At 38.8% G+C, this 288358-nt stretch overlaps 3 protein-coding genes across 3 annotated transcripts; 1 reads left to right on the forward strand and 2 right to left on the reverse strand.

Moving 5' to 3' along the window:
- Positions 1-31735: 31735 nt before the first annotated feature.
- Positions 31736-228125, reverse strand: LOC131669586 (uncharacterized). The gene is made up of 33 exons (XM_058944607.1): positions 227847-228125; positions 208709-208753; positions 195246-195686; positions 194875-195167; positions 194474-194793; positions 193433-193796; positions 193047-193356; positions 192111-192942; positions 191519-192017; positions 191253-191394; positions 190977-191150; positions 171183-171605; positions 170654-171106; positions 169973-170546; positions 169388-169871; positions 169025-169309; positions 122963-123265; positions 122580-122867; positions 122278-122484; positions 122059-122211; positions 104931-106076; positions 104416-104777; positions 100848-101244; positions 99744-100770; positions 99457-99641; positions 99213-99367; positions 98673-99099; positions 97834-98581; positions 91976-92187; positions 91253-91889; positions 90620-91041; positions 90061-90534; positions 31736-32604 (listed from the first exon to the last, which is right to left on the reverse strand). Exons 1-33 carry the CDS (start codon positions 227917-227919, stop codon positions 32524-32526), a joined length of 12936 nt encoding a protein of 4311 aa, XP_058800590.1. The 5' UTR covers positions 227920-228125; the 3' UTR covers positions 31736-32523.
- A 28105-nt stretch (positions 228126-256230) lies between these two features.
- Positions 256231-257691, reverse strand: LOC131666299 (uncharacterized). The gene is made up of 2 exons (XM_058938882.1): positions 256811-257691; positions 256231-256363 (listed from the first exon to the last, which is right to left on the reverse strand). The coding sequence occupies exons 1-2, from the start codon at positions 257689-257691 to the stop codon at positions 256231-256233; spliced, it is 1014 nt and encodes a 337-aa protein (XP_058794865.1).
- A 25353-nt stretch (positions 257692-283044) lies between these two features.
- LOC131675151 (eukaryotic translation initiation factor 3 subunit A) lies at positions 283045-287647 on the forward strand. The gene is made up of 7 exons (XM_058954053.1): positions 283045-283070; positions 283151-283212; positions 284107-285383; positions 285477-286863; positions 286963-287108; positions 287180-287334; positions 287414-287647. Exons 1-7 carry the CDS (start codon positions 283060-283062, stop codon positions 287508-287510), a joined length of 3135 nt encoding a protein of 1044 aa, XP_058810036.1. The 5' UTR covers positions 283045-283059; the 3' UTR covers positions 287511-287647.
- The last annotated feature ends 711 nt before the right edge of the window (positions 287648-288358 follow it).

The raw sequence follows: 288358 nt of genomic DNA on the forward strand, positions 1-288358 counted from the left end.
CAATAATTGTGAATCCTATTCGCGTGCGTTAGTCTTTCGACCCATAAAAGACTGTAGTTTTTATTAATTAAAATTTGTTAATTTTATTCGCCGTTTACGTCCTTTCGTTTCCTAATAGTTAATAGATCTATAAAGGCTTAAGTCTTAATCCGATTTCGTCTAGGTTATTAGGCGGGTTAGGCATTAAGTCATTCATACTGAAGATAGATCGAGTGTCACAAGTCAAGTGACTTAAAGTGAGTTCGACTCGGTTGAAAAGAAGACACTGAAACGAAAGTATCAAACGTAATAAGTATCACGTATAACCATACGTGTTTAACGGAGCGGCGGGAACACGTATACACGTATAACCATACACGTATACATACATACGAATACACGTATAACCATACATGTTTAGCTCTGCATCGTGGGAGTTTGTGCGTTAAAAAATTTATCATTTTTGTAGAATAACCACCTCGTTACATTATTCATAATTTGAGTAAATTACTTGGATTAAACGTTAATTTGATACATCATGTTCAAACTAATGTAAGTTGAAATTCATGTTTACAATAGTTGCATAATTTGTTTCGTTGCATTATTGTTTTGTTTTAGTGTAAAATTTGCTAAGTATATTTAATTCAATTGTACTACCATAATTATTAGCAACGTTAAACGTGAAATTCAAGTTACATATGTTCAATATTAAATCATACTTTATTAATTATATTTATAAAACATAATTTGTGAGTAGCTTTGTGCGTATAATAAACAAAAGATAGCGTGGATTTGTTTCTCTAATCCGATATTCGAAGAGCCATCTATTAGTGGAAACTTGGGAAAACTGTAGAAAATCGATATCGACCCTCGAGAATTTCGGAGATTTCGATCCTTGATGATCTCTTGAGGTGGTGTGTTTTGGCCAGAAAATCTAATTACTTCTAATCCAATAATCAAAAATAAAAGCCCTATGGAAACTTAGCCCTTAAACCAACCACCACCACCCTCTTAGGGTATAATAGCTCCGCGTGTCCTGTGAAGAGGCAAATGATCTCTCTCAGAGACGCTCGAACATCACCAACAAAGAAGAGAGAAAAAGAGAGGAAAAAAGAGAGTAAGCATGCAAAGCTAGATCGTATTAACGAAAAATTAAGTGAAATAAAATAATCAAGTAAGCCATGAAAATTCTTTTTTTAATACGTTGTTTTCCTCACTTTCGAATTTGCTTATTGGCTAGTGCCAGGTTCGCTAAACTTCCGAATTGTAGTATCGAGCATAAATGCGGAGGACCTTAGTTCTAGCTAGTAGCTTTGCAATAATAACTTGAAATTCGGAATCCTGATTTTATATGTCGGCACGTGCCAGGTATTTGATGTGAGCATGTAGAGAGAGGGGATAGCAGTGCTGGCGTCAATCTTAACATTGGTTCTTATGGGAATATCCCACTTTTACGCCGACGGCGGCCAGGAAACTAATTTCTTCCCATAAGATTTAACATGACTTTTCCAGCTTTTTGAGGGCGCCACCAAACTTGCTTACAGTGAATATAATTGCGGACGAAAAATCATAGAAGCGCGTGCTAAAACCTAATTTTATAATAGAAGCTCGCCCTGGTTTACACGAGGAAGCGTAAACCAATACAGAGTACCAAAGAAATACGTATCATGCCTCAGACATCCTGAGAATAACGCTTGCGAATGTAACAACCAATTTGAAAGTCAATACAATTATATTATTATAGTATTGATGAAAGAATTGGTAATTCTTTTTTGGAATATGTTATTGCTACTCAAGTATCTATACTTGATACACATAGACGTAAGAGGGTCTCCAGTTTAATTTTCTTCTCCCTCCATATTTTTTTTATTGTATAAGTGTTAAAATTACGTTTTTTTAGGGTGTTTTAACCGTGTTTTTGAAACGAAAATTAAAAACAATGTTTATGTGGCTCCTCCCCCTCCCTAAGAAAAGTAGTCGTTAATTTATCAAATGTTATGAAAATACAGAATATAAAGAGAATGCAATATGTTTTTTAAAATAAATTTTATTATATCATTTCATTAATATATAATTTACATAAATTTACCTAAATTTATAGAAAATTTACATATAGTTATAATTTATATTAAATTTTGGGAATCGTTAATGCGACATAGTGGTGCCATATTATTTGGTATACATGATGTGACGAGAGCAGGCCGCGTGCCGGTCTCTCGTCTGCGTTCTCCCTCCCCCACTCGGCAAGGCGTGTTGGCTAACGTTAGGCGCATTAAAGTATACGCCTAACACTTGGTCTTTTGTTTCAGCGCCAAGGACGAGCCAGCGCAGTTGAGCGCAAGAAAAGTTGAAGAGCGCGGAGAGAGAGTGAGAAAGAGAGAGAGAGAGAGAGTATTAGGCCCATGCAGGGATTGGCAGGCGCGCAACGCGTGACCGATAAGCGACGCGTCGCGTGTCGCCTAACTAATAGGTCAAGGTAGGGAGAGGAGCGAGCGCCGTTGAGCGGCTGCAAGATGCGAGCAAGAATTAGTGCGTGAGCAGAGTCGCAGCCGAATCTTACTAGAGTGAGGGAGTCTAAGCCTAATCCTACGAGAGTGCGGAAGTCCGAGCCCAGCAGAGAGAGCAGTTTGGGATAGCCGGAAGGAAGGAAGATCAACCCTACCGGCAACGGCTTTGCCAGCAACTGCAGCCAGCCCACCTGCTAGGAGAGTCAACGTCGCCTACGGATACCTGGTCAGCGACAGCGGTTAGCGACGATCTGACCAGCGACGACACCCGGTACTTCCTGCGGCAGCACATCGCTCAGGATTCTCGACGTTGCGAGGAACAGGAGATAAAAGGTCAAGCCTTCCTTTTCTTCTTTCTCTCTACACTCTCTCTCTGTTGATGCGACGACCGGTGCGCGTTGAAAGAGATAGCCTGGCACTCACGTGCCGGCTATCTGAAGGTTCGCGCTAGGTTTAATTCATAGTGACGTAAGTTGCGACCGGTGAATTGTCCAGGCGCCCACGTGCCGGGCAATTTACCCGGTATTAGTTCGCGTAGTTTTAAGTAAGTTTGTAATAGGTTAAGTACGCGATTAGGTATTAGTAAAATGCGAAATGTTCATTTGTGATTATCTTAAGTAGTTTATTGTTCTATTTGTAGTTTGTTGGTCGGAAATTTAGATTATGTTATGCGCGCGTATGTTCAGTGTGAATGATTATTAATAATAATAGGTTGTAAGTGAGATTTGATTCCTGTCTGTGTATAATTTATTTATCAACCTCCCCTCGTTCTTCTTCCTCAATTGTCATGAGCGAAAGTGCCTCACTTACCCCGCAAAAGAATTGGTAACAAAAGGATTGAGTTTTGTTACAATGATATTATGTTGAAAATTATATTTGTTAGATGCAGGGATGGGTCAATGAATAAAGTCTGATGCTTAATTGTAATTTCGTCTAGTGTTAATTTATTGAAAAGGAAAAGATCGTTTCAATCGTAAAAAGGCGTCGATGTATCTCGAGCGGCAGGAGAGAACTGAGCGCCGTCGCCAGCGCACCCGCCGCGAAGCACGGTAGAAGGGAGAAGGGGAAGGTATGCTGGACAAAGCCTTGCGCCGAGAAAGGAATACGCCACCTTATTGCCAACACGCCCTCCTGGCTCATCAGTCCCTGAGTTTACTTGTCCCAGTCCTCCTCTTCCCTTTCAGGCTCCCGGTTTTCCACCGTATCAACTACTTCCGTAATTTCTATTCTCTCTGTTACCTCCGTGACATCTAAACCCACTCTCCAGTCAGGAACACTCGTCCAGTATGGTTTGAAGGTGCCTTCATATCTCGTATCTTCCTTGGGATAGGGATCGGTGTGTTGTGTATGAAAGCCGAACTGCCTCCTTCGATCACCAAAACCTCTCTTCATCTTGAGTTGTTCCACCTCTGTAAATAATTGTTATTCGTTCGTCAACTTTCGTTATTTCGCTCGCTTCGTTTGTAAATGATTGTTATTCGTTCGTCAAATTTCGTTATTTTGTTCGCTTCGTTAGTCTATTCTTTATTGTATGTTTAATATCGCTTTTGTTTGTTATTCGTGTATCGTGAACGTCAGTGGTTTCGTGAATATATCCGCTAGTTGTTGTTTTGAAGCTATCCACTTCAGACTGATTATTTCCCTCAATAAGCACTCCTTTACGTAGTGTTCGCGTATTTCTGTGAGGTGTCTCAATCGAATTCCTCCTTGTATTTGTGCACTTGCAATAGCTGCATTGTTATCGCAGTGTAATATCGCGGGATATATCGGTTCGTTAGTGAGTTTCTCGAGTGATTTCGCTATCGATATGAGTTCAACACAAGCTTCGCTCATTGCAATATACTCAGCCTGACATGTTGACAATGACACGTACGTTTGTTTTCGCGTTCGCCAAGACACCGTGTCTCCGTACATTTTAATTAAGTATCCGCAAGTCGTTATCGATCCTTTACAGTCTGCTAAACTGGCGTCCGAATAAACTTGCATATTGTCTGTGTCACCTCTATACGTTAAAGTGTAGTCCTTAGTTTTATTTAAATATCCGAATACGCGTTCTACAAGTTTCCATTCTGTGTCTGTCGGATTGAGCTGATGACGACTTAGTACGTTTACTGTATACGACAAGTCCGGTCTAGTTGCGTTCGCGAGATATAAAAGTGAACCAATTACTTCGCGATATTTGCTCGGATCAATTACGCGTTCATTTCGCGATTCTGCTTCTCGTTCTCGTCTTTCTCTATTTAAGACTTGACTCGACACCATGGGAGTTCGTTTAGGGTGTATTTCCGTATACTCGAATTTTCTTATAATTTTCTCTATAAATTTAGTTTGATGTAATTTCAACGTTCTTTCGCGTTCGTTTCTTTCGATCGCGATACCAAGATATTCTTTCGGTTCTCCTAAATCCTTCATGTTAATTCGAGCTTGCAGTTTTTGTTTTATTTCGTTCATTTTCTCCTCGTCATTTCCTACCATGAGTACGTCGTCTACATATATTATGATTACAATCTTTACTTCGTCTTTAATAAATATAAACATACACGGGTCAAAATCCTCTACTCTGAAGCCTAACTTAATTAATTCTTCTGTGATGGTTTCGTACCACCTTTTCGGACTAGTTTTCAAACCATATAATGATTTTTCTAATTTTAACACGAGTTTTCGTCTTTCGTCTGTCGTAAATGGCATCCCTTCGGGTATTTCCATATATATTTCGTCATGTATTCTACTGTTTAGGAACGCAGTTTTTACATCTAATTGAATCATTTTGAATTTATGTTTATTCGCGAATGCAAGTACTGTTCTAATTAGTGGCAATCGCGATACCGGTGCATAAGTTTCGCGTAAATTGTAAAAATTACTGTCTTTAAATCCGCGTACAACTATTCTCGCTTTTCTTATATTATCCGTTTTAGTTTTAAAAATCCAACGTGAATCTAATATGTTCGGTTTCCGACCGTTACTGTCCAAATTTGGTCTAGACACTACTTTATACACTTCGTTTTCATTTAGTGATTCTAATTCCTCGTCTACTGCTCTTTTCCATTCGAGTCTGTTAGTACTTTTCATTGCCTGTCTATACGTTGTCGGATCTTTGTTAATTTTGGCTAACAGTGTGTAGTAAGTCTCGTCACAGTTTTCGTCATTGTTACACTCGCTCAAGGTCAACATTGCCGTCTTAGTCTTTTTAGGTCTACCTCGTTTACGTTTTTCCGTATTTTCTGGCGCTACTCCCTCCGTTTCCGATATCTCTTGTTCGTTATTTAACTCACGCGTTTCTCCCTCCGTTTCTAAATTTTCCTTTTCGTTGAATTTCAATTTCTCGTATTCTTCGTTTGATTTTCTATATACTTTCCCGTAAGTTATTCTTTCGGCAAACCTAATATTTCTACTTTCGTACAGTTTCTTATTAATAGGATCGTACAGTATATATCCTGTGCGCATGTAACCAATGTGTACAACTTTAATCGTTCGCTTATCAAATTTACTCGATGGATTCTTTGTGATATAGGCTATACAACCGAATCTTTTAATTTGATTTATATCTATGTTATAGTTTGGAGCGAATAGTTTAATTGGAGCTCGAAAGTCTAAAGTTCGATGCGGTGTAATGTTATACACATATGTCATTGCGCCTAACGCTAAATCCCACATGTTGGGCGGTAATCCGGAGTCTAACAAGGCCGAACTAATCTTTCGCTGTATGGTTTGGTTGAACCTTTCGGCAACCCCATTGTGCTGCGGAGTGCCTGGACATACTGCCAGGAGTTCCGCCCCAAATTCTTTTAGCACTTCAATCGTTCGTTTTCCAGTATATTCGGTTTATCCTTGATCGCATTCTAAGTAACATACTTTAGAATCTTCTCTTCTAAGATTTCTTGTCGAGACGATAAAATCTCTTAGACACTCGGATACTTCGTCTTTGTGTTTAATTGGATATGTACCCGCGTATCGAGAGTGGCTATCAATAAATGACGAGATATATCTATAACCTTTCGGATGAGCTGTCGGCGTGATATATCCCATTAAATCTGCGTGTATTCGTAACAAAGGTTTATCTTCGCGATGTCTTACATTCTTGAATGGAAGTTTCTTGAGTTTAGTTTGTATACACGTTTCGCATTCTTTAATGCTTTCGTCAATTTCGTTTTCTTTTAAATTTTTAATCTCGGGGTATTCTAATTTTAGTTTTCGAATATATTCGCTCGACGCGTGTCCTAGTCTCATATGCCATATTTTCGCTGTACTAATTCTATCTAATTTTGCAAATTCGTCTAGTTCGGTGTATACATTCGTTATATCTCCTTCTTCAGTTAGGTTTTCTATTTGTCTGCCTCGAACCGTACTCAACAGATCTTTAGTTTCACTTACTCTAATCGTCGGCTTTTCAACCTTTTCTTTTATTTGTTTGTCCGATTTTGCTTTAGTCGTGTTTAATTTACTTTTTGTCACTACGTTTGCGTACACGTCTGTTTTAATTCGTTTACCCTCGATCGCTTTTAAATTCTTATTTTGAGATCCTATTTTAATAATCCAAAAAGGTCGTTTATATTTGCCTGACAAAAACGTTTGTTCGGTTTTAGGGTCGTATATATCGATTATTTTTCCATCTAGATATACACTTAATCCTCGATCCACGAATTTTCTTAATGATATTAGATTTTTGGCTAGATCTTTCGCGTATATTACATTTTTTAATTTAACGGGTTTTCCTTCGTTATTAAATCCTTCGATTATTCCTTTTCCGTTATATTTTAACCTAGCGTTTGGTGATTTATTCGCGCAATAAATAAAACCTGTTTTATTTCTATCGAGGGTGACGAAGCTTAGTCAGTTATTATTCATGTGGTCTGACGCTCCCGTATCAGCGATGTATTTGTCCGCGATTTGATCCTGATCAATTTCGTCTTCGCTATCACTTCGTTCTGTCTCCGAGTTTTCGCTTTGCTTTTCGCCTTCGTTATCCGCGAAATTACAACGCGCTTTGTTTTTATTAAATTTTCGGGATTTACCTTTTTCAGGCTGATACCTTGACCTATCCTTGCTGTTCTGCTTTAAACTGTCGCCTCTTCTTTCGTTGTAACAAGTTGTGGTATCGTTCCTTGGCCTCTTAACCGACGTATTACGTCTTTCGTCGTCGTAGCTTCGTTTCCTTTTCTCTCGTCTGCATTCTTCGGCTTTATGTGTGCCAATTTGGTTACAGTTGTAACACTTGAATTTGCCCGGATTAGGGCACTCGTCTTTGATATGTCCATCGTCTCCGCATCCGTAGCAGATTTCCTTTTCTTTATGTGCTCGTTTTGTCATTGCATGATTTGCATTCGAAGTAGTTTGCATAATTTGTACAGGTCCTACCTGCAATAAGATTCGTTTTAGTTCCATGTATCTCAATTTAGTTCCTTTTGTAATTTCGGTTATACAATCGGCTGTTGCTATAGACGGTATATGTTTCTTTACAGCCTGAAATATCAGATTCTTTTTATCTCTATCTGCGTAATCTCCTATATTAGACTGGTTTTCGTATTGTTTCACATAATCTTCGAATCGTGAGCAAAATTGAACTATATTTTCTTTGTTCGGATTAAATTTAATATTTATCAATCGTCTATATGTGTCATGTTCAGTCATACCTGTTTCCGACACTTTAATTTGTTTAATTTCATTTAGTAATTCTCTTGGGTTGTCATGTTTTGTCCCAATATCTACATATTCTTTACCTAGATGATTGAGTATTATATCAAGAACCTTGAATCTTAACCTTAACCTTGTCGTCTTTATATTTGCCTGAATTCGTATTATTACGCGCAGTTTCATCACTATCTATGACATAAAAGATTTTCCGCGTTTTCAGTTCGGTATATAATAGTTTCTCAAACATGTCGTATCTCGTTTCTTTGGTTAAACTATACTTTCTATTAGATCCGGAGTCTGCGTTTGTTACTTCTACGCTCATCCTGCTATAATCTATCGGCTCATTTCGCGTATCTAACTTACTTATTCTATCAATAACATTGTTGCTAATTTTCTCGGTAATTAATTTTGTTAATTCGTCTACATTCTTACATACGTATGTGTTGTCTTCCCCTTTATGATTCGTTTGACTACTTATTAGATCAGACGTGTTTACCTGGGCAATTCGATCAGCTCTATCATCGCTGTCTCTCGCTGGTGTAATCAACGTGCTGTGTGCCAGTGGTGTCGATTTCAGCAACTGACTGCTTGTTGTTCCCGTTCGTGCTGATGCTGGTTCATTCTCTTGCCTTTCGTCAACCATCTGCACTTCTTGCACGTTTTGATTTCCAGCCTTCTGTTGCTCGTCAGTCGTCTGTCCTATTATTGCAGAGAGCAATGTGTCGAGCTTGGCGCACAGTGTCTTGACAATTGCTATGTTTTCTTGTATGGCTTGTCGTTCTTGCCTAGAACTTTCAACTATCTCGTCAAGTTTGCGGCTCAGGCTCGCTAAGTCCCTCGTTGCTACGTCTGTTTTGTTTCTTATACGGATTCGTTTGGGCTCCTTCATGCCTTCAAGTTTCCCAACCAGCCATCCAGTCTCGATGGGATCCAGTACGTTGTTGTCTGTAAAAATTCGTTTTTCGTTACTAAAGGTTTGATGCTACTAGGCAGCGCCACAGTACAACTTGTAGATGCCTGTAACGAGTGTTCACTTCTGTAATCAGTACAACTTGATTACATTTGTTTTCATCCTTAGGACACTGAGTGTGTATTGTGTCACGCACAGCTGTGGCACCACACTCAGTGAACCCTTTAGAAGAGTGAACTCTCATCGTTTAGAAAGTTACTCTTTGACCGGTCATGTTATTATTTTTACTATGTAAAAACAATAACTCGTATGAATATTCCTTTGGTTGGGAATATTCCTTCGTTCGTTCGTTTTATATTTGTATAAATTTCTTTTCTTACCTATCACGAATATTTCCTTATTTGTAAATGACAGTACTAGTCCTATCTTCGTTGGGTTCGTAATAATATACACTCCTTCGCCCGGATGTATCCTCGTTTCGTTCAGCAGTCGTTCAATCTTTCCTTTAATGCTCTCCATCATCTCTGTAATTTTCAAATTCAATTAGCATTTTCCATATTTGTATTCACTTGTTTATATATATTTTGTCTTTCGTTGTTTCGTATAATGAGAGTTCTTTTCATGTACGCATGCGTCTGGTTACCTCGTGTCTGGCTTGTGCCTGCGCGCGCAACTATTTCCGTCTCTTTCGCTCTCTCTCTTTCCTTTCTCTACTGTTGCGTTCCATGCATGCGCATGGAATTTGGCGCGCTGCAACACGTCGTTGCCGGTTCTGCCCGCGTGCTCTGCCGCCATTTTAATTTTTCCTTTGTTCTTTTCTTTTACCTTTTAATTTTCTAGATTTCCTATACTTTCGCTTCGGTCACTCTTTTCCTTCTTTCCATTTTTATTTCGATTTTATTTTCTTTTCTATCTCTCTTTCTTTATATTTTCTTTTCGGGTTTTTCTGTTCGCATTTTCACTTTTCACTCGCGTTCGCGTCATTATCTTATATTTTAACTACTTACGCATTGATGAGTTCATGTTGTTGTTTCCCCGATCCTCCGTCATTGTTGACTTTCTCTTTCCTTCTTCCTTCGTTCTTTGTCCTTTCGTATCTTTCTTTCTCGCGCTCGTTCTTCGTCCTCTCTCCGCTCGTTCGTCAAAATTTCTTTTCACTTTTCACTTTTTCACTTTTTAACACTCTTAACACTCGCGCAGGGGAAGCGGCTCTGGGCCCATAACCTGTTAGATGCAGGGATGGGTCAATGAATAAAGTCTGATGCTTAATTGTAATTTCGTCTAGTGTTAATTTATTGAAAAGGAAAAGATCGTTTCAATCGTAAAAAGGCGTCGATGTATCTCGAGCGGCAGGAGAGAACTGAGCGCCGTCGCCAACGCGCCCGCCGCGAAGCACGGTAGAAGGGAGAAGGGGAAGGTAGGCTGGACAAAGCCTTGCGCCGAGAAAGGAATGCGCCACCTTATTGCCAACAATATTTATATATTCAATTAAATATTATTTAGGTATGAATTATTCTGATTATGGTGACGAATTCTCGACATATAGTGTCTGTTATATGAAACGTTTATACAAATATTATTACAGACATATACGAGGTGTGATCAAAAAGTAAGGTGAATTTTTATTTTTCTCAAAAAATATTTATTTATTCATCAATTTTTATTTTATCTCCTTCAAAGTAATCCCCTTCGGATATAATGCACTTGTGCCAACGCTTTTTCCAATCCTCAAAGCATTTCAAAAAATCATTTTTTGTGATCTTGTTTAGTTCATCCTTCGATGCCGTCTTTATCTCCTCAATCGTGGCAAAACGCCGTCCTTTCATGGGCCTCTTCAGTTTTGGGAAGAAGAAGTCACAGGGGGCCAGATCTGGGGAATACGGTACCTGTGGCATCGTTACTGTGTTGGTTTTAGCCGAAAATTCGCGCACAAGCAACGATGTGTGAGCAGGGGCGTTATCATGGTGCAAATGCCAATTTTTGTTTTTCCACAAATTCGGACGTTTCTGGCGGATTGCTTCGCGCAAATTGCGCATAACTTGCAGGTAATATTCCTTATTTACTGTTCTACCCTATGACAAGAACTTATGATGCACCACGTCCCTGCAGTCAAAGAAAACTGTAAGCAAAACCTTTACATTTGATCGAACTTGGCGTGTTTTTTTTGGTCTTGGTGATCCAGAATGCCTCCACTGGGACGATTGAGTCTTAGTCTCGACGTCATAACCGTATACCCATGTTTCGTCACCTGTTATAATCCTGTTGAGTAAATCTGGATCATCGTTGACATCATTCAGTAGCTCTTGGGCGATGCTCATGCGACGTTTCTTTTGGCCGAAATTGAGCAATTTCGGAACAAACTTCGCTGACACACGTCTCATGTCTAAAACACTCGTCAAAATTGATTGGCACGAATCAAATGAGATGCCAACATCATCAGCAATTTCTCTAATGGTAATTCGACGATTTCCCAACACTATTTTCTTCACTTCTTCAACATTCTCATCAGTTGTTGATGTGCGGGGGCATCCAGAACGAGGTTCGTCGTCGGTGTCTTCTCGGCCTTCTTGGAAGAGTTTATACCACTTGTAAACATTTTTTTGGCTTAAAGTAGACTCACCGAATGCCACTTTCAGCATTTCAAGTGTTTTGGAACATTTGATTCCATTTTCCACACAAAATTTAATGCAAACTCTTTGATCTATGTTTTTAGACAGCAGCAAATCGTGGAGCACGCAAAACACTTCTAACCTTGATGCCTCTCACAAACAAACCAAACATACTACAAAGCTGAAATTTGGAACGTATGTTCTAGACGAGTGTACCGACATAACCAAATAAAAAAGTCGAAGATCGAACGGACGTAGCCCGCTAAATTTCAAAATTCACCTTACTTTTTGATCACACCTCGTATAATTTAAATAAATTATTTAATTTTTTGTCGACTTTTCGACATATTGGTGTCGTTTTTGATAGATAGATTTAATTAAATAGTACTCATGAAGTAATAGAATTGTAAATTATGTAAAATTATATTTTGGAGAATTATATTGATAAATGGAAAAAGTAACCAAAATCAGTTTTAATATACACAAAATTTTAACTTTTTCCTGGAAGGTTTCATTATCAGTCTGAAAAAAATAAATAACAAGATATTTTTGTTATAATATTTCAATATTTTTTATAGATTTATTTGTTATTATTAATTATAACTAAATTTATTTAAAAATATTTCATTTGCAAGGATAACGTCTTGTATAGCCATTACTTTTTCATCGTTAATAATTTTAATATCATCTAAAATTTTAACTCGCAAAATAAAAGTTTTTATTGTAATAAAAAACTTTATATGATTTTAATAATAGGAAATTTTTTTATATAACTAGAACTGAACTTATTGTACAGCAATGTCAGAGTTGAATCATTTATGGTAGACATAAAACTATTTTTATAAGTTTATTGTTATATATCTATAGATGCAATCATGAATGTAGTGAATTTGAATTTATTGTTCAAAAAAATACAAAGTTCGTGGATTGTTCCACGTATATTTGTAATGTTTAAAGTATAAACAAGTTACCTATACATAGACTAGATACATAAACAAAACTTACGTACTACGGACAACAAACTATATTAAAAAAAATATATATATATATATATTGTAACGGGGTAGCTTACCGTTTAATTATTTTTATTAAGACGATCGCGTAAATACGCTCGCAATCACCTATATCAAATAAGAAAGTCGGAGAGCAAGAGGGAACGGGTGTCAGTCAACCAACAAACTACGAATACAGAGAGAACGCTCTGAAAGTACTTGTTAATATCGTGTACGAACACTCTTTATTATTTGTTGAATACTACATTAGAGTCGGCCCGCGTGTTTATGTTTACATCGGCGCTCGATCGACAACAACATGCAGTGTCTGGACGCTCGCTGCTCTTTGTCTGTAGAGCTATTACATGCACGCTTCGAGCACGGAAATTTAGTTATTACGCATGCAATCGCGATCGCGAGATTAAGCTGGCCAGCTTACCTTTATTCTGCAGACGGACGAAGATGACGGTAACAAGTCGCACTGCGAGAAAGCGGTCTGTTTTTGTTCGTGTCGCGGGTCGCGAACTCGCGCGCACGTGGTTTCGCCCTCGATGGCGAAACCTCACACACACTTTCGAGGTCACAGGGCGCAGCGCTTTTCTGCTGGCTCAGGTCTGCACTCCTGGTAGCTGCACGGCACCTCGGTGACAGCGGTTACTCAAAATCAGCTCTAGTACGGACGCTCTGTTTGCGGAGTTCAATCCTGGCGACTCGTGTAGCGGTAGCTAGTGTCGTATTCACGGGCGAGCGTGATGATGGTTAAACCCTCACTGGTTCATTTTCAATCGCGCGCGTTCCGTCTGCTCGCGAGCTGAATTCCTTTGTTACATTTTTCGTCTCCCCGGTAGGTGCTGCCCCGCAGGCAGTAATTAGGTTAGATTACACAAGCCGACAAGGAAAAAAACCCAGAAACCAGACAGTACGTTCCCAAACGCTTTTGGTGCGCTGAAACCGAATCTGACCTCAGAATTGCTCCATCACCCTAGGTTTTCGAGAAATCCTAACCTAAAAGTTCAAAAAACACGATTTTTCACTATATTTCGCGTAGTATTACGTCGTAAGCCAATTTTATTTTAAAAAACGAGTAATGCTATCTCAAAGTACTACTCTTACCCTTTAAAACCCTCTTTTCAGATTTAAAAAATCTTTTTTTTCCATCGAGATATCGCAGATTGAATTTGAGTGATTTAGCGATTTCGTTACAGCACGAAATAGTGGCGAATTTCCGAATAAGGAGTTATAGTGTAATTATATGTTTTTTGGGTCACTGAATCCAAATTTAACGTCAGAATGACTCTATAATCTCAATTCCCTTAACCCTAGAGCCCCATAACCTGCGACGCTGTAACCCCTGACCGACATACTCCAAAGTCCTTAACTCTCGAGCCCTTTAACCTTCTGCGGTATAACCCCCAACCCTCACACCCCAATTTCCATAACCCTCGAGCCTTTAACCTGCGAAGCTATAACCCCCGGCCCTATCGAGGGTTAAAGAAATTCGGGTTTGGTGGACGAGGAATACCGCTGGGTCAATGGAACAACTATAGACGTCATTTCTGCGGTAAAAGAAGGTAGAAGAATTTGTGTCTGTGATAGGAAAATTCATATCCAACTTACGAATACAAGTACAATTTACGTTTACATACAAGTGTCTATAACTTACGAAATCGATCAGCTAGGATTCTTAATCTTACATTTTTCTGGTCTTCTAACGATGAAGAAAGTATCTACGTTAGCAGATATCGGATTCACTTAGGGCCTACATTTCCTTACTTGAGGATAACTGTGTATGATATTGCTCAAAAACTACAAATTTTTGTGCTTCGTTCTTCATCCGTGTTAGAGATCGTGTTTGAGCGGCAGGCTAACGGATAAGTCACTGGAATTGAATTTTTGGTATTATTTCTCGTACAACACTGCGTGCAGTACTTTTACTGATCTTTATTATTACTTTGTCTTCTAGAAACTTAATTATATTTACCCATTTCCATATTAGAATAAGTTTAGGTTAGGATTTCTCGAAAACCTAGGGTGATGGAGCAATTCTGAGGTCAGATTCGGTTTCAGCGCACCAAAAACGTTTGGGAACGTACTGTCTGGTTTCTGGGTTTTTCCATTTTTAAAATTTTGTCGGCCTGTGTTATTAGCGCTAATTTGACGTTTACCGTCACAATATACATACATACATACGTATAGAATACATATATTACAATTTTCATCAGTTTTATATTCTTATTTACTAATCAGGTATTATTTCGCTGAATAATACCTTTGAATTGAAAATAACTTTTTAATTTTTTTCTTTAACATTTGATATATCAAGCTTAGAAAGAAACATTCAAATTGGTTGATTAGAAACGGTGAAAAGATAATGTAAAAGTGCGCAGTGAGTTTTAATTCACTGATGTATTTTTTGAGAGTTCTTTTTTAAAAAATCGTATGAGTATCTATAAAATTACAGCATATGGTGATTTGTACCTTAAAGTATATCTAAATTTTCTATGCTGCGCACGCGCATTATCAAGAATTAAATTCAAGAATTAATAGTAGTTGGCACAGTATTTCTGTTACAGTAAATATGTAAGTATAGTCTAATTATATTATATTGTAGAACATAAAATTATATACAGGGTGTCCCATTTTAACTTACGCACCAAGATAACCCAAAAACTATGAGAGCTAGCGAAAAATGTTTCGAATAAAAGTTACTCGTCTCCGAGGGGGACATATTATGGTGACCTTGACTTTGACCTCGAGGGTCATTTTCAAGGTCATTTGAAGGTCAACTTTGTTTTTTCAAATAGGAACCCCTATTTTCGACCCCGGATTCGGAAAGAGCGGAAAATCCTACGTTTAGATGACCTACCATACGTGGGGTCCGGGAGATACGCCAAGGTCATTTGAAGGTCAACTTTGTTTTTTCAAATAGGAATCCCTAATTTTAACCCCGGATTCGAAAAGTACAAAAAATCTTAAATATTTTATGTAATGAATTAATTCAACTTTCCATGGCCATTTAAACGTCAAATTAATGGCAAATTACTTTACTCAGAACAGTTTCATGTTTTCATATGAGAAATAAAGTATGCGTAAATTTTAGAACACACTAAATATATTCAACTTTTTATGTACAGAGTTTAACAAAAAAATATTAGTCATTAGTAGTAATAATCAACAGTATTAGTCAATCTGATGAGGAATAACTCAATAATAACAATAATAATGATCTGTCAATAAGTTGGTGATGAATGATGCACACGCACAATTTTTTTGTTAAACTCTGTACATAAAAAGTTGAATATATTTAGTGTGTTCTAAAATTTACGCATACTTTATTTCTCATATGAAAACATGAAACTGTTCTGAGTAAAGTAATTTGCCATTAATTTGACGTTTAAATGGCCATGGAAAGTTGAATTAATTCATTACATAAAATATTTAAGATTTTTTGTACTTTTCGAATCCGGGGTTAAAATTAGGGATTCCTATTTGAAAAAACAAAGTTGACCTTCAAATGACCTTGGCGGGTCTCCCGGACCCCACGCATGATAGGTTATCTAAACGTAGAATTTTCCGCTCTTTCCGAATCCGGGGTCGAAAATAAGGGTTCCTATTTGAAAAAACAAAGTTGACCTTCAAATGACCTTGAAAATGACCCTCGAGGTCAAAGTCAAGGTCACCATAATATGTCCCCCTCGGAGACGAGTAACTTTTATTTGAAACATTTTTCGCTAGCTCTCATAGTTTTTGGGTTATCTTGGTGCGTAAGTTAAAATGGGACACCCTGTATACATACAAGTCTAACTGCGTTGTGCTGTGCAGTACGTGAATAATCGAAATAATTTTCATAACTCTTGTTAAAAAAATTGTATGATTGTCTATGAACTTAGAAAATTTGATGATTGAAAAGTGATAATATTTTTTAATATACCTAATGTAAATAACAGTTAATTTGAGACACAAAATACATATATTACCACTATGTTTAAAATAACACCAATATATCGAGAATGCGACACCAAAAACTATATAATTTATGTACATTCTGTAAAATAATACTGTATTTAATAAATAAATGTTGTATTTTTAATATAATATTAGATGATACTAATTGATACATTCCTTTGACTCTATGTTATTATTTCATATACAATACCACTATGTCGTATTGACGATACCCAAAACTCATTAATTATTATAAATTATAATTATAAGTAAATTATATGTGAATTATATATAAATTATATGTACAGGATGTTCCATTTTAACTTGTACATCAAGATATCTCTAAAACTATAAAAGAAAAAGAGAAAAAACGTTGCAATTAAAAGTTAGTCGTCTTGAGGATCATTTTCAAGGTGAAATTCAATGTCACATAATTATCAAAGACCCTTCAAGAGTGTAAAGTGGTACAGCCTGTATATGATGTTTTAAAATGATATAATAACATTTATTTTAAAAAATATTGCATTCTGTATTATATTATTTTATTTTGTATTTTATATCCTGTAAATAAACTTTTACAAATATGGGGCTAGCTCAGCAAGCTTGGTAGCGTAGACCTACTGGTATATATATATATATATGTATTGTAACGGGGAGGGATCTTGCAAAAAATGAGAAATTTGTATAAGAGCAAACTCCCACGATGCAGAGCAAACCGCCGCTCCGTCAATCACGTATGTAAGTACGTGTATTCGCTTTAACGTCAGATGATTTCTTTTTGTTGTCTTCTATCAAACGGAGTTGAACTCACCTTAAGTCACATGTATCGTGACACTCGATGAGTTTGAAGTGTGAGCGACTTTACTCCTTCTCCGCTTAATCCCCTAGACGTAATAGGATTAACACCTAAGCCTATTTCAATTTCTTAAACTATTAGGAAAATCATATGACGAAATCGGAGAATAAGTTTAACAAAGTTTATTCATAAAAAATCTATACAGTTTTTGTCGGGCCGAAAGACTGACGCACGCGAATAGGATTTACAATTAAATAATTTTCCGGTGAGAAAGAGAGAGAGAGAGAAGATACGAAAATTGGCGCGACCTAACGCTCGGCGCGAATACAAATAATTAACGCTAAACGGTTAAACAAAATACTTAATATATTCTGTCTCGCGATAATTAAGGGAGGTGCACCTACCCTGCGGTGCAATTACGGTGATCGGCCGTAATTGTTGATGCCAGTAAAATTATCAACTGCCTCCGGTTCTGATTTATCAACTGCGCTGCCTCGTATCGCCTATCAGCTCCAAATCTACTGCTACCGTAATGCTGCAATATGTTGACTACGTTGTTGCACTCGCGCACGTAATTGATCTGAAAAAAACTATCACTCGGCGAGAAAAATAGTGTAACTAAAATTCGGCGATATCCACACGTATCAACAGCTGAGACGTAACTGCTAATTTGAAAGATCGCGCGCCCCCCCTCTCTCTCAATACTTAGAACTAACGCGCGAAATTCAGAATCGCGAACGGTGCGATTAATTGAATCGACTACCGTTGCAGCCCCCTCCAAGTCCTGACTACCCGGGCAGGACGAATACCCGCGATTCGCTGCCATCAGGAACCTGAAAGTAATAAAGATGGAAAGGAAACAAAATAAACACTCCCTTCTTTATTTCGGCTAATTTATTTGCCCTCCAGGGCCTACATCATTGTTTGGCTACACCTGGCGCGCGATGTTTCGGGTAGCGCCAGTGTGTAGCCTTCTTCGGGCACCGCTGAGAGTTGGTCACCCCAGGCTCTCCACAGATGTAGCAGCCCCTTAGCTGCGACCGAGATTGAGCAGCCTCCCGTCCTCGTGATGGCTGCTCAGCAGCCAGAGGGGACTGCTGGGCACTGACTCCCTGTGAGGCGACGATGGTTACGCCTCCCACCGTGGCGGTCACACGTCCATCCTGCGACCTAACCACGATGGTGGTATCAGGAGCCATGCGCCCGTCCACATGGACCGTGAGCGTCGGTCCAGCGTCAGTAGCTCCCGGGGCTCTCTTCTCTTGAGCCGGCGCCGGGAGCGCTGCGGAGGACTCTTCTCCGTTATCCACCCGCAGCAGGGCCTCTCCATAGGCCCTCTGACGCTGAGCCATCCCTGCCCACTCCCCGAGCAACTCTTCTGCGCCCTGGCGGCTCAAAAAGCGTCTCAGGTGCTCCTGCACCTGAGACTGGAGTTCTTGAGCGAACCGCCAGGCACTCCCTACCTCGTTGATCCCCAGACGCACGTGTCTGAAGTCGAGGAGGAGAGTAGGCTGCTCAGGGATCCGGGGATGATTGCAGACCCAGTGCGAGGCCCCACAGGTTTCCCTGGGTCCTGGGCATTGGCTCGCACTGTCCGACGTAAGGGTTACGCCGGACTTGAGGGTCTGCACCCCCTGGTCCATTGTAGACTTGGGACGTTCGACACTGTCCTGGTCCTCGGTCTGTGTCGAAGCGTCCCGAGAAGCCTTCTTCGGGGCGACCCACGACGAATCCCGGAGAACCTCTGCCACCGAGGCATTACGCCGGTCCCTTCGGGTGGTCCCTTCCAACTGGACCCTGGCGAAGCTCCGCAGATCTTCAATTAGCCGCGTCGCATCAGAGCCCAGTTGCAGATCTAACAGCATCTGCGTGACCACCTCGAAGGTCTCCTCTTCGACGACGATTCTCCGGTCCATCTGAAACATCCAAAAAACAACAAATTTCGGATGAATCTCCCTGCGCAAAGAAACAATCCTAATAATAGCCGCATCCCACCGAGTTATACGCTCCCTCGCGATTCTTTGTGGGAACGTCCTGGCCCTCGTCGGTTACCGCTCGGTTTTATCGGCCCAACCGTCCTTTGTACGACGGGCACGGTCCTTTGAGGCCTACCTCTCCCTCTATTCACCTTCACGGGAGAGTTGTTGCCCCTCGCTGGATCGGTGACCGTCTCTGGAACCTTTCGAGGTCGACCTCGACCTCTCTTAGTTGGGGCAGATACCGGTAACTCCGACGTCTCGGTGGGAACTTTATCTACGACCGTGGGGGCTGCTAACTGGACCCGCTCGCTATCTGATAAATCCCCTCCCGGATTTTCGCGCGTATTCGCGGAATCGTTTGCATCCTCCGACGGCAGTTCTTCTGGCGGCTCGCGAGGTTCGATGACCTCCTCGCTTTCCTCATCCTCACCCGGACCGTAATATGGTTTAAGGTCTTTGGCATGGAAGAGCTCAGACAGGATCTCCAGCTGATTGCCTAGCCTGTACGTGTTGGAACCACAAACCTCTTCAATCACGTACGAACCGGCATATTTCGGCGCTAATTTAGCTGAAATACCTTGAGCAGCTGAAGATAGAATCCTGTTCCTCTTCCAAACCCAATCTCCGACCTTAAACTCGGGTTGCCGTCTCTTCCGGTCATAATAAGCCGCCTGACGCGCAGCTTCCTCCTTTGACTTGGAGTTAGCCCTCTCCCATAAATTAGGAAGCTTCCCCATATGTTCGGCCCAATCTTCTATAGCTTGACCCTCCGAACATTCAAGGGCTTGCTGATCTTGGGCTCTTCTGAACGTCAAAGGGGGTACTGGCTGACGCCCAAACATGAGCATCGCAGGACTATATCCGGTGGCGCTATGAGTTGCCGAGTTCAACGCGAAGTTGAACTCTGACAGGTGTTCATCCCAGCTCTTGTGATCACGGCTTACATAAGACGTGATCATGGTTTTGAGTGTCCTGTTTACTCGCTCTGTGGGATTCGCTTGGGGATGATACACGGGAGTTAAGGCGCGCTGGATGCCGTTCATCTGGAGGTATGAATCAACCTCCTGATTCTTAAACTCGGTTTCATTATCCGATAAGAATACTTCTGGCGCGCCAAACCTAGTGACAATCCTCTCGTGTAATTCCCTTGCGATTGTCTTCCCATTGGCTTTGCGTATTGCAATGCACTCTACCCAGCGAGTAAACAAGTCTACAAAGACTAGGATATACTCAAAACCTCGAGAGCTTTTGGGAAATGGACCAGTGATATCACCGGCCACCACCTGCCAGGGTCGTGACACTTGTCTACGACCCATCAGTCCGCAAGGTGCTCTTTGTTCCACCTTGCACTGCTGACATACCGGGCAACTCTTTACGTACTTCCTGACCTGATCATACATTTCAGGCCAGTAGTACAAGCGTCTAGCCCTGGAGAACGTACGCTCTCGTCCTTGATGTCCTGCTGTAGGAGCATCATGGACTTCCTGGAGCACCTGGTACCTTTTCTCCCTAGGTACCGCAAGCTTCCGCGCTTCATCGTTGTCGATGGACCCTTCACCATCCTCATCAGGCTGATAATGATACAGTCTCCCTCCCACCACCTTCCAAGTGGGGTAAGAGTGTGGATCCTGGCATACTTCCTGGTATTGTTGCAAATACCAGGCGTCAGTGGTCTCCGGCCGACTATTTATAGCACTCACTTCAATCCCCTCCTCCTCATAGGCCCTAGATAAAGCGTCTGGCACCACATTGAGATCCCCCCTTCGATATTCGATATCGAAGACATTACCTTGCAATGCTAGCGCCCATCGCGCTAATCTTCCAGTGGGATTTCTCATATTGTGGAGCCATTTCAGGCAACTATGATCGGTGACGACCCTGAAGTGATGTCCTTCAATATACGGCCGGAACTTTCCAATGGCCCATACTACTGCCAAGCACTCTTTCTCGGAGACCGTATAATTTCTCTCAGCACTGTTGAGTGATCGGCTGGCGTATTCTATTACGCGCTCCACTCCATCGACATCCTGTGCGAGAACCGCCCCGATCCCACTATCACTGGCATCAGTTTGCAATACAAACTGACCGTTCGGATCGGGTGATTGCAGTATTGGGGCGGAAGTCATCGCCTCCTGCAATCTCGTGAAAGCTCGCTCTTGCTCCTCCTCCCAAGAGAAACGTACATTCTTCTTTGTCAGGCGGTTTATAGGTTCAGCGATCATGGCAAAGTCGGGTATAAAACGTCTATACCACGAGGTCATTCCCATGAATCGCTTCACCTGTTTGACAGTCCGGGGTGTTGGATAATATCGGGCGTATTTTCTCGGGATCTGGTCTTACTCCGTCCTGGTTCACAAGAACTCCCAAGTACCTGACTTCCGTCTTACAGAAGTGACTTTTGGCTTTGTTGATGGTTAGGCCCGCACCTAGAATTCTTTTCAATACCATTTCTAGGTGCCGCTTATGCTCCTCAAAGGACGACGAAACCACAATTACGTCGTCAAGGTAAGCAAAAGCGAATGGATCCATATCCGGGCCTATCACCTTGTCCATCAACCTCTGGAAGGTCGCTCCTGCGTATGACAGTCCGAAGGGCATTCTCTTAAATTGAAAGTGCCCTAATCCAGGAACTGTAAACGCTGATATTGGACGCGATCCTTCCTTTAAGAGAATTTGATGGTACGCACTGCTCAAGTCCAAAGTAGATATGAACTTTGCATCCCTTATTCGTCTTAGGATGTCGTTCATATATTGTAAAGGATAGGCATCAGGTTTGGTAATTGCATTTAACTTTTGATAATTTACACAAAACCTATATTTTCCATCTGCCTTCTTTACCATTACTACTGGACTTGACCATTCGCTGGTCGCTGGTTCGATAACATCCTTTTCCAGCATATCTTTAACCAGCTTGTGCATTTCCTCTCGCACTCTATCTGAGACTGGGTAGTACTTCTGTTTGATGGGTCAAGCATTTCCAACATCTATTTCATGCTCAACCCCCACGGCACAACCTAAAGTCTGACCTCCGTCAGGAATCAATCTTCCGACGAGGTCTTCAATTTCTTCAAGCTGTGACTCCGTGGCTTCCCATAGTCCTACCGGTGCGAGAAATGCCGTACCATCAATTCCAGCCACTTCCATTGGTACTTTCACTTGGGCGTCCTTAAGCCATAATTCATCCTCATCGGGATCCAAAACTGCGCGGAACTCTCTTATAAAGTTCGCGCCTACATAGCAGTCATCTGTGAGCAGCGGCGTAATGGCGACTCTGATTGCCTTCGTGATTCCCCCTACTTTAAAAGGGAACATCACGTGACCAATTATAGGGCACGAGCGTCCATCAGCAAGCCTTGCATCGCCCGCCCTGGTCACATTCAACCCGAGTCCCATCTCCGATGCTAATCTCAGCCCTAATTGATCCATGACCGTGGATGAGGCGCCGGTATCATAGAGTGCTCTAATTTTAAAGTCACCTATGTCTACCCGCAACCACCACCTGGTCTCATCCTCTGGGTCATATCCACGAGTTGCATCTTTGCCTCCCTTCGTCGTGTTTTTCAGCAGTTTTTTCCCTTCCGCTGCTGCGACGACGATAGACTTGCTTTTACTTGTGGATTTCTTCGGCAGAGGAGCTTTTTGTGTGGAGAGGCCTTCCCTGGAATATTCCCCCTCCTCCACAACCTGTATATGGCCATCTGGTCCTTCCAGAATGACCACTGCTCTATTCTGCCGAGGGCTGGCATCGGGTTCGATCGCCTTCTGCTCTAACGTACTGCTAGGTCCTGGACTCTCTTGATGCCCTTCCAGGACCTGTTTGGATCCCTGGGTCGCCGACAATTTGCTGTTTCCCATCGGCGACCCGCGGCGAGAGGTCGAATCTAGTGGAGGCGCGAAGATGACCTCTTCTCTTCGCTCTCCTTGCCGTTTCCCTTGTTGCAATCTGGGCAGAACTTGCGACTGAATCCCAGCTTGCCACAAGCGGAACACTGGAGAGGCTTGGTGAAGTCGATCTTCCGCCTCTGCCCATCTCGCCGCTCGCCAGGAGACCTGGGAGAAGGGGAATTTTTCCTTCCCCCACGCCATCGGCTCTTACGCTGTTCTGGAGGGCTGCCTTGCTTGTCAGTGGCCAGCTTGCGTAACATCCGCTCGATGCCCTCCAGACGTTCTTCCATCTTCTTATCAGAAGTGGGAGCTTGCGTAGCCGATACCGACGCTTGTTCGGTAGGCCTCCTGGCAGAGTTCTCCACTCCCTGTCCGCGCTGCGGATCTCCCTCCTTCTTCGCACGCTCTTTCCCTTCGCTGGCCATTGCAGCGGTTTGGGATTTACTATCAGCCGTTCTTTTGCTCGGCTGGTAGGCGTGCTGAGGGAAGATCGTCGAATTGGGGTCAGCGAATACACGTGGACGACGACCGTAAGATAAGGTGTTCTGTACTTCGGTCGCCCTCCTGTTGAATTCGCGTATCAACTTCATCTCGCTCCGACGCAGCTGAATTTGGATGTTTGGAAGGAGGTTTGCATGGAGTAAGTCTAATAACCTCTCCAAGGGCATGGGTGGTTCTAGTCTATTGACAAGAGCCACCAGGTTGGACACGTAGTCTCGCACTAGTTCGTCCTCGCCCTGGAACCGGTTCTGAGCTTCCTGCAATAGCCTTTGTTGCTGTTGCGTACTTGTGCCGAACCAGTCCCGGGCGTCCGCGACGAACTCTGTATAACTGAGCCACTGGTACTTGTTATTATCGTACCAGGTCCTCGCGTTACCTTCGAGGATCTCTGATACGGAACAAAGTACTTCGTCATCAGTTAGCCCTGCACCTACGCGCAGATCTTCCAACCTTGACAGAAACGTATCTACGCTCTGTGCCCTACTGCCCGCAAACCTCAATTTCCATCCGCGGACAATTTTCCCAACATCTCGGGTTGTGGAGAGCCCTGAGGATATTTGATGTCCGGTGCCAGCTGATCCGCTTCGACTCCTCTGTCGAACAGGTTCGGATCTCCCATAATCTTCCGGATCCTCTTCCTGTCCTCTTCTTTGGAGGACTTCCGGTGGGGTGACTTCCCTCCTTCTGGGTTGTGGTCTTGGAGGAGCCGGTGTGCTTCCCGGGATCCCAGAGTCGTAGTGACAGGTGTATGTGTCCTGAAAGTCCACATTACGTGCGGAACGTGGTTGAACCGAGTCGCGCAGAGAAGAACGACTTGCATTGGCCATATCATGCATTGTCTCTTCCAGCTCTCGTATTCGCAGACGCATATCCTGCGCCTCGCGCTCCGCACACACCTGTATTCCCTGCAGAGTCTGTAGGGTTTCCAGGATTCGACCTACCAGTTTGTGGTTACGGTCGACTCCTTCCTTCAGGTACTCTATTTCTCGGAAGGCTTCTCTCAAGGACAATTCTTCCTGAGGCTCCTTCCGGGTGCAGGTTTCCTGCGACCTGAGATCCGGATTGCTCCGCCTCCTTTCTCCCTCCTTCTGTTCTTGCGTGTGGAGGGCCTTTTGGACGAGTTCATCCTCTTCATGGCGGCTGGCTTCACCTTCAGAGTCCTCATCTGGGCAGGTGAATGTTCTTGACATATCAGTCAATGCTATTCCCTCCCTATTGATGATTCTGAGGGGATGGTCGCTGTTATCATCCGCGTTGGAGTTTTCCAACTCGTCACAGACTGTGACGAGCCACGCTTGTCGGGATCGCCTCCTGCGTCCCGCCACCTCTTTGCTGTGCGTGGTCTCTTGAAAATCTGTGGCGGTGTACTCACCCAGCAACCATCTCCCAAGCCTAGCCGCCTGTTGGATGACACTTCCATCCTTGCGCAGTTCTAATTCCGCTAAGTAGCGTTCACGCTGTGCGGAGGTCAGCTCGAATGCCCAATTGTCAATTTGAGCTGACAACAGAGCCATCTTGCCTCCGCACGGGTGTAGGATGCGGTTTAGGTTTAAAATTTTCGGCCTAATCGACCACTACCGCTTCCTATCACCCACGGTATGAGCGGGGTATACACTATTTAGTGTAACTACCCTTATTGCCTCCTTTTATAAGGCTCAAATTCGCGAGATTATGAGCGCGTGCAGTTCCGCAAACTTTCTATAAATATTATAAAAATATCCTACCTAAGGTCGGAGCCTGCTGTTTGCTTGCTCCGCCTGGCTAATAATTGAACTGCACGCTTGGGTCACGCTCTCTGCCTTTATCGTCGATCAGGTGCTACCAACCCCCCTTTATCCACCAAACTGTGGCTGAAATGGGTTAACACCTGATTATCCCGTACGACCTGAAATCACTTCGACCTATCAATAATTATCGCTTTCGGCCCTTATTACAATATTCTTAACAATTTTTAGCTAAAGGTTCGAAGTGGTTTCGTTTTTTTCCCCAGCAGAGGGCGTACCGCTCACGATCTCGCTCTACCACCCGCTCAAACCTCCCTAAGCGCTCGCGCAATCGTCTCTCTCTCTCGTGCGTCGATTACCTTCGACGCACAATCCTATTCGCACGACACGGGTCTTAATACCAGTTGGGCGCCATGTAACGGGGGGGGGGGGATCTTGCAAAAAATGAGAAATTTGTATAAGAGCAAACTCCCACGATGCAGAGCAAACCGCCGCTCCGTCAATCACGTATGTAAGTACGTGTATTCGCTTTAACGTCAGATGATTTCTTTTTGTTGTCTTCTATCAAACGGAGTTGAACTCACCTTAAGTCACATGTATCGTGACACTCGATGAGTTTGAAGTGTGAGCGACTTTACTCCTTCTCCGCTTAATCCCCTAGACGTAATAGGATTAACACCTAAGCCTATTTCAATTTCTTAAACTATTAGGAAAATCATATGACGAAATCGGAGAATAAGTTTAACAAAGTTTATTCATAAAAAATCTATACAGTTTTTGTCGGGCCGAAAGACTGACGCACGCGAATAGGATTTACAATTAAATAATTTTCCGGTGAGAAAGAGAGAGAGAGAGAAGATACGAAAATTGGCGCGACCTAACGCTCGGCGCGAATACAAATAATTAACGCTAAACGGTTAAACAAAATACTTAATATATTCTGTCTCGCGATAATTAAGGGAGGTGCACCTACCCTGCGGTGCAATTACGGTGATCGGCCGTAATTGTTGATGCCAGTAAAATTATCAACTGCCTCCGGTTCTGATTTATCAACTGCGCTGCCTCGTATCGCCTATCAGCTCCAAATCTACTGCTACCGTAATGCTGCAATATGTTGACTACGTAGTTGCACTCGCGCACGTAATTGATCTGAAAAAAACTATCACTCGGCGAGAAAAATAGTGTAACTAAAATTCGGCGATATCCACACGTATCAACAGCTGAGACGTAACTGCTAATTTGAAAGATCGCGCGCCCCCTCTCTCTCTCAATACTTAGAACTAACGCGCGAAATTCAGAATCGCGAACGGTGCGATTAATTGAATCGACTACCGTTGCAGTATATGTATATATGTATATATAAACATACGTATACAATCACACGTAAGCATGCACACGTGCACACACATACATACACATACACCTTTTTTAGTGGCAGTGCATTCTGCCACTATGAAAAGTGTAGCCTCGAAAATAGAAGCACCAACCAAAAATGGCTAAGGTGCTCCAGATTAACCTCAACCACTGCGAAGTAGCCCAAAAACTGCTTTCATAGTTGGTTAGAGAAGAGAGAATCGACATTGACATCATAAGCGAGGACTACAAGGACCTTAATAAGCCTGGTTGGGTGAGGGAAGCTTCTGGCAGGGTGGCTATCTAGGTATATGATAATTTACACAGATAGCCAAAAAGATGAAAATCCCCTTTCCCTGATTCACCTGCGTGGAGGTAAGCCGGTATGCTTTTATACAGTTGTTATCTCCCGCCCAGAAGTAATGGAAGCGAGGACGATGACCAGGAGTAATTGAGGTCCATGGATGCCATTGTAACAAGTGCCAGATCTTCTCGATTGCCAATGGTAATTAGGGGGGATTTTAACGTCTGGACGACCGAGTAGGGAAGTGTAAGAACAAACTCACGTGGTAGCACACTCCTTGAGGTCTTCTCAACTCTGGAGCTGGAGATTGCTAACGAAGACCCGATTCCACCCTTCTGGAGGGCTAGTAAGTCGTCGATAGTCGATTTCACCTTCGTCGATCCTAGTCCATCGATTGACTGAAAATGTAGTTAGTTAGTTATATGGTCAGCGACCATCAAGCCATCGTGTACCAGTTCACACATCTAGCAAGTCAGCAGAAGAGGTTGCTAAAGAGACAGAGCAGAGATGGGCTACAATAACCTTCGACCAGGAAATGTCCCTTTGCTCTCTGGAAGGGTCAATAATTGAAGAAAGACCGGAGGAAAGAGCCAATGCACTAACCAGAGCCTTATCAGCGGCTTACTATGCCTCTATGGCCGTGCGAATCAATTCTCACGACCGCCAACTAGTTTTACTGGTGGAACGGAGACATATATACGAGGGTGGTCGGATAAGTACTTAGCCTACAAAAGAAAAACGAAAATTTTGGAAAAGTGACGTTTTATTTTTTAACATAGTCTCCTTTTAATTCGATACACTTGGCCCAGCGATGCTCCAACTTCTTTAACCCGTCTGAAAAATACGTTTCCTCGAGGTCTGAAAAGTAGGCTTCCGGGGCAGCGATTACCTCCTCATTCGACTCAAATTTCTGCCCGGCGAGTGACTTTTTCAAGTTTGAAAACAAAAAGAAGTCGCACGGGGCTAAATCTGGAGAATACGATGGATGGAGCAGCAGTTCGTAGCCTAATTCGACCAATTTGGCCATGGCGACGGCGGAGGTGTGAGCCGGTGCGTTGTCATGGTGGAAGAGCACTTTTTTCTTCGCCAAATGGGGCCGTTTTTTCTGCAATTCGACGTCGAATCGGCCCAATAATTCGGCATAGTACAGCCCTGTGACCGTTTTGACCCTCTCCAGGTAGTCGATGTAGATCACACCTTGTGAATCCCAGAAAACGGTGGCCATCACCTTTCCGGCCGATGGGATAGTCTTCGTCTTCTTCGGAGCACTTTCGCCGGGTAAAATCCATTGTTTCGACTGTTTTTTGATCTCTGGTGTATACCAGTGGATCCATATTTCGTCGACTGTCACGTAACGACGCAGAAATTCCTTTAGATTGCGCTTAAACAGCGTTAGACATTGCTCTGAAGTTGTCTCACGGTTGCGCTTGTTGTCCGGAGTGAGCATCATTTCATGCAGCCCAAAATTTCATGCAGGACATGACCCACGCGGTCTTTTGAGATGCCTACGATCTTAGTTATCTCGTGCAACTTCAATCGTCGATCTGCCAATACGAGATTGTGAATTTTTGTCACGTTATCCTCCGTGGTAGCCGTTTTCGGAGCACCTGGACGTGGCTCTTCAAAAATCGACGTGCGACCACGGTGAAACTCGTTAAACCAATTTTTGACGGTCGCCATCGAAGGAGAAGAGTCACCGTACACAGCATCCAAGCGCTTTTTGATTCCGCTGCGCGATTTCCCTTCCAAAAACAAGAATCGAATCACCGACCGATACTGCTCTTTTTCCATTTTTCAAAAATCAACGGACATACTTGCTTTCACATGCTCTAAAAAATAAACTACAACTCCGATCCGGATGAAATCTTGACAGTAACCATGGAGAAGGTTGTACTACATGATAGAATATTTCTTTTGCGAGAGTGGTGCCATCGGGCGGTGAGGCTAAGTACTTATCGGACCACCCTCGTAATTAAGACGGGAGTACCTGCGGGCTCAAAGGCTGCATCAGAGAGTTTGGAACAAGCCATGATATGAAGAGCTAATCATGTCTTATGAGAGAAAGCGGAAGGAACTGAAAGCCGCCATCAAAAAGACCAAAAGAAAGCGTTGGCAGAGAGTTTCTGCGAAGAATTGGACCATTATCCATGGGGCAGACTATATATGGCGATTATGCACCTACTGGATAGGATCATGCAACACTTGTTTCCTAAATACAGGCAACGGGCGGGTGATATCTGACTGGGGCTGGTGACGGCAAACCACGCAGCCGAGTCGCCGGAAGTGAGTGAATCCGAGCTGAGGGGATGCCTCAAGAATATCTATCCAAAAAGCCACAGGATCAGATGGAATCCCAGGGCTGGCTATAAGGACCGCGGCGGTGAATTCTTCTTTCGTATTTCGGAATATGTTCAGTTTGTCTAGCAGAAGGATGTTTTCCATCACAGTGGAAGGCTCAGAGGTTGGTCCTCCTTCCTAAGGGAAATATACCTCCTGAAAAGCCATCCTCGTATCGACCACTATGTATGTTAGACATAGTAGAGAAGCTCTTTGAGCGCGTGATTTATACCAGGACAAAGGCGGCCATACACCGAGCAGGGGATTTGTCCTACAATCAGTTCGGCTTCAGGAAGGGTCCTTCAATCATAGACACGATAGGCTGAGTTGTGAACATTGCTACAAAAACCATCAACAGTGGAAGGAGTACCAGGCATATGTACGCTATAATCGTGTTGGACATCCGAAATCCTTTCAACTCGGCTAGGTGAGATAACATTATGTTGTCTCTAGAGCATTTCAGGGTGCTGCTTTACCTCAGGAAGGTCGTCTCGAGCTATCTCGCAGACTATATTCTATAACATCTATTCTCTAACATCGAGGACGGCATTCACTCTTATAACATCTCAGCAGGTGTGCCGCAGGGTTAGGTTCGGTCCTCGGACTGCTACCCTGGAACATTGTGTACGATGAATTGCTTAAGCTGCAGGTACCGGAGAGTGTCGCGATAGTGGCCTTCGCGGACGATGTAGCGCTAGTAATCGCAAAGATCATCGAAGAGATAGAATATCTCGGAGATGTCTCTGTCACGGTTCGTAGTAGCCGACTGGTTGAGATACCAAAGCTTACTTCTGACGGCTGAAAAGACTAAAGCTTTGCTCACTTCCAGGACAAAGATGAAAAGGTATGCCAACTTTACAGTAAAGGGAAAACGGATACGGTCGGTAGAAACCATTAAACATTTAGGTGTTATCCTCGATACGCGGCTATTGTTCAAAGAACATTTCGAGAATGCAGCCTTTAAAGGCTACTGATGTAGCCCATGCACTTACAGGCATCATGCCTAATATAGGGGGACCAAAGCAACCACGAAGGTCCCTCTTCTCATCGGTAATAAATTCTGTCATTCTGTATGGAACTTTGATTTGGGCTGACGCCTTACAGAAACATCAAGGGTGTGGGGCTGCATGCCGGAGAGCCTGCAGGATGGCCGCGCTACGGGTGACATGTGCCTATCGTACTATATCAGACATTGCTCTGTCGTGGTAGCGGGTAGACTTGTTGGCAGTTTAAAGAGCTGTGAGATATTGCGAAGGCCGGTGATCTGACGATGACCAACGTGACGCCCGATGGACAAACAAGACGATGACGGAATGATAATGTAGATAGGACTTATTGTTAGCCGAGCAGAAACCACGGCTTCGTCACTTTTCAATTTACACAGATGTTGACAGGCCACAGCAAATTCCGCAGTTACCTTTACCGTATAAAAATAATTAGTGACCCGGAATGCCTGGCCTATCTTAATGTCATCGAGGATGTGGGGCATGTGCTGTTCCAGTACCCTCAGTTTAAGGAAGAACGGAGTCACTTCTAAGCTTCATGGAAGGGCCCCTGGACCCCCAAGGGCTTAGACATATGTCTCCTCAGCTCTTATTATGGATACATCGGTAGAGGACCGGATAGATTTCATCAGAAGAGAAGCGGAAAGAGTCAGCTGTCATGTCATACCGGCCGCGGGATTAGGTAAAAAGAGTTAGGAGTTTAGTGGATAGGCCGGGGAAAAAGTCACAGTTTTATTTACACAACTGAGGCCTTACTCTAGGAGAGTTCCATACACGGTGAGTCCCGATGTCTCATTATGGTGCGTAAAGTATTCTTCAACTTTTCGAAAAAAAAACACACACAGCTATTCATCATATGCTGAAGCATAATAAGAGAACGATTGTCGGAAACTTTACGGATGGTTTTCTATCCGTAAAAGTGGATGTTGTCACAAATACAATTACGTATCTCTTATTTTGTTGAGTACTACATTGTATCAAGAAAATATTGAAATTGTTAAGGTCGAGTTGGGGATTTTTTTGTTAGAGATTATTTTGTGTGCCAATGTTATGCAGTAGTTGGAAATTATCGTTGTTTTAATTTCATTTTTTACTATTAAAAAAATATTTTCTACTCAGAGATTTTTTTTACGCATAAAATTACATTAGTAACAAATATTAATAATATTAATAATTAATATTTTTTACTAATGTAAAAAATATTCACTATATTTAATTTCACTGTGGCACGAAAAGAAAGTGTCTGAATCATACAGATATCATACATTTTAATTTACTGAATATGAATATAAGATTAAAATTGATACATTACTTGTCATTTTTTTCCCATTTATAAACTTTTTTTTCGAAAACGTCAAACTATAACTTTCACTACAACAGTCAATAACTTAATCTAAAATAATCGGACTTATTTTCCTCTATTAGCATTACATAATTTAAAAAATGCAGTTAGATTAATTTTTCTGTCATTTTCTACCACGAGATATTTCATTTTGTCTATTATTTCTCCAAATATTTAATGGCATTACAAAATCCTTTACAAGAAGAACTTACAAGCCAGTAAATAAATATGAAGTTGTCGTGGGTGCTCTGGATATGATCTTGAAAGAATAGTGCAATTTCGCAAGTCAGAAAAATCGACTCACGAAAACGATAGGCAAACTGACATAGTAGACAACAAATATGCCAGCATACAACTCTTAATAAACTTGAACAAATGAACTATACTGCGAATACGTGTGATACGTATATTATAATTGACACAATTCAATATTTTACATAAGAGATCTCAAAAACAGCGTATGACCTAATCTTTTCTTTTTTTTCAAGTGCACATCACATCTCAATCAATCACGCAGCAAACGACAATGAATACAACTCTCTTGTCTTATTCTACTCGTTGAAATAGATCACCATGAAATATATTTATATAAATAATAAGTAATGTAAATTGAATTATATGAGAGCAAATTTTCACTCGGTATATCTGACAAATTTCATTTTGTACAATTATTCAATATATTTTAAGCAAATACACTATTGCCTGCCTCCTATGATAATATTTATCTAATCTTCATCTCCATCAAGTTGCCCGTAATCTAATTCAATAGATGGTATCCCAGTTGCGTCTTCTTCGTTGAAAGTATCCTAAAAAAAAGAAAAAGCGTTAAAAAAAATTTCGAAACAATTTGGAAATTGAAGAAGTGTCGAAGATTCTTAATTAACAATTATTATAAATACTCTAAAATATTCTGCATACGACAAAAGTGAAAAACTCTTTCGGTCAAATAGATAAAAACTTTGAAAAAAGGGCCTTGGGGCCCTGAATAAAAATTCTTGTGGTCCCAACTCACCAAAATAAATACCCGAAGCGCTAGAGATCGTCATAGGTCAAAAAATCAGTACAATGTTGCATGATCAGGTGATGTACGAAATAAATCCTAAATGCCATTCAGTACAAATCAGAGTAGTTATTATTGTTTTCTATATTTCTGATGATTTGTTATATATTTCGCTGAATTTAAATCTTAGGTGATTTTAATTTAATAAGGGAAAGATAAACATCGTTCCAAAGTTAAATCAACAAGTTTTAAAAATCTACATAATTAATTCAGGTTTGACCGAATAAGATGGTCAGAATGCCCTTAGAGCTCACTGGAAAAGTAAATAGGTCATTATGTCTAGCATGTTTAGAAACCTCTTTTGTTAAATTTTTAGATCCCTATATTAACCTAGGGTAGTACTAGATCTTATTTTGTGTTGGGGATTTTGTAACGATATCTCGGTCATTTTTTGAGTTAGAAAAAAATTTCTTATTTATTCTGTAGGGGTTTTTAATCCCCACAAAACTGTCTGAACTAAACAATTTTTGGTGCAAAATTCACATTTTCATAACTTTCTAAAAATTTCACCATTTTTTTTTTAGTTTTTCGCTTCTAGCGCTGTACATTCAAATTGTATGGTAAAATGAATAGCTCTATTATATTTTACATCAAAACATACATGGAAAACATATACCACACATTTATAATTAACACCATTACATCATAAGTAGTGCAATTACCCATATGTTACACTTCTAAATCAAAGGTTGGAAATTGGATCATTGATTTATACTTCTATAATGGTATGGACAATGAAAGTGTAATATATCTTTTAGATGTATTTTTTCACGCTATCCATTTTACCATATAACTCACTCACAAATCGTTAAAAGCGAAAAACCACTAGAAAATCATCTTAAGGTTCTTAAATTTTAATATATTTAAAAAAAAATCATTTTTACTAATAGAAAATAGTCAATGAATAATGCGATGACTAATATAATCTTGAATAAACAATTTTCTTTATCTATGAAATATTTTATCACCTTTTTACAACAATAAAAATATATTGATCTATATTAATCCTCATCACTATCTTCTTCAATAACAGGAATCATATTATCTTGTTCATAGATCCTTGTGAGATATTCTATAGGATTTACAATGTAGGATTGCATTCTAGCATATGATAAATAGTAAATAACGGCAGCAATATAAGAATAACAACCGATTCTTTTCTCGCCATTAGTGCACTTACAGTAATAGCGTAAAATGCCAGCTCAACCTAGAGAATCTGGTTTATAATGGATATAGTATTTGTACACTGTATCTATGTCTTGATTGTTCTTCTGCTTTGAGAAGATCAGATGATATTTTACAATAGCCTACATTAAACTCATTTGTCACACCCATCATTTCAGCCAAGTAGAATATCGCCTGCTGCATTTGATATGTTCCAGTGAATAATTTTGTTAGATCTTTACTGTCTTTTCAGGAAAAACTTGTATATCAGCACATGTCAATTTTACGAATAAACTGGGGTTTCGGCTATACCATCCTGATCTTATCTCTACGGCTAAGCTATTTTCTATAGAATTTTTGTCAAGAACATAACATAATATCTTATTATCTGAAGAAGCAGTTGTAACAGATAGGCGCGTCATCGATACGCTTTTGCTATCAATTCTTTAAGGGAGATAAAAGATGCCCTTTCGCTCTCAGTAATCAAAGAGGAAAGAGAGGAAATAGTTCCACAAATAATTACCTACACCGCTTATCAAATGCAAAATTTTATTTCTACCTATTAACAAACAACAAACGAACAAACTCAATATAAATCTCTCATACTAATTATGGAAAGAACAGAAGCGAACGCATGACTAGTTACAAACTACGATGTTGTCAACCGGAATGACTTAGGTGCGAGCTACCCACCGGGTGAACGCCTGGCTACCGAGCATTACCGTACTCAAATCTACCGCGATCACAAGTCTGCCATGGCGGGAGAGATTAGAGAGATGAAAATCTGACCTTGTCTTCTTCGGGCTGATTGACTTGGTGAAATAGGAGTACCGTTTTCCATACCTGCGCTGTGGCTTCTTTATTCTGGGCTCTCCGAGCGATGACTAACTAACCCAGGAACCATTAACTCCGGTTCTGCCATTTCTACTGGCGCAGTCTGGAGTCTCAGCGACTTCCGCAGTTGATCCCAAGCCTTTTTTCCATCACCGTCCTTGCTCTCGTCAGATCAGCTGCACAAGGACCACGGCAGCGCAGGCAGCAATGGATAAGCACATCGAGTCACCCACAGTTTTTGCACACTCGACGGACTAAAGGCGGATTAAGGCAGGTCATCCGTGAATGTGCCCCCATTCCGCAGTTGAAGCAATGGAACGACAGCACATTCAACTTCTCATTCCAAGGTACCGGCGCTAGGCCACGAATGAAGGTTCCCCGCACCAACCTCATGCCCGTCTTGTCTACCCTGCTCGGCATCTCAGAAGGCGAAACTAAGCTCACTATTTGGGGAGATAGGGTAGATTGGACCAGCGAGAGGGTCGGCTGCTTCGGTACAATCGGTTTACTTCTCGAGGCCTGCACCATGACATCCACTGAAATTACCGGCGGTGTGAGGGTGCTTATTGTCTCCACAATAGCCCTCTCTGCCGCCCGAGGTATCGACGACGTCCGATCGGAAGATGGCCTCTCAAATTACACACAGACAGGTTGAATCAGATCGAGCGCTTCCTTTTACCCATGTTCTTACGGGCCTCAGCCTCTTGCTTCCTCTCGTCTTCCCTACAACCAGCCAATGGAAAACGCACAAGCCCACCTCGTCGGACAAACTAGTACAACAGGTGCAGTCTCTGCCGTTCAAGTGGCTTTTAAGGAAGGGGAGCGTGAATGTGCGGCTGCGGAGCTACCCGAGGCAGCTCTCGAGCCTGAACCTTTTCCTCTTCTGAGTCGCTCGAACTCAACACCACCTCCAGAATATCGTTGGTGGCACCTTGCAATAAGCAACTGTAGGCCTTCTACCAATCATCGCCCGCGGCTTCTATTTGCAGCTCTTCCTGAGAAGCGCCCAGCCACGACAGATTGAAAACCCGGTATTTTTCACCTGGGCTACTCTTTTCCAGCTGATATAAACCTCAAATTTTTCGCCGCCTCGCGACTACAAAGCGTCGTAATCCGGAAGGCTGGGCTCCGATGTACGACCTCATCCCATGTATGCGTAGGCGTGGTAAAACATATCGTCGTCTCTGTTCTTCTACCTCCCGTCAGCAAACGAACTTCGAGCTGATCGCTTACAAACGGCGTTGATGGCGAAGGCAGTGGCGATGACAAAGGTTGTCCCTCTACCTTTCCGCCCTCAGACCCGCCAACCAATGCTCGAGCTAACTACGAGATACAGGAGACAACTCGGTATCATCAGAGGCCACCTGCCCTACGTTCGAAATTGTGGCGGCAGGTTTCAACATCTAGTTTACTTCCATAACCTCAGCAGCTTCTGGTGGATGTGTCGAAGCCATCCAAACACCCGTCGACTCCTAAATCGCAGAAACCTGAAAAATACGGCTTGACTTTTCAGTTTCCTCAGCTATCAATTTCCGGCGTTGATTAAACTTTAAATCAAATTATATGTCACTACACCTGTTTTGCCTGATAAATCATATACTTACTTTCGTGGCGATACGTAACGTTTAATCTCGGAAACCTGCACTCTAACCATACGATGTTTATTAGTTCTAGCTAACTCATAGATTTCGGGCGAAATTATCGAAATTATCTAACATGATCCGCCGTGAGGGATATACCCGGAAATACGAATACATTCGTCGTAATCCGGAAGACTTTGGGCGTCGACTACGAAACATGGATACACCACTACACTCCTGGAACCAAAGAATAGTCCAAACAATGGATTACCGCAGGAGAACCAGCCCCAAAGAAGGCAAAGACAGTAAAGTCAGTTGGCAAGATTATGGCCACGGTTTTCTAGGATGCGTATGGAATCATCTACATCGACTACTTGGAAAAGGGCCAGACGATCACTGGACAATATAAAGCGTCATTATTAGGTTAGCTGAAAGAAAAAATGAGACAAAAACGTCCTCACTTGAACAAAAAAAATGCCTCTTTCTTCAAGACAATGCTCGAGTTTACACGTGTGCAGTTTCGATGGCAAAAATTAACGATTTAAAGTTCAAATTAATTGACCATCCATCACATTCGCCTGATTAGGCTCCCAGTGACTTTTTCTTATTTCCTAACCTCAAAAAATGGCTTGCCGGACAACGATTCACGTTGAATGAAGAAGTCATCGCCGAAACAAATGCCTATTTTGAGGGTTTTCAGAAATCATATTTTTCTGATGGTTAAAAAAACTAGAAGGCCGTTTAATAAAATGTATCGACCTTCAAGGAGATTATGTTGAAAAATAAAAAAAAATTACATACGCAGAACTTTTTTTCTCTTCTTTTTGTAAAGACTTATTTATCCCCCCTCGTCATATTAATATGATTTTCAAAAGTAGAATGAATTAGTCTCCAAACAAAACCATCTCCTTGAATTTCATCTACTCGTATATTCAACTGAGATATCTCAGAAGTTCCACCCAAATTCTTACATTCTCATTTCTATGGTAGCTATCGTAATGTTCGAATACATCTATGAGGACAAGTGTTTAAAATGGAGTATGCATTAGATTTTCAAGATTTTTAGTGTCCGAAAAATCGTTTTGTTTGTAAAGAACTAGCTTATTTAGTGTTGAGTAGTGATTCTAATCTAAATGTTCTGTGCTTTGAACCTCCATATCACTGACTAAATCTTCCTTAGGTGTAATACCATATAAATTGTTATTAGAAGTTTTACAAAATCATTTGTTAAATTCTAAAAATATATACATGTAAGGGAAAGAGAAAAAACAATGGCTTCAAAATGTACTGCCTGAAAAATAAGTTTTAGTAATGTGTGTTTGAATATTTAGTTTATATAGATAATTCTTAATTACATTTTTTATTTACAGAAAAATTTTAGATCTTGAAAGTGATATGAGATGTCCTTCATTAGCAGAATTATCAAATCCATTAAGAAAGTCATGCGTATTTTATTGTAAAAAAGATACTGATTTCGTTTGTGCTACTACATATGTACAAAAATTGTATACTTGGATTAAGAAAAGACAAAAGCAAGTTGAACAACAAGGAATCGACATAATAGATTCATTTGAAGATGATTATAATTTTTATAAAAATTCATCTGCATATTTTGAAATAGCTTTGTCAACTGAAGAAAATAAAGATTATCGATAGAGTGTTCTCTTCTCTATGTATAATTAAAAAGTAAATAAATAAATGTTAATAAGCACATTGTCTACATACTACAAATAAATATATCGAAAGGAGGTGGGAGAGTGTAAAGTGGGAGAATGGGCGGGTGGGTGGAGAAGCGAAGGAAAAGATTACTTCCCGAGCTGAGTGCGGTTGTGGCACTAGCTCTGTCTTTCAATATAAGCTTGACACACGTTCTAGCAAGCATACCCTCTCCATACATATCTCAAGCCAGAGAGATGCCGAACCAACATATAGATTAGCCAGCGCACCTCAAGGTAGAAACGCTACCTCCTCTTTGAGAGCCTACACCTAGCCAGCATATGCTTGCCAAAGGTCCTACTGTTGAGGGAGAGATTAGATTAAACTTTTATATTTGAGCTTGGGGTAGAACCTCGTAGACTTCAGATTTAACATAACGCAGTATAAAATAATTCAACCTACAAATAATAAAAATACATAGTCAAAGTTAACAAAAATAATTAAAACAATAAGAGACTTAATAAGAATAGTGAATACAATTGAAAACTTAACACTTAACACTTAAAACTTCAAAACATAAAACTAAATAAACGCAAAAAAGGGGCGAAAAATCTAGAACGATGACAGAGCAGATGAGATTCATAAAAATTCAGAAATTTAGAATCCGGATTCACAATAAATTAACTGGTTGAAATCAAGAGGAAACAAGGGAAAAGCTTGGAAAATCATGGAGCAAGAGATTATGTGAGAGGTAGATAGTGAAAATATAGGAAATTGGCGGAGTGAATTGAAGGGGGGAAAATCATAGTTCAGATAGGTTCTAAGTATTTGAAGGTAGCTTGATGTGGAGGTGAAGGCAGAGATATTGAAGGGGAGGGAGACTGTCGGTAGCTTTAGCAGAGACGAGGGATTTGAGAGAGATTCTGACTTGACTCTGTGATGCAGGGCTAGTTGTTCAAGTACCATGAAAAGGGAGAAAAGCCAGGATTTGAGTTCGATGTACCTGATCATGTCAAAATCTGTAATGGATAATTGATTTAGCAGATATGTATCACGGTTTGAGAAGGAAAGATTCCAGACCTCCATTTATAGGGCCGGATACGAGAAAGCCATGAGGGGGGGGGGGGGGGGGGGGGTGCGAGAGAAATGTTTTATGAATGATTGGTTTGGAGGTCGAAAATAGTTAGCTAGATATGGGGTTGTGATGTGCACAGCGTTTTATATGTGAGAAGAATGAGTGATATGTTGCGGTGTGATTCCAAGGAGAGCCATCCAAGGCGCAAGCTGTGGAAGGTAACATAGTCAGAGAATGGAATGAAGGGAATGAAACTAGTTACAAAGCGAACGCATGCATTCTGAGCAGTTTGCAAGGCGGATCGTCTGGCCTTATCTAAATTTTGAAAATTAATAGAGACATAAGTATTTGGCCAATACGTATAGAGAGTGTGGCCTCACTCGCAGGCGTCAAGGATGAAGAGAGAGAGAGAGAGAGATCTGATAAAGTCAGCCTTTATTTCTTGCGGCGGAGTACAGATGTCTGAATCGGACGCCCAGTGACAGAGTGTCGCGGATATAGTGCGTACTGCACCCGGCACAAGCAAAAGTCTTGCTTAGTAAAAGCGATGGCCGGAACACAGCACGTACGGCTAGTTCAACGGTACCACTCGTTCTGGGTTCTGTGGGGCTCGTCGCCCCTTAAATAGCCGGGTCGAATCTCGCCCCCTTTCGTCGCTCCGATCAGTCACCTAAGGCTCAGGTCGCTTAGGGATTCTAGTCGGCTTAGCGGGGCTCAGCAGAATTCGCGGGATTTGGTATAGAGAACGAAGCGGATTAGTCCCGCGTTCCCTAAGCCCGGCTCCCCCTTAAGCCTGCAACCCGAAGCGCAGGCGCTGGCAGCTTCCCCGGTCGTGCCCATGTGATGGCGGTACCGGTCGCGCTCCAACCGCCACAAGTAAAATAAGGAAAAATAAGGGTTTGAACAAGGTATTTCTTGGTGGAAATGGCAAGTGATTTTATATGGAATTTAAGGGAGTTTAAGTTGATGTAAACCTTTTTTAAAGTGTTCGAAATATGACTTTTCCAATGCAATGATGATGTAATGTTAGTCCTAGACTCTTTACTGATAGGAAAAAGGGGGTGATGATATTGTCGACGGAAATTCAAGGAAGTAAGGAAAAGGAAAGGGAAGATATATGGAGTTCACTGCCGACTACGATTACTTTTGTTTTGGCGACATTCATTTGCAAGCCATTCTGTGCAGCCCGATCAGCAACAGCCTAAGCGTTGAGCTGCACCTTAGCAAGAGCTTCATGTATTTCGAATGAGAAACAGTGATAATAGATCTAAGTATTGTCAGCATACATCATATGTCTTCAAAAATACAATACCTTGGGGAGATCGTTAATGAAAATAGGGAACAGTAAAAGACCAAGGACAGTGCCCTAACAGACATCAATCTGGGCATACAACCATCGCGAGGCCGCACCACCCCGATTGACAACAGCATGCAATTGTTCAGACAAGTAACTGAAAAACCATCGAAGAGCAGAGTCATCAAGGTTGCAGGCCTTCAGCTTTCGAATGAGAAGGTCATGGGGGATACCATCGAAAGCTTTGGAAAAGTCAAACAATACCAGGATGGTGACCTGACGCAGCTCAACAGCATGCCTAACATCATTCAGGAGGCCGACAAAACCGGTCTCAGTTAAATGTCCCGCCTGAAAACCAGCCTACCTAGTATCAAGAATTTTATGAGCCTCCAGATTGCATGAGAGTTACTTATAAAGCAGATGCTCCAGAACCTTGAAGGACTCACAGAGCTGTGCTATTGGTCTAATGTCAGACAGAGACTTTGGAACTTTTATTATGGATAGTGGACGGATAATGGTGTTCTTTCAAGAGGAGGGAAAGATAGAGGTGGCGATGGATTGGTTAATGATCAATGTCTGAGGTACTAAGGAGTTTATGGCGAAGCTGAGCATATGAGCAGTGAGGCCAACATAGCCCCTATCCATTGAGCGAAGTGCTAAGACCTCAGACTCGACTTCACGCTGCGAAATATTAGAGAAAAAGAATGGCAGAAGAGGATGCAGAGGGATGGTATCATAAGATGGAGCACCGATGATGTCCTCAAAGCCCTGATGGGTTAATGCAGGATGACGATTAGCCAAAGCTGCATAATGGTCATTAAGGTCATTAGAAGTGAAAAAGAGTAGTGAGGAGGGCAAAGGAATACATATACCAATATCATGGAAAACTCTCCACTTGAGTTTAATTGAGTTGGCATAATGGATACTATCTTGAATGTATGAATTTTTAGCGGCGTCGATGTAATTAGAAATAAAGTTGCAGAAAGCGCGGTATTGATGAAGTAAACGTAGAGAGCCAGTTTTTTTATAGCGTCTGAAGAATCATAGGCACACATTTTCACTCGCAATTCAATGGAAACTGAAGGCTTTCTCTTTGCCATAATACTAATTCCCTGTAAAGGGGAAAGCTCATTGAAAGCCGAAAAAACTGTACTAGTGAACACACTCTCAAGCTGATCAACTGGTAAGGGAGAGCTTTGAGGGGAATGAAAAGATTTCGAGAAACTGGTGGTAATTAAGGTATTAAGGGTAAATAAATTAACACGGTGGAGAGAGCGAGAAGCGAAAGTTTTCACGGAATTTAGGTGATGGGAAAGAAATGGAAAGACAAATTAGGTCATGATACCGAACAAATAGAAAGAGAGACTGCGCAAATTTGAAAATCGGGGTGTAGTCATTTGTAATGAATCAATATTTGTAATGAAATTGTAATGAATTTATAATGAAGATCAAGGGAGGTGTGGGTTATTTCACCGGTCTTGGATATAGAATGGTATGGATACAACCTTTAAGCAAGTTTTGGAAGGAAAGTACATAGGGAAGATTGGAGGAAAGGTCGGAGTTAAAGTCACGAGTGATAACAACATTGTTATAATGTGGGAGATAGGCTGAAATGGAATTAAAGAAAAAGAAAGGGATGAAAGCGGAAGGACTACGGTAGAGTACAGCAAATAATAGCTTGTTATGATTTTGATTTCGAACATCCACCACCATGAATTCAGAGTGTTATCAAAGATTAGATCGAACTGTGCAAGTATTTTAATTTTGAGAGCAGCATGAACATAAAATCCCACTTCGTCTCTGTCGACACAATCAAGTCGAAAGAAATTATGATTAGCTAGGAAAAGATGCGCATCGAAAATTAAATCGTTTAGTTTTGTCTCGGATATCGCGATTAAATCGTAGGGGTTGCAAAGTGAAATGCGAGGGAACATCGAGGCCGCTTATAGTTATATGTGGGATGCTGATGGACGTTGGAAAAGTATCCGGAACAGCTCGATGTGCTTGCATAGGTTTGAGTCAAGAAACCCTGTGAGTAGACTGAGAGATGAGTAACGGCGGTGTCGGCTCCTCATTCTGGATAGGGGGGAAATTTGATTTACACTAGGAGGATTCGAGCGCTGCAAAGGGACAAGCTTACGAAGGTCAGTCTCACTCGTTATAAGTATCGGGTCAGAGCGCAGAGTGGGCTTGCAGAAAACTCTCAAGTTTCTGACCATGGGCCAGGCATATACGAGGTTGGCGCTAACTCGTCTCACCTTTGTAAGGAGACGAACACCGGCTTTGGTCATATAGGGTGACCATATACGTTAGAGGTACCATCATAACCAAAAATCGTTTGCACCGTGTGTTCTATCAGTCTAGGTGAAAATCGAAGGATCCTGTCAGGGACTGAAGAAAAATCCACCAGGAAAATGAAAGATTGGCGGGAAAGCGGCTATCGAGAAATCATGAAGTGTTGCTGTTGATGGGCCGTTGCTGCTGAGTCATGGCGAGCAGTAGTCGAAGGTCTCCACTCGCGAGTATAAGTTACTGGCGGAAGATTATGTATCCCACTAAAACCAAGCACTACAAGACGGCAGTGGCAGGCTGAAATAGAGTGCCACTGAACTTAGGAGGGAGACCATGGATCTCCTGATTCATCAGTAACGGTGAAAAGCGCATCTCTAGCCCGATGCTCAACCCGGAACTGTGTCCACATTTCGCGGATTTCCTCATGGCGTCTGGTGTTTAGCTGCGCCTTCTTCCGGAACCATGCGGCGCCTCCGTCATACTAGTTTGGTGGTGCGCAGCTACGCTAAGAGAAGATTCTTCGGAGGGCACAGAGCAAAGCAAATTTGCCGGCAACGTAGGTGAAGTAGAGTCCAAAAAATCAGGCGACAAATGAATAGATACCGTACAAGGCTGCTTAGCAACTAATGGCTACAAAGGAGAGGCTAAACACTTCTTAGCTAAGGAGAGGATGGATAGAGAGTGGCCAGTGGACGTAGCAAAGAGCGCTGTGGATGTGTTAGCGAGTGTGGCATTGTTTGAGAGAGCGCGATCGGTGCAGCAGATGAAATCGGCGGTTTGAGTGATGACCGGTCGATAATTGGGGGAAATACGGCTAAAGTGATAAAGGAAATTCAAGAAACAACAGAGTAGAGAGCGATTAAGACGCAGTAGAGGGAGGTTACATTTGACGTAATATCTCTTTGACATGAATGGAAAAGAAAATGAAACTAAATTAATTATTAAAAAAGATATTGGAGAGGCTGACCGCAACAAATTCAAGTAGATGATAGATGCTGAGGAAGAGCGGATTAACGCAGATATGTGATGGAGATGTGGTAGATGAGGCAGTTGGAGATTCGGAGTAGAACATTTGGCGGGGGATTTGAGAAATACCTACCGGTTAAAGCTCGAAGTATAAAATTAGTGCAATGTTCGCACAAGGGATTCGCGGGAACTGTAGATATAACCTCGCTAGGTTAAGGACTTTTACAAAATGCGCAATAAAAGAAAAGTACAAAACAATAAAACGAGAACAAATTAAATCAAAACTACTAACAAAAGAAAAACAAAACAACAATGAATGCTTGCGAGTACGGTAGAGAAAAGATATAACCGGGTCAGTGAACTCGCAAATTTTAACAAAAACGCAAAACGCATAAAAGACGCAAACGTAAAAGGAAAAACAAAACTCTCTCATTCGGCAGCAAAAAACAATGTCACAGTGTAATAGTGTGGCGATGTTTCAGTTGTTGATGAGGTATTTTGGTTGATTAGAGATGTAGACGGTCCAGTTGATAGAGAAGCGAAGCTAAATTGGAGATGAGTTAGAGATTAGAGTAGGTTAGGTGAGAGCGTTGCAAAGTCAATGTACAAAATCCAAAACAATAATGCAGAAAAATTGTAATAATTAGCACCAGCCTTGGTGTTCCTTGGAAAAACACATCAGCTGGAACAATTTGTTTAAAAAGTGCGGGCGAAAATATTAGTAAAATGTAGAAAAAACCTAGAGCCGATGAAAGATGCGTGCGGCACCCACCAAAGAGAGAGGGAAAGAGAGAGAGAGAGAGTGCGGCATCCACGTAATACGGAGAACGCACGCAGCTAGAATGCATGCGGCAACGCGAGAGAGAAGTACCCCACACTATTGGAAACGCGCCTAGCAAGCTAGAGACGCTCTCCCCTCTTCGAGAGTCCACACCTAGCCAGCATGTAGCTTACCAAGCGCCCTACCAACTTCTATAGCATTCTACCTTACCAACCTCTATAGGAGGAATCTACGTACCTTGGTAGTCGATATAATAAAATTTAGTACTTTATTATTTACTAATGTAGAGGGGAGGACTCTGGAGAGGTCGCGACTCTGGGGGGTTAGGATGCACCACTCACTCTCTAACCACTCACGACGCATGTACTCGCGCATGCGCAAACCCCTATGTATGTTTCAAGCCACCTGAAACCCCACGAAGTGTCTTGAAACATACATTACTTATCTACTAATTAATTAATCCAGAAAAGTAATATAAGTTATTAAATATTTTGAATATTGTATCAATAATTTTTTTTTTTTTTTTTTTTTTTTTATTTAACGTCGCTCTATTTATTCTCCATCAGTGCTAATCAGCGACGGAGGCTTGCAATGTGTTTGAGAACAAAGCATATGAAACTTTTTTCAGTGGTGCTTGTATCAATCAGCAGGAACTGGGAATCGAACCTGGGCCTACCGGGTGCGAGTCCGTCGCCCTACCGACGGATCAATAATAATAATGTATCAATAATTATATACAAAAAATTTACCAATTTTCTCGAACAGCTTACAATAAATCCAATAAGATTAGACATGCGTGTAGTTTGCTATGAAGCTTTAATAATTTTTAATGTACCAACGTATCAATATATTCTTTTTTGAAATTTTCCGTATAATCCAAACTAAGTAAGAAGTTTTTTTATCCTTACAGTATCAAATCTACAAAAATCATAACAATAAGTTTTAAAAAATGTATCACAAAAACACTCATCAAATACAACTAAAACTAAATTACTTTTTTTCTGAAGTGTCAGGTTTCACAATACACATTTTACGCGCTGTAGACAAAAAAATAGTATATTAACCACAGAAGTGAAAATGGCAAGCCTCTAGCACGTATTTAACACCATCGGCTTCGCCTCAGATGTCAATTTACACGTGTTCTGAACTCACTAATACTTAAACTCTCTTGATTAATATACCATATAATATTATATTCTAAGAAAATAAAATATGCATTTGGTTCAATACTTTTAAAGCTTCAAGATAATCCAGAGAACCTAAAATAGCTAATTCTCTAGGCGTGCTTTTCAATTTCTGCCCTTGGTCATTCAAACTTCTCTTTTTACAAATAAACCAGCTTTCACTGATATCATTGATTAGATAAGTATACTGTTTGAAGAACATAAACTATTTATGCGGCAATTTCAATTAAAATGAATGTAAATGACACAAAGAAAACGACATTTTTTTGAAACTAAAATTATTATTATTATATCTGTTGTAATTAATCTTCGTCTAAACTAAAACTAGTTATTTGAGTGTCAATATAAATAATTTTGTAATTATCTAACGCACTAAAAGTATTACTAGATAATACTGATTTCGGTAAAGGTAATCAATTGGTAGTTGGAATATTGATTGAAATGTCCATTACATCACTGAGAACTATGTTACTTTCATACGTTAGTCCTTTTCTTTGAATTTATTTATCTTAGATGATCTGGTTAATTGGAGAGACTTTTTGCATATTTTTCCTGTGTGGCTATTTGAAAATAATTTTTTCCTAATTATCTTAGCTTCTCTAATTTTTCTGTAATATATACTTTGCTTGATTGAATTGAAGATTAATTATTTCTTAAATATTTTGCTAATATAATTATGATCTAATATATTCTAATATATAGTTGTTGTAGCTCTAAAAGGAAATGGTTTAGACTCAGAAAAATAGATTTTGAAGAATTTGATGTTATTGCGTAGTTGAATTATTAATGAACTCATATAAATGCTACAGGATCAATCTTGCTAACGTTTTTCATATAATAGTCTATTATTACCATTATAGCTATTCTAATGTCATTGTTTTCCAGAGATTTTAATCCAGGTAATTTTCTGTAAATATAATTTTCTTTCTTATACAATAATTATGATCCGTAAATTCATGAGGAACGATTGCTTGGATCTTGTATTTAGGAACATCTGGTTGTTTTTGACGATTTTTCCCAATGCCCTCTCTCTCTCGACAGGGCATGGTGACAACCGTTGGGCGCATTTAAGAATGCGCCTAATGCATGGTCTTTGTTTTAGCCGACGAAGATTTCTGAGCGAGGCCGAGCCGGGCCGAAGCTGTTACGCTGACGATAGTATAGAGGTGTTAGAAAGAGAGAGAGAGAGAGAGATAGTTGGAGGCGTGCGTGTCCTACGCAAGATTAGGCACGCGCGCGTCGCGAACCAATTAGCGCATTTGTCGCGCGCCGCCTAATAAGTAGGTCAAGTGGGGAGAGAAAACGAACGATGAAGAAGCTGTAGATCGCTGAAGAGAAAAACGAGCGACACAGACGGTAGTGAGTCGAGCAGGGAGTAAGACGGTAGACGGCCAGCGGTCAAAAGTCAAAATGCAGCTGAGGACAAAGGGATCAGCCGAACGCACACACCGCCAAGGGCCGAAGAGAACCGAGAGGACAGCGGACGACTGCCTTGTTCCTTCATCTGCTCGGGACGCTACTTGGGAAGCTGGCAGGAGTTGCCCAGCGACGGCCAGCAACATCGTGCGCAGGGCGCAGCCAGGCCTTCCGCTCCAGCATCAAGGTCAAGTCACACAAGTTAATCTTTCTCTCCCTCTCTCTCTCTCTCTCTCTCTCTCTTCGACGATGGCACAGAGCGTAATTATAAACGTTAGGTAGGTAGCAAGGCGTGCACACGCCAGCTACCTGCCCTAATTACGGTCGGTGTCATAAACCGTTCAAATAGAAATCATCCAGGCTATCCCGTGCCGGACGACTTTAGATAGATTTGTAAGCGCGATTAGTTAACTTGTTCTCCATTGTTCTTTAGTGTTAAGACGTGTTCGCAACACCGTTGTGTTTATTAAATTAAGAGTTTGTAAAAGCTGATTTTATGAGTTCATTTTGTAATGCGGTTTATTATTATGCGGTTATTCATGTACGGGTTTGAAATATAAGTGTAAATTGATTTTGATTTGATTTAATTGATTTGTTTAAATGCGAATTTGTGTTCTGTATATAATTCCCTAATCACCTTAATTTCTTTGCCTTCTCTGCCTTCCCGCCTCAATGGCTATGAGCAAGTACGCCTAACTTGCCCACCTAAAAAAAAATTGGCTAACTAACGAGCTTTCGTTACAAGTTATCAGCAAAAATCATTATCGGTAAAATAGTCGACTTGAACTTCGGGAAAATTTAATCCATTCGGAGAGCTTGGAAAGGTTTTCACTGAGTGAGTTATATCAGCCTATCATGTATACACACTTTTTGTAAGAAAGCGATAGTATTTGAATCGTTATTCATGATTAATTTTGTGCTAAAGACATGGAGTTGTTCAAAAAGTAGATATTCAGTAAATACTTCAAAAGCTATGTAAGCTTCCGTCTAATTGATGATTCATCTTGATGATCCATCGTAATTAAGTCTACAATGATGAGATTTTCTAAAAATAAAGTTAGAGTAATGTTCTTCATCTACACATCCATCATACGAAAGGTATTAATATTGTATCGACGGTCTTTAACTTATAAATTGTATATACGCAAGATTCAGGTCATAAACTGCTCAAGAATGAGCTGTTTGTTACACCTATTGGCATGTTGACCTAAAATTATTTGGCATGTACAAACACGCCTATTTCATTGCAAAAGGTCTTGATATTCGGTCAACTTGTTAGTTAGAATAATATTTTTTTTTATTTTATAAGGTTTGAAGAATTTCCAATAAAGAAACTTGAAAATTTTCAATTTTGTTATATTAATAACAAATATAATAGTGCTATTTATTTTATCATAAAATCTACTCGAAAAGTACTAAAGGCAAAATATTAAATTTGTTAGTTTTAATGGTTTTTGCTTTTTGTAAATTTATAATAAAACCAATTGCACCATCGTATTCAATGTTGAAAATATATTGAAAACACGTATCGTAATTTTATTATTAATACTTGTATTATGTGAGATCAGTAATTAAACTCTCAACCTTCTAGTATTTAATAATTGTATTGCGATATGACATTGATGGTGGTCAACATGGCACTATAAAATTGCACTTTAGCTAAGGTAATATAAGGAAAAATAGCCTTACAGTGATGGCTGCTTTACCGGAATTCGTTAAAAAAATTCCCTCACTCCACATTTTTTTATAAAATATTTGATTTTATCTGTTTATTTTCGTCTATTAGATCATAAGTAAAATCGTATTGAACAAAAAACTCGAGAAATTAAATAAAAAGTTAGATTACGCAATTCTGAAATGACTTACTAAAAGAATGAGAAGCTTACTATATAACACTTCAAAAATCTATTTAGTGAGGTTGCATTGTGAATATAACCTTCTCTTACAACAAACAAAAAATAAAAAATTGTAAAATCAATGCGTCAGTTCACGTTTAGAAATATATTGTATATTTTAAACATATATATTTTTATTTACAACTTATGTTACATTTGGTTTTTTTTTATTTCTTACATTACTATTTGTGTCTCGTGTCCAGTTTGTGTTTGTGTAGTTGATGATGTATGTGTTTTGTGTGTGTATGTATTGTGACAGGGTTGATAGCGATACTCGCTAACCCTGTGTGCGGCACTCTCCTCGCACGGATGTAGCGGCCGAGCGTGGCTATAGTTGACATGGTATTCACGCGCTCGTGTCGTTGCAGGGCCTGGAGAGGGGAGAGCGCGACTGGCGGAGAAGACGGTGCGAGAAGAAGCGAGAGCGCGAAGAGCGTGAGAGAGAACGAGAGAGGAAGAAGAATAGGCGAGAACGTGGAAAGCGCGGCTCGCGCCGCGAGAATTAGAAGAGCGGGAGAGAAATTGAGGACAGTTGGAGAGTGACCGTACGCTAAAGAGGTCACGGCGCGAGAGAAGTCAGAGACGACGCGCCAGGAGAAAGGAACCCCAGGGCGAGAAAAGTCTTTGTGTGGTGGATCTCCGGCTGCTGTTCTAGCAGCCCTTCAGCGATCATCATAAGGCGATCGAGAAGCCGATCCCGGCCGCCAGCTGCCAACCAGCCGCTGCCGGTGATCCAGCGAGCCCCGCTGCCAGCCGGACTGCGATTTCGCCGTCGTCGGCTTTCCACCAGCGAGCCGCGGGAGGAGCCACCCGGTGGGTTTGTTCCCTTATTGTTTTGCGTCTCTCTCTCTCACGTACCAGCTCTCGCCCGGTACAACGCCGCGAATTGAGTTGTCGCGAATATTAGTTGAGCGAATCCGCTCCTAATCATTGTATAATTGTCGCGTATAATAGTCGAGCGATTACGCTCCTAATCGCCGTTTGTTGTCGCGTTTTGAGGATTGAGCGAGCGCGCTCACCATTTTGTTTGTATGAAACCGTTGCTGTAACTTTTATTGGCGTAAATAAAAGGGATCGCCTCTTTGTACTTATTTCGATTCTGTCAGTTCACCTTCCCGTCATCGCGGTAGGTTTGCTCCTGTGGAAGTCAGCGCCGGCTTCCTTCACCGGAAAAGGACCCTTAATAACTCGCAGGGGGCATAGCAGTGGCGCACTTCGCTATGTTTCGAGGATAAATCCCCCCCTTTTGCATGGCATCCCTTGTGTTCTTTCGGCGGGAAAATCTATCGCATCGCTTTGTTTGACGGGAAGTGAAGGTGATCGCGAGTGCGGTTGGGAAAATCGCGTTTTCATTGTGTCAGAGGCAGTGCGGTATTTTGGTCGACTTGTGCGTTTTCGGCGAGTTCGCTGAGTTGCGGGTAAGTACCGGTGAGACGCTGAGAGAGGCCAGAATTGTATTTTGAAATTAAAATTTCTTTGTTGCTATGTCGTCAACACGCTAGGCTCGAGTTACGCCAGAGTCCGAACGTTCTAAGAAGGGCAACAGCGAGAGTCGCTTTGTTTACATTGCGCGATTAGCGCTGGTAATTTGAAATATAGCCTGGAGTTCGGTACGACGAAGCGAGCCTGGTGTTTTGGCTAATGTGCGTGATTGGTTCGTAATGTGTGTTGTGTGATTGATTCGTGTGATTGGTATCATCACTTCTGGCTGTTTAAATTTGAGTTTGTAGGGATTAAGCGATTAAGACTTTGTGTTGCGTGTTCGCACCAAAGTCATCGCTGTTAAGAGACTTAGCGCACGCACGGATAACTGTTGCGAGTCGCAGAGCATTTCTTAGCGGGTCTGTTTGTTTACGCCGGACTAGGCGTGTAAAACGATGCCTCTGGCAAGGTCGCCGAAACGGCCGAAGCCAGGCGAGTCGCGCGCGCGACCGGAAACCTTTAGGCGACGAGTTATGAGAACGCCGGAGATAAAGGAACTATGGGAGCGCGTGCGCGAGACACGTTTAAGCGACCTGCTAGCATGGATGGCGGCCCAGAGTCTCGCGACGGAGGGGACAACAGCGACCGTGCAGGATAGGGCATTTCGCGTATTTTTATTTAGCGCGCGCCACGAATCGGAGCCCCCAGTAAAAGCAGAGGACTACGTAGCGGGTGAAATCCCGACTACCGTTGACGCGACGCTCGCGTCAGCGGCGCGGGATGGCGCGTTGTTAGAGGCTTGGGAGGCGGCGGTGCGCGCGGCGGTGATCGCTTGGCGGACGATGGGCGAGCACTCACAACGCGGCGACGCGGAGCCGTCGGAAACGCGCATTCGCGTAACCGACGGTATCACTGCGAATGAAAAACCGCTGGAAACAAATGTGAGGTCGGCGCTGAATCGGTCGGCACCGGTGGGCCACGCGCGACCAGAGGGTCTCGCCGACGGACAAACCGAGGCGGCGCGGGTGCGCGGACAGCAGCGACCGACGAGCTTTCACGGGCAGGAGCCGTCGATATGGCGGCGCGCGGTTAGCCTAATTTGGCCAGTGCGAGAGACATTGCCGGCGCGCGAAGCGCGAAACATCGTGGGCCAGGGCGAGATGAATAACGCACTAGAGTATGAGGGGGCGCGCGGCCCAAAAGACACCAGTACTCCGGCGCGTGGAACGCTCAACGCGAGGCCCGTGGCGAGGCGCGAGTCTGCGCGGCTGACCGCCCGGGCGCGCGAGAATGAGCGCCCGGCACCGATGAGAAATGCCGCGATGAAAATGCGTCAGTACAAAGACGAAGAGGAGGAGTCAGAGCACTCAGAGTCCGACGAAGCGAGTTACGACTCAGCGCTCGAGGACGATGAGGCGTGGAAATATGACTCCGATGACGATAGGTGCGTAGGAAGGCCAAAAGCTCGTTATATCGATGGCCGGCCGGCAGACGCGGTGTCAGCGTTGAAAAACTGGTCGGTGGTATTCGCTAAAAAGGGCGGGCTGACGGCGGAACAATTCCTCCAGCGACTGCACGAAGTACAAGCTTTTTATAGATTTCGCGACGCGGAGATGTTGTCGGCTTTGATGACCGCGTTCGTAAGCTCGGAAATGATGCTCTGGTGGGAAACAAATCGTCCGAGTTGGCGAACGCTGCGCGAATTCAAGGATGAGTTTCGACGACAGTTTTGCCCGCGACGCTCGCGCGAGGACGTATACGACGCGCTGCGCCGCCGTACTCAAGGCGAGGGTGAGCCACTGGGCCAGTATCTTACAGCTTTTTTGTATATCGCGGGTAGGCTGGAGCCGGGACTCTCGGAGCGGCGACAGCTCGAGCTGATAAAAATTAATCTATATCCGACGCTGCGGAAGTTTATCAGGTCGAAGAAGGTTAAAACGTTGGCAGAGCTGCGTGCGTGGGGAGAGAAATTTGAACGTCGGCGCGACATTGATGATGTGTATCGGCCGCCTCCTACGCCGCAAGAATCATTGATGCCGGAAGTAGCGTACCGAGGAAATACGGTGAACGAGAATGCGAAACCGGGTATCAGAAACGCGGGCCCTGCGGTAAAAGAGTCTGTCGCGTCTGTCCAGTCTGCGAGTGGGAAAGGTCAACGTGGTAGGACGGCAAGGCCGGCGTCGAAGTCTGGAAGCGACAACGGAGGCCCGAGCAAGGAAAGCCCGTCACAACAGGATCCGGCGGCTTCGCCAGACATGTTGCCGACGGATGTGGTGGCTGCGTTGTCGCGGCTACTGCGGACGCGCGGCGGGACGCCATCGGGAGGCGCAGCCCCGGCGGCGAGTAACGCAGCCGGCGGAGCAGCGTTCCGGGGCGTATGCTATAAATGCGGGGGGCGCGGACACCGTAAATCTGAGTGCGCGAGCCCGCAGGATGCGCGGATTCCGCAACAGGCCGCGGGTAGGCCAGCGACCGCTGAGGCAAGCGGTAGCGCAGGCCTTAACCAAGCTGCGAGACGCGGCGAGGATAAGGGCCCAGTGCGCTGCTATAAATGCCAGCGGCTTGGTCATTATGCCAACAAGTGTACGTTGGGGACGCGAGCCTCGCGAAGGTGCCAGGGTTGCGGTTCGGATAGTGGAACCCTTGAAATTTGCCCAGAATGCCGAGGATGGATCAGGGCGATGGGAAACTCCAACGCGGGCTCCGCGCGCCCAGCGGGCCCCGCGTAGAGTTGCATGATAGGGCACTTCATCCGGGTGAGATCGCGTTTAATAGATTGTTAGAGGGCGGACTCGCGGAGTACCGCAGACTGACTGAAACACGTCGATCAGAGTATCCGGGAGGTGAGGACGCGAGCGGCGCGCGGCCAAGTACTCCAGAATATCGCGAGTACACAGGACGCGAAACGGAGAGTGTAAGGAAGACGTTCGATTGGACTGGGTTTAATGAGCAGTGGCTGAGGATGCGTGAGACCGAGTCGACGCGCGAGAATGAGAGACAGGCTGCGCAAACGCTGAATGCAGACCGAGGGAATATCCAAGGGTGTCCGAGGGATAGGCGCGGGTCAACCGGGAAGGTTTTGATGGGAGCGCCAGTATCGGACGATGGTATTCGAAACTCGGGGAAAACCGTGGAAACCACGCGGTCTTTGAGCAGTCCGGGAGTAGGTGCGAAGCGCGTACTACAGGCCCCGGAGCAGGCTCAGGCCGCGAAACCGGGTCAGCACGACATGAGACGAGAGGTAGACGACCCTGGCAGTGTAGACGAGACGTCGTCGCGATCTGTCACCTCGTCGAACGAATTCATGGTGCTGAGCGGTACGGTTGCGGTGAAAGCATCTTTGCCGGGAGCGTTAGGCGGACCAGGGCGTGAACCGATGTGTAAGGAATCGGTGGGAAACGCGGATACTGGAGCCAGCGAAGAAGTCTCGCGCTTATGCGTGCGCGTGTGCATGGGTGAACCGAAGGCGGACGCCGTGGAAAACCGCGCGCTTTTGGTAGTGCACATCGCGGGGAGACCGTATAGTGCGCTCTACGATTCTGGTGCGATGCTGACCATCGTAGGATCGCGCGTACAAAGAGAGTTTGTGGACCACATAGAGCCGTGCGATGTGGCATTGTTTGGTTTCGCGGGAGCAAAAGCGAAAATTATAGGGAAACTTCGTCTTAGAATTGAAATCGACGGAGTAGTACGCGAGGTAGAAACGCGAGTCGTGGACGCGCCAATGCAGTACGATATGATAGTCGGGATGGACATCATTGAGGGCTTCGGTATTGGCACGGAGCATGCGGAAAGGCGTTGGCATATAAGGAACGGCCCGTGGCACTCGTTTGCAGAGTTGAAACGCGAGAGGGTGGAATTTCCGAGCGACTCGGGATTCACGCGTGCTCGCGTCAGGGCCGAGGTCGCTGGACTTTCTGAGTTGCGACCTTCGCAGCGCGAGGTGATAGAGCAGCTAGTGCGGCGGATTGTACCCGAGAAATCGCCGGCATGCACGCATTTAATTCGGCACGAAATAGACGTGCAGGGCGCGCGGCCGGTGAAGACCCCTTTGAGGCGATACTCGCCGCAGGTAATGGATTTCATGCGCGGCGAAACGAAAAGGTGGTTGGAATCCGGGTTGATTCGAAGGTCGACTAGCGATTGGAGCAGCGCGCCGGTGATCGTGAAGAAGCAGGACGGCACAAATCGAATGTGTATCGATCTTAGACCGGTGAATAAAGCGACAAGGGCAGACGCATACCCGATGCCGAGCATCGATGCGATCCTTGATCGTTTGCGAGGGGCGCGATTTATTTCGAAGATCGATTTGAAAAATGCATATCTGCAGGTACCGTTGAGCGAGGAAAGCAAGAAGTATACGGCATTTGCGGTTCCAGGGATGGGCCTGTTTGAATGCAATTATATGATCTTCGGGTTGATAAACGCGCCGGCAACATTCATGCGTCTGATGGATGCGCTATTCGGTCCGGAATTTGAGCCGTTTGTATTTAAGTATCTCGACGACGTGATAGTCGTGACCGAGACTTTTAGCGATCATCTGGTGTGGCTCGAGCGGGCATTGGAAAGACTGGTTAACGCGGGACTCGAGGTAAACGTAGGGAAATGTGAATTCGGATGCTCGGAGGTGATATTTTTGGGATACCGTCTGGATAGCCAGGGGCTGCGACCTGACGCAGACCGGATTCAGCCGGTAGTTGAGTTTCCTCAGCCCAGAAATGTCAAACAACTGCGACGCTTCCTCGGCATGTGCGGATGGTATGCGCGATTTATTGAGCACGAGAGCGAAATGAAGGTGCCGCTAACGAAGCTCACGCGCAAAAGCGAACGCTGGCATTGGGGATCGGAGCAGGCCGAAGCATTTGAAAAATTGAAGAAGGCGCTAACGGAAGCGCCAGTGCTGGCGAGACCTGACTTTGCGAAAACGTTCTATATCCATTGCGATGCGTCGTCATATGCGCTAGGAGCGTGTTTGATGCAGAAGGACGCGGACGGTTTCGAGCACCCCATCTGCTACGCGAGCAGGATGCTCAACACGCATGAGCGAAATTACTCAGTATCAGAACTGGAGTGCGCGGCAGTAATAATGGGTTTAAAGAAATTCCGCCCGTACGTTGAGGGAACGCATTTTGTGGTGGTTACTGATCACACAGCGCTCACGTGGCTGCGGAATAAGAAAGAGCCCGCAGGTAGACTCGCGAGATGGATTCTAGAGCTTCAGCAATACGATTTTGAGATCGTGTATAGGAAGGGTCGCCTACATCATACGCCGGACGCGTTATCGCGCGCGTATGAGGACGGCGAGGAGGTAGTGTCATTCGCAACCATTACGGACCCAGACTACTTACAGCGCATGAGAGATGTTCTTGCGAGACCGGATAAATTCCGAAATTGGCGAGTGGAGGACGGAATGTTGTATAGGTTCTCTTCCGATAAACTACTCGATCCAGTCACAAATCGCGAGCAATGTTGGCGCTTAGTAGTACCGCTAGAGCATAGGGCTCGAGTGATGCGAGACGCACACTGCGAGCCATCGGCAGGACATTTCGGTAGGGATAAAACGTATGATAGGGTTGCGAGGGAGTACTCCTGGCATGGGATGTATCACGATATCACGGAGTTCGTGCGTTCGTGTGAGGAATGCCAGAAGTACAAGATCGAACAGAAGCTACCGATGGGATTGATGAGCAGACGTGTAGTCGAACGACCATGGCTAGTGGTAGCGGCGGATGTGATTGAACTGCCAAGAAGCAAGAATAGGTTTAAGTATCTAGTCGTATTTCAGGACTTATTTACGAAATACGTGGAGTTTAAACCTCTCGTGTCGGCTACAGGGAAAGCTCTTGCGCAAGCTCTTGAGGAACTGATTTTATTTAGATGGGAGGTTCCGAGCTACTTAGTCACGGATAATGGAAAGAATTTCTGTGGAAACGAATTTCGAGCGACGTTGGACGAGTACAAAATCGAACAGGTACTCTGTCCGCCATACCATCAGCAGGCGAACTTCGCCGAACGAGCGATTAAGACGCTGAAGCTGATGGTGGCGATTTTCGTGGATCAGGACCACAGAAATTGGGATAAATATTTGCATGAATTCAGACAAGCAATGAACACAACAATCCAGGCGAGTACGAAAGTTTCGCCGGCGTTCCTAAACTTCGGGCGTGAGCCGCAGCAAGCTAAGAGTCTGCGACGCGAAGTGGAAGCGCGAGCGCCGATCATCCGCTCGTCAATCAAAGATTGGAGCGAGCGAATGGCAAGGCTCGACGCGCTGCGCGACTTGGTTATCAAGCATATTGAGGAAGCGCAGACACGGCAGAAGAAGCATTATGATAGGAAACGGCGTGAAGCGGAATTTTCGGTCGGGGACTTGGTTTTGAGACGCGCGCATACGTTATCAAGTGCAAGCGCGGGGAGAAATGCTAAGTTAGATCCGAAGTTCATAGGCCCGTATAAAATTTTGCGTGTGGTTTCACCAGGAGTGTATATTTTAACCACGGACAATAAGAAACAGGTACCAATGGTTCACGTGTCCGAACTTAAGAGGTACATACCTCCGCGTAATGCGGGTAGGGACAGCCGGAAGTAGATGTTACTGTGTGGAGTGATTGTTGTGTGTGAATGTAATTAGCTGGAGACAGGACTATTGACGACGGGACTATCATGGCGATACGAAACAATAGTCATGCGTTTTCGGAATTGTTTGCTAATTTTATATGGAATTTTATTACAGAGGACACAGCGATGCATACGCTGGAAGGTGTGGCGCCGGAATCAGCGGAAATGGCTCGGCCAGAGATCGCGTTGGTAGACGCGGATAGAACCGCGAGCGAGGATATGTCGAGACGGCGTGAGGGCGAAGTCGCCGAACTCCTGCCCGACACGGGGACCGAGGTAGAGGTCGTCGCGGATGCGCGAATCGCGGTGGGGCAGTTGAGCACGGACAGCGCTGTCCGTGTGCCGGGTCGTAGCGCCGCTGTTGCTGCTGCCGCCGCGGCCGCCGATGCGAGGGCGAGAGACGCGGAGCGCGCGCTTGATCCCCGTGTCAATATGGTAAAGCCGTCGGTGAGGCGCGGATTCAGGAATGAAGTCGCGATGGCGGAGCCGCGGGGCCGGATCCTGCCGGTGGATACGCGACCACTCACCACAGGGGCGAGTTCGCCGAGTGTGTGGGAGGGTCGCGAGACAACTTCACCATTGGTTATCGCAGAGGTCCGACGCGGAGTCCCAACTCGGGAACGGCGAGACGAGCTGCGCGGACGATTCGGGTCGGTAGTGGACGAACTCATAACGCCGCGAGACCTGCTGCCGCAGCGTCCGCTGCGATTCGGGGCGGCGGAGACCTCGTCCACATCGGATCGTCGGGATTCGGGAGCCCGGATGCCGCCGAGTACGGCAGCTCGCGCTGGCTCGAGCGGGGCGCCGCCGCCGGAGTACCTGCAGGAGCTCCGGAAGGAGGAAGCGGCGGAACGCTACGGTACTTCCAAAAAGCGACGTCGCAATAAAAAGACGCCGGATTTCTGGGGTTATGAGCCCGGGTTTCTAACCGTTGCTCCGGTGGCTCATGGTACTCCTTTGGAGCGCGACGTGACGTGGGAGTTACCGGCGCTACCGCGGGAGCCTCAAAATTTGTCTCCGATAGCGGAGGTGACTGATAGTCACAACGTGTCGGGTTCGGTTGCCGGTTCGCAGAGCGAAGATCGCGGGACGACCGTGGAGGATGCGGTGTCGGCGGACTCGCAGGTAGCGGAGCAATCGCTGACTCCAGGACCTTCGGAAGTGGTGCCGGCTAAACCATATAACGTGGGAAAGGGCAAGGACAGGTACCGTGTGTTTCCAGATGGAACACGCGTGCCTGCCCCGCGAGCAGGAGTTAGGGTGCGCCGTCGCCGCGAGATGCGCGAGGCGAAAAGGGTTGAGGCAGCGTCAGCGAGATCGCAGCCGCGGCCTCAGAGCGTCGATCGTCGCGCAAGCGAGCCGACGCGTCAACAGCGTCAAGTTGAGCATGGTACTCGGGAACGTGATCCTGTCGTGGCAATTCTGGCTGAGATGGCGAGACTCACACCATTCCAGCGCGAAGAAGTTGCGAGGGCGGAACGCCAGGCGCGCGAGCTCGCCGCCTGGGCGTTAAGCCGTAGCGCAGCTCAGGAAGACGCGCAGGGTGATTAAGGTACCAGCATGGATGACACTAATAATTATGTTCATTTTATTTTTTTTTAGCCATTTTGATTTTATTTTCGTGATTGTGCTATATTTGGTTTCTTTTTTTTAGCATTGGCGAACCGTTGTTTGTTTTATTTTGGTTTTATTTTATTTTATGTTCTCGTACTGATATATGTGTTTTAGTCAAAACCTCGGCCTTGTGTCCGGGCGAGGGGAGTTGCGTGGGGTAACCCTCGGGTGCCTCCGGCTCCCGTGGCTTAGCGGGGGGCTGTGACAGGGTTGATAGTGATACTCGCTAACCCTGTGTGCGGCACTCTCCTCGCACGGATGTAGCGGCCGAGCGTGGCTATGGTTGACATGGCATTCACGCGCTCGTGTCGTTGCAGGGCCTGGAGAGGGGAGAGCGCGACTGGCGGAGAAGACGGTGCGAGAAGAAGCGAGAGCGCGAAGAGCGTGAGAGAGAACGAGAGAGGAAGAAGAATAGGCGAGAACGCGGAAAGCGCGGCTCGCGCCGCGAGAATTAGAAGAGCGGGAGAGAAATTGAGGACAGTTGGAGAGTGACCGTACGCTAAAGAGGTCACGGCGCGAGAGAAGTCAGAGACGACGCGCCAGGAGAAAGGAACCCCAGGGCGAGAAAAGTCTTTGTGTGGTGGATCTCCGGCTGCTGTTCTAGCAGCCCTTCAGCGATCATCATAAGGCGATCGAGAAGCCGATCCCGGCCGCCAGCTGCCAACCAGCCGCTGCCGGTGATCCAGCGAGCCCCGCTGCCAGCCGGACTGCGATTTCGCCGTCGTCGGCTTTCCACCAGCGAGCCGCGGGAGGAGCCACCCGGTGGGTTTGTTCCCTTATTGTTTTGCGTCTCTCTCTCTCACGTACCAGCTCTCGCCCGGTACAACGCCGCGAATTGAGTTGTCGCGAATATTAGTTGAGCGAATCCGCTCCTAATCATTGTATAATTGTCGCGTATAATAGTCGAGCGATTACGTTCCTAATCGCCGTTTGTTGTCGCGTTTTGAGGATTGAGCGAGCGCGCTCACCATTTCGTTTGTATGAAACCGTTGCTGTAACTTTTATTGGCGTAAATAAAAGGGATCGCCTCTTTGTACTTATTTCGATTCTGTCAGTTCACCTTCCCGTCATCGCGGTAGGTTTGCTCCTGTGGAAGTCAGCGCCGGCTTCCTTCACCGGAAAAGGACCCTTAATAACTCGCAGGGGGCATAGCAGTGGCGTACTTCGCTATGTTTCGAGGATAAATCCCCCCCCCTTTGCAGTATGTATGTGTGTATGTTTTGCGTATGTGTGTATGTATGTAGGTGTGTCTGCAACTCTTGTGTCTCTGTCTTCTGCGCCTGTCTGTTCCTCTTTCCTTCCCATTTTTCTGTTGATTAATCTTCTCTTCCTCTCTCTCTCTCCAATATCTACCTTTTCCGCTCTTCTGTTTTTCTCTTTCTTGCATATTTTCTTTTCAACTTTTTCCTTTGTTACTTTCTTTTGCCTTTTCACCTTTGCCTTTCCTTTGCTTTTGCTCTCATTCTTTCTAATCATTTCATCTATCTTTCTCCTTATTAGGGCTTTGATACCTTTTTCATATTTCCTATTGCTCTCTCTGCCTTTCCTTTCCTCAACCTCACTTATTTTTCCTTAGTATCTTATAATTTGTCTTCTAATTTACCTTTTTCTTTCTCTTCTTCGATTCTTCTTCTTTTCCATTTTGCTCCATCCTCCAATGCCTGCTTCCTCTCGCTTGTGTAGTTGCTAGTACTTGTGTTTTGTGTGTGTGTGTGCATGTGTATGTTTATGTTTGCGTGTGTGTGCATGTTTTGTGTGTATGAGTGTGTATGTGTGTGTATATAGATGTGTCTGCGAGTCTTGCTTCTTTGTCTTATGTTTCCGTCTCTCCTTAGGGTCTTGCAGTTTCGTCTTCTTGTTTTTCTTTTTCTTTCTTCTCCTCGTTTCTTCTCTTTTCCATTTTATCTCCATCATCCACGCAATCGTTTCTTTGCTTCCTATTATTATTTTTTCCCATTCTTTCCCTTCCTTTCTGCTTTTTTCACATTTTTCTACTATGTGTTTCCAATTTTCTTCCTCTTTCATACACATTCTACATCTCTTATTTTCTTCTTTTTCCCAATACCTGCTTCCTCTCGTTTCATTACCTAACCTAAACCTTTCCCTTATTTGTAGGCCTTTTATTCTTCCCTCTCTTTGAATTATCTTTAACCTATACCTTTTCATTTCTTCTTTCAGTTCTTTTCACTCGTTTATGTATCTTGATTTTTCTAGTTTTTCTTCTAGTTCTTTTTCTTCTTTTTTCTTTAGCTCATCTCTTATTTCTTTCCAAAACTCTTCCCTCATTTCATCTCCCTCTTCCCTCTCACTATATATTTTACTTTTTTCTAGCCTTTCCTCTCTCTCCTCCTTACCCTTTTTATCTTTTTCATTTCTTCCCCTTTTCTTTAGTTCTCTCCATGCTTCTTTTTTTATTGAGCCATCTCTTTCTTCTCTTATTTTGTTTTCATACCTCATTGCTCTTTCTAATGCTGTTTCTTTCATTTCTTGTCTTCCTGTTTCCTATCGTATTAAGTAACTTGGCGTGTTTCTATCTAATCCCAATACCCACTTTATGTATTTAAGTTGTAATCTCCTTCGCTGTCTTCGATTTCTTCCTCTTTGCTTTCTCTCCCAGTTGTCCCTTGGCGTGCTTTAATCATTCATCTTTTCCTATATTTTCATCTAATCCAAATCTTTTCTTCCTATTGGAATTCACTTTATCCCAGAATTTTCTTCTTTTCTTATTTCTTCTACCACTCTTTTCCCCTCAGCTTCTTTCGCTTTTCTTATTTCCTCTCTGTATTCTAATGCTGTTTCTTTCATTTCTTTCTAATGCTGTTTCTTTCATTTCTTTCTAATGCTGTTTCTTTCATTTCTTGTCTTCCTGTTTCCCATCGTATTAGGTAACTTGGCGTGTTTCTATCTAATCCTAATACCCACTGTATGTATTTTAGTTGTAGTCTCTCTATTTCTTCATATCTCTTCCATCCCCAGATTTCGGCTACATATATAATCACGCTTTTCGCCAGTGCATCGAATAGGTTCATCCTTAGCTCCCAATTTCCTCTAAATAGCTTTTCTCCTAGTCCCCATAGTCTTCCGAGTCTCATATTTATTTTCCCTTCTACCTTCTTTATCTGCTTTTTATTTCCGTTATTTCTGCTTATCACATATCCCAAGTAGTTGTACTCTTTAACCATCTCTATGTTCTCACCTTCCCATTCGAATTCTTCTTCCTTCCCCCTTCCTCCTCCTCTCCTGCATTTCATCATCTTTGATTTTCCTACATTTAACTCTAATCCCCTTTCTTCCAGGTAACTTTTTAATTTTTTCAGCATTGCTTTCATTCCACTTTCACTCTTTGCCACCATCACTATATCATCTGCATATCCTAATGTCCATATTTTCTTCCTTCCTATCACTACCCCTCCTTCCTGCACCTGCTTGATCTTCACTTCCAGGTCGGCGAAGACAAGATTAAATAGCGTGGTGCTCAAAGGGCACCCTTGCCTTACGCCTTTGTTAGTTTCAAACTCCTCAATTATTTCTCCTCCACATTTTACCTTACTCCCTGTTTTCTTATATGTTTCTTCTATACTTTTCCTAATTTTTCTATTTATCCCTTTCTCTTTCATTGTTTCCCATATTTTCTTCCTCTTTATCTTGTCAAAAGCGGCCTTCATGTCGGCAAAGAATACAAACAGTTTTCCTCCTTTTTCCCTTATTTCCTTCCCTATTATTGTTTTTAATATATATATATATATTGCGTCCATTGTTCCTCTTTTCTTTCTAAATCCCATCTGCGTATCGCTTAGCGTTTCTTTAGCTTCTAGTTCTCTTTCCAGCTTTTTCCTCAGTATTTCCGCATATATTTTATATCCCGTGTCCATCAGCGTTATTCTTCTACAGTTTTCTACTTCTTCTTTCCTCCCTTTCTTATATATTGGTACTATTATTCCCTTCCTCCATTCTTCCGGATATCCTTCTCCGTTCCATATTCCGTTTAAGCATTTTGTCATATCTTTTATTAAGCCTTCCGTGCCTTCCATCCATGCTTCATTTGCTATACCATCTTCTCCTGTCGCCTTTTTCTTTTTCATTTTTCTCATTACCTCTTTTACTTCTCTTTCTTTAATTTCTTCACCTTCCTCTCCTTCGCTGTCTTCGGTTTCTTACCCTTTGCTTTCTTCCTTTTCTTTCTCTCCCAGTTGTTCCTTGAAGTGCTTTAACCATTCTTCTTTTCCTATATTTTCATCTAACCCAATTCTTTTCTTCCTATTGCCATTTACTTTATCCCAGAATTTTCTTCTTGTCTTATCTTTTCTTATTTCTTCTGCCACTCTTTTCCCCTCATCTTCTTTTGCTTTTCTTATTTCCTCTCTGTATTCTCTCTTTGCTTCTAGGTATTTGCCTCTGCCTCCTTCCCCTTTTCTTACCTTATTTAACTCTGCCATCACCCTAGCCCTTTTTATCTTACATTCTTTTCTCCACCAGCTTTTTTTCGATCCTTTCTTTTTCTTATCTTCTTTTTTACAACTACGTTCTTCACTCTATTTTTTATATCTTTCCATTTTTCTGTTCCCTCTATTGCGTCTATCCATCTCTGATACTCCCTTATACCTTCTTCGCTCCAGTCGTCTATCATTCTTTCTTCCTCTTCTTTTCTTTCTTCCGCTATTTTGTCTCCCAATTCCACCTCTATTGGTAAATGATCTGACTTTACCCTCTCTTTTATTTAAACCCTTTTTATTGCCTCCTCACCTTCCTCATTACCTACTACATAGTATATCTTTGACATTCCTCTCGCTCCTAAATATGTTATTTCTCCCTCTTCATCTCCTTTTTTTCTTCCATTCGTTATCACTAAGCCCCTTTCTCCTAGCCATTTTATCATTTCTTCTCCCTCTGCGTTTAACATTTTATCCTTGGCCTTTATTTCTTCTAGGTTTTCTTCTGTCTCCCATTCTCTCCCTTCATTTCCTGTTCTTGCGTTGAAGTCTCCTCCTACAATTATTGTTTTTCCTCTGTTCTCCTCTATCTCTTCGCTTAGGTATTATTAGTTTTCCTTCTTCTCATGTTGCATATATACCGATGCTATCGTATATTTCCTCCTTCCGATCTTTATTTCTCCTACTATTACCTCACTTGTCCTTTCTTTCTTCCATTCAACCTTACTCATCCCTTTCCTCTCTCTTACCGCCATTATTCCTCCCTCTATTTCTCTCCCCCTTCTTCCTTCCCTTCTTGAGTCTCTCCACTCTATGTTGTACCCTTTCAGTTGTTTCTCCACACCAGTTCTTGCCATTTGCCTCTTCACCCAGGTTTCTGTTAGCCCTATTATATCGAATTCCCTAACATATTCCCAGTCGCCTTCCTCCATGCTCCTTATCCCCACCACGTTCCAGAATAGTATCTTTACTGCCTTTCTTCCCTCTCTCTCCCTTCCCTCCTCTCTCTCTCTTTTATCCCTATTGTTTTCGAAACCGTTCCGCCTTTTTTCCTACCATTTTTCTCTCTTTCTCGCTCCACCACCATTCTTCTTCCTCTAACTTCACCCCGTTATGCCACATCTTTACCTCTTTACCTTTACTTTTTATTTCTCTCGCTTTCCTTCTTACTTCCTCTCTTATCTTCCTGTGTTTGCACGTCCAGTCCTGATCTATGTATATCTTTTTCTGTCCCAGCTTCTTTTTCTTCTTCATAATTCCTCCTTTTTGTTCCCATGAAGCGTATCTAATTTGCCACATATTTTTTCCTCTTTCTCTCCGATCATCCCTCCCCGCTGTCCCTCCTATTCTTCTTAGATTCACTATCTCTCCTTTCATTTCTAGTTCCTCCCTTAACCAGTCCTCTGCCTCTCCCTTCTTTTCCCATCTTAACTCACCCTCTAAATCTGTCACTATTATATTGTTTATCCTACTTTCTCTATCCATTTTTTCTCTCATATACTCTAATTCTTCCTTATTGCCTACTTCTATTCCTCTTTGCTTCTTGTTTCCTCCTTCTATACTTTCTTTTAGTTTCACGCACTCCTCTTCCAACTAGTTCATCTTCTCTCCCCATTTTTCCTGCAGTTTCTTTTCTCTACGTTCTGCTTTTTCCCTTTCTTCTTTCGTCTCTTTATTTCTTTCTTTTCTCTCTCTCTCTCTTGTTCTCTCCTAACTTTTTCTATTTCTTTCTCCTATCTTTCTTCTCTTCTTTTCCCCTCTGCCTCCATTATTTCCATTTTTTCCATTATTTCTTTAAACATTTCTGTCCATTCTTTCCTTTCATCCTCCCATGCCTCTCTTAAATCCCTTATATCTGCCCGTATCTTTTCCATTATATCTTCTGCACCACTACTTTTTCCCACTTCTCTTATCGTGTTGTCTAATCCTTCTCCCCCCTACCCTTCCATCTCGCTCCCCTCCCTTTCACTCTTGTATCTCTTTGCCTCACTCATTTCTCCTCTATTATTCTCCCTCAGCCCCTCTCCGCTCTCTCTCCCCCTCACCGCCTTTACTCTTTTCTTCTTTTCCTCCTCTGGGCCTTTCTTATCTATCCTTCCACCTTTATCTCTTCATTTTTCTGTTGTCACAAATCTTTCCATCACTATCCCGTACGCCTTAATTCGACTCTCTAATTTTACTCGTGATCCCAACTTTATTCCCTGTCTTACCTTTTCTGTCTCCGCCTTTACTTCTTACCGCCCCTCCTCTCTACCTGCCTTTCCCGCTTCCTGATTTTCTCTCTTAACCTCAACTTTTCTTTTTTCTTTATTCCTCTCTCTACTCTTTCCTGCTATTCTCCAAGCCTCTCTCTCTCTACTCCACTCCTCTTCCACCTCCACGCTCTTTTCACCTCTATTTCTCTCCTCAAACACTTTTCCTCTTTAACTTTCTTACCAAAACTCGCACTCACAACCAAGACACGTCCACACTCTTCCACCGGTTTTCCTTCTCCTCCGTATATTTTAAACATATAAGTGCAATTCTGAAAAAAAGGTTACCTTAATATTTTTAAAAAAAGTGAATCAGATTGCATGCTCCTAATTTTTTCGGATTTTCATTCTAGGAGGTGACTAGTACTGGAAATTTTTTTTCAGCACAACATGGGAATGCCCCGTATTACCCTTTTTTTACAGTACGAACTGTATACCAAAGCAAGTCTATAAAAAAACTAATATGGCACCTTCAAAAAGAAAATTAGGCAAATGTATTTTTATCGTATATTTTGAACTGCTGAATCCAAATCCAAAGCTAAAATTACGCTATCACGTTTCGTTTTTATTTTAATTAAATTTATTTTAATTATTATTTTAATTTTTAATTAATTTAATTTAATTTAATTCTAATTAATTTTAATTTAATTATTTTAATTATTTCATTTTCATTTTAATTAAAATAAAAATTTTCAAAAATTTTTCGTGAACTTTTCGAATTTAAAATAAAATGGACAGTGATGGGTTGATTCTGACCTCGGATTCAGATCCAGCGGGAGAAAATACATAAATAAACATGTTTTCGATCTTTAGAATAAATTGTATCGGTTTTGAAATTCCAGTATAATTAATGTACTACATTTTTACACAATAATTCATTTTCTTTTTCATGTAATTTGCGGCAATGTGCAGCATTTCCAAGTTTTTATATACAACTCATTTACTCTCTAGTCTCTTGTATCACATATAACGAAAACATAGCAACTGAATAAAACAAAAAAATTAATAATTTAAATTAACCTCATGATTCGATTAAGTAAATATCAGCGAAGTCTAGTTCGCCGGTAGTCTAGCTAGTTGCAGTTTTAGTACTTATATGAAATATTTGGTTTTGCGGGAGAACGTTATCCGTAGTATTAGGCCAGGTGTGGGTAATAAAGTTTTTCTAGTGTGACTAGAGTAGGTCGTGGATTGTAAAATAGTAATCATCCAGGAACATAAAAGTAGAAAGAGAGAAGTAGGGAATTAGAAAAAATCAGTATTAAAACGAATGGAGAAAGAGGAAATTAGTTAGTCTATAGAAAACAACAGAGCAAGCAATTGATATAATTCAGTCAAAAATGTAAGTTCAGTGTGTTTGCATCAAACTTATAAGTGAAAGAGGATTTTGCCACGGTTTCCTCTTTAACGAAGAAGGTGTTGTGTAACGACACCTTCTAAGACTGTTTGAAACTAGTAAAAACTACTGTAGGACACCCGAACCATTCCATATTTATCGCTGAGGAGCTTGCCGCTGGTTGAACAAAACAGCAAGTGAATACGGATACAAACTGCAAACCTTCCAGCCAACTAACACGTATGAATTGATCAGGGAAATACTATACTATACAATAATTCATCGGAATTTCAAGAAATATGCAAGGAGAGTGTAACAAAGATGTGATACTCACTACTAAGTTCAGTAATACCAGGACTCACAGTGGCACAACAACAAGCCAGAGGCAGACGTTTTACATTACGAAGCAATAATGACGTGTTTCAATATCCTGAATACTCTACTATACCAAAAGATAATTTATTCAGGAACCAAAATTTGCTTCATTGTACGTCTCAAACTGTCAGTGAAAGTACTGATATCTTTATTCAGCATCTGTGTAAGATCCATTATGGTAGTCTTAATACAGATAACCGACTCACCTTCGGATATTGTGCAGTGTGTCAAGTACCGTTATTAGCAGTACGTGATTGTCGTTACTGCACGGCGTTACACTTAAGCAATCAGTATAAGGACGTGTTGGTGCAAATTTTAGTGTCCCTTTGCAGAACATCGCAAGTCATTAGTAAATGATCTCGAAAGATGCCGGTTTTACCAAGGAGGTAGTGAATTAATTCAGGGGTGGAGTAGGCAAGTAGACGAGTTATATTCGGAGAATAGTAGCTATTGGCTAAATCTGTAGTGAATAAAAATTTTTTTTGGTATCTTTATATAAAAAATAGAAATGAATAAATAAATTATTATTAAAGTGGATTTATATTAAATACTGCAATTTCCCGGCAAGGCTCCTCCAAAAACAATTGACAAACAATACGCTAAACTCGGCACCTGGTGCTCGAATAAATTAAGTAGTACCTAGCAGTAGGAAAGGAGTAAAATTAGAATTTTATGGCTAGATTAGTGATTAAGCTCCCGGTTTGAAGGGTAAAGCAGAATAAAAGGGACTTACAAGGGAGCCACCCCAACCCTCCGCCTCCGATTTTTCTGCAATTACAATATGTTCGTAAAAAAATAAAAAACTCGTACTTTTTTTATCGGCGGAAAAAGCTATCTAAGGGATGAAACCCACCCCCAAAAAACAGTCCCAAAAGCAGTTCTATAGCAATATCTTTAGTTGTAATGAATATTTTTTTATGAATCAAAAAAACACAAGATACTTATAAAAAAAGTAATAGACACACATCAATTTGGACCCCGGGGGTTGCAACCCCTACGTTATATAGAGAAAAAACTGTATTTTTTAGAGTATTTTTACCTTATAAAATCAAAAAATTATGTTAAAAAATTATATTCTAGTAGAAAATGATAAAACAAAATTAACGTATTTCGGGGTTTTCCTATTATCTATTATTTCGAGGGTGAACTACCTACCCCTTAATGTTATTAATACAATATAAGCAGTTGTTAATCGCAGATTATGCTGACTACCTCTTCACACTACATTTAGTCTTCTTAAAAAAATCTCTTCTCCTATGTTACCGCGTTTACATACGGTACTTTTCTCCAGTTTGAAGGGCATATTGATGAGCAGTTGACCAGCACCCCCAACAGACGAGGAAAATATCCTTCAATCCGTGACTTAAGTATTTTAGAATACATAGTTTGCAGAAACGCCACACAGGTAAAGGTCGAGATCATTGAACACACTTATCGTAGGTCAATAAATCTGCCAAACCCCTACCTCCATATGGCAGATAAACAAATTCAGCATATGTCCTCCCTCGTTCTATTCGTTCTCCATGGAAATATGCTACCAAATAATCTATCCATATTTGCATCTCTGTTCTAGCACATCCTTCAGGTGGTCGAGGAACATATTCTACATACTGTAGTTGATCGTTTTCATATCTTAACTCCCACCTTTTCATGATGATCTGTAGCTGCACGTTAGTCACATCTGTTCCAGGTGCTGACGGTAAGAGTAGGTCGTATACCATCATGCAAACGCAAGACTCCGATGCCTTTCTGTAGTCCTCGCAATTTTCGTAGCATATCTGACCTAGTACTTGGGCTTGATTAGTAGGGTTACCTGCTCTGGATGGTCGCCCCATCTTTATTGCTTCACTATTCAACCGCATGACGATTCTACGTCGATACATCTCCGGTAAGATCACACTGTCGTAGGGTTCCGGGCTGTTCAATAAATTCAAGCGATCACTTATGATCCCTTCTTCGGTGATGACAAATCCATAACATTCTCCAAAGTCGATTCCAACTTTTCCAACACTTTACTCGCAAACATGTTGCACTATAACTTGTAGAGCCACGGACACAAGAATAGTTCACATGATGATGTCTCACTGACAACTAACAGGGGAACCACCCCAACCCTCCGCCTCCAATTTTTCTGCAATTGAGATATGTTATAGTTCGTAAAAAAATAAAAGATCCGTATTTTTTTTATCGGCGGAAAAAGCTATCTAAGGGATGAAACCCACCCCCAAAAAACAGCTCCAAAAGCAGTTCTATAGCAATATCTTTAGTTGTAATGAATATTTTTTTATGAAACGAAAAAACACAAGATACTTATAAAAAAAGTTATAGACACACATCAATTTGGTCCCTGGGGGTTGCAACCCCTACTTTGTATAGAGAAAAAACTGTATTTTTTAGTGTATTTTTACCTTATAAAATCAAAAAATTATGTTACAAAAATTAAAAAAATTATATTCTAGTAGAAAATGATAAAACAAAATTGACGTGTTTCGGGGTTTTCCTATTATCTATTATTTCGAGGGTGAACTACCCCTTAATGTTATTAATACTGGTTATTTCATGTTCTATGACGTTCAAAAAAGCCAAACACATGTATACTGTTGTTCTGCCTAATAAACTATTTAGTGGGTGAAAGCTACCCCCGAAAGTTACCCCTCAACACCATTTTATAGCGAAATTTTTGTATTTTATGCACAGTTTTCGACGAAACAAACTCTAAAAAATTCTTTTAAAAAATTTCAGCTACAGGGGTTGCAACCCCCTAAGTCGCCTGAAAGAAAAGCTATGTTTTCGAATATTTTCTTGCGAAATTTTTTCAGAAGAAATGAAGTGTATGAAATTCAGTTTAAAATCTAACACAAAAGTATACAGTATCCGTCACTAAGGGCTGCTACCCCTTCATTGGAGAGTGACCAGAGCATTCATTTGTTACCCTGATCCCCTACCACCCCGAACCCAATTTCCTTAAACCTCGAGCTGGTTACTCTGCCACGCTCTAACCCCGAACTCCTACACCCGAATTTCATCAATCCTCGAGCTGGTTACCCTGCCACGCTGTAACCCCAAATTCTTAAGCCCAATTTCCTTAACTCTCGAGCTGGTTATCCTGCTACGCTCTAACCCCGAACTCCTACACCCAAATTTCATCAATCCTCGAGTTGGTTACCCTGCCACGCTCTAACCCCGAACTCCTACACCCAAATTTCATCAACCCTCGAGCTGGTTACCCTACCACGCTGTAACCCCGAACTTCTGCATTCCAATTTTCTGAAATCCGGTACCCAGCTCCCTGTCATTCATAATCCCGATTTCAAAATATTTATAGTATCTTCAAATAAAAGGACATATGCACATTTTTTGTAGAAGATAACGTTTAATTAATTACGTAATATAACGAATCGTTTGTATATTCGTTATGTCTCTCTCTCCCCAAGAAGCCAGTAACTAATATATTTAATAATCATTATAAATTACCATATTGTTTGAATAGTTACAGCATTACGGACGTCAGCGAACTGGTAAGCGACGCGACTTGCGTACGATAATCGATGTCGACTCGCGGCGCGGACCTCGCGGAGAGACGCTTCCTTGCGAGGAGAGAGAGAGAGTTTCGAAAATCGATATAGTCCGTTTGCGGCGATCGACGGGTTAACGTTCCTCGCGCGAGTCGTCAGGAGTATTTTCGACTTCCTTCTGGCGAGCCGAGGCCTTCCGCGAACATCCAGCCTTACACGCGCCTACGTACGCTGCATACACCAGAAGAGAGGCGTTATTGCGAGTCCGTCGACCAGCGGAAGCGAATACGCAGCAGAGGCGAGCCCGCTATCGTGTGCCCTCGGTTTGCGGGTTAGAATAGGTGTACAAGCGGCTATACTGTAAGTACCAGATCTAGTACCTGGCTTCTCTCTCTATACCGCTCTCTCCCTTTTTGCGTTAACTGAGCCGCGCGTTTACGCTCGCCTTTTCTTTTGTACACGTTGCGCCGCGGCCACGGTTGGTACCGGCAATTCCTCTCTCTCCGCGAACGTGCTGTCGCTTTTATATATTCGTCGTATCTGAGACGAATAAGTGTGGTTTGCCGTTCGCGAACACCCGGCTCCTACGAGGCGATTTCGCTGTTACTTGCTTCGACGAGGTTAAGCGCTGTCGCTTCCACGTTCGAACGGTGTGCGCCGGTTCGCTGTCGCCAGTGTGCACAGCTCACAACAGAGCGAGTGCTTGCGTGACCTTAACCGCGTAGCGCGTGCGCAGTTCCGTTCGCTTCACTGTCAAACTATTACGAGTTTGTTGCGTTGCGATTAACATTGTTTATATCGACGCGTTTCGATACTATGTATTCCTTTGTTGCTAATTAAAATTTATACGCCTCTACTTTTAATTCTATTCGAGTGCTTATTGTCCGCCGACTCCCCGTTCCTTGAATTACGATTGTGTATGCGACTGTACACGCGCGAATCTCTCTCTTTGGCCGTCGCGCATCTTCACGCGTAGCCTACGACACTCTCCGCGGGCCAAGCTTTCTGACCGAAAAGGAGGCAACTGAGCTGCTGGACCCAGGACACCCGGTGCAGGAGCACCGTGCCGCCCTGGAGAGCAACCTAATTTATTTCCCGCGATTTAGATATTATATAACTGTTCCTGTCCAGGCGAAGCTGAGCAGAAACCCCGTTATAGTATATTTATGTATAGGTAGGAAATAGCAAATGCAACTACGAAATCATGCAAATTTTTGAAGTTCGAAATAGCTACGGGGAATTTCATTTTTAAATCATTATGTTCAACAAATATTACTACTATCCCTCAGGAAATTCGATTATTATGTTATTACGAAAAAATTCATTAGACAAACTGATTTTACCATACTAATAGGTATATGTACGTATTTCGTGAGGCGGTTTTAGACAATATAAAAATACTGACATGAGATAATGTTACTCTTATTTTCCACCTTAAACACACTCGAGTATGTGCGTGGCAAAACAAAATTAAACTGTGGCATGACGTGGAGACCACAATCAACGAATGCGGTTCATGTGGTTCAAATAGCAAGATTGGATCTGCAACTGTTTTTCTCCTTGATAGAAACCACAATCAACGAATGCGATTGATGTGGTTCAAATAGCAAGATTGCAAACTGCAACCTTTTTTTTCATTGATAGAAATCGCAATCGTTGACGTATGTGATAAGCCAAGATCTAACAGTGGAGGAACTTCGGGCACCTTGATTTGATATCAGTTGTGATGATGCGTCATCACACAAAATATTTCCGGCACTGCGGCAGAACAGCCACGACCGCATACACCCGCCTACGCACTCCCGGATCTCGCGAACTATGACCTTTAGCAGTCTCCCTGACCGATTCGCACGACCCTTACGCTCGCGTACAACCCCTCGCGCACTCACGACCCGATCCGACCCTCCCCCGGGGAGCTAGAAGCCCCTAAAGTTTCCAGCCGCGATCAGCTGATCGCAAGCCCCCGTTAGTTAAGGCAGGCCTAGCTAGACTAGAGGTAGGAGCGACCGAGCGCGTGAGAGCGAGCGAGACCGCCGATGCTAAACCGATCGGAAGCGAGCGAGGGGAATCGGTAAGACCAACGAGCGGTAGATAGAAGAGGATAGACAAGTGACGCTATCTGACCGGCCAATCGTTATCGGCTTAGGGGTGGTTGGACTTATGAGAGAAAATCGACGCTATCTTCGCGACCAGTAGGAAAATTAGGCGCGAAGGACCGACCAATAAATAAATTGCGCGGGTAAAAAAACATCAATATAGACGGCGCTGAGACCTGGCTTAGCAACAAGCTAGCCAATCAACAAATACGAAGGGGAAGTAAGCTAGGAGAAGCGGCGCGTCGCCGAAAAACGACGCGCCAGTGACCGTTAAGCCTCGACGGAGATCAGTCCGCCGAGCCTCGCCGTTGCGCGGCACCTAGTGAAAGAAGTAGGCATGAAGAGACAGTGAAAGTGAAGATAGTAGAAGAAGCTAGTGATAGAAGTAGGCAAAAAGAGATAGTGAAAGTGAAAATAGTAGAAGAAACTAGTGAACGAAGTAGGCATAAAAAGAGATAGTGATAGAGGTAGGCATAAAGAGATAGTGAAAGTGGAAATAGTAGAAGAAACTAGTGATAGAAGTAGGCATAAAGGAAATAGTGAAAATAACAGAAATAACGATAACAGAAAAATAATAGGATAACGATAACAAAGATATAACAGAAATAACGATAACAGAAAAATAATAGGATAACGATAACAAAGATATAACAGAAATAACGATAACAGAAAAATAATAGGATAACGATAACAAAGATATAACAGAAATAACGATAACAGAAAAATAATAGGATAACGATAACAAAGATATAACAGAAATAACGATAACAGAAAAATAATAGGATAACGATAACAAAGATATAACAGAAACAACGATAACGGAATAACGATAACCACAAGAGTAAGTACCCTTCCCTTACTATCGATTTTCTGTGCATGACCGATAATCGCGAGTTTGCCGCGCATTGTCAACCGCCGCGTTTCGGGAGTGCCGTACGACCTTCGCGCGTCCGACAGTAGTATTCGACCGCTTGTTGCTAACAACCGAAAATCCTTTGTCGAACCGATGTACGAGCATTGTCCGCAATTTGAAGTCGTCGCATGATTACCGAACGCTCGCGTTTTCGGGAGTGCCGCATGACCTTCGCGCGCATTACGCCTTGACCGAAAACGTTTGCCGTTATCCCCAAGTTTTCTTATTACGTCGTTTCTTTGTCCCGCACCTGAAATAGTCACATGACCGCCGAATGTTCGCGCGCGGAATCCCGCATGACCTTCGCGCACCCGTTGCCGTTGCTGTATATGTTTTCGCCACCGACCTTTCGGGAATAGTTTCGAGTCGCCGTGTTGCTATCATCTGTGGAGCGAGTTTCCTTAGTGCGCGTCTTTGAATTCCTTCTGAGTCGATCTAAACATCGCACCAGTCGCGTTAGACCTTCATTCGACCGGTAGGATTCGGATACATTCGCTTTTATATTATTCGCGATCATCGCTACAAGTATCGTCAACACCGTGAACAGTAGTCAACCTTCGCGTGACCGACCGAATTCCTGAGCGCAATTGCTCGAACGAGCTGGAATTTTCGCCGAATAGATAAACCGACGTTACGTATTCGAATCATAGCCGAAGTTCGAAACATTCAACCGAGTTATTGTTCGTCTAAGCCGACTTTGCGCCGTAGTACGCCACTCGCGTCCCCGATAACCTAAATCAGGCTGACCATAGCAACGGGTGGACCGCTGGGCTGACCTGGGAAATTCTTCCGTTTAATAAACTTGAGTTACCCTTAAGCCTGATTTATTATTGACTATACCCACTTGATCGCCCCATCCCCCGTAGCATTCGCGATCGGTTCGAGATTGGTAAGCGCGTACGCGACTGCCCTGATCACCGCCTAGCCGATAGCCACTGTCGCAGCCACTACGCCACCAGTCCAGGGAAGGAGCTATCATCCCCTGAACCACTAGCCGTCAACCGGGGCGCCCCTGCGACGCCCCCCCTCGATGTACCCGCTTCTGGGTTAAGAGCCGCCATGCCCCGAATCTTCTAGCTAGCCGAACGAGCCGCAGCCGTGGGTGGCCTTGAAAACCACCCGTTGCCCCCCTTCTTCCCCCTTCACTCGATACGATCTAGATTCGACCGAATCGTCGCCCAGGACTTCGCGCCCCCGCTTCATTCTTCACAGGTGATAGCCGGCCGCGCGCGCAAGAACACCGACGGCGACGAGGAGGGAGGCAACGGGTAACCACCCGACCTCACAGCGACCAGCAGGACCACCGAGCCGAGATCAAGCCAACGTTGCAGCGCTACCACGCTCTCCTAACGCGAGAGCACGGTAGCTGGCGCCCAACTTAATAAAAATAAAGCTGCACACGTTGTCTCGGCTGACTGCGCGCCGCTGGCGACAGTGCGAGACCGGAGAAATACCGTCTGTTATTTTTCCCCTCCCTCTCCCCCGTCGCACAGTTTGTATGGTGTCGACTTCAAAACATGTTTTGTTCACTTACAGTATATATAAGCATATTCGATCAGCATACTTCAGTAAATTAGTAATAGAACTTTGCTTTACATCTACGTTTTTGAATATCAAAATTGTGTTAGAATGGCAATTGAAATTCACAACGTCATTCAAAAATTACTGAAAACATTCCACATAAGTGCGGTTGTAGAAAGCATACCTATATTAAACGATGCAGAGAAGCAGCTACACGATTATGTTGAAGATATGTTGAGAAAAAGCATTGAAACGAATTCATTGAATGTGAGACAAGTGAGAACTTATGTTTCCTGGATAATGATTTTGATATTAATTCAGAAGTAATTGACGATCATTTTGAGGTAATACATGGTGTAGACTATGCCGAGGTACCTACTTGTCTTGAAGTTGTCTTTTGGAAACTGTCTTTAAGTTCCGCCCAGAGTAAATATAAACAAGTTTCGTTAGAACGTTAGTTGAGAATATGGAAACCGCAAATTTTGACAGGCGGGACCAAAAGAGAGAATCTGTTTAAAGTTTCAAAATATACTTTACAACAACTCAAATATGCTTCAGATCGGAAGTTAACAGTGCATGATTTAGATCTTAAAATATGGGCCTTACAAAAAAAGTATGAGTTAGATATGCCTTGGTTTAAAGCTTCACCCAAAATGGATATTACTATTCAAAAAAAAAGCATAAAATTGTATCGTGTAAAATAACTAAATATGTGACTAAAGTATTTGTTGAAAATGAGGCTAGTTTAAAGTTAGATTGTCAAAATTCTATCAACCTCATAAAAACAGAATTATCAACCAAAAGTGCAAGTAACATATATAATTCCGATCAAAGTGGAATCAATTTAGAAATGCATACTGGCAGAACATTGAGTGAAAAAGGTAAGAAGATAGTCGAATCAGTAGTACAATCAGTATCATCGACTACGTATAGTTATACTATTTAACCGACAATATCTACAGAAGGTATATTGCTATAACCCCTTTTTATGGTATTAAAAGAAACAAACAGAGAGTTTGGACCCATTGTTTCAAAAAAACTATTCAATGCACCTAATATATTTTTACGAGCAAGTGCATTAGGAAAGCTGTCGAGTGAATTACTTCAAACATAGTTGCAACATGTATTTTTACCTAACTATGGGAAAACAGCAGTTTTATTACTAGACTCATGGAATGGACAGTGTGAACGAACTGTAAGAGAAGTGACACCAGCAGATACAAATTTTCGATTGATGACAATTCCTAAGGATACGATAGGCAAAATTCAACCACTAGATGTATTTGGTTTTCGATTTTGGAAAAACTTTGTCAGAATATTTGATGCCATTAATTTATTCGCATCAGACATCAGTTTACATGAGAGGAATAATATTATAAAATTACAGTCTATCACACATAATCAATTATCTTTACCTAGATTCAAAAGCGTATTTAAATATGCTTGTTACAAAAGTGGGTACTTGGATAAAAAACCTGAATCTTTTGACAATCCTGTAGAATATTGCTTCGAAATTTCAGAACAGCCCATCTGCGAGATTTGTGAGAAAATAGCAATTATAAAATGTGCATGGTGCAAGAAACTAATATGTCTACAGCATTTATTTATAGAGTATCATTATTGTTTACAATATGTACAGTGATAATGAGCGCGGATCGTCTTTTTATATTCAAAAAATGTAATCTCAATATCAGATGAAATCACGAATTAATATAACATAAATATAACATAAAAATAAAATAAATTTAACGTTATCTTCTACAATTATTTCACCTATGTCCATTTCTTCAGAGATATTACAAATATGTCGAAATTGGGTTTATGAATAACAGAGAACCGGGTTTCGGACTAGAAAATTGGAAAGGGCAAGGTAACCAGCTCGAGGGTTGATGAAATTCGGGTGTAAGAGTTCGGGGTAAGAGCGTGACAGGGTAACCATATCGAGGATTCATGAAATTCGGGTGTAAGAGTTCGGGGTTAAAGCGTGGCAAGATAACCAGCTCGAGGATTGATGAAATTCGGATGTAAGTTTTCGGGGTTAGAGCGTGGCAGGATAACCAGCTCGAGAGTTAAGGAAATTGGGCTTAAGAATTTGGGGTTACAGCGTGGCAGGATAACCAGCTCGAGGATTGATGAAATTCGGGTGTAGGAGTTCGGGGTTAGAGCGTGGCAGAGTAACCAGTTCGAGGTTTAAGGAAATTGGGTTCGGGGTGGTAGGGGATCAGGGTAACAAATGAATGCTCTGGTCACTCTCCAATGAAAGGGTAGCAGCCCTTAGTGACGGATACTGTATACTTTTGTGTTAGATTTTAATCGGAATTTCATAAACTTCATTTCTTCTGAAAAAATTTCGCAAGAAAATATTCGAAAACATAGCTTTTCTTTCAGGCGACTTAGGGGGTTGCAACCCCTGTAGCTGAAATTTTTTAAAAGAATTTTTTAGAGTTTGTTTCTTCGAAACCTGTGCATAAAATACAAAAATTTCGCTATAAAATGGTGTTGAGGGGTAACTTTCGGGGGTAGCTTTCACCCACTAAATAGTTTATTAGGCAGAACAACAGTATACATGTGTTTGGCTTTTTTGAACGTCATAGAACATGAAATAACCAGTATTAATAACATTAAGGGGTAGTTCACCCTCGAAATAATAGATAATAGGAAAACCCCGAAACACGTCAATTTTGTTTTATCATTTTCTACTAGAATATAATTTTTTTAATTTTTGTAACATAATTTTTTGATTTTATAAGGTAAAAATACACTAAAAAATACAGTTTTTTCTCTATACAAAGTAGGGGTTGCAACCCCCAGGGACCAAATTGATGTGTGTCTATAACTTTTTTTATAAGTATCTTGTGTTTTTTCGTTTCATAAAAAAATATTCATTACAACTAAAGATATTGCTATAGAACTGCTTTTGGAGCTGTTTTTGGGGGGTGGGTTTCATCCCTTAGATAGCTTTTTCCGCCGATAAAAAAAATACGGATCTTTTATTTTTTTACGAACTATAACATATCTCAATTGCAGAAAAATTGGAGGCGGAGGGTTGGGGTGGTTCCCCTGTTAGTTGTCAGTGAGACATCATCATGTGAACTATTCTTGTGTCCGTGGCTCTACAAGTTATAGTGCAACATGTTTGCGAGTAAAGTGTTGGAAAAGTTGGAATCGACTTATGGAGAATGTTATGGATTTGTCATCACCGAAGAAGGGATCATAAGTGATCGCTTGAATTTATTGAACAGCCCGGAACCCTACGACAGTGTGATCTTACCGGAGATGTATCGACGTAGAATCGTCATGCGGTTGAATAGTGAAGCAATAAAGATGGGGCGACCATCCAGAGCAGGTAACCCTACTAATCAAGCCCAAGTACTAGGTCAGATATGCTACGAAAATTGCGAGGACTACAGAAAGGCATCGGAGTCTTGCGTTTGCATGATGGTATACGACCTACTCTTACCGTCAGCACCTGGAACAGATGTGACTAACGTGCAGCTACAGATCATCATGAAAAGGTGGGAGTTAAGATATGAAAACGATCAACTACAGTATGTAGAATATGTTCCTCGACCACCTGAAGGATGTGCTAGAACAGAGATGCAAATATGGATAGATTATTTGGTAGCATATTTCCATGGAGAACGAATAGAACGAGGGAGGACATATGCTGAATTTGTTTATCTGCCATATGGAGGTAGGGGTTTGGCAGATTTATTGACCTACGATAAGTGTGTTCAATGATCTCGACCTTTACCTGTGTGGCGTTTCTGCAAACTATGTATTCTAAAATACTTAAGTCACGGATTGAAGGATATTTTCCTCGTCTGCTGGGGGTGCTGGTCAACTGCTCATCAATATGCCCTTCAAACTGGAGAAAAGTGCCGTATGTAAACGCGGTAACATAGGAGAAGAGATTTTTTTAAGAAGACTAAATGTAGTGTGAAGAGGTAGTTTTTTGCCTTTCCAAAATTAGAGACTTTATGTTAAGTAGTGCTTCGAAGTGTTTCTTGTTTAAACGTGTAAAATCACTTTGTGTTTAGTACGTAGTGTTTGTTGTAACTTCGTTAGGTACAAGGTATAAGTATAAGTATGATATTTTGATGTACGAAATTTCAAATAGGCTGGTACAACTTGCGAGCGCCTTGCGTCGCTAGTCTTCAGGGGCGGGCGTGTTACGTCGAGAACGAGTCAGACTATTTTATAGCGGTAAAATTTTAAATTTTTTTTTATGAAAGGGAAGTTCCCGTAATTAAAGTAATAGTATGAAATGACCTTCAAAATGAGGTTAAAGGTCAAAGGTTTTTGGTGCATTGGGTGGCCCACTCTGTTCTGAACAAATTTTGTAGAGGTCGTTTTTCGATATCTTAAAAATTAAAAAAATGCTTTTAGGCAGTTTTTCAAGCATTTGACCTTAAATCGACCTTCTCAAGGCCATGAAAAAAAAAATTTTAAAATACCGTTTTGGACGTAAAATTTCCCACTTTCACACATTTTAAAATCTATATAAAAAATATTGTGCAATGGTTGGAAAAATATCTCGAGTGATATTTTATAAATTAAAACTATGGTGAATTTTACAGTTAAAGGTTTCAGCTCGTGAAACTTGCTTATGTGTCATTCATGAAAACATGAAACTAAAGTTTAAAAAAATTCATTTTCACAAAGTAACTGAAACGCGAAATCTTACTGAATATATCCAAAGTATTTGTTGCAAAACTAATAATGAAGAATGTATGAATCGAACTTGCAACACTTGTAAAAATCGTAAGCTACCTACGAGGGTGGTCCGATAAGTACTTAGCCTATAAAGGAAAACGAAAATTTTGGAAAAGTGGCGTTTTATTTTTCAACATAGTCTCCTTTTAGTTCGATACACTTGGCCCAGCGATGCTCCAACTTCTTTAACCCGTCTGAAAAATACGTTTCCTCGAGGTCTGAAAAGTAGGCTTCCGTGGCAGCGATTACCTCCTCATTCGACTCAAATTTCTGCCCGGCGAGTGACTTTTTCAAGTTTGGAACCAAAAGAAGTCGCACGGGGCTAAATCTGGAGAATACGGTGAATGGGGCAGCAGTTCGTAGCCTAATTCGACTAATTTGGCTATGGCGACGGCGGAGATGTGAGCCGGTGCATTGTCATGGTGGAAGAGCACTTTTTTCTTCGGCAAATGGGGCCGTTTTTTCTGCAATTCGACGTCGAATCGGCCCAATAATTCGGCATAGTACAGCCCTGTGACGGTTTTTCCCCTCTCCAGGTAGTCGTTGTAGATCACACCTTGTGAATCCCAGAAAACGGTGGCCATCACCTTTCCGGCCGATGGAGCAGTCTTCGCCTTCTTCGGAGCTCTTTCGCCGGGTAAAACATGCCACCAAAGATTTTTAAGAATCACATGCTTACACATGAAGAGAATCGGAGTGTAGTTTGTTTATTATGCTGGAGTAAGCATAAATCGATAGTTAATATAGGACTGGCCTGGAAATCAAAAATAAGTAATCTATTTCACAGTTACGATGATCAAATACAACAACAATTACAATGAGTGTCTCCTAAAAGTAGTTTGTCCATCGTGCAAGAGGAATTTATACCGTTCAACACTCGACAAGAAAAAAGTGGCAAAAATAGATTTCTCAAAATTTCACTTGAAGAAAGAAACAAAACTAAATAAAAATATGAAATGTGATTGTTACTTTTGTGAAATAACAAGAAAGCATGGAATGGATAGAATTATCGTGAAAAATATTTTCTCTACTGAACGAGAGTCACATTTGAGTGAGAAAAAAAAATGCAGTCACAAAAATCTGTTCAAAATGTAAAAGTGTAATAGAGAAAGGCAAAAGTCATGTTTGTAGAGAGTCGTTGATAGTAAATAATGTCAAAGAAAGTATAGCAAATATGGCGTTGAAAAAAAAAACAGTTAACATCTTCTCTGCTAAAAGATGTTATTGCAGTCAAAAGTGATAGTAATTCAGTGTAATTATTGCAAATCAAAGGTGGAAAATCCTTGAGAGTTACAGTCAAATCAGTTAAAAAGCTAAAAGAAACGTTGTTTACGACAGAGGATTTTCAAAATATTCTTACAACCTTCAATCTAAGTTAAAAACTTACGAGTGGAATTGCGACAGCAATTCGTACGGCAATAAAAAATGCAAGAATTATTGAACTACATTTGAAAAGGAAACTGTTAGATAAAAATCACATATTAGATGATTCATTTGCTTACAAAGTTTTTAATTTTAAATGTAACGTTGGAGATATTATTTCTACTGCTAGTGAGACATTGATATACTGCATTAATTTAGAGAAACTAATTGAACACGTTACTGAATCACGCAATATTACATAAAAACATTTGAAATTTGGTATTGACGGTGGAGGTTGCTTTTTGAAATTTTTTTTTTGAGTGTGCAGTGTACTATTGAAAATGATGTGAATGTTTTTGAAAAAAAATATTTCCGTCAATCGTACAAAGATAGAATAGCATCTAAAAAGTTACAAGACTCAAGTGTAAAGAAATTATTTATTATAGGTTTAGTTAAATGTGTTCAAGAAAATTATGAAAACCTAATACAGTTATGGTCAGAATTAGGTATAAACAATTTTGAGGGAACTATCGCAACCGATTTAAAGCTCGCAAGCATTCTTGTCGGTGTAATGTTACACTCGAGCTTACATCTATGTTAGTGTTATGCGAATAAAAATAATCTCCAGCATGTTATGGATATAGAACTATCAGTAATATATTAAAAAATTATATGGAAATATATTAATATGAAAGAAAGTTAAGAATTATAAAAATTGTATGATATATACCCTCCGATCATTCAAACTGCTGAGGACAGATTGTTTTGGGATATAATTCCTTCGCCAGAATTACATTTATTGCTAGGGGTTGTCAATACGCTATTCTTGCTTATGTCGAAAGCATTTGGAAAAGCATCTAATGAATGGGCTGAGCTATATCACGTGCAACAAGAAATGAATCATGGAAGTCCTTCTTTTAAAGGAAACAGTTGTAAAATACTACTTAATAATTATGATTTGTTGAGATGAATCTGTACCATTGGTTGCTTAAAGTTCATTGATGCTTTTACAAAATTTCATGCCGTAATTAAAGCTTGTTTTACTGTAGACTCAAACGCAAAATTCTCGGAATACGAGGGGGTTCAATAAGTCTTTACAAAATCCAAGAGATGGCGCTCGTCACGCTTAAATTATGATGTTTTTGGCAAGCAATACTACTAGCTAGATATCGTACAAAGTTTCAGCTCGATTCATTAAGTCGTTTTTTTGTGAGCGTTGGTTGAACAAAAAGTTATTGGTTTATTTGAAAAATGGAAAAAAACAAAGTTTCGAGCGGTGATAAAACATTTTCATTTGAAAGGCCTTACACCAAAAGAAGTCACAGTTGAGTTGAACGCCGTTCATGGCAAGTCTGCCCCTGTGTTTAAGACTGTTTATAACTGGGTAAATAAATTTAAACGCGGTCGTACAACAACAGAAGATGTACCTCATTCAGGACGCCCCGTAGAAGTGAGTACGCCCGAAATGGTCAACAAAATCCAGGATATGGTGTTGAGTGATAGAAGATTAAAATTGCGAGAATCAGTTCAGGCCACAGGGGTATCAAAGGGTACAATCATTTCAATTTTACATGAAAAATTAGGGATGAAAAAAATATCAGCAAGATGGGTGCTGCGTTTGCTCACTGTTAAAAACAAACGAACCCGCGTGGTCACCTCTGAGGCTCTTTTGGCACGTATACGTCGTAATCCGGAAAACTTTTGGCGTCGACTCATAACTGTAAGCGAAACATGGCTACATCACTACACTCCTGAAACCAAAGAATAGTCCAAACAATGGATTACCGCAAGAGAACCAGCCTTAAAGAAGGCAAAAAGAGTAAAGTCAGGTGGCAAGATTATGGCCACGGTTTTCTGGGATGCGTATGGAATCATCTACATCGACTACTTGGAAAAGGGCCAGACGATCACTGGACAATATAATGCGTCATTATTAGGTTAGTTGAAAGAAAAAATCCAAGAAAAACGTCCTCACTTGAACAAAAAAAATGCCTATTTCTCCAAGACAATGCTCGAGTTCACACGTGTGCAGTTTCGATGGCAAAAATTAACGATTTAAAGTTCGAATTAATTGACCATCCACCATATTCGCCTGATTTGGCTCTCAGTGACTTTTTCTTATTTCCTAACCTCAAAAAATGGCTTGCCGGACAACGATTCACGTCGAATGAAGAAGTCATCGCTGAAACAAATGCCTATTTTGAGGGTTTTCAGAAATCATATTTTTCTGATGGCTAAAAAAACTGGATGGCCGTTTAATAAAATGTATCGACCTTCAAGGAGATTATGTTGAAAAATAAAAAAAAAATTACATACGCAAAACTTTTTTTTCCTTCTTTTTGTAAAGACTTATTGACCCCCCCCCCCCCCTCGTATATTGATGAATTCAAGGAAGTGTACTTAGCCTTGAATATTCCATTAACGCCAATAGTCCATGCCGTTTATTTGTCACGTAAAAGAATTCTGTGGTATACATAGTAAAGATCTAGGTTTTTGTAGTGAGCAGGCCATGGAAGCCGTTCATTACGACTTTTCTGCGACTTGAGCTAAGTATAAGATATCACATAATATTCCAGATTATGTAAAAAAATCACTGAAAGTAATCTGTGAATATAATTCATCACACGTGTAGGATATTTTGAGTTTAAAAAAATATTAGTTTAGTTTTGAGTCAATAGTTTATTTAAAGAAATGCTATTATTTTGTATAGCGAAATATGTAATTTGCTCATGTATTTCATGTACAGCAATAAATTTATATATTTCAAAAGAGAAACTTTTGATTTCTGGTATGAAAAAAAATATTTGGTAAAATTTTCTTCCAAAACTAACGGAGAAAAATATATTTTTTTTTTAAATGACGATTAAAAAAAAGTTTTAACTTTGCGATTTTCTGCGCAACGGGGATATGTTGGGGAAATGGCCTTCGATCATATTGAAAAAGAAAATCGGAGATGCAAGTCACTTCGGGTTGAAGTTCGTCAAGGACCACCTTGGCTACATCATAACAGCAGAAAATATTTTTCGAATTCACCAATTAGTGCTTGAAAATTTGAAAGCTTTCAAGGACATTACAAAAGTGCATCAGTTTGTGTGGGATAGCTGCTCATTTAATTGTAATCAAATGAGCTGTTTTTTTTTTAATTTGACTTGCACCAATTGTGCTCCAATATATTGCGAGCATTACCGATTGCCAAATAGTAAAGTGAGAAATAATAATTTGATAAAATCGACGGAGAAAACTTGGCAAGAAAACTCAGCGACTCTTCTTGAAATACAACTGAATCAAACGATTTGTCTCTTTAGGTAGAGGTATGCATTTGTCTGATTTACGACGGCGTCTGGAACCCAGGATTAATCACACGGATTGAAGGTGATCAAATAATTTTCATTTTTTTATAATGGAGCAAAAAGTCATTTGAATGCTCTGAATTAGGAGATGTCCAAACTGCTACTCCGAATCAATTTTTATGTAGAATTAATGAACCGCATAAACTATGTTGCAAAAGTAAAAAAGAGAGTTATTCACTGTCGAGTAATCAAATTCAATATATAAATGAAATATTTGCTAGCTACGTGATCTATGATTTATAATGTCTCCGTTGTAATAAAGTTAGAAAATATATTTATTTATAAATAATTTCAATTCCTGTATTATTAATTATCATGGTTTATCAGTAAATAAAATCAATAATAAAAATACGCTGGCAAATCAATGTATTTGTTACGTGACGTTACATTATGTTATAATCATATTTTATGATTAAGATTTCGCTCTCGAGAATTCCGTTCGGACATAGCAATAAAACACTATAGCTAGCAGTATTCGTGTGCCCGGCTCGGTGGGAATGAGCGGCAGAGGCTGATTCACGCTGCTGCAGCATGCTGCGACAGCATGCTGCAGTCAGCGTGCTTAGCTAAGTAATACGAGCCAATTCGAGAAGTGTAAACGTCAAAAGCATATGTGCGAGAGAGAGACGAAATGCGAGGGACAAAGAATATATAATAAACCGGTGAAAACAACGGAGCTAGGATTAGTCAGTCAGGACTGAGCGCCAGAGCAAGAAGGCCGCAATATTTCCGAATTCAGAATTTATCTCGCCAATTGAAATATAAATTTAGTTTGGTTTAATTTGTCCGAGTTATCCGGTATTATTCTTTTACCTAATTAAAAGTTTAGTTCATTTTACTTCATCAGAGCTTGAGTGTTAATAAAAGCCAAAGAAAGACAGCAATCATACAGGCAATTTGTTCACGCCGTTAGGACCAAGGAAATATATTAATCTACAGTATTAATTGGACATATACAAATATACGCGTACATTTGATGGACCTTACAATCCGTTTAAAAAAGAAATAGAAAGGAGAGAGGACCAATAAATAGGAAATAATATATAAAGGACCGATTGTCAGTAACATTATTTTAAAAAAAAAAGTGAGTACCATATTGTTTATAGATAATAGACAACGCGAGGCTAAGAACACGCGTCTATATATATGGGACGATCCATGTCAACCGGATCACTGCTGTGTCCAAAATTTGATGTGACCAAAAAAATCGTGCAACGACTCATTTTAAAGCTTAGGATATCTACTTTCTGATGCTGTGTGCGCTTTTGCAAAATCCAACATGGCGGCTACAAGAGACAAACTCGTAAACAAAAAATTTTATTTTTCAAATTTTTAGTATTAAATGTTAAAAAAATTAATATTTCATATTTTTTTATGAAAATCTGGCTCATTTCCTACAAAAAAGTAACAGAGACCATTTTCGCTAAAATGAAAAATAAAAAAGTTATAATTTTTTGAAAATTTTCAAAAATAAAAAACTTTGCGATTTTTTTACTCAGAAGGAAATGACTTTGGAAAAAAAATTTAAGGAACAAAATTGCTTGAAATTCATCAAAACACAAGTGTGAATTTTTTCAAATTCCTTTGAGCGATTTTTTGCTTTTTGGATTTATCGGATTGTTTGAAAAATTAAAAAACTTCCCAAGATCTTTTACAAAAATTCAAAAAAATCGCTCAAAGAAATTTGAAAAAATTCACACTTGTGTTTTGATGAATTTCAAGCAATTTTGTTCCTTAAATTTTTTTTCCAAAGTCATTTCCTTCTGAGTAAAAAAATCGCAAAGTTTTTTATTTTTGAAAATTTTCAAAAAATTAAAACTTTTTTATTTTTCATTTTAGCGAAAATGGTCTCTGTTACTTTTTTGTAGGAAATGAGCCAGATTTTCATAAAAAAATATGAAATATTAATTTTTTTAACATTTAATACTAAAAAATTGAAAAATAAAATTTTTTGTTTACGAGTTTGTCTCTTGTAGCCGCCATATTGGAGCCGCCATGTTGGATTTTGCAAAGGCGCACACAGCATCAGAAAGTAGATATCCTAAGCTTTAAAATGAGTCTTCGCTCGATTTTTTTGGTCACATCAAATTTTGGACACAGCAGTGATCCTGTTGACATGGATCGTCCCATATATATATATCTTTCTATTTTCACTCTATCATTTATTCATGTACTTGAGCTTTATAAAATAAATTTTATAAGTACTATTAAACGCGCTTGAGTATATCCATATGCTTCCCCGTTATTGCTTATTTTATATATAACCGATTACGGATAGATATATACGAATACGTTCGATCGAATATCTCACGATCGCGGTATCGGGAGCCCGAATTCAAATCTACGAAGACTTCGTTATTGACGCGCGAACGGGACGGGGTTCCCGAGAGCCTGACTGCCGCTCGTGTCAAAGGCCGCTCGGCTGTTGACAGGCCTTCGTACAGGACAAACTCGCCTCGCGCGAGTTGTCACCCATCAGTATTTGATCTCTTAAAACATTCAACTCTTATAGAAGTAATTTTATTCTAGAGACTAAAGACATGTTCATCTATGTATTTTAACCTACGGGATCTGAATCCGAGGTCAGAATCAACCTATCACTGTCCATTTTATTTTAAATTCAAAAAGTTCACGAAAATTTTTCGAAATTCTTTTAGTTTTTTGTAATTAAAACAAAAACGAAGCGCGATAGCCTTATTCTGACTTCGGATTTGGTATCGGCAGATTATAATACATAAAAATACATATGCATAATTTTCTGAAGGTGCTGTATTGCTTTTTTTATCGACTTTCTTTGGTATAGAGTCTGTATTGCATTTTCGATTAATTTTAAAACTTTGGTTGACGGAAAAAGAGTGACACGAGCCATTTCTACATTGTCCCGAATAAATTTTCAGTACGAGACAGCCCGTATAATGAAAATCCAAAGGAATTAGGAGCGTGCATTCCGATTCACTTTTCTCAAAAATATGAACCATGTTAACCCATTAAGTGGCAAACGTCCATGGCTGCAATGCTTCGATTTGACAATATGCCATTCGTACAATTCTCAATAGATTTGGATGAAATTTGGTTTCCTTATGTTTTAGTGTATGCTCTTTCGAAAAATCACCAAGTGTTTTTAAAAATCTTGACAAAAAAAAAAATATGGCCGATTTTTTCGAAAAAATTCCAAATTTTTTTCAATTTTTCTTCAAATTTCGCTCTGCTGAAAAGAAATGGACCCTAGAATAGGCTCCTTAAATAATTTTTTTCGCGACATGAGACTGAATTATCTTTTAAACGCATTCGACTTTATTAAAAAATGTTGATTAGAAAAAAAAATATGGCGGTTTTTGTATCGTAGTGTAATTTAGAAATTCATGATTTTTTTACTCGAAAAATATCAACTTTTGAAAAAAATATTATAAAACAAAAAGTGCTTAGAAGTGGTCAAAAAACATGTGAGAATTTTTAAAATTTGAAAATTTTTTTAAAAATAAAAAATTGAAAATTTTTGAAAAATTTTATAATAATTAAGTTTCTCTCTAGACATGTTATTTTGACAATTTTTAGTGATTTTATGGCTGGTATGTATTTGAATTCAACCGAAAATGTAACGGAAATACAATCCAAGTTTTGCGAATTTACGCAGCTAAATAAAATTTTTTAAATTAAAAAATCTCCACTTTAATAGTTTTTTTGTTTGTATTTTTGTATTTTGTAATTTTTTTTTGTATTTTTTTGTATTCAATTTTTATGTTTTTAGAAATATTTCTTTTTTACAATCATTTGTTACCAATTATTTACTTGTGTAAATTAGCAAAGCATTGACTACAATAATACTTTTTACACTCTTTGCACATGTAAAACGTACGAGTAGCACATCCTTGTCCATTGCAAGCTCTTCTTCTCATAGTTAGGCTCAAATTGTGGTTTTTCAAATCACCTAATTTAGCGTTTTTGACATAACTATCTACAATACTCAAAGCGAATTTCTTTGCGCTTACTTTTTTTTGTGCCTGAACAAGCATTATAGAGTATTACTGCATTTGCAATAGAAGACTGGATAATTCTCATCAATATTGGCCAAGTCCATCTCTTACTTCTAATAATAGGTAATAAAGCACTACAGTACTGATCGTGTAGGTCAACACCTCCCATAAATAAGTTGTAAAGTGAAAACACAAGTGGCATAGAAATGTCAGTTCTTATTTTTTTTTCTTTGGAGTAGCGTTTCACTTCTTTTGTTGGTGTAACACTAGCTGCAGTTGAAATAATCGAAACTTGTTTAGAATCTACCACGGTTACGAAGTTCATTCCGCTATTTTTTTCATATTGAACTTTAAAAGTTCCACGAGGAGCTTTTTTATCAATTTCATTTAATTTCAACACATACATTTACTTAAAATTGGCAAAAATAAGCACTTCCAAAAAAAAGTATAAATATTTTTGGATTTTCGGGAAATTCAAATTTTCAATTTTTCAAAAATTTTCCAAATTATTTACTAAAAATTCTCACATGTTTCTTGACCACTTCTAAGCACTTTTTGTTCTATAATATTTTTTTCAAAAGTTGATATTTTTCGAGTAAAAAAATCATGAATTTCTAAATTATACTACGATACAAAAACCGCCATATTTTTTTTTCTAATCAACATTTTTTAATAAAGTCGAATGCGCTTGAAAGATAATTGTCCCATGTTGCGAAAAAAATTATTTAGGGAGCCTATTTTAGGGTCCATTTCTTTTCAGCAGAGCGAAATTTGGAGAAAAATTGAAAAAAATTTGGAATTTTTTCGAAAAAATCGGCCATATTTTTTTTTCTGTCAAGATTTTCAAAAAAACTTGGTGATTTTTCGAAAGAGCATACACTAAAATATAAGGAAACCAAATTTCATCCAAATCTATTGAGAATTGTACGAATGGCATAATGTCAAATCGAAGCATTGCAGCCATGGACGTTTGCCACTTGGGTTAAGGTAACCTTTTAGAATTGCACATAAAAAGTTCATAAAGTCTAAGTGCTAAAGAATCTATGTAAAACTGTTGTTAACTTAATACTATAGAGCTTATATTCCACTATTTTTCATTATTTGATAAGATAGTTTTATATTGCTAAAATAAAAAATTTTAATGTACTGTAGTAAAATTGTCACAGCATATTGTAATTCTTCTGTATTAAAAAAAATTTTTGTTTTCTAATAAACAGATAAGATTGATGAAACTACAGAGTAATTGTTGCTGTTCAGTACTATAAACGCAATTTATAGAGAAAAATCTGCTCAATACTAAAAACTTGTAGGATGCTAACTGCTTATATTATTGTTGAATATTTAAAAATAAATAATATTTCACATTTCATTATCGATTTCAATTTAAGACATACTGGGTATTAAACAATGTTTTTAATATATAGCAATAGTTTTAAAAATATTATGCCCTAAATATCTCACGATACAGCCAGAAGAAACCCATGAAATAGTTTATATTTCGTGCGTATTTGGATAAATTAGAATAAAAATGAGATTATTTATAAGAATGAAAGTATGCTTGGTATACTGACGGTGAAATTGAGCATGGCCGGAGGTATCGGATAGTCGCAGGGCGAGCATTCCATCCTGGTGAGGGCGTCGTTGTTGGCAATACACTCGCAAAGCTGACAATTGCTGGGCCGGGCGGTAAGAACGAGTCGTTTGGCAAACACTGCGAGGAATTTCTTGAGAGCTCCAAGTTTTGTAAGTCTGAGCTTGGTAGCACTAAAAATCGTGCCGTTTGTCTCAAGAGCAAGAGGTGCACAGTAACCCAGCTTAGATCGTGATAATTTGACTTGTCGTCTTAGCTCGGGGTTACCACTTAGCATACGCCAGTCTTTCTTGGTATATGAAAGACTAGCATCTAGCCCATAAAAAAGTTTGCTAAGTCGAGTCATCGAGGCTGAGCCAGCAGCGTCTCTCTCAAACTGGAACTCACCGGGCATAAGGACGTGTAGAGTTATACCGCGTTCCTGTAGTGCATGGTACAGTACCGAATAGTCAAGCTGTGAAAATGATAATTTATTATTTACTTATTAGCAATTATTTAGTCTACCGCTCGAGCATAAGTTATTATATTATACAACTTACATTTTGCTTATCGGGCTCGCAATGGGAACAGGGCAGTAGCACAAACGTCTTAGAGACGCCCGCGCGGAAAACTAACTGAACAGCAAAGCGGATTGCTTCGAATACGTCTTCACTGGCGATTGAATGCTCGGTTTCCATGTTATTGTTGGTAATGGCAAGTAACAGCCGCGCAAAATAGCGTTTTGCAAATCGCTGTGGGTCGGTCGTGAAAATCTCGTTGTTGAGGACGAGGCTACGAGGTCGTTCCCAGACGCCAACGCCACCGAATGCCACCAGCGACCAGCGTACCTTACTCAATCCACTTTCGATCAATTCCTTACTCATGTGCGAAACCAATTGCTCTAGTCCGGATTCGAGCATTTGATTACACTTCTTGACTTCCACGATGAATACCACGTCTGTTCCAAGAGGTACCATCTCTCCTGCAATTAAACAAAATCGCGATGATTGCAAGCAGCTAAGAAAGCTAAATTAAAAATGCATTTACTTTCGACTTAATTTCGACATTTAAATGCATAACAATTAAGCAAACTTATAGTAGTTAAAAAATTCATTTAAATGGAACTATTACCTATGTGTACGTTCGAACGCGAATGTGAATGTGATCAAGTAAGGAAGTTCAAAATAAATTACCCTCTAGTTTGCGGAAATCGCCTTCGGGTACACTAGTGCTCTGATCGTCGCGGCTTTCTATGATGCAGTTGGTGCAAACGTCGGGGATGCGCAGGTAAGTATCGTGGAAAGCGCAACTCTGTAGATAGCCGACGGCCAAGGCACATGTCTCACGCGAACTTAAGCTCGACGTGCATATTCTGTCAAATGGTTGAGGATCCACCAGACCGAAACATGAACTAAATTCGCTGCTCTTGTTGGCGAAAAATCGGTGGCAGAAAGATTCTTGTAAGGGCCGAGTAAATTTAGCCTCGGCCAAATAGTTTAAATTGCTCCACGGTTTACAGTGTCCATCCATATCTCTAAGAGTCCAACTGTGGGCAAATCGCTGAATGTTATTTTCACGACGACCCTCGGATGACAGTAAGTCGTCCCATTGCTCATTTGACATTGTGCCCAACAATCCAGCCGTTTTTCCATAATACCAGCCGGCCAACTCCAGTCGGCACAGTTCGTACTTAAGATTGCACTCAAGCCTGAATTGCCTATCTGCCCGCTCTACACTTACAATGCTATCCTCCTGGTAGACGAATACTCTACCTTGATCGAGCTCCAAAGGGAGTTGTGGTGTTTGCTTTTCCCCTAGCAATCTCACGCTCTGCAACGATGAAAACCATAACGCAATTGATAAGCTATACACCTAAATTTCTTCCATTAACTCTCGCAATTAACTTCAATACTAACATTTTGAAATACATCAAGCTCAATAGCATGATTGCCCACAAGAACGATAATTTTATGCCTAAGAATCGGACTCGCCGAGTCATATTTGATGAGGACAGCAAAATGGTCATGTACGAAGTCCCGCGCCATCAGATACGTACAATTACCAGCGAAGTCAAAATGATAACCATCGAAGGTTCGAAAGTGATTTGAACCTACTATCATTGCTTGAGCTGTAATTAGAATTTACTATTAATTTATTTTTATATGTATTCAAACAGCCGAAATTGTCAGTTAATATGTGTGTTCAAATATACCTAACAACTAACAATATGTGTGTGTGTGTACGCGTATGCATCTCTATGATGCGAGTTTTTAAACAATTTATTTACAATCAGATACACAGCCCGTCAATTACTTTTGCCATGCTTGCCTCAAAATTGGGCAAACTTGAAAGTTTTGTATCTCGGTCGGAAATCATCGTATCACAAAAAACCGCAGGGCATTTTAAAGGTAATTGCAAAAGCTTCCATTTAAGATGTGCAGAGACTTAAAAATGAAAATATGTGTTTTTTACAGTAAAAAAACTGATTAAAAAAATTTCAATTTTTTTAACCTCGACTTAAATCAATGCCAATTTAGAACCAGGCGGTGTAGGGCAAATCGACCTAAGGGGTTCAGAGGGTCTTTCCCTTTAAAATGAGCTCCCGCGGGGTTCTATCCGATGTTTTTTAACCGAGTTACGGCGTTTTTTGTAAAAAGCAACCTTTTTTTCCAATCCTCAATTACTTCGACTTCCGTACGTTTTGGAAAAAAATGCCAAAGAGAAAAAAGTTTCATTTTGTGTTCAAGAATACGAAAATAAAGTCAAAATAAAGAAATAGAGAAAATTTTTTTTTTCGGTTTATTAGCGCATTAAAAAAATAAAGGAATTTAACTTTTTTTTACGTTTAGTTTTAAAATGTCTAGGGACGTAGTAAATCACAAAAAAACTAAAACTAAGCATAAAAAAAAAGTAAAATTCCTTTATTTTTTTAATGCGCTAAAAAACTGAAATAAAATTTTTTCTCTTTGGCATTTTTTTCCAAAACGTACGCAAGTCGAAGTAATTGAGGATTGGAAAAAAAGGTTGCTTTTTACAAAAAACGCCGTAACTCGGTTAAAAAACATCGGATAGAACCCCGCGGGAGCTCATTTTAAAGGGAAAGACCCTCTGAACCCCTTAGGTCGATTTGCCCTACACCGCCTGGTTCTAAATTGGCATATTATGATTGACGGGCAGTGTAAGGATTATATATTTGAAAATTCACGGTACAAAAAAAATGAACAAATTCATAAACAATTTAATTATTATACCAGTAATCATAATGACTTATGTTATAATTATAATATATAATTATAACCTTATACATTATAATTATATATTCACTTTCCGTGATATCTTCGTTAGAATTAAAATTTTGATATAGAGTCATTCTTTCCTCAAATAAATATAAACAACTATCTAATTTGTAAAACTAACATTTCGCTAACTACGTTTGTTAACCTCATACTTGTTAATATTACTCAGAGTTTTAAAACGAAAATCGCAGGTTAGAGCTTAGAAAAGATGTTCAGAAACCTATATAAAAACAACCTCTCCATAAAATACGCATTAGTCGCCACTAACTGGCATGCTTTATATCTCTCGATCTCCAGCCTTCCTGCCGGGCCTGAAAGCAATAAAACGTAATCTGTATCCTGTTTATCAAAAGTTTTTCCTCGAAACTTTTCCTTTTATTTGTAGCATAAAGAACATGAAACTATTTTTGTTAAAAAGCATGTTTCAAAAGACAATTGTAAAAACTGACAGTACAATATTAAAATTGGCTAAATTACCCTTTACAAACTTGTAAAGTTTACCACTAATACTAACTATACTATATTACTTTAAACTCTGCCTTGTATTTTCTCGTCAAATAAATAGAAATAATCTAATAGTTTAACATAAACATTTAAACTCAAAAAGTAACTGCATTAACTATTATAAGACTATTATATTATATAACTATTATATATACTTAGAACCTCGATATATAGACATACGAGATGTGATCAAAAAGTAAGGTGAATTTTGAAATTTAGCGGGCTACATCCGTTCGATCTTCGACTTTTTTATTTGGTTATGTCGGTACACTCGTCTAGAACATACGTTCCAAATTTCAGCTTTGTAGTATGTTTGGTTTGTTTGTGAGAGGCATCAAGGTTAGAAGTGTTTTGCGTGCTCCACGATTTGCTGCTGTCTAAAAACATGGATCAAAGAGTTTGCATTAAATTTTGTGTGAAAAATGGAATCAAATGTTCCAAAACACTTGAAATGCTGAAAGTGGCATACGGTGAGTCTACTTTAAGCCAAAAAAATGTTTACAAGTGGTATAAACTCTTCCAAGAAGGCCGAGAAGACACCGACGACGAACCTCGTTCTGAACGCCCCAGCACATCAACATCTGATGAGAATGTTGAAGAAGTGAAGAAAATAGTGTTGGGAAATCGTCGAATTACCATTAGAGAAATTGCTGATGATATTGGCATCTCAATTGGTTCGTGCCAATCAATTTTGACGAGTGTTTTAGACATGAGACGTGTGTCAGCGAAGTTTGTTCCGAAATTGCTCAATTTCGACCAAAAGAAACGTCGCATGAGCATCGCCCAAGAGCTACTGAATGACGTCAACGATGATCCAGATTTACTCAACAGGATTATAACAGGTGACGAAACATGGGTATACGGTTATGACGTCGAGACTAAGACTCAATCGTCCCAGTGGAGGCATTCTGGATCACCAAGACCAAAAAAAGCACGCCAAGTTCGATCAAATGTAAAGGTTTTGCTTACAGTTTTCTTTGACTGCAGGGGCGTGGTGCATCATGAGTTCTTGCCACAGGGTAGAACAGTAAATAAGGAATATTACCTGCAAGTTATGCGCAATTTGCGCGAAGCAATCCGCCAGAAACGTCCGAATTTGTGGAAAAATAAAAATTGGCTTTTGCACCATGATAACGCCCCTGCTCACACATCGTTGCTTGTGCGCGAATTTTTGGCTAAAACCAACACAGTAACGATGCCACAGACACCGTATTCCCCAGATCTGGCCCCCTGTGACTTCTTCTTGTTCCCAAAACTGAAGAGGCCCATGAAAGGACGGCGTTTTGCCACGATTGAGGAGATAAAGACGGCATCGAAGGATGAACTAAACAAGATCACAAAAAATGATTTTTTGAAATGCTTTGAGGATTGGAAAAAGCGTTGGCACAAGTGCATTATATCCGAAGGGGATTACTTTGAAGGAGATAAAATAAAAATTGATGAATAAATAAATATTTTTTGAGAAAAATAAAAATTCACCTTACTTTTTGATCACACCTCGTATAAATATATGCCTTTTTATGTACTTTTGTGTATATTTTTAAGTAAAATAATTGTATTAAAATAATGTTCAAATATCAATCGAAATGACATAGTTTAGACAAATTAAGTCTCTTTTACCATTTAATATTCGTTAATTATAAGAGAAACGTTGTAAACTACCTATTTGCTATGCAAAGAATAATTCTTTGACTTGTATTGACATATTCCGTTATAATTATAAATTGAAATAAGTTTTTCATAGTTAAATAATGTAAAATGTTTGTACATATTGTTATTAATAAAGACATAACGAAACATAAGAAAACGATACTTGAGGAGCCATCTCTCGAAGAACAGGCTCAAGTTTACGAAGTCACGCCCTGACCTCTCCGGAAAAATCACGCCCTCCTGCTAATTAGGATTCTAATTTTGGATAAGAAAATCGGAAGATCAATCCGGAAAATTGGAACTAACTTCATAGTCTCCTGCAGCATGGGCCCGAAGAAGGGATTTTCCGCCTACCACTTCCCGAGGGTTTAAAAGGCCGTGCGCGCCCCTGGAAGAGGCACTAGAGAGCTCACTATGGAGTTCCATTACCAAGCAGCCAACAGCCCTCAGCCGCCAAAAAACTAAGAAGCCGAGCAGCAGAAAGAGAACCCAGCCAATTCTTCGAAGAATCCAAATAAAAATTAAAAATAGAAAATAAGTGCGCAAAGCTTAGAAAAACTTAAAAAATCGAATCAGTGGAAAGGAATAAAAAATAAAAAGTTAGTATCTATCTTAAATAATTTCTAGTTCTCCTCAAAAAGCTATCTCTTTTAATTAGACATTCACGAATTATATCTATTTACTTTACCTTGATCAGCACAGGTTTGAGCTTGGTGAAGTGAAAAGCAACGATGTCTAGGCATAAGTTTTGGACGCTCGTAGCTTGAAAATCGGTACTCTATTCTTCCTATGCGACCATTAATTATAAGTTTTGAAAGGCGCTTAACTGCGATTAACTTGTAGAAAAAGGAACTTGAGAAACAACCTCGCCAGTCCTGAGAACTATGGAAAATACGAGAGATCTAAGCACAGTTTTGTGATCTTTCTGTTTCCTAGACTCTAGTGGAGATCTAAGCACAGGTCTGTGATTAACTACTAGACGTTACATAAGTATTACAGACCTTAAAAATTGTCTAAAATCACGTCATATAAAAAAAACACTAACAAAAGAAAGATGAACAGTCATATAAACATATATAATTAATTCATAAACAAAAATCACTGTGCATAAATGCTTATAACATATACAAAATTTTATGAAAATTAAATAGATTAAGAGAAATAAATTTATACTATACGTTTATACATGAATATGACAATATTACGATATGACAATTGCTTACTCACTTAATATTATCATATTCATGTATACACCAGTCATTGTATAGATACTGTATAGTTAACTGTGTATAACGTATTATATGAATAACTGTTACTCTTAAAATGATCAGGAGAGACAAATTTATTTCTCTTGATCTATTTAATTTTTGTAAAATTTTGTAGATGTTGTGAGAATTTATGCAAAGTAATTTTTGTTTATGTACTAATTATACATATTTATGTGAGTGTTCATCTTTGTTTTGTATTTGTGTTTGTATGACTTGATTTTATACAATTTTTAATGTTGGTAATATTTATTTTTGTTTAATAAAAAGGTACCCAGATGAGGCTGACGAACATAGTCAGCGAAACGTTGATTTTGCAAATTAGATAGCTATTTGTATTTATTTTAAGATAGCTCTCTATCATTGAAATTTTAATACTTACTAAGATTAACGTTATAAATATAGGTGCTGAAACAATGGAACCGAGGCTAGAGTCGGGGTGAAGTGAGTTGCCATTACCAGTTGTGATGAAAAAACATTGATTACATTAAACTCTATTTTAAATAATCTAGAATAAATAAAATATCAATTTTGACAACTAAAACGTTTGATCTTTTGAGATTTAGCATATAGTAATAATAAACTGCCATCAAAACGTTTCTTTGACAGTCATTGACTATCAAAGTCAAATATTATCATATATTAATTATATTAACATTCTATTGTTTGATGATAATATTCAACTTTTCTGAATTATAAAACTAATATAATATATCTAAATTCCTAAACAGACAAAAATTATTATTCGTTTCCAGACTATTTTAGCTTCAATATAAGTATAAAATTTGACGTAGTCAAAACTATTTTATACTAAATATCCGCGTAGCATGAAATTGTTGCTGGTTTCAAATTGAAAAAATTATAATGACGCGGTAGAAGAAAAATAGTGGAATAAGTAAATGTTTAGAGCATGAAATTAAATAGATTCAATACGATTTCATTTCTAATATTACGACTTAATAAATGGTAAAATAAGAACTCATAAATTATCGTTATAAGATAAGAAGTAGTTGTGGAAATGCAGGGGATATTGACACCTAATCAACGTAAATGATTTACCTCGAAAAGGGGGCAGCCAGTTGGAAGGTTCGGTGAAAGGCTTAAATTGATAGTAAAGGGTCCAAAAAGTGGTGTTAGAGGCGGCAAAGTAAGAGCCCGTATCTCGTATGGCTCTATACTCGGGTATTTCCTGAAATTCGGGTGTTTGATTGAAAGCATGCCAGGACATAGGCAGCTTTTGCTCCAGACACATGAGGCCATTATTAGGGTCATAGATAAACTTAGTCTTGGCCTCACGATATCTCGACTCTGCTTGCAGAGCCGTCTGACTGATATCCATAAGTTTAGCATGTAAGAGGCGAAGGCCATTCTCCAGTTTAACTCTGACTTCGAAATACTGCCAAAGATATATCGTGCGTTCGTAGGCCTGCTCAAGCTTCTCCACTGTATACTTGACCGATGGTAGCTTGCGTAACTCCTTCAATTCATTGATAATCTCCTCAAATACGTCTTTCAGTTCTTTACCAAATGGCACAAAAGCAAAGTAGCGTTCTCGGATAAATTGTACAAATGCCGTTGAGTATTTCTGCACATTAGTTACAATGTCGTTAGCCTTGATATCGCGGTAAAATTTATCGATATCCTGAGTGAAGTTGGACAGGTGATCGTAGTAAGGCGAGCTGATCAGTTCAATTTTACGATCGTACAAAAAATTGAAAAACTCTTGAATCGCTTTCCAGCCCATTGTCTCAAGATAGTGAGCCAGCCGAATAAAAGCAGGCTCGATGTGCATAAGAAAGCGGTGCCACTGCAATAATAGGTAGAAAATTGAAGCTTCGGGATTGATAAGTTTGAACAGGAACTGAACGACAATTCCGTTGTTTGAACGATCAACCTACCTGAAGTGAAATCGTTTGATAAATTTGATCGTACAAGTACTCCACGTACTTAATGAAGGACACGTGCAGTTCCTTGATAAACATGTCATATTTGACGATGAACTTCTCCACAATGTTCGCAATTTGATTCATCGAATCTCCGCGCAACACCGCGCTGATAATTTCCGAGATTTTTTGGTAAGCGTTCTTAATAGTTTCAATGATCCAAAGAAGTGAGTTACGGATGACTTCACCTGATTCACCCATTATTTCCCATATCTCATTGATAATTTTCGGCAGTGACTGAATATGGCTACGCAACGACAACTCGTCGATGACGTAGACGCCCATGAGTATGATATCTTTTATGTAGAAGTCGTTGGCATTGTATGAATTATTCAAATACAATTTCAGTTTCTCAAAGTCATTCTCGATAATTCGTAGTTCACTTTTGATTTGACAATTGAAAAAATTAAAAAAAACAAGACAAGTTAAATAACAGATACATCATCGACAAATGATAAACAATGGTTAATTCGTATGTATATGTTGCTCGCTTACTTGAGATCGTTCAAAAACTCTTCAAGCTCATTTTGAGCGTCTGCCCAGATGTCCGATATCACGCTAGCAGTTTCACTGCGTATATAGTGCTTCCAATAGTCGACGTCCCTGACAAACTCTTCATAAGAGTTTGACAAAGTAGTTTTGATGAGATTCTAGACAACAAAAAGATTGACTATAGAGAATCGTACTACTTATAGTTGAAGTGAATCTCAACAAGATGAATCAATCAATAATTACTCACTAGAATATCAGATTTTAGCTGGGGTCTCCATTTGAGTCTTGAAGTGACAAGCCTTGAATGATTAAGCCTCACGTAAAAAGAGACATCGGAGACGGTCAAGTCCTGATCGTAAGTGCGCCAGATCTGAAATTCGGCATTTCTTGCGTCCGGTACATTTCCATACATCCTCAGACTTTCAACAGCATCTACAATTTAACGAGGAGCGCATGAGTATCGGTAGAAGATGAGATTAAGGAGAAACTGAGTTAATAGCAATATAAGTTAATATTATAAGGTCATGCACTCACCTGGAGTGTAATTGAGCATCATCAAGACGAGCTTATCGTGGAGGTTGAATAAAAGAGAGCCAGTGGCGTTAAATTCACGGCCGTTGATTGCACTACCGTTGATTCGGTACTCCGGATAGTCAGGATAGAAGCGAAGGTGGAGGTGGCGCAGGTGTTCATTACTAACTCGACTGAGCTCAAGTTCACTGTCGGTAAGGTCGAGGCGAGCCATCAGCTGACCTGTTTCTTCCGGTAGGAAGCTGCGCTTGTACTGCCCCTCATTGAAGATCTCAACCAGCAGAGCTTTTACCTTGCGCGCATGACCGTGTACATCTAGCTGTAGCTGGGTGGTGGGATGGATACCCCCAATCACGTAGCTGTAACAGCGCTCTCCTGCTGCTGATCTGCTCTCGTCGCGCACTAAGGCGCTCAGATTAAGCAGCCGGGCGCGTTCATTTGAGTAATCGACACTGAGTCCGAGGTTGAGTAGTTCGTGGATGGAACGTCGAGTTGACCGGCCTTCAATGCGCACGTCGCTCTTAAAGCTCGGATGTCGGAGGCTCAGCACAGCACGATGCTGAGCAATGCCGAACTCGGAACTACTATTACTCCAGTTGAAGGCCGCGCCCACGGTCTTCCAGCATGGTACCGAGTCATCGCGTTCATCAGCGTTATCCTCTAGTCCATGGCTCATCCATGTGAGCCGCGCCTCACTTTGCAATTCTGAGGTGCTTAGTGCGTACGAGGCATCGAGGGTAAAATTTCGTCTCGGATACAGCAGACTCAGCACCATCATCTGCTCTTCCAACTGCACATTACTTCGGTTGACGATGCGCAGGTGGTACGATATCCAGGCATCTTTGGCTAAGCTGAACCAGACCATCTGCTGAAATTCACCTGGAATAACATTGTAATCTGCACGCAACCTGATCGTACGATTCGAGTGTACAGCGCTTAGCTCGAACTCTTGACCGCTATGCGTCGTTCGTATTCTTGAACTTCCCGACACATTGAATGCGCTTTCATTGTGCAGCTGGTATACGTTCACCTACAATATACAATGGTGAAGTCCATCATGTAATGAGTATCTGTTTAACTCACCGATTTGGATTAGCTAGTACTAACCTCTTTGTACTCGATCGACGGATAGTTAGTGCCCTCGTTTCCAGCGCTGTATTCATACTGATTGATGTACGCTATCCCAATAGGTTTCAACCAATTCTCTATGGTAATATTGATGTGGTCACGTTCAAATCCGGCTCGTGCTTCACTTTTTTCTATGTAGCGACCTTCTATGATTTTGTCTTTGTTATAAATCAACTCGAAATGGCCAGTGGTCTGTAGTGGCTTCTTTTTATAGCCGTAGGTAAAGAAGCCAATGTGTCTCGTGTTTAAAGGTATTTCAATGCGCACATGACCGTCCAGTGTTGAGTCCAGTCTCTGACTATTATAAATGTAGTCCGAATCCAATAAAGCCGTGTTATTTTGCCAATATACTTCTAGCAAGCGTTTGTTCTGCTTTCTATAAAAAAATATTTTAATTTTATTACATCTTGAATTCAAACCCTCTTTCTAGTTCTTCCAGTTGTCAATTACAGTGCTCGATACGTACTTTTGCTCAGCCTGAGGTGAAATTTGCCTAACTTTAAAGTTTTATATCTCAGCGAAAAAGAGTCGTAGAATAAAAACTTTGACGCCATTGTGACGAGAGCAAGCGATGCGCTTGTTCTCGTCGGTATTTTCCCCAATTGCCCTTCTCTCGTCACGGCACGGTGACTAGCGTTAGGCGCATTTAAGAATGCGCCTAATGCATGGTCTTTGTTTCAGCTGACGGAGATTGCCGAGCGAGGCCGAGCCGGCCCAAAGTCGTCAAATGAACAACAAAGTATATAGGTGTTAGAAAGAGAAAGAGAGAGAGAGTTAGGGGCGTACGTGCCCCACGCAGAATTAGGCAGGCGCGCGTCGCGAACCAATTAGTGCATTGGTCACGCGCCGCTTAATAAGTAGGTCAAGTAGGGAGAGAAAGAACGAGGAAGAAGCTGTCGATTGCGGAAGCGAACGAGCGAAAGAAGGTTTCCAGTCGATTAGAGGTACAGACGGTAGTTAGTCGATCAGCAGTCAAGACGGTTTAGTCAGTCAGGGGTGCAGAGTTGAAGGTGCAGTGAGAGCAAAAAGGTCAGCCGAACGCACACGCCGCCAAGGAGCCGAGAAGAAGCCGAGAGGAAAAGAGGACGAGTGCCTTATTCCAGCATCTGCTTAGGACGCTACCCGGAGGAGCCGGCAAGAGTTGCCCAGCAACGGTCAGCAACATCATCCGTAGGGCGCAGCCAGGCCGCCCGTTTCTGCATCGAAGTTCAAGGCTCGTAATCTAATTTTTTTCTTTCTCTCTTTCTTCCTCTTTAGCGGTATGGCACAGCGGGTAGTTGTTAGAGTCAGGTAGGTAGCAAGGCGTACACGAGCCGGCTATATGCCTTAATTACGGCCGGCATCATAAATTTGTTCAGGTAGAGTACCGTCAAGGCGATCCCTCGCCGGGCGGCTTTCTCTTTAGTTTAAATAGGCTAAGTCGGTTCGTCGTCATGGCGGTCACCTGCCGGGCGATGCGTGCTGTATGTCGGTTAGATTAATAAGCGCGATAAGTTAGTTAATTTGTTCATTGTTCTTGTATTGTATTAGGTGTTAAGAACATCATTGTGTTCGATATTGTTAAGACGTGTTTGTAACACCATTGTGTTCATTAGGTTAAGAGTTTATATAATTATACGGTTTGTTCATGTGCAGTATTTGAAGATAAGTGTAATTTGACTTGATTTGATTTTGATTAGATTAGATTTTGATTTGAATGCGATTTTATTTTGTTGTGTGCGTAAATTTCTTAATTACTTTCATTTCTTTACCTCCCCCCCCCCCCTTGCCGCCTTGATTGCTGTAAGTGAGTACGCCTCACTTGCCCACCTTTAAAATTGATAACGAACGAGCTTTCGTTACACCATTATAAAGGTAATAGCAAAAGCTTTAAGTAACATGAAGATAATATTGTTTGTACTAGAATTAAGTTTTTTATGCTTGAAAAATAAACATAAAAAATTTTTAATGATCCGCTGATTTGCGTAGCAGATAAATAAATTTGTACGAGGTGTGATCAAAAAGTAAGGTGAATTTTGAAATTTAGCTGGCTACGTGCGTTCGATCTTCGACTTTTTTATTTGGTTATGTCGGTACACTCGTCTAGAACATACGTTCCAAATTTCAGCTTTGTAGTATGTTTCGTTTGTTTGTGAGAGGCATCGAGGTTAGAAGTGTTTTGCGTGCTCCACGATTTGCTGCTGTCTAAAAACATGGATCAAAGAGTTTGCATCAAATTTTGTGTAAAAAATAAAATAAAGTGCTTCGAAACACTTGAAATGTTAACAGAGGCATACGGTGAGTCTACTTTAAGCCAAAAAAATGTTTACAAGTGGTATAAACTCTTCCAAGAAGGCCGAGAAGACACCGACGACGAACCTCGTTCTGGACGCCCCAGCACATCAACAACTGATGAGAATGTTGAAGAAGTGAAGAAAATAGTGTTGGGAAATCGTCGAATTACCATTAGAGAAATTGCTGATGATATTGGCATCTCATTTGGTTCGTGCCAATCAATTTTGACGAGTGTTTTAGACATGAGACGTGTGTCAGCGAAGTTTGTTCCGAAATTGCTCAATTTCGACCAAAAGAAACGTCGCATGAGCATCGCCCAAGAGCTACTGAATGACGTCAACGATGATCCAGATTTACTCAACAGGGTTATAACAGGTGACGAAACATGGGTATACAGTTATGACGTCGAGACTAAGACTCAATCGTCCCAGTGGAGGCATTCTGGATCACCAAGACCAAAAAAAGCACGCCAAGTTCGATCAAATGTAAAGGTTTTGCTTACAGTTTTCTTTGACTGCAGGGGCGTGGTGCATCATGAGTTCTTGCCACAAGGTAGAACAGTAAATAAGGAATATTATCTGCAAGTTATGCGCAATTTGCGCGAAGCAATCCGCCAGAAACGTCCGAATTTGTGGAAAAATAAAAATTGGCTTTTGCACCACGATAACGCCCCTGCTCACACATCGTTGCTTGTGCGCGAATTTTTGGCTAAAACCAACACAGTAACAATGCCACAGGCACCGTATTCCCCAGATCTGGCCCCCTGTGACTTCTTCTTGTTCCCAAAACTGAAGAGGCCCATGAAAGGACGGCGTTTTGCCACGATTGAGGAGATAAAGACGGCATCGAAGGATGAACTAAACAAGATCACAAAAAATGATTTTTTGAAATGCTTTGAGGATTGGAAAAAGCGTTGGCACAAGTGCATTATATCCGAGGGGGATTACTTTGAAGGAGATAAAATAAAAATTGATGAATAAATAAATATTTTTTGAGAAAAATAAAAATTCACCTTACTTTTTGATCACACCTCGTATATGGACAAAAAAAAATTTTATGTTCATTTTTTAAGCATAAAAAACTTAATTCTAGTACAAACAATATTATATTCACGTTACTTAAAGCTTTTGCTATTACCTTTAAAATGGCGTGAAGTGTTATATTCTACGACTCTTTCTTGTTTAGATATAAAACTTTAAAGTTTGGCAAATTTCGCCTCACGGTGGGCAAAAGTACGTGCCGGGCACTGTATATAGATGATAATCAAACTCACAAGGTAGTCATAACAATGAATTTGCAGCCGACCTGTCCAAAATTAAGAAGAGGGGTCGAAGCATCGATAGTGCCGTTAACGTTGATTAAGCTTTGGTAATAAATATTAGCAGAGCCAATGCGCTTCTGACCAGGATAATGCAGGTTTGCGCCAATAAAAGTATGCTTACTGTGTTTATCATCGTACTTTAAGTAGAGTAGAAGCGTTTCTTGTTGCAGAAACTTTGGCGTATAGAGCGAGTACTTAAAATCGATATCTTTACTGGCAAAACTGATGTTGAATAAGTTGTTGAGCGTTTGATCCGGCCGTAGACCCCACGTCAATTTTAAATGCCCGTTGATGTCGTTTAAGTTCATCATTAACTAAATAACAGCAAATCGTAATTTCGAGAGGTTTGAATCGTTACAACAAATAAGTTAATTGATAAACAAATTGAGTATAGCGAGGAATAGATGCGTAAAAACAATTTTTAGCGGTAGCTTTGACAATAAAGTAAATATATGATATAGTCTTACCGTGCCATCAGATGCATAGTTATATTTGGCGAGATCGGAGTTATAGCCAACAATATAGCGCAAATTTCTGCGATCGTCATTGGCGTGGTAGCTAATCAGTAAACTATGAGTATCGTTGTCTGGCGGCGGCACTTTAACTTTAAGCAAGACGTCAATATTATTATAATCCTGGACACCAACCGTGGCATTAGTAGCAAAGCGCCACTGATCGCGATCAAAATTTACATCAAAACCCAGTCCGAGGCTTTTAAAGGTTCTCTGTGGATTCGTATAGAAGACCAAAACATCGAAATCGTTGACGCTGAATCCTAAACGCTGATAACCAACGCATAGATGAGCCAGCATATCTGACATATAGAAAAACCGCCAGGCAAAAGCTAACTGGGCAGACTCCTGATTGAGTTGATGCTTGAAGCGTACATTTCCTGTTTGGCTGTCGAGAAGCAGATTTCCGTCTAGCATCAATCTCTGCAGTCGCTCCCAGGGTGCGTCTAGTTGCATATAGAGGCTAGTGTTACCGTTAACCTGGACGTTCATGAAGGTAACAAAGCTATATACGTTGCTGGCCTTAGCTTGCTGCACTTGTATAAGCTTACTGCGCAAGTCCCAGTTAAAAGTGTTGATGAGATTCATCTGAAGACTAGCGCTCACATTCGCGCTATCCAGTTCGAAATTCAGTCCATACTTCTCTCTATATAGCCTTAGCTTAATAGGATTTACCGTGAATGCTTCTTCAGTACTCGTGATGCACGCTTCAATTGAAGACAGTGTGCCGTTTTCCAATCGAATTTGGCTAATAATGTGAAATGCTGTCGAAGCATCAGGACTTGTCAAGTTGCCATTCACTTGATAAAGATCTCGCTCGAGCTCCAAGAACTCCCCTCTAAACTTCAATAGCTGTGGTTGGGCGGGCTGCTTCATTTCCATTTCTATAGCTTCACTCGAATATCGACCGGACAACTTATAACTTTGATTTGTATGATGTGTCCAACAAGCAGTCAGAGACAGGCTATTGTCAAGAATCAAACTATTGTTGTAAATGATTGCTACGTCGATACCTATCAATGGTTCTATCCAAGTATCCAAAACCAATGAGCCTTTGGTTAAGTATTTGTCATTAGTTAACCAGCTGACTTGGAATTTTCCCTGTTAACCGAATGGATAAATAATGATTACGTTCGATTATTATTTGCTCGTTCAGTATTAGCCATTTTTTAATTCGACGACACTGTAATTGTAAGCTGACCTGGATCAACTTTATTATATTAGGTTTATGCACGTGAAATTACGTGAGTGAATCAAGGAAAAATGAAATATGAAAAAAGAAAATGGCAAGTTAATAAAAATGATAAATATATTGATAATTTAAAGAAAAATAGTTAGAAAAACCGTTTCAACTTAATACAATTTTTCAAACACATAGTGAGCGGAACCTAAACTCAACATAAAAACTAAATTGCGCGAGTGTTATTAGATCAATTGATTTATTATTTTTATTCTTTTGTATATATTATTTCATACGCCCAAACACAATTATGATCGGCGCCTGGTGCAATGCAATGTTTACTCAAACCTGATCATCCTTATAGTCATGCTTACTATCACAATTAAATAGAGCCCAAATCAGAACGTATTCTCAAGATTTATCCTATTTATTGTGAGTTTCTATGAGGCAAATACACTAAGAATTTAGTATTATTAAGTAACATTATTTTCAGAAATAGGCGGACAGCTCGTGGAAAATCCACGCAATTATACTGTTTACTTGGTTGACATTGATTACTAATAATACTAATTTGTAAAGACGGAAAATGAAAAAACAAGTTAGGCAATAAGTAAATGAACAGGAAAACGTTATTACTGTATCATCATTAAATTTACAAGTGAATTATAATTTTGTGTTTGAAGTTGTTGGTGATCTTTTAACCAGTAATGAAGACGACAACGGACTAAATTATATAAAAGCATTTTTGCTGCGAAAAAGTGGCAATAATTATGTAAGTTCTGTATCTATCGACAGTAATAAATATTACAAATATGAAGTTTCTGAATATGAAGTTGAACTGAATATGTTAGTTGCAGTCAAACCGAAATTAAACAAGATTTTTAATAATCTCGCTGAAATAGATTTACTTGCTGAATATAAGAAATTCCATAGAGCGGGTAAACCTATTGTTTGGAAAAACATAACAGATTAACTAACGAAAATTGGATAGGTTATTTGTAAGTAATTTAGATGTATATTTTTTATCCGAATTTCCACACCATATTTAGTAATTACAAGAAAGTCAAAGATCAAAACTATAAAACTAGACAAGCACCTGTAACTTTCAAGCACTACGATATTTTTGAAGAAAAGAAGCGGGCTAAAAGTGCGAATGTCACACCAGTTTATTTGTGTTCATTGTTCATCAGTTTGTTTAATAAAAAGTATCTAATTCATATAGATTAAATTCAAAATGTAGATTCAATATTCCTACGTAACTTATTAAAGTCATGACATCCTCATATTTGTAAAATCAAAAGAAAATCAATTAAAAATAGATATTGAACAATAAATACCTCAATTATTAAATAGATTATTAATATAATTATAATGACAGTATACTTATACTTAAACAATATCACATTTACAGTATGAGCAACTCTATCAGTTTTAAGTTAACTTCATTTTTTTAAGTTAATATAAAAATAATATTATACTTTAGTTTTACAAGGATTGTGTAATGCCGATGGTTTTGATTAATGTAGATGTGAGGTGGCGTAGAAGTATACATGATGCACGAGCCTATTGAATACGAGTATATTGTGAAGAACACGAATAAACTGGCGTTATATTCGTACTTTCAGAAAGCATTTCTTTAAAAATATCATAGTGCTTGGAAGTTGCAGATGTTTGTCCTATTTTTATTGTTTTATTATTTGATTATTTATAATTACTAAATAGCGTGTAAAATGTTCTTCGTAGTTAACGGCTACTGAAATTATAACGGAAAATAATAAGCATCAATCAGTACATCTTCTTTTCATTAGGGCTACGCTTTCCGATATGTCGGGCCCTTGAATTTTATGATTGATTTCGAAAGCAAAAATCCTCAGGAATACGTAGGAGCAAGAATTTTTCAAAAAAAAAATATACTTTTTGAGATATTAGCAATTGTTTAAACAAAAAGTTAATAACTTTCGAAAAAATTTTTTTATTGTTTATTGTTGTAATTATTTCGAAAGTTCAAGGTATTATAAGTAATTTGGAAAAAATCCGATTCGGTATCTTTATTAGTTTTTTAGATTAAAGCTAAAGTACCTTTCGACCGTGAGTCCGCTGAAGCGCTACCGCAGCCTTACGCCGAGGCGTCTTCTTTTGATTAGGGCTACGCTTTTCGATATGTCGGGCCCTTGAATTTTATGAATGATTTCGATAGCAAAAATCCTCAGGAATACATAGGAGCAAGAATTTTTCAAAAAAAAAAATACTTTTTGAGATATTAGCAATTGTTTAAACAAAAAGTTAATAACTTTCGAAAAAAATTTTTTATTGTTTATTGTTGTAATTATTTCGAAAGTTCAAGGTATTATAAGTAATTTGGGAAAAATCCAATTCGGTATCTTTATTAGTTTTTTAGATTAAAGCTAAAGTACCTTTCGACCGTGAGTCCGCTGAAGCGCTACCGCAGCCTTACGCCGAGGCGTCTTCTTTTGATTAGGGCTACGCTTTCCGATATGTCGGGCCCTTGAATTTTATGAATGATTTCGATAGCAAAAATCCTCAGGAATACGTAGGAGCAAGAATTTTTCAAAAAAAAAATATACTTTTTGAGATATTAGCAATTGTTTAAACAAAAAGTTAATAACTTTCGAAAAAAATTTTTTATTGTTTATTGTTGTAATTATTTCGAAATTTTAAGGCATTATAAGTATTTTGAAAAAAATCCGACTTCGATATCTTTATTAGTTTTTAAAATATAGCCGTTTGAAAATTTTTTATCATTTTTCTTTAATTGTTAATAACTTTTGATATAATTAATGTATCGTCTCCAAAATTTGGGAAAAATCTCAGTTTTATGTGTACAACAATTGTGCCAAATGAAAAAAAAATCCGTAACCTAAGGGTTACAAGTCAATCGAAATAGCCAAGAATTACCCAAATATAGAAAGAATCACTATCTCTATGTAAAAAAACTTCCATAAGAAAAGCATAGAACCGCATTGGAATGCGCTCTCTCAGCCGTACATCCTTGCTGATCGTGTGTCTTCAAAGTACCGAATTGCAAAGAATAAAAAAATTATAAAAAAAATTAAATATACATTTTTCGCTCCCAATGATATTAGCGTTATTAATGATAAATCAATAAAATCAATTTCATAGAAGATCAAATTGTAAAATGAAGATTTATATTTCTGCCAATTGTACTCATCGTAAAACCGTTCCAATAACCGAAAATAGAAATAATGATGAAACAAAAGTAGCGCAGGGAAATTTTACATAAAGTAGTTAAATAAAAATTGTAAAACTAATTGAATAAAATAAAATAATAGTAATTAGATGAAAAAATTGTAAATTAAATTGAAACTTAAATGTAATAAATTAATTAAGCAATGATACTAAATAAAAGCCTTGTACGTTTGTTATTAATAATTAAGCGCATACAAGCCAAGAAAAAACGTACTTGAGTAGTCATCTCTGGGAGAAAGGAGCAAACATAAAGAATCCACGCCTCTAGCCTCTCCGGAAAATTTACGCCTTCCGACCAATTAGGACCCGGAAAATTAAAGAGGGCCAATGATGAAATAAGGGCCGGATTAGCATTTCCACTCTCAAGAGACCTAGTAAGGGAAATTCCCTCTCGCATTTCTAAGGGTATAAAAGGGCCTACCCACTGTTTGCAAGCACGTTTGCTCCCCAGCACCATTCCAGGAAGGAAGCCTGCCGGTTCAACCAATAGTCACCCGGACTTAGATGTCAAATAAGTGTGAAAAGCTTATAATAGTGTTAGCGTGAAAGGATTTCGTCAGAAAAAAAAACAAGTGGAAACATAAAAACTTTCTTTTAATTGTTCCCTCTCACTTTTAACAAGTAATCACCCGCAATGCGAAAAATTTTAGAATATCACCCTCTCAACCAAAGGTTTGGGTCGGCGTTACGCATTGTTTAACGATCTAAGCCAAAGGTTTTTTTTTTATTTATTGTCGCATCTCCTTTAGTGGGTATTAGCGACTCTAGATTACATGGTATTACGTAGTAATCTAACTCTAGAGCCATAATATATATATGGCTCATGTTTAATTCAAACATATTTGAAAGTAAGCACATTATTATAAGGTGTTTGCGATTTTGATATCATTTAGGCATTTGATGATTTTAGTACATTAAGAGACATTATTTAGAAGAATATCAAGTGAATTGGATAGTTGGTATTTGTGTCTTATATTTTCGTATTTTTTGCACTTGACTAGTATACGAGGTGTGATCAAAAAGTAAGGTGAATTTTTATTTTTCTCAAAAAATATTTATTTATTCATCAATTTTTATTTCATCTCCTTCAAAGTAATCCCCGTCGGATATAATGCACTTGTGCCAACGCTTTTTCCAATCCTCAAAGCATTTCAAAAAATCATTTTTTGTGATCTTGTTTAGTTCATCCTTTGATGCCGTCTTTATCTCCTCAATCGTGGCAAAACGCCGTCCTTTCATGGGCCTCTTCAGTTTTGGGAACAAGAAGAAGTCACAGGGGGCCAGATCTGGGGAATACGGTGCCTGTGGCATTGTTACTGTGTTGGTTTTAGCCAAAAATTCGCGCACAAGCAACGATGTGTGAGCAGGGGCGTTATCGTGGTGCAAAAGCCAATTTTTATTTTTCCACAAATTCGGACGTTTCTGGCGGATTGCTTCGCGCAAATTGCGCATAACTTGCAGATAATATTCCTTATTTACTGTTCTACCTTGTGGCAAGAACTCATGATGCACCACGCCCCTGCAGTCAAAGAAAACTGTAAGCAAAACCTTTACATTTGATCGAACTTGGCGTGCTTTTTTTGGTCTTGGTGATCCAGAATGCCTCCACTGGGACGATTGAGTCTTAGTCTCGACGTCATAACCATATACCCATGTTTCGTCACCTGTTATAACCCTGTTGAGTAAATCTGGATCATCGTTGACGTCATTCAGTAGCTCTTGGGCGATGCTCATGCGACGTTTCTTTTGGTCGAAATTGAGCAATTTCGGAACAAACTTCGCTGACACACGTCTCATGTCTAAAACACTTGTCAAAATTGATTGGCACGAACCAAATGAGATGCCAATATCATCAGCAATTTCTCTAATGGTAATTCGACGATTTCCCAACACTATTTTCTTCACTTCTTCAACATTCTCATCAGTTGTTGATGTGCTGGGGCGTCCAGAATGAGGTTCGTCGTCGGTGTCTTCTCGGCCTTCTTGGAAGAGTTTATACCACTTGTAAACATTTTTTTGGCTTAAAGTAGACTCACCGTATGCCACTTTCAGCATTTCAAGTGTTTTGGAACATTTGATTCCATTTTTCACACAAAATTTAATGCAAACTCTTTGATCCATGTTTTTAGACAACAGCAAATCGTGGAGTACGCAAAACACTTCTAACCTTGATGCCTCTCACAAACAAACGAAACATACTACAAAGCTGAAATTTGGAACGTATGTTCTAGACGAGTGTACCGACATAACCAAATAAAAAAGTCGAAGATCGAACGGACGTAGCCCGCTAAATTTCAAAATTCACCTTACTTTTTGATCACACCTCGTATGTTCGACGTTTAGTTTAGTGTGACATATATCACATTGTGGCGTTTTTTCTTTCAATAGTAAGTGTTGATGTGTTAGAGCTGTGTGTCCGATTCTTAATCTTGTAATAATGATTTGATTTGACCTCTTGAGGGTGGTAGTTGGATTGTTTTGAAAAACATTATTTTTTATTTTCTTAAGAAAGCAGTTGTTGGATTTGTCTTTCCAGATGCAATCATTTTCCTTGTTGATTCCACTAGATATCTATTTGAGGCCACACGATAGGTCTTCAAGTAGTAGATCGTCGTATTGCAAATTATAATTGTTCAAGTATTCTTGAGTTCGAAAATAGAATGGCTTTTTTTGACATGGTTTGTTTTTGTCATAAATGAGAATACTTTTAACTAAGAGGCTGTTGGCTTAGTTCTTTGAAACGTGTAAGATTTTGACTGTATAATTCATGACTAGATTTTACGTCTGAGGTGTAGAGGTAGCATATTGCTTTCACTGAGTATACTAGATATTGGCCTAGTTCTATAGGCTCCTATTGCTGTCCTCATATTCGAAAATAATATAACGTTAAGTTTACTTAGAATGCTGTTACTTGCTGATTCGTATGCTATACAGCGATAGTCCAATTTATATTGACTAAGAGCTTTGTAGGTATTTAAAATTATTTGCTTGCTTGCTCCCCAGTTCCTTACTAAAAGTCCTTTAAGTGTGTTCATTCGATGAATGCATTGATTTTTTAATTCGGTGATGCGTGGAGTCTATTAGTCTTCTATCAAATATGAGATACAGTATTTGGACTTTATCTACTATGTGTATGAGTTCTTTTCCAATTTATAATTTTATGTTTTAATCGTTATTTTCACTATGATGGAAAATAAACGCTTAGGATTTGGCCATTAAAAACTGGAATCCTGTAGTGTTGGAGAACCCGTGTAGTTTGTTCAAGACTAATTGCATGAGTTTAACTCTTGTTTCTATGTTTTTTCCTTGAATAAATAGAGTGATATTATCTGCAAAAACTGAGCATTTGATTGGGGCTTTTATATATTAGAAGATATCGTTCAGTGCTAGTAGAAATAGTGTTACGCTGATAACAGAGCCTTGAGGTACCCCATTTTCAATGTTCACTGCTTCGGATAGTACATTGAGAATTCGTACTCGAATGCTCCTATTGGTGAGAAAATTTTTTATAAAATGGAACATAGGGCCTGTGATTTTTAGTTGGATAAGGATTTGTAAAATTCCACGACACCATAGTAAATCATAGGCTTTATTTATATCCAAGCAGACAGCAAGTAAATGATGTTTTTGTGCGAAAGATTCACATACTCGTATATTAGATTCTAATGTGACCAGGCAATTCGTGGTACTGCAGCCCTCTCTGAATCCGCTTTAACAGTTGTTTAGAATGTTATTGTTTTCGAAAAAGTCTTTGAGTCTTTTTTTCACTATTTTTTCTAGTAATTTGCACAAGCAGCAAGTTAATGCTATAGGTCCATAACTACTTTTGTCGTGTTAGTTTTTGTTCGGCTTGAGTATTGGAATCACTATGGCTTGTCTTCATTCCTCAGGGAACTGATTTTTAGTCCATATCAAGTTATATATTTCGAAAAGACAAATTTGTGTTCTGTAGGGTAGTTCTTTAAGAAGAATGTTTGGTATATTGTCCGAGCTCGTATTTTTGCTATTTTTCAGTATCGTGCTTAGTTTTTCTAGCGTGATAATATTGTTTATTTCGTTACTGCAGGAGTCGTCTTGTGGAATTTTTAATGGAGGTTGAGAGTTTTTGTAGTATAAAAATTCTTTAGTAAGATTTTTGTCACTGGCGTTCTTTGCGAAAGTTTTGGCTAAATTGTTGGCTATTTCGTTCGGGTCATTAATAACTTGGTCCTGTTCTTTTAAGATAATAAATTGCGGTGATTTTTTCCCTTCAATGACTTTGATTTTCTTCTATATTATGTTAAGAGTCATTTGATAGTTAAATTTGATAGATCTTAAAAACTCTAACCACGATTCCTTTTTACTGGATTTGATTGTCCTTTTTGCGATAGCTTTAAGTCGTTTACGTTCGATTAAATTTTCTAGTGTTTTTTTCTTTTCCTAAATATTGAAGGCTGTTTTGGCTTTTTTATGGCAGTTTCACATTTTTCGTTCCACCACGGAGTGTTATGTTTAGTAGTTTTGGAAGTGCTGATGAGTATGCTTTCGTTTGCGGCGAATAGAATTATTTCTTTGAATTTTTCTATAATGGTATTTATGTTAGTGTCTTTGTTAGTGCGACTATCGCTTATTAAATCTTCGGTTTCTTGTATTCTTATGTTGATGGTTTGTTTGTATTTTTTCCAATCTGCTTTGTAGTATTTCCACCTATTTATTTTGACAGTGGATGTTACAGCTTCTTGATTGAAAAAGTTCGTTATAAGAGGGAAATGGTCACTTCTGTATGGAAAGTCAGACGCTTCCCAGAGTAGATGCAATACTAGTTTATTACTGCAGATTGTGAGATCTATGCAGCTAAAGTTACCTGTAGAAGGACTGCAGTAAGTTAGTGTGCCGTCGTTTAGAATTTTAAGGTCATTATGGATTAGAAGTTCTTCAACCAACTGTCCTCTCTCATCTGTTTTATTGGAACCCCATAGTGAGTTGTGGCTGTTAAAATAACCTACAATAATTATCGGAGAGGGGAGTTGGTCTATGAGAGTTTGTAGGAGTTCATTATTAATTTCATATCTGTCGCTCAAGTATACGTTACACAATGTTATCAGTTTATTGTTAATTTGGACCTGTATAGCAATTGCTTGTATATCTGTGTTTAGTTGTAGTTCTTGACTGTATAGTTCTTCTTTTATTAATATGCATACTCCACCGCTGGCAGTCAGGCAGTCTTGTTTGTTTTTGTTGTAACAAGTGAAATTTTTAACTCGAACTTTTTCGTTGCTTTTTAGATTGGTTTCTTGTAGACATATTATATCGGATTTTCCTGAAGAATAAGAGACTGAAGGAAATCAAATTGCTTCGTTAAACTATTAATATTCCATTGTATGATTTTAGCTATTTTAACTTTATTATTCTTCAGAGTCTGAGTTTACTGGGGTTGGCGTTGGAGATACGTTTGTGTTTGGTTGTTCTATGCACTTTAGCAGTCTTGTGCATCGATTTTTGATACTCGAGTTACGAACATTCGGGTGAATATCTTCTTTTATAAATTAAACAAATAATTCCAGATTAATAGTATAATTTTTCATAATTTCAGTTGGTTGTCTAACTCTGTATGTATTCTCTAATAAACTTTTGAATTGTTCGTAGTTCAGTAGAAGATTAGCTGTCTGTAGATATGTCTTGACACTTTTCAATTTTTTATCCAAGTTGTCTTCAAATTCTTCTTCTTCCGTTAGGGTTGGATCGTAACTTCTTTGTTCCTCGGTTTCATCTATTGTTTTGGGATTGTCGATGGTATTTGCTAAATTGTTATCTAATATACTTAATTTCCGCGCATGTTTTGTGATGTTAGGTTTGACGTTTGTTGCAAGTGACAGCTCAACTTACGAGTTATCAGTGCTTATTTCTAAGTGTGCTCGTTTGTTGACGTCCGTATTAACTTTCTCGATCGCAGCTGTTTTGACGCCAGGTACGTTGTCGCTCGCGCTCGCTAAACTTGCTCTCGTATTATTGGCTGATCTATGTACTTTCGGTTAAGTAATTATCTGTGTGATTGTGCTGGTACAATGACACTAGGTGGCCTTCTAGATTACAATTGAAGCATTTGATAGCGTCAGTGCTGATGTAAATATAGTAGTTGAGCTCCTCGTAGTATATTTTAAATATTTCAGGAATTTTGTTAACCTCTTCTGGTTTGACATATACTTGTCTTCGCCAGCTGTGTATGTGCGAGTATCCTTCTTTTGTGACGATAGCTTTGAGTGAAATAACGGGAAAACCTCTGTCAATCTTCAATTGATCTAAGATGCTTTCTATGACAAAGTTAGGGATACTAGGAGATACATTTAAGAGAATTACTTTCTTGATTTTAGTGACAAGAGGTCTGATTAATACTGTGTATTCACCGATTTCAATAGTTTGGACGGTATCTGTAAGTTGGGTTACCATTTTCTTGTTCGCGAGGTAGATGCAAATACGGTTATTTGAGATTTTAGAGGCGAATAAGATATTTTTTGGCTAAACTATATCACCTATAGCACACGTGTAATCGGTAAAGTTGAGCTCACCTATACAGTCCATAAGTATTCCTTGATCTCTTTTGGGTGTTTGATCCTTTTGTGCGATATCTGCATATCTTGAGTTGGGGATGTAGGAGAACGTTGGAACGTCTTTAATTGACTGACTGTTGGGGATTTGAAACATATTGAAGTAATTTGGAATCGCTCGCGGAATGCGAGGACTTTATAGGGCTAAGCCCGAACTCGCGCTGCTGAAATGTAAGCACTGCGGAACAATAACACACGCGTCTAAACTCTATGGGAGCTACACGTGAACTACAAAGGTTTTGGACTGAGTTAAAAAGGAAAATATCCGCTATCCGAAAGTATTTATAAACAGAACATCCCTGCGAGCTTTTGGATAGTTTCAACTCACCGCAATTCCCACAAAGACCTGTAATCACAACCTAGCCCGTTGTCTTGAGAGAAGTTAAGATTAGAAAATAGAATTGTCTTAACCACAATTAACCGAATAACACTCGCGCAATTTAGTTTTTATGTTGAGGTTAGGTTTCGCCCATCGTGTACGAAAAATATTATTAAGTTGAAACCGTTTTTTTGACTTTTTTACTTCCTATTATCAATATTGTGACGGAGAATCGCGGTGTGGCCGTCATTCTACCGTCGGGTTCTTACCGAGGTTCACGCGCTCAGCCAGGTTGCAAGTGTATATGGCGAAGAAGGGCGCAGGCGGCAGTGGAAGAAGAGCGAAGAGAGAATAGGAGAAGAAGAAAAGAGTTGTGGGTGCATTCTCGTGCCGATTTTTCGGTAGTATATGCTGAGAGTTAGCATAGACCGTGCGGCGCGCCATTTTCTTCACCGAATATTTTCATTGAAAAGAGTTTTCCCGCCTCTCTTACCGACGAGTTATTTTCGATATTTTACACATTTCGGATACGCGCTATATATGCTAGGTGCACGAGAGTTTGAGTGATATTGGCTTAGTCGTGTTTAGCTATGAGTCGTAAAGGAGCTGACACCGGTATGCGTAAGGTACCGCAACGGTGTACTTTACCAAGGAGCTTTGAATTTGTCGAAAGTGCCCGGGACGAAGTGGAATATGACAGTAACGAGGAGGATGAGCAACCACAACACCAACACCAATCATACCAACACCAACACTGACAACAACAACAATAACACAACACCAACAACAACATCAACGGCAACAACAGCAGCATCAACAGCACCTTTGGAGACAACGACAGAGGGGAACAGAGGAGTTAATGGACGAGGTGAGTGCTGCGTTTTCATTCCTTCTCTCTCTCTCTCTCTCTCTCTCTCTCTCTCTCTCTCTCTCTCTCTCTCTCTCTCTCTCTCTTTCTCGCATGTTTCGAGCGCCGTTGCTACGCAGGTAGTGTAGAAGATCTGTCAGCTACCTCGTCGACTGTGGCCGTTAACAAGTTTGTATGCGCGCGTTTCAGTTGTATTGTGGAGAGCGGAAGGAGTAGAGAATGCGGATCGGGTGGCAACTCTATCACCGATTCATGCTTCGTCGCGAGGAAATCGACATCGATATTGTTTGTTGTTGCGGTTACAATATTTTCTTTGTTGATATGTTTTAATTGTTAAGTTTATTTGTTAATTAAATTTGTTGCCTATTTACTCGTATTCGTTGTTTTTGCCTAATCACTCCTCATTCCGAATTTAGTAACGCGCATTTTGATTCTTTTTGCTCGGCGGATCATTTAGTCGTAGGAACGTTCGCGCTTCTCGAATCCCCACCTTTCAAATAATTTGTACGAACGGTTGCGAGCTACCCATAAAGAAAACGGTCGCAAGTTTCTCTGTTACAATATATTTGAGTAATTCCCCACATTTTTTGAGATTGCTGGTACTAGTGATTTGCGCTATAACCTGAGTATTTTGAGTCTTAAGTAATGATGTATTTTCATTGAAATATGGTCACAAACATAGGTTTGTAAGTTTTGTACATGTTACCAATGATAAAAAGCCATAATCCACGAAAATATGGACAAAATTTTGCAATTTTTGAGGGTACTCTTTCGAATTATTGTAATTCTTAAGGCAATAAAAAAATAACTTTGTTTCTGATATCCTGAAAATCATATAGAAACTTATTTAGTGATTGTACTTTCATATTATATTGGTTAGATCGATGTGCCTATTTTCAAAAAAAAGATATGACCGAAATTTTCCAGGTACTAACGTTTATCAATAAATTTATTTTTTTTTATTTAGCTATTTTATGAAAGTAACATTTATGGTAATTAATTTTAAAAATATGGAAAAAGTTGCTTCTGCAGTAACAATAGCAAATTTTATTTGCCAAATACTGTGCCTCAATAAATAACATATATATATCATGGAAAAGTCTATATGATCAAACGTACACGGTTTCAAAAAAACACATAAACAAAGGGCACATCTAAAAAAATATACATAAATATTTTATTATAACTGTGAACGTTAGCTTTTAGTATATATTAATTAAAAATAGTATTGCTATGTCAGAAATATTTTTTTCTTCTGAGAAAGTGATATTCAATAAATTTAGTAAAAATTTATATTTTCTCAATTTTTTAAAACTATGGAAATTGATTGCGTACACAGTGGATAATGAAACTTTATATATAGTATACAACTAATAACCATTATTTTTGATATTTATCTGACGCAATTGATAACAGAAGTTCGTATGAACTAGTTATGTTGCTGCGTATTATACCGGTCGTGTATAATGTAAACACAGCAAATCAATCTCATATTTTGAATCTATGTCTTCAGTTACTGTCGGTATTTTGTACGAATAACACCCGTAATTTTCTAAATGAGTAAGTTAATATTTTTTGCCTATTCTAAAGCGAGATTTTACGTTTCATTGATTCATATTATATTATAGCATACCGTTATGATAGTGACTCAAAATCAGACTGAAAGTGAGCAAGAAACTGCTCAAGAAAAGAAATTACGATTGAAAAGAGAAGCAATTGCTGTGAAAAGAAAAAATGCAGAGGAAAAAAAATAAAAGAAAAGCAACGTTTGCATATCTTTAATCAAACAAAATTAGTAAGTTCAGTCACCAGTATAAATGATCCTAAATGTCAACAAAAAACTGCCTGTGATAAAGTGGAAGTAATTGTCGAAAACAATTGTAGTCAAATCACAACAAGGCCTGCGAAATTGAACGCAAAGTGCAAAATTAGTGAAAGTGTTATTCGTCGTAAGCGAAAACATTCAAGTGTTGATAATACCATAGAAGTAAATTCTAATTTTCAAACATGTGTGAATGACTCGTCTATTTCTGTTGAAAGTGACTTTATGTGCGATGAAATTGTTCCTGTTAAAAAAAGTAAAACTAATAAGTGTTTCAATGACAGCCGAGATGAATGTTTACTCAACGAAGATAGTATTGATGTGCCTTGTACAAAGGAAGTTCGACAGAAAAAAAAAGAATCAAAGACAGTCACTCGTTTGAGACGAGCTCTCTTGTTTTCGCGTAGGAGAGAAACGCGACTGCGCAGACAAAATGCCAAATTAGAGCGTAAGATAATTGCTCAGCGTAAACATACAAGTAAACAAACCAATCGATACAAATCAAAATATTATAAACTGTTAGCTAAACACAGAACACTGAAAAAAGATGATATAATTGATCGCGTTGAGAAAATTGAAATGAAAGGTTCAGAAGCGGTTAGGAAACAGTTAATACATTGCGAAGTCTTAGAAACTCAGTTAAAAAGCAATAAAAAGTCAACAAAAACGCAATCAGAAAAATCCACGTTAGCTCGATTAGTATCCGGAAAAATAGTTAAAAAATATAAATTAATGGGAAATATGAAATCAATCGCTAGTGAGTATCATCAAAGAAAAATGATCGACGCAGATGAAATCCTGGCTGCTAGGCAAAGAAAGAAGCAAGAAGCGTTTAGGAAAAAAGTCGAAAGTGCGGTTTGTAATTTTTTAGAAAAAGATGAAAATTCTTCTGTAGCTCCAGGTATACGAGAAACAATAACGAAAAATGGTGTGACTATGAGAAAAAGATATGTAGCTGATTCATGGTTTAATTTATACAGAAAATACAAAAGTGAAGAAACTTTCAAAATATCCAAATCGCTATTTTATAAATACAGACCATTTTGGATTTTGAAAAAAAAATTTTCATCTCGAGATACTTGTTTGTGCAAACCTCATGCAAACTTTGAATTTCTGGTAAACAAATTAGCTTATTTGAAACTATTGCCGTATAAGAATGTCCAGAAGTTTATTAAGACTCTTGTTTGTGACGTGAAAAATAAAGATTGTATGTATCGAGCACGTAGTAAATATAAAGATAAAAAAGTTAGTAATTGTAAGGATGATGTTGATACGTTCTATTATAAATGGGTATCTGAGAAAGAAACAAGAGTTTGCGCGAAAAATAAAATTTTCAATGTAACTGTGACGTTGAAAAAGAAAATAATGTGTACGGTGTCTGAATTGATTAATGAAATAAATTCTCAAACTTCATCATTTTTGAAACATGTCTATGACACTAACCATCAATTTTCATTCCATGAAAAAAACACTTTGCGATTAAAACGGAATGAAGTCAAAATTATTATTGACTTTTCTGAAAACTACAACAGCAAATACTGTAAGGAAATTCAAGCAGTCCATTTCAGGGCGTCTAGAAAACAAATTTCTCTACACACTGGGGTTTTCTATTATATAGATCTTGCGGATGGTAAACTAAAATGTAAATCTTTTTGTACTACCTCAGAATGTTTGCGGCATGATGCAGCGGCAATTTGGGCTCACTTACAGCCAGTTTTAGAATTAATAAAAAGGATTTCGCCATCAGTAAATACTATTCATTTTCAGAGTGATGGCCCATCGACTCAATACAAAAATAAGACTAATTTTCAGTTATTCCAATACCATTGTAAAAAACTAGGCCTTCATCATGCGACGTGGAATTTTTCAACTCCTGGACACGGCAAAAGTTCGGCTGATGCAACAGGAGGTACAGTAAAAAGAATCTGTGACCAAGCCGTGCTATCAGGTACTGATATATTATCAGTTAATGACATGATAGATGCAGTCAAACGTGTACCTGATGGTAAAATTGAAATTTTCTCTGTTTATTTATCTGACGTGGAAAAAATTGATAAATTAGTAAATCCGAATATCAAAGCAGCACCTAAATCAATTCAAATTTTCCAACTTATGTGGACTAAAAAGGAGCCAGAAAAATTATTTCTCAATTATCTGTCATATTTACACTGCATTAAAAATCCACCATGTAAGCATTATTTATTAATTGAAAACGGATGGAATTTATGCGTTAAAAAACAAACAAGTCGTACAGAAAAAGTTATTGTTGCAAAAAACAAACCAAACAAAAAAACAAAAAGCAAAACGAAAAAAGTTGTTCAAGCCAAAAAAGTTAATACATTAAAAAAAGGTGCGAAAACAGATAGTAAATTGAAAAAGGCTAGGAAGAATAAAGTTATTGCGACAAAAAATTAGCGTATACTCAAATTTGGACCAAAATTGTGATCATTTGTTTGTGATTGTAATATATTTATGTATAAAATATTTTGTTATATTGTTAAAAAAATAATTGATTTAATAAATAAAGTTTTTTCGTTAATCATACTTGTAAATTAATTTTGTATAGTTGAAAAAATAATTTTTGTTCCTATTCGTTTTTCTAAAATAACATGTAAAAAAAATCATGTATACTGAATTTTTTAGGGTACTTATACAGCCTATAATATGAAAAATCATGTTTCGTAGATGTGCCATTAATTTTTTTTTTAATTTTTACGACGCTCGAATCTTCAAAAATCTAGGGAATTACTCATTTATCATTTTTACTAACCTGCCGTTCTCTTCTTTCATATTTTATTTTTCACTTATTCACTCACGCAGTTTCACGTGCATAAACCTAATGTAATAAAGTTGATCAAGGTCAGCTTATAATCACAGCGTTATCGATTTGTAAAATGGCTATTGTTGAATGAGTAAATGAGTAATTTACTGAACCGACACCGTATGATAATCGAATACATCTAATCGTTTAATTTTATGGAATAATTTTTTAACATTTTACGCGCGCACGCACACGTATACACACAAATACTTACGCATAACTATATATATATATATATATATATATATATATATAACTTACTGTTTTACTTGTATTCCAAATATCCAGATTTATTTCGATATGTTTCTCTCTGTCGGTGAAATCTTTTTTGGAATTGATTGTCATCTTTGGAAGTGAAAATATAAAAGAATCCACTTTAGATTGTATGCTGACATCTAAATAATTTGTATCGTACTACAATATAAATAACGCTTTTTAGATTAAGAAGAAATTAAATTAAGAAGAACATTCTAAACTCACCTCAAGATGCCCGATGAAATTTATAGACGTTTCAACAGATTGCACCGATATATTAGTTTTGTAAAAATTATCGTCTATTTCTAAAGCTGTATTAGAATTGACGAATTTCAAAAAATGTAATGGCGTTGTCAGTTCTAATTTTAATGAGTGTAGTTGTGGATCCCCGTCTTCTAAGCATTGATAGGTATAATTGAAGTTCAATCCAGACTAATATACATCAACCATCGGATATTAAATATTAAAATCAATATTATTATTATTACCATAATTATATCATCATTTCTTGAAATTTGTGCTCATACCTCTATCCATTCTGTATGATTCATAATCTTGAAGCTTATATCCATTAAATAATTCATAGTGTCCATGTTGGCAGAGAATGAATATGCGGAGATGATTTCAGATGCACATTGAAATGGAGTTTCGATACTTAAGTCATTCTTGATATTGAAAAAATCTTCCAGGTAAAAACGATCTTCTAATACAATTACACCCGATGGTAATCTCAAGATTACTAGAACTTTATCAGTGTAACCTTCTCGGTCGAAATCAAGTGTTCCAACGATTGGATTTATGATAACGAGGTTCAACTAAAAATCAATCATGTTCATAACAGCTGGTCGTATTCTCTATTTATTCATTATATAAACTAAAAATTAACTTCAGCTGAAATAAAATTTCATACCTCAATATCGGCCTTATAGTATATACTATTTTCGGCGTCTTCATAGATCTCGTTAACATTTAGGTCAGACTTCAAGGGTATGGTGAGAGGTGGCGGCAGCTTTGGACCTGCATGAGCTTTGATGCCGGCTTTGAGATCGACAATACGTAATGAAAACTCCATGTTAATGTCCGTATAACCGGCAGGTTCCTTTTGGCTGATTACCAATTTGGTGATCGCTCCAATCTCGTGAAAACCTTGCAGTGGGGTGTACAGGATATAACTATAGTGGAAGTTGGTTATGTTGTTGTAAAACCACACTCCCTAGTAAACAAACGTAAAAAACTTCAATGAATGGCACTGTTGTTAAGCTTAATGATGATAGTCAGAGTACTATATTAAAGCTATGCGCAAGCGTGTATTTATTTTTATAAATTCAAAATATTCATATAATATGTCCAATTTTTTAGAATTTCCAACTTTGATTAGTTGAAACATTACAAATTTTGATTAATTTGTTCGATTATAAACATGTATCAAATATCATCAGAAATAAACATGTTTTAAATAACATATACCTTTGCATTGAATTGTAACGAATTTATATACGAGGTCTGGTTATTAAATAATGAGACTAGTTACGAAAAAGGGTTTTATTATAAAAATTATTCTACATTCGAATGCTCTCCTTCAATATACTCCCCTTCCTTCACCACGCACCTTTCCATACATTTTTTTCCATTGACCGAAGCAGTGCTGGAAGTTTTCTTTGGTGAAGCCCTTTAGGAACTTTGGTGTTTTTTAGTTTACCGCTTGCATCGACTCAATTCGGGTCCCTTTTAAAGCAGATTTCATCTTCGAAAATAAAAAAAAAATCGCACGGTGCCAAATCTGGCGAGTACGGTGCATGTTTGAGCACTGGAGTGCGTTTATCAGCCAAAAACCGCTTTACAGATAGCGCGTTATAAGTAAGTGCGTTGTCCTGGTGAAAAATCTACGAGTTTTTCTTTCGCAACTCGGGCCGTTTCTTACGAATACGTTCTCGCAGTATTGCCAAAATTGACAAATAGTTAATCTAGTTGACAGTTTGACCCTCTGGAACCTATTCAGTCATCACGATACCGTTAATATAAAAAAAAGATTAACATTGCCTTGAATTTTGATTTGGACATCCTTGCTTTTTTGATTCTAGGCGATTCAGGCATCATCCAATATATCGATTGTCGCTTTGTTTGTTTCATCATCGTATTGAAAAATCCACGTTTCGTCGCAAGTAATAATGTTTTTCATCAGTCTCGGATCTTCTTCTAACCATTCAAGAAAATCTGAGTAGACCAGTTGACGTAAGAGATTTTGGTCAGGAGTCAAGTTTTTTGGCACCAACTTCACACATGACTTTTGTCATGTATAATTCCTCGTACAAAATTGTTCTAACCGTTTCTTTATCGGCGTTTACAGCCTCGGCAATCATCCGGATGCTCATTCAACGATCTGCACGTATAATTTGGTTGATTTTGGTTGCTGTTTCATCCCTTGTCGTCTCTGATTGCTCGCTGCCTGCACGCGCTATTGTTAACCCGGGTAACGATATAATTACGTTATCGCATTGTTGATACCCGGTTTATATGATTTAACGTGCGAATTAGCGGCTTAGGAAACTAAGGACGGATGAGCTATGTGACTAAGGGTAAGAATGCGCGCGGGGAAAGGAGACGGAAGAGAGAATAAAAGAGAGCGGAAAAAAGGAAACAGAAAAGTTTTTGTAAAAAGATTTGACTTGGTAGGTTACTGGTGGTAGCAGCAGAAGAAGTGACTCAGCTTTAGCGACGCAGATTACTACAGAGCTCTGCGATTTCGTTTGGTGTAATTGGCAATTGGTTTGGCAAGCTGAGTTGTCCCCGGCCTCTGCAGCATATCTATCAGCATCTTGCTTCATTACCACTGACATCCGAGTCCACCAAGGGAGAAGATGTGGCAGACAGAGTCGACCGATCCATATGAGCTCTCTCTCTTTCTCTTCTTTTTCTTTTTCCCCACTTTCCGTTCATCACCGGTATGCACATGACAACCATAATGTCACGGGCTCGGGATAACCTGGTGCTACACGGTGAACAAGATTGCAACCGTTGAACGATCTTCTGTTGTCCGAGTCTGCCGGAGAGACTCGCCACTGCATGCCGTGCAGCAATTTGCAGTAATTGAGCACCTTTCCATGAACAACGTTTCGCTCTGAGCATTTGTCCGGACGGGACACGCCCACGAAAGACTGTATTTTAATTATAATTATTCTTCGTTTGTTTTTCTTTACCTTTATTAGAGTTTCTAATTTTTGTTATATTTTCTTTGTAATCAAACAATTTGTTGGCAACGGAATTTGTAATTTATAAAATTTAGTTTAATTATTTCTTTTCTTTCCAGGCTCTCGTGCGCACGAACGTCGTAGTCTGCATGCCCGAAAGATTGCTTAATAGCCGAAGGAATTTGCCTTCCGAATCCCTGCATAAATAATTTAGTAAATAGAGTCGTGGGCAAACATTTATTATAAAATTCAACTCTTTTTTTATACAACAATGAAAACTAGAAAATTGTGAGCAGTAAAAGACCGCGAAGCAGCCCAGTCAATTAAAACTTAAATACAAAATGACAAGACCAATTATCGAATTACTGGCTAAGCAAATCAAGAAATGAGTACGAGACACTGGAAACTAATAAAGAAAATCAAAAGCATTGAACAAAATAGCAATACAATAACAAACTAAAAGAACTAAGACAAAATAAAATAAAAATCCAACCATCATCCTCAGAATGATACATACTAATCATTAGCACACTGAAGAAAAAAACACATAATTCTACATTTACCACCGTAAAGAAAACAGAGCTTTGAAAGTAATATTGAGCAACGTTTACCCTCCAGTAAATATCAAAAAACTAAAAACTGTTATAGAAAAATACGGGAACAATGTATAAAGCATCCGCAATATACAGCATCGTATTTAAAACCTATCATTGCCTCTGTTTAGTGTTGATATAGAACATGATTTCAAGAGCAAAAAAAGTGAACATATTTGTATTTACACATAAAAAATTGTTATTATAAAATGTGTAAAATATCACCCGTCTACAGAATGTCCAATCAAAGGAAAAATAAAAAAAATAATTTGCAAATTGCCGAAGAAATCATACGGTAAACTATGAAGGATGCTCAATACGTAAGCAGCTATAGCAAAAATTATTTCCTAGACTAAGAGACAAACATTAAATTATAATAATGCACAAATTTAGCCAAATCTAAATGCCAATATACACCTACACAATACATTTACGCATACATGGTAGGAAAGGACGGCAGGAGTATCAACCTCGTTAAGATAACCAAAGAATATCTGGCCAGGACTTTAGTACTTTATCAAAAGACTTCTTCCTAGGATATAGAACAGGAAAAGGAATCCCAAAGAAAAAAGAAAAAATGGTAGAAACAAGTGAGAAAAATGAACTATTGCAGATAAGTACCGGTAATGCTAAAAATCCCGTCGAGGGTTCCAATCCAGTGCAAGCCCGAGTAGTCATTGTTAGCTCCATGGATACTAGGGGGAACCACTAAACCACTCGATACTAATAATGACATTGACAATGTCATCGTGATGAATTTATTGGTCACTCAAGGAACTAATACTGTAAGTGATTATAGTCCCGCAGGACTATACTCTATAAGACTATAGGACTATACTCTATAAGGACTATAACTACATGGAAGAAAAAATGGAGGAATACTAGCAACAGTGGGATAACGTCAACTTCTGGAGGGCTGGGTAGAAGTCTCAGCGATAGAGAAGAAAGAGCAGATAATACTTGAGACTCTTAAAAGCAAGATTAATGCCATGTATTTAGTGGTCAATCCAGACAAAATCATCTACAAGTTAATTAAAATAGATCTAAAGGCTGCTATGTCTCACTTTAAATGACTCGGGAAGAAAGAGAGAAAATAACAGCAGCCAAGAGATTATTTCAGGAAGAATTAGAGTAAGTGGTTCGCTGGGCTGACGAGAGGAAAGAGTTAGATAAATAAGAAAAGGCTAGCATCTAACCCTCCTATCATAATCAGGCTAGAAAAGTGAGCATTCCCGACGGCAGAAGTGATATTAGTCAAGTAGAAGAGGAGTGAACTGCATCATCAGGACAAGTCTAGATTAGTGATCAAACACTGAAAGAGAAGCCGCAGCTTAATTCTGAGATAAGAATCTCAACCAAGAAGAGAATGAATGGAATATTATGAAAAAACAGAAGAGCAAAAAGAAGAAAAGAAGGAGATTAAAAGTAGACAGCAGATCAGTTTCTAAAGCGGCACCTTTTAAAGGAGGCTTTCCAGACTGTAGACAGAGGTTTTTTTCATAAAAAGAAGCAATGATATCACAAAGATATCATACGAATCGAGGCGATACTACGCCGACATACTGAAGGCAGTGAAGCAGAAAGCGGACAAGGATAGAGTTGGAACTAAAGTCAGTAAGTTTCGAAAGGTGAAAAATAGAAATGTATGTACTCATAGAGCTTATAACAAACTTCAATCTGGAAGAAAAGAGCGTAGCTTTACGAATGGCTATAGGCGACCAATTAACCTCCAGGCGACCGGCATTTGTGAATTAGTCCAATCGTATTTCCAAAATTTTTTCTCTAGAACAAATTTTGAATGGACTAGTAATATGGCTCGACCTTGAGATGATGCGCATCAGCATTACTCCGGCCTCCTGGTGGTTAGTAGTAAGGCAATTGGTCCCAACAGTCATGCTTGACACCTTGTCACAGGGTACCAGAAGTTGGACACCTTGTCGCAGGGTGCCAGAAGCTATACAAGTGTGTTTTTTGCGAGGTAACAAGAAAACCTAACGGCCACAAAGTAAAGGACGTTACGTACACTGCATTGCGTATAGCCAGAGATAAGCTGGACCACAAAAGAGAAAATAGCAAAATTTCTTAGTATAAACCTCCTTTAGATTAATCTTAACCGATTCAGGGCATCACAAGATTTTGTCATATAGTATACACATGAAATCATTGATAGGGAACGTCATCCCATAAAATAATCATCAATTTTTTATTTCATTCAAAGTTTTGTTGATCCTGTTATTTGTCACTTCGAAAAGATTGTAACGGTCCTATCTATGATCTCCTAGACTATTTTCTCATTTTCACTGTATTAGGGCAACCCGCTAAATTCGCAAATCAATACCTATTAATTAGCATATAGACCGTATAAGGAGCGTGACGTCACTCTACTTATAGATATGCTAATTTTTATTATTCAATTAAAATGCGTTATTAATAGTAATTTCAATGAATCAAAGTATTATTTATGTAAATTTTAGGGCATAGATTGAAATTATCATGTTTTCAAGTACTTTCAACTCTTGAATATCATTAAATTTTAATGCACAAACTCAATTTATTTATAACTTTTCAATATGAAAAAAACATTAATATATTAATCATTGTAATAAAGCAGATACTCTGAGTTTGAGATGACAATCTTAGGAACATGAGTATGGATTCGTTTTATTGATAGCAACTTAGTTATTATTGTTATCAATAAATAAAAAATTAATAATTTATTTAAACAAATAAAAGTATATTAATCGAAAGCGTTTATTCTGTAATTACTGACAAAATTGTTAGAATTTATAATTTTTAATTAGCCAATTTCATATCATGGGGCGCGACAGCGCCTTGAAACATGAATGCCGAAGACGCGGATTACGCAACATTATACACAATGAAGTCGGGTGTATAATTTTCCAGCTTCTTTTTTTAAATAAAATGTAAAATAATTGGTTCCTGCATATCTATTTTATCTTATTGGTAGTCCAATTTATGTGTTTTTTTTTTGTTATATTCTTTTATTAATATTATTTCCCCCGAAGCATTACGAATGGCCCGATTTTTTATTTTTTTTTCGTCCAAGCCGTTATCTGAAATGCAGATTATCTGCTTCATATATACTGCGCCATATCTTATTATCTACGCACGGATGGCTGCGCCTTTCTAGTAGTTCTTGTCATTTGTGTTTTCTAATAGTCAGATGGCCCGCGGGAGCGTCGTGGACACAGCAGCTAATCTCTAAGTAAATTCACTGACGAAAAAGCGTGGAAAGTTGTAGAGTCAGGTGTAAATAAGAAAATAGGTTACGTAAAATAAATAATATTTATACAGCTTATAAGTTTACAAAGAAGGTAGTGCGGCGATAAAGAGAGAGAGAATGGCTAGCTAGCGAGAGAGAGATCAGGTACGCAAGTAGGTACTTACAAGAGCGCGCGGGGCCACCGATGAGCCTTGTCAAATACTTGAATGCAAGGGAGACGATCAACTAGTTCGCACTTGAATAGTCCCACACACTATCTTGCAGCACTGCGCACTATCTACGGTAGCAAGCCTCTATTCTCTACAGCCGCTGGGCCAAACCGGAACGTCTATGTGTAGAAGGGCAATATTTCTATTTCTTCGTGAAAGCCGGTCAGCAGGAGCACGTGCGTTCTCGGCCGCGATTCTCAAGCTAATCTCAGCTTCCCCCACTCTCTCTCCTCTACTCTGTCGAACCTAAGTCGGTTCCTGTCGCGCGGCCGTCTCTCTCTTACCTCGCACGCTGTTGTCTGCTGCGACTGCCACATCTAGGCTTCGTACATATAGTTACATGGGATGATTTAAATATAAATATATAAGTATACATATATACAGGGTGTCCCATTTTAATTTACCACCCCCTAATACAGGTTAATAATTTGCTCTGAGAAAAAAATGTTTCAAATAAAATTTGTTGGGTTCGAAGGGGGGCATCTTTTGGCTATTTCAGCTGCGACCTTGAACATCACCTTCAAGGTCATTTGAAAGTCAAGACCAAATTTTCATATGAAATGTGCATATTTTATGGCGGATTCGGATTCTACTAAAAAAGAGAAACACTTTTTGTCTGAATCATTTTTTGATCATCAATAGGTAGATAGCTCTCCCTTTAACTGAAAAGAGAATTTGTTCTAGAAATAAGATGTTTTAGATGAATGTTACTAGCTTCAAACAAAGACAGAGGTATCCTTTGGATCACTTAAGGCAAGACCTTCACGTCCAACCACTTAAGGCAAGACCCTTTCGTTCAGCTAGTCACAGAAATTTCAATGTCTCAAGTGCTCTATCAATTGCCCATTTTGTTGAATGCACATTTGTATTCTCTGCTGAAAACTTCTTTGGACATCTATTAATGTTTGTGGGGTTAACGCCTGGAATGCTGCAACAATTCTCTCCATCATATTTTGTGCCGTCGTCGGGGCTTCCGCGTAAACTCTCTGCTTCACGGCCCCCCACAGAAAGAAGTCCAATGGAATCAAATCTGGCGATCGCGCAGGGAATTCACAGATTGGACTACCAATTCCAATCCAACTATTTGGGTATGTCGCGATCAGAAATCTCCTGACAAGTAGTCGACGATGAGCGGGAGCACCATCTTGCTGGAATCACATGTCTCACCTTATTTCTAGCGGAATGTTTTCTAGAAGAGGTGGAATTTGGTTTTCGAGAATATCTAAATAAAGTTCGCCGTTTAAATTACGGTCATAAAAAATTGGACCCACAACGTATTCCCCAACTATGCCCACCCAAACATTAATTGACCACCGTCTTTGTGTACGGGGATCTCGCTGCCAATGTTGATTTTCTTCTGCATAATAATGCGCGTTATAAAGATTAACTCCTCCCATATTGTCGAACTTTGCCTCGTCTGTAAAGAGAGTCCGATCAAAGAAAAATGGATCTATGCACATTCGTGTTTCCGCCCATTGACAGAATCTAAGTCGCCTGGCAGGATCACCAGGCTCAATGGCATGTGTAAGGTGCAAGTGATATGGATTAAATCTAAAATGACGCAATACACGGGAAACTGTTGATCTGGGTACTCCATGCATTTGCTGAATTTGTCGCGTCGAAATATGAGGATCCTCAGCAATTACAGCACGAACCCCAAGCGCAATATGCTCTCTTGGGCCCGTCCGTCGCCTCTTCCTTCTTAAGTTACCTCCTTGAGCTATATTCCTCCTAGTAGGATGACGAGCGTCCGGATACCTTTCAGCGTACAGCCTCGCTGCAGCCTTGTAATCGTGACATTCTCCCAGAATCTTGATCATGTTGACTATCTCTACTGGCGTGTAGTCAGCCATTATCTGTTGTAGGTAGATTTTTTAGGGAATATTTAATCTTAAATTAATAATTTAATTTTTATTTAATCTGAAATTCAGAAAGTCAATGAAAACCTAATGATGAGAAGCTTTGAGGAGCTGTAAGAATTTACAAACCTTACCAATAGAACGATAACGAAGCAAAAAAATGTCTTTTAGCGAGAAATAAAGCATTTACGAGAAAAATATTCTAATTCTAATATTCTAATTCCTCGGATAAAATGTAATGGTTACCTGTAAATAAACATTTGACCTTCAAAAAATCTTGATGACCTTCAAATGACATTGATGGCTCTTAAGCAAGTTCGTGGTGAAGGTCACTATAGTATGTCCCTCATTGAATCTAGTAACATTCATCAAAATCATTCTTAACTGTGGGAAAAATTCTAACCTTAGTTTAAGGTAGAGATATCTAGTGATTTTTTCTACTTTTTTAAAGCCGTTTACAACAAAAATTTGGGATTTTTTCAAAAAATGATTCATACAAAAAGTGTTTTTCTTTTTTAGTAGAATCCGAATCCGCCATAAAATATGCACATTTCATATGAAAATTTGGTCTTGACTTTCAAATGACCTTGAAGGTCATGTTCAAGGTCGCAGCTGAAATAGCCAAAAGATGCCCCCCTTCGAACCCAACAAATTTTATTTGAAACATTTTTTTCTCAGAGCAAATTATTAACCTGTATTAGGGGGTGGTAAATTAAAATGGGACACCCTGTATATAAGAGTGGTTGTTAGAGAGAGAGAGACATAACGAGTGATTTACCACACGTTATAGTTTTAAAAAATCATGGCCCAAAGGCTCAAAAGATACATACATAATATTTTTAGAACCAATTAAAGCACCAAACAAGAAATGATTAATTTGTAATAATTATATAAAATAATTTGCTAGCTAGCAAACAGCCTCAAATTACGTTTTCAAGAATCTATTAATTACAGCTTACTTTGAAATAAGTGAAATCTAATAAAAAAAAAACTTAACAAAGTAAAAAGTTGCACGAATGCTTTTGTAAAATTATACAGGGTGACCCATTTTAATCTATGGACCCGAATTGCTTCTAAACCACGACATCTGCAAAAAAACGTTTCAGACAAAAGTTGGTCAAGATAAAGGGGGCCATTTGACGGTACCATTAGTTTTGACCTCGAAGTTAATTTTGAAGGTCATTTCAAGGTCAAGATGGTTTTTTCAAATGGGAACCCCTATTTTTGAGTGCGGGTTTGGAAAGAGCGGAAAATTTTAAATCAAAATTGTTTTATGCAAAAAATTTTTTTTGTGACCTTGGAAAGGTCAAAAATGAAGGTCAAATGTCTGAAAAAACTATTATTCGTACTTTTTCTAAAATGACGTGGTTTTCTTGGTAATATTACCGTTCATAATGCTTGTGAAAGATCGATAAATTCTAAGGGTGTTAATTACTTTGATTAGCTTGACCTTGGCATCAATTTTCAAGGTTATTTGAAGGTCATAACGCATTTTTTGATTGGTAAACCATATTTTTGACTGCAGTCCCTGTTTTATGATATTAGGTCCTAAAAGAATGTTACTTCTTACATGATGATAGAGATTTCTTAGTTTTTTAACCTAATCTTAAGAAGGTCATATCAAGGTCAGTTTAGGAATCTTTGTTTGATTGCTGATTCTTCTTCAGACATGAGTGGCTTTTTGTAATACAAGGAAAGCAAAACAAAAGTACTTTTATCTTACTTTTAGCATTACCCGGAAACAACGACGTGGACGTAGTAAGTTCTGTTTATCGTGAGCCCTCTTGCCTCTCACGTCGGGGTGCTAGATTATCGTGAGTCCCCTTGCCTCTCACGTCGGGGTGCCAGATTATCGTGAGTCCCCTTGCCTCTCGCGTTGGCGTGCTAGATTATTGTGAGTCCTCTTGCCTCTCACAATGGCTGCGGTTAACCACGGATAAATTGTTCAAAGTTTTCTCCGTTGGCTTGAAGACACATGCGTACACGTCTTTCAAAACTGTCCACAGTCCTGAGCAATGTTTCTCGAGGAATGGCTGCGCAAGCTGTACGGATTCGTTCCATCATATCCTCCCTCGAGGTTGGCCGTTGTGCAAAAACAACATTTTTCACGTACCCCCACAAGAAAAAGTCGGGTGACGTGAGATCCGGCGAAGAAGCAGGCCATTCAATTGGTCCTCCTCGTCCAATCCACCTGCCATCATAACGATTATTTGAAAAGTCCTATACAATACGTGCAAAATAAGGCGCAGTACCATCTTGTTGAAGCCACATTCTTTGTCGCGTTGCCAAGTCAACATTTTCCAAGAGACCGGGTAAACGGTCCCTTATCAACGCTAAGTAGCTATGCCTGTCAACATTTTGATCAAAAAAGTAAGGTCCAATAAGATATCCGTTTACGATTCCGCACCAGACCATGAGACTCCATCGATTTTGATGGTCAACAGCTCTAAACCAGTAAGGATTTTCGTGTGACCAATAGTGACAGTTATGTCTGTTCAGCTGCCCGTCGCTATAAAACTTAGCTTCTTCGGAGAAAAGTAAGTATCGAAAAAAATAGGGATCATTTTGTATGGTTTGCAAAGCCCATTGGCAGAAATTAATTCGCGCTAAAATATGACGCGGCTGTAAGGCTTGCGTTAGAGTGATGTGGTAAGCGTGATAATTTAAATATCTTAAGATTCTCGAAACTGTACTTTGCGGCATACCCGTTTCTCTTTCAATCTGTCGAGTACTAATGTGCTGATCTAAGTGGACAGCTGCGAGAATTGTTAAGGTTCGAACATCATTATCTTCATAATCATGATGACAGCGTTGGCGAACAAGGTGCCCTTCGCGAGCTCTTTCAGTTAAGGTTCTTATTGTCATATCAGAAGGGTGTCTTCTATCTGGAAAGCGTACAGCATAAAGTCTTGATGCAGCGGCGAAATTGTTGTGACATTCTCCTAAAATTAATATCATATCAACAATTTATGTTGGTGGATAATCAGCCATATTACGAAATTTCTTCCGGATCAAGTACAAGAAGTGTGAATAGTGATTTAATAACGAGGTAGATTTCAAGGAATAAATAAAATATTACAAATAAATCAATGGCTAACATAAGCTCAATTTTTTTCATTAATACAATTAAAAGTAGTTGAAAAATGATAGTACCACGATAAATTTCGCCATCTAATGAAAATCGGTCAATCTTTGAGCTTTAATATCTCGGAGACAAAAAATAAAATTTTAAGTACGTTTTAAATCTTGAGTCAGATCCTTCAATCAGTTATTATTTTAATTCGTAATTAATAAAAAGAAATTGTATCAATAAGCTACGGCCATTCTGTGTTAGATTTTATACATATTTATTGATACAGCAATATCAAAAATAAATCTAACAGTGGTGAACGCAGTACGAGCGTCAGACTAGGGATTAAGCGATTTTCGAGTGCATTTTAAAGAAACTTGAAACAAAAATTAGCTAGACCAGGTACTGTACTCTGAAAAAAATTCTGAAAACGAAAGGGAACTTCGAACAATTAATCCGTGGCTAATCGAACGTGAGAGGAAAGGGGAATCGAGATAATCTAGCACTCCGACGTGAGAGGCAAGGGGACTCACGATAATCTAGCACCCGAAAGGAAACAGAACTTACTACGTCCACGTTGTTGTTTCCGGGTAACGCTAAAAGTAAGATAAAAGAACTTTTGTTTTGCTTTTCTTGTATTACAAAAAGCCACTCATGTCTGAAGAAGAATCAGCAATCAAACAAAGGTTCCTAAATTTACCTTGATATGATCTTCTTAAAGTTAGGTTAAAAAACTAAGAAATCTCTGTCATCATGTAAGAAGTTACATTCTTTTAGGACCTAATATCATAAAACAGGGACTGCAGTCAAAAATATGGTTTACCAATCAAAAAATGCGTTATGACCTTCAAATAACCTTGAAAATTGATGCCAAGGTCAAGCTAATCAAAGTAATTAACACCCTTAGAATTTATTGATCTTTCACAAGCATTATGAACGGTAATATTACCAAGAAAACCACGTCATTTTAGAAAAAGTACAAATAATCGTTTTTTCTGACATTTGACCTTCATTTTTGACCTTCCCAAGGTCACAAAAACAATTTTTGCATAAGACAATTTTGATTTAAAATTTTCCGCTCTTCCCAAACCCGCACTCAAAAATAGGGGTTCCCATTTGAAAAAACCATCTTGACCTTGAAATGACCTTCAAAATTAACTTCGAGGTCAAAACTAATGGTACCGTCAAACGGCCCCCTTTGTCTTGACCAACTTTTGTCTGAAACGTTTTTTTGCAGATGTCGTGGTTTAGAAGCAATTCGGGTCCATAGATTAAAATGGGTCACCCTGTATAAAAATTATAGTTATATATTTTTTAGTCTCTTAATATTATTATTACTACTCTTTTACACAAACTATTATTTTTATCAATCTTATTTAAATACCATTATGCAAAATTTCACAAAGTAAACTATTACCAAGATAGTTACCTTCTTACATATTACTATACAATCTTATAAAATCTATATTTAAATTATTTATGTATCTCACTATGTATCTTAATTGAGTTTTAGTTTTTTTATGAATTGTTTTTAAACTTTTGAAAGTAACGAAATCTATTTTATTATGGCACGAAAGCTAATTAGTTCATATACATGACTTAAATAAATTAAGTAAGTACGTATTCATTCGATATTAACAGCACGTTATCTAACCAATCAATGTGCCTGGTATTATTAGAAAATTGTACAGATGCTGAAAACTGTGGTTGAAAATAGCTTTCATATTTAATGTTATACAGGGTGTCCCATTTTAAAGGAACCACCCCGAAATTTTCGACGGTTGGCGTTGTACAAAAAAATTGTTCAGACAACAGTTGTTTGGGACAATGGGGGCAACCTTTCTGTGAAATCCGATTTGACCTTGAGATTCATTTTCAAGGTCATTTGAAGGTCAAAGTCATTACAATTAACCTTACCCTTGCCCGATCATCCCTGTGCATAGATGAAGAAAATTATAAATTTGACCCTTAAATGACCTTAGGCAGGGGGGGGGGGGGGGGGTAACCGCACCTCACATATAATACGTTATCTGAACGTAGAATTTTCCGCTCTTTCCTAATCCGGGATCAAAAATATGGGTTCCTATCAAAAAAATGACTTTGACCTCCAAATGACCTTGAAAATAAATCTCAAGGTCAAATCGGATTTCACAAAAAGGTTGCCTCCATTGTCCCAAACAACTGTTGTCTGAACAATTTTTTTGTACAACGCCAACCGTCGAAAATTTCGGGGTGGTTCCTTTAAAATGGGACACCCTGTAGAACAAATAATATATTTATTTATTAAATATATGAGCCGTTTATTTTGAAAGTGACCTAACTCCGTTTTTCAATTTTCTGCCGCTTACAATGGTTACATGTACAACTTCATGTTATTTATCCGTGACGCACTTCAGATTGCTTATATTCAGAGGAAATAATACATTTTTTACACATAAGTTTTCCGAATTAATTGAATAACTGAGCCGTGTAGTCTGAAAATGGCCTAAACTTTCAATATATCGATTTGAAGATGAATGGAGTTAGGCCACTTTCAAAATAAGCGGCTCATATTATCACAATTCTAAAAATTACACAGTGAAATACCTTGAGTTTTGGAAGAAGTGATAGAATAAAAATAAATGATATAATATCATATGTAACTTATACGTTAAATGTTATTTACCAATAATTTATAATTATTTCCTATTTGTACTTGTAATTATGTCTACAAGCAATAGGTTATTTTACTATGTGCAAAATTTTAATTATTTTATTGTAAAATTTAGGCTAATGAATGAACTAACTTTGTTAGTTAATAACTTTTAACTACGATTTTTGCGAATTATGCATAAATTATCTATATTGCACTTTGTATTTTATACACTATTTAAATTTTCTTTGGTGCTGTCCTTTTTTATTCTAAACAAGAGAAAATGATATTACACATTTGCGGAAATAACGTGAAAAGGGCTATTCGGCGTAGGTGAGGCTCTAAAATTTGTGTATAAATAGGCTCAATTTTGCACATGCCAGAGGTATTCTATCCTAGCCTTGCAAAGTGAGCACTTGACATTGAATAAACTTGGCTTATACCTGAGTTATTTGTTTCTTGTGATTAACTAAGCAAGCCTTCTTCCTCTTATTGTGATTTATGCTCGACTCATATAACACTTCGCACTATGAGAAACTTGGGTTAAATCACATCCTTTTTTCCAAGAGAGACTTGTGGCGGTCGAGCCCCGGTTGCTGCCGCTACCTGCGGGTCTGAATCAGCGACGGGAGAGGCGCCTTCGGTTTGAATTAGCCGGATTAGAAGGCGAGGATGTGCCCAAGACGGCGGTCGCCGCCCCCTTTGTCTCTTTGAGTTTACGCGGATGCCACTTGGGCTGCGCAACGTCTCACAAACCTTTCAGCGCTATATGGACAGTCTCCTGCGCGACTTGCCATTTATGCGGAATTACCTGGACGATCTGCTCGTTGAATCATCCTCCCACGAGGAACATCTGAAGCATCTGCGGTCGCTGCTCGAGCGACTGAGAGAGGCGGGACTCTCGATCAAACTGCCGAAGTGCCAGTTCGGACAATCGGGGGTGCTAATCCTGGGCTACGAAGTTTTTAGGGACGGTATTCGACCGCCGGCTCAGCGGATCGCGGTAATCGCCGAGTTCCTGAGGCCGGGCGCTGCACGGGGTATGCGAAGATTCTTGGGAATGGTGAATTTCTACAGGAGGTGCCTTTCCCACGCGGCGGAGGACCAGGCACCGCTGAGCGAAATGTTGAGGGGTTTGCAAGAAGGAGCCGGCAGCTCCTGCCCTGGACGCCGTCTACCGACGCGGCCTTCCGCGCGGTCCGCCGCAGTCTAGCCAGAGCGGTCGGGGCCGCTTTCATCGAGCTGTCAGCACCACTGGCGCTGGCTACCGATGCCTCCAACCTGGCCCTGGGTGCTGCCCTCTAGCAGCAGGTGGCTGGATCTGGCAGCCCGTGGGCTTCTTCTCTCGCAAGCTCTCTCCAACCGAGCGTCGATACAGCACGTACGACCGAGAGCTGTTGGCGGTCTACGAGGCTGTGCGTTACTTTCGCCGGATTCTGGAGGGGCGAGCATGTACAGTACTAACCGACCATCGGCCGCTGGTTTACGCAGCTCGGCAGCCATTCGACCGGGCGTCCCCAAGGCAGCAGAGACATCTAGACTACGTGCTGCAGCAGAACGTGGAATTCAAGCACATCAGGGGCGAGGATAACCTGGTGGCCGAAACCCTGTCGCGTACCGATGAATCGGCAGATCTGGAGAAGCTGTCGGCGCCTCGGGACTCTTCAGCAGGGTCGCAATGTGCTACAATTAGAATGCCTTCGCCCTTGGTTCCGGCAGTAATCAGTGAGGCACAGAGGGCAGACACTGAACTGCCCAGGCTGTTCAAGGCCAGCGTGCTCGACCTGAAGCGGCTCGAGCTCGATGGGCACCACGTGGTGTGCAGCATAGCTGACCGTGTTGTGAGGCCCTATCTGCCGCAAGTGTTACGTCGGCGCGCCTACGAGGCTGCACATGATCCGGCACACCCCAGCATCCGCGCCACGATACGAGCTGTGACGGAACGCTACATCTGGCCGGGGATTAGGAAGGACATAGGGCGCGTAGCTGCGAGGCGTGTCAGAGAGCCAAGGTCCAGCGATACAATCGGGCCAAACTGTCTCTCTTCCAGGAGCCGGACAATCGCTTCGAGCACATCCACGTGGACATCATCGTGATGCCGCAAATCGGGAACTTGCGGTACTGCCTGACCGTGCTTGACCGCTTCCCGAGGTGGCCGGTCGCGGTGCCCTTGGCGGATATGCGGGAGCAGACCGTGGTGCAGGCGCTGATTGAGCATTGGATCGCGAACCGAGGCTGCCCACTCACGATAACTTCCGACCAGGGCACGCAGTTTGAGTCGATCCTGTTCATCGCCTTGGCACAGCTTATTGGAGCGGAGCGGGTGCGCACCACGCCGTACCATCCCCAGTCGAATGGCATGGTGGAGCGGTTCCACCGAACTTTGAAAGCTGCCCTGATGTGCCATCCTCAGGCGCCCTGGCCTGAGAGCTTGCCCCTGGTGCTCCTTGGGCTTTGGAGCTGTTTCAAGGAGGACTTGCAGGCCTCCCCGGCCGAGATGGTGTATGGGACAACTCTGCGCATGCCGGGGGAGTTCTTTGTGGCAACGAGCTATTCGGCGGATCCGGCGACCTTCGTGGCGAAGCTCAGGGCGCTCATGGGGGCCATACGACCGGTGTCGTAGTCAAATCACTCGGCTCGCAGGCCTTTCTATCTGGCGGACCTGAAAACCTGCTCGCAGGTCTTCCTACACGGGGAGGCGATCCGAAAGCCACTGGAGCGGCCGTACTCTGGTTCGCACGAGGTAATTAGGCGCATCAGTGAGAAGGTTTACACAATCAGAGTCGGCGGGCCGAAAGGACGGTCACGACAGACGCGCCAAAGCCCGTCTATCTCGAGTCGGCTGAGGCGCGGGCCCCGCATGTGGATGGACCGGGGAAAAGGGAACCAACAGCAGCGGAACGACCACCGCCTGGAGAGACGCCATCACCTGCGACGTCTTCTCAGCCCTCCTCATCGGAGGCGGCATGTGGGCCGCCACTCGGAGAAGCGGTCGCAGCGGAGGACAGCGCAGCGTCACCGGCAGCACAGCCGATCGCGGCAAGCACCGCAGAGTCGCCTCTGGCCGAGGACCAGCAGGCCCAGGCGGCGCCGCCGCGACTGTTGCCGGCGCGCCGTAGGCATATGCCCAGCATCCTGCGGAGAACCACATCGTTCCGTTCGACCGGTGCGAACGTCTCTGAGAGGGAAGTGGCTGTGGCGGTCGAGCCCCGGTTGCTGCCGCCACCTGCGGACCTGAATCAGCGGCGGGAGAGGCGCCTCCGGTTTGAATTAGCCGGATTAGGAGGCGAGGCTTAGGGGTATGATGGCTAAATAATCCAGTTAATCTGGTCATCCCTAAGCGGCTCATGCGGATCAAACTCCGGCCTGGCGGCCTATATAAGGTCGCCCATCGCAACACACGGAGTTCAGTATTAATCGAACTGCTGCCCGTCGTCAATCCGATCGCCTACGTCATTGCCTACAGCCGCTACCAAGAACACGATAAGAACGCGGCAAGGACACGACAGAACACACCATCGCCGCCAAGGAACGCCATCGTCCGCTTAGCCAAGCGTCAGCCGCTCTTTCCAACCAGGCTTGCCCTGCTTGTAATGCTTACGGCTCCCGACGCGGACGAGCTGCCGCACGTCGCTGTACTACGCGATTTAAAAGGAAGAATAAAGATTTTTCAGTGCCTGGGAAGAATTCGATTCTAGCGTGATCTCTCGCGTATTCCCTACCACTTCCTCTGTTCGTGACGAGTGTGGCTGCACTCGCCAATAACAGCCAAAGACTTATGCTCTGCTTACGGGATACTTTACACCATGAGGAACTAGGTCAGAGAGTATCTTTCCTTAATTCCATTCCAAATAATTATATATTTTCATTACATAAATTTGATTTTCAATTTTAAAATCAAAATTATATACGTATCATAAATAATTTTAGATATATTTACTTTAGTCAATTTGAAACGAATTCTTACTCAAGAACGTGAGGGACCACGAGAGTATGAACTAAATAATAAGTGATTAGCGATATCACAAGATAAAGTAAAAGCATATAAAAATTGAGTAGTAATAAAAATTACCTTGTTAATATTATTATTATCATTTCATTGAAAACCAAAATGCACACTAGTTTGTGGGCTGCCGCTTCAAACTTCAATATTTAAATCTAAAAAGATTTCAATCAAAAGTTCTACCAAATATTATATGGGCTTCTTGGTTTATGCCAGACATCATCCAAAATAACGTACAGATACCATCAGTAAAAGAAGAAATTAAAAATTTTTATGCAAAATATAACACAAGACTATAAAGCTATCTACATAAACTTATAAGTAAACCTCTCAAGACAATGATTACTACTACTAGATTCAAGAAACATAAATAAACAAAAATATCTCATATACAATTATATATACACTAAAAACAAACACAGAATACTCACTGAAGTATCATGTTGCATATAATATCAACTTATCATCATAGCAATCAATGTTATTGACAGATTTTAAATTAATTTTGAATAATAAAAGATGCCATTGCTTGCAAGTATATAGATTATCCTAGCTAAATTCAAAATTAAATTAATTATTTTTACTATTATTAAAAATTTACCCCATAATTTTTATCCATAATATCCACATTCTTTCGGATAGAAATAATTATTAGAAATCGATAAAAGGATGGTATATACGCGAGGAGCTCCTGAATTTTATATCTTTCTCTGCATTCTCGGCTGTATATTTATTTTTTCTAAGCAGCCGTATTCAGGTTTCTATGTGCAAAGGACGCCCAATCCATAATGGAGTCGCTTACACGCAAGTAGTGCCTCGGCTTGTTTATTGGTTATTTTATAGCCAAGAAACCAGGAAAGGAGATGGCTCATAAACTGTGTTGAATTCGTTACAGCTTAGAAGAATGATACATTCGCGCTTTTTGGTTGTATTTCTGTCTACTATAGTTTTACTACGAGTCATGAAGGACTTACATTTGTGAACGGGATAGTACGTCATAAATAATCTTATTACTTATAAATTTCATCTGCACCAAATCTCGAATATGGTCTTGCCAAGGACAAATATTTTTAAATCGACGTGGTTGAGACAAGTACAAATATGGCTGAGATTGTATTTGTATCGCGGGATAGTATAAACGCATCGGTGCTCACTTCGCTCACTGTCTCGAACTATGCACACCAATATGTCTTTATTTATAATGGCCCTTATCCCAGTCTAGATACATTAAATAATTAATGCAGCTGGGAGACGGTGGAGAATTTAGTAACTTTTAATTCTTTATTGATAAAACTGTAGTGAAAATATTCTAAAAATATATGTAAAGGGTAAAAACCGTACTAAAACTTCACCTCCAAAAACAGATATTTTTAAATAACTTTTTTTATAATAAGTATATTTTTGTGAAACCAAATTCTTAATAATCCTTTTAAAAAGTGTAATAAATTCTGATGGGTTTAATATGATTGCAACCCATAATTTTAATAGGCGAAAAATGGGAAAATAGACCTGAATTATTGTAGATAAAAATAGTTTAGTTTTGAACACATATTTGTGGTTGTAAACAAAATAGAAATAAAAATTTTTCAAAGATTTAAGTTTCAATAAAAAATATTTTCATAGGAAAAACTACCCTTATTAATAAAAATCAGTATCAAATACTAGACAATGGTTTTAAACAATATTTTTTAATTTTTAGGAATCGATTGCCATTGCTGTAATAAAAATATTATAAAAATGTGATGAATAATTTAATTATTATTGTATTGTTATTTTAGAGTTTTTAAATGAGAATTTCAAATATTAAATTTGCAACGGTAGTCGATTCAATTAATCGATCCGTTCGCGATTCTGTAACTCACGCGTTAGTACGAACAATTAAGGGAGTACCGTCGGAAAGTGATTTAAAAATGAGAATCGTTTGAAACTTGGATGGTAGGTGTATTATAGTGCTAAGAAACTGTGATTCAAATTTCGTGAGCCTTCAGAAGCTGTGAGACGAGAAATTAACGATTAAAAATAACATGTAGTCTTATGGGAAAATGCACTTTTTACTGAATATTTAAGCTTTCAAAAATGAGAATGTTATAAAAAAATTCTGAGGTATGCAAAAAATAATCTCAAAACGATATCCGTTCGAAAAAATATCATTCAGAAGCTGTGAGAATAATAAATAAATAATTTCTGTCCAAAATATGAAACTGAGAACAGCGAGTTGGAGATATGGCAACGTCGCATTTTCGCCACGTGCTCTCTCGTGCGCGCATGTTTCAAAATATTCACACCGCTCGTCATTGATATATTTGTTAAGATAGAAATTGAATTGAGAAAAAATTATTCAAATAAAATTGATATTTATTATAATAACATTTAACATCTTCGCAGATTTTTTACGTAAATATTGTTAAATTATAGTAACAACAACATTAAAAATATGGCATTAATGCAACGATACATTTTGGTTCAATTAAGTCTCACTCGAAATTAAATATTGACGAACAGTAACCGCTGATATGTGTGGTGTCGATATTGAGGTTATCGTTATGAATACAAAGCGTAGCAGAAGCGCGTCGTTGCCAAACTTTCAACTGTAACAACGTGAGTCAAAGACTAATCTGAGCGCCCTCTCAACTGACTAGTTACGTAGCGACGGTACTCCCTTAAGAGAGAGAGGGGGCGCGTGAGCATTTGAATAAGCAGTTACGCCTCAGCTGTTTACGCGACGATACCGCCGAGATTATTTTGTACTGCGTTTCGCCGATTACCTAGTTTTCCTGGGACAATTTTACGTGCGTGAGTGCAACGGCATTACCGCGACAATAGCAGCAGTTTAGAAGCAGAAAATTATAATTGATAGAAGAGCGAGGCAGCGCAGCTGATTAACAGGAGGAGCAGCGGCAGTTGATTCTTCGTCATCAACAATTACGGCTGATCACCGTAATTGCACCGCAAGGTAGGTGCACCTCCCGTTATTATTGCGTGACAAAATACATTCGGTATTTTATTAACCGCGATATCTAATATTTTTGTATTCGCGCCGAGCATTAGTTTCGCGGTAAATTTCGAATCTTCTCTCTTTCTCTCTCTCTCTCACCGAATAATAATTCATTGTAAAATCCTATTCGCGTGCGTTAGTTTTTCGGCCCATAAAAGACTGTAGTTATTTTTACTAATTAAAGTTAGTCAATTTCATTCGCCGATGACGTCATTTAATTTCCCATTAGCTTAAGTGATTTGTAAAGGTTTAGGTTTTAGGCCCTCGCCATATATGCGCATACGCGCGCGTACGAGGGCGTACAAACGCGTACAAATCGCTAAAAATTGAGATAATGCCAACAACAGAAAGTTACTACTATTCCTCGCATGCCCCAAACGAACACACTTACTCCCGGAACAAACGTATCGTAACCTTCAATAATATAGCGTTATGATACGTTTGTTCCGGGAGTAAGTGTGTTCGTTTGGGGCATGCGAGGAATAGTAGTAACTTTCTGTTGTTGGCATTATCTCAATTTTTAGCGATTTGTACGCGTTTGTACGCCCTCGTACGCGCGCGTATGCGCATATATGGCGAGGGCCTTAATCCGATTACATCTAGGGGATTAAGCGGATTAGGCGTAAAATCGCCCACATCTAAGATAGATCGAGTGTCACAAGTCACGTGGTTTAAGGTGAGTTCAACTCCGTTGGATAGAAGACACTTAAGCGAAATCATCTGACGTAAAGGCGAATACACGTACAACTATACGTGTTTAACGGAGCGGCGGTTAGCTCTGCATCGTGGGAGTTTGTGCTTCAATAAATTTCTCATTTTTTCAGATAACCTCCTCCGTTACAAATTTTATATAATTTTATAATAACGTACACGCCATATTCTACTTGTAAGAACAAAATAAAATATTGTTAGTTTTGTTTAATTAATTGAGAATCGTTAATATAAAAATAAATAAAAAATTAACAATTTTAAATTCATTGAAAAGATATTCAAATACAAAGAATATTATATTATTTCGTTTAGGAATTATGTGTTGTAACGAGGCGAATATTCGGGCAAAGGAACGCCGCAGCGTATGCGACCGTGAGCGTGTGCTAGCGCCCGAAGGGCCCCGCGTTCGCCTGCAAGATCATACGCGCGAGGAGGACGCTGGATCTTCGCCCAATGGCTGGACCGGTTTCGCACCTTGGTGAAGCTGGTCACCGTACCTGCTACCCGTTAATTGCCTTGTCGACGTGAGAAGTCGATGAGTGAGTGATCGCGTCCGACGCTTGCTCTCCTTCGACGTTGATATCGCTCAATTCGCTCGCACGCTTGGTAGGTCGCACGTATAGCCTTCACGTCCCTCAGTGTTTGAGTCGTAGCGATTTTTCTGCGTACATTTTTCCCTTCTTCCTTTAGTCTTGATGGGTGATAGAAGCACTTGACGTCCTTAGCGTGTGTCAATCCTGGCAGTTTCTCTTGTTGATTTTCGAATCGGTAGGTATTGTACCCTACGACCTCGGAGATGATATAGAGACCGGCGTATGCGGATGCTAGCCTAGCAACTATTCTCTGTATGACGTTTGATAATATTTTGTTTTTCTGCAGTACCGAGTCGCCTTCTTTGAACTCCGCTGGGCGACACCTTTGATTGTACATGCGTGCCTGGAGCTTACTCTCCTTGAGCGCGTGCTCCTTAGCCCTTTGGGCGAGAATGGAGTTCTCGGCCAACTGTTCAGCAGCCAAATGCGCTTGCGAGTCTGCTTCTCCTTTTCATTGATGACTTGGTCGACCACCCGGCGCAGGTAGCCTGGCGGATCGAACTGTCTGTCGAAATTTAGCATTGCTGGATTTACATCAGTCGTGCTTTGTACCGCCGTATTCAGTACAAACATGAACTCTGACAAGTACTCATCCCAATTTCGATGCGTGTCGCGCAAGTAAGCCTTGATCATGGCCTTCACCGTGCAGATCACTCGCTCGGTCGGGTTTGCTTGTGGGTGGTAGTGCGACGTAAAGATATGACTTATATTTGTCGCCTGTATATAGTCACTCGCCATTTGGTTTTTAAATTCGGTGCCATTATCCGATAAGAATGCCATTGGTGCATCGAAAGGCATGACTACGCGTTCGTACAGCGCCTCTTTGATTGCCTTCCCGCCAGCCTGTCGTAAAAGCACGCACCTTACCTAGTTGGTAAACAAAGCGACTAACACGTATTCGCAGCTCTTTGGATTGCGAAGAAACGACCCTCTGATATCACCCACTACCATCTGTCACGGCCATTCAATCACCCATGGTTTTATCGAACCAAACGCAGATTTTTGCTTCGGTTTGCATTACTGGCACACAACGCAACCCCTGATGTAATCTCTCACATCAGAATACATGCCAGGCCAATAATATTCGTGGCTAACTAGCACGAAAGTCTTTTCGCGGTCCGGATGACCTGCTGTTACGGCGTCGTGGCATTTATGAGAGTGTTGTCAATTACTTCCCAGGTAGAAAAATCGTCCTCGCACTCGGTTACTTCTCGAATCTACTCGAAGTACTACGCATCGGCAGTGTCTATCCTCCAGGCAAATGAGCTCGGCGTGTCTTGCAAATTCATTGTGGGCGCGCAATAGCATCGAATCTGCACAATACTCTTCGACAGGCTCTCCTTTCCCTTTGAACGCTCTTAAGAGTGCGTTGGGCAGTTAATTTTGAGCTCCGCTTCGATACACCACGTTGAAGGTGTATCGCCCTGGAGGTCTAACGCCCATCAGGCGAGGCAACTAGTCGGGTTCCTGAGGCTTATGAGCCACCTTAGGCTATGGTGGTCTATAACCACGGTAAATTCGTAAGCTTCCACGTACTTGCCAAACTTGCGAATGCTCCAGATCACCGCAAATTTCTCAACCGTCGAAGAATTACACTCGGCCGAATTCAATACGCGCCTCGCGTATTCGATGATGCGTAGCTGTCCTCCTACCCGCTGCATCAGTACCGCTCTTAGGCCTGTTGTGCTGGCGTCTGTCTCGAGTATATATTTACTTTTGAGATCTAGAGGGTAGAGACAAGGTGCTGACGTCAACAATTCTTTTATCTTTTCGAATGCGAGTTCTTGAGCTTGGCTCTAAATATATTCTTGTTGTTTTTGCGTCAGCATCGTGATGAGGCTTTCTCCACTGTTGCTACTAACGCTGAAGTACCAATCGGAGTCTCCTTGGCGGGATGCTTCTCTACTAGTGATCATAATATCTATTGCCCCTTCAGTGAGTAAGACCTGCTTTTTTCTCACTCACACTACATGCGCAACTGAGGAAACTCCTGTACTTGTTACCGGCTTGGACGTTACTCTCGCGCGCTTTCATCTACTTAAATCCTTCGCGTGCACCTTCTCTCTCCTAATCACTTGCTCTAACGCACCTAGTGCTGCCGAATCGCGAATGCGTCGATAATAATCGGTGACCATTGCAATGTATATACAGGGTGTCCAAAAAGTTCCGGGACTCCCCAGTAAGTCCTGAGATATAACTATTTCCGAGGAGATTAAGGTAATTCCTGTAGTAACTTTGAACGAAGAATCCATTGGTGACCTTGGTTTTGACCTTGAGCTTGACCTTCAAGGTCATTTCAAGGTCAACTTTTTTTTTCAAATGGGAACCCCTATTTTTAACAACGGTAATCGAAAGAGCGGGAAATTTTACGTCCAAATAGGTATTATAAAATTTTTTTTCATGGCCTTGAGAAGGTCGATTTAAGGTCAAATGCTTGAAAAACTACCTAAAAGCGTTTTTTTAATTTTTAAGATATCGAAAAATGACCTCTACAAAATTTGTTCAGAACAGAGTGGGCCACTCAATGCACCAAAAACCTTTGACCTTTAACCTCATTTTAAAGGTCATTTCAAGGTCGAAGTGTTTTTTGTAATGGAAACCCCTCTTTTTGACCCCGGATTCGCACATAGCGCGAAATCCGACGTTTGGATAAGGTATTATGTTGAGTTTCGATTGATCCACGACGTTCACCGCTAAATCATGTGAAATTTAGATCCAATATTATTCGCGAAACATTTACAAAATGTTTCGGGCTAAATTTATTGAATTCTACTGGGAGCATGTTACAGTGACCTTATCTTTGACCTTCAAGATCATTTTAAGGTTATTTCACCTTTGATTGTTTGAATAATAAAGTAACGGGTTATCCAAACCGAAAGTCAAGTTGTTTTAAATGAGGAGCAAGCAGAGACATAGGTACAGTTTTTTTGCCGGATAAGTTTTTTCCACTCACTGCGTTGTGAATGTTTCTTTCTGATTTCGCGTTATGTGCGAATCCGGGGTCAAAAATAGGGGTTTCCATTACAAAAAACACTTCGACCTTGAAATGACCTTCAAAATGAGGTTAAAAGTCAAAGGTTTTTGGTGCATTGGGTGGCCCACTCTGTTCTGAACAAATTTTGTAGAGGTCATTTTTCGATATCTTAAAAATTAAAAAAAACGCTTTTAGGCAGTTTTTCAAGCATTTGACCTTAAATCGACCTTCTCAAGGCCATGAAAAAAAATTTTAAAATACCGTTTTGGACGTAAAATTTCCCGCTCGATTGCCGTTGTCAAAAATAGGGGTTCCCATTTGAAAAACAAAGTTACCTTGAAATGACCTTGAAGGTCAATCTCAAGTTCAAAACCAAGGTCACCACTGGATTCCACGTTCAAAGTTACTACAGGAATGACCTTAATCTCCTCGGAAATAGTTATATCTCAGGACTTACTGGGGTGTCCCGGAACTTTTTGGACACCCTGTATTCATATACTTGGAAGAAACGTAAAGTAGCTAGTTCACACCGTGAGTTCGCAAATCATTTACTAAATATTATATGTAACTATAATGCCAGTCATTTGTAAGTTATGGCAAGTGTTTAGTTATATTTCATCATTATTTTGCTTTAAAAAGAATAAAATTCATTATATATACATATATATATATATATATATATATATATATATATATATATATATACAGGGTGTCCAAAAAGTAACGATACACCTGAGAAATTTTCTAAGCCGGTTATTTTTTTAACCGGGTGAAGGTTGTTCTTGAAGTAACTTTTTACGAGGAATCCGATGGTAACCTTGGATTTGACCTTGAACCTCATTTTCAAGGTTATTTTGAGGTCAACCTCATTTTTTTAAATGGAAACCTCTATTTTTTATGGCGGAGTTTGAGGTAACCCCTAGAGGTCAACTGGAGATCAAAGTATGAATTCTTAAAAATCTCGCGAATTCAGTGGTTAAACAAAACAAACAAAAGGATAACCCCAGGTAACTTTTAATGGTGCTCTTTAATTTGTCCTTGAACCTCATTTTCAAGGTTATTTTGAGGTCAACCTCATTTTTTTTAATGGGTACCCCTTTTTTTTATGGCGGAATCGAAAAAAGTGAAGACTCTCACGTATGGATGAGTTGAGGTTTGAGGTTAATGTGACCTCTAGGGGTCAGATGAAGGTCGAACTGTGGCTTTGTAATAGTACCGGGATTTTAGTGGTACAAGGAAGCAAATAAAGGTCATGGAAACCCCCATTTTCGACAGAGGCAATCGAAAGAGCGGAAAATTTCACATCCAAATATCTACTTAGATCATAAGTCAAGGGCGAACTTAAAGTTTAAGGTCAGTCGAAGGTCATCCAAACTTAAAGACGCCCTAAAATTTTTTTCATAATGGAGAAGGGTATTTATTTAGTAATTGCCCATCGGAGATCCGTAACCTTGAATTTAACCTTCAACCTCAATATCAAGGTTTTTTCAAGATCAATTTTTTTTACTTTTAGCGTTACCCAGGAACAACGACGTGGACGTAGTAAAATCTGTCCCTTTGGGGTGCTTTATTTTCGTGACTTCCCCTCGCCTCTCACGATCGGGGTGCTTGATTTTCGTGAGTTCCCCTCGCCTATCAACAATGATTTTTTACGCTTATTTTCTTAATAACTTGATTAGCCGGTTAAACTTTTTAAGGTTACTATCCCATACCTATTCATTGAAAATCCACTAACAATTTCACTTGGTTCTATCCTCAGGAAATGTACTGTGCCTAACTTTATCGTTTTGAGCTTATTCTTCGGGACAATTGCATTTTCAAAAATTAATATTTAAAAAAGCAACATATTTGAAAAGATTTTACCATTCGAAAATCTCCATAAAGCATTAGTGCATTAGTCGGACTGTAGTAGAACTTTTTTGTAAAAGTACTCAAATTATAATTTTCATTTTTTGAAAACATTTATTTGGGTTGCAAACTTTTTGTTTTTAATTCTGATTGATTTTTGAGTAAATTTCGATTCGCTGACTTAAAATGGAACGCCTCACTGAACGAGAAAGAATATCACTTCTTATGATGAGAGGCTGGGGTGGAGTAGAAAGATCTTACAGGGCAGTGAGAAATCTTTTTAATGAGACATTTCGGGTTAATAGAACTCCAATTGCTGTGTCTACTGTTCAGAATACTATTTCAAGGTTTGTAAATTTTGGCCATGTCAGAAATCTACCTAAGTCAGGCAGACCACCCTCAGCAACAAATGAAGAGAATTTATTAAATGTTCTATTATCATTCACTGAAAATCCACATAATTCCATTCGCAGAGTTGCTCAAGAGCATGACATAAGTACATCGTCCGTACCTATCATTTTAAAAACAGCAAAATTCCATCCGTTTAAAGTACACCTGGTTCACAAGTTGAATGAAGACGATTTCGATCGTCGTGTTGAGTTTTGTGAAGATATGATGGCACGCATAATTGAAAATCCAAATCTTCCATCAAACATAGTTTTCTTTGATGAAGCAACTTTTCAACTTGACGGAACATTAAATCGACATAATTGCAGGTACTGGGCTGCGGAAAATCCACACTGGATGCGAGAAGATAAATCGCAATATCCGCAGAAGTTGAATGTTTGGGCTGGAATAGTGAATAATCGAATCATAGGGCCATTCTTTATTGATGGTAACTTAAACGCTTAAAATTATGAAGAGATGCTTCGTAATCAAATAGTTCCAGCAATTAGAGAAATAGTCGGAGACAACTTCGAAAATACATGGTATCAGCAGGATGGTGCTGCAGCTCACTATGGACGAGACGTTCGAATTTACTTAGATGAGGTGTTTGATAATCGGTGGATAGGAAGGAGAGGCACAATTGAATGGCCAGCTAGGTCCCCCGATTTGACGCCTTTAGATTATTTCTATTGGGGTTATCTAAAGGATCGGGTATACAAAACTAAACCCCAAAACTTGGACGAATTACGTCAAAGGATCATAGACGAATCAGCTCTCATTCCCACTGAAATTTACTGAAAGTTACCTGGGGTTATCCTTTTGTTTGTTTTGTTTAACCACTGAATTCGCGAGATTTTTAAGAATTCATACTTTGACCTCCAGTTGACCTCTAGGGGTTACCTCAAACTCATACCTCAATACATATCTGGACGTAAAATTTTCCGATCTTTCTGATTCCGCCATAAAAAATAGGGGTTTCCATTTAAAAAAATGAGGTTGACCTCAAAATAACCTTGAAAATGAGGTTCAAGGTCAAATCCAAGGTTACCATCGGATTCCTCGTAAAAAGTTACTTCAAGAACAACCTTCACCCGGTTAAAAAAATAACCGGCTTAGAAAATTTCTCAGGTGTATCGTTACTTTTTGGACACCCTGTATATATATATATATATATATATATATATATATATATATATGTATATGTAATGAATTTTATTCTTTTTAAAGCCAAAATAATGATGAAATATAACTAAACACTTGCCATAACTTACAAATGACTGGCATTATAGTTACATATAATATTTAGTAAATGATTTGCGAACTCACGGTGTGAACTAGCTACTTTACGTTTCTTCCAAGTTTTTTTAGACCACAATGAACAGATTCCATTGCTCGTTTACTAAAAAAACCAATGAAATAGTGCATAAGCTTTAGAATAATAGTTATTATCTTTCTCCTTAAAATAGGCGTTTACGTATGCGATAGCCTCCTCTTCCGATGAAAATCTCTCTGCTGTAAGTGAAACTTTACGGTTAGGAAACAGGAAAAAGTTACTAGGACTCAGATCTGGTGAATACGGAGGATGGTCAACCAAAATTGTTGAGATTTAGATATTTTTCTTATTAATAGATAATTAACATCTATTGCCTTTCGAATGAAATCTTGCATTCTGAAAGCATGAAAGTATCTTTCGAATGCTTCCTGAAATATATAATCGAGTTCTCATTCTGAAAATCATTTTAGTCAGAAAATAAAAAAAAACACTAAGAAAATTTCCGTAATATTAAATGAGTTTTAATCAATTTTGTAAGTTACTATTATAGGAAATTAAATAGTGATTGTTCTAATAACCATCGTACCATAATACGCATCTCTTTAAGATATATTATTTATCCAGTTCAACCCTTGCAAGAACAAAATAACTAATAAATAATTTCACGTTTTAAGCGAAAACAATAATAGAACCATAATACATTTTATAATAACTCTTAGAAGTTTATGGATTTTTCTAAATATTTATAATAGTTGATTATTGAATTATTGTAATTTATAGTTATTATTCCCTCACTTTTAAATAATTACCATGTATCGTTAGAATTAACTAAGTTTATTACGATTTTGTGTAAATAATTATAAACCATAGCGTTACTCTTGCTCTCGAATGTGGCACTCCAAGAGCAATCTCTGGTGTAACGTTTGATTCTATCTCGCGTTATTAAATAAATAGTTCGGACTCTTTTTATTATAGTTATAATCGCGTTTCCGAGAGTAGCAAGAAGTTGACACGCATATACTATATTCTATGAAAAATGAAATTTAAAAATTCATCGAATAGCAAAACACAATATTCGCTGTTTCGATGAATCGTTTTGAAATACAATTGAGTATAGTTGCATCTATCGGGGAGAAGCCCGACAGCGCTGCAACAAACACTCGATTCTATTTCTTAGCAATTAATGATTTTATAGAGAGGAGATATCTAAGGCTACTTTTTCTTATAAGAGAGATAGTCTTATGAGTTGAGCGCTTAGGTATCGTAAGGAAAGGAATTAGCAGGCTAACCACTGAATAATAAAATTAGTCTCAGGAAATTGCTGAGTCTTTATTTCGAATCAATGCTCGCGCTGCTAAGCAAGGTAGGATAGTGAATCCTCTTGCCGCAGCGACGGGCGAATTTATACTTGCGAAATCGGCTTCTTTCTACGCTTGGTAGCCCCTACAACGCTATTTTTGAAATTGATATAAACTTTGTACATGTTTTGTCGCAAAATGGCTCGATCGAAATTGAAATTTGATTATTTAAAAAATTAAGTGTGAAATAACGAATTTTTGAACATAAATCGTTTCTCGAGGAAAAATCGCCTTTTAAGTTATAAGTGATATAATTTTGATAATCAAATAACACAAAATTTACCATAAATGTACGGAAAATTTTTACATCAAAAAATCGCCTGTGATTAGTGGAACATTATTCAAAATAAAAACGATTAATTTAACTATCCAATTTTGAATAATAATTAAAAAATGAATTTGCAAATTTCTTCTTTAGCCATTTAAAAATCAGCAAATTGGTATCAATCATTATCATTAATTTTACATATATATACAATCGAATCGTTATCTAACAACGCAATTTTAATTGTTTAAATAAATTATAAATTTTTTATTTATTGATAACTCAGTGAAAAATTAGTTATCAAAGTGTCAAATTCTTGCTTCTTAGTTTCAATACTTTACGAACGCAATTGCATATTCGAATTAGATATATATTTGTTGCAAAATAACTAACACTATTAACTTGTAAATTAAATTAAACTAACAAATACATATTTAATGACTACAATAACATGAAATTCAACATCAGCGCATCAAAATGGACTAAAAATGCTTTTGTTCATTTGAAAAAACTTTGCAATTGTCGATTTTGCATTGTAAACAATAAATTTTCCACTCTCGTGGCGTCACGCTCCTTATATGGTCTTGTTTTCGTCGAATTGCCCTAACACATTTACATGTATGTGAGAAGAGCGCCTTCACTCAATTACCGCTTTTCTCTGGTTTTCTCGTACACGACGGGTTGCTATTTTGCAAAAGGAGGAGTAGGAGATGTAGGAAAAGGGACAAATCGGACTGGACCATTACACTGGAGAAAAAGACCCAAGTTAAGAAAGGACCGCCCTATCTCTCTCTGAAAACTCACGCCCTCTGACCAATTACAAATACCAAATCGGATAAGGAAATTTTTCCTATCAATACAGAAAATTGTAATCGTTATCGTATTACAGGCCGGAAGAAGGGGATTTCTACCGAACCATAAAAAGTTTTGTACAAAACCATGGGACCAGTGCTGGAAGAAACACAGAAGGATAGGAAAATGTTTTGAGAAGAATCAGTAGTACAGAGTAGTGCCAAGAAGTCAGCCAAGAAGTTAAGGGGGTTATCGTGTTACAATACTCTTCAAAAGTATAAGTCGAAGACTGTACTGCGAGCTACTGTCCGTTCTACTGTTGGTGGACCTATACTTTTGTAAGTGACTGTTCACACACACATACCAATCGTCTATCCATGTGCACGAATACTACTCTGCGCGCGTGAAAATATAGATGCGGCAACATCGCAAAGCAAGCAGTAGGTAATACATACACTCGCCGTCGTTGATATACAGAGTGTTTCTGCTGGTTTCTGCGTTTATCCTAATTATTTTTCAATACGTAAAAATGAGTGACAGGCCTAGACTCAAAAAATATATTTATATTTATTTTGTTTATGAAAAGTGCAAAACTATTTTTAAAAAAATATTTCTTATGAAAGAACAATCGTACAAAGATATTTTGAGCTTTAAATATTTTATAATATATATTTTCGTTAACTTTTTGAAAAAAGTGTTTTTGTAGGAAAATTTCATTTTCAATTTTCAGTGAAAGTTTACACGCGTACATGTAACAGATACACTACACAAATAATGACTAAAAGTAAAAGGTGTTTTTTATTATTTGTTTTTTCATTCAATTACCCCATCTTTTTTTTATTATTTGTTTATTCATTCAATTACCCCATCTTTTCACATAAATAATTTGCATCTATTTTCATGTTAAAATTAAATAAAAGAATTTAATGAATCATATCGAAATCAAAATAGTTTTGGTCTATAGCATGTTGCGTTTGAATTCCTATACGCTGCGCCGGCGCAGTTCACTACAATGATCTGCATTGTCAGCGGTGTTGCCAATTCTTCACACGTGGCCACATGTTATACCAGACTTACGAAAAAAGTATGTATTTTTGAAGCTATTATCTCTGAAACGGTGAAGTAAAAGATATTTTTTATTTTTTTATATAATAGCTACAACCTTGCTCATTATCACACTAGTTTTTTTTTAAATCTACAGAAAACTTTCAGACTTATTTGCAAATATATCGTTGCGGGAACGCTCTTCCCCATAAGACGCCATGTATAAGAATTCAACTTTACGATTTTTTTTTCTCGTATTCGGTGAAGCTAGGGTCCCTGAATTTTTTATATATTATAGAGGACACCGAAATCTATACATACCAATTTTTCTAAAAAATTCTACAGAAAATGAAATTTCACGATAACCCCCTTAACCAAGAAGTCAGCCAAATGCATCCAGAATTGAGAGAGGGAGAGAGGGAGAGAGAGAGAGAGGGGAGAGAGGGCGAGAGAGGGAGAGAGAGAGAGGGGAGGGGGAGTACGCAGCCTAAGTATTTAGCAATCTAATAAAATAAAAAGTAAGTAAATTTTGTATGTGGCTATCTTTTCTTTTCTTTCGGTCCTTATTTTTCTTTCTCTCTAGTTCTCCTTTCTTTTTGGCACTTCGTTAAGCGTGAGTCTGGCGAATTTCCCTTAGAGTCCCTTAAGAACACATTAAGTGAGAGTCTGATATGTTTAATAATAACACTCAGTTATTATTTTCCAGTTAGTAGTTTCTCTGCGCAATAATATTGCTCGTCCCGGGTTATGCATTGCACGCAAGCCAAATCAGAGCAACCTTGAATTTACGCTTACTCCAAGCGTACCTGAGAGTGACCCCGACGTCACGTCATTATAAGATTGATTTCACTCCTTTCAAAAATTTAGAAACAGTTAATTCACAACAAAACTAAAACTCAATTAAGATACATAATGAGATACATAAATAATTTAAATAGAGATTTGATAAGAGTGTATAGTAACGTGTAAGAAGGTAACTATCTAAGCAACTTTGTAAAATTTAGTATAATGGTATTTAAATAAGATTGATAAAAAATATAGTGTGTTTGAAAGAGTAGTAATAATAATATCAAGAGACTAAAAAATATATAACTATAATTTTTATACAATTTCACAAAAGCATTCATGCAACTTTTTACTTTGTTAAAAGTGTTTTATTATAGACAAAATTTAATTGTATGTATATAATTACGTTCTCGATCAACAAAAAATCTGACTCTATATAACAAATCTTAAGTGTGAATAGAATAGGCAAATTTTTTGACTAGTTCTTATCTTAGTATAATTTTGATATACACTATTCTACAGGGCTTGGAAAGAACTTTCAAATGAGCTTCTGCAAAGCTTTGGAAGTTTATTTCCGGTTGAGATATTAATCTTCAAAATTGCAGTTATTTTGTTATTGGGTAAGGAAAATTATTGGGCGGGTATTTACATATTTCAAAAATCTGTTTGACGTAAATTCCAATGCAAACCGGGACATATCTTAATATTCCCATTGGACATATGAAGCTTACTTATTTTTTTAATGATTCCTGTTGGAAATGATGCAGAAAAATTGTTTTGATAATAATGTAGCTCTTACCCAATACTTAGGATAAGAAATAATCAAATGCATGTTTAATAAGTGTAACTTGATATGTCCACTTATTCATTGTAGCCTTGAAAAGGATGATTTCAAAATATCATCGAAACACTGGCAAAATTAATAATAAAGATTGGCTCAGAAAAATCCAAGAAAAAAAGACTAATGTATTACCTAAAAACTTTTTCTAAATAATGTAGTGAGCTACTTGGGATATAGCAACGAATATAAATTTAAAATGAATATAAGGGAGTTTATTGATGAGCCAAGGTTTCCTATGTTTTAAAATTAATACTGTCAACATTTTTATAAAAATACTTGAATAATTGAATACCTTATAGATCTAATGAATTATATTACAAAGTTATTTGAGAGTGACACCAACTCTCCAAATCCAAAACAAAAACTCCAACCAAATAATTGTACACAAGTAATTATGACAACGTTTCGCTAGTTTGCCTTCCAGCTTTATCAGGTCTTTTATTAAATTTTCAACTGATACAAAAAATACTTTATGACGACTTAAATATATTATATATTAAAGATCAAACAGCAAATTTACATACCAATGCAACATGTAGAAATTCAAAATTTATATTATCCATTGCTAATAGACCAAACTTTTACGGCAATTAGTGTAATTAAATTTATAATTATAGTCATGTCAAAAATCATAGTGTTATGATTAGCACACAATAAGACAACATAAATTTAATTGACAATCAAAAGGTTCCAAGTCACAAGTCATACTTAGAAATTTTAACATCATTAAAATTTTAACATTATTCAAATTTTAAACAAAGAGATTGACAAGAAAAAAAGAATTATTTCTGAAATAATATTTATTAATGCGCATGATAATACTATTAATAGACAAGAGGATACTTAATTTCTTAGCAAACAATACAGTTGCATTTTTAAATTTCTTAAATAACTTTAATTTCTTAATAGCTTAATATAGTTATTATTAATTCCATTGGTCTTTTCAATACATTGCTTCTCTTATAATTTGGCATCTACATCTTTGATTTAATAAAATAAACTTTGTCTGAGTTTGAGATATTGGTTGTCAATTAAATTTATGTTGTCTTATTGCTAATTATAGCACTAGGATTTTTTACATAACTATAATTGTAAATTTAATGACAAAGATTGCCGTAAAAGTTTGGACTATTAGCAATGGATAATATAATTTTTGAATTTCACTTGTTGCGTTGGTATGTAAATTTCTCTTTCTTAAGAAAGACAAGCAAGAATTTAATAGATTGATAACTGATTTTTGAACAATGTTATTAATAAATGAAAAATGAAGAATTTATTAAAATATTTAAAATTACGTTGGAAGATAGCGATCTAACTGTACATACTTATAAAATTAGTCAAAATAATTGTTATCCGGTCGTCGATTTTATATTCGTTGAAGAAAATTTGTAATTTAATTATTTAAATTCTATTTTTTAAATTAACAAACTCGATCTTGAATAAGTTTCTGTACATCATAAGCTATTTTGTCGTATAAACATTTATATGGTTTTATTGTAAATTTTCCATATTTATTTTTATTTAAATTCAATTGTTTGGAAAATTGTAATACAATTTTTCTACGGCAAGCGGTGGATAACATAAAATGTTGTGTTTTTAATTCAATTTGTCACATTATAACCTTTTCACTTAGCATGCGTGATCTTACGTTAAAGCTTATTCAAAATTTGTACAAATTCGCGGAAAATAGCGTTATAGGGGTAACTTATCGAAAGAAAGGACTTCTGCCACAGGTATAATGTAACGGTCCTATTTATGAGCTATTTATTAAATCACTGAATTACTGCAACTAGTCTAACGTATCTATCTGTTTATTCAAATCAATACATTAAGCGGCGCTACCTCACTGTCTACGAGATTGTGTATACAAATAAGAGTCGAATCAATGTAAACAGCATGACGTCACAAAGTAATAGATATAGATATAATGATTTTGGATATTAAGAAAAATATGTTAATTAGAGATAATTTTAATATAACAAAGTATTGATTATATAGATTTTAGCATGTAGATTCATAATATAATAACAAAAATTACATTCAATTATGAAATAATAATGAATATCAATATGCAAAGTAGATTTATTTATTACGTTAACAATATAAAACATTAGAAAAATGTAAATAATTCATATGCAAAGTGAATAAGTATAGAACATGAGTAAGAATTGGTTTCATTAATAACAGCTGAATAATAACTGTTATTAGTAAATAAACAATCAATAATTTATTTAAACAATAAGCTTTATATAGAACGAAAGTATTAATTTTATACTTGAAAATGATAGCTTTATAATTTAGGAATCTTAGATAAATAATCTAATAATCGTATTATAAGATTAGGAAAAACCGTTACAAATATGAAAAATTAGTTATAATTCAAATGTTATTAACTAATTTAAAGATTCATTTTTGGAAAATACCTCTAAATTAAATCAACTATAAAGTTATATAAAAATTTATTAATTTTCTATTGTAAATATTGTAATATCACGTTAATTAACTTTATTAGTTAATAACTTTTGACGACATTATTTGCGATAATTGTATATTATATAAAATCAATAAATAACAAATTTTGTAAAGCTTACATATGTAAAAAGCTTAATATTAAAGATTATTTTCTTGTAAATTAAGAAAACTCATTTCTGTAAATTCGCGAATATCTCTCGAATATTCGATGACATCCCTCCTGCAAAAATAAGCGGGAAAATCTGTATATAAATAGGCCCACCTTTGCACAGGCTAGCATTCACTTCTAGCCTTGCAATGTGAGCGCATGAGTCAGAATAAACTTGGTTAATGCCTAAGTTCTTTCTCTCATTGTGATTAACTAAGCAAGACTGCCCCTTCCTTATAATTCGAGCTCGACTTATAGAACATTTCGCGCTATAAGAAACTTGGGCCGAATTATATCCTATCCAATAAAGACTTTAGCTCTGCTTATGGGACAATTCGCACCATAAGAAACTAGGGCATCGTCTGACTTTCCCTGAAACATTGTACTTATTATATATATTTGATTTGTTTAGTATTATTAGAGTACATTTGATTTATCTATTCCTTGACAAGTAGAGTAAAATTATTAGAAACAAATTCTTACTCATTAGCTAGATACGAGAGTTCGAATTTTTATTATTTGTAAGTGATACGAACATCACATTTGGCGACCGTGACAGGACTCTTGTTACGTTAGTTAGTGTTAAGTGTTTGTTATTTATTTAGTATTAGTTTGTAATTATATTACAGATTTTTCTTTTATTATGCCGAAAAGAAATAGACAAATGCGAGCAATATTATATAAGAATGCGTCACTGGAAAAAGAATTAAGTGAGCTGCGTACATTGTATATGGAACTTGCGAATTCATTTGTTAATTTAGGTAACAATTATAAAAAGAATATGAGATTATTTAATACGAGTTTAAGAAATATAAGCTCTGATTTGAATCATTTAGCAGATACGGTAGAGCATATATTAGCATCTAGACCAGCACCTGGCGCTGAACTTGTATTATTATTTATGAAATAAATTTGTTAATTAGAATATACAATTTGAATTTGTTTGATTATTTGTCAAATCATATGTATTGTTGAAATCAATTGATTAATGTCATCCATATATTATTTATTATTGGTGTTGAATTAATTATATACTTTGGATTTTTTTTTGGTTGATGTCAAACGAGAAACGTCCAATGTATAACTCTACTGAGTGTGCTCCCGAAACAATTCTAAACGAACTTAGTGAATCACTAAATGGTGAGGAATTGACCGTGCAGCAAAAAAGAACGCACGAATGGGAAAGAGCTATAGTAGATGAATTAAAGACATTTCATACTGATCAGTTTAAGTTACAAAATGATTTTAAAACAATTTGTGAAACTATTAACAATTTAAGTAATAAAGTTGATAGATTGACGAATAAAATAGTTGAACAAGATCAAATAATATAGAGTTTAGAATCAAATTTAGAAAAGTCAAATGAAATTATTTCTATTTTAAAAGATAGATGTGAAGATAATTTCAATGATATTATTCGAGCGAAAAATAATGTTACCATGGAAATGAATGAAACTTTTGCAGTACTTCGTGAGAATATTGATAAAATTAAGAATAATGATCAAAATAGATCTATTGTTAATGAAACTATTATGGAAACAATTAAGCAACCTGCTTTAACGTGTCCAGTTTTTGACGATAGTTATAAATATCGACCAGTAAAATATTTAAATGATCTCAAATGTTATTTGCAAGCAAGTAATTATAACACTGCTCAATTGTTATGTTTGTTATCTCAATCTATGACAGGAGTAAATTCTTCTTGGTATGACTTGGTACAGCGTGAAATTAGAAATTTTGAAGATTTTGAAATATTATTTAAAGAAAAATTTTGGAACGCTGAAATACGTAGAAATATTACTCGTGAAATAGAATTTGGAAAATATTTTGGTGGAAAATTATCGCGTTATAATTATGCTATACGTAAGATTAATTTAGCTTTTGATATAAATGAAAATCTAGACGAAGAAGAATTAATAGATAAATTATCTCAACATTTTGATAGAGATGTACGTTTATTAGTTCAAGCTAGATATATGAAAAAGATATCAGAATTTATTAAGGTTTTATCTTCTTTAGATAATGATGATTATATTAGTTCACGTCTTACTCAAAAAGATAGCGGCGGAGAACAACAAATTAATAGCATAACAATTAAAAATAGTAAGTCGAATAATAAGAATAATAGAGTAAATAAAAATAATAAAAATATTTCAAAACCGATTTTACAAGATGTACCAAGTACTTCCTCGGGAAACGAGTAAATGTTGCTTCTCGGAAATCGGATAAACGCAAAAGCTTGCAACGAGTTGCAACAATAAAATCAAGTAACAATGTAGTGTCGAAAGAATTATTGACTATTTTAGAAGATCCTAGACAAGAAATTAATGGTGAATTATCAAGTAATGATAATAATATTGGGGGCAGAATTTGTCCTGAAATATTTCTTTTATTAGAAAATATTCCAGTAAAAGCTCTACTTGATTCGGGTAGTGAAGTTTCTGCTATTTCAGAAGAATTTTACAATCAAAACTTAAGTAATTTTAATGATAAACCTACTCTTCCGATTAGTGACCACGTTATTAAGGTAGGTACAGGCCAAAAATCGGTGAGATTGAAGAAACAAATTTATTTGAATGTAAAATGGTGTAGTTAATATATTGATATTATCTTCATAATTATTCCTAGATTAATAAAAGATTGTATTATCGGTTATGATACTATGAAAAATATAAAGCTTAAACTTGACACATATAATGTGCAAATTTATTTTGAAATTAATAATACTCTAGAAAACATGAAATATAACGATACATTTATAGATGAAAGTACATATCAAAGCTTAACTATTCAGTATGATACTGTCTCGGATTTTGGGAATGACATACCATCACTCATTGATCTAACTCGTAATGAAATAGATGCAGGCATTACAAATGATGATTCTGTAAATCTAACTCGAGGGGAAATTGATAAGAAAATAGATGAAAGCTCTAACCTTACCGATGCTCCAAAAAATGAGATAGCTTCGCTTGTGTACGAATTTAGAGATGTATTTCGTAAAAAATTAGGTTTATTGAAAGTATATACTCATAAATTGATTTTAAAAGATAAAGAGCCATATTTTTCAAAAAGGTATCCTATACCGTTAAATTATCGAGAAAATGTTCGAATTGCAATCAAAGAAATGCTAAGAGATGGCGTTATTCGTCGATCATTAGTAATTATATTAATCTAATTGTTATAAACATTAAAAAAGACGGATCTGTGCGATTTTGTTTAGATGCTAGAAAATTAAATAAAAAATTAGTTAAAGATTATGAAGCCCCACTACATATGGATGATATTTTTCAACATTGTTTCGGAGTAAAATTTATTTCTAGTTTTGATTTGACAAGTAGTTTTTGGCAAATTCCTCTCGATAAAGAAAGTAAAAAATATACAGCATTTATTATCGAAGGTAATACCTACGAATTTAATGTAGTTCCTTTCGGTACATGTACTAGTACAGCAGCTTTAGTAAGAGCTTTAAATCTGTCAATTAGCGATTTAAAACAATTCATTATACCATTTGTGGATGATATACTATGTATTTCTAAAACCTTCAATGAACATATTCATTATTTACGAACATTATTTACATGTTGTCGAAGAGATAATTTTATATTTTTATATTTTATATTTTATATTTTATTTTAAGAGATAATAATATAATAATTATACATTGAAATTTTCAAAATCTAAATTAGTTCAAGAAGAAATTGAATTTTTGGAACATACTATTACTCCACAAGGTATAAAAGCTCAAAAAAGTAAATTAGAAATAATTCAAAATTATAAAGCTCCAAAAAATTTGAAAAGCTTGCAAAGCTTTCTTGGATTTGTTAATTTCTATACAAAATTTGCAAAAAATTATCCTGAAATATGTAGACCTTTAATGAATTTATTGCAACAGAGTAGAGGCTATCAATGGTTACCTGAGCATGAAACAGCTTTTAATAATGTGAAAAAAATATTTATTGACACAATTACTTTAAAATTTCCTGATCCCAATAAACCTTACATATTAACTACTGATGCCAGTTATCACACTATAGCCGCTGCTTTGTCATAATTAAATAATGAAGGTGATGAAGAAGTTATAACATTTATATCTAGAACTCTAAAAGGAGCAGAATTAAATTACTTTACAACTGAAAAAGAATTATTAGCTGTAGCTTGGTCATGTTTAAAATTAGAAACGTATCTAAGAGGTGCGAAAGAAATAATTATTTGTACTGATCACGAAGCGTTGAAATTCTTAACAACTTGTAAATTTACAAATGCGAGATTAGTGAGGTGGTGCTTGTTTCTTCAAGACTACAACATTACGTATGAGTATCTACCAGGAAATAAGAATAAAGCCGCCAATTTTCTATCTAGACATATCACAGACTGCAGTAATAACTATACAGATGAAATTCAGATTGCTATGTTGATGAAAAAACCTTCACAAGATTTAATGAAATATTTCAAGAACATGGAGTTATTACAACAAAATGATGGTTTTCTACAAAACTTAAGAAATAAAGAAAATTTTAATCATAGATACATATTTTATAACAATTTAATATATAAAAAAGAAAAAATTAACAATAAATTATTATTGCCTGAAATAATTGTTCAAGAAAGGATCCAAGAAATACATGAAGTTTATGGTTATATTGGATCTAGAAAAATTACGAAAATGTTACAAGAAAATTTTTATATCTACAAGCTTCGTAAGAAAGTAGCAAAAACTATAAATCGTTGTAATCTCTGTCAACGTACGAAATATTATACAAAAAAGATATCATCAATAATGCAGCCTATATTGGTTGAAAAACCAAACGATCTATTATCTATAGATTTTTATAGACCATTGCCAACCTCACAAGGAGGAGTCAAATATATTTTAACAACAATAGATTGTTTTAGTAAATTAGTAGTTATGTATCCTATAAAAAGATCAACTACATATACTACTATAAAAAAGATATTTGAACACTATATACCAAATTATGGAAAGCCAGTAGCAATCATATGTGATCATGGAACACAGTTCACAGCTAAAGCATGGAAAGAAAAGCTTTTAGCTAATAATATAAAATTAATATTTTCTAGTATTCGTCATCCACAAAGTAATATCGTGGAAAGAATTCATAGAGAACTGAGAAGATTTTTAAGAGCATATGCAAATAATAATCATAAAGGTTGGGCTCCATTAATTCCCAAAATACAACAAATAATGAATTATGTGTATCACGAAACGGTTGAAATAACTCCTATAGAAGCACACCTCCATCTAAAACCAGATAGATTTCGGCATCGATGGATACCTGATATCAAAGGTGCCAACAAATTACAATCAAATAGAAGATATCAAGAAAAAAATGCAAAATAAACTTATAAAACGTGCAAACAACATTAATAAAAATATATGTCATTATCAATATAAAGTTAATGACTATGTATTATTGCGGAGTCAAAATATAAGTAATAAAGAAGAAGAAATTATTAAGAAATTCTTAAACTTATATGAAGGCCCGTATATAATTAAATCCATAATCGGTTTAGATACATACTTATTGAAATACAAAAATGGTAAAGATAAAGGTGTATTTCATACTTCTCTACTAAAACCGTACCAAATTTAGCCACTAGGGGATACATTCTCTCTCCAAGCAAATTTGCATATTGATCTGATATATGTAAACACTGGAAAGAGTAGACTATCGATCTGGAAAGATGGTAGGAAAGAGTGAAAGCACTCAGACCAATAGGTCTGACTTAAAGCACTATATTCCAGCATCATCAGCCAGACCTTTTGTACCAACGCAAAATATGGTGCCTTGGTCTCTGTGCAAAAGCACGCAGACACTATCCAAACCTGCTTGGATGGCAAAGGCGGAAAAGAAAAAACAATCTGTCATCACCTTTCTACCTTCTAATGTGCCACGTTCTTCTACCCCGACGCCCTCAACATCCTCACCAACTACTTCGAGAAAGCGGAAGCGCAGAATACAGAAGAAAATAAAAAAGTTGGCTGTAAGGATCACTAATACAGAGGAAAAAATTGAAGAAATAAGGAAGAAGATGACATTAACACAACCAGAGCGACCTCCAACTCCTGGAAAATTTTTATTATAAATGTATCAATAAAGAAAAAAAAAACAAACAAACAAACAAAAAGATTAATAAAAAGCTCATAAGGAACTCATTCGTGAGACTTCTTATCAGAAATCATTCAGTCTCAAGAGGGGGCTATGTAACGGTCCTATTTATGAGCTATTTATTAAATCACTGAATTACTGCAACTAGTCTAACGTATCTATCTGTTTATTCAAATCAATACATTAAGCGGCGCTACCTCACTGTCTACGAGATTGTGTATACAAATAAGAGTCGAATCAATATAAACAGCATGACGTCACAAAGTAATAGATATAGATATAATGATTTTGGATATTAAGAAAAATATGTTAATTAGAGATAATTTTAATATAACAAAGTATTGATTATATAGATTTTAGCATGTAGATTCATAATATAATAACAAAAATTACATTCAATTATGAAATAATAATGAATATCAATATGCAAAGTTGATTTATTTATTATGTTAACAATATGAAACATTAGAAAAATGTAAATAATTCATATGCAAAGTGAATAAGTATAGAACATGAGTAAGAATTGGTTTCATTAATAACAGCTGAATAATAACTGTTATTAGTAAATAAACAATTAATAATTTATTTAAACAATAAGCTGTATATAGAACGAAAGTATTAATTTTATACTTGAAAATGATAGCTTTATAATTTAGGAATCTTAGATATCTTAAATAATCTAATAATCGTATTATAAGATTAGGAAAAACCGTTACAAATATGAAAAATTAGTTATAATTCAAATGTTATTAACTAATTTAAAGATTCATTTTTGGAAAATACCTCTAAATTAAATCAACTATAAAGTTATATAAAAATTTATTAATTTTCTATTGTAAATATTGTAATATCATGTTAATTAACTATATTAGTTAATAACTTTTGACGACATTATTTGCGATAATTGTATATTATATAAAATCAACAATAAACAAATTTTGTAAAGCTTACATATGTAAAAAGCTTAATATTAAAGATTATTTTCTTGTAAATTAAGAAAACTCATTTCTGTAAATTCGCGAATATCTCTCAAATATTCGATGACATCTCTCCTGCAAAAATAAGCGGGAAAATCTCTATATAAATAGGCCCACCTTTGCACAGGCTAGCATTCACTTCTAGCCTTGCAAGGTGAGCGCATAAGTCTGAATAAACTTGGTTAATGCCTAAGTTCTTTCTCTCATTGTGATTAACTAAGCAAGACTGCCCCTTCCTTATTATTCGAGCTCGACTTATAGAACATTTCGCGCTATAAGAAACTTGGGCCGAATTATATCCTATCCAATAAAGACTTTAGCTCTGCTTATGGGACAATTCGCACCATAAAAAACTAGGGCATCGTCTGACTTTCCCTGAAATATTGTATTTATTATATATATTTGATTTGTTTAGTATTATTAGAGTACATTTGATTTATCTATTCATTGACAAGTAGAGTAAAATTATTAGAAATAAATTCTTACTCATTAGCTAGATACGAGAGTTCGAATTTTTATTATTTGTAAGTGATACGAACATCACATTAAACTCGCTCGTCTTTGCGCAGATAGTTTGATTCTTATCCAGCCTTGTCAAACAACATAAACACTGTACGAAGTGAAATGAACTCTTAGCCTTTTCCTGAGAAATGTTTTATTTATTCAATGATTAGCCTTGCTACCTTCCTTTCCTAGATTATCTAAGAGCTTGACTCATAAGGTCCCCTCTCTTATGGGAAAAAATAGCTATAGACAATCTCCTCTTTCGATGATATTTTTGCAAGCCTAGAAATCTTTTAAGTTTTTGTTTTGGTGCTGTCTGGCCTTTCTTAAACAGATGCAACGAAACCTAGTAAAATTTAAAATGGAAATTTGATGTGGCTAACTGTGTCTTCTAAGTTCGCGATTCAATGGTTAACATTTACGTATATTTAGTACCGAAGCCCGTATACTCTCAGTCACATAACTACCAAGTAGTGTCATCCTCGCGGCTTTGACTCTGAGTAATAAATTCCCAAAATTTTCGGTATAGATTGTCGACGTTCACATAAGAGCGTGTCCATCTATACCTGCAAACCGCGCAACAATTATTATTTTCAACCACACAGTTTTTTGTCAAATTCTTGTTCGCCCTTGGGAAGTTAAAGCTGCAAATTTATCATAGCGTTTGAACTTAAACTTAAAATTATAATATGTAATTAATGTAAGAGGTCTAGTCGGAAAGTATCGGATCAACCTTTATATCTGCGTAATATAGTGTTCGACTGACCTGTGCGAGTCATGAACGTCAATAGTAAAGCCACACGAACCTATCGATGCTTGCTGGTGTCTGCAGGACTTATAGTTCATGCGCAACGTGTCTTTGTTTATAAAGCTATTTTTGAATTCGGCGGATTCTTTAATTGTTAAAAATGACTAAAAAACAAGATCAACGAATTGACATCAAATTTTACTTTCAATTCGGAAAAACGAGTTCGAAAATGATTCAGATAATACAGAAGGGCTTTGAGAATGAGTATATGAGCATAACATGTATAAAAGAGTGGAATAATCGTTTCAACGGAGGCACTACATCTGTTCATAGTGATTTTCATTCTGTTTAGGGCAGCTTAGTAATGGTCAATAACAATGATACTGTGCTTAAAAAGGCTATTACTGGAAATGAATCGTGGATTTATGGCTATGATTCTGAAATAAAACAACAGTATTTACAATGGAAACACTCTGGATCGCTAAGACCAAAGAAAGCACGTCCACGTCGGAACAATTTGTTATTTTCTATTGTAAAGGTGTTGCGCACAGCGAATATGCACCGACGGATCACGCAATCAACAAAGAATATTATGTTAAAATTTTAAAACGTTTGTATTAAACAGTAAGAAGAAACCGCCCGCTTTTAGTTAAGTGATAGCTGATCGCGCGGCACTGTTACATCCACTGATCTCCTTGCCAGGGGCGTAATGCATCATAGACATAAGCGCATCTTAAACTCTGGCCTAATCGAATAGAAATTCGCGCCTATCTTTATATCACTGTTCTGCGCTGGCTTGGTTATTACCATGTACATGCTCACTGGCTTTTATATCACGATAATGTGTCAGCGCATTCATTGAATTTTGTACAGTAGTTTCTCAGTAAACACAGTATCGCATTGCTTTGAATATCTTATTACAATCTCGACATAGCCTCCTGCGACATTTGGCTGTTTCCCAAACTCAAAAAGCCACTCAAAGGACAGCGGTTTGATTACAAAACGACATTTGAAAATAATGCGACGAGCGTACTAATGACCGTCCCTAGAAGTAAGTATTAGAACTGTATCGAAAAATGGAAACATTGCTGAAATCATGTTATTGAATCACGTAGAGATTACTTTAAAGGATGCCACCCATACGATGATAAAGAATAACGCCAATATAAAGATATAAAGATGGGCCTGATACTTTTCAGACAAACCTCGTAATATAGTTATATATTATTCTGACAGTATTAACAGGCTTTAATTTACCGGTAAAAAGGGGTAACCAGAAGAGCAAAATTGTTGTAATATGGGGAGAGGAGTGTATGTGAATGTGTACCTGGAATCCAGCAGTCATGTTATTGTAAGCTAGTCTAAAATCTGCTTCCTGCTGATTAAATTTCACTATGAGGAACGCTTGCTGAAGGACATCGATCGGAGTTGCCAGTAGTAGTTTAACGTTGAAGTCATAATTGCTGGTGAATAATTGGCAAATAGCCTCAGCTCCAAGTGGACCCGCTGGGGTAGTCACCTCAGCAACAATGTGTCTATTTCTCTCCGATAATCCAAATCGGCCGCGTATATAGGCGTACTTTTCAAAGGGAGTCGTTATGTTAACTTCGATCTGGTACGAACATTAAAAGTAGAGTTAGGTTATAAAATGACTTATTATCTTGGTCGTTGGCGTTGCGCGTCAACTCACCATAGACTCCTTAAATTTAACAAGATCGCTGACTAGTAGGACGGCATATTTTCTCTTGTCAAGGTCAAGATTGGCGACGCCAAGAAGCTTCCAATTGGTTTGTGAGCTTAGATGGCACTTGAACTGGCCTTTGCGGTAACTGACGAGTGGTGAAAGCAGCTGTAAATTACCGCTCACGTTGAAGCTGTCGTCACGACGATCGACCTCGATCAGCCATATACTCCGGACGTCGATCACTTGGTTAGGAAAGTAGCGTACAAGCAATCTCGAATCAGCACTCTTGGCGTAGACGTAGACGTGGCTTAAATTGGTCGTCAAATACTGGATTGCATGGACGCTACTGAGCACAGCTCCGTTGGCTCGCCACTCGTTCGCTCCATCCTCGCGCTCACGACTCCAACCCTCTACTTCGAATAGCACATGCTGTGAATCATGCCAGTACATGCTACCGCTTGCTTTCAGCTCCGAATCCGTTTGCACGTATCTAAATGTAAAAAAATGTTATAAAAGTTAAAAGATGTATCAATACTTTCACTGAATTGGCTACTGAACGCGACTTGATTATCGTAATATCTTGTATCGTACTTTCCATTAAGCGATGTCTTTTTCCAGTGTTCGAATGGAGTGAGCAGTTGAGACTCTAATTTGAGTACTTTGATTGAATTCTTCGTATCGTAGTCAGTGTCGACATTGAAACTGACTAACTGACTAGGACTCCAACGGAGGTGAGCATCTACGAGATAATTGTTACGCGGCCGCAGTACAAACGCGGCGGAACCGCTGACCAAGCGACCAGGATAAGAAAAACGCATTAGTGCGCTCACGTTTTGACTATTGTTGTTTAACGAGACTCGTCGCTGCAGCTGTACGTTCGTTTCAAACTTGAGCTCGGGTTCACGACTTGCATCCCACTTAACCTCGAGACCATACTCCTTGCTCAGTTCTTCGTTCACACTTTTGATCATCAGGTGAATATCTCGCCACTTATCTAGGTGTAGCTCCAGTGCGGCCTGACGATCCAGGTTTACTCGCGAGAGTAGCGAGTAAGTGCTATTTTTATAGCGCCCCTCGATAAACGTACGAAAATGCTTTGGCGAAGTCGTAGAGTGATTCAGTAGCAGTGTGTATTTGTCCGACTGCAATTGCTCCACAAACAAACCTAGAATTGGAAGTCAAAAAGGAAGGAAGGATAAGCATTTTAAGTTTTCTCATCGGACAACTCTTTCTTTTTGAATTTTCAATTAATGTATTAGTCACGATGGTTACCAATGCTCAGATCGCTGTTATCATGGTAGAGCCTGCAGTTGATTAGAATGTCCTTGGTTAAACTCGGTGATTTGAGCAGCATGTCGAGCTGATGGCTAGTTACGATGACAGTCGAGCGATCATAGTAGGAGCCTGTCGCAGAAATATTGTGGCCACTAAACCAGGTGCCAGCAAGGTCGATCTCGTATTCATTGCGCGTACATTCCATTATTTTAGCACTCATGAGCATCGAGCTAAAGTTTGGTATGGTTAAATTGGCTTTGCCCTCTATTGCGAACAGCTGACCGCGTGGCATTATTACGTCCACTGTAAGCATTATCTCTTTGCCGGGGGCGTAACGCACCAGAAACCGCATCTTAGACTCAGGCCCAATCGAATAGTAATTTACGCCTATTTTTATATCAATGTCCTGTGCTGGCTTAGTTATCGCCATGTACGCGCTCACATTAGCACCTGTGAAAAATTTGATTCGCAGTCGAAACTAAGATTTGACTAGAAAATAAATTAGTTATAAAATATCGAACTTTACCATCAATTTGGAAATAGGGCTTCGAGTATGTTGCAACAAACTGAGCTGTAAGCTTATGTCTGTCCGCATTGTGTAAATGTGGACTAGTATTCACTTCAATGTGAAGCTCAATATGACCAAGTGCGTGCTGATAGCGCAAGCCCGCCACGAAGTTTAGCTGTGGATATGCGGTAGAGTGTAGCTTCATGTCTGCCGCTTTGTAGGTCAAGGTCTTCGTTGAGCGATTGATCAGTGAGAACTCGGTTTGTAAAATTTCGTCCTTCAATCTCTCCTGGAAGCGGTATTCAATCTTTACATTGCCAGAAACACTCATATTGCTTCTAAGAATATAACCAAATACGTGACTAGCCAAATTCTTTGTTTCGAATCGTAAGTCTATATCGCATTGAGATGAGTAATTTTTGTCTTGATTTCGTATAATACCTGCAAACCAAAGAAATTATTTCGTGACATTTTATCTAGCCTCATAAGTACTGCAATAAAATAAAAACATAATCCAATTTGAGTAAATATACAGAAATAAAGAGAAAAAGAGAGGTAGATGAGTTAGTCATAAGTAGTTAAGTTGATTATATTCTTGGACCGCTCCCGAGAAATTGAGATTGGTGCTCTCTAAATTGAATAAAGGATTAGTTAAGCATAAGACAAGAAATATTATAAAATAACGAGATTGATAATGACAAAGACAATTATAAATATTATCCAACAACCAAAGTGAAGGATTAATTATATTTTACTTGTGAAAAAGTATATTATAAGAATGATTTAAAAAAGGCGCAACGAATTATTATACTAACAAGGGAACGTTCATTCCCAACCGTCCGCCTCCGATTTTTCTGCAATTGAAATATATTATAATTCATAAAAAGTAAAAGACTTTTTTTTATTGGTAGAAAAAGTTATTGAAGGGATGATTCCCACCTCCAAAAGTCAGCTCTAAAATCAGTATTATAGCAATCTCTGGGGGTTGCAATCCTTATATTGTATAGAAAAAAACGATATTTTTAAGTATATCTTTAACCTACAAAATCAAAAAATTATTTAAAAAAAATTAATAATGTAACAAAATTTACTCGTTTCGATATTTTTCTATTATATATTATTTCAAAGGTGAATTACCCCTGAACGTTATTATTATAATATAGGCAATTGTCAGTCGCGAATTATGCTGATTATTTTATATGCTATGACGCTTTAGCAAGCGAAAACATTCATACTTTTGTTTTGCAGAATGAACTATTTAGAGAGTGAAAGCTACTCCCGAAATTTAGCCTCAACACCATTTTATAGAGAAATATTCGTAATTTAGGCATAGTTTTCGACGAATAACAGTCTACAAAATTCTTTAAAAAAATAGAAGCCATATAATGTATCTATACGAGGTCTATCCGAAAAGTATCCGACTTACGTTCATATCTTGGTGCGGAGAGACTCAGGTGACTTCTGAAGGGTACAAACGTCACCAGCAACTCCAAACATTTTCAACAACCAAACAGTAACCAAACAGCGAATTTGCATAAAATTTTGTTTAAATCTCGGTGAAATTTGTGCAGAAACTATTGAAATGTTACAAAAGGCCTTTAAAGATGGGTATATGGGCAACACACAAATAAAAGTGGTATAGGGGGCTCAAAAGTGGCCGCACGTCTGTTGACAGTGATCCTTGTTCTAGTCGATTTTTCACGGGAACATCGTCGGATAATGTCGAGCGTGTGTGTATCGTCGTTTAACTATAAGAGAACTAGAAGATGAAGTTGGAATAACAAAATGTACATTTTGACGAATTTTAACAAAGACTTTGGGAATAACTCGTGTGTGTACAACATTCATCCCAAAACTGCTTTCATCGATTAAAAATCGCTCAAAGACAATCTGGAAATGATCAATAGTGATGAAAACTTTCTTAACCCATTAACGCCGAAAAAGCCAAAAATCTTAACTTTACTTTGCGTTTATTTTTGAAGTACTTAAACATCAAGAATATGTCTAAAAATGACTTACTTTATGTTTTTGGGAATGCTCTACAAGATTTTAAAGTCAAAATGATGATTAGATTTCAAGAAAAAAAAATATGGGGACTTCTTTTGAAAAAAGCACTGAAAAATTTGTCGCGAAAAATTTAAAAATCAAATTTTCTATCAAAATAGCATGTTTTTATTCAATAAAAATGAGCACAAGTTTACACAAACATTTCAAATTTTCGATAGACGACCTATAAAAATTGAAAATTCCAAAATGTACGTCTCAAAATGACGGCGAAGTAGAAATTTCTTTTTTAACTTCAGAAGCGTTTTTCTAGAAAATTAAAGACTTTCGCGAAAAATTTCTAGAAACAAAAAAGTCTTAAAATTAGACAAGAAATACTCTCAAATTTTTTCAGATTTTTTAGAGAAAATTTTCGACTTTTTGGAAAATCCGGAAAATCAAATTTTCCAAAAATGTCTCTAAGAGTGTTACACATCATGAATATGCTTCTATAGGCCTACATAGGAAACAAGTAAATTTTATTTTATCATTTTCTATTAAAAAAGCAGTTTTTTATTTTTTTATTTAACATAATATTTTTATTTTGTAGGTTACAAATACACTTAGAAATACGAGTATCGTTTTCTCTCTATACAATGTAATGGTTGCAACCCCTAGAGACAAAATTTATATGGTTCTGTGTTTTTTTATAAGAAGTTTGTTCCTTTTAGTTTCATTGAAAAATATTCATTATCACTAAGATATTCCTATCATTCTATTTTTAGGACTGATTTTTGGGGGTGGGTATCATCCCCTAAATAATTTTTTCCGCCGAAATATTAAAAGAAATATGGGTCTTTTATTATTGTATGAACTGTAACATATCTTTTAGTTGCAGAATAATCGGAAGCGGACGGTTGGCAACGTTCCCATATAAGTAAAACTTTGATTATATATTCAAGTCACAAAGATTTGAATAATTCTAATATGCAAGATATTAAAAAGTTGAGAATAGAAACTAAAATGGCAATCTCATAACTTAAATTACAAGAACGAGATGAAGCGCAACAAGAGATTCTTAACATCACATAAATTCTGTCCACGAAACTATTGAAAGAAGTAATTTAACTATCATAACACATAAGAAAGATGACGCTGTACGAATAGCTTTGATCCTCTTATAAAAACAGTTACATTGTGAATTGCTGAAAAAAAATGAATCTGCAAGATAGCTACTAAGGAACACGAAGAAGAAACAAGAACTATTGAAAAAAGCAACAGCAAGAAATCTGTCGAAAATTGATACATATACATACATAATATAATCAAGTGCAATATTTGTAGATATAGCTGATTTGAACATCAATTTAATAAATCAGAATAATAATACGTAGAATCTGTTATTAAATATATTAAAATATAGATCATACCACTATTCAATAAAAATACTAGACCATATTTTATTCCATAAATAAATGATTTTATGTTAACAATGTATTTGCTAAATCGGATATCACTGATCACTACCTATTCTTTATAGCTCTAGAAATTAACAGAGTGAATAAGATTACAAACGTTGATCACATTGGTTAAAAAAAGTTAAGAAAGTTCACTGATAAAAAGAATTTATTTTCCTCAATATTTATTTTCAATGTTTTATATCTTGGTAAAATATCTTGCCTTACTCGTCGCTGAAGTGCCCGAAAATTTTAGGAAAGTACTCTACGTGAGAGTCTAAGAAGTGGAGTTTCAAGTTCATCAAGCAACGACATCTTTACATGTTGATACCATATTTTCTACAATTTTTTTGTAATCAGGATCCTTTTTGATGCCTACAAACTTTGAATGCATTTTTTTCTTAGTCAGTCATTTTTTGTTCAAAAGTTGCTTCTGTTAGGAGAGCTCTTATTTGTGGACCGTCAAATACTCCTTCATTTATTTTTGCTTCGACAAGTTTCAAGAACTTTACAAAAATTGTATTTGAATGCATTGATGTCTAATTTTCCTTAGCTTTTACAAATTGTTTGACTAATCATAATTTGATGTGGAGTGGTGGTACTTTACTTCTTGGTAGTGATGCAAGCTGCTGGAAACTTGTCAGATATACAGTACGGCTTCAGACTAGGATGCTCCGTTATCGGAGCAATAACGAACGAACTACAGATAGTGAAGAAAAACGAATGACGCAAACCATGGAGCCCAACCACTAATACTCTTAGTAACGCTGGATGTACAAAACGCTTGTAATTCTGCGAGGTGGACGGATATATTGCGAGGTAAGAAAGCAGATGGATGTTTGGACAATTGAGTAATGGAGAGAATTAATGAATATCGAGCTGGTGTCAGGTATACGAAAAGATATATGTTTAGGAGTGGCGATCTCTGCCGATTCCCACACTTAATGCTCTCGTAAGGGAACATCAGTCAGTCTGTAAAAAAGATTTACAGCTTCTTAAAAAGAAAGTAAAATAAATACGCAACTTACAAGTATCAAATTATTACGTATAATATTCTTAGAACCTGATCTTAAATATAATCGAGATAGTCACTCATGTTGTACATAATGCTGAATGCGGATGCGACTATTCCATTCGTGTAAAAAACAAAAATATTTGTTTTTATAATTATTTATATTTATATATAATTGTTTATATAACTAAATATAGTGTTACCGTTTTACTGTCCTAATATAATATAAGTAGATATGATTTTAAATCTCTACATAACAACCATTTGTACTTAGAACACTGTAATTTCATTAATACAAATGAAAGATTTTAGTATATTTTTTTAAATAATAGAATGTATTATCGAGATAGGAGCGTATATATTGCCATTGTGTAGTAATACCGCTTTTAAACTTCTTAATGAAAAATCGACAGAGTCTCCTTTCATTGGGGAAGGTAGCGTTCATGCACATAAGAATTATACACATAATCATTGTACACAAACAAATCCGTATTTTATTTCTTACACAAGGATAAATTGATTGTGCACCATAATTTCAATGAATAATCTATCTCGATAATATTATGCACACAATCGTCAAGGCAAATAATTAAGAGACACAGTCGTGCACTGGACATTGTACACTCTTTAAAAAATAAATAATCAAAGCATACTGATAATTTTGCACAAAGAAATTATGCACTACCGTCCGATATTACAATATGAGTGTACACTTTTGTTTCCCAATGTGCACAATTCTCTTCCACAATATTAAGATAAAATTTAATAAATTTCCTGTGTGCACGATGGGTGTTCTACAAAAAATCGGTAGATATTGTTGGTGCACTATCAATCAACGTAAGTGTATAATTTCTTTGTGCAAAATCATCAGTATCCTTTGATTATTTATTTTTTAAGGAGTGTTCAATGTCCAGTGCACGACTATGTCTCTTAATTATTTGCCTTGACGATTGTGTGCATAATATTATCGAGATAGATTATTCATTGAAATTATGGTGCACAATCAATTTATCCTTGTGTAAGAAATAAAATACGGATTTGTTTGTGTACAATGATTATGTGTATAATTCTTATGTGCATGAACGCTACCTTCCCTTTCATTGGCATCATAATTGATTCAAATTAAAGCTCGAGCATTGTTGTAATATTATAATAAATTATTATCTTGAAAACAAAATATTCTGAATGGCTCATTTCGAATGTATTCGATTTAAATAAATAATAATTATTTAATCTTGATGACACCAACTATGTACTTTCTTAAGTCTTAAGTCTCGGATTAAATCATTCAATTTGCACTGACAAGGAGAGTGCCAACCTTGTGGGTCACGGATTTTGATGAAACGTTGCACACACCTTTTTTAGTCGAAAATATTGGATACGTGTCTCTTAGTTTCTCTGAATAGGCTTTTCTTTACCAATTATCCATATATATTCATTTTTCTCTCTTTGGCCGATGTAGCGGATAGTATGTTATTCTTAAGGACTACAAAAAGTTATTTCCAAATGTATGATACATCTTTTCGATGTATTTTTTTACGTAGAATACAATGGAGCAATTATATTTATCATAAAACTTACTGTCAAGCGCTAAAAACCGAAAACTGAATTTCTTAGTGATTTTTAGTGGTTTTTTTGTAGTTTTTTGCTTCTAGTACTTGACAGAATAGGTTTTATTATAAATCTAATAGCATCATCGTATTCGACATTAAAACATGCATCGACAACATATATCATACTTTTAGAAATAACTTTTTGTAGACATTAAAATAATTCCCGATGTCCCTTGACCGTTATCGACGAACATCGAAGACATTGATTTTACGCCAATCTCTCACGACAACTCAAAATTTTGTTCAAAACTTGTAATACGTGTTTTCAATGTTCGTCTCTATATAACTTAAGTAAGAATCGGAAAAAAGTATGGAAGCTTTAGCGATGAAAAGAATTTTCAAAACCGTTAAAATTATCATTATAATACGTTGTTTACGCTTCACAATGTAAATTATTCCAATTCATTAAAAATGAGGGTTTCTTCACGTTAGATAAACTAACAAATAAAACACTGATTCAATTCAATTATTTACAATTTATGTATATTACTATTCGGAAAATGGATTATGTGCAATATTTATAGTAGTTTCTAGTATCGAAAGTAGTAGTTTATCGTCAGACCAACTGCAATCAGAATCTTTGAAAATCGATTGGTAAAATTGATTTGACGAAAATTGACATCATGCATTCACATTTACCTTTACCTTGTTCAAATGGGAAACAAACTTGTCTAACATTCATAAAAACGTCACGATCATCCAACATTCTTGAAGCGTACCAGGCATATATTATCATTTCTTCAAATATTGGAGCTGATAATTGATTGTGTACAAGTGATTGTATTTTTACAACATCATATCTTGACGTTAATTGATCTTCTCTTTATTTAAGGTATGTTGAATTGTAAATTTCTTTTATTAAAATTTTTGCTTGTCTATGAAAATAAACATGCAAAGGTTGAGCATAAGCTGTGAAACCAGGAGAAATAACTTTAACTGTACAACTTTAATTACCGTGCTCGTCAACAAATTTTTATATAAATTGTTTTTTTTCTATCCACCCCAGCTATTCAAAAGAAGTAAAAATGGATTGTACTCTACATGTGGCAACATAATATTAAGAGTATATGAATGAAACAAGGCCGGTATGACGATTTCCCAGATTTCGAACAAGTTATAAAAATACGTAACATACTGTCTTGATTCCCTTATAGTTTTCTTCAATGATAAATTTTGTAATAATGGAAAGAAGAGAAATAGTGAGAGATGGAAATTTACTTAATTTTAATTATATTCAGCAACGTTTTGTCAGCACATTTGCTGACCTCTTCAAGCTGATTTCTCTCGTTGTTAAATTATTATGGGCTAAAACGAACAGCTCGTAGCCAGTGACGTTACATTACAGTAACTGTATTGTAGTAGACAAAACGTTGCTGAATATAATTAAAATTAAGTGAATTTTCATCTTTCACTATTTCCCTTCTTTCCATTATTACAAAATTTATCATTAAAATTATAAAAATGTTTGGAAATTCTTTCAACATTGCCTCTATATCTTTCACAATTTTTGAACCAGACACACCATCCACCTCTTGTAAACATTTTGGTAGATTTGTAAAACTTTTGGTAGAAGTTTACCTGCAGCACTAATTGTATATTGAACTGTATAGCTATGGGTCACTATATTGTAATCACTATGGCATGCTTCTATAGTTTTCGTACCAGCGATTTCCAACGTTCTATTTACATTTGGTCTCTATTCGCAACCCATTTGATCTGTGTTGAAAACATAGCTCTTATCCATACCTTTTATTGTATTGTAACATTCATCTTAAAATTTTTCAGCTATTGAAAATATTTCTGTAATTGACATCTTTTCTGTAGGTTTTACATATCTCGTGACTTTCCTTTGCTTTATTCTGTAATGTTTTTTAAATCTGTTTACCCACAATAAGGAAGCACTGAATTGGCAGTCTTTTTGATTAAATTGCGTAACACCTTGCAATGCCCATTCTTGTAAGTTCCGAGTACTCACAGGAAGTTTTCTTTCTCTGGCATCTAAAAATCTATCATATGTCCATTTGTTTATGAATTCCTGTTTATCAAATTGAGTACCTCCTTTTTGAATATCTTTTTCCCATCTCTTTAGGACGTCCAATCTAGACATAAAATAAGGTTCTCTTTGTTGCAGAGTAGTAAGCGACCAACCAGGATGTTCTTTAGCTAAATTTACACATTTAATTTTAATTTCCAATTGAACAGCTGAATAATCTATTTTTATTTTTTTGGTTTCAGGTTGATAATCACTCCCTTGACTATCAAGAAAGTTATCTAGAAATGTACAAAAGCTAATGTATAAGTTTATCCAAAAATTGTTTAGTGTATGAGTAATTATTTAGTGGGTTTTACAAATTATATCAATTGTTATGAAGACTTGATTTTTGTAATGCAAACCCACCTTCTTCTTGACTTTCTAAATTTTCCAATATATAAAATTCTTCCGGTGAACATTGATTGGTATTGATTAAATTTACATATTCAGCATCTGTATATAGTTCGTCAATTTCATCTAATATCAATTCCTCTTTGTAATGCGGTACATTACAAGGCCTCCTGAGTGCTGCATTATTTGCAGCACTTCAGAAAAGGCCATCCCCGTCCCTTGCCGTCCCGTAACCGGTCGTTTAAAATAGAGTTAAACGCGCCCTATACCGAACAATTATTCTTTTTTATGTCCGAGCGACCACGCCGGAGATATGGATGAAGCAAACTGTCTAACGCGATCCGACGGACGCTCAAAGAGCAGAAAAAAAAAGGAGCGCACCACAGAAAAAAAAGAGAGTGCACGCACACACTCACTCACAGACACTTCCGACCACGTGTTGCCGGCCGGCAAAGAAAAATGCAAAACCTGACTGGGAAATGCAACGGAGATGCATGTTGATGACGCATGCAGACCCGTTACACTCCCAGACATCAACACGAACACTCACGAGGCACTGACACTCCTGGGGCGAGCAGAAAATCGCCGATGAAGTGGCAGCCGGCAATCAGCTGTGTCGGGCTGCCGAACACCATCGGCGACATCCTGAGCGCCACACACACGAAAATCAGCGACCACACACACAAACACCCGGAAAAACACCACAGAACCGACACGGGAGCGCCCCAGGAGGCGCTCCAACAACCGGCGCAAGAACACGAGGCGTACGCGCGAGAAACTGAGCGGCCATCTTGAAGCGCCGATATAGACTGAGAGCGAGCGAGCGAGACAGACTGAGACAGAGCGAGCGAGACAGAGCGAGCGAGAGAGCGAGCGAAGCAGACTAAACAAGAGCGAGCGAGACAGACTGAGACAGAGCGAGCGAGACAGAGCGAGCGAAATAGACGAAACAAGAGCGAGCGAGACAGACGATATAAAATAATAGAATAATATGTAAATGCGAAGATGAGGGCGCTACAAATGAAACGGCGTATATTATATACGTATTTCTGAGATTAAAATTAAATTATAAATTGAAAAAGAATGAACACGAAACAAATATCGAATTGTAAAATTCGCACGCGACCGACACCCCTATTATGATGGCGAGCGACAACTACCCCCTTTAGGTTTAAATGATAATTTAACTAACCGAATTCGAACATCTGACAAAATTCGCTAGTGACGTCACGACCAATAGGCAAATTAGAATAAAATTTGATTTCCGTCCGTATAGACGAATAGATAAGAGTAGGGGTAGATCTTTTCCGACAATTAATGATAGATACCTTAGTGGGGGGTGAGAGAGAGTAAATAACGACGAAAGTAGGAGAGTTAAGGAGGGCGCTGTATTATTCTAATTTACATACGGACCAATGATAAAAATTCGGAGGGCGCTACCGATATCCGAATTAGCATACCGACCAATAATAACATTTCTTCTCGGAAAGAGGAGAAGAAAAACGATCTTTGACCGCGAGAAGCCGATTCTCGTCCATTTTGCCACTGGATATCCGCAAGGAAGGAGCCTCTCTCTATCAGCTAATCTCACTATCATATTATTAGCGCTAGACGCCTCAGATATTTCGCCATTGGATATCTAGAGAGAAGGAGCCTCTGTTAGCTAATTTTTCGCTGTCGAACCTTTAGCGCTAGACGCCTCTTAGACTCCCTGTTGCCAATTTTGTTTGCCAGTACCGCAAGGAAAATTCGTAAGTAGGCAAAATGCCGCTCATTTTTAATTAATCGCGGAGTGCGGGGATCAATAGTTCAGTGCCGTAGGTCGTCGCGACGCGTGGATCCGTCGACGCCGGTGCCTACCGGATCGTGCTGACCTGTTCGCCATTCCGTGAAAATTAAATTGAGTGTTCGGTTACGAGAGAAAATCGCGACTTAGTGTTCGCGCTGACCTTTTGTCAACTTCTATTAAGTGTTCGGTTACGAGAGAAAATCGCGACTTAGTGTTCGCGCTGACCTTTCGCCAACTTTTATTAAGTGTTCGTCTTATAAAGGAAAATTGCAATTTAGTATTCGCGCTGACCTTTCGTTAGTTACTTAGTACAAACGTAGGTTCAATTGAATTAAATTGTTTTGACTAATTAGTTGTGCTGACCTTTCCGCCATTTCGCAAACCGAATTTGAGCGTTAGGTCTTATAAAAGAAAATTGCGATTTGTTACTCGCGCTGACCTTTCCGCCATTTTAGGAACCGATTAAATTGCATTTTTAGGGATTAATGAAAACTCAGAATTTTACCGACTATATTTATTCCGACCTCGTATGTGAAAAATTTTAATGCATCAATAAAACGATTAATTATCTTTATATTTATATATATAATTTACTGGATAACCTACCCCTGTTGCATGCTAGCGATTTTCAGCCGCGAGCGGTTACATACGGGTTTCATTAATTCGCTATATTTTCGGATTATTCGTTAGGTAAAATACGCGCGATTTCGAACGTCCTCACGACCTGACTTAAGGAGTCATCATCTGAGCTGCCGGCGTACTCTAATTAAGGAGGAGAAATCGAAGGAAAGTTGGACACCAAAGGCCTGAAGCTAGGATACAACGCGTATCCCCCCATCTGCCCACTCTGCGCAGTCGCCGTTAGGCAGACCGGGATACGCGTAACCCGACTGGCCTTACCCCCGACGATCGCCGTAATCAGCCGACGGTCTGGCGCCCTAAATAATCGGGGGTAGAGCCAAACAGGCCTTGTGGCGGAAGAACTCGGAGCGCGGTCAAACCCCCCGAAATTCCCTGCCACATCTTTTAAAGTCAATGTTTCAAAATAGTCGCATAGAACTACTGCCATATCATTACCAATTTTGCAAGCTTGCTCTGATGGGTCTTGTGAGAACTCTTCATCAAATTCATATTTTAAAAAGTTTCCAGGCAAACTTGTAAATACTAACTGAAAAGTTTTAAGTTTAATTCAATATTTTTGTATTGATCAGTCATTTTCGCGAACAATTATAGTTAATTATAATCGTTTCATGGAATCCTGATGGAATACTAAAATAAAAACAAATAAAAATTAAATAAATCTATCAACTTTTTAATATTAGATATATAAGAATAATTTATAATACATACTGTAATTTGTTTGAGTAAAAAATCTTTGAAAAACCTTTCACAAAGTGCAAAATAATCTTCGAGTATCACTTTTCCGTTACTATTAGTTACATATTGAATTTATTATAGAAAACCATACCAAATTTACTTTTGATAATTTTTGGTTGTTTCTAATATAAAATTGACGGAATAATAATAATTAATTATCACTCATAATTGGTATTAAAAAATTTCTAACATTCAAAATAATAACAGTTACGGTTGGTTTCACCTGTATTGGCGATTCAACGATACCGGTCTGGTAGCAAAAGAAAGGACTTTTGTCCGACGGTTCATGTCAGATTCCTATGATATTTAACATAAGAAAAGGTGCAGATTAATTGAAAAAAACAGAATATGTGGAATATGTTTGAAAGATTTGGAAAAAAAATGTATTTATTGTTTTTTAAAATTTAAAAGTTATTGAAAAGTTTTTTGGTTTTTGACATATTTTAATTTACAAAAAGAGTAGTATAGAATTCAGTGCGAGTTTCGTTCGTGAAAGTGACAGATGGGGCTACAAAATACAATCCAAGTGTGCTTTTAGATATTTTGACTTGCTCTCACAAATCTTGAGAGGAGCTTGTCAACAAAATGGACAGGTAACTAGTTATCAACAATTTAATTGTTTAAGTTGTAACGGAGAATTCCGGCCGTATCCGCCTGGGTTGCTCGCGACCGTCCGCACAAATTATTTATTCGGGTATTCGGGAAGCAAAAGACGTTCCCACGACTGAATAACGCGTCGAGCATAAACACGTTAAACGCACAGATTCGAAGTCGGGATGAGGAGTGATACAGCGGCGAATAAACACAACAGCGGATTAATACGCTAGTCTTTAATTGTCAACAAACGATTACAATACGGCAAACTCGAACTTACACACTACGAGCGGTACAATAAGAAACGCGAACGCGAAGGTGAATCGGTGGCTGGTCAGCCTGCCGATTCCCTTATAAAAACTAGATATTATAACAAATGCCTGACAAACACTTTTCGCTGATAGGCGATTAACGGGTAGCCAGCAGGTCTGCTGTGCTACCAACCATAGACTGACGCCCAAACATGCAAGAGAGAGAGAGAATCAAGAGAAAAATACGGCACCGACCTCGACCTTCAGCCTCTCTGACGGCTAGAGCGCTCTTCAGTGTGACGTCACTGGTGTGCTCCTCGCTGACCGTCTCGCTGATACTTGTTGTCGTCGCTATTTGTCTTCTCGCTCGTCTCCTCGCTTGCTCCACAATATAGCTGCCTCAATCCGTATCTCCCAGGAATTGCTGTTGCCGTTGTTTCTGCCGCCTCCTCGTTGCTCGGCGCTGCAGCACGTTAAATTCCTCGCGCGCTCACCCGCGCACCTCGCCGGTTACCCACACGCACCGGTGCCGGGTATCTTTTGGGACACGGCTGGGCGCGACCCAGCCTCACGCTCTATTACTCGTCCGCGCACCGGGCGTGTCTCCGAAACGAACAAAACGTCGGCGAGGTCGCGAGGCCAACTTGAAAAACCGTGATCTTTCGGTTTATCCGCGCGCGCGTCTTCCTCTGCTCATTGCTTAGCAGAGACTCCCTGAATTTTCCGCGGCGATCCGCAATTCGAGCTCTCTCTCTCTCTCTCTCTCTCTCTCTCTCTCTCTCTCTCTCTCTCTCTCTCTCTCTCTCTCTCTCTCTCTCTCTCTCTCTCTCTCTCTCTCTCTCTCTCTCTCTCTCTCTCTCTTCTGTGCCATCTGCGTCGCTCCAGTCGTCAGCTCAGCCCGTGTTCAGCACCTCGCAAACAAAAGGTCCAAGCATGAGTGTGTGTGCCAAACGTACACACTCTCAGCCTGGCGCGGCGCACGGACATTTACGAGAGCCAAACGGACGAGATCGGCCTAGCCGAGATTCTCCGTCACAAAGTAACCGGCGGTTGCAATCACGACGCTCTCAGGAAGCTCGATTATGGTCCGCTTAGCAAAAATATACAGTGCCGCTCATGCACTTTTACCCCCCCACGGGCAAAATCAGTCTAACTTCAAAGTTTTATATCTCTGGTAGAAATTAACGTACAGAGACGCGCGTGGGTGCGTTTGAAAGGTCTTTTGGAGAGCTTTCAAATGATATGACTCACGGTTGCCATCGATTGTTTTTTTAAATTTTGCAACAATTATGCAAAATTGAAAATTCTGAAATTTTTTTATTATTTTTGACAATTAGCCAATTTTGGAAAAAAAATCGTACGAAAATTTAAAGTACACCATTTTTTAGCTATTACCAAGCCCTACCTGAATCACTCATCAAAAATTTATTTTCGTCAAATATGACGCGCGCACGGGCATTTTTTCCTGGAAGTGACAGTTTTTTTCAACATTTTTTATCTCCGTCAAATTGTAACAATCGAAAAAAATTTATAGGAGAAAAAATGTTTGTTTTTTCACGTAGAATACTGTAATAATTTTTTTTTTTTAGTTTTTCGAAAAATTTTTTTTTTCGGTTTTTTTTCAATTTTTTTTTCTCACAGTCGGTACGCTAAAAAGATGAGAAACCACAAAAAAAAATTTTTTTCCACCCATTCAATAATACTACATAACAAGTATCGTAAATTACATAAAAAAAATCTTTTTTTTTTCGACCTTGAAAAATAATTTAAACCGAAAAAAAAAATTTTCCGAAAAACCAAAAAAAAAATTATTGCAGTATTCTACGTGAAAAAACAAACATTTTTTCTCCTATAAATTTTTTTCGATTGTTACAATTTGACGGAGATAAAAAATGTTGAAAAAAAACTGTCACTTCCAGAAAAAAATGCCCGTGCGCGCGTCATATTTGACGAAAATAAATTTTTGATGAGTGATTCAGATAGGGCTTGGTAATAGCTAAAAAATGGTGTACTTTAAATTTTCGTACGATTTTTTTTCCAAAATTGGCTAATTGTCAAAAATAATAAAAAAATTTCAGAATTTTCAATTTTGCATAATTGTTGCAAAATTTAAAAAAACAATCGATGGCAACCGTGAGTCATATCATTTGAAAGCTCTCCAAAAGACCTTTTAAACGCACCCACGCGCGTCTCTGTACGTTAATTTGTACCATAGATATAAAACTTTGAAGTTAGACTGATTTTGCCCGTGGGGGGGGGGGGGGTAAAAGTGCGTGAGCGGCACTGTAGATGATGCACATAGTGCACCATATGGCCAGCCGCGAGGCTGGCCAGGTCTCTTTGTGCAAAAATCTTATGTTAAATCGGCGGACAGTAATTGTCTTCCTCAACAGAGAGTGGAGACTTCTAAAACAAATAACTTGTTGTTTTGGGAGAGGATGTCGTAAACTTCTCTTACCTGTACGGGCATATGCAAATGCAAATGCTGAAGTACAAAATGCGTCACCGATTGCCCTCGACAAACAACTAATGCTAGTCGACCCGAAGTGAATGCAATGTGTATTTAAACGAAAACTTGCAATCACAAGTGCGGATGTGTGTACCTTCACGTGGTGGGGCTGAAAACGCTGTTTCAGTAAAGAAACAGTAGGCAAAACATACAACGCTTGCCCCTAGGGCAAAAGGCCAATCGGCCAAATAAAAGAAATAACACGGACCATGACAACACGTGGTGAGGTGCGGCTTGTAAACGCCCAAACATTCATCGCGGAGTCTACCACACCCCAAGAGCTTAACTCGAGCCCAGAAAAGCCAAAATCCGGGATTCACTTGAGGGGAAATCTCTCGGGATTGTGGTAGCGCGCGCCCTTTTAGAAGACGGGAGACCGCTCCGGGAGCTAGTTGCAGAGGACCAATGGTCCGGGCAATCCGAATTTAATTCGAGTAGATAAGAAATTACTCCCTATCGACGAGCAATCAGTAGGTGCCACTATTGTGGGTAAAGAGTCGCGGCATAGCAGTACGTCAGCACGTAGTCATAGCAGCCACCCAAAGTTCTTTGCCTCGAGCTCCGGGAGTAAGGCCCGACACCTTTGTGTGAGAAAACACAATTTGAACGCTAATTTCGAACGCTAAAACACCTGATTTGAGCCTGGATCTCGGAAATTGATTCGAATGAGTGGCATGACTGGCACGAATATTGAAAACTGCCTGGGGAGTCGCCTTGTCGGCTAGGCGAGACCCCGCCCCTGACCCAAGTCAGAAAATATCAATCGAAAGAGCAGAGATCAATATCAGCGAGTCATAAAAGCCTTCCATAGAAATCGAAATCCGAGACTCGGGCAAAAATCAGGACACAACCTTTTCGAATAACGGACACCCACCAGCATGAGCGGGGATGACCGAAACGCAATGGGAAGACGTGCCTCGGTACGTCGAAGCGATGGACCTGTGAGTCGTGGGAGAAATCCCTTAATACAGGAACGCAGGGTGGGATGATCTTCGAACGCGAGCCCAGGAGGGGAGGCTTAGCTGGTTGATCGTCTTAGGAATTTCCTCTGGCTGTCTTGGCTGAGTCTTTCTTCTGACATCCCAATTTGGGTTGGCCTCTGCGGGGTAGTGGTACCAGGTCAAGCAAATCTCGTAAGATTTGTATGCCGCGTGCTTCCGACGCGGTAGACGTTGGGGCAACTAGAGTCCCGTCGCGCCCAAACCGAGGGTCAAGCCTTTAGTTCCGCTCTCCTTGAGCGTCGAACCGTGAAAAGATCGGTACTCCTTTCGAGGAGGTCGCCGCCTTAGATCAAAAAGGTTCCGACTCGCTGTGTGCGTCAGGGATGTCGTAGCAAACTTGACTTCCGGATCTCCAATGTGTTTGAAAGCGAAGGAGTGAAAGACAGTGGGCTATGCCAACCTATTGGCGCCCAGAGAGAGGGGTGGTAATGTTTGATTACGCTGCGCCACCCTCAAAGCGGAAAAGTATGAACAACACACATACACTAACTGTTTAAGTAACCATAAAATCTTATTTATACTTTAATATTTTGGAAGCAGCAACAGATTTGGAAAATATTGAATAGAACGTGAGACATGGTGATTTTAATTCAATTGTTGCGTTGGCCACTCAAGCCGTTCATCAAGCACATTTTCCGATGCTTGTTATATCAGCACATCTCGCGTTCTATTCAATATCTTTCAAATCTGAAAAAATCGATTTTCAGAATAGAAATATACATAAATTGTAAATAATTGAATTGAATCAGTGTTTTATTTATTAGTTTATCTAACGTGAAGAAACCCTCATTTTTAATGAATTGGAATAATTTACATTGTGAAGCGTAAACAACGTATTATAATGATAATTTTAACGGTTTTGAAAATTCTTTTCATCGCTAAAGCTTCCATACTTTTTTCCTATTCTTACTTAAGTTATATAGAGACGAACATTGAAAACACGTATTACAAGTTTTGAACAAAATTTTGAGTTGTCGTGAGAGATTGGCGTAAAATCAATGTCTTCGATGTTCGTCGATAACGGACAAGGGACATCGGGTATTATCTTAAGGTCTACAAAAAGTTATTTCCAAAAGTATGATATATGTTGTCGATGCATGTTTTAATGTCGAATACGATGGTGCTATTAGATTTATAATAAAACCTATTCTGTCAAAAACTAGAAGCAAAAAACCACTAAAAATCATTAAGAAATTCAGTTTTTGGCTTTTAGCGCTTGACAGGGTAAGTTTTATGATAAATCTAATTGCTCCATTGTATTCTACGTAAAAAAATACATCGAAAATATATATCATACATTTGGAAATAACTTTTTGTAGTCCTTAAGAATAACATAGTATCCGCTACATCGGCTAAAGAGAGAAAAATGAATATATATGGATAATTGGCAAAGAAAAATCTATTCAGAGAAACTGAGAGACACGTATCCAATATTTTCGACTAAAAAAGGTGTGTACAACGTTTCATCAAAATCCGTGACCCACAAGGTTGGCACTCTCCTTGTAAGTCAAAGTAGTTGTAACTTTTTCATCCAGTATGCAATCATCTTTTTCAAGTTCAGTGCAATTTTCATCCCGATTGTTATTTTCTGAAAAATCCATATGATGGACAGCCAAAAACGTGAGAAGTTACAGACTGGACGTCAGGATACTTTACAGAGCTTCTATTCTTTTTGTTATAGCCGACTGTTTTATACAAATAAAAATACTAATCAGTTTTGCCGTCACAAGGTTCTATCCAAAGCATTAGATCGAGTTGATCTGATTTGTTTGACATATCCTACATATGATTTTTAAAGTCCATATATTACTTAAAACATAAAATAGTACACGAAATAATTTTTCATAATTGTCTTGTACACTAATCGTGCACTACTTTCTGTATTGTTTTAAATTCAATACTCGAGACTGTGACTTTCAGAATATGGAAACTTAGAATCAACGAGTTGATATTTTACAAGTTTATGAATTTTATTTTATAGTAATTAAAAATGTTATATCCTTAGATTTTTTGCGAGATCTAACACATTCTACAAAATGAAATGTACGCCGAGTCAGTCACTAACTCACTATTTTATATTGATTTTTAATTTAAATTTAATGATCGCGATTGGGTTTTCTGCTTAAATAAACGTAATGACTTTCAAATTTGCAGATTAAAATATTTTAAACTAGGATAGTAGTTGTTTTTAATTCGATTTCCTGTAGACCTTCTGATAACGTTAAGCCAAAGAAGATGGGGTCAAACGACACGTACTTGATATAAGCTTGTTGAAAGATATGAAATATATGAGTATTGGGGAGCATAGACTACTTTTGTTGGTATGCAATATTTGTCCTTAATATAAACTTGAAAATAGCTCTTAAAAAATAAAAAAAAATATATCTAAACGTAGCATTTTCCGGTATTTTTGAATCTGCAGTCCAACATTCTATTGTACAAAAATAAACATTTGACCTTTAAATGTACTTGAATGTGACGTGATGGAAAACTAACGTAGGTGAGATTTGAATTCAGCAAGCCAAAAAACATAAAATTACCAATGCTTTTAATACAATGAATCGTGAGATTCTACTGGAAAAATTAAATGGATTTGGAATTAGAGCAATAAAAATGATCTGTTTGAGAGATCTTTAACTGATAGAAAACAATATATTTCGTTTCACAACTGCAACAATGATACAACTATGATTAATATACTTGATTTTCTTCAAGAAGCCATCCTAGATCCATTGCTATACATACATCAATAATTTACTATGGATATTTCTAGATAATCCAATTACATTCTATGTTGATGATACTGTAATTGTTAGTATTGAGAACACTTGGATGAGGACTAAAACTAAAATAAATAACTACCTAATTGAAGTTAGCAATTAACTGGGATTAGACCGTTTGTCGCTTAATTTTCAGAAAACAGTATATATCAGTATTGAGTGCATCATGATAATACCCGAAAGAAACTGAACATCAACATCAAATTTAAATGGATATAGAGGGTGACAAACTTTTAGGGATAGTGTTGGAATGAAATGAAAACATTATGTAGATTATATTACTAAGATCAGATATATTATAAATGTCATATCATAAATGAATAATTTTATGGATATAAAAGCATTAAAGGTAATATATTGTACTTTATTTCAGAATATTACCACTTATTTTTTTATATTAACAACTTAGCAATATCCAAAAAATACCAAGTAAACTTATAAAAGTACTGCATAAAAAAAATAAATAACCTTTCACTTCCACCTTCAATAAAAAAGGATTTTCTATTAATAGCGGTGAAAGTGAACCGTAGAAACTTATTAATGAAATATATCACTTCAAGTAGCATAACTAGATATAAGATGTTCATGCTAGATGTTAACAAAATACTAGCCCAACAGACATCAATAAGATGCAATAAAAATTTGCAGGAAATTCGATAAAGACATAAAAAAGTCTTAATATGAATCAATCTGGCTGTACGTATAGTGAAAATTAAGAATTGAATACAGGCAAAAATACAAATAACTGATGGATATGGACATTGTCAAAGGCGTGGATCTTTTAAGGAAATGTTAATAATCACATATTATCAAGTTTTCTTCTTTTTTATTATTTGTATTTTCTTTTGTTCTTTTATTATTTGTTAATTTTTCGTATAGGTAACTAGTTTACCTCTGTAATCAATGTTTCATTGTTTTACGGTAATGATAATTTTCTATACGGTAATATAATTTTGGTAATAAGTTATTCAAAAATAGATAGAAAGAGAGAGAAAGAGAGAGAGAGAGAGAAAGAAAGAGAGAGGGAGAGAGAGAAATAAATAAGCAGATCATGTGCACCTACCCGAGAGATTGACTATTCGTTCGTTGTTAATGGCCAAGAATAATTTAGGTGAATAGGTATATCCGTATTTTGCTCTTTTCCTCGTGTATCCAACACTAGCTCCCAAGTGCTTCGTTCCATTGCTGTCGAGGCCAATGTCAATGAAAGTCTCATCATCCGATCTTTTGTATGTGCCTGAGACGATGGAATGATCATCGAGCAAGGATATTCAATACAACTATGTATTTGTTTATTTATTTATTTATTTATTTATGGATAATTTCTTTTACTTGATACCTTCAGCAATCAAAGAGTTGCCCTTCGATTTAAGCAGCATTGTCACGTTATTGTTGAGAGCATCGAAGGAAATCATCGCACTTATTTCTCGTTGCATTTGTGAGCCAGGAGTATCAAAAGCTAGCCTAATTGTACTTTCATTCTGAAAAAAGAAGCAGAATAAAGGAACAAGTATCGATAGGCTTAATCGAATAATCATGAGGAGTGATAAAATAAACTTTCAAGAAAAGCAACAAATAAAAAAAAGCAACAGTCGTAGCATTTACCTCGGTTCGCTTCCATTTGTACTCCAAAAGGTAACTGTTGGCCGTAGGGTCAGCCTTGATGAGAGATAACTTGAATTTAGTGGGTCCGTTGAGTACAAAGTAGGAACCATTCACGTCCTTAGTGACATTGGGAAACTGATAATCAGCACAGAGCTTCAAACCGATTAACCTGTCGAGAGCAGACCAACTGCAGGTGGTGTTTTTTATGACTGACGGATGCTGCTTCGGGGTAGTGACATTCTTAGCTTGGAGCAGGATACCGATCGGATGCTCTTTATATTCGGCGCCATTAAGCCTAATCAATAGGACGTCAGTTGTCAGCGAGAACACTTCCATCCTGTGACTAGGTATTTTCCAGTTAAGGCGTGCGAGTCTGAGGCTTTTGATCTGTAAATCCGCCTCGACCGCACCGACCGAGTGCATGCTGCTCTTGAGTTTGAGACCAGCGCTCTTATAGAAGGCATCGACTACCATAGTGCCGGTGACGTCGACACTAACACTGAGAGAGAAGAAATAATTAGCCGTGTCATGATCTCAAAATGAATATAACATTCTATATAATCATTCTATATACATCTAGTCTGAAATATACCTAGGCATAAGGCTTGCATTAAGGCCAAGTTCGCCGTTACTCATGAGTTTTTGGCTATCAAGCATACCCGAGAGCTTTATGTTGCAAGCGGCTGAACCGGAGAGATCGAGGCGTACGGGTAGTCCGGCGCTTGTAGGTACCACGTAAGACAAATCGAGGAACATGGCTGTATTTTCGTAATGCATGACTTCTTTGCCCGATAGTATCTGTTGAACTGTGCGCCAAGGGTCAAGACTGGCCAAGTTATCGCGGATCTCGCGGTCACTGTTGAACGTCGCGAACTTAAGCTCGTTACCGAACAACCGGTAGCTAAGACTGATGCGTGGCCGCTCGAATTCGTTGTCGATAACATTGGGCATGGCGCGCACTCGCTGCCAATGCTCCTCGGGTCCTTCGGACCCTTTCTTGTCACCAGATTTCTCGGATGCTGAGCGCAGCTGGCGTAGTAGCTGGCGAAAGTGGTCGGCCACCTTGACACCGCTAAAGGGCCCTCGTGGCCCGAACAGACCCTCTGCGTAGTATTCCAGGCCTTCAGTGCGCACACTTACCTCTAGTAAATTAATCGATTCACCGAATAGGTCGAGGGTGAAGTTAAAGGAGGCAGTTCGTGGGATGTAGGATTTGGGTGAAAACACAACACTTGTCTGCGAGTTGGCCCCAAAATTGTACTCTTCGGAAAAGAAACTGCTCTCGTAGCTACGGGAGAACTTGCGCATGTCGCTGTTGAATTTGTTGCCCAGGTCTCGATCATTTAGCAAGCTCTGGATCTCAATTCGTGTCGGCGATGATGATGATAACATGTTTTTTAGATGACTCCACACGAACGAACCCACTGCGAAGAGATACACAAATGCAGTATCAGATGTTAGGCGACAGTATTGACAAGAGACCGTCTTACGTTACTCGGTGGTTGCTACAAATCGATGTATGTATTACCTTGGTTTACTTGTTCTTCCTCGAGGGTGCGCCTGATAAGCTTGATAATATTGTAATCTGGACAGCGCATCACTTGCAAGTACGAGGCGATCCGTATCTCCGTGTCAATGCTAAAGTTTCGGTATTGCTTAAGAAAGAATTGGTCTCTCGATTTTTCACATGATGGCAACCGACGGTGGGCCTCGATAGCTGCGAGCTTCACTTCCATCGGTATAAATCCACTTTCATCTGTCACACATTTATGCAATTTTTCAAGCAAAGTCTCGCTCTTTAGGCCAGCGTTTCCTATGGCTTTTAGTGCCTCCAACGTCTGTTGAGAGAATCACACATCTACAATGTAGTTAAACGTATTTAGTAGTTCATTGATCTCTCTTTACAAATCTCACCTGCTTTATCTCATTTCTCTCGTGAGGTCGCGGCACACAGCCCTTATCCACATTGCCCTCTAGAAAGTTGATGAGCTTTCGCACGGGATCAAGACTGGCACAGCTCGAGCCGTGATTTTCGCAGTATGTATGTACAACTGCAGAGTAACTAAGTACGAACTGGGCCTCGGAAATATTGGCCTCGAAATCAAGCAGCGGTGCCAACGCGTAGATCGTGTGACGATCCGGCCTCGGAATCAGCGTAAAAGCCGTTATCCAAAAGTTTACTTTTTCCTTATCTACTGCACGTTTGATTATCAGATCTTTCATCACGTTCACTGCTGCATTACTACCAATGTAGGGCAGTGCACTTATTATATGCTTCCTGCAACATTATTTCAAGGCTTATGAACATAGAAATGGATCTCAAAACATTTTTGCTCAAAAAATACAAGCCTACCATTCAAACAAAGGTAAGCTTGTATAAAATCTTAAAGTTTTGCCACTGGGGTTACGTAAGCATTCACTTAAACTCTAAGTCAGAGTATATATGTAAAAATATGTAAAGAATTGAAACCATTCAGTTAAAAATATTCGATTGTTCTGTTAAAAATATTTATTGATATTTGCAAGGTCTTCTTAACGAGTGGAAAAATATTTGTGCTATAACAAAATGTTATATTTAAAATTTTTGCAATTTGATAAAAATAACAATTATATATAGAAATATCTAAAATATAATAAAGCATGAATTATTATGGTTTCTTTATTCGTACAAATATTTATCAATGAAAATGTTATTGATTTAAATTCAACTAATGTCACCTAGAGAGTCTAATTGACTATAAATATTTGGCGCACTGTTTTTTTGAACGATTGTCTGTGATAGCTGTCGTAAATTCAGCGCCCGCGTTTAAGAACTACAGAATTATAAGCCTTGTTGATAATTTAAAAATCTGAGCCTTAAAAGATGAGACAATAGGAATGCACCTATGATAGCAGAGAGCGGTATCGCGTGAGCAAAACAGCAGTTACATATGAGAAAGAACGTGAGAGTTATACCTAGCAGAGTTGCAAACGGTTTGAGCACGTTGGAACAGCTGTGAGAGACCGTTGTAATCGAGCATGCGAGCTGAATGTATGAACTTAGTAAAGGTCTCAGAGAAGTTGAGGTGCAGCTCATGAGGTGTGCCTAATATACACATAGCCTTTAGAAGATCACGTGATGTCCTGAGCTCGCCGTACATCGTGCGCGAAGATTTAGTATGGTCATAAAGAAGGTTGGTACGCTTTGAGTGAACGAAACCCTCTAACTCGTCCTTGTTCTCATCAGCGAAAGGGCTCTCATTGAGCTCTTCCATAAGGTCTAAGCTCGCGCTTACCTGTAACACAAGACAACTCAGTGACGACCCAAAGCTTTACAACTTCAGAACCGTAATTTGCAGGTGCAACTCGCAATATACCTGCGCGCGGGCGCCCGCTCCAGTCCCGTTTGACAATGGTCTGAGCTTGTGATGATCACGGCAGTGCACATGTTGGTAGATGTTGTGGTCAATGGTGATCTCGCACTCTCTTTCTGAATCGAGTAGTGGTTGACGGAGTGCATGCGTTCGCGACAACGGGCTGCGATAGCTCTGCGACTGGACGATCGACAGGTGTTTACCGCTTTGCCGGCAACTCGCCAAATTCTTATTCTTGAGCACGATTAGACTGGTCTTACGTGCCTCGTGCAATCGATATTCGGTTTCGCAGATTCCTGCGAATATTCAACATTATATTACTTACCAGTTCATCAGGCACGTGCATCGGTGATGGCTAGCAACTCTAAACTCACCACTGACGTCGAGCTCTTCATGACGACGGTCCACGTCGAAGCGCAGCATCGTATTCTGTAGCATGGAGAGTGCGCCGCGCTTAATGTTGAGCGCCCAGGTCTCCTCTGAGTCTACGGGACATAGTTCGCGTACAAATCCGTCATCGAAAGCGAAGCGTAGTAAATGCTGCTCTAACCCGACTTGGAACATGGTATTTGCGCGGTCCGGGAACTCACTATCGAAGCTTGAGCGCTTGTGGCTCAAACTAACATTGCCGAAGCGCAACGAGCCCTCGCATGGCGTCATAAATCGCAGCGTCATGTCCGCCTCCAGATATAGTCGTGATTCACTTTCATTACCGCCGGAATCGCCAAAATTCGCGCTCACGTCCACTCTGTATCTGTACTTGTAGTTCACTTTCTCTTGGTATTTGAATTTTCGACCCTCGGCTCGGCCATTTACTGAAAATTTTAACATTTATGAATACTACAATTTTCAGCAAGCTTGAATAAGTTTAATTGAGCTACTATGCGCTTGCTAACTAAAGTATACTAACTGTTACAAATTTTTCAAGGACGGTACTTTTTTAAATAATAAATTTTGTTTTCTCTACCACATCAAAAATTGTAAAATTAGAAAAAATGTCTTGACTTTAAAGAAACTTTCCTCCTGTAGAAGTTGAAAGATCTTGACACATGCTTATGATAGATTGGTCGGAAGGCTTAACCTTAAGTAGGGGGACATAAAAGTTTCATCTGTTGACGCTTTGGATCGAGCTAAGTTTACCCGGATAAGCTTGATCTCTATAAACGGGTTTTCCAGTGCAGCTGGGTGGTCTCAAGTAGAATGGGAGTTGATTTATCCAGGCAAGCTGGATTTCTAAAAATAGGTTGTCTAGTGTTGCTGAGGTACTCGAACTGGAAGAGGTGCTGAAGCTGGTAATCGAGGGAGCAGATACCTTAAATTACGGGAGAGTAGACAAGAATGACTCAAATACTCAGATGGCTAAAAAACAACCCTCCAATCTAAAGTGCGGAACACTATGTCACAAGATGCATGGTACAACGAATACTGTATCTTGAATGATTCCAAAAATGTTGTGGCATCGTCGGAGAAAGCATCTCTTAAACTTTCAGAATATGACCCCTACAATTTATTTTATGCCTGTAACATTAATTATGAGCACTCGAAGACCAGTGTACTGAGAGTGACGTTTTCGGTCGAAATGGATTAAGCAGATACCGGATGGTGTACTGATTATGAGCCTAGTTAAACGATCGATAGCCATCCTCAAGAACCAAAACTATAGACTTCTGACAGGTGTCAGAAAAGCAACCTTTAAGTTTTTAGATCGCACTAAGCTAAATAATATCGGTAAAACGAACCAAGAGGAAACGAACTTACGGAGGGAGCGTTTAGCAATACCGCTCGAGGTTACTTAGAAACGTCAGAAAATTAATTAGGGAAATACTGAGTAGAAAAGTGCAATGTTAATGGAAAGAAGAAATTCTACTACTTATAATCAATAAGGGATGTCCACAAACAGGGGGGTTGTCTCCACTTCTCCGTATATTGTGTGGTCGTTGATGAGTTAATACGCACTTTGGACAGAGAGGGGATTATCGGAGAGGGGTATGCTAATGATTTCGCTATCTCTGTTAAGGGCAAAGTTGAAAAAGTCTTATCAAAACTCTTGAAAAAAGTACTGATGACTGTCCAAAAGGCGGTGTCAAAGAAACTCTCTGACTATTCACCCTACCCAGACAGAAATAGTTATTTTAAGGAGGAAACACAAAAGTAAGGTAAATGAACGAGTTAGTTTCTATGGGGAATAAATACTGTATGCAGAAGGGTAAATCATCTAGGTATATATCTAGATAAATAACTGAATTGAATGAAGTATCTCTAGTTACAGAACAAAAAGGAACTAAATATATTTATGTAGTATAGAGCGACGATCAGGATACGCTAGGAGGCTTGAACCTTGAAAAGCTTTATAGATCTATAAAGCTGTACTGATACCGAAGCTTATCTATATAGCAATGGTGGAAAGCAATCGAAAAAGTTATCTCGAGAATAGATTCGTATTAAGGAGTACACCCACAGAAATAGTTAGGATGATACTAGACATATCGGAAATAGATCTTGAAATCAAGGGGTGTACTGCTAGGACAGCGTACAGACTAACGTGCACCAAAGAATAAATAGAAAATAGGATGGGACATACTAACATCTAAAAAGTATTATCAAGAGGGGCCATGTAAATAGCACTTCAAGATAAAACAATGAAATACCTTGTTTGCGGGAAACGTTTTAAAACGAAAATATCGAAAAGAGAAGAATGGATAAACAATATAGCCCTCGACCATGAAAACATTAGGTTTGAGATCTGTGAACCCAGACGGAGCTCGGATTCGGTGCATAGCTTGAGAGACTATATTACGGTCGTTCAGGCAGAAATACCTGCCATTGACATACAGTACCCGGCACGTACTTTTGCCTACCTTGAGACGAAATTTGCCAAACTTTAAAGTTTTATATCTCAGCGAAAAAGAGTCGTACAATAAAAAATTTGACGCCATTTTAATTAAGGTAATAACAAAAGCTGTAAGTAACGTGAAGATAATATTGTTTGTACTAGAATTAAGTTTTTTTTTACTTAAAAAATGAACATAACAAATTTTTTTTGCCTATATACAAATTTATTTATTTGCTACGAACATCAGCGGATCATTGAAAATCTAAGCAAAATTAAAAGGTGGAATGTTCCTCTTTAAAATAAGAGTGGCAGAACTTATTTCTGATTTTTTTATAGAGAGATATAGCTTTTTTTTATAAAAAAAATCGTTTTTTTTTCATCAGCTCATATCTCGATTGCTATGCATTAAATAAAAAAACTTTAAAGATAAGAATTGTTTCTTTTTTGGTAAAGTATACAAAAATAAAGTGAAAACTAAAATCTGGAAAAAAATTTTTGTTTTTCATTTTTTCACGCTAACCATTTTTTTATTTTTCATATTTTTTATTTTTTTTATATTTAATTATGGTCAAAAGTTTCAAACAAATTTTCAATAATAAATTTTTAGTTAAGTTTACCAATAAATAAGTAAATAAATAAATAGAAAGAAATAATTTCTAGATACTTTTATAAAGTAATACATACTTATTATTTAGGACTTCCAGTTGGACGCTGAAACGATAGACAATGCAGTGTAACGCAGCACACAAGAAATCAAAGTTTAAAAGAAAATAAGTGAAGGTTTTGAGTGAAAAGTAGCAGTAAAGGAAATTATTATAGCAGGAAGAAAAAAAGAAGAGGCGCAAGTGAGGTTAGGTGTGAAGGAGAAAATCACAGAAAAAGTAGGAAAGAAGAAAGAAGAATGTGTGACGAGACGAATCCGAAGATGTGACGTAGTAGCAGTGTATAACAACGAAGGAATCAATAAAATGAGAAGAGAGCTGGAAAAAGTGTTAGATGAAAGAGAAGATAAAGCAAACGGCGTACTGATAATTGAGAATTTTAACGCAAGAGTAGGGGAGGCACAAGAAGAAGAAATCAACAGCAGGAGAAGAAAATCACAGGACAAGATAAGAAACAAAGAAGGAAAGAGAATGTTAGAACTGTGTGAGGAGCTGGCGAGGGGGGGGGGGGGGGGGGGATTATAAGAAATGGAAACACTGAAGGCGACTGGGAAGAAGAAATAACATATATAAGTTCAGGATGCATCTCTACTCTCGACTATATCGTTGAGAGGCAGGATGCAACAGGAGATATAGTGGAAAGAGTGAAAATAGAGGGAAGCCCAGCATCGGACCATCTACCCATTTCATTTGAGATTGACGCAGGAACAGAGGAAAACCCGGAAGCAAGTGAGGAGCTGAATGAAGACGATGATGAACAGAGAGTGGTAACGAGAATAGTATGGGAAGAAGGAAAGAAAACGGAATACAGGGAAGAATTAAAGAAGAGAGAGAAGGATTGGAACACGAAAACAAAAGAAGGAAGATGCTAAAGGATAAAAAAGAGTTTACTGGAAGTAACAGAAAAATTAGGGCTACTAAGAGTTATAATGAATAGGACGAGAGGAACTGTAGAGAAAAAGGAATGGAAGGCCACGGAATACAAGGAAATGAACAGACGAGTTTGGAAAAAACTTAATAAATATCTACTGAAAAAAGAAGATAAGGATAGAGAAGAATATAATGAACTAAGGAGAATGCTAAGAGATCTAGAGAACAAGAAGAAAAGGGGGTTATCAGAAGAAAAGTAGTCAAGGCCCGAAAAAAGTAGAAGAGGAACAAATTTCTGGGAAGCATTGAAAAGCTTTAGGAAAAGAAAAAGTAAGAAGGGTTGCAGAATAACTGAGAAGGAATGGTTGAAGCATTTTAGACCTGACTAAAAAGAAAGAATGGAACGGAGGGACCAGGAAGGAGAGATAGAAGCGGACCCGGAAGAGAAAGAAGAAAGAAATGAAGAAAGAAGAGAGGACGAAGAAAAGAGGCTCTGGAGCGATCAGAGCGTCATGAATAAAGTGATAATTAGAGGAGAGGTGGAGAGGGCTATAAAGGGAATTAAAAAAGGAAAAGCAGCGGGACAGGACGGAATTCCAGGAGAGTTTTACAAAAATATGACGGAAGGATGGCTCACAGAATTAATAGAAACGTTGAACGAGATATAGGTCACCGGGACGTTACCAAAGGAATGTAAAAAAGCCCGCATTTTCCTAATTCACAAAGCTGACGAGGAAAATAAAGCTGAGAATTACAGAAGGGTATCACTGCTGGACGTGGGCTACAAGATTTTTTCAGGAATTTTAAATGACAGACTTAGATTCTGGATAGAAGAGGAAGGCATATTAGGAGAGAGTCAGGCAAGATTTAGCATGGAAAGAGGAACAAGGGTTCATATTTTCACCTCAAACAGTATAATAGAGAATAAAATCAAGAGAAAAAGAGGGAACATTTATTTGACATTCATTGACTTTAAGAGAGCATTCAATTCGGTGGACAGAAAAATTTTGATGAGGAAACTGTTAAGGATATTAAATGAGATATACAGAGAATCAACATGCTAAGTGATAATGGACAAAAGGATTTCAAAGGAGTTCAGAACCACGAGAGGGGTTAAGCAAAGTTAAGTCCCACTAAGTCCGACACTTTTTAATATTTACTTAAACAACTTAGACAAAATGTGGACTGATAGAAAGAAAGGGGGATCAATAATTGTAAACCAAAAGATTTATGGATTGAAGTTCGCTGACGACATTGTACTGATTGCTGATACCAAGGAGGGATTACAGGAAATGCTCAATAGCATGCAAGGATACAATGGGAGAAATGGAATGGAGCTAAACGTAAAGAAGACAAAGGTAATGGTGATAAGACGGGGAGGAAAGTTAAAGAGAGATGCAAAATGGAGTTATAAAGGGGAAAGACTGGAAGTAGTAAAGGAATACAAATATTTAGGAATTTGGCTTACTACGAAGGGTGTATACGAAACGCATATAAAGAAAATGAAGCAAAATGCGCAGAGGGCGGTGAACAGCACATAGGATTTAACGAAGAGAGCAAGACTCAATGCACTGGAAAGAAGACTGCTAATACTAAATTCAATGGGGAGAGTGGGATGTCTATATGGATCGGAGTTATGGGGTTGGACACCGCAAGAAGAAATGGAAAAAATTCTAGTAAAGGTATTTACTAGAATAATAGTCAAGATGGCACTAGGTATTAATATGAATACACCAGATTATATATAGAAGATGGAGGCAGGGGTAGAAGGCTTATATTTGGAAACGATAAAGAGGGTGAAAAATTACATAGGGAAAATCGCTGAAATGGATGATAAAAGACTCCTGAAAATATGATTAAAAGAGGAAATGAGAGGGGTAAGGAATAACAATCCTACAAGATGGGGAAGGGAATGGTTGGAATCAGCTAAGAAGGCAGGAAATGGTGAGTTAAAAAAAATGGATTAAAAAAAGAAAAACTTATGGGAACCACAAAAAGAACCTTAAAAATAAGAGCAGAACAAGTCTTACAAGTAAAATAGAACAAGATAGACGAATTGAAATATTGGAAGCATTACAAGAAATGGGAAAAATCAATAGCGAGAGAGAAATGGAGAAACTGGAGTAAACGTGGAAGTGAGGAACATCTGAAATATGAAATAAGGTATGGGAGCATAGAAAAGGAAGGGAACAAAGGTTACACCAATCAAACATGTAGGATATGTGAAAATGAGGAACAGGACCTACAACACATCTGGATATGCGAGGCGGCGAGTAAGATTATAAGAAAAGAATGGGTAAAGGTGGGTTGACTGTAGAAGGGAGAGCAGGATTGAAGAATTAATAAGAAAACTGGGAAAAGTGCTTGAGGGAAGGATAGTACAAGTCAATATGCAAGGGCTTTCGAGAAGATAATAGAAAGAAATAAGAAATCTAAGAATAAGAAATAAATAAGAGAGGACAGTGGGGTGAAATAGAGAGACAAATATTTTACAGGTCAAGTCAGGAAACTAGGAGGATTCGAGAGGAGAAGAAAAGTTAGAAAAGAAGAGGAAGAAAACCTTTTAAATGAAGTATCGTGGACCGAAGATTAATATTGATATTAGCTCGCGGAAATCTATGTACGAAAGTAGAACAGTTGATGTCACGAGGTTGTATTATATGACGTGGTGAAGTAAGCTATTAATGTATACTTATCTGGAATAAAATTATTATTATTAGATACTTATTATTTATTATCGTATTATTATTATGTCAATATAATTGAACTTTTTTGTAATAAAACAAAATTTTTCAAAAATAATACAATACTTTCTTATCTATTAATTGATAAATTAATTAATTAATTAATTTATTTATTTATTTATCTATTTATTTATTTATTTATTGGTAAACTTAACTAAAAATTTATTATTGAAAATTTGTTTGAAACTTTTGACCATAATTAAATATAAAAAAAATAAAAAATGCTATATCTCTCTATAAAAAAAATCAGAAATAAGTTTTGTCACTCTTATTTTAAAGAGGAACATTCCACCTTTTAATTTTGCTTAGATTTTCAATGATCCGCTGATGTTCGTAGCAAATAAATAAATTTGTATATAGGCAAAAAAAAATTTGTTATGTTCATTTTTTAAGCAAAAAAAAACTTAATTCTAGTGCAAACAATATTATCTTCACGTTACTTTAAGTAAGATAAATAATAATAATAATAATAATAATAATAATAATAACTTTTTTATAAGCTTTAAGCTTTTGCTATTACCATTAAAATGGCGTCAAGTTTTTTTATTGTACGACTCTTTTTCGCTGAGATATAAAACTTTAAAGTTTGGCAAATTTCGCCTCACGGTGGGCAAAAGTACGTGTATGTGTTAGTAATTTAATAAAGAGAAACGTTATAAGCAGATTCATTAAAATCTGCACCGACAGTTAGGTATCAATAATGACCCTGAAAAATCCAGTAACAAACTCAAATTTAGTCAATCAAGTAAGAAACGCTCTAAATATACTAACGGTCAAAAATAAAACCATCATAATCTGTATACCAGAATACTTGGCGTACAAAGGGAATGAGATGGTAAGTCAAGGAGCAAAGTTAAATGAGCAGTCGAAATGGAAGGTAGGAATGCCATACCATGAAGGCTGTTATATCATTGACGAAGCTATGAAAGAGGAGGAATGAATAGCCTAGGAATTATTCCAGAGATATAAGTGATCCAAAGTACTACTTGAAAACTACATCAAAAAGTAGGCAAAGAAAATTCTAAACCTGAAAAAATTACAGGTCTGCATCGTCCTTAGATTATTCACAGGATATAGTGATATAAAATACAGAGTCACAGTAATCTGTGCCAGCGGTATGACGAAAAGAAAGAAACTGTAAACTGCTTTCGCTATAGATACCCAGTACTAATGACACAGCGCCGAAAGTGTCTCAGATACACGATCCTAGATAGAGAGATCTTTGTGGGTACAGACCTTGGAAACCTAGCCTTATGTAAGACAGTAGGATACGCAGCTCCCCATGACTGATAAACTAAAAAGATAGGGATACAATGGAGTAAGCTCAGTGTCTCTCAGCTTGCAAAGTATTTTAGAAGCTTAAATAGTAGTAGTAGTAATAGCAGCAATATTAATAATGATAATAATAATAATAATAATAGCCGAGATTGTCCAGTGAGTCATTACACCTCACTGGGCAAATGCTAACTTCCAACGTCCACGATCGTGCCCGATGGAAACATTGCGTCCATCGCGTCAATTCTCTGAGCAGCAACGCTATAACAGACACGGTGTAGAGGAAGATATGGCTCATAAATGACGCAAAAGATAATGGTATTCTGCCGATGTGCCCAACCATTAATCACTTAAACACACCTACACTTACACACTACACAAACACTTACACACACATGCTTCTTGGAAAAGCGTCGAGGTGAATGCTCGGCGACCCGATAAATGGGTCTTACCAAAAACGCAAATGCTCGGGGACTCCTAAACGGAGCCACTCGAAAACGAATGAAGGGGATCCCTTTAACCGGGTTCTCCCCGTGAATGAAGCCTGGTTTTGCCACTACGGGCATTCAAAATAACGCACGCTTTACATGGGGAAACACTGAACACACAGGGCGGAGGAGGGGGGATCTTAGAGACCATGCGTTGTTCCAGCGCGGTTTGTGGAGTCGCGACCACGAGGAACTTTTAGCACAACAGGACGAAACCAAATCATGAAAATGCACAAAAGTAACACTGATTTACCTCAAGTGGTAACTCCTTCTCAGGGGGAATCCACCCCGGGTTCCGATCGAGTGAAAGCCCCGTTGCCTGCAGGCAGCGGCATTGATTTTGAGGGCCGCACTTTGTGCACGGGGATGAGGAAGACGACACGAAAAAACGATACGAACCTACTAAACTTACCAAGTCGACAGAGGACGGACAGTGTGTCAAGCGGTGGTAGCGGGGTGAGCTACGTCTCTGCCGCTGACAGCCAAGAACCGACGACAGGGCGAACACCCACAATAACAAACGACACACGAGACGTGACGGAATTGCTGTAGCTCATACAAGAGACGGCAACGAAAATGGCCAAAGCAGCAGACGTACAAAAGAACATGAACATGACACTGAAGATGGGACTTAAGACGATTCTGGAGACTATGGACATTGCGTTGCACAAGCGATCGGACGTAGTTTCGGGAGGACATCTTCAAAACAACAACAATACAGGCGCGACAGCGGAAAATAACGAAGAGACGCCACGGACGAAACGGAAACGTTCGCCGGCCAGAACCACACCGGAGCTCTCACAAAAGAGGCCACCGGTAACGGAACCAACTAAGGCCTGGCAGACGATCACACGAAAAAGAACAGACAAGATAAAAAAAGAAAACAGATGCAAACAATTGGTCTGACAGGGGTGGAGAAACCCGTGAGGGACCGGCTCACTGAAAAAGGGAATGGGCTGTCCTGGTCAAACTGGGCACGGACACGATGTACTCCGATATAGTACGCAAAATACGGACGACGATCGATCCGAAGGAAAGCCACGTGCAGATGACGATCCTAAGGAAGACGGAGAACGGCTTATACCTTCTGAAGATATAGGTAAACGCAGACAAATCGGATGGACGCGATGTATTTGGACGACAGATCTAAGATGCGATTAGGAAAGCGCGGAGTGTCAAGGCCATGACCTCCAAGGTCCAATTGGAGATCATGTATCTGGACTGCGTTGCGACTCCGGAAGACGTGACAGACATGCTCAGACGACAGACGAGACGAAACGAGACGCGGACTTCCGAGTCCACATTTTCGGTCCGAACCGCGCTGAACAGTATATGGCGATCTGCGAATTATAATCGCAGGAAGCCAATACGTTTATTCGGCGTGGTCGGATCGGAATTGGCTGGGTGCACTGCCGCGTTCGGAAACGACTGACGGTGACAAAATGTTACAGATGCCTGGGCTTCGGCCATGTAAAAGCTAAATGCACAGGTAAGGACAGGACAAATGCTGCCACAAGTGTGGCACATCCGGATGTTACGCAACGGAATGTAAAAGCAAACCGGTCTGCCCACTGTGCTCCGAGGTCAGAAGCGGCAGATGTGCCGTGTTCCGCGCCGCGCTGGAGGAGTGCAGGGGACGGACCGGAGGACGAACAGAATAATTCAGGGAAATCTGAATCGAAGTAGAACTGCAGACATGCTCCTACCTCAGATAGCCGACGAATATAACGCGGACATCCTGATCCTGAGTGAACCATACAGGAGAAGGACGATCCAGACATACATCACAAACGAGACAGAGACCACTGCTATCTGGGTAATGGGTGGCACCCAATCTAGAGTCTCCAATAGCGGTGTCGGGGAGGACTACGTCTGGGTCACAGTTGGCGCTATCTCTTACCTCAGCATCTACCTAACTACACCGCGGTGGAGTTAGAAAGAACGGCGGCACTCCTAGAAGACGGAATCAGGGACCTGCCCAGGGATGTTATCATTGCGGGGGATTTTTACGCCAGGGCGACCGAGTGAGGAATGAACGAAATGAATCGACGCGGACGACTACTGCTGAAAATGGCCGCAAGGCTCGATCTAGCAGTGGTAAATACGGAACATACGCCAACGTATAGACGTCCAGGTGTCGGAGAATTTATCCCCGACGTCACGATGACATCGGACAGAATCCTGCTACGGCTGAGGGGATGGCGGATGATCAAAGACTACACAGCCAGCGATCACCAGTACATCGTCTTCGAAGTGATAGTACGGAAGGGAACGAGACGAACGAGAACCCACCAACCCCCGCGGTAGAATCTACGTAAACTCGATGGACGAAAATTTTCGGAAGAGCTAATGGCAGCACCGGCTCCAGGGGAGAGAATTCCCCTCGAACTAACGGGCCGGTAAAGAGCGGAAAGACTGACAGATGAGACGACCAAATTAATAGACAGCTTGTGCAGAAGCACAATGCCGAAACGTCGACAGATACAACAAAGACAACCACAATATTGGTGGACGAATGAAATAGCCGAGTTACGCAGGATATGCCTGACAAATCGGCGACGAGTGACAAGGGCAGGGGGCGGACCCGAAAGGGAAAATCTTCAAACCATATGCAAAACAGCACGGAAAACGCTGACGAAAGCAATACGGGACAGCAAGACGCGATGCTGGAGGAAGCTCTGCGAGGAGGTGAACGAGGATCCCTGGGGAACCGGCTACAAGATTGTGACTGGGAAACTAGGGGCCCGAGCCTCATCGGAATTTAAAGATGCCGAAACAGCAGGACGGATTGTTGACGGATTGATTCCGACGCATCCGATTAGGACAAACGTGATGGATGACGTGGACGCACAAATGCCCCCCCTCCCCACATTTGCCGCTGAGGAGCTCATCAGAGCAACGAATGCGATGAAGACGGGTAAGGCACCGGGACCGGACGGAGTACTATCCGAGATCCTCCGGCTTGTGGCTCGTCTACGGCCGGAGATACTCCTCGATCTGTACAACACGTGCTTGACGACAGGAACGTTCAGCGACCGGTGGAAGGTGGCAAGGCTCGTTCTTATCCCAAAAGGTAGGAGCGATCCTGGCACGCCTTCGGCATACCGACCGTTGAGTTTACTTGACACGACTGGTAAACTCTTTGAACAATTACTCAGACCGAGACTGACGGACGCGATACAGGTCCGATACAGGACACGATAGGGTCTCTTAGATTTGCAATTCGGCTTCAGGAGGGGTCGGTCGACGATTGGAGCGATCCAAAAGGTGATTGATTCTTTCCTGGAATTAGACAGACACTGCCATGCGGCGCGACCCATTGTGCTGCTACCGACGCTCGACATCAGAAATGCTTTTAATTCGGCCAGGTGGAAGGATATCTTGGAGGCGCTGAAAAGCAACTTCGGGATCCAGCCATACCTGCTTCGGGTTGTGGAGGATTACCTAACAAACAGACGGATAACATACGAGACGATCGAAGAACAAGTAACGAGACAGGTCACCGCTGGCGTGGCACAGGGGTCGATACTGGGACCTGACTTCTGGAATGGCTTATACGATAGCTTACTTCGGCTTGGGATGCCGCTCGGAGTAATCCTCGTCGCTTACGCTGATGACGTGGCGGCGGTGATTACGGAGAGGTCCCCCGAGCTGGCGCAACTGGCGTTGAACCAGACCATGAGACGAGTCAGACGATGTATGACAGACCACGGACCACAACTCGCAACAGAAAAAACGGAACTAATGTTTCTCACGAGAAGACGCATATAGACGATATGAGGGTGGGGACATGCGAGATGGAGACCAAGAAGGAAGTCAAGTACCTTGGGGTAACCCTCGATACGGGTCATGGGTACTTCCGACGATACCTTTACAATATGAACAGAGTACGAACACTCGACTGTAAGTACTGTGGACACGAACGAGACAATGCGGAACACACGTTTTTCGCGTGTGACCGTTGGACAAGACTCAGACAGGAACTGGAAGGAACGGTCGGCAGCATCACCCTCGATAACATTGTGGTGTGCGTGAACCCGACTGGTGGCGCTTAATCGCTACCTATACGGAAACTTTACTGAGACGTAAGAACGCGAACGACTGCCTGACAGATGACTGAGCAGACGAAGTGACGCGACGTAACGAGATACGGAGGAACGATACGAACGGACGAACACAGACAGAACCTCTAGTCAGAAGTAATATCAACATAGTCCTTGGCTGGGGGAAGGACACCAAGGAGATGGCGGTTTAGTGGCTAGGCCTCCTTTTTTCGGGGAGTCCCACATAACCCCTCAGTCAGCAAGACTGAGGGGAATCCGCAAAAAGGATTCCGCAACTCCTTGTAAAAAAAAAATAATAATAATAATAATAATAATAATAATAATTATGATAATAATAATAGAAAAATTTTAAAATTAAAACTTCTGTTTCGGTCGATACTGATTTTCGATTTCAATTTAAAAATGAAAACAATTTTAGTAGAAAATATGATTTTTTTGTTACGTGTTATAACTAATGTTATTTGAATCACTTTGAAATTCATTTGGCACATTTCGAAAGATATCATACAAAATATATGCCAACTAAGTCACTTGGGGAGTGCTTTTTGACAACCTCAATTTGGTTGAAAATGAAATCAAATTTTTTAAAGCAAACATTCTATATTCTATTAGAGCACTGTAAACATGGCAGGTTTCGAAAACTAATTAGGTTTCATAATTTTTAGGCTTCCGCGGAAAAAATTCAACAATTGCCACAATTTTTACCATAACGAATGGTCATAGACGATAAAAATTATCAGAATATCATTATTTTATTTTAACATACCACGGCGTCTCATGTTTACGATGACTCTATAATCTTTTTGGTATTTTAACATATATTTATCAATATTAATTTTTTTAGGGTACAATAGTAAAGAGAGATTTGACACAGTTGGAAACAGCTGATCGGTTAACTTACCTTGACATTTTAGCCGGCCACATAAAGTTGGATCCTTTACAATCTCTGTAAATCAACAGCAATATTATACATGTGCAATAAATGTACTAATAGTATATGCAGATGATAAAACTTTTTTTGATGATGAGATGGAGTCTAAAACAATTAATACAACGAATGTACAAATTTGCAGTTTCTTTCTCTTATTGTCATTTTTATACGTGAAGGAAAATAACGCTCGATTAGATAAAGTAAAAAAGTGGTAAAAAAAATTTTTGCTGTTTTATTAACTAATTCATTAATCTCTTCTTGAAAAATTTACCAATTAAAAAAAAAGAACACAAAATTAGAACACCAATGGAAGAACATGTCCATTATGAAAGTAAATTTACTTACAATTCAAATATAGTAGGGTCTCTTTTTAGTCGGAGCAAATTATTTTGTCAAATGAATAATAAAGCGAAACATCATACTTTTATATGCTGTAAATAAGCCAATCAACTTCTATGAAAAGATAGGATAGGGTAGAAAAAGATTATAGATATTACTGAGTTTAGCTATATCTCTTTCGTCATTAACACTAGAGTGAAAACTTTGTAAATATCACATTTCAGCCATTATGGAATTTTTTAGCCACTTTCTCTAAATTAATTTGAAAATCAAGAATATTAGCATTAATTCAAATAAAATCATTGTTACGTTCACACGTATGCACGTTAGTGACCGTATCTATATTCACTTATACGGGTTTTAAATGCACTTTCATTTCGCCAATATATTTGCATCACATTGTTCACAACTCAGCTTATAAACTATATTTGGTGGATCAATATTCAGAGTGACATCTTTAATTAATTTTATAAAAGAAACATCTGCATGGTACCTTTAGTATATAACAAGTTCTATTATAAAATTAGATGAGGATGTAATTCTGAATATTGATCAATCAAATGTAGTTTATAAGCTGAAATATACACTAACACAAAATATATTTGCGAAACAAGCCGAAACATAGCCATGAATTTTTATTGGTTAATATTAATATACTTGATTTAGAATACAATTTTTGAAAAACAACTAATATCTAAGATATTATACATAAATGATGTTTGCTCTAATATTAATAACAAAGAAGATACAACTCAACTCAATTATATCTGTAATCTTAATACTACTGTCCTGAAGAAATGATTGACTTGTTCAAAACATATAAAGGTACAATGTTTCATTTCATTATTCAGTTGACAAAATGATTTTCTCCGTATAAAAACATACTTTACTAAGTAATGGAGAAATTAGACCGACAACCCGTGACTATCTGCACAAATTATTTCAAAGGAATGGGTTCGGGAAGCGCGAACACTTTGACGACTGAATGGTATACCGAGCATGGCACTAACGTAGAGACGAAGAACCGTGAAAGCTGAACTACAGTGACACTCATTTTAATTAAATTAATTAAAAGTACAAGAAAAAGAAAACACATAAATGCGAATATAAATCCAATCGAAATTAAGTCGAAATTAACCCTTTAACGTCACATGGATCCTTTTCAAAATTGGCTAAATTCATGGACAATAATAGTAAATGATACTAAATCAATTCACATCATATTTACTTTCCGTAAAGATACTTGTCCACTTATTAAATTAAACGACAAATATATTCCGCAAAAAGATCATGTCAAATTGTTAGGAATACACTTGTATAGAAGATTGATATGGAAAGAACAGATATTCACAAAATGAAAACAGCTGGGACTGAAATGAAGGAAAATGGTTCATTGGAGAAAGATCGGAGCTAACAATCGAAAATAAAGTTCTGCTTTATAAAGCTGTACTCAAACCAGTCTGAACCTATGGCTTTCAACTTTGGAGAGCTGCTTCGAATTCGAACGTTGAAATCTTAGAAATATTTCAATCGAAAGTCTTATACAATATAGTACACGCGCTGTGGTTCATTCCAAACGAAATTCCAAACATCTAAAATGATTTACAGATTGCATCAATAAAAGAAGAAATTAAAAATTTTTACTTAAAATATAATATAAGACTACGAAACCACTCAAATAAACTTATCAGCAAACTTCTATTGGAATCAATTACGAACACTTTGTCTACTTTGGATGGCTAGGAGAACACGCGGTCGTAAAAACAGAAATATTTAACTTTTCTAATACCGGTATTCTATGGTAGCACAAGATCTTGCTATCTACCTGCAAGGTATAAAGAAGTAAGTGTAATCCTGATCTCAAAGCAAAATCAATATCTCTAAAGATACAATATGGTTTCGAAATAGGCGACCAGTGCACAGTAATCGGCAATATACATCTACTTATTTTCAAACACCCACAATGCAACAGACCTAATCAAGAGAGAGTATAGGACCATTTTTACAGTATAGGGAAGAATGATGTATTGTAAACGTTATTTAAGTACTCTGTATATGAATGCGATAGAAGAAAGTTTGCAGCAAAAATAGGATTGATTCTGCTATCGAAGGATAACTTCGTAGTCACCCTTCTGACGTCAAAGAAAATAGCTTAATTAGCCTTTTAAGGACGGAACTAGTCAATATATCGACCACTTCGATATCATATTATTTTCGAATTGTTTCGGGGGTAATATTATATGTTGAATACAGGAAACATAGTGTTATCATTCTAAAAAGCATATTTGACCTTGAAATAGTGATTTCAAGGTCAAATTTTTTATTCGGTATTTCGACCTGAAAATTAGTTACCTTGAAAATTAGTATTATTTTGATACTTTGAACATGAAACAAATAGTGTTGCGTTTAGTAAAACGCATTTTTATAGTGATTATTTGAATTATTTATTACTATTAGTTTCTTGGCAGATTAACACTTAGTTATTTTTTTTTGCGAAAGATTTTTTATTGACAATATTCTTATTATTTCATCATTCTCTTTATTGACTAAGTTGTCAAAAAATTAAAAGCAATTACTTTTGATAAAATGGCTGATACTTAAGCTTGGAGTAGTGGCGAGTCTGAACCTGAAATACAAGATTTGGAGAATGAGGAAATTCATGAAGTTGATTTGGTAGAAAATGATTATGATGAGACTCAAATTTTTGAAAACGCGTATTTTTATCCATCAATCAAAGATTTTCAAGGTACTTCTGAAATAAATCCTAACATCTCTATATCAGGGAATAAACCAATCAATTACTTCAAATACTTTTTTTATTTCCCTCTGATTGAAAGAATTATAGATGAGACGAATCGCTATGAAAGGCAGAATCATGTAGATCGGCAATTCCATCATAAAACTTGGTCTCCTTTTATAAAAGATGAATTTTAACATTTTCTTGGCCTTTTAGTTCTAAGGGACCATATTCGAAAAGGTGACTTGAAAGATTATTGGTCTAAAGATTCTCTACTTTATACTCCAATTTTCGGTTAAATAATATCTCGTAATAGGTTTCTTACAATCTTACGCTATTTACATTTTCATGATAATGCAGACACCTCGGAAATCGCTCACTATTCTTTTGTGAAAATAAAACCAATAATAGACTATCTACAAAGTAAATTCTTAGCAGCTCTTATTCCAGGCGAATATTTGTGCATAGATGAAAGTCTAGTATTATGAAAAGGCAGACTTCGATTCAAGCAGTATATTCCTTTGAAAAGGAATCGGTTTGGTAGCAAACTTTTTGAATTAGTAGACTATGAGACTGGATTCATTTTGGGCTTTGTTGCCTACACTGGCGCTGATATTGATTATTAGAAGTTTAATTTGAGTGTTACTGGGGATATTGTCGCTCATTTCTTACAACCTTATTTTTACAAGGGTTAAGTCATATACATAGATAACTGGTATATTGGCAGAATTTTTGCATGATCGCGATACAGGAATGTGTGGCACGATAAAAACAAATAGGAAAGCAATGTCAAAATTAGAAAATAGAGCGAGGTGAAGTTCAAGTTGCTTATAATAATTTGTGGATGGCAATCAAGTGGCAAGATAAGCGTAGTGTTTGCATGCTTACAACTGTTCACGAACCTGAGTTCTGTACCACCGGTAAAAAATACTATCAAATCAATGAAAATATTATAAAACCACGATGTATCCATGAATACAACTAAAATATAATTGGTGTTGACAATGTAGAAAGACCTAGAACCTAGAAATTTATCCTAGAAAAACATAGACCTAGAAATTTATCTATAACCGAAACAGTTAGAAAAACAATGAAGTAGTATTGCAAGTTATTTTTCTATCTTATTGATCTAAGTTTATTTAATGCTTATTCTTTATATAAAATGAGAAATGAAGGACAAATGCCCTTTCCTTCAGAAATCACAAAATTGGCAGACTAAGAACTACAGCATTATACAAGGGATCCTTCGGCATCAGGACAAGCTTCATTGAAGAAATACTGAAAAATTGTGCCAATACGTACTAGATATTATAAGGGGGATTTTGTGTTAATATTGTACACGTATACACATATGCAGACACATGAACGCACACTGTGGACTTGACAAACCATGAAATCTCATGTTCCTGAAGAAAACCACACACACAAATATACGTGTACGCAAGCACAAAAAAATTGTAAATCTGACTGTAACTTCCAAGTGATATACTGTAGGTAACGAAAATATTGGTCATTTATATTTAACGAATCACTATTAATATTTTTTACAAGAACTGAAGCATTCCATCTTTTTTCAATTTGCATTGTTTTTTTTTCATTTTTTTTTCAATTACATATCCAAAAAAATCTTGTTTTATTAATTTTTTTTTAAATTTCAAATAATCAGACCAAAAGCACACACTTGATTTTATTAATTGATAGATCTGTAAATTTATAGATTTATTAAAAATGCTTCAAGGTGCAAAAACTTTTTTAATTATTAGCCTCGCCATCTATATTTGCTAACATTCAGTCGATTTACTAAGACAAGGACAAAATTTACTTTTTTCAATATTCTGTAAGTCCATACCGTGAATGAAACAACATTTTTTTAATGTTTTGATGGTATTTCCTAATAAATTTATTCCAACTTTCGAAACTGTCGTTTAATTTTCTGTGTGATGATTGGTTACTCAGATATCGACAGTTAAAGACAAAAGCATCCTTTTCATTTAATTTCAGATATCTCTGCGACAAATAGATGTAGCTATCATCTGAAAAAGAACATTGAGGCTGAATAAACAAACTGTCTGATTTATATGGTCGATTACTTACAAAAATATTCTCCGTAATTGTAGAGCATGAAAAAGAAGACAAAAAATTTTGATATTTTTATTTCACTCTATTTTTCTTTGGATTGAATGTAACTATGTCTTCTAAAGAATTTTGGCCTAAAGATCCAAAAACTAAGGTTTTGGAGCTTCTAAATGCTGTTTTGCGATATGATCATTTCCCACTTCAATATACCCGTCAAAATAGAAATAAAGTTTGAATTTCTTTTCCTTTAATTTTTGCAAGTAGCTAATCTAAAAGTGTGAGTTTCATATTTCAATAATAAATTCATTTCATGAATAATTAACACAGATATAATAACCTGCAAGAATGGAAATATATTTAAAATATTGAGTCATTTTAAGAAAATATGAGGTTATACATTAAAATTACGCTAGAATTATTCGTAGAGGAGACCGGAGCTAGTTGCCCGCCGAAGTAAATTGGTCGAGTGTTTGTAACTCGTGTTTGGAACAACGGATAACCCTACAGTTGATACCAATGATGTAGTGCATATTTTTTTTGGTTTTTTGAAAGATAAATAATTCAAGGTAAATAATTAAAAGCAACAAACTTTGATCATACAGCATGTTTATACTTTTATCGATACATGTATAACTGAGAACAATATTTAGAATGCGATTTTGTTTACACTATAGTCATACTTGACTTGAACAGATATAAAAATATAGGTATTTGCCGATGAACAAGAGAGAAATCTTATATGCTGTATTAACAAATCTATAGATATCTATTTCGGGCTTTCATTAAAGAAAGTAAGGTAGTTAGCAAATAGCTACATGTTTTCATTAAAATTAAAAATGCCGTAGAATTTGATTGAAGAGAAACCAGCTGTTAAATGATTACAGGCTATTTCAGTGGCTATAAGAGACTCGATTTTTTAAAACTTTGTACATTTGTTATATATACTAGTGGGGGTATACCCCCCTGTTCGTTACGCTCGTCGACCCCCATACTTGTAAAAGTTTATTTACAAGATATAAAATACAGAATAACATAACATAGTAACAAATGTAATATTTTTTTAAAGTATATTTTATTATATAATTTTTAAACATCTTATACAAGGTGTCCTACTTTACACTTTGGAGGGTCTCTGATAATTATGTGACTCTGGTAATTATTGACTTTAACCTTGAAAATGACCCTTATGACAACTAACTTTTATTTGAAACGTGTGACAGGGCTCATAGCGATGTTCGCTGGCCCTGTGCGCGGCACTCTCCTCATACAGATGTGGCGGCGGAGCATGACTATGGTGATATAGCATTTACGCGCTCGTGTCGTTGCAGGGCTGGAGAGGGGAGGGCGCGGCCAGCGAAGAGGACGGCGCGAGAGAGAGCGAGGGAGAGGGCGAGAGAGCGAGAAGGGCGAGTGAGAGCGCGGAAAGCGTGACTCGGCTACGAAAAGAGAAGAGAAAAAGCGAGCGAACGGACAGAATAGAGGTGTCAGTCAAATAGCCCGGACACACAAAAAGTTTGAGTCGACGGTGCACCGACAGCTAGAGAAGGACTAGACTTCGTTTCCTGAGGTGAACATTCGGCTGTTTCCAGCAGCCTCACCATCCCTCATTATTCGACGAGCAATAAGTCGGGGACGCCCGGCAGCGACCAGCAGACCGTCGCCGGGGATTCCATGAGCCCCATTTCCGGCGGGGCTGCGCTTCCGTCGACGGCGGCTCTCCACCAGCGAGCCGCGGGCGGAGATAATATATACCCGGTCGGTCGAACACCTTTGTTCTTACGCGAACTTTCCCTCGCACCAGCTCTCGCCGTTATCGTTAGTGACGCGATATAATTAGTCGAGCGAATGCGCTCCTAAACGTGATTAAATCGTTGCTTTTATCCAGTCGAGCGAATGCGCTCCTAATTATCGCCCATTGTCGCGCCTTCATGGTTTGAGCGCGTACGCTCACCATCGTGAGTGTATTAAAGAGCAATAGTTTAAGTGTCGTCTTGGATTGACGTAATAAATGAGATCGCCTCTTTGTAAATTAAACTGATTTGCTTTCTTCACCTTTCCCGTTATCGTGTTAGTTTCGTGCTCGTGGGAATTTACGCCGGCTCCCTTTACCGGAATTGAGCCCACAATTAATCGCAGGGGTGCAGCGTTGGCGTAACGAAGCTGCGATCATAACTGTCCCCTTTGCATGGCATCCCTTATGTTCTTTCGGCGAGAGAAGTTTTCGCATCGCTTTGTGTGACGGAGAGTGAAGGTGACCGTAAAGGCAGCTAGTTGGGATCGCGTTTCTTTCTTTTAATTGTGTCATAATTAGTGCGGTACATTGGTTGACCTTGGCGTTTCTGGGGAGTTCGCGGAGTTGCGGGTAAGTAGCGGCGAGACGCTGGGAAAGTTTAAGATTTTATTCGAATTGAGTTTTCTTTATTGTCGATATTGTCTACACGCTAGGCTCAGGTTACGCTGAAGCCCGAACGTTCTGAGAAAGGCAAACGTGAAAACTGCTTTTGTTTACATCGCGCGATTAGCGCCAGTAATTTGAAGTTGAGTGTCGAGTTCGAGGCGACATGGCGTTTCGGCTAATGTGTGTGAGTGCATGATATGAAAGTATGTGACGAGTAAACAAAGTACAACATTGGCATCATTATTTTTAGCTGTGGTAAATTCGAAGAGAAACAAGCTTAAGTTAAACGAATCTACGAGCGGCAAGTAGGACTTTGTGTTACGCGCTCGCACCAAAGTCACCGCTGCGGGCAAACACAATGTGGGCACGAATAATCGTCGCGAAACGATAACAAATTTTCGGTGGGTTGTTTGTTTACGCCGGAATAGGCGAGTGAAACGATGCCGCTAGCAAGGTCACCGAAGCAGGATAATAAAAGAATTATGGGAGAGCATGCGAGAGATGCAGCTTAATGACTTGTTAGTGTGGATGTCGGCGCAAGGTTTGGTGATAGACGGCACGACGGCAATTGTACAGGATAGAGCATTTCGCGCATTTTTGTATAGTGCGCGCCACGAGTCGGCGCCCCCGGTGAAGGCGGAGGACTTCGTGGCAGGTGAAATTCCGACGATCGTTGATGCGTCAGCGGTACAAGCCGAGTTTTGCGAGTTAAAATTTTAGATAATATTAAAAGTATTACTGATGGATAAATAGTGGCTAAACAAAACCTTATGCTTGCAAATGAAATATTTTTAAATAAAGTTAGTTATAACTAATAATAACAAATACATGAAAAATATTGAAATATTATAATAAAAGTATCTTGTTATTCATTTGTTTGAGACTAATAATAAAAACCTTCCAGGAAAAAGTTAAAATTTTCCATATGTTAAAACTAGATTTTGTTATTTTTTCATTTATTAATGTGATTCTCTAAAATATAATTTTACATAATTTACAATTATATTACTTTATGAATTCTATTACATTAAATCTATGTCTAAAATGACACCAATATGTCGAAAAGTCGACAAGAAATTAAATAATCTAAATTATATATGTCTGTAATAATATTTGTATAAACGTTTCATATAAGTCACCATATGTCGAGAATTCGATACCGTAAACAAGATAATTTATACTATATTAACATTTAATTGAATACATAAATATAACTTTAAACATGATGTCATTAATACTAAATAATATTACACCACTATGTCATGTTGACGACGTCTAAAATTCAATATAAATTATAATTATATATAAATTATATGTAAGCTTAGGTAAATTTATGTAAATTGTATATTTAATGAAATGATGTAATACAATTTATTTTATCAAACATATTACATTCTCTTTATATTCTATAGTTTCATAACATTTTACACATATAGAGTAACTAATACGACTCTACGTATATACAGGTGTGGGTGTGTGTGTCTGTATGCATATGTGTATGTGTATATATATTCTCCATACCAAAATTAACGTAGCACCTAGTTCCGACTAAGAAAGTGTACCAATTTGAAGATCGATATCTCAAGTAAAAAATGTTGTAAGAAGATTAATTTTTTTTTATAAAAGTTTGAAATTCCTACTTTAACATGGTGAAACTCGATTTTCTATTTGACGCAACCCTTACTTACACGACCTTGAATTTCAACGTCATTTTTTAAACCTCAAAAATTGTAAACTTCCGCAGTGAGCCCACGTATGGGTTATTTTTTACGATAATTTTAACCACTATATCTGAAGGTACAACTTTTTTTCTTTTATTAAAAAAAGTTGACCTGCTATGATTTTTTCCGAAGATTTTACAGCGTTTTGAAAACTGTATTTAAAAAACGCTTTTTTTTCGTAAAAAATTTGATAATTTCGGTGTAGAGTGACTCGACTTCGTAGATTGACATGTCAAAATGAAATGGCCATATGCAAGGGGTTGATTCTGATCGAAATCGAAAACTTGTATCCAAACGAAAGTAATATTACCGTTGATTTTAGCGTTACCTAATAAACATTATGGGGAGGTAGTCAATCGGGCTTAATTTTTATATATCCAATTATTGCGCCAATGATAGTGTAGTTTATGAAATATTAAAACACAAAATTAAAAAAAAATAGAAATGACTGATTATCTTGTGCAGCCAACGTATTAAAGATACTTTGGTAAAACAAATAAATCAAAAATTTAAATTATCAAGTAGTGCACCGTTAATTTCATTATCGACGCCAAGCCTAACGGATAAAAAGAGTACTATAAAGAAAAAATAATGGATAATAATAATAAGATCATTATCACCGAAATCATTGCTAACGATACGTGCACACTCAAGAAATTCTTAAAAACAGTGAATCAAATAAGACTATGTATCAATGTAAGAAGCTTAAATGCTAATTTTAATAAATTATTAGTTCTTATAAATAGCCTGAAAAATAAACCTAGCATAATAGTTTGCACTGCAACTTGGAACTTGGATCATCACCAGTACTTCAATATAACTAGATATTAAATGTACTATAGCAATAACAGAATCAATAAATCTGCTGGAGTTGTAAATTATATTAGTGATGATTTAAAGAAACTACAGAAATAATACAAATAAACAATTTAAAAAGAATATACACAAAAATTTTACTACATAATAAAAAAGAACTTGCAATCGCAGCATTATATATATCATATGATATACAAAAAATAGTTTTTCATTGATATAAAAAACTTTTTAAAACTATATAAAAAAATTAAAAATCGTATAATTGTTGGAGATTTTAACTGTGACATACTCGTACTAAGCCAGGATATAATAAACCAAGAATTTCTTCAAATGCTATTAAAAAGTGGATACTGGCCGGGAATTAATAATGTAACCAGGCCATCTACAGAAAACAATAACAAAGATACTTGTATAGTTAACTTATTCATGAAACTAAAAAATTCAGATTACAAAACATTCATAGTAAGCACAACTTTTAGTGATGACTATTCTATATTAATGTTATTAAATAATATAACTAAAATCAATACTAATAGCTATATATAATAAGAAAACTATCAATTTCCAAAAATTACTTAATATCACTAGGAATATTAACTAAAATGAAATAAAATTTATTATGAATCCAAATAAGACAACCAACAAATTAGTTGACAATTTTCAACAATACATGAAGAAACGTCAAAATAATGTCAATTGTAAATATGAAAAGAGCAATATATTACCAAAGGAAACGGCGACTGTTAATGACGATAGCTCACTCGATCCTTCTATACGGTGCGGAAATATAGGCAGACTCTCTGAAGACAAAGAAATACTGTAAGACGATGATGATGGTACAGAGACAGAGCGCACTGCGAATCGCTTGCTCCTACCGAACAGTCTCTGTGCAGGCTGTTTTGGTGGTGGCTGGCGTTATACCCGTGGATCTCCTAGCCTTTGAACGCAAAAGGATCTACGGGAGTAGCGCGGACGGAACGAAAGAACGCGGCAATCGCTGAGCGTGACAAGACAATTGATATGTGGCAAGGCCGATGGACAGAAGAACGAAGTGGTAACTAGAGTCGATGAATCAGATCATCTCGAAAAATCCAAAATCAAGGCACTACGCTGGATCCGAGTAGTTGAGCTTCCATGTAAAAGCAGCAAAAGAGTCTTGGCACTCAGTACGCCAATTGCGTTCACAAAAAGTTGAATTATACTCAAAGTGCGAGAAGTATGATTTTTCGAAAGCAAAAAGACAAAATTTGCGCTAGCTCTTCAAAGCAGAAATATCACTATAAAACACGGGAGGGAATTATTGACAAAAATGCGATCGTTGAATAATAATGCTTGCGAGAAAAAAGAAGGGATTTCGTACGAAAGCGGGTTTGCTCTCAACGACGTGTCAAGTATGATTGCTCACTCCGTCATTGCTCAACACGATGTAATTTATTTGAATCCTGGCACGGTTTTGCTATACGATTTAGACACAACTGGCAGATTTCGGAACGACGATATCGTTCAAGTAAGGTATTATATTGAGTAACTGCAAATTTAATGAAAATTAAAATATGGTATCGGCACTTGCAGATCTCGGCGGAGTCGTTTTCAGTCACGAAATTCTTCAACGTCTAAATAATCCCTTCCAAAATCTTTTCTCAAAAATTAACTAAGGTTACAGAGTTGCATGTTATAAATGGAGAGTTATTTCTTCATAAGAATGCTGTACAATCTACCTCTACAACAAATGCCTGTAAACAATTTTTAGACTATCTCAACAGTTTTGGATGTCTTATTATTTTATCAACACATAACGGTTTCTCGTAAGGATTTTTATCGACATCGTATACTTGTTCTATTATAATTCACTTTGTGTAAGCCAAAAAATCAATTATTATTTTTAGATTTGAAAATCCGCGACTAATCAGACTTATGCAACAACAGGGATTATATGAGAAGTTTCTACAAATAGTCAAAGGATTTGTTGATTCTTACCAATTTCTCAAAAAAATATTATTTGAGAGAAAAAAACAAAAAGGAAAATTTTCTGTTAAGTCGTTGATGAAAGAGTATCTGCCCAAAGAAAAATCAGATAATCTGCATAATGCCGTGAATGACGTACAAGTCCTAAAAAAATTATTGATAAAACTAGTCGAAAATGAAGCCACCATCAAGACACATGCACAAAGTATTTATGAAGTAAATAATAAGAGAAAGATCAAAACAAAAAAAAGCATCTATCAAACCTGATTGACTTAAACTCAAAGTACAGTTGAAAAATAGCACTATTAATAAATTTGCTGCAGCTGGGATTACGTATTAAATCATGCAAGTAGTTTTGAAAATAATGGATAATAAGGATTGTACACATTATGCATGGAAAATCTTGATAATAGATCAAGAGTGACTAAGAATGTCAAAAGACTGCAATTTATTCATAGTTTATTTACTGAAAAATCGTAGAATAAAAGAAAATATGTGTATGAAAGAAGAGAAACTGTTAAAAAAATTTTACAGAACTTGATGTGTCAACGAATTAAATTTTAAGATAATTAACTAGATCCAAAGATTAATAAGTAAATGAAATTAATATTTTTTTAAATTAAAAACTTAAAAATGCTTGTGATTTGACTGGAAGTTGTGGAAATATATGTTTATGTATAACTTATTTATTACTATTCATTGAAATCTGTTGTATATATTGTTATAATTTATAACATATATTTAAGGTTGTAATTAATTATGACAATACCCTAAAACAAACCATGTCCAACAATTCTATATTATTATTGATAATTGTCCATTATTACTTTTGAAATGCGTTGATAAATTCAAATTATTTATTTATAACAAGAAAAACAAATGATAATATAGAATATACAACAAGACTTAATTAACAGAATGATTTTCTTGTTGATTGCGAAGAGAATATATGCTTTTCAATTTTGAGTCATTCGAATTTCCCTCGCACAACGGACATTTTCTCTCTTACGCTTAGGCATTCATAAACCTGGTTATAACGACCTTTACATTGCAATATCTTTTGAATGAGCACATTGACATCTTATTTAAAAAATATCATCGTAATCCTTGTGATTTGAACGATAAATTGCGAGTTTTTTAGATCGATCTCTAGTTTTTTAAAGTAGATAAAAAATAAATAATCTCTACATCGAGGGTTCTCCCGTAAGAGGTTGAAGTAGTCGATGTTTGAACGATTCTTTCTCGAAATTTTCATCGTTAAGGTGGGCTGCAATTTTTACGGGGCATTAATCATAACTTAAAGAATAATCCCTCAAAGTTTTATTGAGATCTCTAGTTTTTTCATTTATAGAACAAGTACCTGAATTCCTATTGTGTACGAATATTGTTCTTAAAATTTTTTTCTAATTACCAGAGATATTCGATAAAACTATAGAATATTTCAATGATTTAAAACTAAACAATAAAATTATAATGAATTTGATTCAATGGGTGTTTTGAAAAGAACACACACAAATGTTCGGTGGGAAATTTGTTTTTCGCTAATTATGTATTTCTATAATTATGAAGACAACAATCCCTTGAGCTCACCTGAAGTATCATCCAAATCTGGTGCTGTATGCACACTTCTCGCAAATTAAAGGAACAAAAATTTTTTTTTTCAAAATTTTTTGATGTTTTTCAACAGGCTGTATTTCAGTAAAAAATGATCGTACAGTAAATAAAAAACAAAGATTTTGAAGCTTGAAGACTCTAGTTTTTGAATTTTTCGGTTTCAACATTTTTCGGAGTACCGGTAGCCATGCAATTCTTGGATAAAGCACAAAGAAAAAATTTTCAAAATTTTTTACCTTTTTTTTCGCTTTACGGGTATGAAAAAATTTTTCCGAGCTAAACCAACGCATAGGTCACATAGCCTGTTTATTCAGCTGCAATTTTCTTTTTACGGGACTCTGATACAACCATTTGTTTTCGAGATATCGAATTTTGAATGCAAAAAGATCTTTTTTCATTCAACTATCGATATCTCTGAAACTACTTGTCGCCCAGCGAGCGGACAGAGGATTTCTTTTTTCTGAGAAAATTTCCTATAAAAATTTGTAATAGTAAATTTCAAAAAAAAAATTCTTTCTAGCTGTAACGTTAACGTAAAAAATGTGCAAAAAAATGCCATTTTGCCTTTTTTTGGTTAATCAACTGCATCTTCGTTAATATTGGGGGGGTTAGAAGAAAATTTGATAGCCTAATGTATCCCAAAGATCCCTCTAAATTAGTAGATTGATTGGTTCAGCGGTTTTCCTGGACTGATTGATTGAAATTTTGAAAAAATTAAGGGAACAAGGTTTTTGTTCTCTAAACTCAACCTAATTTTTTATAAAAATCAATCATTTCATTTTTCTTTACTATTATTACTTTTTACTCAATTTATTATTATTAGATTAATTATCAAAAGATAAATTTTTTTGGAAATTTTCGAATTTAAAAAAAAATTTTTTTTGTCTTTTTTTTGATAATTAATCTTTAAAAAATACAAAATTGAATAAAAAGTAAAAAAATTAAGTTATTGATTTTTATAAAAAAAGGAGGTTGAGTTTAAGAAACAAAAACCTTGTTCTCTTAATTTTTTCAAAAATTGAATCAATCGGTCCAGAAAAACCGCTAAACCGATCGATCTATTGATTTAGAGCGGCCTTTGCGATACATTAGGCTGTAAAATTTTCTTGTAACCTAAACTTTTCCCCTAATATTGTAAGAGATATAGTCGATTAACCAAAAAAAGGCAAAATGACATTTTTTTATTCTTTTTTCACGTTAACGTTATAACGGGGTTTTGACCCAGCGCGGGTCACTCGTTATATAAATTACGAGGGGATTAAAACAGCTCGGTGTGGGCCTCGTAATAGGCTGCGCAAAGCCTAACCCAGCAGCAACAGGGACGTCGTGGTGCAGCGTCTGTTACCTTGGCCCGCGGAGAGCGTCGTGTAGTCCTATGGGCGCTTTGGAGCGATCACGAAATTCAGGCGCGAAAGCCGGACGGAACGGGATTGCTTACGATAGGTAAAAAGGAAGCGCAAAAGAAGAAAACAGATATACGAATAACATCGAGTTTACTACGGAGAATAATACAAAATTAATACGCAGCGTAAGCGGGAGAGAGAGCGGCGAAAAGCTAGCGAGAGAGGCACGTATTCGAGATGGTACTTACAATAATATCTCGGCGTTAGCCCTGCAGGCGATATCCTCAGCCTCGCACGTGGCTCGCGATAACGCGCAGTGTGCAGCTCGGGTGCAGTCAAGAGGCGGGCGGCCTTAGAGGCTCTCACGCGTGGTCGCAGGAACTAGCCCACCAAAGGCACTAGGGGCAATCTCGGTACCGAAACCTTACACCGAGTGGACACTCGCGTATTCGCAGGCAACCGAAATGTCAGTCACAAAAGTTAGTCGCGAAAAGTCGGACAGCAAAAGATCGCAAGCACGTGTATAGCCGCTCGTCACACGTCCACGTGCTTCGAAGTCGCCGGTACAAGAGAAAGTCCTTATCGCGGGGCTTTGTCCTGCTCCACTCTCTTACTCGCGCGCGTCGCGCCGGCCTCCCGAATTCTCTCTCCCTAGCTCGCCCTCTATTAGCGCTCTCTCTGACTTACCTTTAGCTGCCATACAAGTGAGATAATTATAAGATAATTATATATATAGGAATAATTATAATTATGTACGGGGAGAGAGAGACATAACGAGGGTCTGGCCGCTCGTTATAACGTTACAGCTGGAAAGAATTTTTTTTTGAAATTAACTATTATTTAAGATTTTTATAGGAAATTTTCTGCAAAAAAAGAAGTCCGCTTGCTGTACGACTAGTAGTTCCAGAGATCTCGGCAGTTGAGTGACAAAGGATCCTTTTGCATTCAAAATTCGATATCTCGAAGATGAATGGTCGAAACCGAATCCCGTGACAAGAAAATTGAAGCTGAATAAACAGGCTATGTGACCTATGCATTGGTCTAGCTCGAAAAAATTTTTTCATACCCGTAAAGCGAAAAAAAAGGTAAAAAATTTTGAAAATTTTTTCTTTGTGCTTTATCCAAGAATTGCATGGCTACCGGTACTCCGAAAAATGTTGAAACCGAAAAATTCAAAAACTAGAGTCTTCAAGTTTCAAAATCTTTGTTTTTTATTTACTGTACGATCATTTTTTACTGAAATACAGCCTGTTGAAAAACATCAAAAAATTTTTTTGTAAATTTTTATAGGTAACCATTAGGTTACCTATAAAATATCAATCGAACATTCTGGCTATAGCAATAAACGAGCTTAATTTCTTTTATGAACTCGGAATCGAAATCATACTATTAAACATAAAAAAAAAATTTTTTTCGTTGAACTGGTCGTATTTATAGAAGATAATTTTGAATTACATTCTTGAGTCGGTCTAACAGAAAGTTTTAATTAGACTATTTTTTGTCACCAGAATTTGATTAAAAACAAAATTTGGATGCATCGAAAAAATCTGGAATTACGAAGAATACGTGTTGTATAAAATTCATCATTTTCATGACTTACAAAATATTTCCATCAACATAATGCGCGACATATTTGAGGATATTAGGTAGGTAAGATTTGGCTTTATTACTTCACTATTTTATTTTAATAAAAGGTTTAATATTCTTAGAAGATTGTAATAATAACTTGTGTCGACTTGATTTTGGAGTCGGATGTAATATAAAGAAAACCTACTGAGATTACTGAAAAATTAAGAACAAATTTAACGTTGTCCAAAATGTTGAATTTTATTACTGGTCTGTTAGTATCATCTGATTATGAAAAATAAAGTACATATTTACTTCTCCGCAAAATAGTAATAATTGCATCTAGTAGCAAATTACATTCATTGACTTATGAGTATTTAGAAATAATTTTTTTGCATATTTGGAATATTTATTGCAGCTTTCTTTACTTTTCCACATTCGTTCAAACCAATCCGTAATTTCCTGATGTATTATCCACGTTGTATGAAATTATTTGGACCTTTATGGAAATCATGTTATCTACGTTTTAAATGTCGAAACCAGGAAGGTAAGGGATTTGCTAGAAGTACTCGTACTATAACTAAAGTTAATATTAATCAAAATATTGCCACCAAATACCAACTAGACCTAAATTATCGTCATGGCAAAAGAAACTGCTGAATTTGTCATTTCATTGAAAAATTGCAAGTTAATATTAACAAAATGTTTAGCAGATATACGGAAAGTATAAACATTTAATAGTTTTAATGAAATTAGAGTTAAGGCCATTTCCTTTTATGACAAACCTATAAAAATTAACAGTATTTACATGTTCCCTTCTTCTTCACACCCGGTTTTTCGATTAGTCCATGATATGTACATTGAAAATTCTAAACATTGTTTTATAACAAAAACAAAATATTGTGTTTTAGATGACTGCTAGATGCTTATGAAGTTTATAGTATGGATACTTTCATTTGGGAAAAATGAAAGAATAGGACATTCACAATTGTTATATAACAACTATGGTTATAACTACATTAACAAACAATAGATATAAAATAAAGCTTTATTAATTATTGAATTTGTTTTACCATATCAAAATAATATCTTCTTGATTTCATTTTATATTTTAAAATATCGATTAAAATTTTAATGTATAGTTATAGCATTTGATTGAATTTAGTTTGAATGTAGGTGACATCTTTGCGAGCGATCAAAAATATGGCCGTATGATATACAAGACACATTTTCCAACTTATATATATGTAAAATATGCGTGTTAAATGAATATTTAATGAGCGATATGCATTAGGTTATGGGGGTATTACCGGTTATAATTTTGAAAAAGTCATTTTTTTTCATTTTTCAACTAATTATGCCTTCAGAAATCACGTCCTAAATTTTTTTGTGATATTCCAAAAAATGAAAAAGTTACAGCAGTTTGAGCGCGCGCACTTTTTTGGGTCGGTAAAAGGTATTTTCGGTAATTGGTACTGTATCGACAGTTGTTCACCGTTTACTTTCAAATAATATATAGATGTATATGCGCCTATGTATGGTCCAGGGATAGCAGACTGAGCAATTGTAAGTAATAAATATTTCGTTTTTAATAAAAATATTGAACAAATTCATAATAAAAAACTTTAAACGCGTTTTTCTCAAAATGACGTTCTTTCAAACGGCGGACGCTTAATCTCCGGATTGGCTCGACCGATTTAAGCCAAATTTGGTGTGCTTCTTTATTCAAGTATCCTGTGTGGTAATTTACCACAATATAAGCAAAAAATGAACCTGAAAAAAATGAGCAAGTGAAAAAGTGAAAAAAAAACGCGATTTTTTTTATTTTTTCAAACTATCGCCATTTTTTTTTTCCTTGTAATTTTTTTAAATATTGTGGTAAAATACCACGTAAGACACCTTCCTTTTTAAAATGCCGTTTGGTTTTTTTGTTTCAGATTCTTCGTTCCCGACCTTATCTATCCGTCATGGGACGCGGCATTTTTTAACCTATTGACTTCGACGCACACTATAAATTATTAAAAGAGATGAAAAAAAATCAAAAAAAAATTTTTTTTAATCTTCAAATCATATATTTCATCTGTGGAAATTTGCAAATTGATATAGAATAAAGGAATTGAGAAAAAAAAATTGAAAATTAGCCTATTTTTTGTTATTATAACCGGTAATACCTCCTTAAGCGAATTTAGGTTAGAATGAATAACGATAATTTACATTATGAGTATTGCGATGTATTAATTGACGTCTCTCAAAACTTTCATAATAGGCCTTGTTATTAATCGAAATTTTTCTTATTATGAAATATTAAATCTTCTTTCATTCGATTTCTGAACAAGTAAAAATTATTATATTCGTTATATATTATTGGATTGGCAAATTTTATTATTTCAGATAACAAAATTTGTCAACAACAGCAATATATATATATACACAATTATATATAAATACATTATAATTATTAAGACGTATGTATATGAGAGAAATGCAATATGCAATAATGATAACATATGCTATCAACGAAGATGATGCTTACCTCCGATCGCTTGACTTTCGATGAAAAGTGTGACAAATATGCCGAGCACTATCCAGTAGTAGTAACTTAACATATTGATGAATTGATAATCTGACGGGTTGATAATCAGCCGATAATAGCTAGTTACTTAGTCAGAAACTTAATCAACATTTCCCCGAAACGGCAGTATGAGGCAGAATTAGAACGAGTGAAGCTATAACAAACATATTCGGCTCGAACAAACTAGCGAAGCAAATCGTTACAGTGGCTCGCATCCCTTGAGCGAGATATACTGATATAGGCCCGCTGGCACTTCAGACGTTCGTTTTTTTTTATATATTCTTTTTAATAAATTAGCTAGTTTAGGAAGCTGTTTAGCCAGAACTTTCCTGTGTCGACTGACTGGATGTGAATGAGTGACTATACAGTCGTTTCAACTGTTGCATTGAAGTTCTTTGGTAGTGCCGACTCACCGAGGGGTCTAAAGGTCTCCGCCTTTCGATAAGATAAAGATGAGAGAGAGAGAGAGAGAGAGAGAGAGAGAGAGAGAGAGAGTGAGAGAGAGAGGAAAATAGAGAGAGTGAAAACTATTATCTGCCAGTCATGGCAGTGGCTGGACTATCCTTTTTTGCATCACAGAATCCGCGTCTTCTGTACGCACGTCTTCTCTCTCTCGGTGTTTCTGTGAAATTTATATGTATATAATCATACACCTAACTTAACCAAGTGATTACAGAGAGCAATTGCGCCTAAACTATTCATACTTTTTCATTTATATTTTTTTAAATGTCAGCTTCAACTATTATTTTTTTGACTTCTGAGCTTATAATAAAATTAAACTATAAAATGTTTGATTAACATTTATCACTTATTTCAAGCACTAATCTCAGCGTATTTTTCATCATAAGTACATTTCATGCTGATTTAATAGTTTCAAATCACGTCTATATTCTGTATAGAAACTTGTTATCACGTAGTTACAAAAAATTAGAAAACAAAGAGAGATAGAGTAACAGAAGATCATCAATTCAGTGCCAATTTATAATATATAAAGGAAAGTCTCGCTAAAACTAATTCAAAATGTTAGTCAATAGTCAACAAAGCCCATAAACCGAATAAGAGCCGCTGATTAATGTATGATAGAGTTGTATGAGCAAATGTAAATTTACAATAATGTAAATACAAAAGCAAATGTAAATGTACACTAAGTAAAAATTGTTTATGTAAAGTTAGAAATTATATTGTATAGCAAGGCTGTGATATGTGTTTACAAAATTGCTTATCGCCACTCCGTAGAGACTGACAAGATGACCCCTATCTCTGACGTGACTTAGTCGATAAACGCGTTCACAGAGTTAAAACTTATGGTAAGCATACAAGCTATACTGCTATAATAACTGTCATGGCCCTTGCATTCCTTGATTATTACTTACCGCCTCGGTAAAAAATAATCCTTTCCAAAAATTCTTCTCAAATCTTTTTAAATGTATGGTCAATACAATTATATGTATGTATATTTAAAACATTAATGTATTTAAGACTAATATTTGTTAGATGGCAAAGTGGTATAATAAGCATGTGCTTAAAAATATTTAAGAATTTTTTGGGAGTTATTTTTTTGTATCTAGAAAAATCCAAGTTACCTTTAAGTTTTTTCAAACTGTAATTAATTATATTTTATTTTGAAGTACACTTGTTAAACTTATTTAGACATGATTCTAAACCACTAAAAGTGAAAAATTTACCGACGTTACTCATTTGTATGAAGTCTTCACTGTTATCATAAAAAAATTAAAAAATTGACTATCCACTCAAAAAAAATGTATTCTTACTTGCATCGTGATAATAGTTTATAGTTTAATACTTGTTACATTACATTATTATACAATTCCAGCTATCAAAATATTATGTAGCATGCAATTGAATATTTGTTTATGAACGCCATAAAAAAACAATTCCATAAAAATAAATAATTGTAAAAGTTGTAATTTTGTAACATTTAAAATAAACACCACTTCTAATGAAAAATAACATATTTATTAATCTTTTAAGGACGGGGATTTTTACGTTAAAATTTGACTTTTTTTTTGCACAATATTTGTGCATAAAATGAAAGAATATGTTACGTGGAGTGCCTGACAAAATTGGTGGTCGATATATCGACCAGTCCCGTCCTTAAAAGGTTAACATAAATAAATTCAACATATAATTATTGTTACAATATCTGTATATCTATTATATGCTGTCTAACAAAAACAAATAATTTACTCAGTCACTATTGTATAACATCTACAATAATGAAAAAATAAGACGTAAGACTTTTATCACTTAGATTAGCGGTTGAAAAATTTCAGTTTTTTTTTCTGATCTTTATTTTTCATTACAACCAAAATTGTATACCTCTCTTTAATTTAGTTAAGTTATTCCTACGTTTGTTGAATTGAGCAGTATTTTTTTCATTTTCATAACAATGTTGTTTTTTTTCAGTAATCCCGTTTTATTTATTTATTTTTTTTTTATTTGAGTCACCTTTATCAAAATCAGAAGGAATTTCTCATTCCTTTATGATATAAGTTCACGTTTGTATTGATCAGATCCAAAAAATTCCATGATTCATTATTTTTTCTTACGTCTTATAATATGGTAAAATTTCTTCATTCAAACAAAACTTTGCAACTTTCGTAGAACTAAAAATCTGCAAGTGTGAAGATTTTGGTAGAAGATTTCTATAATAAGCATATGCGAATTTCACGATGTTTTGATCTTATAAAAAAGTGATGGTAGCCATATTGAAGCATTTTATTCATGACCTGATTGGCTCAAATGAAAAAAACCGCGAGAATTCAAATTGATTTTAGTTGATTTTTGATTTCAGATTTAATTTAATTTGTTTTTAGCAAAAAAATAAAATATCAAAAATATAATCTTTCATTCATCATTTATGATCATAGTCGCGATGTCGCCGTCGAGCGGTGCGGAGGTGCAACCGCCTGACGCATCATCGCTACATAAGCATTTCAAGAGTCATCCAAATACAAAAGTTGGAGCAGTTGTGTGTTTAGTATGTGGTAATTTCTATCATACGAGTGAAATAGTAGCAAAAATCAATGCAGGAAATGCAATCAAACTAATAAACAGCTCATTCATAATATGCCAGGAGCATCCAAATTTTGCACTAACATCAAACTTGCCATATGGGGACTTAAGTGAACAAGCTAGTGCTTTTATAACACAATTCAAACTTGTAAGTAGAGAACAATTAAAACAGGAAATATTAAATGAGCTTGTGCATGAAAAGCAAATTTTAAATGAAAACGATGATAATATGGACGTAACACAGATCAGTGATTTGGATGAATTACAACAATTAAAAGCCGAAAATAACCTATTGAAAGAACTGTACAAAGAAACAAAAGAAAAAAATGAATTGCTCAATGAACTACTAATTAAAGAAAAACAAAATAAAAATGCAAATACTAACATTGTGAGAAAAATATATGCTGAAACAATTGCACTACTAAAACCTAAACCCAAAAGAATACCAAGATTAATAATAAAGAAAAAGAGTAATGATAACATAAACTTAGAAAATCAAGTAGCACATTATTTAATTAAAGACAAAAACATACAAACAAAAAGTGTACAAGTTAAAAATACTGACACAATAATTGTCAACTGCATGACCGAAGAAAATGTCACAGTATTAGAAAAAACTTTACAAAAAAAACTACCAGCACTTACTGTTCTAAAAGAAGAAATACGTAAACCGATAATTAAAGTAGTAGGAATTTCTAAAGCTTTCACAACAAATGTAAAAGATATAGAAATTGATATTAATGCAAGAAATTTTAGTCAATACGAAGAAAAATGCAAAGTAAATCATGTATTTACAAATGAAAAAAATAAAACAGTAACTGCAATAGTAGAAGTTCCATCTATTTTATATAAACATATAAAAAACAATAGTAACAAATTATTTATTGGTTGTCAAAACTGCAGAGTTTTCGACGTCATCAATACATATCCGTGTTACAACTGCTCAGGTTTTGGCCACGGCGGCGGAAAGTGTGAAAAAGCAAAAAAAGAGCCAACGTGTTATAAATGTGCAGGCAAGCACCAAGCAAAAATGTGTAGTAGCAGCATACTCCAATGTCCAAACTGCATTTTCCACAATGAAACATATAGTAAAAACTACAACGTAAACCATAGTGCAATCGACAGCGAAATGTGTGAAGTTTTAAAAATGAAAATAAAAAGGTATATTGAAATGACAGATTATCCAATTCAACCAACTTATCAAAGATATTTTCGTAGAATAACCTTTGAAACAAACACCCGCAAGATATATAACCGTCCGAGAATAAATAACAGTTTATCGTTATCATCGTTATCTACACCAAGTCCAACAGGTAATAAAACCAGGAGTACTAAATAGTTTTCTGCAATATTACAATATGGATAACAATTTATATGATATTATATTTGAAAATGAACATAAAACAGATAATATTGATGATCTAAATAAATATATATGTAAAGAAAATAATATCATTCTATGTATAAACATCAGAAGCCTAAAAAAAAATTACAATAAATTGCTAGTATTTCTGAAGAACCTCGATAAAAAACCATGTATAATAGTATGCACAGAAACATGGTATTTAGAAAATCATGAAATGTTCAATATTCCAGACTATAAAATATATTATAATGAAAGTAAAATAAACAAATCAGATGGAGTTGTTTTGTACATGAAAGAAGAAATCATCGAAATTACAGAAATTCTTGAAATAGATAAATTAAAAATAATTAACTCTAATATTACACTAGAAAACAATAAAAATTTGATGCTGTCTGCAATTTACAGATCCCATGATTTATCTAAATGTGAATTCCTTTTGAATCTCAAAGAATTATTGAAAATAAACAAAAAATATAAAAACAATATTTTAATGGGAGACTTTAATTTTGATATATTGAGAGAAGAAATACTAGATCAAGATTTTCTACAAGTACTGCTAGAAAATGGATATTGCCCAGGTCTACATACCATAACAAGACCATCCAATATTGATATTAACAAAGGTACATATATAGATAATTTTTTTGTTAGGCTAGAAAAAGTCAAATATAAAACTTACGTCCTCAACGTACCCTTCAATGATCACTACCCAATAATGATGAGTCTAAGGAATAATTATAAATGTACACAAAAAACCCATTTCAAAATAATAAACTATTTTAAACTAAAAAATAAAGCCAAAAGAACTGTTTGGGCTGACATACAAATAATAAAAGACCCTAACCTAGCTACGAACAAATTAATAGAAAAAATACAAACATGTATCAAGGCATCATCTAATAACAATAAACACAATAAGAATAAAATGAACCCAAGGAGTAATTGGATAACTAAAGCAATAATGATGTCATGTGCACACAAAGAAAAACTTTATAATAATTGGAAAAAAGATCCCAATAATACAATAAAAAGACAAAAATATAAAAACTATGTAGAAACTTTAAAAAAAACCATAGATCTAGCTAAAGAAAAATATGAAAAAAATCAAATCAAAACAAATCAACACAATCCACGAAAATTATGGAAAATAATCAACAACAAAATTGGGAAGAAAACCAAAAAAACAATAACATAAATCATCTATTAATAGGTAATAATAAAATTACAAACTCAAACGACATTGCAGAACAAATGAATACATTTTTCAGTACAGTAGGCAAACAGATATGTGATAATATTAGACAACCAATAAATAGTAACATTACTCTACCATCTATGAACAACAACAGTATTTTTCTACATTTAACAAATAGAATAGAAGTTCAACAAACAATAAGAAAAATAGGCAACAAAAATGGAGGATCTGACGGCATCAACACTCAGGTACTAAAGATGATAATAAATCACATAAGTGATCCGTTGACCTATATCTTTAATTTATGCTTACAAAAAGAAATATGGCCTGATGAATGAAAAAGTACTGAAATTATTCCTATCCATAAAACTAAAGAGAAGTATCTACCAACAAATTATAGACCTATATCTTTAATATCAAATATTGCCAAAATTTTTGAAAAATTAATACAAATCAGGATTACAAGTTTTTAAAACAAACATAATTTATTTTCTAATAAACAATTTGGTTTCAGAAAAGGTCTTAGCACCAAAAATGCCCTATACTACCTAACTAACTCAATATACAATCAACTAGACAAAAGTAAATCAATAGCAGCAACTTTCTTGGATCTAGCGAAAGCTTTTGACACTGTGGACCACAAAATTCTACTCAAAAAACTTTACAGATATGGAATTAGAGGAAGTGCGTATGAACTTATCAAAAGCTATCTAAGTAATAGGAAACAAAGAGTTAAAATCAATGGTGAATATAGTCAATATCAACAAGTCAACATTGGCGTACCACAAGGTACAATATTGGGACCTTTATTTTTCATAATCTATATAAATGATATGTTACAATTGCTACCAAATGATAGTGTGTCGGCTTTTGCTGATGACACGGTAATTATCGTGAAAGGCGAAACATGACATGAAGTCGAAAGAAATATGAATTTCTACTTTAAACAAAATATCCATTTGGCTAGCATTGAATAAACTGTCACTAAACATTGACAAAACAGTTTATATGGCTTTTGGAAATAACTGCAATAGCAACTCAACATATCTACATATAAATATAAAGGGTGCACCTATTCGAAAAGTTGATAACACTAAGTACCTTGGAGTGCATTTCGATAGCCATATGAGATGAGACCTGCATACAAACATGCTATACAATAGACTAAAATATCTAACTTATATTTTCCACAAATTATCTAGGATAATGAGTACAGATAATCTACGTATGATTTACTATGCACTTTTCCATAGCATAACAACCTATGGTATTATAGCATGGGGTGGAGCATACATTGGAAGACTCAAATATATACAAACTCTACAAACGCGACTATTACAAATAATAAATAAAAACAAGTTTATAAATGAAAAAATCCATAAACATAGATCAAACATTCACCATGGAATCTTTAGTGTATCACTATGTCAACCTGCAAGATATGTTCCTAAAGAAAAATTCCGTAATAAGGAAAAAAACTATACAGCCCCTTAAAAGAAAATTAACAATCAGCATTAAAGATAGCTATACAAGAGCTTTAGCCACCTTCAATCAACTACCTTCTCACCTCAAAACTTTAAATAGCAATATAAAAACAATAAAGGACAAAATAAAAAAATGGATCAAAGGCCATCCATACTAGATACTAGATACAGGAATACAATGAACCACAAAATACACTGCAACAATTTACAACAAATCTATTACAAACTAAAGCAACAAGGGAACTTTGATAGTCTAAATTCAGCATTGGAAGTCCATGTGGATGAGGATAAGGATAAGTTTCTCTTGGATGTAAGGACATATTTGTGTTCACAAGGCACTTGTACACTTCATCAAAATCGTTCTCATCGTCGAATGTCTGAATATAACATGAAAAAAATGAAAGTATCAGATAACTACAGAAAAATAATTGAAACAATTGCAAATGTGATTGATATAGCATGGAACTCACAACGGATAACTATTAATACCAAAACAAAAAACGGATTCAAAGAGGGAAAAAGAAACAAAACTTACATTCTAACAAAAACAGATACAACCAACATAAATTTCATTAATAAATGTGAATACTGCACATACAAACAATTAATTGGTAAAAAACATATACATTTCATAAAAGAAGAAAGCAAAGAAGATCACAAAGAACCAAATATAGATAAAGTAAGATATAAACCCATAGAAACAGTATTTAAACAAATAAATGACATTGCAGACAACAATAGTATGCAAATAGAAACAAGTAAACCAAAAAATACATCAGGAAAACCGATTCTACAAACAAATAATATTCGAATGACCTATTGAGACATCAATTATCTTGGAAACAATAAAGCATTATTATACTTTTATAGAGGTATCAGAGGATATCAAACTTTCACTAATTCATTGCACTCACTGGAACAACAACCTAAATATAAAGATTTGATAGTTTTAGATGACATAGTATTCACAGCAACATGTAAATGCGATTCACATAAACAACATACTGAAATGTTCCCTTATTATAGAGTCACGTGTGCTATAGGACTTACTTGTCCAGCTAGACTAAATACATATGAAAGAATATCATATGCAAGAAAAATGAAAGCATCAATGACGACAATTGTAACGGCCAGACAAATGTTAATCAGATATTGGAGATAGAAGAACAAAATTGAAGATATTAGTGAAGTAAGCTTTTATAGGAAGCATTCTTGCTACCAATATTAAGCCATACTTCATTTGTGAAATATTATAAACTATTATACAAAATGACTCTTAGTTTTAAATTTTTTTTTCCTTTTAATTTCTTTAAGTGTTAGTAGTTTTATAATACCAGACCAGCAAACAGGTTTATCCTCTGCCGGGTTACAAATTTGTAATGTATAATTGTATAATTATTACTACTTGTTGTAATATTTTGTACTATACTCTGGTTAATAATAATAATAATAAAATAATAATAATGTAGTTCATTGTTTATCAGTTTTATCCCTTATAAAAAAGTGATGGATGCCACGTTGAAGCATATAATGATCTGATGGCTGAGATATAATTGCATGATATACTTACGTGGCGAAAAATAAGCATATAGGTGTGGTTTTGAGTTGAAATTTTACTAATAAAAATTCAAATCATCATAATTTATCATACGGATAATTTTGAAGTTAAGAAAGTAAAAAAGTAGACTGTAATATTGTTTATACACTCATAATATGAAACCAACAACGAAGAAATAGTTTCATACAAATAATATAGGTTGAAATTGCTCTAAATATTTTCTATTAATAATCGAAAATTTGGTTTTTGAATGTGTATAAAAGTTGTAATGTTGCAATCTTTATTCAAAAAGTAGAATAAAAGTTTAATAATAAATTAACCCGTTGAGAAAAAATAGTATTATATTTATTGCAGTTTTTGATATAATAAATCATAAATTTGAAAACGTGTTTCATCACTAATACACATTTTCGGCTGTGATATGGGTTTTTAAAAAAAATTGAAAAATCTACCTTTGAAAAAGGTAATTTTTTAAATATAATATGTTAATATTGATATAACAATAAGAAATAAAAAAGAAGGTAAAAACGCGTAAAGTTTATCTAAACCTATATATTTTTATTTTCCTGTATGAAAAAGTGATGCTAAGTGAAGTAATTTTATTTATGACCTGATTGACTGAATTTCGTCACGTGTGTCGCAATTATGAGTAAATCGGTCATAATAATAAATCGAAGTACTTTACATTTATCAATACAAATAAGTATAATAATTTGTAGGCATTAAACTGTAAATGACTTCCACATTCTCTCAATGGCCTAACCTTAAAAAATACGATAAAGTAATCTTAATGCACTTCAATTGCATTTATTTATTGGACATATAAATTAATTGAATATATCTTTATTGTAACAGTTAGCTTCGGATAAATATGATCAATATTGAGAAGAATGGTAAATTGGTATTTTATATGAAATTCTGCGATTTTATTTCGGTGCAGTCGGCACCGTTAATTTATTTTAAATAAATTTTGAAATTTAATTTATAAATGTAAACAAACTCTCCAAATGGTTTCAGATGAACAATGAAAAAAACAGTTAAATTAAAATAATATATCTGTTAATATGGAGAAATCCCATGGAAAGCTTGATACCATGAACCAATACGTTTAAAAAGAAACAAAATTAAATTGTTAGGCGCAGCTGATGGTTCTATCCTATCCTTATCCTTGCCTTATATTTATTTTTATTTTTTCGCTGACATCCAGCGTTGTGATTTGTTGATGCAAAAATAGAACGCAAAATTTTGAATTTTCCTATACTTTGAAATATTATTATTATTATATATCAAAGAGTGTAAGATTTCTATTTTAGCGATAAATTCAATTTATGAATAATTAACATGGATAATAAACTGCAAGAATGGAAATATGTTAGTAAATTGGTTTAAGAACATAATACGTTATGTTTTGAAATTATTTGTACAAATTGTTAATTTTAAAACCATCTCCGATACTACAATCAATATCGTTGTGTTAAAATTTGGTAGAAATAAAAAGAGAATGAAAAAAATAAAATTGAGACTACATATTTATCTTTTGTATATTTTAAATTAAAATGTATGCGAACAAAGGAAATTAATTATCAAAATATTAAACCCGTTAAATTAGAAGAATATTCACGGGTGTTTTCATAGTGGCAGCAAAAAGTACACGATGTTAAATGTATTACTCATACTAATATAAGATTGGAGCCATAATCACTACTATTGAATATATAAGTTTAGTGTTGTATAATAGTATAATAGTATAATAGCATTATTGATCTTAGATCGAATTAATCTTTTGAATAATTTTTCCGATATATCTTGAAATGAGTAAAAGTTTATCGACTTCTGAGAAAAAATGGGTGCATGTTCTATTTTTATTCATCAATAAATATTGACGTATGTAGTCTATTTTAAACAGCATGACTTATTCGTGTCCATTGAAATCTTGAAGTTGACGTGTAAAAGGTTCAAATAATGTAATAAATAATAATAAAACATTAAAAAAAAAGCGCGTGAAGCGCGCTAAATAACACTAGTTTCTAAAATTAAAAATTGGAGCTGTGCCTATGCAAAAATATGTAAGTAATAAAAGACTTTGGAAAAAAGTTAAGCAGGTATATTTTAAAATACTTTGCCTTGTAGTTTCTTGGTCATTGATGACTCATAAATTTTAAAAACATAACTTTTTTGTATTTCGGAAAGCTATGTTGTCATGTAATTGAAATTATAAAATTTAAATGTTTCAGTTATACATGAAAATGTAAAAAAAATTTTAATGACTCAAAACAGAGTGATGCTCATTAAAATATTGATCACGATGAGATGAATTGAATTGTACATTAATACGAGTATAGTTACTACAAAAGCCTTAACTAATGGAATAGTCCTGAAATTTTCAATCCGATTCATGATGGCTTCAAAAAATTATACGTAAAAGTCGAAAAAAATTCAAAGTATTACTTGAAAATAATATGATTTCTTAATAATATTATTTTTTCAAGTTTTGAAACACAGTAGATAATTTTTGGGTGGTGAAATGTTATTAAATTAAAAATTAAAGTATCAATATTCAATGACTACATACTTTATATCCAGTTGAAAATTTTTTCCGAGATAAAAAGTTGAGTCACATAAAAGTTAAAGATTCCATGGATTTCCCTATATAAATATAGCAGCACACATATTACAATAATTGTCAAAAGTTCAATTTTATCACCTATATTTAATCGATTTAAAAATTTAAACAATAACTATTCTTTTTAATAATATCTTTTCGAATAGCATGAAAAAAAATATTTATACAAATTAATAAAATAGGAAAAAACATTACCAACTATATTGGCAGAATGCTTTCTCAAAGAGAACATTCTTAAATGTAATTTTGACATTTCGTTTCTTTATGGTAATAATATTTTTATTAAAAGGATAATAATTTATTGAAATGTTTTTAAAAAAGTTGATAGGTGCACAAATTTACGAAATTTGTAGGGAAAATTTCCGTTTGGGAAAGGCAAATATTCCTGTATTTTAATGTAAAATTCGTACCTCGTAAATGGTAAACATAACATTCAATTAAAACACTAAAAAAACCAATACAGAAGCCAATAATTTAAGGTCCGTTTATATAGTTATTCAGTAGTACAAAAATACTGAGTTTCATTTAATACTATTCTTCATTTATTCTAATAAAGCGTCTAAAAAATTCCAAAAAAATAATGACGCAGAATAATTCAATCAATATAAACATATTGTTGAATGATGATAATGATATGATGAATGATATGATGAACGTTGATACACGTGAACACGTGTATCAACGTTCATGATACACGTGAACAAGAAAAACAAAAATATGCTTGAATAACATGCATATAAAAATATTTGGTACCTATAAAATTGTGTGCAGTTAAAATAAAATATTGTGATTTCCTGCAACATATAAAATATTAAATACTAACAATAAGCAAGATATTTATTAAATCAAGTAATAACCTAAAGAATCTTAACATGAGTAACATTAATTAAGCGAATCATTAATAATTCTATTGGTGCTTTTCAATATGCCCGAAATCCTACCTATAGAAAGTAAAGGTATAACCAATTATCAGTCCTCTTCTCGCGGTCAACATCACCATAAGATATTCGAGAGAAGGTAACTTTCGAACCATTTTCCTTTAGATCATGACCAATAAAATTAAAAATTGAATGCCAATTCAGTAAATAACATGAATGATCGCAATACATTCATCTTTATTGAACGTAAAATGTGGACAATTCAAAACGGAAAAAAGTAGCAGACGTTCGATTAATAGAACAAATATATGAAATGTGAGTGCCATTAAACCTGAATATGATCGATGAGTTTATTGATATATAAGACCGAATTAATTTCAAATCAAGTAGGCCGACGACAGCCTTGTCTTCGATCGAGCCAGAATCGTAGTCTTTCGTTAAGTATTAAAAATAAGCCACATCGTATTTTTTGTTTTTTGATTGTACATAAATTGTACTTTTAATTGCATTTGAAAGTGTATGTTGGGAATTTCATTTTATCGAAAGTCGGTTCTAAATTTTTTTTATTTTGCTCTATATGTTTTATTTGTTGATTTTAGGAAATGTTTCTTCGCTTATTTTATAATGTTTAGTACACACTTTTGAATGGTACCAACAGAATTAAAAAAAAATTGATAAATGGTAGGTAAAATGCAGTTTAAAAAAATTCAAAATTGATTTTCTTAAGAAATCCATATTTTTTCTCTAAATTTTGCCATAAACAGATTATTATAAGACCTTCAAAATGTTACTAAAGAGATCCCAGAGTTTTGCGTTTTTTCCAAAAAAAATTTTTTTTACTTGTTTATTTTTTCAAATAAAAGACATGCAGTTTACTTTTAATGAAAAACTAAATATTTTTTGTTATAAATGCACGAAATACATAGTATATATTTACTCCATAAATCATAAAACATGGTTATTTTAATAAATTGATTAAAAAATGTTAAGTTGTAAAAATTATTGTTTATTTTAATTAAAATTGATCTTATAATTTTTATTTTTATTTTAGCAAAAAGTGTAATTGTATTGTAATTATAAATTCCTTTCAATGTATGATAGTATTCATACATGTAAACATGTATGTTGTAATATTAGAAGAATTCCTTATTTAGAAAGTAAATATATGAGCGGTTTATAAATAGATGCGCATTGTACGAATAAATTTGTACATAGTGTAACGGTCCAGTCTGATTTGCCTTTTCTTTTGTCTTCCACTGCACAACAGCAACCCATCGTACGCAAGAAAACTGAAGAAAAGCGATACTTGAGCTAAGGCGCTCTTCCTCGTATACGCGTAAATATGTTGGGCAATTCGGTGAAATCAAGACCATATAAGGAGCGTGACGTCACGAGCGTGGGAAAATTACTGTTTACAATGCAAAATCGATAATTGCACATTTTTTTTAAGGAACAAAAGCATTTTTCAGTCAATTTTCATGCGCTAATCTCGAATCTCAAGTTATTATAGACATTCAATATGTATTTGTTAGTTTAATTTAATTTACAAGTAAATAACGCTAGTAATTTTGCAACAAATGAATATGATGCAAATTCGAATATACAACAACGATCCTAACACCTTAAGACAGAGAAGTAAGAATTTGACACTTTGATAACTGGGGGGATACGCGTTGTGTCCGAAATTCAGGCCTTTGGTGTCCAACTTTCGATGCTAATTTCCTCCTTGATTAGTGTATGCCGGCAGCTCAGGTGATGACTCCTTAAGTCAGGTCGTGAGGACGTTTGAAATCGCGCGTATTTTACCTAACGAATAATCCGAAAATATAGCGAATTAATAAACCCGTATGTAACCGACCGCGGCTGAAAATCACTAACATGCAACAGGGGCAGGTTATCAAATAAGATATATATGTATATACAGACAATTAATAGTTTTATTGATGCATTAAAAGTTTCTCACATACGAGGTCGGAATAAATGTGGTCGGTCGAATCCTAAATTTTCATTAATCCCTGAGATACAATTTAAACGGTTCCTAAAATGGCGGAAAGGTCAGCGCGAGTAACAAATCGCAATTTTCTTTTATAAAACCTACGCTCAAATTCGGCTTGCGAAATGGCGGAAAGGTCAGCACAACTAATTAGTCAAAACAATTTACTTCAACGGAACCTACGTTTGTACTAAGTAACTAACGAAAGGTCAGCGCGAATACTAACTTGCAATTTTCTTTTGTAAGACGAACTTAATAAACGTGACGAAAGGTCAGCGCGAATACCAAGTAGCAACTTTCTTTTACAAAACGAACACTTAATAAAGTCGACGAAAGGTCAGCGCGAATACTAAGTCGCAAATTTCTTTCGTAAACTCTACACTCAATAACTGGTAAACGAAGGTCAGCGCGAATCCTAAATCGCGAATCTCTTTCGTAAACCGAACACTCAATTTAAATTCGCGGAATGGCGGACAGGTCAGCACGATCTTATAGGCACCGACGTCGACGGATCCACGCGTCGCGACGACCTACGGCACTGAACTATCGATTCCCGCACTTCGCGATTAATTAAAATTGAGCGGCATTTTGCCTACTTACAAATTTTCCTTGCGGTACTGGCAAACAAAATTGGCAACAGGGAGTATAAGAGGCGTCTAGCGCTAAAGGTTCGACAGCGAAAATCAGCTAATAGAGACTCCTTCTCTCTAGATCTCCAATAGCGAAATATCTGAGGCGTCTAGCGAGATTAACAATAGAGAGAGGCTCCTTCCTTGCGGATATCCAGTGGCAAAATGGACGAGAATCGGCTTCTCGCGGTCAAAGATCGTTTCTCTTCTCCTCTTTCCGAGAAGAAATCTTATTATTGGTCGGTATGCTAATTCGGATATCGGTAGCGCCCTCCGAATTTTTATCATTGGTCCGTATGTAAATTAGAATAATACAGCGCCCTCCTTAACTCTCCTACTTTCGTCGTTATTTACTCTCTCTCACCCCCCACTAAGGTATCTATCATTAATTGTCGGAAAAGATCTACCCCTACTCTTATCTATTCGTCTATGCGGACGGAAATCAAATTTTATTCTAATTTGCCTATTGGTCGTGACGTCACTAGCGAATTTTGTCAGATGTTCGAATTCGGTCAGTTAAATTATTATTAAATCTAAAGGGGATAGTTGTCGCTCGCTATCATAATAGGGGTGTCGGCCGCGTGCGAATTTTACAATTCGATATCTGTTTCGTTTTCATTCTTTTCCAATTTAACATTTATTTCATTATCAGAGATACGTATATAATGTGCCGTTTCATTTGTAGCGCCCTCATCTTCGCATTTGTATTTTGTTCTATTATTTTATATCGTCTGTCTCGCTCGCTCTTGTTTCGTCTATTTCGCTCGCTCTGTCTCGCTCGCTCTGTCTCAGTCTGTCTCGCTCGCTCTTGTTTAGTCTGCTTCGCTCGCTCTGTCTCAGTCTGTCTCGCTCGCTCGCTCTCAGTCTATATCGGCGCATCAAGATGGCCGCTCAGTTCCTAGCGCGTACGCCTCGTGTCCTCGTGCCGGTTGTTGGAGCGCCTCCTGGGGCGCTCCCGTGTCGGTTCTGTGGTGCTTTTCCGGGTGTTAGTGTGTGGTCGCTGATTTTCGTGTGTGTGTGGCGCTCAGGATGTCGCCGATGGTGTTCGGCAGCCCGACACAGCTGATTGCCGGCTGCCACTTCATCGGCGATTTTCTGCTCGCCCCAGGAGTGTTAGTGCCTCGTGAGAGTTCGTGTCGGTGTCTGGGAGTGTAACGGATCTGCATGTGTCATCAACATGCATCTCCGTTGCATTTCCCAGTCGGGTTTTGCGTTTTTCTTTGCCGGCCGGCAACACGTGATCGGGAGTGTCTGTGAGTGAGTGTGTGCGTGCGCTCTCTTTTTTTCTGTGGTGCGCTCCTCTTTTTTTTTCTGCTCTTTGAGCGTCCGTCGGATCGCGTTGGGCAAGTTTGTTTCGCCCATATCTCAGGCGTGGTCGTTCGGACATGAAAAATAATAATTATTCGGTATAGGGCTTGTTTAGTTTTATTTTGAACAACCGGTTACGGGGCGGCAAGGGACGGGGATGGCCTTTCTGAGGTGTTGCAAACAATGCAGCACTCAGGAAAGGCCTTGTAATGTGCCACATTACAATCAATAAATAAAAAATTTATAATTTATTTAAACAATTAACATTGCGTTGCGAGATAGCGATTCAACTGTCATACCTATAAAATTACTGATAACGATTGTTACCCGTTTGTTGATTTTATAATGGCTAAAAAAGAAATTCACAAATTCGTTATTTAATTATTGTTTAAAAATGGATTGTTAAGTTAGTGGTTTTTATTTTGAATAATGTTCTACTTATCACGAGTGATCTTTTTACGTAAAAAATTTTCCGTAAATTCATTGTATATTCCGTGTTATTTAATTAAATATCTAACTAAAATCATTTATAATTTTAAGAGGTGATTTTTCCTTGAAAAACGATTTATATTAAGAAATTTGTTATCTTCTACTTGATTTTTTAAGTTATTAAATTTCAATTTCGAGCGAGCCATTGTGCGACAAAACCTGTACAAAGTTTATGCGAATATCAAAAATAGCGTTGTAGGGGCTACCCAAGCGTAGAAAGGAGCCGTTTTTGCAAGTATAAATTCGCTCGTCGTTGCGGCAAGAAGACTCATAATCCTACCTTGCCTAGCAGCGCGATCATTGAACGAAATGAAGACTCAGCTATTTCCTGAGACTGATTTCATTATTCAGTGGTTAGCCTGCTATTCCTTTCCTTCACGATAATCTAAGTGCTTAAATCATAAGACTCTCTCTCTCTCTCTTATGAGAAAAAAGCAGCCTTAGATTATCTCCTCTCTAAAATTAATATTGCGTAGAAATTAGATTGAGTATTCGTTACGGCGCTATCGGGCTTCCGATAGATGTAACAATACTCAATTGTTTTTCAAACGGCCTATCGAAGCGTCAAACTACGTGGATAACACGGTGTTCGCTATTCGTTGATGGTAGAAATTGTTCAAATATTGCAACGACATGCACACACCTACATTTTCTCTATATGCGAGGAAGGGACTTTTATGGTCCCCTAGAAGGCCCGAACTTTTATTGCTTGCCCCTTCCACTCAAGGAGTCCTGAAGGATGCATTTTTACGAATGTAAGCAGTTAGTCCGGAAGTAGCCAGTGCAAGAGACAGTCGCATCTTGACTGACAGTTCCAAATGAAGTGACATTCAGTGTTTTTAACGTTATAGTGTGTTTTATATTATTAACTATTTGAGTAAAGACATTAGATTTAATTTGTTCATTGAAAACATTCATAGTGTGTGAACACGTACGGCGTTATGCTACTTTTATTGTGTATTATCCATCCACTGTATTTTATATTGATTGTGTATTATTAATAAAGTTCCATTTAACAATACATGTATTTATCAATATATAACAACAGATATATCAAAACTTATAGAGCTTTCACGTGTCAACTTCTTGCTTACTCTCGAAAACGCGATTATGAATATATCTTAGAGTCTGAACTATTTATTTTAATAACGTAACGTAACGTACGTCTACAATATTATGTACCTTAACCAAATAACAAATGCGACTTATTCTAACGCAAAAAAACTTGTAAAGTAGCCGGCGAGTGATCGCCTGGCTACCGCGCACTTACAACTAAACGAAACACGCAATACAAATAATCAACGGAGAGGAATTAAACAACGGTAGCCGACAAGTGATCGCCTGGCTATCTAATAATTCACGAGGCCGTATGAGAGAGAGAATAACCAGAAGAGAGATATAACCTGATCTTTATTTTCTCCTCGATGATCCCTGGGAGGCGGAGCTGGCAACTGCAGGGTAGGCCGATTGTCCGGCTTCTCGTCGTTAATGCTACTGCAGGTGGTGCGCGCTTTGACGGAAGGCCAGGGCGTGGGGCCGTTTAGGATGGAAGGCAGTCAAGCTTCTTTTTCGCAGCGAAACAATTGCCAAGATGATCGGCAGCGCGAACTAATTCCTTGGTCGACTGACCTCGATTACTGGCTGACGTAGAGTGACGCTATGCAATACTCCTGCACGGGCAGTGACCGCGCTCTCCTACACTAAACTTACTTAGCCTAGTTTTAGGCGGCGTGCGACGAAACGCTAATTGATCGCGCGTCGTCCGCCTGCCTAATAACTGCTTAGTGTGTGCTTACATGAGCTCTCTCTTTCTCTCTCTCTTTCTTTCTTCAACTACAGCGTCATCTTACGTTTTCCTTCTGTAGCGCTCTCTCTCGCTCTCCTTAGGCTATCTTAGTCGGGTCTGGTAATTTATGGCGGCTGAAAAAGAGGTATAGTATTAGGCGCATGGAGAAAGTGCACCTAATACAGACCGAGGGTAAAGGGGAGAGGCTTTTCACGACATATGCGCTTAAAATTTTTAGTTCGTGCGCTATCTCTGCGATCATCAGTGAGGACGTTGCATCCCTCCACCAACAGCTGAACACGTGTGGGGAAAACCTCTAAGATCCCTACATGTGTCACCGGTCGCATGACAGACGTTGCACACGTTGAGGTCATAAAGGCCCAAACTAGCCGTCGGTGAGGTTGGCTAGACGAAAGACTAGGTAGAGAGATGCATCGTCTTCCAGGCTTATCATTGGTTCCTGCTTGAAGCTCCTAATGAGAGTAGGGGTTTTCCGAGTTCTCAATGCGTCAGACCTAATAGAGTGACAACCAGTTGTCTTGAGAGGATAGAGGAGTCTACTTCGCTCTCGCTTTACGTCCATTCTTTTTCTCTCGAGCCGATATACCTGTGCAACTTAAGTGTGTGAGTTGTGACCACGAGCCCTCTTCTACCTTAAGCTTCTGCGAAGCTACAACCGACCCGGTGACCCGTCGAGACCCAAGGATAGGACAGCCTGTTGCCTTGGGAGAGGACGAGACGCGTTCTCTGGGGTGTCTCTAACCACGCGGCTTTGCCTACCCTCTTCTCGGCTACGAGGTAGCGAGGGCTGACCCGTTTCTGAGACGTTGGAGCTACCGAGGGCCTTTTTATTATCCTGGGAACACCTTCTTGCCCGATTGTGCGTATGCGAAAATCACCGGAGTAGGTTTTAATAAGTTGAGTGACCATTTAACCGCGTCTTAATGTAAGTCGATAGATGTATTTGTATTGTAACATTTCTCTGTTCTTTCTTTTGCCTTTGTTTATTTATATCATTTAGATTAGTATATTTACGATTGCTAAATGGCTTTTCCCTCACCTACGAGTGGGATTTTTTATGCCAGCTGATAATTCTAATTATAATTATAATCCTTATTTCATTAATAAAGTAATAAGTTAAAGAATTATTGTTATTAGTGCAGAGTTAACCTAAACCTTCTTTATAATAAAATAAAATAAATAAATAACAAGATCATTCGGACTTCGAATCAAAGGTAATAATTTTAACTTTGTGCCTCTCTTCTTACTTGCACTTCTATCAAGTAAACATGGTGCCCAACGTGGGGCACGATTTTGTAATTGCATAATTAGAATTCTTTATATGATAAAACAGAAATATGTCACATCGTCGCATGTAAGAGAATGAATATGTGCGTTCGATATTGAGTCTTAGCCTGTAAGATTATGAATATAGTGTAAAGTTGGAAGGTCCACCACGAGCTTGTAGCTTTATTCTCCAACTTAGCTTAATAATTAATCATTCATTAACATTGTCTTGAAGTGTAGCATCATGCCACCAATCCCGTTAGCTCGATTTGTAGCGTTGCAAAATAGCCGAAAACGTAATTCGGCAAATCGGTAATCGAATGAAGGAACGCGATAATGATACGCTGAATCGAACCATAGTGCAAACCCGTATTGACGCTGTCAATACTATTTGGGCTGATGCATGCAAGACGCATAATGATATTACGTTGCGCGCGGATTTGGACGAGCATCCGTACACCTCAGAGAATATATTTCAAAATATGCGTCGCATGTACGAGGAAACCTTCGACTGGTTAGTCACAATAATCGCGAATTTTCCGAGCGGAGAGGAGCGTAATCCTCGAAGACGTGAACGTGATGACGATGATAAGGATGATTACCCAGTAAAATTGCCAAAGCTTGATTTGCTAACCTTCTCGAGTAGATACGAAGACTGGGATAGCTTCGCGGATCTTTTTACTGCGCTGGTACACGACGCGCCGCGAATCAAGGACACTACCAAGCTACAGTACTTGAAATCGTGCTTGAAGGGTGCGGCAGCCGAATTAGTCGAAGATGTAGCTGTTCGCGGTATCAATTACGCGTCGACATGGAAGGCGTTACAAGATCGATTTCGTGACCCGCGCTTAACCATAAATAAACTAATAGATTCCCTTTTAACCTTACCTTATCTAAAAAGGGAATCGGCTGCTGAATTGCTTGCTTTTGTTGACGAGATACAGAGAATTATTTGCGCACTCGCCAATCTGTGAGCACCGGCAGCACACTAGGATCTGCTCCTCGTTCACATCATTAAAATTCGTCTTGATTCCGAATATCAAAAACCTGGCAATCGGAATTGGCTGCAAGAGATCGCCAACGAGCTATTGATAGGCAGACTAACGAGACTAATTACATCGCGAACTTACCGAAATTTGTCGATTTATTACATATTTTCAGCAAAACATCGAATAAACAGTCTAACAACATCTCAGACACGAACGTACCAAGTGATAAAATAATCCCCGCGACGCAAGGTCAATTGAACGATGCTCGAACTTCATCCGTTCTGACGGTGAATACATGCAAAACAACTGTTCTCAACGAGAACACTATTCTTCTATCGACGGCTCAGAATAAGGTAATAGGTCCAAAGGAACGGCAGGCGCGTGCGAGAATACTCCTTGATCAGGGTTCCGAGGCTACATTCATATCTGAATCACTTGTTTAGTTTGTGACGGGGGAGAGGGAGGGGAAAAATAAATGGTAGACAATTTTTCCGGTCTCGACTGCCGCCAGCGGCGCAGTTAGCCGATGATGTGTGCAGCTTTTATTTAATTGAGTTGGGCGCCAGCTACCGTGTCCTCGCGTTAGGAGGGCAGGTAGCGCTGCAACATCGGCTGTCGGGTCCTGGGCCCTGCTGGTTGCTGTGATTGTTGGGTGGTTTCCCCGTTGTCTCCTTCCTCGCTGAAGTCGTCGTCGTATGCCGATTTCGCGCGGCTATCACCTATGGGAGAGGAGAGTGGGAGCGCGAAATCCTATATACGGGTTCGTCCGAGACCTAGAATACCGAACGAAAGAGAGAAGGGACAAACGGGTGGTTTTTAGCCACCCACGGCTGCAGCTCGTTCGACTAGTCAGGTGTGGTCCGGGGCACAATGGCTCTTGGCTTAGAAACGGGTATCTCGAGGAGGCTACGCAGGGGCGCCTCGACTGACGGATCAGTAGCCGGGAGAGAAGGTTCCCTGCGGTCCTTCGTTGACGCAACGTTGACTTGAGCGGGCGATCATTGATACGAGCGGTCTCGGTGGGTTGCGAATGCGAGGTTCTGCCGTATTCAAACTATTTGCTTCACGTACTAGCTCAGGAATCTGTTCGAGTATATACACACACGCGCGGAATCGGTCGGTCGCGCAAGGTCAGGCTACTCAATCGGCCGTACTAACAGCTCAAAGCAATAATCCTATAGTGAAAACAAGAGCTAATAATGCGCACACAGAACTCGTCGGTCGAACGAAGGTCAGACGCGACTCGCGCAGTATCCGATCGGCCTCAGAAAAGAAATTTGTCAACGCGCGTAAGACTTGTCGCCCGCGCGAAGGTCATGCGGTATCCACTCTTGTTTGGCACTTAACAAAGCCCAAAAGAAAGAACGTTTATGAATAGGCGCGCACACTGGAAATCCGTTGCCCGTGCGAAGGTCGTACGACACTCGGCAATTTTATTTAACAAGAATATCGCATAAAGGAAATCAACGAAACTGATGCGCGTACGGGCAGTTCGTGCCCGCGCGAAAGCCAGAAACTCGTTAATTTTAACAACTTAGTCGAGGAAACTTGCGTAAGGGAAAATCGGCGGTTAACCTACGCATGCGCGAAGAATTTACGAATGTGTGCGCGCGCGTGTAGAATTGGTCGCTCAAGCGACACTCAACGTGACGGAACAACAAGGATGAACGTCCGAGAGGTCTGTGGCAAGGGACGCGGGCTCGAGAAAATCTCATGGGACGCGCGAAGGTCATGCGGCACTCCCGATAACGCGGACGTTCGACAATCACGCGACTCACAAACGGAAAGGGCTCGTTTTAAATCAACAACTCGTTAAGGTTAAGCGGGGATGTTGCGGTACATAGACGCGTGCACGCGAAAACTTGTCTTTCGGGCAACGGACAATGTAGCGGCGCAACAAGGAAATCGCCTGGAAGGTTGATGACGAAGATGCGTACAAAGGGATCGGTCTGACGCGCGAAGGTCATACGGCACTCCCGAAAATCTAGCGTTTAAGCAATCGCGCGAAGGTCGCGCGGCACTCCCGATAACGCGGACGTTCAAGAATCACGCGATTAACAAGGAATGAGCGTACTTACTCGGGCGCTTTTTCGGTACGATCGCAAGCTGTTGAGGTTGTTGCTTGTGGCTTGCGGGCCTGTTGCTGCTGCTAGGCTGCTCAATTTCTGTCGCTGATGCTAGGCTGTTCTGCTCCTACTGCTGTTGCTGCTGCTCAGGTTCTGTCGCTACTGCTGTTGCTGCTGCTCTGCTGCTCAGGTTCTGTCGCTACTGCTGTTGCTGCTGCTCTCCTTCTACGCACTTTGTTGCTCACTACACTCGCGCTTTTAGGCCTGGCTCGCTCCAGGGTCTCACGGGACGTCTGGTCGGCACCAGGGCTGAGCGGATACTGGCGCGGCGTTTTTCGGCGATGCGCCGCTTCTCCTTGCTTACCTCCCCTTAGCGGTTAGATGATTGATTAGCCTGTTGCTAAGCCGGGTATCAGCGCCGTCTATATCGGTATTTTTCGCGCGCGTAATTTATTCATTGGTCGTGCTTTGGCGCCTAATTTGCCTATTGGTTACAAAGGTAGAAAAAATTACAAAGGTAGAAGAAATGGATTAACATCAGCAAGCTTTATCTTAGCACTTCGTCGATTCATAAATACACGGGGACATTGCACACATCTTTACAGCGATAACTCAACGACATTCCGTGGAGCAGACGCCGAACTGCGAACCATGTTTCATAATCCCTCAGTATTTTATCAGGAAGTAGTCCTTCAGTTGGTTGAGAAAGGAATATCTTGGACTTTCATTCCTCCGACCCCGCACTACGGCGGTCTTTGGGAAGCCGGCGTAAAGTCCGCAAAAAACCTACTCAAAAAAAACTATTGGCGAAAACAAGCTGACGTTTGAAGAATTTTCCACGGTGATCTAGGATATAGCTACGTGTCTCAACTCTCGGCCGCTCAACGCATATACGTCAGATCCAGAAAACTTGCGGGTCTTAACACCGGCTCACTTCCTCAACAAAAGACCTTCAGTTATTATACCGGACAAAGAAACACCAGGTATCCCACTCAATCGGCTCGATCGTTACCAACTACTCCAAAGGTTACGAGATCAGTTTTAGAAGCGTTGGTCAAATGAATATATGGTCCAACTTCAAGAAAGAAAACGGTGGCGAAACGATATAGATAATTTCACAATAGGCCAACTTGTGATCTTAAACGACGATAGGTATCCTGCATCTAAGTGGCCACTGGGGCGAATCATCGAGACTCATCCTGGTAAAGATGGCCTCGTGCGAGTTATCACAGTGAAAATAGTGAATAATACACTCCGACGACACATTGCTTGTTTAGCCCCTATTCACGTGGAAGATAAAGAAGAACTATCCAAGTGAGATTGAATGCGGTAGTTTTAAGGTGTGTATATGTATATATGTATATACATATATATATATATGTGTGTGTGTGTGTGTGTGTGTGTGTGTACATATATATATATATATAAACTCTTAAATCTCTAATTTAGCGTCGTATGCGAGAAAATGAATATTTAAGTTATTATGAAGTTTATTTATTTAATCAATATATTATAACGGGGTTTTGACCCAGCGCAGGTCGCTCGTTATATAATTTACGAGGGAGTGAGAAACAGCTCGGAGTGGGCCTCGTAATAGGCTGCGCGAAGCCTAACCCAGCAGCAACAGGAACGGCGTGGTACAGTGTCTGTTGCCTTAGCCTGCAGAGAGCGTCGTGTGGTCCTATGGGCGCTTTTGAGCGATTACGAAATTCAGGGGCGAGAGCCGGACGGGACAGAATTGATTACGATAGGTAAAGAAAGCACAGAGAAAGAGAGCAGATATACAAAAGCATTGAGTTTACTACAGAGAAAGGTACAGAGCTATGGCGCAGCGTAAGCGGGAGAGAGAGCGGCAAAAAGCTAGCGAGAGAGACACGTATTCGAGATGGTACTTACAATGATGTCTCGGCGTTAGCCCTGCAGACGGTATCCTCAGCCTCGCACGTGGCTCGCGAGGACGCGCAGTGTGCAGCTCGGGTGCAGTCAAGAGGCGGGCGGCCTTAAAGGCTCGCACGCGTGGTCACAGGAACTAGCCCACCAAAGGCGCTAGGGGCAATCTTGGTACCGAAGCCTCACACCGAGTGGACACTCGCGTACTCGCCGGAAACCGAAAAGTTAGTCACGGGTAGCAAAAGATCGCATGCACGTGTATAGCCGCTCGTAACACGTTCACGTGCTTCGAAGTCGCCGGTACAAAAAAATGAGTTCTTTTCGCGGTGCTTTCTCCTACCCCACTCTCGTTCTCGCGCGCGTCGCGCCGGCTTCCCGAATTCTCTCTCTCTAGCTCGCCCTCTATTAGCGCTCTCTCTGACTTACCTTTGGCTGCCATACATGTGAAAAAAATACATGATAAGTATACATATACATATGAGGATAATTATAATTATGTATAGAGAGAGACATAACGAGGGTCTAGTCACTCGTTATATGCCCCTCCCCCAGAACTAGGTAGCAGGGCGTACCAGGTCGAAAAACCTGTCTCTCTCCACCAAGTAAGGAAAATTAATTGGTAAAAAAAAATCAAAACATCGTAGAGGTAGAAAAATATATTTTTTCAACATTTTATATTTTTGAAGCTTTGGATGGAATGTAGCTTATCGCGACTCTCTCTACTCGCGCGGGTCGCCAATCTTATAAGGTAATAGGTGATAAAAAAAACGAGAAGAGAAAAAAAAACGTGGGCGTCAATGCCTGATTCTTGGGAGAGGGAACCTTCGAGAGCGAGGTCGCGAGGATGGTCGTAGCACCTAGATCTAGACCTAGTGCCTGGTCACGCCTCGTCTGTCACCTCTGTCCGCGTGGGTGGGCGTCAACTCTTCCTTATCTCGAAGGAAGGCTTCCCTGCGTTGGCGCGTTTCGACCGTGCTATATGAGTACGGCTGCTATCCGCCGCTCCTCCAAAGCTCGTGCCTCGACCAATTCGGGCAGTCGGAGGTTCGAGGCACTCTCGTAAGGCTGCAAGTGGAGCAAGCCCGCTTGCCGAAGAGGTCAGGACACGGCTCGTCTCCTGCGGCTCCTTGCAGGGCAAAGAAGGAGTTGAAGCCGCTGGTAGAGCTGGGGTCACCGTAGCCGCGCTGACGCAGGATTGCCTCCAAGCGCTCTGCGGCCGCCAGGGCGGAACAGGGAGACGCGTTGGTGCGCTTCGGGCTGCGGTCCAGCGAATCCTCGTCTTTACGGCCCTCGTTATCCTCTAGCCGGCGCGGCCTGCGCAGCTTCCTCTGGGGGAAATCCAGTGTGGTCGCCGCGGAGCTGACACCGCTGTCGTCGTCCGACGAGACCCGCGTCTCGCTGGCTGAGTCATCCCCTACCGCGTTGGAGTAGGCAAGGGCTGGTGCGGGAGAAGCGTCCCTGCGCGTCGGCGGCGTAGCGTTTCGGCGGGACGCGCTGGCTACGGCCAACGTGAGTGCTTCGTGCAGCACCTCTTCTAGCCACTTGGTGATTGGAGCCATTTCGGCACTAGTCAGCATCCTCTATAGGACGGAGCATACACAAAGTTAGGCAAAAGAAACGAGCTCAATTTGTTACATCAAGCGATAGCGCCTACTGGGGAAGTAGGAAGCTTTGAAGTAGTAGCAGAGTTTTAATAGCATAGAAGGTGAGATAGGCAGAAAGAAAATGAGAAAACAAGCAAAGTTGTAAGGTGCTAGTCCCTGGGACGCAAGCGCCGAGGGGATACGTCGACGGGAGCATGCATTTTCTGCTTGCGAGGACGGCCTCTTCTCCTTGGGGTGGTCGGTATTTCGCCTCGCACGAGGTCCTGCCATGGGTTTGTTGGGGCCTTTGGCCCTATAACTTCCGCGACCGACGCGTCGTCGTTCGAGGCATCGCGCTCGTCGCTTTCTTGCGTGTGATTGGGCGAGAAAATTTCTTTCAACAACATCGTCTCGTCGTTTCTGTTTTCTTCAAGGAGAGAACCGTCCGCCGCGTCATCGGGACACTGGGCTCCGTCCAAGCACGGTCGCAACTCGCAACGGCGGTTTTACCAACGTCCCGACCTTCTTCGTTCTGGAGTTGGTATGAGGTGGGACCGAGGTGTGCGGTAATGATGAACGGGCCCGCGAACTTCGGGCTGAGTTTCGCGGCCGTCTGGTTAGCGGCGGAGGATAGTACACGATTCTTCGCCCAAACTCTATCACCGACATTATACTTAACGTCGCGATGTTTAGTGTTATAGTACATCTCCTGTCTATCTTGGGCTTCCTGTGAGTGTAGCAGGGCAACGGCTCGGAAGTCGTCGAGTTTGTTAATTCGAGCGTGTCAGTTGTTGACCGCAGCCATCTCAAGGTTTCGAGCCACGGCGCGCTCTTCCTCTCGCTTCTTCGAGTTTGGCAGCTCGGGCTGGCGTCCGTAATTTAGAAAAGCGGGGCTCGTGCGCACCGCTTCGTGTATTGTCGTGTTGTAGGCAAACGCGAACTCTGCGATATGCGCGTCCCACGTCGTGTGTTTTTCTTCGATAAACGCACGGATCATGGTTTTGATCGTGCGATTTACGCGTTCGGTCGGATTGCTCTTAGGCGAGTACGGGGCGCATGTTGCGTGTACCACGCCGAACGAGTCCACAAAGTCGTCGACAACTTTGTTGTTGAACGGCGTACCGTTGTCAGACAAGAACTTTTTAGGGATTCCGAAACGCAGAAACACACGTTCCTTCAGCTGGCGTTGGATGATTTTCCCAGTAATCTTACGGAGAGGGACACATTCGATCCAACGAGTGAAGAGATCAAGAAAGATAAGCAAATGCTCGTAGCCCTGCGTGGATCGCGGGAAAGGGCCCATAGCGTCGCCGGACACGATTTCCCATGGTCGCGTGACGATATGTCGTCCCATCAGCCCTGCTGGGGTGACTTGTAAGGCTTTGACCTGCTGGCAGATTTGGCAGTTCTTGACACACAATGGATCGTGATGGATTTTCGGCCAATAATAGTGGAGGCTCGCGCGCTTGTGGGTTTTGTAACGACCAAGATGTCCAGCCGACGGCTCTTCGTGGCATTCGGATAAGACCCGTGCTCGGTCTTCCCTTGGAATAACGAGCTTCCAAGCATCGTCATCGGTCCCGAAGAGGTCGCCGACGATGGGGTCAGGCTTATAAATATATAAACGGCCACCTAAAACTTTCCAATAGGGATTATCCGTGGGCTGATCGAGGACCTCCTGCATACTCCTGCGGTACCACGGGTCCTGTATGATTTCGCCGAGTGTCAATGAAGCGATTGCCGCGAGCTCGTCTTCGTCGGTCTCAAACATGCATGAAAGCGCGTCAGGCACGACATTGTCCTTGCCCTTGCGATGCATAATATCGAGATCATACGATTGCAACGCAAGGGACCAAAGACCGAGCTTGCCGTTTGGGTGTTTCAAATTAGTGAGCCATTTAAGGCTCTGATGGTCGGTTACAACTTTAAAGTGATAACCTTCCACGTAGGGTCGGAATTTCTCGATCGACCAAACGACGGCGAGGCACTCGCGCTCGGTAACCGACAAACGGCGTTCGCACGACGTCAGGGCGCGGCTCGCGAAGCACAGAACTCGATCTTCGCCGTCGATACGCTGTAGCAAAACGCTTCCGAGGCCAGTATCGCTCGCGTCGCATTCGATGATGAACGGCGCAGCGAAATTGGGCCTGCCTGGGACAGGGGCCATTGCCAAAAGGGCTTTGACTTACTCGAAAACTTGCCGCAACACTTCCTGCCATTCAAACTTGGCGTCCTTGCGGGTGAGCGCGTTAAACGGCTCACAAATCGTAGCGTAATCGTTTAAAAATTTTCGATACCACGAGGCCATGCCCAGGAATCTGCGCAAAGCACGAAGATTTTTCGGGGCTGGGTACTCGAGTATCGGTGCAACTCGTTCTAGATCGGGGCGTGTGCCATCGCGATTTACCAACACGCCGAGATAACGCACCTCGGTCATGCAAATCTTAGACTTCTTGCGATTGATCGTAAAGCCAGCTTCATGTATTCTTCTTAGAATATGCGTGAGCCACCGGACATGCTCTGAGAACGTTTTAGTAGCGATGATCACGTCGTCAAGGTACGCGAAGGCATAAGGCTCCATCTCGGGTGAGATGAGCTTGTCGGCCAACATCTGAAATGTTGCCGGGGCACCAGCCAATCCGAAAGGCATTCGAACGAATTCGAATAGCCCGAGTCCCGAAACGGTGAAAGCAGTTATCGGAATGGCCCTCTCCGAAAGAGGAACCTGCCAAAATCCGCTCGCGAGGTCAATTGCGCTCACGAACTTGGCGTGTTGGAGCTTCCGCAATATCGCGTCCATAAAGAGCAACGGATATGCGCTCACGCGGGTAACGCTATTCACCTTTCGGTAGTTTACGCAGAATCGGTATTCGCCGTCGGGTTTCCGAGTCATCACCACCGGGCTAGACCACTCGCTGCGGGACTTACGAATAATTCCCATTTGCAGCATTTTATGCACTTGCGCGTGCATTTCATCCTCGATCTTATGCGACACCGGATAGTATTTCTGCTTAATTGGGCGCGCGCTGCCAATGTCGATGTCGTGCTCGATCCATCCGGTGCAGCTGAGCTGCTCGCAGGAAGGTTCAGGCAGGAGGTCATCCATCACTCGATCGATTTCTTGTCGCTGCTCCTTCGAGATATCTTCGATACCCAAGGCCGCCAGCGACATCGCCTCCTCCGCACGAAGTGAGGAGACAATCGTCGGGACTTCCTGATCGCAACCTTTGATCCTTATCGTGTTGGTCTCGGGATCCAAACACGCCGAAAAGGCTCGAACAAAGTCGCTTCCGAGAGTACACTCAGCATCAGCCTCGCTCAAGACGAGTACGTCGATCGAATGGGTAACACCACCTATCGTAAAGGGTAATTGTACATTACCGATGATAGGGACATAATGACCATCGACTGCTTTCGCGCCGGGCCCGACATACATGTTGACGCGCTTGTTCATCGCGGCAGCAATCTGAAGGGGAACGGTGCGCGAGGCTCCAGTGTCGTACAGAGCCCTGCAAGTAAATTGACCGATGCTAAGCGTCAGCCACCATCTGGGGTACTTCTCCACCAACGCGCTCGCCGCAAAACTCTCGGAACGCGTTGGCGCTTCTCCCGCGGGGGCATCTGTAGCGAAAGTCCGGGTCGCCATCGGAACGGTAGGGACCCCATCTACGCGTTCCTCTCCACGTTTCTTGGCGCCTCGATTTTTGAGCACTCGGGACAGGTGGCTCTGGTGTACCCAGGCCAGCTGCAGTCCCAACAGAGTAATTTCTCAGCATCGGGGCCGGGAGGCTTGCTCTTGTTTTTGTCCGACTTGGGAGTAATGACTTGGGCCCGACCGTTTCTTGCCGGGCGGCCACGGCCGCTTACCCCGCCCCGTCTCCCCTCGCGTTAACGCGGGTAAGCCGGAGGTTTGTCATCTTTTGAGGAGCTGGTAGAGACTGATTCCTGTACTGCACTCTTATGGGGGGCTGGAAGCCCTTTCTTAGCCGCTGCTAGTTGCTGCCACTTTTTATCGAAAAACTTTTGGAAAGATTTTTCGAAGTCGGCCTCGGAGAAAGGGGACTTTTCTACCACAGACGCGATGCTCGCTTTGGCCTTCGCCGGCGCTTTAACCCTAGGCTGGTATGCCGCGTCAGGCAGCATGCTCTGTTCCGCGGAGGGGGGGGGGGCTTTCCAGTGCTCGTCGGACTCCGCGATCTCTACTTCCATTGCTTTAGCTAACAACTGCGGCAACGATGTGAAATAGTTCTGAGTCTTTTTCAACTCTTTCTTCAATTTAGGCAACATATTATCGATTGCCAAATTGATCGGGTCTGCGATGCTCCATGGTCTTTCGAAGCGACTAAAAATAGTATTCAGCGCTGCGAGGTAATCACGGACCGGTTCATCGGGGCCCTGTGTCCGCAGGTGCGCTTCAACCGATAGGTTGCGGTTATACTTCCTAGATTTACTATAGGCGGATAGCGCGGCATCCCTGAACTGCTCATACGACGCCCACGTGGGCCGCAACAAGCGGTACCATCGAAGCGCGGATCTGCGAAACAGGGTGGACAACGAGTCTAAAAGCTCGTCTTCCGCTATTCGGTCTAGGCAGCAGTTTTCCTCCACACGCTCCAAAAATTCCTCGATGCTGATAGTGCTGTCTCCCGCAAAAGAAATCTTCCATTCCCTGATGGTTTTCCCTAGATTCCTAGTTGAACTCATCGAGCGGGAGGTTGCGAGAAGTGGACTCGATCGCTAATTGTGGATCGGGGATGTGAGGGATCGCGTTGGAAAAATCCGCTTCCGTTAATCGCGTGGCCGCTTGCATCCTGTCGGTCGGTCTCACTGGTGCGGCTGAATATACTGTTGGCTCTGTCGCGTATTGTGTTGTCTGCTGCTTCGTTGTCGAGCAGAAGATTCGTGCATGGGGATTTAGATTCGGACTGGCTACAGTCAGGTCAAAGTCCGGATCGATGAGGCTGTACGTATCGCGAAAGTTGACCGCTTTATCTGCGCGAGTCGCGTTAAACCGTGTGCACTCGTTTTGTTGTTGAACTGTTACTTCTGCTGCTTGTAGTCTGGCGAGGAGGTTATTGTTCGCGGTCTTCAGATCTTTATTTTGTCTTATCAGCTTGTCGTGTTCGTTCGACATAGCTTCTAAACAGTTTTGAAGATCAAGAATTTGTTGAGCCTTTGTACGTTCCGCTATCACTGCTCGTTTTAGCTCCTCGGCTGCCAAACGTGGCATTTGTTTAGGTTCACCGCAAAGCAGATTAACACATACGAGGTTTTCACGATAATTTATCGTACTTGGGGTGCCTGTTGTAGGTATCGATGCCTCGTGCGAGCATGTTGTGTTCGTGTTGGCATGACGTGATTCACTTGAGCCTACGTTTGCTACTGATACTGTGCACGGCGGTGTTGACTGCGATGTCGGCACGTGGGTGCTCGTAATTACCACGAACGTCGGTGTGTATGTGTGTACCGCGTCTCGCGTAAGTGTCTCGTGTGTATTAGCTGTTGTTGTGAGCAACATGTCGCCGTTACTCGTTTCTTCTATTTCTTGATTATTTATCATATATTCTTCTATGTCTTGACTAACGGCGTTAACGAGGTCTTCACGCAATTCTCGCGGTAGCGCGTCTGATTTTATAAAAGTGAGACAAAGATTATTGCGCCGCGTTATCGTTTCGTGATCCTACGCGTCTATAGTTTGTATGAAGTCTTTTTCTTCGTAGTCGCCTTGCAGTCGTCTATATAAGCGGTTCGCGCGTTCGTATATCGTACCGTCTGCCACGAGTTCAAGATTTTCCAAAACGTTATCTATTCTATCACTTGGCAAACTCTTAATTCATTCTTTAATGTAGTTGTCGATTTTTTCTTTTATAATTGTTAGGTCGGTTATATCTTTTTCGGCCATTTTTAAATTTTTTTCTACAAAACTGATAACGAAAAACAATAGTTTTGGAATATCCTGAAATAGTGGATATTAATTGTAGACCGCGTAACAATTTTTAAGCGAATACGCCCGATTGTTGCCAGCACGCGCAGCGGAAAATAAATATTGTTACGCTTGTACACATACGTTTCTAAATACGAAGAATTACAACTCTCGCTCGCACGCTATGTTAAAATTTTAAGGTGCTGAAAACCAAGAGGCTTGTTTTGGTCGTGCGCTACGGCTAGCTTCTAAACGTAAACAATTCTCCTCTCGTCGCGCGCGTCGCATTCCTCGGCGGATTCCACGAACACGCGCTTTCGCTATACAATTATGATTCGAATTTCGTAGTTTTCGCAAAAGCTATCAAACCCATGTGTTGTTGGGCGCTATAATATAACGGGGTTTTGACCCAGCGCGGGTCGCTCGTTATATAATTTACGAGGGAGTTAGAAACAGCTCGGAGTGGGCCTCGTAATAGGCTGCGCGAAGCCTAACCCAGCAGCAACAGAAACGGCGTGGTACAGCTTCTGTTGCCTTAGCCCGCAGAGAGCGTCGTGTGGTCCTATGGGCACTTTTGAGCGATCACGAAATTCAGGGGCGAGAGCCGGACGGAACGGGATTGATTACGATAGGTAAAGAAAGCACAGAGAAAGAGAGCTGATATACAAAAGCATTGAGTTTACTACAGAGAAAGATACAGAGCTAGGGCGCAGCGTAAGCGGGAGAGAGAGCGGCGAAAAGCTAGCGAGAGAGACACGTATTCGAGATGGTACTTACAATGATGTCTTGGCGTTAGCCCTGCAGACGGTATCCTCAGCCTCGCACGTGGCTCGCGAGGACGCGCAGTGTGCAGCTCGGGTGCAGTCAAGAGGCGGGCGGCCTTAAAGGCTCGCACGCGTGGTCACAGGAACTAGCCCACCAAAGGCGCTAGGGGCAATCTCGGTACCGAAGCCTCACACCGAGTGGACACTCGCGTACTCGCCGGAAACCGAAAAGTTAGTCACGGGTAGCAAAAGATCGCATGCACGTGTATAGCCGCTCGTAACACGTTCACGTGCTTCGAAGTCGCCGGTACAAAAAAATGAGTTCTTTTCGCGGTGCTTTCTCCTACCCCACTCTCGTTCTCGCGCGCGTCGCGCCGGCTTCCCGAATGCTCTCTCTCTAGCTCGCCCTCTATTAGCGCTCTCTCTAACTTACCTTTCGCTGCCATACATGTGAAATAAATACATGATAAGTATACATATACATATGAGGATAATTATAATTATGTATAGAGAGAGAGACATAACGAGGGTCTAGCCACTCGTTATAATATTTATAAAAATAAGCAATCTACTCTACGTTTAGTTAGTCTGTTTTTTATGGATTGTAAATTTTACTATGTCATATGAATTTAAGATTAATAAAAAATACAAAAATAGTTGAAAATTTCTAAACATAAAATGAAGGTAATTATGTATAGAATAAAGATTTTAAGGTAAAAGAACGAAACACTATCAACACAGAGCTGTTAAATTGCCTTACACTTACGCATAGTTATTCCTTATGAAATACAAAATAAAGTACCCTAATCGCGATGGTCACTTGGTAAAATAAGGACTTACTTCGCTGATATGGTGTTTGCTGTCTGCGATTTTTGGACAATCTACGTGGCGTGGTCGCAAAAATCGCTTACCTTGGCATTCACCCTGCGCTCCGTGGGAAATACGCCGAAAACCATGGAGAGGGTAGTGGCATTTGCACAAACTGCACGTTTACAGTCATAGTCAAAGTAAACACCCGTTATAGTCAGCGATGCATCCAAAATCTTGAAGAATTGTCAAAGTTTGCACGCACACACTATGGTTCCCTTGCCGCTTACACCTAGCCGTGCCTCCTTGGAGTATTTCTTCTCTCTTCTTATAGATGTTCGCTTACAAGGGAACCACCCCAACCCGACCTCACCGATTTAAATGATTTTGGGATATGTTGTAGTACTTTAAAAAAAATTAGATACGTGTTTTTTTTATCGGCCCATAAGGACTTTTAAGGGGTGAAATCCACCCTAGAAATCAACCCCTAAAATCAGTTTTTTTAATATTTCTCAGCAGCAAATGAAAATTTTTCAGTAAACTCAACGTTAAAAAATTTCTTATAAAAAGGCGCTTTGAAGGACATAACATTTATACCGAAGGGTTGCAACCCCCTTTTTAATAGGGGTAAATACACTATTTTTTGTACTGTTTTACGACATGTAATATAGTAAATCAGCTCGAGTGATTTAAAAATCGCACTGATAATGAGAAAATACCAAAATTAAATTGACGTGTTTCCGAATTTAAAAAAAAAATATTTAAGGAGTTTTTCACCCCCTAGAAACCACCCCCGTCAAACTATCAGCAGGTTAATCCACCTAACCCTGGGATAAACAAGTTTAGTCGTTTGTTATTTCTTGAAATAATTTAATCCTATGTATGAGCGAGCTACCTCAACTAACCAACCTGCCTCTAATCCACCAAACCCCCATAAACCACCCTTACCGAACAACATGCAGGCTAACCCACTTAATCCTGGGAATTTTACACCATAAGCGAGTTATCCTAGCTGTATAACATACGAGGTGTGTTCAAAAAGTACCCGGAATGATCGTTTTTCCAAAAAAATATTTATTTATTCGTTTACATCACACAATGTGGTCCCCTTCAAAGTAATCCCCCCTAGATATAATACACTTATGCCAACGGTTTTTCCAATCCTCAAAGCACTTCTCAAAAGCACTTTTCGGTATAGCCTTGAGCTCTTCCAGCGATGCAGTCTTTATCTCTTCAATCGTTGCAAATCTCCGTCCCTTCATAGGTCTCTTTAGTTTTGGGAACAAGAAAAAGTCACATGGGGCCAAATCCGGTGAATATGGTGGCTGAGGCATGATTGTGGTGTTGTTTTTGGCCAAAAAATCTCTCACAAGCAAAGATGAGTAAGCAGGGGAATTATCGTGATGCAAAAGCCATGAATTGTTTTTCCACAATTCTGGGCGTTTTCTTCGCATTGCTTCTCGCAAACGTCGCATAACTTCAAGGTAATACTCCTTATGACCTTGGGATAAGGACTCATGGTGCACCACGCCCCTGCAGTCAAAGAAAACTGTAAGCAAAACCTTCACATTTGATCGAACTTGACGTGCTTTTTTCGCTCTTCGTGACGTTGAATGCTTCCAGGTGGACGATTGTGCTTTGGTTTCGACATCATAACCGTACATCCATGTTTTATCACCAGTTTAGCAGTTTTGGAATGAATTTTGCTGCCACCCGTTTCATGCCCAAAACATTTGAAAAAATGTTATGACATGAGCCAATTGATATGCCAACTTCATCAGCAACTTCTCTAATTATAATCTATTTTATTTTCCTTCGAAATATTACTAATCTCATATATAAACAATGGTTAAGGAAAATCCCTCATGTAATTAAAACAACACTCTTGAAATTTCAACGTTTCGCCATAAATTCATGGCCTCTTCAGGAAAACTTTATTAAAAAAAAATTATGAACAATTAAAAACTTTTTTTTTTTTTTAAACAATTCGACATGATCATAACACTACAGTACACATCTAACAATAATAATAAAATCATTCGTACTCACAACTATAGAAAACCTAAGTCATAGTAATGTCAATTAATAAAATATTTTTACTATTCAGAAACAAACCGAAAAGTCAGAGATATAAAATGAACTGTGAATTTAAAAGTGGTACAACTGTCTATATACTAGAAATGTCAATATAGTAAGCAATTAAACAACCAATCAGAGTCAAGCACGAAACGGAGATGCCCGAACAATTCGAATCACACAAATAAAATTCAATGACAAGAGCGCATCTTTTTTACAACATTTACAATCCGACAGTATTGTTTATTGAGAAGCTTCACATCTTCTTTTCTGTTAATCGTGTTATCACTAATATTAATATTAATCATCTCAGATGTAATTCTTTTTTTGTAATTTGATTCTCTATCCAAAATAACTGTGTTTTCCCAATCAAATTCATGGTTAGGAAAATTCTCTATGTGAGAAGATACTGGTAACTTATTTTTTCCTATTGAATCTTTGTGTTCTTTAATTCTCTTTTTTAAACTACGTTTTGTTTCCCCCACATAATTCGCAAGGCATGATTTACAATTGAATTTGTAAACGACTCCAGTTTCATCCCACTTTGACAATTTGTCCTTGCCTAGTTTAATTATATTATTGAGTTTTTTGCTTAAAATAGGAACACATGTGATTTTAAATTTCTTAAAGATAGAATTACAATTATAATAAAAATTCTCACATAACGGCAGTGGTAGTATAGTGTCTTGATTATATTGTTTATTATTGTGAACTGATTCAATAATACCTTTGATTTGTTTGTATCTATGTTGTCTTAGTCTACGATTGATATTTGAGTTTATGAATTTAATCGGATAATTATTTTGTAATAATGTTTTTTTTATTTGTTCAATATTAGCATCATGAAAGGTCGGATCTGATAAACGTACTGCTCTATCAACTAAATTAGAAATAATATTTTTCTTCTGTTGAATAGTGTGATTAGAATTGTAATTCAATAGTCTGCCTGCTGAAAGTGGTTTCTGATACTAATTAGTATAAATAGAATTGTGATTTCGGTAGATAGTTACATCAAGAAAATTTATACTGTTGTTTTGTTCTATTTCATAAGTGAATTTCAAATGTCTGTTATAGCTGTTAAAAATGTCTAATACTGATTTATTAATTGACATTACTATGACTTAGGTTTTCTATAGTTGTGAGTACGAATGATTTTATTATTATTGTTAGATGTGTACTGTAGTATTATGATCATGTCGAATTGTTTAAAAAAAAAAAAAGTTTTTAATTGTTCATAATTTTTTTTAATAAAGTTTTCCTGAAGAGGCCATGAATTTATGGCGAAATGTTGAAATTTCAAGAGTGTTGTTTTAATTACATGAGGGATTTTCCTTAACCATTGTTTATATATGAGATTAACTTCTCTAATTGTGATTCGGCGATCATTCAGAACCATTTTTTCCACTTTATTCACATTTTCATCGATTGTTGACGTGCTGGATCGACCGGAGCGTTCGTCATCTTCAACGTCTTCGCGGCCATCTTGGAAACGCTTACACCACCCGTAAACACTTGTTTTTTTCATAGCAAGCTCACCATAGGCTTTTTGTAACATTTCACACACTTTGTTACACTTTATTTCATTTTTTACGCAAAATTTAATACAAATTCTTTGATCCATGTCTTTTAAAAAACGAAAATCGCCGAGCTCATAAAAACACGTCAAACCTTAGCGACTACCGCAGACAAAGTAAACAGTGAATATAGCTGAAAATTTTATCACAATTCAGGGGCATGTATACCAACACAATAAAAAAATATTTTGACAATCGGACTCTCCAGACCCACGAAATTTAAAAATTCCGGTTGTTTTTTGAACACACCTCGTACCTCTTATCCATCTACCCCTAACCTATCTAACCCCCACCCTTATAAACCAACCTTACTGAAACACAAGCAGGCTAAACCTCCTAACCCTGGGAAACACGAGTTAAGTCGTTTGTTATTTTCTGAAATAATTTAATCCTACGCCTAAGCGAGCTACCTCAACTAACCAACCTGCCTCTAACCCACCCCTCATAAACCACCCTAACCCAACCAAATGTAGGCTAATAGACCTAACTTTGGGAGAATTGAGTTTATCAGTTGCTTTTTCTTAAAATAATTGATTTCTACACCGTACGTGGGGTATCCCATTTTGTTTTTTTGATAAAATATATCTGTAGCTCAAACATAATTCATGACAAATAAAAATATATTTAATACATTTTATTTTAATAGTACCAAAATGGCGAGAAATATCTCTTAAAAATAAACATGAGAATAACACGAGGTCTAATTATCATTTATAGATCTATATATATATATTTATATTCGTATGTAGATACATAAATATATTTACGTAAGAGCCATCGTACGCGATACTACATATATTTTGATTTTTCATAATAATTTTCATCTTTTTCTTTTTTTTATTTATTGGTAAATTAAAATGTATCATTCAACGAATTCCTTACAGAAATGATAATCATCGAAAAAGTGTTTGAAACATAATGATCTTTTACACCAACCACACCGTATTATAGCAACATTTTTACATGCTTCTACTTCGCAATGTATATTGCAAGAATCTCCAAAACTAAAATCAACAGGGTTATCTGTTTTAGCTGGTTTTTCAGCAATGTAGCTTTTATACCAAGCGTATTTAAAAATATTTGTATATCTTGGTGCAGAAAGCTGGTTATGGACAAGAGACTGCATTTTTATGATGTTATTTCTTAAATGTAGATTCATTTCATAGTCCATTAAAATTACTTGATCTGATAAACGTCGAACGAAATTTTTCCAGATACGAAATCCATAAACATCGAGTGGTTGGATGTTCCTTATCGTTCCCTATACTAACTTGTCGTTAATTTTCCAGATTTAGATGCTTCCATATGCACATTTTCTGGTCTAAATAATGAAGATTCCACTATGGGACCGAATTGACCACTTTTTTCTTTTAATACTATAAAAAGTGGTGATAAAAGTTTCCCGGTTACTGATATAGTTGGCTGAATTGTATAACTGTGCATTGTCGATGAAACCGACTGTACCAGACATTGCACCTGCTTTTCTCCTTCAACTGCTAATGTTCTTTCCGAGTGCATTTTTAATTGGAAACCACTCTGATCTGAATTATAAAAGTTTGCAATGCCGATTTCTGGTATACATGATTTAACATCAGCTACAAAAGCATCAGCATTAGTTTGTCGTTTTTCTTTACTTTCTAATGTTTTTTTGGTGATAAATTTACTTGTTTTCTAGATACTATTCTATGAGCCTTTTTAAATTTTAGTAACCAATTTTGAGAAGCCTTAAATCTTATATCTTCATGGCCAACAATTTTTTGAGCTTGCAATGCCCATTTCCGTAAATCTCGATCATGCACTATCGTACCAGCTGCAATAGCGGCTTTTAAATTATCAAACGTGTATGGCGAATTTGCGCAATTTTTTCTCGGTAAGTTCCATTTTTATTGATTGTTTTCGCCCAACGTTTACGTTGACTTATAGATGAAACTTTTTTGAATCTATGTTGTACAGTATCCAGTTTTAAGTTTTTGTTTTTTCCGCTCCTCCAAAATTCTACGGCTCTTTGTTTATAATCGTTTATAATCATTTGTGCACTGATTTGTTGGTGCAAAATCAGGATCAGGAAAGTGATGTTGAATAACATCTTCGATTATTTTAGCATCAGTATCTTTATAATCTTCATAAAAATCTAACGTCTCTTCAACAATCATATCAATATTATTAAACTCATACACGGCATCTATTAATATTTCTTTCAACTTTTCTGACAATTTAATTTCTTTGAAATTAATCTCGCTATTTGGTATTTGTAAACTTTGAAAATATGCTAATAATAAATTGACTACGTTCAAAGAATTGATCTTCATGTTTTAATCTAAAACAAAATCAAGTTATAAATACTCTTTTTTGCAGTTGAATAATTTTACAAAAGACAAAAGAAAACCTAGTCTATAGATAGAATTCGATCATACGTTTTTAACAGTTATATTTCACATGTTTACAAATCAAAATATTTAAAAAATCGTTCGCGTTTGTTATTGTGCCGCTCGTAGTGTGTAAGTCCGAGGTTGCCGTATTGTAATCGTTTGTTGACAATTAAAACACTAGCGTATTAATCCGCTGTTGTGTTTATTCGCCGCTGTTTCACTCCTCATCCCGACTTCGAATCTGTGCGTTTAACGTGTTTATGCTCGACGCGTTATTCAGTCGTGGGAACGTCTTTTGCTTCCCGAATCCCCGAATAAATAATTGGTGCGGACGGTCGCGAGCAACCCAGACGGGTACGGCCGGAATTCTCCGTTACACACTTTTGAAATTAATAATTTTTAACTGTTATTACTTGTTATTTTTCTTTATTACGAATTATCTTTACGTTGTAACGAGCCGGCTCGTTACAGGGAAAAATCCGCTGAATATAGAGTCAGCGCGTGCCATGCGCGGGCAAGCTGCGCAGAAAAACAGTGCGCGAGCGGAGAATAGAGAGAGAGGACGGTGAGGGGTGGGGGTAGTGAGGAGAGATATTCACGTGTGAACCGGCTTGCCGAATGGAAGATACAAAGGAAGGTCACTGCTCATTAGACGATAAAGGAAAAAAGTGGAATCGAAGAGCAATATCGAAGCAAGTACGCCAAGAGTGAGTGTCGTCGCCCAGTTGACACAGGATTTGAGGAGTGTCGAGAGGACCAAGAGGAGGAAACGCCTCCCGGGCAACGAGAACCATCACGTGAGCTCGGAAACTGAAGAATCGGTAGTTAAAATCTCTTGCGCGGAAATTACAGAGAGAAGAAGTGAGTAACCTCCCTGACACGTAATTAACTGCGAAAAGGTCGCGTCAAATTAGGCGTGCGAGAGTAGCTCCGTATATCTCTCTCTCTCTCTCTTACGGCAAAACATCGCGCGCGGTGAATGCGTGACTGAGCAGTGCGTCATTCGAAAAAGCTCTCGGCCTTTTTCTTTATGGAATGTGTATCGACCGTTAAGTGTATAAAAGGTGTCTATAGTTGATCGGCTACCTTGTTTATTGACGCGGGCAGAAGCCCACGTGCCTCCACTGCCCAGCCACCCGAACCCACCGACTTCCCCGCGTGAGCAGTATGCCGAACGCGCATTCGCCAAGCAGCCGGGAGGTAAGTCTTCCCCCGACGAAGCGGCGGTTAGCTTCGCAACGTGGAAGCGACGGTGAATGATCTTTGTTAACGGATACAGATTTATTTTCTCGGATAAATCACAACCGTTACAGTGGCGCCCAATTTAAAGTGACTGGGCACAGGAGTACAAGGCCTCCTACGAGAGCGTCAAGGGCACGCGTGTTTTCTAGCTGTGTTTTGATTCTGAGAGAGAGAGCCGCGGCGACCGATACGTGTACACGTGAGTGCGAGTGGTAAACACCGCGAGGTAGGCGAAGCGTTGTTCGTCGCATATACTCTGGCCTAGGCATTTTGAATTTTGTAAAACTCTTGTAAGGCCGAGAGTAATACTAACAACGTGATAGCCAAGGCCAGAGACGAACAGCAGTCGGTGAGACAAAAGCCGCGCGCGACAGGCGAAACGTAAATACTGCCGCGCGCACAAATAGTCAACAAGTGCCCATTTACAGATTTGACTTCAAGAAGTACAGGGCTACTTACGTTTTTTTTTTTCAGGCTACATTAAGAAAACGAATTAAAAAGTAATATCTTTTTTTTTCTATAATTTTTGTTTTGATTGCATATAGCAAATCTCTATATTTTGTTTTCTTTCTTTCGTCTCCAAAAAAAAAAAAAAAACACCTCAATTAAACCGACTGCTAAGAAGCGACGAACAATAGTGAAGAGGGCGCGCCCAACAAAAATTAACACAGCTTTGCTAACAAACAGTTAGCAAAGCTGATAGGTAGGATTACTGTTTTTATTTTTGCGTAGTAAGGGCGCGCCAAAACAACCTCGCGGGATAGAGCCAACAATTTCGTACGGCTAGATAAAATCAAAATAAAACCGGTGGCAATAAGACCGTTTGTTTTTTTTAAGTAGATTTTTCAAAAAATATAAACACTCGTACTCACGCTCTTGGGGACTAGCCACTGTTTAAACAAAACGAGCGTGCGTAAACAATGGCTAAGTCAACAAATCAAACGCTGTTATTCGACTTGGACACCACGGAGGATGAAATACAAACATGGGTAAGCGAGTTCGATGACAAACGTCTAAAAGAGACGCTATCCGAACTAGAGCTGCGAAGCGACGGCGACAGAGCCGCGCAAGCTAACAGATTGCAGAAGTGGCTACTCGGCAATTACTCCGAGGCAGATTTCGACCAGACAAGGGCAGTTGACAAGACAACAGACCCAATTAGAAGAACAGATCTGCGCCAGTCATTTATATCCGAAGAATGCAAAACTCTTGAAGATGCAGCGGACCTGGACAGCCATCCGCTATACAGACTGCTGACGGACGATGAAATCAAGACAAAAATGAACTTGACAGTCGGCAAGACCCTATCAAAGGAAGCAAAGAAGAACTCTAATGATGATGGTAAAACGATCCACCAAGACTCTATGGAAGACATAGAGGAGGAGATGCCCACGTTAAAGGATGCAAAGGGCAACCCAATAACAGTGCCACCAGAGATAGCCAAGGTAATGACGGAATGGATAAAACGCCTCACGAAGATCGAAAGGGCAATGACGAGAGAACGAGAGTACGTTCTGTCAATTGCGCAAATGGCACAAACAATTTGCGCAACACAGGCAACAGAAACCTCTCGTCTATCCAAAGCACTACACCGCATAGGAGTACTAGAAAATGAGATGTACGAATTACAAGAGAGCAACACGTGCACAACAGAAACCAAAGAAGAAAAACAGCCAAGCAAATCAGTGAATTTTCAAGACACACTGACGTTCCACTACGACACGGTGGTACCAGGCAGCACGCCAAAAAGGCCACAGCCGCCCGTAGGGGCCCGGTGGCCTGCAGACGACCCCCCCGCACAGCCCTTAAGAGGGGGCAGACAGCAGAATTTCACAGCGAATTCTTCTGTAGGCGCCTACTCAAGACCAACAAGTTATTCAACGCAGAATTACCCATCAGGGCTGTCGACCACCAGAGATATCGGCAAGATCGTCAGAGGCTGGCGCGTGAAGTTCTCCGGCGGAGAAGAGCAAAGCGTCGACTTATTCTTAGAGAAGCTAGAGGCACAAAGAATAGCGGCTGGGCTATCCGAGGAGGAGATGTTGTTGGGGCTACCAGACGTGTTAACTGGAGTAGCCCATACATGGTACATCAACAACTACAAGGATTTGATCGGTTACCAGGAGTTCGTACAGGATGCGAGAGAATGGTTCGGCACGAGCATCCAGCAACAACAGAGGCTGAAGAGGGAGGCTCAAGCCAGATACCAAGGCGAGCAGGAGCCGGTGAAGGTTTACCTGACCAAGCTACAGGCCATGGTAAACAAGATACAGCCTCCGATGCCTAGTATAGAAGTGCTGGAGCTGATGTACTCGAACCTGCTTCCTGAAATAAAGACGAACGTCAAGCGAAGAGACGCGACGTCGGTAAGAGAGCTGTGTCGGCTGGCAACGGAGGCACAAAATGACATTGCCCAAGCACGACAGAGGAGAATATTGCTAGAGCCGAAGGCGGCGCTATTCCCAGAGTGGGCATATCAACCCGCACAAGCTGGGACGGCGGCGAGTGTTCGCAAGCCTAGGGTATCGGCGATAGCAGCCGACGATGATGAAGTCGAGGAAGATGACGCAGAGATCGAAATCGCGGCGCTGAACGAGAAGCAGCCTTCACCGACGGCAATGCAACATCTGGAGACGATGATCGCGGACATGATAGACCGCAAGCTACCTAAGCCCTTACCTGGCGAGAAGCCCAATGGGGCGGACGGCGGAAACGGCCAAAGGCAGAGGCCGAGAACGCCCAGGCGCGACGTAGATTATACGAAGCCCCTCGCTTGTTCCAAATGTGGGAAACTGGGCTTCAGCGTCCGATATTGCCCCGACTGCAAAGGAGCAACGTCATCGGGAAACGACAAAGGAAGCAACTAGACGGGGTCATAGTTGCTTCGAGTAGTAAAGAGATCCCTCACTCTGGGCGGCAGCGCGACGAGAATCCGCGCGAGTCGCCCCCGATATCGACTAGCTCCGCCATAGATGAAAGGGAGCCTACAGAGAAAGTATCAAGAGTGAGAGGCAATGGTGATAATGAAATCCAGCCATTACGAGTAGAGGAACGTGCGACCGAGAGTCAAGATACCAACCCGTCAAGCGGGATCGAAGGAGCTACTTCCTCCCCCAGGACCCGACGTGCGATGCAGGAAAATCCTCAGGACATGGCAGGGAAGGGTAGCCGAAGATCGTCGGACGACACAGAGGCGTTGACCAGCGGGGTGTTGGCCAACACTAGTCCAGACGACGACAAAGGGCAGGCTTCCGCAGCCATAGGATCGACCGACGGGAAGCACAAAGGCAGTCAGCGAGGAAGAGCTTATGCACCCGAAGATGAGACGAGATGGTACGTGCCCATTGATATTGCAGATTACCGAATCAGAGCTTTGTACGATTCAGGTGCATCTTGTACAACAATGGGCACGTTAGGGATCATGATTGCTGCTCAACTGGGGTTAGAGCTACAGGCGCGCAACGCAGGTACTTGCCGCCTGCCGGATGGCTCAACCGTGGCAGTATTAGGTCATGTTCACATGCCCTGGACCGTAGGTGGAGTAACAAGGGACATCAGAGTGGCTATAATCCCAGATCTGAAGGACGAATGCTACGTCGGTGTCAACTTCATCAAGGCATTTAAGATAATGGTGGATCCAGAGGAGGACGTGCTATTCATGAAGGATGAAGAAGTCAGAGTCCCATTAACATTAGCAAGTTTGGAGGGCCAGATTCGCACAGCCGCGGCGGGCATTGCGGAAGCAACGGATGCCCAGCGCGAGGAAATTAGAGAAATGGTCTCGAAGATAATGCCGGACCGAAAAGTTCTGGGTTGTATCACCGGCGCAGAACATGTGATTAACGTCGGGGATACTAAACCAATCAAGCAAAGGTATTACCCAGTATCACCAAAGGTAGAACAAGAAATGCACCGACTGGTGAAGGAAATGTTGATCGCGGGGGTGATCGAGCCGTCCAAGAGTGGATGGTCCAGCCCTGTAGTGATGGTCAAGAAGTCGGACGGTTCGTGGCGATTTTGCGTAGATATGCGTCAAGTAAACGCAGTAACAGAGCCCGATGCCTACCCGATCCCCTTTATGCAAGACATACTGCGGCGATTGAGAAACGCAAGGTTTATCTCGACGTTGGACCTCAACTCGGCCTACCACCAGATCAACTTGAGAGAGGAGAGTCGACCATTGACGGCCTTCACGGTGCCAGGGATGGGCCACTTCCAGTTTGTCAGGATGCCTTTCGGCTTATCCTACGCCGGGGCCACCTTCCAACGAGCCATCGACTCAGTAATAGGTCCGGAGATGGCCACCTTTGCCTTTGCGTACCTCGATGATATCATCGTAGTGTCGGCTACGTTTGAGGAACATAAAGAACACCTCAAACGAGTATTAGAGGCCTTAAGGAGCGCTGGGATTTCCGTGAACTTGGAAAAAAGTGCCTTTTGCAAGGCGGAAGTACGGTATTTGGGCGTGTTAGTGAACCGGGACGGCGTCAGACCTGACCCGGAGAAAACGCGCCCTATATTGGAGTTCCCAGCACCCAGGAATGTCAAGAAGCTGCGTAGTTTTATGGGCATGGCCTCGTGGTACCGACGCTTCATCGATGATTTCGCGACAGTAGCGGAGCCGTTGAATAAGTTGTTGCGCAAGTCAACACCATATGAATGGGGCCCAGATCAGGAAAGAGCCTTCTCCGAATTAAAGAACCTCATGGTGTCCGCCCCGATATTGCAGCCCCCAGATCCGAACGGAGAATTCGTGTTACACACCGACGCCAGTGATACGGGCATCGGCGCCGTCCTGACCCAGATCGTCGACGGACAAGAGCGGGTGATTGAGTTTGCTAGTCGCACCCGCACCCGAGCCGAGCGTAATTTCTCGGTGTCCGAACGGGAATGTCTCGGGGTGGTATGGGCCATTGAGAAATTCCGGCAGTATGTGGAAGGCTATCATTTCAAAGTGATAACTGACCATAGTTGCTTGAAGTGGCTGCGGAATATGAAGCATCCCACGAGCCGCCTAGCAAGATGGGCCCTGAAGTTGCAGGGGTATGTTTTCGATGTGGAACATCGGAAAGGGGCCCTGCACCACGTGCCCGACTGTCTGTCGCGAATGTATGAACCAGAGGAGGAGGAAGAAACGATGATCAGCGCGGTGTCATGGTCCGAAGAGGTAAAGGATGAATGGCTGCTGGCTAAGAAGCGAGAAATACTGGATAAGCCGGAAGCGCATCCGACATGGAAGGTCGTGGGCGGTAATGTCTACACTTACCGCCCAGGCGGATCCCTTGGAGAACTGATCGACGACGCTGATGACTGGAAGATAGTGGTACCCAAGGAACATCGAAGGAAAGTGTTAGAGGAATGTCACGACACCCCCACAGCCGGCCATCTCGGGCGTGATAAAACGATCGCCAGAGTAAGGAGGTTGTACTACTGGCCTACGCTGATCGATGACACATCGCGTCATGTGCGTAACTGCGTGATATGTCAGCAGTGTAAGGTCGAACAACGCTCACCGTATGGGCTGATGGGGAGGCGACAAGTTAGCAAGCCGTGGCAAATCGTCGCCGGAGATATCACCGGACCTTTTCCCCGCAGTGCGAAGGGCTATGAGTATATCTTAGTCTTCGTCGATCTATTCACAAGGTGGGTCGAGTGTATCCCTATTCGGAAAGCTATTGCCAAGACAATCGTGCGAGAATTTCACGAGAGGATCTTGGCTCGCTTCGGAGCGCCAGAGATATTCCTCTCGGACAATGGCACCGAGTTCAAGAATAAGTTAGTCGATGAGTATCTGAGCGAACAAGGGATTCAACACTATCTAACGCCCGTGTATTGCCCACGAGCCAACCCGACCGAAAGATATAACAGGACCCTGAAGACGATGATAAGGTCATTCATCGAAGACGACCATAAGAACTGGGACGATAAGATAAGTGAACTGATGTTCGCTCTTAACACCGCGATACACAGCACAACCAAGGTGAGCCCTGCCATGCTCAACTATAGGCGGCAACCTTTACCGCCCGCCACCCTTCGGCGAGAACAGGAGCAGTTGAGCCAGCGGCGGCTCGAGGATCAGGCTCGTCGTGAATGGGCTGACCACATGGGCCTGCTGCCCGGGTTGCTAGAGGCAGCAGCCGAGAACTCGCAACGAGAGCAGGCCCGACAGGCCAGATCGTATGACACGAAGCGTCGAAAAACCCCGTTCGAAGTAGGAGATTGGGTATGGCGAGTCAATCGAGTGCTGTCATCGGCCGAGAAGGGAATCACGGCAAAGCTGGCCCCGCCATATGCGGGACCATACGTCGTCTCCGAGAAGTTAGGAACGAACACCTTCCGCTTAGCAAACCATCAAGAGGAGTTGGAAGGGGCGGTACACGCGGAAGACCTCAAGCCTTTCCACCAAGGCTCCGAAGACGACCAGGAGGAAGAAGAACAACCACCGATAGAAAACGTGGCGAAGAGCGACCCGCCCCAGGCGTGCGAGCGGCCGAGCGACGGCAACGAAGGCGAAGATGCGACGGTCGCAGGCGCGGGCCTGCCCGATGGCGGAGAAAACGATCCGACACGCGCGGACAGGGAGGCCTCACCCCCACGACGCGGGCGAGGGCGAGCTCGCAAAATAACGCTGCCAGGAGCAACCGCCAAACCCAGCGCCCGAGGGAGAGGCCGGCCAAAGAAATGGGTAACGACGGTGCGTCGAGAGATAGGTCGCGTTGCGAAGCGAGTCGACCTCGACGCGAATGCTGCGACGCGCGCAAGGGGACGACCCCGAAAATCATAACTATTCTGCGAGCGAGCATTTCATATCATTCCTTTCCCCTCCTCACCCTTCATCACCATCCTTTCACCATGTTACAGTATGGAACAGATCATCAAGGACACCGTGCAGTATTTCACGGGGATGATCGCCATGTTCGACATCCCCGAAGACGTCAAGGAGCTGCTCGACGTCGCGGTCATCGCCCTGGGACGACGCCTCGCCAAAGCCGCGGAAGCTCACGGTCAAAAGAACCGGGAGCAGGAGCTCAGCGCGGCCGTTCAAGAGCTGGCAGACACCCTGATGGACCAAAAGATAGGGAGAACCATCAGGGACTGCCTTGGGCACGCGGGGGCGAAATTCCTCGTGGAGGTCCAGCGTGCACAGAGGGACGGCCGTCTATTACGCCCGCTCAAAAGCGAGCTCCGTTACGTCCCGGCTACCCTGACCGAGGTAGAAGAGACGCCGGCAGACTGGTCGGTGAGGGCAACCGCGTCCTTCGGAGGCCCTCCCCCTTCAATGAGGACATCGGGGGAAGAATTGTTTGGGCGCTTCTTACCCATGGGCTCTGGGCGGCCCATCACCAACCGGGACCGCCCCTCGTCCCAGTTCCGGGACATCGGAACTAACACGGGGGCGCCCAGAAGATGGAATGTGGGCGTGCAGGTCGGAGGAGCCGCCGGCGCCCGAACCCGGAATTCGGCCGTCAACACTGACAGGACCAGCGCACCCCAGAGGATCGAGGTGGCCACCAACATCGTGGAGGCGATGACAATCAACGCCGCCACCATGACGGACCCAGTCGGTTTTGGGTCCCGCGGAAGAGGAGAAGAGACCGCACCAGCTGGACTCACGGAATCCGCTCCATCCAGATCCGCGCGCACCTTAGCGGAAACGCCCTGGCCATCACGACGATACCCGTTGTTGGCCCGCCCCTACAACAGGGACGACTGGCCAACAACGTGCCTGGAGTGGCCGCAAGAATATCCGGCCGAGGCGAAAGAGCGCTCCCTGGCATTCGCGCTGAGCGAAGTCGGCAGCGCATGGAATTTCGTGCGCCTGGTCCCCCTCGGTGTACTCGCCCGGTTCGGGGATTTCATCCGAGGCCCCGGAACCGAGAGATTCGCAGAAGAGTGGCTGGAGAAGTGTGCGCGTTGGCAGGCCTACGTGGGAGCCGTCCGCCACGCGCGCGAGTCACGGGTGCCCCCATACCACCCGACGGCCGACTCGCACTTCCCTACAGCCGAGCCGCCAGAGGCAGAAGAGGGCGCGAGACAGCCTCCACCGCTCGCGCCCAGATACCAGGGAGAAAGGCTCTCCCAGTCATCCTCCGCGACCAACGTCTCGGTCGAGGCAACGTCGTCGGGAGCCCACAGCACGATAAACGTGGCTGTAAACAACAACGGCGGTATTGGCCCCTCTGGGCAGTGCGGTTCCGCACTGCCCCGAGACTTCAAAATTAAGCGGTCCAGGAGAAACTACGACCCGGCCCGCCAGCCCAAATCTAATGAACGGGACCCACGCGAGGTAAGAGGCGGCGAGTCCCGATCGGCGGCCGAGGGATGCGCAGTGTGCGGGTACCCAGGCGTCACGAGGTCTAGCCGGTGCCCAAGGATACGGGACCATCGACAATATAGAGAGTGACGTAAAAATAAAAACGTGAAGGAAACCAGCATTTGTCCCTCATTTATCCCTCCACCCATCCACTCCTTACTTTCATCAAGCGATTTTCCCCTTTTCGATTTGGTTCGGCACATGGAAAGTATTTCCGCCTGGGGGGGAGTTGTAACGAACCGGCTTGCCGAACGGAAGATACAAAGGAAGGTCACTGCTCATTAGACGATAAAGGAAAAAAGTGGAATCGAAGAGCAATACCGAAGCAAGTACGCCAAGAGTGAGTGTCGTCTCCCAGGTGACACAGGTTTTGAGGAGTGTCGAGAGGACCAAGAGGAGGAAACGCCTCCCGGGCAACGAGAACCATCACGTGAGCTCGGAAACTGAAGAATCGGCAGTTAAAATCTCTTGCGCGGAAATTACAGAGAGAAGAAGTGAGTAACCTCCCTGACACGTAATTAACTGCGAAAAGGTCGCGTCAAATTAGGCGTGCGAGAGTAGCTCCGTATATCTCTCTCTCTCTCTTACGGCAAAACATCGCGCGCGGTGAATGCGCGACTGAGCAGTGCGTCATTCGAAAAAGCTCTCGGCCTTTTTCTTTATGGAATGTGTATCGACCGTTAAGTGAATAAAAGGTGTCTATAGTTGATCGGCTACCTTGTTTATTGACGCGGGCAGAAGCCCACGTGCCTCCACTGCCCAGCCACCCGAACCCACCGACTTCCCCGCGTGAGCAGTGTGCCGAACGCGCATTCGCCAAGCAGCCGGGAGGTAAGTCTTCCCCCGACGAAGCGGCGGTTAGCTTCGCAACGTGGAAGCGACGGTGAATGATCTTTGTTAACGGATACAGATTTATTTTCTCGGATAAATCACAACCGTTACAACGTTTAAAAAATAATAACTATTATTATTACTCTTTTATACACAGCTATATGTAATACAATGCAAATAATATTTGTAAAAAAACTGATACTATAACTGTTATTATTAATTTCGAAAAAACAATATAGTTAATAATTATTTATAATTTATTTTGGTCTCAAATCTTTTATTTATAAGCCGTTATTAATTATTTTTATCTTTTTTGTATTTATAATGAAAAGAAAATAATAATTATTACATAAAATTTGTAATACTTGGGACATATTGTTATGCAACATGAATGTTATTCAAGAAATACATTTATTTTTCGCTATTTATATAAGGTTAGCCCGTATGTGGTTCGGTAAGGATGGTTTATAAGGGTGGGGGTTAGATAGGTTAGGGGTAGGTGGATAAGAGGTATGTGATTCAACTGGGATAACTCGCTTATGGTCTAAAATTAAATTATTTCAAGAAATACCAATCGACTAAAGTTGCTTTTCCCATGATTAGGTGGGTTAGCCTGCATGTAGTTCGGTAAGGGTGATTTATGGGGGTTTGGTTGGTTATAGGCAGGTTGGTTAGTTGAGGTAGCTTGCTAATGCATAGGATTAAATTATTTCAAGAAATAACAAACGACTAAACTTGTTTATCTCAGGGTTAGGTGGATTAACCTGCTGATAGCTTGACGGGGGTAGTTTCTAGGGGGTGAAACACCCCTTAAACATTTTTTTTTAAATCCGGAAACACGTCAATTTAATTTTGGTATTTTCTCATTATCAGTGCGATTTTTAAATCACTCGAGCTGATTTACTATATTACATATCGTAAAACGTTAAAAAAATAGTGTATTTACCCCTATTAAAAAGGGGGTTGCAACCCTTCGGTATAAATGTTATGTTCTTCAAAGCGCCTTTTTATAAGAAATTTTTTAACGTTGAGTTTACTGAAAAATATTCATTTGATGCTGAGAAATATTAAAAAAGCTGATTTTAGGGGTTGATTTCCAGGGTGGATTTCACCCCTTAAAAGCCCTTATGGACCGATAAAAAAAAACATGTATCTAATTTTTTTTCAAGTACTACAACATATTCCAACATCATTTAAATCGGTGAGGTCGGGCTGGGATGGTTCCCTTGTTAGTGATTCTCCTTGCTGAACTTGCTAACGAAGGCCACCGATGATTTCGCGTTTGAATTTTGCGAATTCTAGACCGCTGCCACCACTGTAATATTTCCACCTTTCTCTCTGCGCTTTTGGTTTGCGCGCGCAACACACGGAAATTCATATAGAAATTAACGCGGTTCAGGTAACTTGGGAAAAAGAAAAGACCAAATTTTACTTTTAAAGAGGATTTAACTACCCGTAAGCCTCTATACAGGGTGAGTCATTTTAATTTCCCCAGTCTAATAACTTTTGAAACAAGCAAATTACGCAAAAATGTTTCAGACCAAAGTTGTAGGGGTTCAAGGGGGACATCTAGGGGTGACTTTGAAATTGACCTTGAGCTTGACCTTGACGGCTTTCTCAAGGTCAAGTCTATTTTTTTATTGGGAACCCTTATTTCTGACCTCGGAATCGGAAAGAGCAGGAAATTTTACAGGATTTAAATTTTTTAAATTTAAAAATTTTTTAAATTTAATTTTTTTAAATTTTACGGGACTATTCTTGTTTCCGTTCCCTATCCTTTTTTATTTTTCACCGGACTGTATGATTATTATTAATAAATTTCAAATATTGGAAGTTGTTGCTAATAATTTGCTATTACAAGTCTATTAAATTAATGAAACTATTTCAGTATCAATCTGATGTTCTGCAAAGAAATAAGAGTAAAAGTTAAATACATAAGGATAAATTTCATGTTCAATGAAGAATCTATTACATTTGGAAGTCGTTTAGAAAGTAATCGCAATACGTTCAGTCGTGATTTCAATTTTGAAAAAGCTTTAAATATTACTTTTGTTTTAACCATGCTTGTGTTCATTGTATCACTATCATTATTTCTTCATATTTGAATAAGAGACCTTTCTTATTGCCATCGATCATATGAAATCTAATTTGGACAATATTGCCTCTGTTTTCAGTAATATTTAATTTGTATCATCTTTCTATGATCTTTGCCTTTGTTGATTTGTATTGAGGTTTTTTGAAAAAATCTTTTAAATATGGCTGATTTTACCCCAACAGAGATAGTTGATATGATTTGGATTTTAGGAGAATGTAGAGGTAATTACCGTGAAGCGTCAAGGTTGTATCGAATTCGATACCCACAAAGGCGCCATCCTGATCACCGTACCATTCATCGTCTTGAAGAAAGAGCTCGAGAGAAGAAGAAGAAGAAAGGGCATCTACGAAGAAGTCGACCAAGACATGAGTATGATGATAGAGATGCTAGGGTTTTGGTTGTCTTAGGATTGGTTCACCTAAATCCTCATATCAGCAGCCGACAAATAGAGAGAGAAACAGGAATACCTCAGAGAACCGTTATTAGAATTTTAAGAAGTAATAGATATCATCCGTATCATATTACCTTAACGCAAGCATTAAACGCTAATGATATGAGAAACAGAGTAAATTTCTGTGGGCTCTACAGATGATTTTGCAGGATCCGAATTTTTTTAATTATGTCCTTTTTTCTGATGAAGCTACGTTTCATAGTACTGGCCAATTGAATCGTCACAACAGTCATTAGTGGTCTGATCAGAATCCTCACTGGTACAGACCAGTCGATAATCAACATCGTTGGAGTGTAAATGTATGGTGTGGAATAGTTAATGGTCATCTCATCGGGCCATTCTTTTTTGAAGAAAACGTCAACGGCAATGCTATTTTAGAACTTTTAAGGGATCATCTCCCACTTTTACTTGAAGACGTAGATCTTGAGACTAGACGTCGAATGTGGATACAACTGGATGGTGCAGGACCGCATTTCGCTTTAATTGTACGAGAGTTTTTAAATAGAAATTTCCAACAAAGGTGGATTGGAAGAGGTGGTCCAGTTGCTTGGCCTGCACGATCACCGGACTTAACTTCCCCAGATTTCTTCCTTTGGGGATACTTAAAAAATACTGTGTTCGCTGAAGCGCCCACAACAAGGGAGAATATGATAGAAAGGATTAGAGTTGCATGTAGACAAATCTCTAGAGATATCTTACTGCGCACTATTGAAAGCTTCGAACAGAGGCTCAGGCAATGCATCGACGTAAATGGTAATAATTTCGAGCAAAACCAATAGGAAATAAGTTTATTCTAGTTTCATCACGAATTGTGAGAGGCAAGGGGACTCACATTAATAAAGCACCCCAAATCGTGAGAGGCAAGGGGATTCACGTTAATAAAGCACCCCGAATCGTGAGAGGCAAGGGTACTCACGTTAATAAAGCACCCCAGAGGGAACATAATCCTATTACGTCCACGTCGTTGTTCCTGGGTAGTGCTAAAGATAGGAAGTTTATGATCTTAAACATCAGCATCGTTAGTACATGGCCAGTCCCTTATTCTTTGGAAGTTTATTTAACAACGGTCATATGCGATAAAAGCTTCGCCTCGAAATGTAACAAAAATAAGAGAATTTTCAAGAATTTGACCTTTGCTTCACATTGAGAATAGAAGTACGACAAAGGTCTTCGATGCTCGTTAAACCTTTTGATGTTTGAAAGCGGCTTCAATTTCTTAAGTAAAAACTGAAATATTGTTTATGTTCTTATGAAAAAAAACTAAATAGATACTTGAACGTAAAATTTCTCGCTCTTTCTGATCCTGAGATCAGAAATAGGGGTTTCCATTAAAAAAATAGAAATGACCTTGAGAAAACCGTCAAGGTCAAGCTCAAGGTCAATTTCAAAGTCACCCCTAGATGTCCCCCTTGAACCCCTACAACTTTGGTCTGAAACATTTTTGCGTAATTTGCTTGTTTCAAAAGTTATTAGACTGGGGAAATTAAAATGACTCACCCTGTATATATTTTATAAGATGGTACCGAAAAACAAAAGGGCCAACTAGACGGTTTGGTAGCGAAATTGAGTCTGAGCTCGCGATGCAGCGTCTCAGCTCTGCTTGATGCTGCTCGTTGCCATTCGCGCGTGCGTGGAAGGGTAAAAGGACGTCCCTTTTTTGGGCGCTGGCAAATTAGGAGGCTAGTTTTCTCTTTCCCTGGCCCTCAGTCTCGGCCTCTCTTCTCTCCTCGCTGATGGTCCATACGTGCAGCGTAGCTGTTCGTAATGGTGACAAAATTTAATGGGCTTTCAGCGGAAAACCCATTAAATTTTAACGACTTGAGAGTCGTCAAGAAAAGTTGTTTTTCCTTTCCTTAATTTTTTTTGACGCTGCGTCGTAGCGCCCAAGTGATCATTTACATTTTATGCTAGCCTACTATGTCTATTCAAGAAAAAATATTGATTTGAACGCTCGCGCTTACTTTCTATTTTCTTATGCACGTAGTTTACTGCTCTTACTTCGCGTACATGACGATACGTGACGTCGGTTCGTCACAAATTTCATTTGTTAAGGTGCACTTGCATGAAAAAATGGAAAAAAAGGTTATGTGACTGTCATTCATGTACACGATATTGTGGATACAGGGTAAGATTATTTATTCGTGATGTACTTATGTTAGTCCAATTAAATTTGTTTTTTTCAGCCACTCGAAAATAGCATTTCCCGGCCATAACTCAATTAGTGATATTCTAATTTAGGCCTCGTTGAACATCAATATAAAATATAATGGCCTGGTAATCATCGATAACTTGATTTCGCGGGTGTTTTCCGTTAGAGGCGCTGTCTCTCCGAGGTTCAAAGAGTCATCTCACTTCTCACTTAGTCTAAGGTCTTGGGTCTTGAACTCTTGGCAGCGAATTCTTATACAGCTTCTTCCCCTTCTCTATACAGTCTCCATGACTGCTCTGAGTATTGTGCCTCCATTATTCAGTAACGAGACACGAGGATACATAAGTTTGCTAATTTAAAGTTATAATAAGCTTATATATTATAAAAGATATATTTAGTAGATAATATCTGCGTTACGTATGCTGCAATTGTAATAATTCCATTTTTTATAATTAGTCATAGTGTTGGAAGTCCACTTAAACTTGGTTAACAGATATAATTATTTTGAAGTATCATTTACAAAATGGCACGGTATGGTCAGAGGCCAGAGAATGCTTTAAAGCGAGCAAATGGTTAGTATTACTTTTTTAATACATTTTTTCATAAATTTCATACTTGTTAGAAAATTACTTAATATTTGATACAGTAATATAAATTTGAAACAATTTCTTTGAAATTTGTATTGGATTGAAATTATGAATTTTATATATGTTGTTGATTATATAGTAATTTTTTACATTTCTACAAATAAATATTTATTTGAAGTATAGTCAACATGTATGACCCGTTTCAAAAAATTATTTTATGAGCAAAAATTCAAATTATAGATATTGTAATTTTATGTATAGATAGTACTTGTTTACAATTACCAACTTTATGTTACTTATTTTATATAAAAAATGTGTTAATATTTTTACAACTGCTGTTGCATTTTAAAAAAATTTTATTTCACCTACAAGATGAGAAAATTATCTTAATAAATCTGTCAGTGGGTCGAAATATAGATTAATCTTATTGTAAAAATTAAAATTTACCCACATTCAAATTCAATAAACATAACGAAACTTACAATGTAGATTATTGTAATTTAATTTATCATAATTTTAATTATTACTTAAAATTTTACTTGAGACAAAATTAATTCATAAAGTATTTATAGTTTACAATATAAAATAAATTATCTTTATATAAATTTGATTTTGCATTTATACAGCAGGCATTGATTCTTTCTATGAGAATAAAAATGTTAAAAATATTAAGATCTTATTTAATCATAAAATATAAACAGCTACTAAATAGTATACCTACAAAAGTATTCTTTATAAAAAGAATTAATCAATTCTTTCTTGCTTATGGAAATTAAAAGTAATTTGAATTTATTCACTTTACTTTTAACCTTTGAAGATAATTTTATAAGGATCGCATAGACAGAGCCATTCATATCTTTTTATTTATTTCTTTAACAGAATTTATTGAAGTTGGTAAACCAGCTAGGGCTCTGGATACATTACAAGAAGTATTTAGAAATAAAAAATGGACTTATAGTTGGTCAGAATCAGTATTGGAACCAATAATGTTTAAATATTTGGACTTATGTGTGGAGTTAAAAAAGTCACACATTGCTAAAGAAGGACTTTTTCAATATCGTAATATGTTTCAATCAGTAAATGTGGGTAGTTTAGAAAATGTCATAAGAGGTTACTTACGAATGGCAGAAGAAAAAACTGATGCTGCTAGAAAACAAAGTCAGCAGGCAGTAATTGACATTGATGACCTTGATAATTTAGCCACTCCTGAAAGTATTTTATTATCTGCTGTTAGTGGTGAAGACGCTCAAGACCGAAGTGACCGTACTATTTTAACACCATGGGTTAAATTTTTGTGGGAATCTTATTGTCAATGTTTAGAATTATTGAGAACTAATGCTCATGTTGAAACTTTGTATCATGATATTGCTCGGATGGCTTTTCAATTTTGTTTGGAATATAATAGAAAAACTGAATTTCGTAAGTTATGTGAGAAGCTTCGTAAACATTTAGAAGACATAAGTAAACTTCCTCAAATGGTTTCTAATGTTTCAATTAATAAACTTGAAACTCAACAACTAAATTTAGAAACGAGATTGATACAGTTAGATTCAGCTATTCAAATGGAATTATGGCAAGAAGCTTATAAAGCAATTGAAGATATTCATGGGTTAATGAATTTATCCAAAAAAATGCCAGTACCAAAAACAATGGCCAATTATTACCAAAAATTGGCAATGGTGTTTTGGAAAGCGGGAAACTACTTATTTCATGCAGCAGCATTGTTTAAATTATTCCAGCTTTCTCGTGATATGAAGAAGAACATGTCAGTAGAAGAACAACAGCGCATGGCAAATAGAGTTCTTTTAGCAACTCTGTCTATTCCATTACCCTCAGCTCATCCAGAATTTGATCGTTTTATTGAAACAGACAAAAGTCCTCAAGAAAAAGCCCAAAAGCTAGCTGTACTTTTGGGTTTATTACAACCACCATCAAGAGCATCGTTACTCAAAGATATTGTTAGACTGAATGTTGTCAATTTAGCTTCAGCACAGTTACAGCAGCTGTATAATTGGCTAGAAGTTGAATTTCATCCTCTTGAGTTGTGCGATAGAGTAGATAGCGTTGTCAAGAGTTTACAAACAGATGAGTCCAGTTCTTTGCTACAGTACATTCCAGCATTACAAGATGTGACACTTGTTCGTCTAGTGCATCAGGTACTATTATTCATTTTTATATTGCCGACAAATTACAGAAAAATATAATGTTTATAATGGTAAGATGAAATAATCGATTCAATTTACATATAGGTTTCTCAAGTTTATCAGACAATTCAATTTATAAGACTACTTGAGCTAGCTCGATTCGCTACGGCTTTTCACCTGGAGCGACTACTAGTCGATTGCGTTCGCTACAATGACATGCAAATAAGAATTGATCACGGTAAACGGTGCGTGCACTTTGGGGTGGACTTGTCAGAGGCGCAAAGGGAGGATCATCCAGATGGACCGCTGTTACAAGCAATGCCTAGCGAGCAAATCCGTTGTCAATTGGTAAATATGGCAGTCGTGCTACACCGCGCATCCAACATCATTAATCCTAATAAAAAGAGGCAAGAGCGCGAGAAACTGAGGACCCAATTAGTCAGTCACTATCACGAAAGTAAAGTAAAAGAACATCAGCGCATCCTTGGTCGTCATAAGATAATTGAAGAGCGCAAAGAATATATCGAGCATATGAATTTCGTACGCGAGGAGGAGGAAATGCGTAGGCAAGAAGAGTTGCAGCGCCAACAGCTGCTCGCCGAACAAAAACGACTTGAACAGGAGCGTGAAGAGCGAGAACGTAAACGCCAGCAGTCAGAAATACAGCAAATTAAAGACCGTACTCTAAAGGAGAAGATGCAACAGATCTCGCAAACTAGTCACGGTCAAAAGGTGCTCAAGAAACTTGACGAGGATGAAATAAAGAAGTTGGATGCTGAACAAATAGCCGCGCGTGAGGCCGAAGAGCTGCAGAAGGAACGTAAAGAAATGCAGCAGAAACTTAAATCTCAGGAAAAAAAAGTCGACTACTTAGAACGCGCAAAGCGCCTCGAAGAAATCCCATTACTAGAACATGCTATGGAAGAAAAACTCGAACAAGCAAAAGCGCGTTGGGAACAGCAGGAAGCTGAACGTATCCAGGCTGCGATTGAGGAGCGTCAGCAAGCAGTAGCTACGCGTGAGCGCCTTACTCGCATGAAACCCGACGCAGAACTATTTCTAGAACGCATTTTGGCTGAGCGCAAAAGTCTTTATCTTGATAAACTGCGTGCTTTTGAAGAAATACTTAGCCAAGAGCGTGAAAAGCGGCTTATTAAGCGCAAGTTACAGCGTAAACTCGAACGCAAACTTACCTGGGAGAAGGAACGAGCTGAGGCAGCTGAACGCAAACGACTTGAAGAACTACGTCAACGCCAAGAGGAGGAACGCCGACGCATGGAAGAGGAACGAGCTAAACGAGAGGAAGAAGAGCGTGCAAGGCGTGCTAAAGAAGAGGCAAAAGAAGCCGAACGCTTAGCTAAGCTGGAGCGTCAAGCCGAAATTAGCCGTCTCAAGGAAGCAGAAATTGAGCGTAAACTAGAGGAAGAACGACTTAAACACGCGAGTATAGATAATCCCAAAGCTAGTCAACAGACTAGTTGGAGAAAGCAGCGTAAGTTGGTCTTATCATTCTATAACTACTTGCATTTTATTGTTTCCTTTATCATCTATTACATTCAAGTTAAGCCATGCCATTACGTTATACTTACAGCAACTGATAATGCAAGTTGGCGCAGAGACGACGAGAGTAGATTCAAAGACAAAGATGAGAGCTGGAAATCCACCGAGCGCAGCGATCGTCCAGGTCGCAGAGAATTCCCTGAAAAAGATCGCAAATACGATCGTACTCACTCAACAGTAATATCCATTGTTTATTATATATACTATTTGATTTTTTATCAAACAAATTTGATGTTTTTTCTGTTTAGAATGCATCAGGTTCTTGGTATGACAACCGTCGTGATAGAGCTTCAGAACGCAGAGAATACCATCGTGGTGAAGAGTCGCGACCTGTTATGGAAAATTGGCGAAATTCTAATCTATCTAAAGATTCACAAAAGGACCTTCACAAAGATTTGGACAAGTAATTTAAATTATAATATGAACGTTATTTGATAATATCAAAGAATATAAAATATCACATTCGGTTAATATTATTTTAGGAAAGAATCAATTCAACCAATGAATAGAGACGATAAGAAAACAAGTCAGGTAAGCGAAGAAGCTGCTGGGTGGTCTAGAGTGAGCAACCGGCGTTGAATTATGTCATTTCTGATAAACGTAACTTGGAAACATTTTACTTGACATCTTGTTCAAAATATGGTAAATATCCGTAAGATTATATTAAAGTATCTACATGAATTCTTTATGTATTCATTTTAATTCGTTTGAGTTTATAATTAATAAAATATGATCATAAAAAAATATTTATTTGCTTTCAATTCCTCAAATATTTTCGTAGTTTCTGATTCTCTTTTTACTCAAACACCTTTGTGTAGGAAAACAGTAAAATTATATGTGAAAGTAGGTATTTATATAAATACTTAAAATTAATTTTCTTGCAGCAAGCAATGATTGTACATTGATTGTTTTAATTTTCGAAATCAATGACGTTAGTAGAGTTTCCTACTAAAAACAAGTTAATAAGTTTTTCATTTTCTTTTGATTCCCCTTTTAACTTGTGTAAACATTTGCATTCCTATGTTTATATAAACCATGGTGGTATTACGTGCGATGAGTATTTGCAAAGGCGTCATTTCTTTAGTGTTTTTAATATGCGTGTATCATGCCTCAAAAGTATATTATTATAAATTCAATGTTGGTATATTTTACAGTAATATATAATGCTGTAAATCCCCGGATAAAAAGGGGAGTCAGGTTTAATAATCTGATTAATAAACGCTTCATTGTTTATAAAAAAATTAACAGCTTCTACATCGTTCAGTATGTGAGCTACATGAAAATGAGAAGATTCAAATTTGTTGTAAACTTTCTCTAAATTAAAGAATGCTATGAAATCATTTGTCTACATCAGGTGAGTGGATTGGTACACGTGGTGAAGAAGAATTATAGTATTCAGAAAAAATTTCTTTTGGAAAGAATTATAG

The sequence above is a fragment of the Phymastichus coffea genome, unplaced genomic scaffold (genome assembly GCF_024137745.1).
Source record: "Phymastichus coffea isolate CEN01 unplaced genomic scaffold, Cenicafe_Pcof_1.1 PCOF00001, whole genome shotgun sequence".
In the NCBI taxonomy this organism is placed as follows: Eukaryota; Metazoa; Arthropoda; class Insecta; order Hymenoptera; family Eulophidae; genus Phymastichus; species Phymastichus coffea.

Excerpts from the sequence above, each read along its gene's own strand:
- LOC131669586 (XM_058944607.1), bottom strand. The coding sequence starts at position 227,919 with ATGTTAAGTTACTACTACTGGATAGTGCTCGGCATATTTGTCACACTT. Across the intron at positions 191,151-191,252 it reads CAACTCTTTGATTGCTGAAG|GCACATACAAAAGATCGGAT; the intron begins GTATCAAGTAAA and ends CCATCGTCTCAG. Across the intron at positions 122,485-122,579 it reads ATCATACAGAATGGATAGAG|TCTGGATTGAACTTCAATTA; the intron begins GTATGAGCACAA and ends GATGTATATTAG.
- LOC131666299 (XM_058938882.1), bottom strand. The coding sequence starts at position 257,691 with ATGGCGACCCGGACTTTCGCTACAGATGCCCCCGCGGGAGAAGCGCCA. Across the intron at positions 256,364-256,810 it reads CGGAAGCTCCAACACGCCAA|ATTCCTGGGCATGGCCTCGT; the intron begins GTTCGTGAGCGC and ends TGCTTTGCGCAG.
- LOC131675151 (XM_058954053.1), top strand. Across the intron at positions 285,384-285,476 it reads TTGTTCGTCTAGTGCATCAG|GTTTCTCAAGTTTATCAGAC; the intron begins GTACTATTATTC and ends ATTTACATATAG. Across the intron at positions 287,335-287,413 it reads CTTCACAAAGATTTGGACAA|GAAAGAATCAATTCAACCAA; the intron begins GTAATTTAAATT and ends ATATTATTTTAG.